The sequence below is a fragment of the Ziziphus jujuba genome, chromosome 2, assembly GCF_031755915.1.
Source record: "Ziziphus jujuba cultivar Dongzao chromosome 2, ASM3175591v1".
Classification (NCBI taxonomy): domain Eukaryota; kingdom Viridiplantae; phylum Streptophyta; class Magnoliopsida; order Rosales; family Rhamnaceae; genus Ziziphus; species Ziziphus jujuba.
This window is the reverse complement of record NC_083380.1, coordinates 29,094,673-29,383,030: the sequence shown is the minus strand read 5'-3', so window position 1 is coordinate 29,383,030 and position 288,358 is coordinate 29,094,673. Positions and strand designations below refer to the sequence as shown.

General features: G+C 32.6%; 21 protein-coding genes, 1 long non-coding RNA gene and 3 pseudogenes across 38 annotated transcripts in view; 8 read left to right on the top strand and 17 right to left on the bottom strand.

The window, feature by feature from the left end:
• Nucleotides 1-30,035: 30,035 nt before the first annotated feature.
• LOC112491771 (NADH dehydrogenase [ubiquinone] 1 beta subcomplex subunit 3-B-like) lies at nucleotides 30,036-30,323 on the bottom strand. Its single transcript, XM_025074221.2, has one exon. The coding sequence runs from the start codon at nucleotides 30,321-30,323 to the stop codon at nucleotides 30,036-30,038; it is 288 nt and encodes a 95-aa protein (XP_024929989.1).
• A 507-nt stretch (nucleotides 30,324-30,830) lies between these two features.
• On the top strand, nucleotides 30,831-34,485 carry LOC125420578 (probable LRR receptor-like serine/threonine-protein kinase RKF3; annotated as a pseudogene).
• A 2,373-nt stretch (nucleotides 34,486-36,858) lies between these two features.
• Nucleotides 36,859-39,632, bottom strand: LOC107415845 (GPI transamidase component GAA1-like; annotated as a pseudogene).
• Nucleotides 39,633-42,395: 2,763 nt separating this feature from the next.
• LOC107419337 (LRR receptor-like serine/threonine-protein kinase EFR) lies at nucleotides 42,396-48,910 on the bottom strand. Its single transcript, XM_048474788.2, has 5 exons — nucleotides 48,340-48,910; nucleotides 47,987-48,055; nucleotides 45,231-45,590; nucleotides 42,848-44,851; nucleotides 42,396-42,751 (listed from the first exon to the last, which is right to left on the bottom strand). The coding sequence occupies exons 1-5, from the start codon at nucleotides 48,908-48,910 to the stop codon at nucleotides 42,396-42,398; spliced, it is 3,360 nt and encodes a 1,119-aa protein (XP_048330745.2).
• Nucleotides 48,911-55,816: 6,906 nt separating this feature from the next.
• Nucleotides 55,817-61,629, bottom strand: LOC125419919 (putative receptor-like protein kinase At3g47110). The gene is made up of 3 exons (XM_048466461.1): nucleotides 61,059-61,629; nucleotides 56,253-58,253; nucleotides 55,817-55,980 (listed from the first exon to the last, which is right to left on the bottom strand). Exons 1-3 carry the CDS (start codon nucleotides 61,627-61,629, stop codon nucleotides 55,817-55,819), a joined length of 2,736 nt encoding a protein of 911 aa, XP_048322418.1.
• Nucleotides 61,630-87,700: 26,071 nt separating this feature from the next.
• On the bottom strand, nucleotides 87,701-88,633 carry LOC107419334 (F-box/kelch-repeat protein At3g23880). The gene has a single exon (XM_016028093.4). It carries the CDS (start codon nucleotides 88,631-88,633, stop codon nucleotides 87,701-87,703), a length of 933 nt encoding a protein of 310 aa, XP_015883579.4.
• Nucleotides 88,634-89,154: 521 nt separating this feature from the next.
• LOC107419333 (mitogen-activated protein kinase kinase 9-like) lies at nucleotides 89,155-90,460 on the bottom strand (annotated as a pseudogene).
• An 11,647-nt stretch (nucleotides 90,461-102,107) lies between these two features.
• Nucleotides 102,108-103,130, bottom strand: LOC107419332 (mitogen-activated protein kinase kinase 9). Its single transcript, XM_016028092.3, is given in 1 exon segment — nucleotides 102,108-103,130. A coding segment is annotated over 1 exon segment (1,023 nt).
• Nucleotides 103,131-105,025: 1,895 nt separating this feature from the next.
• On the top strand, nucleotides 105,026-108,491 carry LOC125422785 (pentatricopeptide repeat-containing protein At3g13880). Its single transcript, XM_048474953.2, has 2 exons — nucleotides 105,026-106,884; nucleotides 107,222-108,491. The coding sequence occupies exons 1-2, from the start codon at nucleotides 105,107-105,109 to the stop codon at nucleotides 107,958-107,960; spliced, it is 2,517 nt and encodes an 838-aa protein (XP_048330910.2). The 5' UTR covers nucleotides 105,026-105,106; the 3' UTR covers nucleotides 107,961-108,491.
• Nucleotides 108,492-115,604: 7,113 nt separating this feature from the next.
• LOC107419372 (probable inactive receptor kinase At1g48480) lies at nucleotides 115,605-118,925 on the top strand. Its single transcript, XM_016028142.4, has 2 exons — nucleotides 115,605-117,262; nucleotides 117,890-118,925. Exons 1-2 carry the CDS (start codon nucleotides 115,885-115,887, stop codon nucleotides 118,522-118,524), a joined length of 2,013 nt encoding a protein of 670 aa, XP_015883628.3. The 5' UTR covers nucleotides 115,605-115,884; the 3' UTR covers nucleotides 118,525-118,925.
• A 1,380-nt stretch (nucleotides 118,926-120,305) lies between these two features.
• On the bottom strand, nucleotides 120,306-133,618 carry LOC107419331 (probable serine/threonine protein kinase IREH1). 7 transcript variants are annotated; one of them, XR_009635677.1, is made up of 18 exons: nucleotides 132,440-133,605; nucleotides 129,792-129,871; nucleotides 129,500-129,682; nucleotides 128,032-129,411; nucleotides 125,803-125,975; nucleotides 125,311-125,557; nucleotides 124,748-124,840; nucleotides 124,522-124,662; nucleotides 124,343-124,435; nucleotides 123,879-124,083; nucleotides 123,435-123,520; nucleotides 121,981-122,069; nucleotides 121,523-121,574; nucleotides 121,363-121,419; nucleotides 121,098-121,271; nucleotides 120,904-120,981; nucleotides 120,519-120,717; nucleotides 120,306-120,393 (listed from the first exon to the last, which is right to left on the bottom strand). XR_009635677.1 is itself a non-coding variant. In XM_048473913.2 (17 exons), the coding sequence occupies exons 1-17, from the start codon at nucleotides 133,248-133,250 to the stop codon at nucleotides 120,640-120,642; spliced, it is 4,011 nt and encodes a 1,336-aa protein (XP_048329870.2). In that variant the 5' UTR covers nucleotides 133,251-133,606; the 3' UTR covers nucleotides 120,481-120,639. The 7 variants fall into 7 exon arrangements, 6 of the variants coding, with proteins under 6 accessions (XP_048329870.2, XP_048329868.2, XP_048329871.2 ...); XM_048473913.2 differs by lacking the exon at nucleotides 120,306-120,393 and having other exon boundaries at nucleotides 120,481-120,717; nucleotides 129,792-129,862; nucleotides 132,440-133,606; XM_048473911.2 differs by lacking the exon at nucleotides 120,306-120,393 and having other exon boundaries at nucleotides 120,481-120,717.
• Nucleotides 133,619-134,492: 874 nt separating this feature from the next.
• On the bottom strand, nucleotides 134,493-141,428 carry LOC125422684 (uncharacterized). Its single transcript, XM_060815054.1, has 9 exons — nucleotides 141,131-141,428; nucleotides 140,808-141,054; nucleotides 138,853-138,985; nucleotides 138,665-138,768; nucleotides 138,006-138,013; nucleotides 137,250-137,636; nucleotides 135,879-135,952; nucleotides 135,581-135,763; nucleotides 134,493-135,482 (listed from the first exon to the last, which is right to left on the bottom strand). Exons 1-9 carry the CDS (start codon nucleotides 141,426-141,428, stop codon nucleotides 135,072-135,074), a joined length of 1,845 nt encoding a protein of 614 aa, XP_060671037.1. The 3' UTR covers nucleotides 134,493-135,071.
• Nucleotides 141,429-143,219: 1,791 nt separating this feature from the next.
• On the bottom strand, nucleotides 143,220-145,106 carry LOC132800582 (uncharacterized). 3 transcript variants are annotated; one of them, XR_009635744.1, is made up of 3 exons: nucleotides 144,791-145,106; nucleotides 144,354-144,433; nucleotides 143,220-144,238 (listed from the first exon to the last, which is right to left on the bottom strand). It is a non-coding gene; the product is annotated as an uncharacterized LOC132800582 (long non-coding RNA). The 3 variants fall into 3 exon arrangements; XR_009635745.1 differs by having other exon boundaries at nucleotides 143,220-144,213; XR_009635743.1 differs by having other exon boundaries at nucleotides 143,221-143,942; nucleotides 144,059-144,238; nucleotides 144,354-145,104.
• A 14,660-nt stretch (nucleotides 145,107-159,766) lies between these two features.
• Nucleotides 159,767-164,964, top strand: LOC107419347 (protein TIFY 6B). Of its 2 annotated transcripts, none has more exons than XM_048474211.2 (7): nucleotides 159,767-160,199; nucleotides 161,982-162,178; nucleotides 162,518-162,816; nucleotides 162,963-163,053; nucleotides 163,144-163,483; nucleotides 163,631-163,688; nucleotides 164,397-164,964. In XM_048474211.2, the coding sequence occupies exons 1-7, from the start codon at nucleotides 160,112-160,114 to the stop codon at nucleotides 164,518-164,520; spliced, it is 1,197 nt and encodes a 398-aa protein (XP_048330168.2). In that variant the 5' UTR covers nucleotides 159,767-160,111; the 3' UTR covers nucleotides 164,521-164,964. The 2 variants fall into 2 exon arrangements, with proteins under 2 accessions (XP_048330168.2, XP_048330167.2); XM_048474210.2 differs by having other exon boundaries at nucleotides 159,769-160,199; nucleotides 161,979-162,178.
• Nucleotides 164,965-169,445: 4,481 nt separating this feature from the next.
• On the top strand, nucleotides 169,446-173,371 carry LOC107419345 (TPR repeat-containing thioredoxin TDX). 2 transcript variants are annotated; one of them, XM_048473937.2, is made up of 10 exons: nucleotides 169,446-169,877; nucleotides 170,006-170,039; nucleotides 170,946-171,095; nucleotides 171,247-171,334; nucleotides 171,433-171,513; nucleotides 171,624-171,688; nucleotides 171,783-171,923; nucleotides 171,995-172,108; nucleotides 172,504-172,534; nucleotides 172,816-173,371. In XM_048473937.2, exons 1-10 carry the CDS (start codon nucleotides 169,768-169,770, stop codon nucleotides 173,148-173,150), a joined length of 1,149 nt encoding a protein of 382 aa, XP_048329894.1. In that variant the 5' UTR covers nucleotides 169,446-169,767; the 3' UTR covers nucleotides 173,151-173,371. The 2 variants fall into 2 exon arrangements, with proteins under 2 accessions (XP_048329894.1, XP_048329895.1); XM_048473938.2 differs by lacking the exon at nucleotides 170,006-170,039.
• Nucleotides 173,372-173,496: 125 nt separating this feature from the next.
• LOC107419356 (ABC transporter G family member STR) lies at nucleotides 173,497-177,739 on the bottom strand. Its single transcript, XM_016028115.4, has 4 exons — nucleotides 176,853-177,739; nucleotides 176,570-176,749; nucleotides 176,053-176,321; nucleotides 173,497-175,646 (listed from the first exon to the last, which is right to left on the bottom strand). The coding sequence occupies exons 1-4, from the start codon at nucleotides 177,210-177,212 to the stop codon at nucleotides 173,990-173,992; spliced, it is 2,466 nt and encodes an 821-aa protein (XP_015883601.3). The 5' UTR covers nucleotides 177,213-177,739; the 3' UTR covers nucleotides 173,497-173,989.
• Nucleotides 177,740-178,415: 676 nt separating this feature from the next.
• On the bottom strand, nucleotides 178,416-181,593 carry LOC107419348 (small ribosomal subunit protein uS9m). Its single transcript, XM_016028107.4, has 4 exons — nucleotides 180,967-181,593; nucleotides 180,416-180,856; nucleotides 179,478-179,558; nucleotides 178,416-178,845 (listed from the first exon to the last, which is right to left on the bottom strand). The coding sequence occupies exons 1-4, from the start codon at nucleotides 181,484-181,486 to the stop codon at nucleotides 178,754-178,756; spliced, it is 1,134 nt and encodes a 377-aa protein (XP_015883593.1). The 5' UTR covers nucleotides 181,487-181,593; the 3' UTR covers nucleotides 178,416-178,753.
• A 4,071-nt stretch (nucleotides 181,594-185,664) lies between these two features.
• LOC107419330 (non-specific lipid transfer protein GPI-anchored 3) lies at nucleotides 185,665-187,249 on the top strand. The gene is made up of 3 exons (XM_048474546.2): nucleotides 185,665-186,164; nucleotides 186,738-186,806; nucleotides 186,997-187,249. The coding sequence occupies exons 1-3, from the start codon at nucleotides 185,801-185,803 to the stop codon at nucleotides 187,119-187,121; spliced, it is 558 nt and encodes a 185-aa protein (XP_048330503.1). The 5' UTR covers nucleotides 185,665-185,800; the 3' UTR covers nucleotides 187,122-187,249.
• A 13,392-nt stretch (nucleotides 187,250-200,641) lies between these two features.
• On the top strand, nucleotides 200,642-204,158 carry LOC107419329 (surfeit locus protein 1). 2 transcript variants are annotated; one of them, XM_048474536.2, is made up of 7 exons: nucleotides 200,642-200,957; nucleotides 201,058-201,158; nucleotides 201,692-201,930; nucleotides 202,741-202,915; nucleotides 202,987-203,270; nucleotides 203,370-203,448; nucleotides 203,611-204,158. In XM_048474536.2, exons 1-6 carry the CDS (start codon nucleotides 200,768-200,770, stop codon nucleotides 203,437-203,439), a joined length of 1,059 nt encoding a protein of 352 aa, XP_048330493.2. In that variant the 5' UTR covers nucleotides 200,642-200,767; the 3' UTR covers nucleotides 203,440-203,448; nucleotides 203,611-204,158. The 2 variants fall into 2 exon arrangements, with proteins under 2 accessions (XP_048330493.2, XP_024929832.3); XM_025074064.3 differs by having other exon boundaries at nucleotides 200,643-200,957; nucleotides 203,853-204,158.
• Nucleotides 204,159-207,298: 3,140 nt separating this feature from the next.
• Nucleotides 207,299-218,749, bottom strand: LOC107419328 (uncharacterized). 2 transcript variants are annotated; one of them, XM_048474360.2, is made up of 9 exons: nucleotides 218,627-218,749; nucleotides 218,263-218,307; nucleotides 215,303-218,121; nucleotides 214,125-214,559; nucleotides 212,010-212,453; nucleotides 210,900-211,346; nucleotides 209,325-209,810; nucleotides 207,897-208,343; nucleotides 207,299-207,687 (listed from the first exon to the last, which is right to left on the bottom strand). In XM_048474360.2, the coding sequence occupies exons 3-9, from the start codon at nucleotides 217,568-217,570 to the stop codon at nucleotides 207,646-207,648; spliced, it is 4,569 nt and encodes a 1,522-aa protein (XP_048330317.2). In that variant the 5' UTR covers nucleotides 217,571-218,121; nucleotides 218,263-218,307; nucleotides 218,627-218,749; the 3' UTR covers nucleotides 207,299-207,645. The 2 variants fall into 2 exon arrangements, with proteins under 2 accessions (XP_048330317.2, XP_048330318.2); XM_048474361.2 differs by having other exon boundaries at nucleotides 218,263-218,310; nucleotides 218,627-218,741.
• A 16,764-nt stretch (nucleotides 218,750-235,513) lies between these two features.
• LOC107419327 (transcription factor MYB1R1-like) lies at nucleotides 235,514-237,608 on the bottom strand. The gene is made up of 3 exons (XM_048474152.2): nucleotides 237,209-237,608; nucleotides 236,686-236,894; nucleotides 235,514-236,146 (listed from the first exon to the last, which is right to left on the bottom strand). Exons 1-3 carry the CDS (start codon nucleotides 237,507-237,509, stop codon nucleotides 235,712-235,714), a joined length of 945 nt encoding a protein of 314 aa, XP_048330109.1. The 5' UTR covers nucleotides 237,510-237,608; the 3' UTR covers nucleotides 235,514-235,711.
• An 11,108-nt stretch (nucleotides 237,609-248,716) lies between these two features.
• On the bottom strand, nucleotides 248,717-253,672 carry LOC107419376 (pentatricopeptide repeat-containing protein At1g74850, chloroplastic). Its single transcript, XM_016028144.4, has 4 exons — nucleotides 251,481-253,672; nucleotides 250,234-250,548; nucleotides 250,045-250,152; nucleotides 248,717-249,433 (listed from the first exon to the last, which is right to left on the bottom strand). The coding sequence occupies exons 1-4, from the start codon at nucleotides 253,343-253,345 to the stop codon at nucleotides 249,100-249,102; spliced, it is 2,622 nt and encodes an 873-aa protein (XP_015883630.3). The 5' UTR covers nucleotides 253,346-253,672; the 3' UTR covers nucleotides 248,717-249,099.
• A 12,280-nt stretch (nucleotides 253,673-265,952) lies between these two features.
• Nucleotides 265,953-270,062, bottom strand: LOC107419370 (TORTIFOLIA1-like protein 3). Of its 4 annotated transcripts, none has more exons than XM_016028134.4 (5): nucleotides 269,075-270,062; nucleotides 268,818-268,929; nucleotides 267,950-268,536; nucleotides 267,071-267,495; nucleotides 265,953-266,430 (listed from the first exon to the last, which is right to left on the bottom strand). In XM_016028134.4, the coding sequence occupies exons 1-4, from the start codon at nucleotides 269,870-269,872 to the stop codon at nucleotides 267,106-267,108; spliced, it is 1,887 nt and encodes a 628-aa protein (XP_015883620.2). In that variant the 5' UTR covers nucleotides 269,873-270,062; the 3' UTR covers nucleotides 265,953-266,430; nucleotides 267,071-267,105. The 4 variants fall into 4 exon arrangements, with proteins under 4 accessions (XP_015883620.2, XP_015883619.2, XP_015883623.2 ...); XM_016028133.4 differs by having other exon boundaries at nucleotides 265,953-266,427; XM_016028137.4 differs by having other exon boundaries at nucleotides 265,953-266,455; nucleotides 268,821-268,929.
• Nucleotides 270,063-282,753: 12,691 nt separating this feature from the next.
• On the top strand, nucleotides 282,754-286,156 carry LOC107419367 (suppressor protein SRP40). Of its 2 annotated transcripts, XM_016028130.4 has the most exons (4): nucleotides 282,754-283,086; nucleotides 283,270-283,333; nucleotides 283,507-284,331; nucleotides 285,579-286,156. In XM_016028130.4, the coding sequence occupies exons 1-4, from the start codon at nucleotides 283,000-283,002 to the stop codon at nucleotides 285,596-285,598; spliced, it is 996 nt and encodes a 331-aa protein (XP_015883616.2). In that variant the 5' UTR covers nucleotides 282,754-282,999; the 3' UTR covers nucleotides 285,599-286,156. The 2 variants fall into 2 exon arrangements, with proteins under 2 accessions (XP_015883616.2, XP_015883615.2); XM_016028129.4 differs by lacking the exon at nucleotides 285,579-286,156 and having other exon boundaries at nucleotides 283,507-284,659.
• Nucleotides 286,157-286,388: 232 nt separating this feature from the next.
• Nucleotides 286,389-288,358, bottom strand: part of LOC107419326 (protein EDS1L) — a 3,003-nt gene continuing 1,033 nt past the window's right edge. The window contains exons 2-3 of the mRNA XM_025074320.3: nucleotides 287,552-288,319; nucleotides 286,389-287,408 (exon numbers count right to left, since the gene is read on the bottom strand). Of these exons, the coding sequence (XP_024930088.3) occupies nucleotides 286,689-287,408; nucleotides 287,552-288,319 (1,488 nt within the window). The 3' untranslated portion in view covers nucleotides 286,389-286,688. The remainder of the gene's footprint in view (nucleotides 287,409-287,551; nucleotides 288,320-288,358) is intronic.

Here is a 288,358-nt window from a genome sequence, read left to right as displayed (position 1 = left end):
GGACGTACCACTAGTTTATGAACTCGTATTGATGAGTACTTCACAACCATGCATGAGTCAAAACTCAACTTTGCATGAACAAAAAGTCAACTCCGGTACCCCTTGGACAATTTGGACATCAACTTGTTTTGCTCATAACTTTCAATCTGTAGCTCCGTTTTTGACATGCTACTAGTCTATAAACTCGTGACAACGTGTACTTCGTAATGGTATCTTGGTCAATGTGAAATTCCAATAGGAACAAAAAGTCAACATTTGACCTCTTCTTTGTCAAACCCGGTCAACCTTGGTCAAATTTTCTAAATTTCCGATGTACTTTGGGACGGGATGTTACAATTTTCATTATAAATTTTGGATGCTTGATTTATGATATTTTATTTGATATTTAGTTAACTAATTGTTTCCTTGGTTTTCGGGAAATACAAATAACGGGTTTTGCGAAAATGTTTTAATAGGGGAACTTTTCCAACGGAGTGAATGGTGAGGATTTTGAGAGAAAATATTATTTTCAATTAATTATTATTTACTTACTTATTTATTCTTAATTAATCAAATGTACTATAATTAACCTTGCTTTATAACTGTATAGTAGATAGGATCACTCACTGAGATGATTAGCATCTCGTATTTTTAAATTCCGTTCCCCTAGGTACAAGGATTGGGAGACGTTGATCGTCCGAGACGAGCCCGACATCCCAGTTCATTGCCGAAAGTCCAAGAAGCATTTCCTCCCTTTTTCCTTTTCATATTGTATTGCTTCCTTATCTGACATTAAATAAATTTTATATTTATTTGTATAATGCTCTGTATACTGATTGGACACATATTTATTTAATCATATATTGATTCTCTGTTATTATTTTGGAGTGCTGTAAATTTGTGGAATTAAATTGTAATAAGATGGGAGGAATAAAGTGGTGTATATAGAAGTGTATTTTCAGTGCAGAAAAATTGTGGTAAGTCCAACCCTTAGGGGAGGTGCTACCGGATTTTCTATTGGAGGGTCCGGTAAGGTTTTCCTGGGATCAGAGCTTATCTAGGGTTCCGATGAGAAATTTTGGACGGATCCTGACATATAACGAGTGATAAAACTATTGTTTATTCGGACAATATATGTACGTTAGAAACCTTTCACCCTTAATATGAAAAAAACAAAAAAGAAAAAAATGTAAATTCAGCCAATTGTCTAACTTGCACAAATTATTTTTATGCACGCAAAATAGTGCAAATTTTGGATAGTTAATATATGGATTCTCTTCTTCAATTTTGCTACACACACACACACACACACACACACACACACACACACACACACACACACACACACACACACACACACACACACACATGAGAATGCGAGACTCTTTTCTATAAATTTTGATTGATTTTGTTTCAAATTGTCGTAAAAGTACATGAATGCTTCAACTAAAAGGAAGAAATTCAAAACAATTAAAATGCTTTATTCTGGCCACGGACTTTTTCAACAGCATATTAATATATCCATTCACATTTACCACCATCACCACCAACTAGAATTTTAATAACATTTACCATTGAAAGATTTTGATGGAATATTTGGGGATTCACGTGGCAATTGGATTTATTTATAATTGATTTGGGTGCATTGTACATGGCATTGATAGGAACTGATCATGTATGGCTTGTGAACAACTTCACGCTTCACATACACCAAAGGGCCGATGATCGCACCAAAGGGGTCCAGAGCTCCTCCAATTCAGCCCCTCTCTATTGCTCTTAACTGCTTGTGAGGGTATTCATCAAAAAAAAAATAAAATAAAATAAAATAAAAAATAAAAAATAAAAATAAAAAAGCCTGCTTGTGAGGGTTCTAACAGCTACCTCCCACCAACCCCTTTTACAAGTTGTAAATTTATTTTTCCTTAAACACTTATATTAGTTTTAGAGCATCCAGTCTCTTTATTTTTAAGAGTATATTTTTTAAATTAGAAAGTATTTTTAAATATAAAAAGTAAAATTTTATTTGATGTTGCAAAAAAAGTTTTTTATCATATTTTTTTTATTGAACACTATAAATTAATATAATTAACATATTTTTCTATATATAATTGTGTTAGTAAGGTTAAAACTTGTGCAATACTAAATAAAAAAATATAAAATAATTTTAAATGTTTTATATTTAAAGAGTTAAACCAACTCTATATATTAAAATATCAAAATAAAAATTTAGTTGGAGGTCTTTTTTGATATTAATTCTTTAAAATATAGAACATGCAACAAATAAAAAATCTTTTAGGATGGTCTTATTTTGCTTAATTATTTGAATATTACTCATATTCAGACATGTACCCTTTTAACTCATGATTTCCTATCTAGGATTCACACATTTTCTTATTTTATATAACGCGTTTAGTTTTTGTTTTTATGGTTTCCTTTTTATTTATTTATAAAAGAAATCATTCATTTCTATTTTTGGTTTTTTATTAAGAAAACCAAAACTTCTTTATTAACCGTTTTTGTTTTTCTTCCCAATGCCATTCAGCCGGTTCTAGGTCGCTGTGCTGTGGTGTAGTCCAAGCGTTTCCCAATCCTTGTGTTGTTCCTTGTTTCCCACCCTGAAAAAGATATTATAAAAGTTATTTTTATTTTAATTTATAATACACATATTTTTATACCAATTAATTATAACATTTATATTAGTGAATCTATGACGAAGATATGCTTAAATAATTTTTTTGTTAGAACCTTCTCTGTTAATCTTTAATATATATATATATATATTAGTTAACCCATATAAAAATATGCTAATAAATTTTTCATCACGATTTGCTTTATTATTTTTTAAATAAATTTAAACCTTCTCTGTTAATCTTTAATATTTATATTAGTTAACCTATCATCAAAATATGCTAATAAATTTTTTATCATGATTTCCTTTATTATTTTTAAATAAATTTAAAAGTTGAGATTTAAAATCATGTTGAAATTTAAATGTGGATTTGATTTTTATATGAATTTTAACAAGATTTATTTTTTTTCCTATAAAGTTTTAGTATTTTCCTATTTTTATATAAATGTCAAATAGGTTTTTAAATTTCAATACTTGGTAAAATTTGAAAATTAATTAGGAAGATTTTGATAAAAAAAAATTCATCATAATTTCATGATAAAAAATTAACTAATATTTATATAATATAAATTATATATTACAAATATATATTTATTTACAAATATATGAAATTTAAGCATAATTATACAAGATGAAGCGGATAGTGCCCATAGTTGAGCATCTCTATTTGTATCTACTCGAATACAAATTCAAGTTATACGAGATATTGGAGAATTACAAATTATACGGGATACTAAAAAATTTTAGATAAGTTGTAAATTAAGTAATATAATTATGCATATTTAAATAAAAATATTACATGTATACGAAGGATGTTCGGGCTAGAAGCAGCAAGACAAGCTTTTTTGCCTCGTCCTTTGCATCACGCTTGGTTTAAACGAGAAATCCCTACTCATTAAGGGTGGGTCTCAACAAGGATTGTACTTATGGAGCTAAATTACCAATTTTTAAAGAGAAAGATAAAGGGGAAAAATGAAAACTGAGAAAACAAAATTTAAGTTTTTAAGTTTTTAATGAAAATTGAAGCTATTTTTAAAAGAAAAATAAGAAAAACCAAAATGGTCACCAAACATATTTGAAATTGGTATTATTATTTTTTTTTATAAAAATAAAAGAAATGATTACTGATCACGGTTTTGTTTTTGGTTTCCAAAACAATTAAAAAAAAAAAAAACACGATTGTATTAATTAATGACACCTTATTATTATTATTATTTTTGTTAAACATTATAAAAATACTTTAAAAATTTCCATATAAGTCTTCAAAATCTCTTTTTAAGTTAGGATTAACATTTTATTTTAAAGGTATCATTTCATACTCATTTAAGACTATTAAATATATATACAGTCAGTTTTAAATAAGATTCATGTTATTTTATTAAATTAAAATTTATTTTTGATAACCATTGAGCTTAACCACATACTAAAATTTTATTTAAAAAAAAATAAATTCTATCAGAACTTAATAATTAATAAATATAATTTTAAATTTTAATTTGATTTTTGAATTGTTATACTTGGATCGGCCAAAATGATAAAATCATAGGTTAGGATTTAAGATATGATTTTAAAAATATCAGATTATACTAATCTAAGACTATTACATATTATATACATAGTATATATATATACAGTTAGTTTGAAATAAATTCATATTATTTTATTAAACTAAAATTTATTTTTGATAATCATTCTAGAATTTAAGAAAAATGAAATCTATCAGAATCTAAATATTAATAAATATAATTTTAAATTTTAATCTTTGATATGATTTAAAAATTTAAAAATACAAATTTTATATTAATTCTCATATTAAAGACGTTATTTGATATTTGAGCCTCTTTCTCTCTCTCTTTGTGTATATAGATATATATATATATATATATATAAGAATATCTTTGCGTACTGAAATTAATTTTTCTATTGTGTGTATATATATATATATATATATATAAAAGAATATCTTTGACTATTGAAATTAATTTTTCTATTTGGTTTTTAAGTTTTCTTTTAAATGATTTAGTTTTAAAGTTTAATACATGTAAAATATTTATCTTTTTAAATATTATTTATACTATTAAACTATTTCATTATTTTATATTATTACAGAATGATAGTTGAGTAGAAAATATAAATTTAATTATGCGCTAGATGAATGATTAATTTTTGGTTTTATTATCAACAATTATAATTTTAGTTGTTTAACTAAATTTTCTAAATCCGCCGCATGTTGGGCCAACCTTTTATATATGAGAGGACCTCTGTCCACGGACTCATTTACAAAGTTTATTATTTTAATCAAACTTCTTGATTAAAGAAATTAATTTTAAAAAAAAAATACACAAAAATGAACCTACTCCAAATATTAAGGATTAGTGAATAATTTACACGTGGTGTTCATTGGATGATGAGTGGAATTGTCGTTGTCACCCGCCGGTGATATAACTCCTCTAAGCTCAAATACGCTTCTCTCTCCCTGGTGGTTTTGGGTGTCGTCTTCCATAAAAGACTTTGGGGGCTGTCATGCGCTAAGAAAAAACCCTAATCGGATGAAGACAATGGCGTTTCTTCTACCCCTTCTGCAGAGGAGGAAATATCTTGCCAGGCTGAGCTCTTGACTAAGTTTTGCTTTTCCCTTTTTTCAATGTAGTCAGGAATTATTCTGATGAGGATGTATTTTTTATTTTGTTAATCTTTAATCTCTTGATTATCTACTGGAAAACCACTGTTTATATCATTTTTCTGTCTTTGTATGAACCATACTTTGATGTTATAATATATTCATTCAACTGGGTTTTAAAATTTGCAATCATACAAGTGAAGTGTGTTAGGATTGGAATTTGGGCAAGTCCAGGTCTTTGTATTGGTGGTATGGTTATTGAGAGTTACCATGGTCATGTTGTTACTCATAATGAGATATGGATGTAAAGATCAGTATACGTAATTTCCTTATCATGGGTGTTAATTTATTCGGAACCATTATTACAGAATGGAGACTTTGTTTTTGTATTTGTCATGACTCGTGAGCTGAAAATGGAAAACTCTGTACCATTGAAGCATTCTTCTATTTATAAGTGAAGTGAAAAATTATATGATGGGTGCTAATTATGAATATAATACTTGACTGGTAGCACCTTCTTTGTCATTATGTTTCTACCTATTATTCCAGGTTTCATTTTACTTATCATTTCCTAATGTCATGTTACGCAAGCTTGTGCTGAAGGAGACACATTCTTATGTTTTCGTTGGGTCATTGAGTGGATTCTGTCACCGTTTTCTCTCAACAACATGCTAATAGTGTTGTTGGAATCCTTTCCCACAATTACAAAATTGTCACAGCTTCTGAGCGAACATGATGAAGAGCTATGACATCTATCGTTAGGTCACAAGAAAAGTAAGATATGGCTTTTTCTCCTTTTTTTAACTTTTTCCATCAGAATGCTTTATCTTTATAAAGGCTTCTGGCTTCAGAGCATTGTTTAAAGTGACTTGACTTGGTTTATCTTCCAGCTTACCTGTTGTCCTTGTTAGTTGAAAGGAATCTTCTTCCTACCATTTACTAAGCTAATATTCAATTAGCAAAAGGCCTAAAAGCCATCTAATGTCTAAATTACGGTTTGTGCTTTTTCATTTTGCTATCGGCTTATCTCAATTCATAAGAACTGCACCTTTTGAGGGACAAATAGTACTGTATATATAGTTAAATAATAAATGAGATTAACTGATAAATTAACTTGCCTTAATTTTTTATGGATGCACTTATGTACTTTCCAACATTATAGTTTGAAGTTTGAGCGGTTGGTAGAACGGGTTAGATTGGTCTAAACTAATATTTCAATCGAACTGCCATGTTGAGTTTGGCATTTGGATAACAAAAATGACCCTAAGATCCCATGAAACTGACCCAATGCAATCTTATACTAGTTTATTCATATTAAGTTGGGTGGTTTAGTTTAGAAATTTGGGACACTTAAAACAGTTATGGAAATATCAACCGACTTTTAAGTATGAATGGGAACAACTAAGGTCAATCTGCAGAAAGGACAAAGGTTTGTGAAACTAAATAGGGCCTTTTGAATTGAATGTTGAGTAGTCTGTTAATGGTGCGAAGTGGCTTTGACCCTTTTTAGTAGGGGAGGGAAAGGTTAGACCTTGGAGAGTAAGCGGTTGTTCTATATGGGATTGATCATTAACCGTCGAAAGAGAATTTTTTTTTTCTTTTTTTTTTTTTTTTTTTTTTCCTCTTGCCACAGAACTTAATTTTAGTTGGAGGCTAGCAGATAAGGTTTTTAAGAAAACAAAAATCATCATTTTAAATTTGAACTTTTTCCTAGATGTCATAAATGAAAGATAACATTATGAAATGGCTTCTCTCCCATCAGATCTGCTTCATCTTTTTTCTACAAAGAAACCATTCCATTCAAAAAAAAAAAAACCTTTGTTTTCTTCCCTCTGCTTTTTTCCCTCGGCTTTCTTCCTTCTTCGTCAAAAAGTATCCCTCAGGTAAGTATCTGTGTATTTTTTCTAATTGGATTATTTGCAAAAACAAAAAAGTAGCTTGATATGTGGATATTGCTGTGTATATTGTAGATCTGATTTTTAGGTGGTGTGTTTTGAATTTAGCTGGTATATAACATTTTGAGTATTTTATGATAAATTTAGAACTTTGGATCGATTTATTTAGCTTGAAAATTGGTTAAAAATTGAAAATTTGGTAAATATACGTTAAATTAAATTTTTTAATAGAAGTTATTATAAACTAGTTTTTTGGAGAAATTGATATTGGATATCATTTAAAAATGAAGAGACGAAAAAAATGGGCTTGGTTTGGCTGGAGGTGGGAGATAAAACGAATCCAAAATTCGATTTTCCTGTGAATGGGTCGACTCGCGGATCGACTGAGATTGAAGACAAAGCAAACGACATGTATTTTGATCACATCATTAATGATGTAATCTTTTTTTTATTTTTTTTAAAAAAATTATATATTTTTTTCTTGTTCATAAAAATTAAAAAATATATATATATATTTTTAAAAATTATAATTTTTTTAGTTGTTTAATTTTTTTGAAAATGTTACTTTTAAAAGCTAATTAGTTATCTATTTATTATTGTTTTTTTTTGTCAATTATGATCTCTTAATGTATATGGTAGATTAATATGCATTGTCTCGATATGTTTTCATTTTTTTTTATAAAATTCATATATGTGATTAAAAGGTTGGAATAATTTCAATGAATATACATAAATAAATGTGTTTCATCATTTTTTATGCTATTTAATTGAATCATAAGTAGTTATTTATATATGTACGTATATATCTATGAACTTAAAATGTGAATAAAAAATGATTAGTGTTGTCAATTTATATTTATAGATTTATTTTTTATTGGTTTCATTTATACATATTTTATTTTTAATTTAAGGTTGTTGTTATTTAAATATATATATATATATATATATATGACTATGTACTTAAATGTGGATAAAAATTTATTAGTATTGTCAATTATATCTATAGATTGTACTTTAGAATGATATCAAAAAAAAGAAAAAAAAATTGCTATCTCAATTGAAGAAGGAAAGTAAGAAACTGCAACCCAAAAGGTGCAGTGGAAGCAGGTCACCATCTTCTTTGACGCGTCAACGAACTTCTAGGTTGCAATGGGTGACAAATAATAATATACCTTTATGCAGTAACTACATTCATAATATGTATTATATAAGATTCATTTGTGTTGTATTAATATTTATTTACTTGTTTTTGGATATTGATGTTAAATAGATTAATCGCGTGGAGGCAAAATTGGATGAATTAACACAATATGTGACTGTCAAATTTGATGAGGTAAAACATGAGATGGCTGCCTTGAGGAAGGAAAATATGGAACTGCAACCCAAAAGGTGCAGTGGAAGCACATCACCATCTTCTTCGAAGCGTCAGCGAACTTCTAGTTTGCAATGGGTGACCAATAATAATGTAAATTTATGCTGTAATTGCATTCAAAATATGTATTACATAAGATTCATTTGAGTTGTATTAATATTTATTTATTTGTTTTTGGATATTGATATTGAATAGATTAATCGCGTGGAGGCAAAATTGGATGAATTAAAACAATATGTGATTGTCAAATTTGATGAGGTAAAACGTGAGATGACTGCCTTAAGGACGATGCTTGATTTGCTCATCGACAAATTGAATTATCAAGTATAATATTACACTAACACATAGAATAAAGTTGTAAAATTATTGGGTGATTGCATGTATTCATATATAATATTTAATGGTTACATTATCAATAAACTGTATACTTGTTCATCGATACACTTTTTTTTTTTTTTTTTTGAAATTACAAATGAACCGTTTTGTTCTGGAGGTTGAACAAAATGTGCAGACACAGTCACCATCCTTTTTGGTCCGAAGGTCATCTCTGTTGGCACCGTCTGATTGCGAACAAGAAAAATGAATTGTGATAAAGAAAAAGTAAATAATGCTCCCGTGAACGATGATTGTGATAAAATTATCAACAACACCCATTGATATTCCCAATAGATTTTTCAATAATTTCATTAATTTTTAAGTTAATATTTTTTTTTATATAACCTTTCATATATTATTATAATTATTTTTATATTATGTATGACACTAAAGAAATTGTACTAATACATTATTTAATGCAACTTAAGTAATAAAAAAAATAATTAAAAATAAAAAAAACAAACCCATGAAAAAAAAATTTTGTGCAACAAAAATTACGAACGATCTGTCGGGAACAAGGTAGTTTGCCCTCATTTCATATGCTTGTAATGAATCTCTAATTAAACGAGGAATCAAAGTGGGAACATGGTAAAAATCTTATACCTAAGTTGGGGTTGGGCCAAAGAGTGTGATTATATTTCCCAGTCCGTACTTTTCTTGTCTATATATATATATATATATACTATTAATAAAAAAATATTTGTGGATATTTATACTTTATACATTTTTATACTTAAATATAATTATATTAATAATTAAATAAATTTTATGAATATAAAACATATATTTTTAAAAATATTTATACTTTTTGATTAAAAAATATTTTTTATTAATTTTTTATTTTAATAATGGGTAATAGAAAATCTCGCTCCTCCTCATTTCTAGGTTGGGGAATCGCCACCCTGCCCTGGTAAAATCAAGTTATGGAGCAAGTATGGGGGGATTATTTTTAGGGTCAGGGCGGGAAACGAGAGAAGCCATCCCATCCATGCTCCGTCCTATACTGTTGTCATTCCTATTTTCACATGGATACCAAAATCAATTACCATAACAACATCCTTAAAAAGTTTTAACCCAAAAAGTCATCAAATTATAGCATAGCCAAACCAACTAAGAAAAATATAATGATGAAAGTCTTAAAAGAAAAATATGCTTGCATGGATTTAATATATCGACCCACGAATTGCAAGACATAGAGTAAATACCAACAACATATTTAAATACATTATAACTTCACAAGCTTCAAGTCTCTTAGCAATTAAAAGCTTATTGTTAAAAAAGAACAAACCAACAAGGAGACTACGGAATTACAAGTCCATGCTCCTTTCCTTCTCCCAAGCATCTTGCATGCTTAGACCCAATTTCTCATACCTCCGACGCTTTATTTCTGGAAGTTCAGGTAGTGAATTATGAATATCCTTACCATATTCATCAGTGAGGATAACTCCTAGAAGGTCTGGCTCTGGGAAATATCGGCAATCAGTTAGTCCTTCCTTTTTCCTAATTGTAACTATTTTCTGAGAAATACATCCAATGGTTAATGGATTGTTTCATAGAAATAAAAAGACCATATGTAATATATATCTTGAAATCATTAAAGTAATAAGCAGTAGTGACAACCTGAGCACCTTCTTCCCATAGATGAGTTTCGTGTACAATTTGATCACCTTAGTTGTAACATCCCGTCCCGAAGTACACCGAAAATTTCTAAAATTTGACCAAGGTTGACCGGGTTTGACCAAGAAGGGGTCAAATATTGACTTTTTGCTCCTGATGGAATTTCACATTGAACGACATACCATTACGAAGTATACATTGTCACGAGTTCATAGACTAGTAGTACATAAAAAACGGAGCTACAGTTTGAAAGTTATGAGTAAAACAAGTTGAGGTCCAAACTGTCCAAGGGGTGCTGGAGTTGACTTTTCGTTCGTACAAAGTTGAGTTTTGACTCATGCATGGTTGTGAAGTACTCATCGATACGAGTTCATAGACTACGGTACGTCCGATTTGGACATGTGGTTTGAAAGTTATGGACCTGTAGAATTTTTCAAATACAATATTATTTTAATATTATTTTTAAATATGTGAACAGTGTGCCACGTGTGACTTAATAAAGGGTGCCATATGTCACAATGGTGAGATGCCACATGTCAACCATGATTAAATACCATATTATTTTATTATTATTCTATACAATAATATTATTTTAATATTATTTAATTATTTTCAGTTATTTTCTTTTCCTTTCTTTTTCTATTTCTTTTTCTTTTCTTTTTTTCCTTCCCCCACGTGGGAAAAACACCCAAGCCCCCCGAACCTTTCTTCTTCTTTCTTTTTATTTCCATTTCCTCCTCTCGGGTCCTTGCCGTTTCTCAGATTCCAGCCACCGGACAGCCACATGCACCAGCCAGGGAAGGAGCCCATTCTCCGATGACGCCACGCTCCAAATTTCCCGGCCAAATGCCCCCGGACGCGCCCAGATCGGGCCAGTGAAGTAGGCGGCGATGGGTTGAGTTTTCCGGCGATTCTCGCCGTTTTCGACCAACCCAATCCGATCTTCCACCCCTTTCCCCCTATTTTGGGTCCTCTGAGTTCAAATATGGTCTCCAATTGTTTAAATTCGAAGTGGTTTGCGAGTTATGAGGAGGTGAAGTTCGACCGGTACTTCCCGGGCAAATTCTGACCACCATGTCAGGACCCGTCCAAAATTCCTCACCGGAACCCTAGACAAGCCCTGATCCCAAGGAAACCCTACCGGACCCTCCAATGGAAAATCCGGCAGAATCTCCCCTAAGGGATGGACTTACCACAAATTTTCTGCACTGAAAATACACTTCTATATCGTCCCCTTATTCCTCCCACATTACTACAATTTGATTCCACAAATTTACAGCACTCCAAAAGAATAACAGTAACTCAGAGCATAATGAATACATAAGTGTCCAATACAATATACAGAGCTTCATGAATTACTATTAAACATAGAATACAACAAGAGTGAAAGAAGTATTACAACTGCAATAAAAGAAGGCAAAGGTTCTTCTCGAACTAAGACAGCGATGAAGATCAAGTCTACTCCGGATGAATACCGACAAACCTGGTGTGACACCCCATCCCAAATCACATTGGAAATCGTGCACGTTGACCTAGGTTGACCGTTGACCGAGCGGGTCAAAAGTTGACTTTTTGTTCCAGTTGAAATTTTGAGTTGACCAGGGTACCGTGGCGAAGTGCATGATGCCCCGAGATCATAGACTAGTAGCACGTCAAAAATGGAGCTATGGTTTGAAAGTTATGGGCAAAACAAGTCGAGGTGCAAACTGTCCAGAAGGTGCCGGGAGTTGACTTTTTACCATTGTATAATTTTGTTTTGACTCTTGTATAGTTGTAAAGTACTCGTCAATACGAGTTCATAGACTAGCGGCACGCTTAAATCGGACATTTGGTTGAAAAGTTATGGACGTTTGAAGTTCGCCGGATACCGCAATATTTTATTATATCTGGCTTAAGTGCACAGTGACGCCACGTGTAAGCTTCTGATTGGTCCACGTGGAATGAACAGTGTCACACGGTGGCTTTTATTTGACAAAAATCTCGGGGAAGAGAGAGAAAGAGAGAGAGAGTCCGACCGGCCACCGGGGTTTTTCAAATTTTCCGGCCGATTCACCGTACACGCGCCGGCCAGCAAGGATCCCCTCCCCATTTCCAGCAAAACCTCAAAATTTCACGGCCATTGGCCGCCGGACGCGCCCGGATCGAGGCGGCGAAGATCGGCGATGATTTTTCCCTCCACCGCCAGCCACCGCCGATCGACCCATTTTCGGCCATTTTCCGGCCACACACGCCAGACACCCTTCACCCCCTCCTCAAGTCCGGCCTACCCACCAAATTTCACGGCTACCGGACCACCGACGCGCCGGGATCGGAGCTTTTTCCGGCGAGGGGCCAGAATTCTTCAAACCGCGATTTCTCCGCCATCCGGCCTCCATTTGCCTCACCGCCGGTCCCGTTGGATTTCTCTCCCCTCAATCTACAAATCTGCAAAAAATCTCAGCCAACGACCACCGCACGCGCCGCCGCCGGCGACGGTTGCCGGTGACTGCGGTGGCTCGCCGGAAGTTACTGTTCTGATGAGTACCCAGTCTCACGGCTGACCCCTCCCGACTGTGTTTGACCTCCTGAACCCGAATCCGGCATCCGTTTCCACCAATTCACGATGGTTTGGGAGAATTGTGGAGTCAAACCCTGAAAGCTTTCCGGCGAGATTCCGACCACCTCGGGTCCGATCACCGGAAATTAAGACCGAATCTGTGATCCTCATCACTCGAGCTTCTATTCGGTATATAACTCATAAATTTTAGATATCGTTTGGTGTTCGCTCCCCGGGTACCCATTTGGGAGTTACCCGATTAAAATATTAATATTGTGGTTTGGTGTACTGTGGATGTTTTAGGTGCACGTGCGAGTAGCGGAGTCGATCCTACGGAGGATTTTGATTGAGATACGTGCTTAAGGTGAGTGACCCACCTTCAAATTAAATTCGGGAATTAAATTGGTGAATATTATGTGTGATTTGAATATTTGAAATTTAAATTCTATGTGCCAAATATTTATTTGATTTATTGTGGAATTATTGGTGAATTTATTGGATTTAAGAAAATGTGCATTCTATAAATTTATGCCATGTGAAATTATTTTATGGTTTGAGAATTTTGAAATTCTTGTGGTTTTAACATTAAATCGGGCATGATTTGATTTTCAAATATTTCAAGGAAAATATTTATTTATGTTGGTGACTCCAATTTTTATAAAATATGCCCATGGATTATTGTGAGATTTAATTATTATATTTCGAGAAATTTTTTATGCTATTGGGAAAATGTGAGTATTTGAATTGGTGGATTTGAAAATCATGGAATTTATGGTGTTGATTATAAAGAAATTGTGGAGAATTTCCGGGTTCAAGCGGATGGAATAAACCCGCTATGTTTATGAAAAATGTGAAATTTGTTATATAAATTAAATTTGTGGATTTTATGATTTTTAGATGCACCGTGCACGTACTGGTGTTCTGTTTATATGTGATATGGATATTGTGCACACGGATATGATTAGTGCGCAGGTGGGTGTGAGTAGCGAGTAGCGCGCAGGTGATATTATGAGGTTGTCCTGTGGTTGCCATCGGATGAGGGTAGGCCACCCCTCCATGGCCGGGACACCAGTTAGCAGCGGCGCAGTGGGACGCCACGCAACCGTATGCCGGTTTCTTTCTATAACCTCCTGTCTGGCGGTACCTTGGGACGCTGGGTACTGTTGGCGCCACTGGTATATAGTGGGTGCATCAAATGATTTTCAGAACTGTGTTTTGAAAATAAAATGTTTTGAAACTGTATTGGAATTAAAAATATAATTATTACTGTTTCTGGTATTTATTTGATGTCTTGGTTTTTGGGGAATACGAACAAAGGGTTTTGTGAAAAGGTTTTAAAAGGGGAACTTTTCCAACCGAGAGAATCCTTCTCAAAATTATTATTTCCAACTTATTACTATTTATCTACTTATTACCGTGGTATTATATTGTATAGTAGATAGGGTCACTCACTGAGATGATTAGCATCTCATATTTTCAAATTCTGTTCCTCTAGGTACCAGGTTGTTGGTGTTCATCCGGAGCGGACTTGATCTTCATCCCTGTCTTAGTTCGTGAAACACCCTGTTCTTCTTTTATTGCAGTTGTAATATTTCTTTCACTCTTGCTGTATTCTATACTTAGTAGTACTTCATGAAGCTCTGTATACTGTATGGGACATTTATGTATTTATTTTGCACTGGATTACTGTATTTATTTTGAAGTGCTGAAATTTGTGGAACCAACTTATAGTATTATGGGAGGAATAAGGGGGACGCTATAGAAGTGTGTTTTCAGTGCAAGAAATTGTGGTAAGTCCATCCCTTAAGGGAGGTTCTGCCGGATTTTCCATAGGAGGGTCCGGTAGGGTTTTCCTGGGATCAGGGCTTGTCTAGGGTTCCGGTGAGGAACTTTGGACGGGTCCTGACACCTGGTACCTAGAGGAACGGAATTTAAAAATATGAGATGCTAATCATCTCAGTGAGTGACCCTATCTACTATACAATTATAATACCACGATAATTAAGTAGATAAATAATAATTAATTGGAAATAATATTTTCTCTCAAAACCCTTAGGATTCTCTCGGTTGGAAAAGTTCCCCTTTTAAAACATTTTCACAAAACCCTTTATTCATAATCCCCGAAAACCAAGGAATCAATTTATTCAACCAAATATCAAATAAAATATAATAAATCAAGCATTCCAAATTTATAATTAAAAAGAAATTAATTTATTGAATAATTAAGTAAAGGGAAAATTAAATCAATTTAAAATCCCCATTCGAATAAATATCAAAAGCAGTATTAATTATATTTTTAATTCCAATACAATTTCAAAATATTCATTTTAAAATCCCAGTTCTGAAAATCACTTGATGCACCCACTATATACCAGTGGCGCCAACAGTACCCAGCGTCCCAAGGTACTGCCAAACACGAGGTTATAGAGAAAAACCGGCATACAGTCGCGTGGCATCCCACCGCGCCGCTGCAAACAAGTGTCCCGGCCATGGAGGGGCGGCCTACCCTCATCCGATGGCAAACACAGGACAACCCCATAAAACTACCTGCGCGCTACTCACACCCACCTGCACGCTAATCACATCCGTGTGCACACTAACCATATCACATATAAACAGAACACCAGTACGTGTATGATGCATCTAAAAATCATAAATTAATACATCTCAAAATTTCAATTTTTCCATAAATATATCGGGTTTATCCCATCCAATTAAACCCGAAATTTTTCCACAATTCCTTTATAATCATCGTCATAAATTCCTCGCATAAATTCTATAATTTTCAAATCCACCAATTTAAATATTCAAATTTTTCCAATAGCATAAATATTTTTGAAATATAATAAATTAAATCACATAATATTCCAGGGGCATACTTATAAAAATTGAAGTCACCAACATCAACAAATATTTTCCTTGAAATATTTGAAAATTAAATCATGCCCAAAATAATGTTAAAACCACAAGAATTTCATATATAATTAAATTCCACAATTCTCAATACCATAAAATAATTTTCACATGACATAAATTTATATAATGCATATTTTCTTTAATCAAAATAAATCCACCAATAATTTCCACCATAAATCAATTAAATATTTGACACATAGAATATAAATTTCAAATATTCAATTTACACCAAATATTCACAAATTTAATTCCCGAAATTAATTTGAAGGTGGGTCACGCATCTTAAGCACGTATCTCAATTAAGATCCTCCGCAGGATCGACTCCACTACTCGCACGTGCACCTAAAACATCCACAGTACACCAAACCAAAAATATTAATATTTTAATCGGGTAACTCCCAAATGGGTACCCGGAGAGCGAATACAAACGACAACCAAAGTTGACGAGTAATATACCAAATCGAAGCTTGAACGACGAGGATTACAAATCTGGTCTTACTTTCCGGAGATCGGATCGATGTTGGTCGGAATCTCGCCGGAAAGCTTTCGGGTTTCAACTCTTCGATCCTCTCAATCTGTCACGAATTGGCAAAAAAGGACCTCAGATTTGGATTTAGGGGGTCGGAATCAGTGGAGAGGGACCGGCGGTGCAACTGGGTACTCGCGGTGAGCCGCCGCGGTCACCGGCAACTGTCACTGGTGAGCCGCCGCGGTCACCGGCAACTGTCACTGGTGGCGGCGCGTGCGGTGGTCATTGGCTGAGATTTTTGGGGGCTTTGTAGATCAAGGGGAGAGGGTTCCAACGGGACTGGCAGTGAGGCAAATGGAGGTCGGACAGTGAAGAAATAGGGGTTTGAAGGTTTTCGGCGCCTCGCTGGAAAACGCTCCAATCCCGGCACGTCGGAGGTCCGGTGGCCGTGAAATTTGGTGGGCTGGCCGAAAATGAGGAGGTGGTGAGGGGTGGCTGGCGCATGTGGCCTGAAAATGGCCGGAAAGGGGTCAAACGGCGGTGGCCGGTGGTGGAGGGGAAAATCGCCGCCGAGCTTCGCCGGCTCGATCTGGGTGTGTCCGGCCACCGACGGTCATGAAATTTTGAGGTTTAGCCGGAAATGGGGAGGGCCTCCCGCCTGGCCGGCGCTGTAGCAAGAATCGACCGGAAAATTTATCGATTCTGGCGGCCGGTTGTTTCTCTCTTTCTCTCTCTCTCTCCCCTCTCTTTCTCTCTCCTCCTCGATATTTTTGCCAAATAAAAGCCACCGTGGGTGACACTGTTCACCCACATGGACAATCAGGTGACAACACGTGGCATTATTGTGCACTTAAGCCAGATATAATAAAATATTACGGTATCCAGCAAACTTTACACGTCTATAACTTTTTAACCAGATGTCCGATTTAAGCGTGCCGCTAGTCTTGGACTCGTATCGACGAGTACTGTTCAACCATACAAAAGTCAAAATAAAATTATACAATGATAAAAAGTCAACTCCCAATACCTTCTGGACAGTTTGCACCTCGACTTGTTTTGCCCATAACTTTCAAACTGTAGCTCCGTTTTTGACGTGCTACTAGTCTACGAACTCGGGGTATCATGCACTTCGCCACGGTACCCTGGTCAACTCGAAATTTCAACTGGAACAAAAAGTCAACTTTTGACCCACTCGGTCAACGTGCACGAATTCCGATGTGGTTTGGGACGGGGTGTTACAACCACCTGCGGAATTGGGGTCAATGGAGGCCGGTAATACGATCCTTATTCCATAAGCTTCATTTTGGTATATTACTCATAAATTTTGGTTAACGTTTGTGTTAGTCCCCCCGGGTACCGGGTATTAATTATCCGAATAAAATATTAATTTATTTGAGTTGTGTAATATTGTTGTTCTAGGAGCACGTGTGCATCGTGGAATTGATCCTATGGAGGATCTTGGGTTAATTGCGTGCTCGAGATGAGTGACCCACCTTTAAAACTATTTTGGGGTGATTAATTATATTTATTTTGTGTTAATTTGATATTTAGAAATACGCTCAGGTGGTGGAATTTAAGTATAATTGTGGTAAAATTTTATTTTATATAAAAATATATGCTTATTGATGCTAAATGAAAATTTGGGTTATTAAAGAATTCTTGATTATTATTATTATTGTGATTTAATTGTATTTATTACACATGAGCAAGGTGTTTCATTTAATTAATTGTATTTGGATTTTAATATTATTTTTGGGCACAATTTGATTTTAAATATTTCAAGGAAAATATTGGTTTAAGTTGGTGGATTTCAAATTATATAATTATGCCCTTGGAATATTATTTGATTGAATTTTATGATTTGGGGAAAAAAATTATTCGTATATTATTATCGATGGATTTATGCTGGAAATATTAAAGGAAAAATGTGGGAATGTGAGTTTGAAAAATGGTATAATTTCCACAGTGAATTTTGGAAAATTTTATTTATTTTAATAATAAATTGGGTTATTTGTTTTAAACGCACTCATACAGTATTGGTGTTCTGTACTGTATATGTGGATGAGCGCGCAAGTTATAATGTCTCCCGTGAGTTGCCATCGGACCGAAGGCAGGCAAGTTTGATATTGGCCGTAAGCTGTCCCCCTCCATGGCCGGGTTGACGGTTTAAGCAGCGGTGCTGTTGGGACGCCGAAGCGACCGTATGGAAGTTTCTCTCTTTGACCTCCCGCCAGACGGTACTCAGGACGCTGGATATCGTAGGGCACCACTGGTATATAGTATGGTGCGTCAAGTATTATTTTCCAGATATAAATTTCAAATCCTAAAGGTTTTAAAATCGTACTTAAATTAAATGAATTTAATTTGTTTTATCATCTATTTCCAAATAGTATTTTCTAAAATGTATTTATTCATATTTCATGTCACTTATTTTAAATTAATATTTTTAAAATGCATCTTGCCATAAAAATATTATATAGATTGGTTGAATATTTCAAAATGAATATTATAGTATTTTTCTACCACTTATTTTACAAGATGGTTTGTAATTATTTAAATTATATTTTTGATACTGTTTATTTTGATTTATTAAATCAAATTTTATGAATTATATATTGAATTTTTTCTTTATGTTATATTTCTTTCATACAAGTATTCTAGATTTATTTTATTATATTTCATTACATTTTATTCGTATTTGGATTATTTAATTATTTATTAAATTAATTATTCCTTGATTTTCGGGGCATAAAAGACTGGGTTTTGCGAAAATGTTTTAAAAGGGAAACCTTTCCAATGGAGTGAATGGTGAGGGTTTTGAGAGAAAATATTATTTTCAACTAATTATTATTTACTTACTTATTTATTCTTAATTAACCAAATGTACTATAATTATCATTGCTTTATAATTGTACAGTAGATAGGGTCACTCACTGAGATGATTAGCATCTTATATTTCTAAATTCCGTTCCCCTAGGTACAAGGATTGGGAGACGTTGATCATCCGGGGCGAGCCCGATGTCTCAGTTCATTGCCAAAATTCCAAGAAGCATTTTCTCCATTTTTCCTCTTCATCTTCTATTGCTTCTTTATCTGACATTGTATTAATTTCATATTTATTTGTATAATGCTCTGTATACTGTATTTGACATATTTTATTAAATACTGCATTAATTCCCTGTTAGTATTTTGGAGTACTGTAAATTTGTTGAAACAAATTATAGTAAGATGGGAGGAATAAGGTGGTGTTTATAGAAGTGTGGTTTCAGTGCAGGAAATTTGTGGTAAGTCCAACCCTTAGGGGAGGTTCTGCCGGGTTTTTCATTGGAAGATCTAGTAGGGTTTTCCTGGGATCAGGGCTTGTCTAGGGTTCTGGTGAAAAATTTTGGACAGGTCCTGACATTAGTCTTGACTATAAAGTTGCGCCTGCCTTGATATTTCAAAATCAATTACCCTGCTCACTGAAGAAAATGAGTTCAAATATTTTATCTCAACATGCGAATGACAAAGTGGGTCAGCCTATATAATAATAATAATAATAAAAATTAATAATAATCCTCATTGTGAAGTAAAGTTTGCACCAAAATTCTTATGTACGTAGAAAGCACAACTTACCCTTCTTTTACTAACATGTTTAACCTCACTCTGTCCCTATGACTAAGATGTCAATTGTGTTGTATTATACCTATGGCAAAATGTTATTGCAAATGGTTTACAAAGTAGGCATTGAAATATATTCTACAGTAAAAAAAATGAATACAAAAATGTGGATAAAAAAGAGAATGAATGGAATTGAAATGCATTCTAAAATCTAGCTACTGTATCATACTGTCTTAATTTATTTATTCCTCATCAATTAGCTTTTCAATTAACACACTAAAAAAATATACTCATCGCCAACAACCATAGGTTAAGAAGTATACAAATAAGTCTGAAAGATACAATAACAAAAACACAAATAAAAGACAACTGGCAGCAAGTAGAGAACTCAAACACCATGTGCTTTAGATGTTAATTGTCAATGGTAAAGAGCAAACCACAATTTTACCTAAACCTTACATAGATCTAACAATTGCACTAAAGTGGAGCAATATTACATATAGAATATATGAATGTTAATATGTATATGAGCAATTGCACAACCTAAATTTATATCAAAAGTTGATTTGACGAAAGGACCATATTATAGAGAGTTAAATCATAGTTTGCCATGATTTGTTTATCATGCTTCACTTTTAGCAGAAAGCTTGATACCTAAATGTAGTCTTGGTGTTTTCAAAGATTTAAGCCCAATCAGATTGATACTTACAGATCACTACACGAAAATTGATATCTAGCGATACTCACTTAGCGACCCTACGAAATAAACATGTCTAAAAAAACAAAATCGCAACTCTGATGTTAACGCGTCAGTAAAAATTCATTAAATATACAACACATCCAAAAACTATCGACCTCAAAAGGTCGCTGAAAAAACGCACGACACATCAATTAAGGATCGCTGAATGTGGGACTAACCAGAGTCGCCATTAATCCTGCGTGGATATTTTATCTGAATTGTATTGTACGTTTAAATGTTACTCATGAAAAATGAATACCAACCACTAATCTATGTTTAAATAATAATAAAATTTAATTATACAAGGTTGTTGTTCAATTATATAATTTTTCTTGTACAGTTTATTCTTATAAATCTCTTAAATAGTATTCTTTTATTTCAACTACAAATAATCAGTAAAAATATTAGAGTAACATAACTGAGCTAGTTTTTTTGTTTTTTTTTTAATAGAGGTAACAGGCGACGCACTATTTAGATTGTGCATCACCTGTTATCTTCCCTTTACTTTTTAATTTTTTTTAGTTCTTTTAAACAATCTAATTTTATTTCAACAACAAATAACCAGTAAAAATATTAGAATAGCAAAACTGAGATTTTTTTTTTAATATATAGTTAAAAGGCGGTGCACTATTTAGATTGTGCGTCACCTGTTCTCTCCTACTCTTTTTTTTTTTTTTAGTTCTTTTAATCAATATAATTTTATTTCAACAATAACTAAGCAGTAAAAATATTAGAGTAACATAACCGTGCTGTTTTTTTTTAATAATTATATATGTTACATGTGACGCACTAATTAGATTGTGCGTTGCCTATTCTCTTCCGTTTACTTTCTAATTTTTTTTAGTTTTTGTAAACAATCTAATTTTATTTCAACAACAAATAACCAGTAAAAATATTAGAGCGACAAAACTAAGTTTTTTTTTTTTTTTTATATATAGTTAATAGGCGACGCACTATATAGATTGTGCATCGCCTGTAATCTCCTCCTTTTTTTTTTTTTTTTTAGTTCCTTTAATTAATCTAAATTTAATTCAATAACAAATAACCCATAAAAAGATTAGAGCAACATAACTGAGCTATTTTTTTTGTTTTTGGTTATATATGTAACCGATAAAGCAAAAAATAAGATTGTGCGTCACCTGTTCTCTCTTCACTTTCTTTTTTAAAAAAATATCTTTTAATCAATCTAATTTTATTTCAATAATAAATAACCAGTAAAAATATTAGTGCTCAAAACTGAGCTGTTTTTTATATATAGTTAACAGGCAACGCACTATTTAGATTGTGCGTCGCCTGTTCTCTCCTCACCTTTTTTTTTTTTTTTAGTTCTTTTAATCAATCTAATTTTATTTCAACAACAAATAACCAGTAAAAATATTAGAGCACCAAAACTGAGGTTTTTTTTTATTTTTTATTTATATATATATATATATATAGTTAATAGGCGACGCACTATTTAGATTGTGCGTCGCCTATTCTCTATTCACCTACTAAACTGTTTTTTTGTTATATATGTAACAAGTGACACACAATCAGTTCTCTCTTCACTTTTTTTTTTTTTTTTAAGTTCTTTCAATCAATCTAATTTTATTTTAATAACAAATAACCGGTAAAAATATTAGAGCGCCAAAACTGAGCTGGTTTTTTTTTTTTTTTTCATATAGTTAACAAGCGACTACGCCTGTTCTTTTTTTTAAAGTTTTTTTTTTTTTTTTGGTTCTTTTAAACATGTACAAAAAAATAAAATCAAATAGGGCCATGCCAAGAATTGAACCCAGTACCTTTTATATTCTCAAGGAATTATCATATCACCAGGCTAAATGACATTGATGTAATAATACAACAAGAACTAGCTAGTATAGTTTTAGGCGACGCATTATTTTAAGAAAGAGTCGCCAAATATATGAAACGGCGATGCATTCTTCAACAAATGCACGCCTTTTATTTTACTTTTTTCAGTTTTTTAATTTAAACATTTAGAAACCCATAAAAAAAAAATCAAATAGGGTCATGCCAAGAATTGAACCCAAGACCTCCTACACTCTCAAGGAATCATCACATGTAACAGCCCAGTCCACCCGTATATGAATATTGTCCACTTTAGCATTAAGGAATCCTTTTACAATCCAGCCCTCATGGGTTTAAAATGCATCCACAAGGGAAAGATATCCACACTCTTATAAGTCATGCTTCGTTTCCATTTCCAACCGATGTGGGACTTTACAATCCTCCCCCATTGGGGCCCAGCGTCCTCGCTGGTACACTGATTCAGGTCTGGCTCTGATAGCAACTATAACAGCCTAGTCCACCCGTATGTGAATATTGTCCGTTTTGGCACTGAGGAATCCTCTTACAACCCAGTCCTCACAGGTTTAAAACGAGCCCATAAAGGAAAGGTATCCACATGCTTATAAACCATGCTTCGTTCTCCTTTCTAACCGATGTGAGACTTCACACCACACCAACAGGCCAAATGACTTGGATGTAATAATACAACAAGAACTAGCTAATATAGTTTTAGACAACACATTATTTTAAGAAAGAGTCGCCAAATAGATGAAAAGGCAATGCATTTTTCAACAACTGCATCGCCTTTTTATTTTTTTTCAATTTTTTTATTTAAACATTTAGAAACCCATAAAAAAAAAAATCAAATAGGACCATGCCAAGAATTAAACCCAAGACCTCTTGCACTTTCAAGGAATCACCATACCACCAAGCTAAATGACATTGATGTAATAACCCAACAAGAACTAGCTATATAGTTTTAGGTGACGCATTATTTTAAGAAAGAGTTGCCAACCAATTTTTAACTTTTTTTCAATTTGAAAGTTGTTTTTAGTAATTTTTTTAATTTTGCAAATATGCTTTTTTTTTTTTTTAATTTGTAGATGAGTAATCAACAAAACTAATTAAAAAATAAATAAAAAATGGAATAGGCGACGCATTTTAATAGAATTACATTGCTTGTTCCTTCATTTTTTTTTTTTTTTAAAAAAAGCAATTTAATAGACTTTCAACTTTTAAAAATAAGTAAACTATCATTGACCATAAACACATGAAAGTTAATCTCATTTAACATACTTATGTAGATAAATTGGTCAATAAATGCTTGTTGAATTAAAATTCTATATTCGGTAGCCTATCTCAAATTAGGTCTTGAGATATTTTGTGTCTCGTCTATACACATATATGTAAATAATTGAGAAGAGTATTGACAAAACTATTTTCTATTTTCAGATCAATGGAATTTATGTTCATTGAATCGCTACATGAATATATTTGTAGATGAACAATTACAAAATTATTTAAAGATTATAAAGAATATATAAAAAATGGAACAGGCGATGCTTTTCGACCATAATGCATCGCTTGATCCCACAATTCAAGAACAGGCATGTCAGGACCCATCCAGAATTCCTTCCTGGAATCCTAGACAAGCCCTGATCCTAGGGAAATACCACCGAACCTTCCAATGGAAAATCCGGCAGCACCTCCCTTAAGGGTAGGACTTACTACAAATTTTCTGCACTGAAAACACACTTCTATAAACATCCCCCTTATTCCTCCCACAAAACTACAAATTGATTCCACAATTTTACAGCACTTCAAAGAATAACAGCAACTCAGTGCATAAATAATAACTACACGTCCAATACAGTATACAGAGCATTATACAATTAAATATGAAATTAATACGATGACAGATAAAGAAATAATACAGGATGGAGAGGAAAAAGGGAAGAAATACTTCTTGGACTTTCGGCAACGAACTGAGATGTCGGGCTCGCCTCGGACGAGCAACTTCTCCCAACCTGGACCTAGGGGAACGGAATTTAAAAACGTGAGATGCTAATCATCTCAGTGAGTGACCCTATCTACTGAATAATTTTAATATTAATAATATAACAATTAAAGGGATTTAAGTAATCAATACCGAACAATTAAATAAATAAATAAATAAACATTTGAAGTAATACTTTCTCTCAAAACCCTCACTATTCGCTCCGTTGGAAATGTTCCCTTTTTAAAACATTTTCGCAAAACCCGCTATTCGTACTTCCTGAAAACCAAGGGATCAATTAATTTAATAAACAATAGATAAATAAATAAATACCCCAAATGTAATTAAAATGTAAATAAATATAATAAATAATTTTTGAACACTTGGGGTTTGAAATTTTCATCCAAAAATTTATACTTGACGCACCACACCATATACCAGTGATGCCCTCCGATACCCAGCGTCCCGAGCACCGACTGGTGGGTAGATTAAAGAGAGAAACTTGCAAACGGCACTTCGGCATCCCGACAGTACCGCTACTGAAACCGTCATCCCGCCCAAGGAGGGGGGCAGCTGATGCGCAATATATATGCCCTCGGTCCAATGGTAACTCACGGGAGACATAATACTTGCGCGCTAACCACATATACACCGGAACACCAATACTGTATGAGTGCGTCTAAAATAATTATTAAATTAATTATTACCGTACCGATTTTCCAAAAATTACCGTGGGAAATATACCAGTTTTCACATTTACCATCCCACATATTTTCCTTTAACAAACCCGATACGAAAACATCGATAACAATAAAACAATAATTTTTCTCGTAACACAAGGTCCAACAAATAATATACCACGGGCATAATTACAAAAATTAAACCACCAAATTAAACAAATATTTTCTCAAAATATTTAAACCAATTATGCTAAAAAAAATAGTATAAAAACCACACACAATTAATTAATGAAAATACCTTACTCATGCGTAATAAATACAATTAAATCACAATAATAAAAATCGGGGTTTCTGAATAACCCAAAATTCCATTTAGCACCAATAAACATACACATACGTATAAAATAATATTTTTTCCTGATTATATTTAAATTCCACCACATGAGCATAAATTCCAGATATCAATTTAACACCACATAAATATAATTAATTGCCCAAAATAGTTTTCAAGGTGGGTCACTCATCTGGAGCACGCAATTAACCTAAGATCCTCCCTGGGATCAATTCCATGACTCATCCGTGCTCCTAGAACACAATTCACACGCAGTCAAATAAATTAATATTTTATTCGGGTAAATAATACCCGGTACCAGGGGGGTTAAATACAAACGTTATCCAAAATTGACAAATTATATGTCTATGGAAAGCTTGTGACATGAGGATCACATTACCGACCTCCATTGAGTTTAATTCGACCGCCGGAATTTGGCCGAAAAGATTCGGCCGAGATTCAATTCCTCGTATCTCGCAAACTGTTTCGAATTTTTGAAATTGAAGGCCATATTTGGGATCAAAAGACCCAAAATAGGGGGAAAGGAGGTTTAATTTGGACTGGTTTGGCCGGAATACAGTGGAATCACCGGAAAATTTCAAGCCGCCGCCGCCGACTTCACCGGTTCGATCTGGGCACGTCGCCGGCCAGCTGGCAGCCAAATTTGGCTGGTGAGCTTGCCGGCGTGTGGTCTTGGATGGTGGTCGGCGCGTGACTCCTCCCGGTGGCCGGTGAGAACAAAAACGGTGAGGCCGAGAGGGAGAAAGGAAAGGAAAGGAAAGGAAGAAGAAAAGAAGAAGGAAGAAGAAGAAGAAGAAGGAGAAGAAATTCCCCCCGTGTCCCCCCCCTTTTTTCCCCACGTGGGGAGAAGAATAGAAAAAGAAAAAGAAAAAGAAAAAGAAAAAGGAAAATAAAATAATTAAATAATATTAAAAAATAATATTATTATATAAAATAACAATAATAAAATAATAGGGTATTAAGCATGGTTGACATGTGGCATCTTAACATGGTGACACATGGTCACATTTATTAAGTCACACGTTGCACATCGTTACACGTTTAAAAAATAATATTAAAATAATACAGTATTTGAAAAACTCTACAAGTTCATAACTTTCAAACCCCATGTCCAAATCGGACATGCCACTAGTCTACGGACTCGTATAGACTAGTACTTCACAACCATGCATAAGTCAAAGCTCAACTTTGCATGAATAAAAAGTCAACTCGGGCACCCCTTGGACAGTTTGGATCCCAACTTGTTTTGCTCATAACTTTCAAACCGTAGCTCCGTTTTCGACGTGCTACTAGTCTATGAACTCGTGCCAATGTGTACTTCGTAATGGTACCTCAGTCAACCTAGAATTCCATCCGAGTCAAAAAGTCAACTTTTGACCTCTTCGGTCAACGATCAAAGTCAAAGTCAACGGTCAACGGTTAACCTCGGTAAAAGTTGGAAAACTTCCATTGTACTTTGGGACGGGGTGTTACAAGGCGACCCTTCTTGAAGAGAATGCGTCACCTGTTCTCTCAGTCAAAAAAAAAAAAAACTTTTCAAAAGGCATGCAAATTTTATAAAGAATAAAAGTGTACTTGAAAAACAGAAAAATAAATTGTAATCTTTGATATTTTGCTTCGCATTTTTAAAAAATATTTTCAATTTTTATTTGTAGATGAAAAATAAAAAATTAATCAAAGAAAAAAAATAAAATTGAAAAAAAAGGCGCGTTTTTGCCATTTTTTGAAAATTTTTGACCCGTTTTAAAATTTTTACGCGCCCCTTTGGATCCCTTCACTTTTTTAAAACTACATCAAGTACACTACCTAATAGATATTAGATTTGGAAGCAATCTAAGAGAGACTTGAAGAGTAGGATATTTCGGGTTTGATTTTTCATTTGCCTATGTTGCCATCGACCGAGAAGCTGGATTTCTCTGTGTCGCCCTCATGATTTTCTGGGTTTCTTCTTTCTTTGTCTCCATTGTTTAGTTTTCTTTGTGGTTGGCGAAGACATGAGGTGGGATGTTTTTTTTTTCTCTTTTTTTTTTGTTTTTTTTTAATATTTTAACCACAGATTAGGTTAATTGGGTTTTATTAATCTTACTTTCGTAGAAATTTTGTTTGTGATATTGCTTTACATTGTTTTGCTAAGTTCAACAAGTATTTTATGTTGAAAATCAACTTGATTCGAGATAGTCTGTTGTTTTAACTTCACCACAACATCGTACTTTTGTTGAAGAAGATGTTCTTGGAGATACTGCGATGGCTCACAATCGGTTTGTCATATAGTTGTCAAGTATCAATGAAAATGATAATGAGGATGAATGTGAGAGTGACTATGTTTGTAATGACAGGAAGGGGAGAAATGTGCCTTGCCAAATCTTAAGAACAATGGTAATATTTTTTAAATTTTCATTTACTAAATTACAAATTTAATAATGATTAATATTTTATTTATTTTGCATAAATGTTAATAACTTTTTTAATTTTTTCATACGCAGTATGAAGGTGTAATATTATCAAGAGGACGTCAACTTCCATCTTAATGAGCATGTATTCATGGAAGTTTAATTAATATTAAATTTGTTATGAAAAAATACAATAGTTTACAAACTATGTAAAAATATATCAATGAGATAATATGTAATTTATTTGGTAATTAATTTATTATGATAAAATATTTATTTTAAATTTTTGTATTCTAATTATTTTGGATGAAGGTGGTTTTAGTTTTTTTGTATTTTAATTATTTTTATATTTTTACTATTTTAATCACTTTTCAAAGAATTGGAAAAAAATTTAAAAAAAAGAAGGGACGACGTATTAACAAATAATGCATCGCTAAAAATCTGATGGAAAAATTGATGCATTTGATAAATGCGTCACTAAAAGTGTTGATGCATCGCTAAATAGGCGATTCTATTAATGAGTCATTAAATAGTCAACTCTATTAATGCGTTGCTAAATAGACAACTCTATTAATGTGTCGCTAAATAGGCAATTCTATTAATGTATAGCTAAATAGGCGACGAATATATTTAGCGACGCTATATAAAATAATCGCTAATATATTTTCATCGATATTGTGGTGAAGCATCGCTAAATAATGCGTCGCTATAAGTGGATTGATAGAATACGTCGCTAAAAGTCAATATGCATCGCTAAAAACTCAAAGATAGGCGACTTTCATACTACGTCGCTTGTTGTCTTATGGATTTAGTATAACAGTCCAGTCCACCCGTATGAAATATTATTCGCTTTGGGTTCAGCCCGTACGGTTTTAAAAGGCCTCTCAGTGGTTAGGGGTCCCGCCCCTTCACCTGCCAGTTCCACTAGCCCGGGTCTCTCAGGCCCAACCGAGATATAGTCAGCTTTGGAAGCTAGGTGATGAACCCAATCCTACCTTTCACGGTTTTACGTTCCCTGTCAGGAAGGCCTCTCAAGGGAAAGGTATCCACACCCTCTTATAAGGCATGCTTCGTTCCCCATTCCAATCGATATGGGATCTCACATTTAGCGACAGGACGTTAAGCGACGCTGTGAGATACGTCGTTATTTATTTTGTACGACATATTTATTGCATCATTTATCAATGCGATTCTAGTAGTGGATGCAAAATGCCATAATCATTGCAGTTTTTTTTTTATGCAAAGTGCACAAGTAACATATAAGCATCAATTGAAAAATCCAATATTATAGTCTCATTGTTTTAAACCTTTACATAGTTCATGATTTACGGATTAACGCCATACTTTTGTGTAGTATCAATTGACCTTAGGATTTCAATTGTAGCAATCAGCTCTCTAAACTCTATATTTGTGTCTATTAATCATTTTTGCATATTAAAAAGGCTTAATCATATTTGTAGATAATTAATTTGGGTTAGTTAAAGAAAATAAAAGAGAAAAATTACCCAAAACAAATAGAGCAAAAATAATTTTATATTTCTCCGATATTTCTTTAAAAGAGTTATAACATTGTGACGCTTTCATAATCACTCAATATCATAGTATGATAGTTACTCGCTCATGATATTATTTGAAACCCTTTAAGCATGATTTCTAAAGCAACTCTGCATAGTGGAAGACCATTTTCTTTTCATTTCTAAAAACTTTAAATTATCTTGTCAAAGGTATGACAAAGAACCAATCCACTCATACTACTAAGGGTGAAAGTTAAGTAATTCTCGCTTCATTTGTATAAGCAAAAGCATTATATAAGCATTATATAATTTCCACCACACACATGCAACCCAATAAAACATATCAACATACAGTTAAAATGCATTGATTTTGGCTCCAAAAAATAAAACCCGAAAATATTAGTATTCTAAGAAATAGATTAGTATTCAATAATTACGCTGTACCATCTGTAAGATCCATTAACTTAATATTTTCAATGTCATAATCAAAAAAATTTCCAAAATATCTAGTAAAAACAGAATAAAAGCAGATTTAGAAGGCCGAATGGAACAAAAAGTAAAAGAAGATTTAAGGAGCGGAATGATCATCATCACCTGATGAGGTTGTTGTTTTAGTTGTCTCAGTGAGCCAGTGAGAAGTAGAGGAATGGGAAGAGTGGTGAGAAGAAGAAGAAGAGGAGCAAGGAGCAAGGAGTTTGTTGTAGACTTGCTTGCCGACCAGATAGACGCTGAAGGCGATGACTCCGAGGCCAAGATCGGGAAGGGTCCGACGGAGTTGATTGCTCAACCTCGGATGCTTCCTCCACTTGTCCCTCCTCCTGAAGAACTTTCTGATTGACCCAAGCAGTTTCGCCATGCTCTCTCACTTTCTCTTCATCTTCTTCTTTGTGCTTCATTGAGGGGAAAAATGGAATACTCTTTCCACTTTCCAATATATGTTGGGCTTTGGCTGGGTTGTACTGGCTTGGCTTTGGTTTACTACTTCTGTTGGTACAGAATTTGAGAGAGAGAACTTGAATGTAAGAAAGGGTTGCTAGTAAAAGAGAGAGGGAAATTGACTGTGAAATGTGGCAGGTGGGATACTAGTAAGAGAGGGAGAGGAATTGTACGTGTTGTATGGGTTAAGGGTATAGTTGGAATAATGAAAAGAAGGTGGGTAAATAAAAAAAGGTTTGAAAGGAAAGCGATAGTTTTTATTTTTATTAAAGCCTTCAAAACACGAGTGTTAGGCCAAATTCCTCTATTATTTATCTCACATGTCAACTTGTAATTTTGATGGATCACTCTCCTTTTAACCTAGGTATCCCCCGCGCTTGGCCTGGGATAGTCGTATTTGACTCGGCTTTTTCTGGGGACTGGCAGAATGGGTCTGAGGTTGGAGTTGCCTGAACTAGCGAATGGGCTTGTTGCCTATAATTGTCTGAACAACCCCAGTTATTGGGACAATCATAACTGGCGCAACATCCTCGACAATTAGAATATGCTTAAGACCTGGAACTACTTGAACATACCCAACAAGTAGGACCATCACAATGTTTTTGTGGCCCAGGATCTCCTTAGTCTAGGGCTTGGGAGTCGGGGCCCTTTGGAGGTTCTTGAGCCTTGGGCCCATTTTGCTGATCCTGAGTGTAGGATTTGTTCTGGGGGGAATTTAGCCCAATACCCACAAAAATAGAGGGCTAATGATATTTACCCCTTCTTCGTCAAGTTTTTTTTATCTACCCCTTGCTTCCTATTTTGCCCCTACTAAAACAAAAAATTACTTTACTTTTCCTTTTCTCATTCTTAAAGCCAATAATTCCGGGTTCCTGCACCTCTGCTTTCCTTTCTTTCTTCTTGCCTGAGAAAACCCACAAATAATCCCATTAAAAATCCTGCTCAACCTCTTTTTTCCTTTCCCCCATGAAAAATCAAATTTACACCTTTTTGATTGTTCACGAAAATCCCTTTAGAGAAATTATGCTAAGGAACGAAAATCCCAAAATCTCTGAAAAATTTCTCAAATTGGCCAAAAAAATACGATGACTGTAGACCTTCGATAATTCCCGAGGAAATCGTCGGTAACCAACACATACCCTATGGAAAAATTACCGACGGTTTCATCGGTAATTCCCGAGGGTGTACAGTCCACAACATTTTACCAATTTTTTAGGCCCCACAAGTCCCATAACGTGTGTTGAATGCAAAAACATAGCAAATAGGGATTCTAAAATTATGCTAAGTAGAGAAAATCCCAAAATTTCATAAAAGTGTATCAAATTTTGCAAAAAATTTGGATGACTGTTCACCCTCGGTATATCCCGAGGAAATCGTCGATAGCCAACACATACCCTCTGGAAAAATTACCGACAGTTTCGTCGGTAATTCCCGAGGGTGTACAGTCCATAACAGTTTACCAATTTTTTGGGCCCCACAAGTCCCATAACGTGTGTTGAATGCAAAAACATGGCAAATAGGGATTCTAAAATTATACTAAGGAGAGAAAATCCCAAAATTTCATAAAAGTGTCTCAAATTTTGCAAAAAATTTGGATGACTGTTCACCCTCGGTAATTCCCGAGGAAATCATCAGTAACCAACAAATACCCTCTGGAAAAATTACCGACGGTTTCGTCGGTAATTCCCGAGGGTGTACAGTCCATAACATTTTTACCAATTTTTTGGGCCCCACAAGTCCCATAACGTGTGTTGAATGCAAAAACATGGCAAATAGGGATTCTAAAATTATATTAAGTAGAGAAAATCCCAAAATTTCATAAAAGTGTATCAAATTTTGCAAAAAATTTGGATGACTGTTCACCCTTGGTAATTCCCGAGGAAATCGTCGGTAACCAACAAATACCTTCTGGAAAAATTACCGACGGTTTCATCGGTAATTCCCGAAGGTGTACAGTCCATAATATTTTACCAATTTTTTGGGCCCCACAAGTCCCATAACGTGTGTTGAATGCAAAAATATGGCAAATAGGGATTCTAAAATTATACTAAGTAGAGAAAATCCCAAATTTCATAAAAGTGTATCAAATTTTGCAAAAAATTTGGATGACTGTTCATCCTCGGTAATTCCCGAGGAAATCGTCGGTAACCAACAAATACTCTTTGGAAAAATTACCGACGGTTTCGTCGGTAATTCCCGAAGGTGTACAGTCCATAACATTTTACCAATTTTTTGGACCCCACAAGTCCCATAACATGTGTTGAATGCAAAAACATGGCAAATAGGGATTCTAAAATTATACTAAGTAGAGAAAATCACAAAATTTCATAAAAGTGTCTCAAATTTTGCAAAAAAATTGGATGACTGTTCACCTTCGGTAATTCCCGAGGAAATCGTCGGTAACCAACACATACCCTCTGGAAAAGTTACCGACGGTTTCGTCGGTAATTACCGAGTGTGTACAGTCCATCACATTTTACAAGTTTTTTGGGCCCCACAAGTCCCATAACGTGTGTTGAATGCGAAAACATGCAAAATAGGGATTCTAAAATTATACTAAGGAGAGAAAATCCCAAAATTTCCTAAACGTGTCTCAAATTTTGCAAAAAAATGTGATGACTGTTCACCCTCGGTAAATACCGACGAAACCGTCGATAATTTTTCCAGAGGGTATGTGGTTGGTTACCGACAGTTTCCTCGGGAATTACCGAGGGGGTACAGTCATCCAATTTTTTTGTAAAATTTGAGAAACGTTTATGAAATTTTGGGATTTTCTCTCCTTAGCATAATTTTAGAATCCCTATTTTGCATGTTTTTGCATTCAACACACGTTATGGGACTTGTGGGGTCCAAAAAATTGGTAAAATGTTATGGACTGTACACCCTCGGGAATTATCGACGAAACCGTCGGTAATTTTTCCATAGGGTATGTGTTGGTTACCGAAGATTTCCTCGGGAATTATCGAAGGTCTACAGTCATCGTATTTTTTTGGCCAATTTGAGAAATTTTTCAGAGATTTTGGGATTTTCTCTCCTTAAGATCAATTTATAATCCATATGTTGCATGTTTTTTCATTTAACACACGTAAGGGGACTTTTGGGGCCTAAAAAATTGGTAAAATGTAATTGCCATAGGGGTTTCTGTAATTACCGATAAAACTTTGGTATTTTTTGAAGCAAAAACAAATTGAACGTTGTCATTTTTTAATGCCGTTTGATCGCTTACTTTGTTAGAATTTATCATTAATAATGCTACATTTAGCATGTTATTGGTTGGAACACATATGATTGAAGTTGTCGGATGGAATTGTGGTGATTCTTTTACGACGGTGTACAAAGAAACTTAGTTGGCCAATTTGTCAGAAGATTGCACTGGGGACCGCAAGAGGATTGGCTTATTTGCATTATGGGGCTCAACCTGGAATTATCCACAGAGACATAAAAGCTAATAATATACTTTTGGATGAGATGTTTGAAGCCAAGGTGGTGGATTTTGGACTTGCAAAGTTCACACCTGAGGGAATGACACATTTGAGCACCAGGGTTGCTGGAACTATGGGATATGTGCCCCAAAGTACGCCTTATATGGACAGTTGACAGAGACAAGTGATGTATATAGCTTTGGTGCTGTGCTTCTTGAGCTTCTAAGTTGGAAGAAAGCTCTTCTTGTTGGTAATGAGGATCAACCCTCCCTTGTGACTGATTAGGCTTGGTCATTAGTGCGTGATGGCAGAGCTTTAGATGTCATTGAAGATGATATGCCAGACAAAAGTCCACCTCAGGTTTTAGAGAAGTATGTATTAGTTGCAATTCTTTGTTCTCATCCGCAGTTGTATGCTAGGCCAACAATGGATCAGGCTATGAAAATGTTGGAAACGGACATGTCAATTCCCTCCACTCCAAAATGGCAAATTCCTCTGGTAGCTAAGCTTAGTGACATTGAAAGATCTGTGAGCACTAGCGGATCGGGTACGGTCGTGAGTCCTAGAGGTTATAGTTCATATACATATGAAAGTGATCGCTCTTTGGAACTCAAGGAAGAAAGTCGAACTTTAGGTTCCCAAGTAGAAGAGCTGTCATAGTCGGAAGGGGCAAGTTTGGGCTCCAATATTGGAAGTCGGGGTTTGTATAACTTGACGTGAGAGATAAATTGGTGGTGTTTGTTTCACTCTCCACTAATTTTTATGCTTACCCTTCGTTTGGTTCTTGGCTTACACTGCAAGGTTCTTTGAGTCTAGACTTTGCATCTCTCATTGTAAAGATTAAGATAGATGCATTATAGAGTTGATTCTTTGAATTGAAATAGTGTGAACTGGGTACAGAAGTTTTGCTGTTAGTTGAGCATAATGTCTTACTTAATGAAACCATTTTGTGTTTGGAAGTTTGATGATTTGCAAATGCAAAGATGCTAACATAGCAGTTGTACCATAGTTCATACCCTACTCCAGATAATAGGGTTGTATGTAATAGTTATATCCTACATATTCTTTTCTGTTTTTGTAATTTTGGTGTCTCTTCATAAGGAAATTTTAAGTAATCAACTTGGAGCTGTGCCTTTTTTATGAATGTTTTCTTGTTACTTTTTCTGCCTTTTATGTAAAGCCCTTCACACGGTGCTGACTTAAACATTTAGGATCTATTTTGTTGTTACAGCCTGTACTTATGTATATGAGGACAAAAGGGTTCAAATACTAACTCATCTCCATGTCATGATCTGTTGTCCTTATCGTATTTAGCTTATTCTTAGGTGATCCAGAGGGTGACTGATAGTGAATTTGGCGACTCCTTTGTGTGTACCTATCTCCATCCCTCCCATACTTGTTCAGTGGGTTAATCATTTTGCAAATTTAGGTTATTTCACTTGCAAATTTAGGTAATTACCGAAACCCCTATGGTTATCACATTTTACCAATTTTTTGGCCCCCACAAGTCTCCTAATGTGTGTTATATGCAACAACATGCAAAATATACTTTCTTCAATGATCCTAAGGAGAAAAAACCCCAAAAGTTCAGAAAAAAATCTCAAATTGGCAAAAAAAATTTATTACCATCGAACCTTCGGTAATTACCGATACAACCTACAGTAATGTTATGTGATTGCCACAGGAGTTTTGGTAATTACCGATAAAACTTACGGTAATTTTTCAAGCATAGACAAATTGATTATCATAGGTTGTATCGATAATTACCAAAGACCCCACGGTAATTAAATTGGTAAAATGTGATTGCCATAGGGGTTTATTTATGGTATGGTATGTTATGTAGTTTTAGAAACATTGTAATTTTTTCAGTATTTGGTTAATAAAGGAATTAGCCTAGGAATTTTGCTTTTTTTGCTTGTACTTGACAGTCTCAAAAGTGTATAGAACATTGGGGTATTATTATTTTATTTTGTTTAAGAAGTTATAAAATTCTTGAGAATGGTTCAGATTATATTAGTAACAAAAATTAGGTATCCATCATGTTGGTGTGGGGTCATCCAACAGCGTTTTTTTTTATTTTTTCGTGGATTAATAAAGTTTTTATTGAATATTTCTAGTGCTCGATCATGAACTTTCTTTGTGTATGACATTGGAATTGGATTGCACCTTGTTATTTATTGTTTCTAGTGTTGGTTTGATCACATGTACCTAGCCATCGCATTAATTAACCATTTCTTTTATATATAAATAAATTATATGTTTATTTTCCTTTCTAGGTACTTCTTTATATCTATTTATGCATAAAACAACACAATGGGAAAGGCAAATATCAAGAGATACTTTCTAATAATTCGATGATAATATATTCATAATTATCATGATTAGATTCATCCTCAGTTTTCTTAATTATACAATAATGATAAAAATAAAAATAAAAACTTTGATTTAGAAAGCAAATGGTAAGGTCACGCTTAAAGCACCACAACCACAAAAGAAGCTGGGAGTGTCCAACTGGCTGCTTTAGTACTTCACCAATCAGTACAAGAGGATGATAAAACCTAAAAACCATAAATTTTTGGTACAAATTTTTCAATCACAGCCATATAACTTCCATAAGGCTTTAGGTTCCTTAACCTTTTGAGTGGATGTGGGAATATAACGTCCAAATTTATAGCATCTTCTTTGATAATGTTAGAGAGAAAAAGAAATTATTCTGATAGGGGCATGAACTACGTCGACAAGGCAACCTGTCCTCGTCGGTCTCTTTTACTTCAATCATCTTTTTATTTTTATTTTTATATTTGCTGCTACAAGCAATTGCCTTTTCTATATGCCAAGAGAACTTCTCTTTTTATTCCCTCCATAGAACTTCTCTTTTTATTCCCTCCATAGAAAGTGTCTGCGTAACCATATAACATAGAAAAAGATACGCAGTAACTTTACGACCTCACACTTGTTGGAGAATTTAAGTATAAGCTGATAAAACACTTCCAAAGATTATAAAAATAAAAAACCACCACAGGCTTCAAGACGTATCATTCTAGTACTAGCCAATACTCAGATTGAAAATCAGATAAGACATAGCATCAACATACAAAAATAGTACTATTGATCCTCTGATTTGCAGGTCCAACCAACAAATAGTACACGGAAAAATCGACTAAGATGTGTCAACAATGATGAAATAAAATGACAATGCATAATAACCAGCATGGCAGGTGAACCATACCTATAAAAAGGTAAGCAGCACTGTTCCAAGCCCAAAGAGATTCCAACCAATTCCAGAAATCACCCACATCAATGCTGCTAAAACCTTCAAATGCACCTTTGGAAACCATAAATGTTGCTGGTGGAAATCCCATAAATCCCAAAACAAGATTACGAGATACTCTTGAAAAGTTTCTCAAACTCGGAACTCTAAGATCAAGCTTCAAGGGATGAGGCGTAAACATATTGGGACAATAAGTAAAACCCAAATTTCTGCTGTAGCAAAGTTAATGACTAACATGAGACATAAACCAATGAAGGCAACTGAGATAGTCACTGATTTCAACATAATCAGCTGCTGGAATACCAAATTTCCATTGGGGGTTTAAGGATCTAGCCACTTGTCCTGCTAATTCGAATTATTCTCTCAAAATCTTTAGCCATTTGGAGTCAAGTACAGACCACATCTTGTCCACCTTTGCCCACAACCCTTGCCTATGTACAGCTAAATAGTTCACAATATTGATGAGGTCAAGGTTTGGCATCTACCCATTTGATGCCTCGGCATAGATGCTAAGGCTGTCCTCAGATTGTTCCTTTTTATCCACAACCTTAATGACAAAGGCTGCAGCCATAGTCCCAGCATGTCGAAATTCATCGTATATCTTCCTTTCAGCAATTGGGCTCTCTTCCACTTCATGCACATTATCGATTTCAAGACATATTTCCACATCTGCTGTGCGCAATCTGGTAAATAGTGGTGTGTGATATTCTCTTAGCCATGCAGCAACTGCTGCATATTCTCCATGCTGGGAATCAGCACCCAGCCAAATAAGATCCTTGGCCAGCCAAGTGACACGGGTGAGCAAGGAAAATACCGAGTATGCAATGCCCAAAGACAAAGCCTCGCCCTGATTAATTTTCGATGAATTGTAAGGTGTTACAAGGACACTTGCTTCCTTCCCATCACCACGTGGTGCTCTTATTATTCCAACATTGGTACTGAACAACTGATATTCTGTTCAGTTTTTCCAGAATCTGGACCAGAAAAAAAATGCAGTGGACGAAACTGAACAGCCTGAGGCCGGAACTTGTGATAGTTAACTTCGGCACCCAAGTCTGACATATACTGTGCTATCAGTCTTTACCTCTCTCTGAATCAAAAGATTTAAGAGAGAACCAAGTAAGAACACACTTGCATAGGATTTCTTCTTTCCCTAGGTTATCTACATTATTAAGTCAAGCTAAGGGAAGCAATAAAAACGCATTTGCAACAGAGAACACAAAAAATATCCCAGGAAATAGGAGAGGTCCCATAGTGCAAAGTGCATATAATTTCCTGCAACTGTTTTGCTAAATGTCTTGAGAAAGTTGAATAACAACGTATTAGAATCTCTAATGCACTAAGTTACAGCAATAACACCTTTAATATACATCAGCAACACAGAGAAAGAATTAAAAAGAAACATTAAATTTGTTTAACCAAATTTCCAAAGCATGTAAAGAGAAACACAGTTTAACTCACATCAAATCCCCTAGATACATGAGCTTGGCTACGACAAGTTGATCTAGATACTTAGAAAACCAAGCTAACTTCAATCTTATTGTTCAACAATCTTAGAGGTGGGTACCCTTATATATATATATATATATATATATGCATGTCCAGTAATAATCATATAAAGATTTAGAAAATTTGCTAACATAGTATAGAGGATTATTCAGTGCTAGAGCTATAAAACTATTTTAAAGTAATTTTCTAAAAAAAGGAACTAGCATTGTTTCATACTGAAGATGCAAAATTGAAGCGGTTAAATTAGAATTCACAGAATTAAACCGAATAAGGAAGCACATACATTCCTGCACCTCGAGATTTGGAATTGAGAGCAATTACGTCCTTCACCCATTTATTTGCCTCCGATACATCCTGACTGGAGAGCATGGGATTCCCAGAACCTGTTCAAGTTAACATTAAAAATAATTCGAAACAATCACCACAGTTAAGCAAACTTTAACTACACTTTGATTTTTATTTTATGGTTTTTACAAGGAATTGAAATTGACCTGGCATGAGGGCATTTTCGGATATGTAAGTGTTCTTGGCAAGAACCGGAAGCAGCAAAAGAGGCAAAACTCCAGCAGTGCAGCAAACAATGCTGAAAGCACCCAAAAAGGAGAAGGAAAAATCCCACGTCTAATCAGAATATTTCCAGCACCATATTAAAAATTGGATCTCAGTCGATTAAGAAAACCAACAACATACAAATAATAAAGAAGAAAGAGTACCTGAAGAGGAGGCTGTGTGAGAGAGGAGCAGGCTCTGGGTTTTTTGGGGGAAGTGTGAGGAAGGAGAAGAGAAGAGCCGACTCTAGGAAGGAGAAGATAGGAGCCGGCTCTGGGGTTTTTTGGAGAAGGGTGAGGAAGGAGAAGAAGGGTGAGGAAGGAGAAGAGAAGAAAAGCACCTCGAAGGAAGTGAAAGAATGACAGGCAAAAAGTAAAATTTGATATCAAGGGTACTTTAGGAATATTCAAAAAGAAGAGGGCAAAACAAAAATAAATCATGAATCGGTGGCATATATCGTTAACCCCCTTTCAAAAGGGGTAATGGACTAAATTCCCCTTTGTTCTGGCTGTCTCAATTTCTGAACCAGTTCAAACTATCCTAGGCACGAGGCCCGTTCGGGTAGTACCAGGTGCTGGGTCAATCGGGCTGTCTTGTGCCTCTTTAACTGTCATCTTCTTTGAAGACCCAAAAACATAAATAGTCAGGGCACATTGACTCATAACGAAGTCATCACCTTATAACCTAGTATTTCCCAAAACATTTTACTTATCCAGGACATTTTGACTAATCGATCTTTTGTTTCTTTGTTATGTTTGTTCGTTTTTTCATGTTGAGCTCAAAATAATATATACATCTCAAATTTTTTTATTAATTTTTTTCCAATTCATACTATTTTCCCAGTAACCAAAACCCAATCCAAACTTTGGAAAATCAGATTCTCTCTAAAATGGCTCCTACCCATATTATTTGCTTAGGCATAAACAAAATTTGGATTTTGGGATGTGCATTTGGGTTATAAGTTAAATTAATTAATAATATTTGATTTGATTTAATTTATTTTTACTACTTTAGTAATTTATTAAGTTATAAACTAAATTTATTTATTTTTTTAAAAATTAAAAACCCATTATCGACAGATTTATTTCAACAGTAAATAACATTTGATTTGCAATGTATCCAAATCAGAACTGATTTCTTGGATTGTATGGATTTAAGCTTTCATTGTAACCCATCATCATGAATTGGGTTGTCTCATCTGGCAGCCCATACTGGTCGATATATACACCATGTATATAAGTATATTCCAGTGAATACAAAATAAAGCAAATGCAAGTTGAGCTTTCTATGTAACTAAATTTCATTCAAGAACTTCCTTCTGAATTTATGAAGCCCTTGCCAGTAAATGGAGTTTTAGGCTTGACGGCTGGGAGGTTTTAAATGTCCATGAGCTTTTTGAGTTTTGTGTTAACCTAACTGCATTTTCGAATTTTGGAGTTTTGGGAATGGAATTGGCCCTTACCTTTGGCAACTCTCTTTTATTGTATATGGAATTTTAGGAAAGGATTGCTTTTTGAAGGAAGGAGAAGTGTGCTTGACCTTATCAATCATTTTGAAGGATTAATGGAGGATTTTCTTGCAACTGGGTAATGGTGCAGAATCCCCCTTATCTGTCTCAAAGAAAGTGGAGAAGTGGAGGGTTCCAGCTAAAGGGTGGTTCAAAGTGAACGTTGATGCAGCAGTTAAAGGACAATGTATGGCTCTTGCTATGCTGGTCAGAAATGATGAAAGAGCTATTATTCTTTTAGATTCCTCTCACTGTAATTCAGTGACCCTTTTGAAGCTGAGGTGTGGCCATATATAGAGTGAGTGTTTGGACTTGTTTTCGAGAAGAATTGGAAGAAAATGGTCTGGTCCTCTGTGCGTCGATGGTTGTCAATGAAATTCTGAATCAGGCTGATTCTTGTGGGTTGACAACTCGATATGGCTTACTTCAAATAAAGCAGAGGTTTTGCTCTAGAGGGTGGAACATATAGTGGAATGCTAGATCTTCTAATCAGTTAGCAGACTTGGTAGCCGAGTATTATCTAGACCAGGGTGTTCCCTTTTATTTTGATGTATCTAACTTAGGCTCTTTCCCCGTGACCTTGCTAATATAGCAGCTTTGGCCCCTCAGAGAAGGAGCAGTAGCTTGTAATCCTCCGCTTCTGGAGGCTTTTTGTGCTCAATGCAGGTTTTTATTCACCCAAAAAAAAAAAAAAGAAAAAAAAAAAAAAGTGAAACTAAAACATCCTTATAGTATTCCTCTTCTGTGGCGTCTTTGAAGAACAATCCAAGGCCAAGTCCATGATGGATGATAAACATTCTTATTGCAGTTCTATATTCCTATTCTCTACTCCACAAAACTTTATCTGTAATTTCTGTAGCTTCCAAAGAAATCGGTTCCTTAGGAGTCCAGTTCCTCAAGCTCAAATCTTTAACAAACATTTTATCTGTAGGTTTTTTTTTTTTCCTGTGAAACTTTGCATAAGCAAAATACCATAATTATATACATCTCCTTTTGTGGAAACAGTCCCATAACTGCAAAAGTAAAGGAATTCATATGCTTTTGTGTAAAAACAAGACCAAAGACCTTTGGCCCTAACTTATGTTTCCGGTTTTTTTTTTTTTTTTTTTTAATATTTAAATATATGTATACTTTATTTATTATTTTTATTTTCTAAATATTTCCTTTCTTTAATATTTAAATATAAATATGCTGTGATTTTTGTTTCATTTCTCATTGGTATCTTGTTTAGTATTATGGCAGTGAAGCAGAGCGTACTTGTGGAGGAATTATCCAAGGCTTCTAGGAAAGGCCATTCGTTTCTTCAGAAGGCACTGGTATCATTTTCATGATTATTATTGCAAAGTTACTTTCAAATGTTTCAAATAAAAGAAGGCACTGGTATCATTTTCATGATTATTATTGCAAAGTTACTTTCAAATGTTTCAAATGTTTATTTTGTTTGGCTACCACCAATCCTAAAAGCTTAAACTATAAATATCAAAGCAAGATAGCAGATGCTATAGAAAGCACTCTTCCTCGCATTTAGGATCCAATAACGGGAAATTGGTCCTTACACTTGCGACACAATAATGTAACAGGAATGAAGTTGGTAGGATTCAAACACAAAACAACAACAAGGCTCTTGTCTCATATTATTATTAGTTTCAAATGCTTAAGCTGTTAGAGGCAACAATGTTCTATCAAGCCTACCAAATAGATGTTATACAATACAACTACAGTGATTTGATCTTTTTATGTATACTGAATTTCCTTCAAGAACTTCTTTTTGATTTTGTGAAGTAAAATTAAAGCATCCTTTATAGTTTTCCTGTTCTCTGGCGTCTCTGAAGAACAATTCAAGGCCAAGTCCATGATGGATGACAAACAATCTTTAATGCCAGATCTATATTGTTTTTCTTCACTAAACAGTTCCTTATCTGCAACTTCTGTTACTTCCAAAGAAAATGATTCCTTAACCCATTTCCTCAAGCTCAAATCTTCAACAAACATTTTATCTGTAGGTCTTTTTCCTGTGAAAGTTTCCATAAGCAAAATACCGTAGCTATAGACATCTCCTTTTGTGGAAACAATCCCATCTAGTCCATATTCTGCAGTGAAAAATTCAACAATGTTAGAGAATGATTTTATGAACAAGCAAAATGAAACTATGACAAAATGAAACTATGAACTCAAAATTATATTACCTGGTGCCATATACCCAATAGTGGCTAGGGTTTTGGTTTGTGCCATCAATGCGTTTTCGCCTAACATTTTTGCCATTCCGAAATCAGCAACATGAGCAACCATATCTGCATCTAAAAGTATGTTGCTAGGCTTTATATCACAATGAACAACAGGTTGCGAATAGCCATGATGAAGATATTCCAATGCTGATGCAACATCAATCATTATATTCAGTCTTTGTAACATACTTAGATTGTAATCACAATTATGCAACCACTTCTCAAGGTTTCCCCTTGGCATGAATTGTAGCACCAAGGCTTTGAAATCATTTCCATTGTGAGTATTCAAGATTTTGACAAGATTCCGATGGCGGAGATTGAATAATACTTCGCATTCAGCATCAAAACTCTGGAATGCCCTTTCTAAATTCAGATTGAAAACTTTTATTGCAACATGCAATCCATCATTGAGTTTTCCTTCATATACAGAGCCAAAACTCCCTGTACCAAGCAAGTTTATTTCGTTGAATCCATTTGTTGCCTCCAAAAGCTCTTCATGTGAAATCTTTCTCCATGGTGGTGGAAGATTCAAGTTGGCCTCACTAGAAATTCTCAAAGCCTTATTTTTTTGGCATCTCATGAACAAACATGCAAGTGCCGATATAAGTATTATTGATGAAACCACTGGCAAAGTAATCCGCAACACACCTATAGTGTCGGTTGCATTTCTTGATTTATGAGTTTCTTTAGCTTTGCATGGGGATACTTGCAGCCGAGGTGCACCACAAAGTCCATTGTTCGACATAAAAGAGTGAGCAGAGAAATTCACAAAAGATCCTCCGGTAGGGATTTCTCCTTCCAATTGGTTGTAAGACACGTTGAAATGCTTTAGGCTCAATAATGCTTCCAAAGACTTTGGAATTTCACCCGACAAGTTGTTTCTTGACAAATCCATGAGTTCTATGCTTATAAGTTTGCCAAATGAAGTGGGAATTTGACCTGTGAATCTATTTTGTGCCAACGAAAGATTAACCAAATTTTGAAGACTCCCAATGCTACTTGGTATGTTGCCTGATAACTCATTATTTGATAAATCTATTGCCGTCACAACTTTCAAGTTTTCAACATCCAGAGGAAGAGATCCAACAAGAGAATTGGATGACAGGTTCAATTTCAGGATATATTCAAGACTCCATAATGTGTTCGGAATTGTGGAATTCAATCCATTGGAATTCAATGAGAGAGTTCTAAGAGAACTGAGATATCCTAAACATTCTGGTATAGACCCAATGAGATTATTATTGGCCAAAAATAATTTATCCAAGCTCCCTAATTGGCAAATTTCTGAAGGTATAAAACCTTCTACCTTGTTTCTATTCAGATATAGGCCCTGTAGCTTTTGTAGTCCTCCAATTGTTGTTGGAATAGAACCAGTCAAATTATTGTATTGCAACTTTAAGGTAATTAAGCTGCTTAAACTCCCAATTTGCTTAGGAATATTGCCCTTCATTGAGCAATTAATGACTCCAAAATATTGGAGAGAAGAAGAAAGATTCCCACCAAAATTTGGAAGCATTGCATTCAATGGGTTGCTTCCCAGCTCCAAAAATGTAAGATATTTACAATCCGATAAAGAAGTGAAGAAGTTGTCTGAAGGGTCAATGGTGAAATTGTTGGAAGCTAAGTTAAGCCATTGGATATTTTGTAAAGAACAAAGTTTACTTTTAAGAGTGCCATAGAATGAATTGTATGGAATATCAATTTGTATGAGTTGAGAAGCATTGGATATAAAATTGAGGATGGGACCGGTGAAATCGTTCATTCCCAAGGATAGCCGACTAAGGTTTGGAAATAGGAAACTTGTATGTGATGGAAATTGGCCTGATAAGCGATTAACTGCTAGTCCAATGATACTCATCGAAGAAATATTGAAGAATTTAGGTGGCATTGGCCCACCGAGATGGTTCTCTTGGAGCACTAATACCTCAAGATTTTGAAGATCACCAATCTCATTGGGTACTACACCTGCCACAAATATCAACTATCTATGTTTGATTCCTACGGCAGCAAGCAAATTGACTTTAAATATATTAATAAAACGAATTGATTTCGGATATATTAATTCTGAAAAGTTCTATTATAAACGTGCATACTGGCATGTATGCACACACACATAAGAGAAGTCTTTCACGTACCAAAGTATTTGATAATGATTATCGGTTAAATTCTTTCACCACGTTTTGGCAAGGCATAGAAAACGTTTAGCAAGATATTGCTAAACACTGTTGCCCTGGACTACGTCGCCAAGTAGAATAAAAAATTCTATATATGCATATATACATATATATATATATATATATTTGTAATATATTAATTAAAATTGTTATAAAGTTGGTGTACATACCTGTTAAGTTGTTAGTCCCAAGATCGAGGTGCTTCAGAATTGTCAAGTTTCCAATATTTCTGGGTATGCTTCCGACAAAGTGATTAACTGATAATAATAAAGTTTGAAGATTTTTGCATCGAGACCATTGAGATGGAACGGAGCCACCAAGCTGATTGTAGTCTAAAGCCAACAGTTGGAGACTAGGAGCACTTTCACACATACTGTTTGGAAGGCTACCGGATAGATTATTGTAGTTAAAATTCAATTTTTTCAAAGAAGAAATATTGAAGACAAACAAAGGAAAAGGCCCTGTTAAAGCATTGGATTTTATGGACAACACGTCAAGGCTGTTTAAGTTACCAATCTCCTTAGGAATTTCTGCAGAAAAAGAAAAATTATCTTTCATTTATATATAATATTACTATATTCACACAAAAATAATCTCAAATACATGTTATATTTTATGGTACATAAAATCCTTTTAGAACAGTCAACTGGAAAGCGACTATTGTTTAATAAAAAATAATAGCTAAGAACTATGAAATTAATAAGCTGGATAGAGTGAAATAAGTAGGAATAGAGCGAGCAAAATATAAATAGGAAGATGTTAGCAGCCAACATAAATATAAGACCATTTAGCATTGCTTTCACTAAGAACAAAGTTGATATTGTTACTTTTTAAAATATTAGATTGAAAAAAAAAAAAAAAAAACTGATGTGCATAGATATTATGCTTATTTTTACTTTTTTTTTAAGAAAAAAAAAAAAACAAAAGCCATTCCTTCTTTTATTATTTAAACTGAAAATGAATAATATTGCTTATTATGATACATCATGGTATCTAGGTAAACAATAATGCTGAAATTATTAAAATATTTACCAAATAACATGATAGATTATATAATAATATTTAAGTAGTTTATTTTTTTATTCACTTATCCATTTAAAAATTTATTTATTTACATTTACATTATATGAAAATATTAACCTACAATATCTTAAGACATGTCATATTTGAAAAGAAATTTGACAAATATTTTTATGTGTAGAATTTTTCTGCTATGTAAAACCTATTAATATATGGGAATGACACATCATAAAATGTACTATATGTGGTTGACTTGACTAAAAAAAATGTAATACTATAGGTATCAAAATATTCATCAAATTTATATAATCAATAATACGGATTAAGATATTATTGATTAATATATTAATATAACTTAAATATGAATGAATGAACCTTAAATAAAAAACTAAATTAAAAAAAGTAAACAAATTCAATATTGCCACATTATTTACCATGTTATTTGGTTAACAAATTTAGTTAATATTTTGATTAAGTCTAGAATTATTGAAAAAGAAAATACTTACATTTTTTTTTTTAATTTATCTCCAACTCAAGTCCAAGTAATCTAAACAAAAAGGAACCTAGAGTTTGCTTGTATTTATGAAAACAATCAAAGAATTGATGAAAGTATCTAGAGATCAAGTAGGAGCAGGTATATTAGCGTTTGTCCTATATTGTTTTGCAAAATGGTTTTTCATTTTACAAATTGGAAAACCAAAAATGTGTTTGGTTGCTTTATTTGAAACTTTTAATTTGACAAAATTTGAAAACATTCTCCAAATTAGGGTTGTAAATATGCTCAAACAGTTCGAGAATAGCTCGTGATTGACTCAAATTTAGTTCGCTCGAACTTGACTCGCATAAAATATGATCCAATCTTAAACAAAAATGAAGCTCAAATAATATGTGAACTAATATTGAATAAACTGTGAGTAACTCATGAATAGCTCGAGTTATATTTCTATACATATTTATATATTATATTATTAATTCAATCATGTAGAATACTTATAATATCAATTTAGTAATGTAAAATGCTTAAAATATATAAATAATATAAAAATATTTAATTTTATAAAATAAATTGAATAAAAACAATAGAATGTACTAATAGTTTATTGATAAAAAATATTAATAAATTCAGGCTCAATTTTTTTAACACCATTTTAAAACAAAGCCAAATCGAGTAAATTTTAAGCTTTTTATCAACAAACTAAGGCAATTTTGAGCAACGAATTTTAAGCTTGAGCTAAGCTTAATCACTCCAAAAACTGTACTTGCCAAGCTTAAGAATCGTGATACTCGACTCATTTATACCCCTATTTAAAAGTATATTTAAAAACATCAAAAAACACATTTTACATGAATCTAAAAAAAATTTGTAAGCAAATATATAAAAGAATATAATAATATTATTATTTTAAATACAAAATATTTATTTTATATAGATATATATCATATTTAATATAAAACCATGGATAATGATTACCACTTTCAAAATCAAATATTTCCTTTACCATATATATATATATATATGAATGATACTTACCATTTACTAAACTTATTTTTATCATTTTCATTCTCATAAATTATTTTTGAATGTGTTACCGAATATGTTTTTAAATTCTAAAAGTAAAAAATTGAATTTACCCTTTTCATTTTACAATATTGATTTATAAAAATTGTTTTTGATTCATTTTACAATATTGATTTATAAAAATTGTTTCTGACAATGTTACTGAACGAGCCTTCAAGATTTTTTAAAAACTCTCAAGATTTAGAGTAATCAAGCACAACTCAAAATTCAAAAATACAATAACGTTAACTTATGTTGGAGAAAAAACATAGAAATTAAATTAATCAAAAGTAGTGTTGCATACAATATAGATCCATGGAGTACTATAAAAAGTTGAGCTATGTATACCTTTCAAGTTGTTATAGTCAAGATACAACTCTTTCAGTGTTGTTAAGTTCCCAATTTCTCTTGGTATGCCTGTAATATAACACACACATATGTGGTTGACTTGCACACATTACTCATAGCAAGGGTCTCACGTCAATCATGCACATTTGATGAGATATAGAAAACAATTTATAGAAATCATACATTTCACCAGATGTGGTAGGAGATATTCATGTATTATAAAGTAAGCATGAAAGCTTACTATAGTAAAATTATACATACACGTATATTGAAAAGTTTCAAAACCATCGTTTACGGGATGAGTTACCAAGACGTGAAGAATATGAAGAATTAATGGTGGAGAAAATTTATACCTGAAAGCTGGTTATTTGAGAGAGTAATTATTTGTACCGAAGACAAGTTGAAGATGGAGGTGGGTAAAGAACCGGTAAACTGATTACCATACAAATTCAAAGTTTCAAGTTTTGGAAATAATCCAAACCAAGAAGGTATCTCCCCCTTCATCAGATTATTGAATCCAAAGTTGATCACCTTCAACCGCCGTAGCCGAGTCAATTCCACAGGCAAAGATCCGTGAAAGCTATTGTTTGTGAGCCTTAATTCTACAAGAAAAGAAAGGTTTCCAAGTTCTGGAGGAACAGTTCCGGTAAGACCCCTATAAGAAAGATTCAATACGGTGACCCTTTTGTGTTTAGCACCACAAATTACACCATCCCAATTGCAGATAGATGAAGAATTTGACCAATTTTTGGACAAAATGTTTTGTGGGTCATGGATTATATGGGATTTTAGGACAAGAAGTGCTGACTGGTCTGTGGTTATGTTGGTTGTTCCAGAGAAGGTTGAAGTGACCATGGAGCATATTAAGATGGCCATGGACATGGCTTTCATCATTGAAACAAAGCAAGTTCCAAAGGGAGTCATTTTCAGTGGATTGAGGAAGGTGCAGTAGTGCTGGTTGATCATTGTTTTTGAAAACAAGTTAAAGAAAGAGAATTTTGAATTGAGTTGATGCATATGATCATTGTTACATGGCTTAAATAATTAATAGTCACCTCAAGAAAATAAGAATCAATTATTAAGTATATATTTTAACTATGTCATCATATAAAGTCTACATATGAATTCTATCTTAAAATAATTATGTGTGTTTGGTTATTAGTGGTTTTCAGCTACAATATATAACAAAAGCTGCACGTTGTATGAGGTTCGTGGATGTTATGAAAATTTCAAGATGCAAAATATCACAAAAATAAAAAAACAATACTATAAGCACTAAAATGTTAACAAAAACATTTAAATGGCATGCATTAATATATTATTGATTTAATATATTATTGATTAACATACATATTCATATATATTAAATATGGATAAATGATCTATCAAATATATATATATATATATATATGAATTGTTAGAGAAGAAGTATAAAAAAAATGAAGCATATTTTCTATCTGTTTAAACTTAAAAAAAAAATGATAATTTAATTTTATATCAGAGCCATCAATCCAATCAACTTTATAAAAATACATCTAAGGACTTAAAAAGAAGAATAAAAATGTGAGCCTACATATGAGAGAAGTGTTAGAGAAAAAGTATTAAAAAATGAAATTTCACCTCTCATCCACTTAAGCTTTAGGAAGAAGTGATAATTCAATTTGTAGTAATTCACTTTTGAAAAATTAAAATACATGTAAGACATGCATATGAGGAAAGATGTTGAAGGAAAAGTATAATAAAAATGAAAGTCCATCTTATATTAACTTTAACTTCTGGAAGAAGTAGATATTCAATTTGGATAAGTGAATACTTAAATGAATAAATAAACAAATAAATAACTAATTAAATATTATCACATCATTCGTCGTATTATTTGATATATACTTTAGTAACTCTATCTTTAACAATGAAAAATTTAATAGGTTGTTGGTGTTAACAAAACAATAATAATTTTAATAGTGTCATTAAAATTTACAGTATCAAAATATGTAGAGTGGTTCTATTCATATTACAAAATTTTGATACTCACACTATGTTGTAATTACTTTCCAATATTCCAAAAACATCATTTGTTAAAAAGTCATAAACACCCTTAAGTACATAAACAGAATAAAAATAAATTGCTACAAATACTACAAGAGTTTTAGAAAAATAAATAAATAAATCCTAAAAATGGAGACAATGGAGTTTAGTAAGAGGAAAAAATCAACAAAAAATAATTGGCAAATCATTCCTCTTATTCCTAAAAGTATAAACATTTAGCTTTCTTTTATTATTTATTCACTTTTTTTATATGTTTTTTTATATAGTTTTTAATTTTGTTTAATTTTCATTCTATCTGTTTTTCCAAATAATTGTTTTCATCGTATATACTTTGAAGTTGTTTGGTATATGTACCTCAAATGGCTTGATCACGTTTGGGTTCTTTATACCGGAGAAAATCATTGTTTGAATGATTTGTAAAGTTATCCGATAAATATAGTTCAAAAAAATTGAATACGTATGGGTTATATACACTAGACTACTTCAGTCATATCCGAATGAAAACTCAAAGATACGTAATGTTTTCCAGTATACATAATCCAAACGAATTTTATCCATCTAAGTTATATATACCAGACTATACAGTCATATCTAGGTTATATAATCTGGATGAAAATACATCTACCTGAGTTATGTATATCAAACTAAAACAAGAAAAAGAGAAAACTAAAAGAAAATGAAAAAGGAAGAAAAAGAAATATCTTTTGTAGATGAACTAATCTAAGAGGGATTATTGAAAATAAAGAACATGGAACCCAATTGAACAACTTTCTCCCATTTTAATTTATCGTTATTTTTATAGAAAAAGAAGAAAAGTAAAGCTAAAGAAGCCAAGAAACTGATCGGTGAGGAATAAGCTGATGAGTGAATATGATTGTAAGTTTAGATATTCTTAATTGCTGTATATAGGAAAAAATATCAATAGGGATTTTTGAAAATGATAGAGATTTGGAGATTTAGGAATTAAGGTTGTACTTACTGTATAGATTTAATATAAAAGGGAATTAGGGGTAATAAATATGGTGTATATATTTAATTATATTTAACAGCAAATTATGTATAAATGATTGATAGAAATAGTAAAAATTTTAAAAAATCTTAGTATGTGTAGCATGTAATATAACATAAAAATTTATAGTCCAAATAGAACTACCCTAAATTATATCACAATATGCAAAGAATTTTTCAAACTTGATGTAAGCTATTTTAAGATTAAAATCTTAGGTATAGAGTACTTCAATAGCGGAGACATATATAATCATATTGATGTAAGCTTTTAGCTAGTATATATTCCAAACTCAAAATTTAACCTTCTACCAAAGTCAAAAGAAAGTAGCTTATATAACAAGAAAGCATTAGGTAATCATTAAGATTAATTAATTAATCTGCATGAAATAAAATAAAAGGAAAATGAAAGCTAGCTAGTGCCGTCACTGTACATGTATTTAATGATATTATATAAACTAATTGTATATTTGTAATATAAACTAAAATGTTGATATTTTATTCTTTTAAATAATGGGGAAAGGCTTTGAACAAATAATTAAACTAAGAACATATTCTGATATAAAAAGAAAGCAACAGAATTTTAAAAGCCTACTTTCTTGAACAGTTCTTGATATAAACTAAGAAAAAATTTTAACATATGCGTTGAAATATCCGAAAAAATGACCCCTACTGAAGAAGGGGAAAAAAAAAATGAACAAGAGATACAGAAAATGCTACCTAAGAAGTATTCGTATATAGAGTTTTAAAAGCCTTTTTAAAAAATAAAAAAATAAAAAAAAAAGGTCTGGTATATCAAAAAGATGTTTGTTTATCCTCGTTCAAAATAATATTGGTAAAGAGTTTCCTTATTTAAATTGATAGAAAAAAATAAACAATACAGTTAAATTGTGTTAAAATAATTATTTTTATTTATTTATCTATTTATGTTGGCAAAAAGCTAGCATTAACTTTATTGGACCGTTTAGAATTGTACAGTGGTTAATGAGGATTTAATGGGTTGACAATTGCATAGTGGCACTGGTTGAACATTGTTTTTGAAAACATGGAAGATGAAAGTGACTATGATTTGAGTTTAAAACAGATGATTATGTTCTAGTTTGTCGCATGGTTTTAATTAAGTATACATATAGCCACCTAATTCAAAGTTTGAAACTCGAGAAAATTCATTTATAAAAAAGAATAATAATAAATAAAATAAAATATTAGAAAACTGGAGAAAATTCTGTGTGGTTACAACTTGCAACGGTTATACTATGTCAACGATACAATTATATATCAATAATGGTGTTATCACACGTAAAGTTTATAAGTGAATATTTATGCAATATATAGATTAATTGTGTTTTGTGTGTTTGACTAGTAAATAATGTTTGTTTATACTAGTGACTTGTTCATTGCATGATATCAGTTGATGATCAGGTGGGGTATACAAAGAATTTCTCCAATGCCCATGGTAATTTTTACTTCAATAATTGACACATATATATTAACCTATTGATGTCAGGTTTAGCTAGTCCGTTCCTTTCCTATCACCTCCTCTCCCCACCAAAAAAATAATAATAATAATAAAATAAAATGTAGTAGCTTAATACATAACAGGAAAGCATTAGATTGTCATAAGGTTTAGGTCTTAAAATATATAATCTAGTCATCTATATATAATATTTGCAAGACCTTTTCCATCAGCTAGCATAACTTGAAAACAAGTCCGTCATTTTCTAATACCGGTTAGTTTAGTTTCTTATTAGTTTCAATTGTTCAATAATCAAGGTTGATGACCCTGCCCACAGGCCTTATTATATAATTTTTAATTTATTCACTCTCAATTGCATGCACTGATTTCTTAATTATACGCGATAATTAGGCCTTCTTCAGTTTTTAAAACACCCACAGGATACTAAAAATCAGAAAGAAAATGAGCCATTATTTCTTAATGAAGAAACTTGTATATTAACATCATTCGGTTGTAAATCAAACTCAAAGTCAAATTATATATAGCCCTAAATTGTATGGAATTATGTGTATTAATTATATGGCAAGGACTCATTCGGCTCAAGCATGTCCAACACTAGTTGGTACTTTTTAGAGAGAATTTTTCACCCCTTCATAGGGTCATTTTCCAGACATAACTGAGCAAATGCTATTAGTTCAACTAGTTGTCCATGCAGAGGCTTTCCCCCAATTAAAATAATAAACAAATAAATGAGAATATCAACATTTTAGTTTATATACGGATATAAAATTAGTTTATATATATGCAATGATATGCATATAATTAATTAAGAAACTCAGTGCATGCAGTTGAGAGAGTGAATAAATTAAAAGCTACAAAATAAGGCCAGTGGGCAGACATTCACTCCTGACTGTTGAACAATTGAAACTAAGAAACTGGTATTAGAAAACGAAGCAGTCCTGTTTATTGTTATTCACTGGAAGACTATCGGAAATAATGTCTTTGTGCAGGTCATCACCCTTGTTCCTGGTCCACGAATATGAAGATCCAATGGTTATCATGTAAGCGAGTCATACAAAAACTGTTAAAAAGTAAAATAATAATTATTATACTAATAATTTATAATTTTATGATAAAGTCGATAATTTAAAAAATCTTTATAAAAAGATATTTAATGTGGAAGGAAACGTCATTGACCTTATCAATTAAATCATTTTTATTGATTAAAATGAAAAACTATCATGACAGAGGATAAATTTAATTTGAACAGGTGCATTCAATTTCAAATTGAACGCCACTAAAGAAAAACTCAATTTCGTCCACTCTTATTGTTTTTCCATATATTACCCAACAGAAACAGCTTATTAGCTTTGTCATCTTCATCTTCCTCTTCCTCCTCCTCCTCCTTACACAAAACAAATATCTTGGTTTCCATTCCAAAAACTCACAATTCTACAAATGCAATTGCAGGGGTTGCAGGGATGAAATAGTGAATAACATAATCCATGAATCCTTATTCCCATATTCACCCAATACCCATATATCAAAGCTTCGATTATTATTATTATATTCCCATTTCCATCACCACAACCACGATTAACCAGAGAAAGAAATTCATTAAAAAGCATATGATAAGGACAAGATTCCATATTATGTTCAGGAAATCGATTATTAATTATAACTAAAATACAAATCATTAGGAAGGGGTTTGGTTATAATCGTGTCACTACTCATATCAAACGAAATTATGACAAAGTATAAGAAATTCAATGTATCATATCCGTTGTGAAATCCCAACGGCGTATATAATTCATTCAAATCCATATCCACAATTATCATAACTGGCCCAGCAGCCACAAATGCCAGAACAAGCACGAGACCGAAAACCGATCGAAATGGACCTGACATCAGGACCACCAGAACATCCAGAGGCCCGGGATGGCCTGACTCTGGCTGAGGCATGAGTATTCGGTCATTTGGATGGACCCAAGACTCAGGCCTATTTTGCCAGTCCTAAGAGTTGGATTATGTCTCATGTTCGGAACCTGTTTAGACGATCCCTTTCACAAGGCCCGTTTGGCCAGTCCCTGGTGCCAGGTAGTCTGGTTGTCTTGGGCCTCTTTAATTGTCATCTTCGTTGAAGACCCAAAAATACAAATTGTCAGAGCCCATTGACTCAATACGCAGTCATCTCCTTGTAACTCAGTATTTCCCAAATATTTTCACTAATCCAAGACTTTGTTTTTTCCCCTTTACAGGCTAAGAAATGAAAATCCTTTTTTCCATATCTTCTAGTACATTTTACAAGTGCAATGTCCAAATATGTTTTCTCAGCAACCAAACAAATAAGGTCAAACAGAGTTCTAAATTATCTCAAACACAAAATAATAATAATAATAAATAAATCTTCAGAACACCAACATCCAGAAATGAAACAAAATATAAAATTTAGCGATGAAAAGACAAAAATATATATCATAAAGAAAAAAGAATAGATCATAAAGAATACTGAACGATAAACCCTGAAACTCAAAATAATCCAACTTCTGAAAATTTTGCAAAGAAAGAGTAAGCGTTTAGAAAGGCTTTACCTTAGAAGAGATTCAAAGTTTATGAGGAACGAAATGGAGCGGCCAGGGCATAAGAAAAATGTGAGCAAGCGAGTTGCTGACAAGGCAGTGATCATATATATTGAAAATCAATTTTTTTATTTTTTTTCATGGCAAGCTTAAAATAATATATACATTTCAATTTTTTTATTAATAAATTATTATTTTTTTATTATTATTATTATTCAATTCAGACTATTTTTCCAGTCATCAAAACCCAATCCAAACTTTTGCAGAATCAGATTCTCTCTAAAATGGCCCCCATCCATATTATTTCCTTAGGCATAGACAAAATTAGGAATGCGGGATGTTCTTTCTAATTACGATATGCATTTGGGTTATAATACAAATTAATTCGTAGTATTTGAATTTATTACTATTTGTATTACTTTAGCAAATTTATTGAGTTGTAAGCTAAATTTCTTCTTATTATTTTTTTGAATTGAAAACCCACTATCGACTGATTTATTTCAACAGTCAACAATTGATTTGCAAAATATCAAAATCAGAACTGACTTCTATTCAGGAAAAATGTGATTGCAGATGCCGAAAGTTGAAAGTCTTTTGGGGTTTTATGGAATTAGTCTTTATCTAGTATAACACAGCATCATGAATTGGCTACATGTCGTTTGGCGGCTCATATTGTTCGATATATACACCATGTATAAGTGTATTCCAGTGAATACAAACTAAAGCAAATGCAAATTAAATTTTCTATATAGACTGAATTTCCTTCAGGAGCTTCTTTTTCGTTTTGTGAAGTGAAATTAAAACATCCTTCATAGTTTTCCTCTTCTCTGGTGTGTCTGAAGAACAATTCAAGGCCAAGTCCATGATGGATGCTAAACAATCTTTTATGGCAGATCTATCTTCTTTTTCTTCACCCAACAATTCCTTATCTGCAACTTCTGTAACTTCCAATGAAAATGATTCCTTAACCCATTTCCTCAAGCTCAAATCTTCAACAAACATCTCATCTGTAGGTTTCTTTCCAGTGAAAGTTTCCATAAGCAAAACACCATAACTATACACATCTGCTTTTGTGGAAACAATCCCATCTAGTCCATATTCTGCGGAGAAAAGTACAACAATGTTAAAGAACGGTTATATAAACAAGCAAAATGAAACTATAACTCAAAAATTATATTACCTGGTGCCATATACCCAATGGTGGCTAAGGTTTTGGTTTGTGTCATCAAAGCGTTTTCGCCTAACATTTTCGAAATTCCGAAATCAGCAACATGAGCAACCATATCTGCATCTAAAAGTATGTTACTAGGCTTTATATCACAATGAACAACAGGTTGCGAATAACCATGATGAAGATATTCCAATGCTGATGCAACATCAATCATTATGTTCAATCTTTGTAACATATTTAGACTGTTGTCGCAATTATGCAACCACTTCTCAAGGCTTCCCATAGACATGAATTGTAGAACCAAGGCTTTGAATTCATTTCCATTGTGAGTCTTCAAGATTTTGATTAGATTCCGATGGCGGAGGTTGAATAATAGTTCACATTCCGCATCAAAACTCTTGAATGCCTCTTCCAAATTCCGATTGAAAACTTTTATTGCAACATGCAATCCATCATTAAGCTTTCCTTGATATACAGTGCCAAAACTCCCTGCACCGAGTAAGTTTGCTTCGTTGAATCCATTTGTTGCCTCCAAAAGTCCTTCATATGAAATCTTTCTCCATGGTGGAAATATCAAGTTGGCCTCACTTGAAAGTTTCAAAGCCTTAACTTTTTTGTATCTCATGAACAAAAAGGTAAGTGCCAATATAAGTATTATTGATGAAACCACTGGCAAAGTAATCCTCAACACACTTATAGCTTCTGTTGGATTTCTTGATTTATGAGTTTCTTCCCTTTTGCATGGCAATACTTGCAGCCGAGATGCACCACAAAGTCCATTGTTTGACAAAAATGATTGAGCAGAGAAATTCAAAAAAGGTCCTCCAGTAGGGATTTCTCCTTCCAGTTGGTTGTAAGACACATTGAAATGCTTTAGGCTCAGTAATGCTTCCAAAGACTTTGGAATTTCTCCGGACAAGTTGTTTTTTGACAAATCCATGAGTTCTATGCTTATAAGCTCGCCAAATGAAGTGGGAATTTGACCTGTGAATCGATTTTGTGCCAAGGAAAGATTAATCAAATTCTGAAGACTCCCAATGGTACTTGGTATGTTGCCTGATAACTCATTGTTTGATAAATCTATTGCTATCACAACTTTCATGTTTTCAATATCCAAAGGGAGAGATCCAACAAGAGAATTGGATGAGAGGTTTAATTTCAAGATATATACAAGACTAAATAGTGCGTTTGGAATTGTGGAATTCAATCCATTGGAGTTTAATGAGAGAGTTCTTAGAGAATCGAGATTTCCCAAACATTCTGGTATAGAGCCAGAGAGCTTATTATTGGCCAAAAATAAGTCAACCAAGCTATCTAACTTGCAAATTTCTGAAGGTATAAAACCTTGTAGCTTGTTTCCATTCAGATATAAGCCTTGTAGCTTTTGTAGTCCTCCAATTGTTGTCGGAACAAAACCAGTCAGATCATTGTTATCCAACTTTAAGGTGCCTAAGCTACTTAAACTCCCAATTTGTTTAGGAATGTTGCCCTTCATCGAGCAATTAGTGAGACCAAAATATTGGAGAGAAAAAGAGAGATTCCCACCAAATTTTGGAAGCATTGCATTCAATGGGGTGCCTTCCAACTCCAAAACTCTAAGATATTTACAATTGGATAGAGAAGTGAAGAAGTTGTCTGTAGAGTCTATGGTGAAATTGTTGAAAGCCAAGTTAAGCCATTGGATATTTGGAAAAGAACAAAGTTTACTTGTAAGAGTTCCATAGAATGAATTAAATGGTATATCGAATTGTATAAGTTTAGAAGCACTGGATATAAAATTGAGGATTGGACCAGTAAAATTGTTCATTCCTATGACAAGCTGCTCAAGATTGGGAAATAGGAAATTTGTATGAGATGGAAATTGGCCTGATAAGTTATTACCTGTCAGTCCAATGATCCTCATTGAAGAAATGTTGAAGAATTTAGGTGGCATGGGCCCATTGAGATGGTTGACTTGGAGCACTAATACCTCAAGGTTTTGAAGATCACCAATCTCATTGGGTACTACACCTGCCACAATATCAATTACATATCTATGTTTATAAATCCTAATACAAGCAATTAAACTTCGATTTTAGTAAACTATAGAAGCTACATGTTTTTGTGGGTATATATATATATATATATATTTGCATATATATGTTATATATGTCAATTCAAAAAAAATTTGTCATATTTATTTTTTCAGAAAGTTTATTCAATCCATTTTATCCATATATTAGAAAAGTCACATTATAAGGGGGGGATTGTTCCATATACCAAGAATTTGACAAACATATTCTCTCTCTCTTTTTTTTTTTTTTTTTTGGTTGTTGTTGAAGAAATCATGTAATAAACCCTTATTTACAACTAAGCAGTTATTTTTGATATTATAACTAAGCAATTAAGTAAATTAAACAGTTTATAAGGCTTTATATGTCAGTAGTTTAATCAAATTAATCAAAGTTCTAACCTACTATAAGATTAATAAACCACTATGATGGTTTGTCAAAACCTCTGTAATTAAGATAACTTTAGTACATTTAGTGGTCCTTATTATCCATAATGCTTCATTAAAAATTGTATATAATATATATTTGTGTGTATGTGTGTGTGTGTGTGTGCGCGCGCTCGTACCTGTCAAGTTGTTGGAACCAAGACCGAGTTCTTTGAGCATTGTCAAGTTCCCAATAGTTCTGGGTATGCTTCCGACAAAGTGATTAAGTGAGAGTTCTAAAGTACGAAGCTCTTTACATTGCCACCATTGGGATGGAATGAAGCCTGAAAGCTGATTGTAAGCCAAGGTCAAGGCTTGCAGGCGAGGTACACTTTGACATATATTATTTGGAAGGCTACCCAATAGATTATTATGCGTAAAACTCAAATTTTTCAAAGAAGAAATGTTTAACATAAACAGAGGAAATGGCCCTGTTAATCTGTTGGATTGCAGGGACAACAACTCAAGGCCGTCTATTTTACCAATCTCCGTAGGAATTTCTGCAAATTAAGATAAACGGTCTTTCATATAATATATATAGTCATATAAAAAAATAATTTGGCATCTCATAAACATATATCTTATACATTTTAATCAAATCCTGACTCATTTTACATATTCTATATGGGTTTGGTAATGGGGTTTAATTACGCTTTATTTTAAGATATTTTAAGATATACATAAAATTCACACGAAAATTAATTAATGACAGAGTCATTATTTTTAATAAAAAATAGCAGACAAAAAAAAAAAAAAAGGAAATTAAACAACTAATGTAGCTAGAAAACGAAATAATAGCTAGATAACCAATACACATATTTGACCCTTTTTGTCGCTTTCATTAAAAACAAATTTATTGTTATTTTTAAATATTATATTGGGAAAAAAAAAAAAAAGAGATATGCTAATGCTCCCTTTTTTTTTTTTTTTTTTCAATTTTAGTGATTCATTCTTTAATTAATTATTTAATCTAATGACCTATATTGCTTTATTCTTAAAAAAAAAATGACTTCTATTGCTTATGACACATACTATGCTATCTAATTAAAACCTATTAACATGTGAATGACACATCATAAAAACTATATAGTAGCACTATCCAACATTACCATATAGGACAAATATAGCTGACTTCTAGACATATAATTTATTTGTTTAACTTTTAATCAAAAAAATAAAATTTGCTTAATTTATTCTCAATTCAACTCCTTCAGATAATACAAATAAAAAAGATAAAAAAGATCCTGTAGAGTCTGCTTGTATTTGTATGTGCACAACTTAAGCAGAAATAATATGAAATTATCTCATTTATCTTCTATTCATTACTTTTCTTCATAAAATTTTAAAATATTGTATTTAAAATGAGCTCAGTTTGTTTCAAAATTTTATTAAACTAAAATTTATTTTTAATAATTATTGGATCACATCAAAAGTTAAAAATTAAAAATTTTAAAATTATATCAAATATTAATTTAGTAATATACTAAAATTTTATTCAGAAAAAATAAACCATGTTGAAATATATAATTAAAAATTTAATTTTAAGTCTCATCCTTTAATATGATTCAAAAATCAAAAAAAAAAAAAAGATTTTATATTAATTCTCATATTATAAAAACCTTTTTTGATCAATTTAGGTATATAGACACACATATACACACACACAAAAATATGATTTAAAAATCTAGCAAAATAGATTTCATATTAGTTTTCATATTAAAAACTTTATTTGAGTTTGACTACACACACACACATGTATTTATTTATTATACTAAGCAATATCAGAAGGCTTATATTGCATGTGATTCAGGTGAAATATTTCATGAATTACATATAATTAGATGCCAATTAAACAACATAAGATGCACAACATCATCAATTAGAAGAAATTAATATATATATATATATATATGTATATGAAATATGTATCAAATGATGCTTTCTTGGGTAATGATTCAAATTCGAATCCCCATCTTCAATAGATCTATCAATATATTAAATGTTGTTTTGGTGTTATAATAAGATACTAGAACATGTAGAAATTAATTAAACTAACAGAGAAAGTGATGCATACATTTAAAGCTCTATTTAGTCAATGCTTAGTTATCTATACCTTTGAAGTTGTTAGAGTCAAGATACAACTCCTTCAGCGTTGTTAAGTTCCCGATTTCTCTTGGTATGCCTATTATATATATGTGTATATATATATATAGAGAGAGAGAGAGCGAGAGAGAGAGAGAGAAAGTTTCAGACCATTGTTGATAATACCAGGTTAATTAATTAATTAATTACCAATACATACATGAAGATGGAAATTCGGTGGAGAAAATTATATATACCTGAAAGCTGGTTGTTGAAGAGGGTAATTATTTGCAATGAAGACAAGTTGAAGATGGAAGTGGGTATTGAACCTATAAACTGATTGCCATACAAATTCAAAGTTTCAAGTTTTGGAAACAATCCAAACCAAGAAGGAATCTCTCCCTTCATCAGGTTATTGAATCCAAAGCTGATCAACTTCAAACGCCGTAGCCGGGTCAATTCCATAGGCAAAGATCCATGAAAGCTGTTGTTTCTGCATCTCAGTTCTACAAGAAATGACAAGTTTCCAAGTTGTGGAGGAACAGTTCCAGTAAGACCCATATAGGAAAGATTCAACATGGTGACCCTTTTGTGTTTAGCACCACAAGTTACACCAACCCAATCACAAATAGATGAAGAAGTTGACCAGTTTTTGGACAAAATGTTTTGTGGGTCATGGGTTATATGAGATTTTAGGACAAGAAGAGCTGACTGGTCTGTGGTTATGTTGGTTGTTTCGGACATGGTTGAGGTGACCATGGAACATACTAAGATGGCCATGGACATGGCTTTCATCATTGGAACAGAGCAAGTTCCAAAACAAGTCATTTTCAGTGCGTTAAGGAAGCTGGGGTAGTGCTGCTTGAACATTCTATTGTGAAGAAAGAAATGAATTTATGCATATATGTTACGTTGTTGCATATCTTAAATACTTAATAGTCATCTAGGGTTGAAACTTGAGAAATTTCTCCGTGATTACAACAGTTGTACTATGTCACCAATATAGCAACTAATAATCCAAGTAAATATTAATTCTAATGAGGTCAACGTATGCAAAGTCTACATATGAATTCTATAATATAAAAATTGTGTGTTTGATTATTGGTGGTTGTCAGCTACAACTGTACGGATTATGAAGCTCATGGATATTAAGAAAATTTTAAAGTGTAAAACATTATAAAGAGTTGACAATAATGATATAGATATTAAAATATTTATCAAAAACATTTTAAATGACTAAGTGTTAATATATTATTAATTAACATATTTATATAATTTATAAAAATTTTAATCACATTATTTAGTAAATATTTTAGTAATTCTATCGTTATTAAACAGCTCTTTTTTTTTTAATTTTTATTTGCAATTAGGGGCAAGGAAAAATTTCCATCTAGATCAAGGTTTGAACTTTAGATTTAATTTTAATAATTTTATTATTTGGCCAAGCCTGCAAATTAAATAGTAATAACAACAACAGCAGAAATAACAACAACAACAATAATAATAGGTTGTTGGTGCTAAAATAAAAATAATAAATTTACAATATCAAAATTTTTGTTTTGGACTATGTATGATCATAGTGTGAAAATAATTTTTCAAACTCGACCTTAAGCTATTTTAAGATTGAAATATTATGTATAGAGTACTTCAATAATGGAGATATATATATATATATATATATATATATATAATCATGTTGATGTAAGCTATTAGGTAGTTAGTATATTCCAAACTAAAAATTCAACCTCCACTCTAAGTCAAAAGAAAGTAGCTTATATAACAAGAAAGCATGCATTAAGGTTAATTAATCTGCACATAACGTCATTACTCCAAAAAAATAGTAAGAATAATAAATAAATAAATCAAGGGAAAAAATTAATGCAAGCTAGTGTGGTCACTACACATATATAAATAATGTATATATAAATTAATTGTATATTAGTAGTTTAAATTAATGTTGATTTTCTTAGCATTTTAATTGGGGAAAGGCTTTGAACAACTGTTACTTACCTAAAACAAATACATGGAAATCTCCCAAAAAATGTACTGGAAAAAAAAAAAAAGCAAAAAAAAGGAAAATGGTATCTATAAACTTTACAGGTAATAACCTTAAATATTTTTTTAAATATTGATCATTATATAATTGACATGGTATAACCGTTGGAGGTAACCACGCAAAATTTTCTTTAGTTTCAAATTTTGCTGGTGGCTATATATAATTAATTTAAACCATGCACCAAATTAGAAGATGATCATCGGCTATAAACTCAAATCGTAATCACTTTCATCTACATGTTTTCAATAACAATGTTCAACCAGTGCTGATATTCTAGAATCCTCAACCACAGAAACCTCAATCACTGTACAGTGTAAACCGCGCTATAAAGTCAATGCTGGCTTTTACCCAAAACAAAAAAAACAAAACAAAAAAACAAAAAAAAAACAAAAAACAAAAAAGAATAAAACTAATTGTATGAACACAAATTGATTATTTATTTTTTTCTACCAATTTACATAAGGAACCTGTTTACCAATTTTAAATGTTGAGCAAGGATAAACAAACATCTTTTTGATATACCAGTTTTTTTTTTTTTTTAGGCTTTTAAAACTTGATATATGAATACTTTCTAAGATATATATGTGAATAAATCTAGAATATATAGATTAATTATGTATTTGTGTTTGACTAATAAATAATGTTTGATTATGTTCATCACTTGTTAGTTGCATGATATCAGTTGATGATTAGGTGTGCTATACAAAACATTTTTCCAATTTCTGTGCTAATTTTTACTTCAATAATTAAGACATATATCTAAAACCTATCGATGTCAGTTTTAGATAGTCCATTTGTAACATCCCGTTTCGAAGTATATCAAAATTTCTAAAATTTGACCAAGGTTGTAACACCCCGTCCTAAACCACATTAGAATTCTCGCACGTTGACCGAAGTTGACCGTTGACCGAGTGGATCAAAAGTTGACTTTTTGTTCCAGTTGAAATGTCTAGTTGACTGTGGTACCGTGGCAAAGTACTTGATGCCCCGAGTTCGTAAACTAGTAGCACGTTGAAAACGGAGCTACGGTTTGAAAGTTATAGGCAAACCAAGTCGAGATCCAAACTGTCCAAAAGGTGTCGAAGTTGACTTTTTATAGTTGTATAATTTTGTTTTGACTTTCATATGGTTGTAAAGTACTCGTCGATACGAGTTCATAGACTAGCGGCACGCTTAAATTGGGCATCTGGTTAAAAAGTTATGGACATGTGAAGTTTTCCGAATACCGTAATATTTTATTATATCTTACTTAAGTGCACAGTGAAGCCATATGTCAACATCTGAGAGGTCCACGTGGGTGAACAGTGTCACCCACGGTGGCTTTTATTTGGCAAAATGACGGGGGAGGAGAGAGAAAGAGAGAGAGGAGAGAGAGAGGGAGAGAGAAAATCACCGGCCACCGGAGTTGCGAAATTTTCCGACCGATTCTTGCCACATGCGCCGGCCAGACAGGAGCGCCTCTCCATTCCCAGCCAAACCCCCAAATTTCACAGCCAACCGACAGGTGACGCGCCCGAATCGGGGCTTTTTCCGGCTGCGGCGCCAATTCCTTCAACCGTCGAGATCTCCACATTCCGGCCTCCATTCTTGTCACCGCTGGTACCATTGAGACCTTCTCCCTTCGATCTACAAAACCCCCAAAAATCTTAGCCACCAGCCACCGCACGCGCCTCCGGCGACGACGGTTGCCCGTGACCGCGACGGCTCGTCGGAGAAATCCTTATTCCGGCGAGTACCCAGTCCCGTCTCCGGTCCCTCTCCACTAATTCCGACCCCCTGAATCCAAATCCGGTGTCCTTTTCCTCCAATTCAAGATGGTTTGAGAGAATCAAAGAGTTGAATCCCGAAAGCTTTCCGGCGAGATTCCGGCCACTTTAGGTCCGATCTCCGGGAAGTAAGACCGGATTCGTAATCCTCATCACTCAAGCTTCAATTCGGTATATTACTCGTCAATTTTGGTTGTCGTTTGTGTTCACTCCTCGGTATCCATTTGGGAGTTACCCGATTAAAATATGAATATAATTGGTTTGGTGTATTGTGGATGTTTTAGGTGCACGTGTGGGTAGTGGAGTTGATCCTGCGGAGAATCTTGATTGATATACGTGCTTAAGGTGAGTGACCCACCTTGAAAACTATTTTAGGGTGATTAATTATGTTTATTTGGTGTTAAATTGATATCTGGAATTATGCTCATGTGGTGGAAATTTAATTATAATTGTGGAAAAATATTATTTTATAAGTATGTATATGTTTATTGATGCTAAACAGAATTTTGGGTTATTAAGAAATTCCCGATTTTTATTATTGTGATTTAATTGTATTTATTACACATGAGCAAGGTAATTTCATAAATTAATTGTATCTAGATTTTTATATTATTTTTTGGGCATAATTGGTTTAAATACTTTAAGGAAAATATTTGTTTAAATTGGTGGTTTCAAATTTGATAATTATGCCCGTGGAATATTATTTAATGGACTTTGTGCTACGAGAAAAATTATTGATATATTGTTATCGATGGTTTCGTACCGAAAATGTTAAAGGAAAATGTGGGATGGTGAATTTGAAAACTGGTATAATTCCCACAGTGATTTTTGGAAAATCCGTACGGTAATAATAAATTTAATAATTGGTTTTAGACGCACTCATACAGTATTGGTGTTCTTGCTGCTTATGTGGATTAGCGCGCAAGTTATTATGTCTCCCGTGAGTTGCCATTGGACCAAGGGCAGGCAAGTCTTATATATTGCGCATCAACCGCCCCCCTCCGTGGCCGGGATGACGGTTTCAACAGCGATGCTGTCGGGATGCCGAAGCACCGTATGCAAGTTTCTCTCTTTAACCTCCTCGCCAGTCGGTACTCGGGACGCTGGGTATCGGAGGGCATCACTGGTATATGGTGTGATGCGTCAAGTATAAATTTTCGGATAGAAATTTCAAACCCTAAAGTGTTCAAAAATTATTTATTATATTTTATTACATTTTATTTATATTTGGGTTATTTAATTAGTAATTATTAAATTAATTGATCCCTTTGTTTTCGGGAAATACGAATAACGGGTTTTGTGAAAATGTTTTAAAAGGGGAACATTTCCAACGGAATGAATAGTGAGGGTTTTGAGAGAAAATATTACTTTCAAATGTTTATTATTTATTTAATTGTTGGTATTAATTAAATTCCTTTATTTGTTATACTATTAATATTAAAAGTGTTCAGTAGATAGAGTCACTCACTGAGATAATTAGCATCTCATATTTTTAAATTCCGTTCCCTTAGGTGCAAGGGGTGGTAGACGTTCTTCCAGAGCGAACCTAATCTCTGTCGTTGTCTCAGTTCGAGAAGTTAACTTTGTCTTCATTTATTTCAATTGTAATATTTCTTTCATCCTTGTTGTATTCTATGCTTGATAGTACTTCATGAAGCTCTGTATACTGTCTCGGACATTTATGTATCAATTATGCACTGGATTACTGTTATTCATTTGGAGTGTTGTAAATTTATGGAATCAACTTGTAGTTTTGTGGGAGGAACAAGGGGATGAATATAGAAGTGTGTTTTCAGTGCAGGAAATTTGTGGTAAGTCCAACCCTTAGGGGAGGTTCTGCCAGATTTTCCATTAGAAGGTCTGGTAGGGTTTCCCTGCGATCAGGGCTTGTCTAAGGTTCTGATGAGGAATTTTGGACGGATCCTGACAGTTGGTATCAGAGCATAGGTTCTTATAATCCTAAGGGACTGTGCATTGCTGTACAGCCCATCCGTAAAATTCTCCCTTTTGTAATCGTGCTTAAGTGTCTTTATTTCTAAACTCTTGTTTGTTTCTTCAAAATTTGCTACGATGCTTAGGCGGGACGCACGTAGTTGTCAGGACCCGTCCAGAATTCCTTCCCCGGAACCCTAGACAGCCCTGATCCCAGGGAAACCCTACCGGACCCTCCAAAGGAAAATCCGACAGAGCCTCCCCTAAGGGATTTACTTACCACAAATTACCTGCACTGAAAACACACTTCTAAAAACATCCCCTTATTCCTCCCACAAACTACAAACTGATTCCACAAATTCCAGCACTTCTCAAAGCAACAACAGTCCAGTGCATAAATAAAACAGAAGTATTCCAATAGTATACAGAGCTTTAAGAAGTGCTAAACAACAGAAATACAACAAGGCTGAAAAGAAATAATACACTGAAATGAAAGAGTACAAAGAAACTCCTCGAAACACAACAGCAGCGGAAAACTTGGTTCGCTCCGGAAGAACGTCTACCACCACTTGCACCTAAGGGAACGGAATTTAAGAGTGTGAGATGCTAATCATCTCCGTGAGTAACCCGAACTACTGAACACCTTTTGATAATAATAATAAAATAATAACAATTAAGGAGTGGAACAAATACCAACAATTAATAATAAATAATAATAACCTTTGGAAAATAATGATTTCCCTCAAAACTCTCACCAATCGCTCCGTTTGAAATGTTCCCTTTTTAAAACCTTTTCGCAAAACCCAATGTGCATACCTCCCAAAAACCAAGGGATTAAATAATTTAACAACAACAATTAAATAAATACATACCCCAAATATATAATAAAAATATAATAAATTATAATAAATAAATTTTGAACACCTTTGGGGTTTAAACCATTATTTGCAATTACACCGACAATTACACCTGACGCACCACACCATATACCGGTGATGCCCTCCGATACCCAGCGTCCCGAGCACCGACTGGCGGGAGGTTAAAGAGAGAAACCTGCAGTGGTCACTTCGGCGTCCCGACAGTACCGATTGCTAAAAACCATCACCCGGCCAAGGAGGGGGGCGGCTATGCGCAACAATAACCTTGCCTGCCCACGGTCCAATGGCAACTCACGGGTGAAGTAATAACCGCACGCTAAACCATATAATAACCGCGTGCTAAACCACGTGTCCATACACCATACACCAGAACACCAATACTGTATGAGTGCGTCTAAAAATAAACAATAACAACCAACCGTACCGTTTTTCCAAAAACCACCGTGGGAAGTATACCAAAATTTCACAAAACACCATCCCACATATTTTATCCAATCACCCGGTACGAAACAGCGATAACAACAAACCACAATTTTCTCGAAATACAAAATGCAACCATAAAAATACCGCGGGCATAATTTATAAAATTTAACCAAATATTTTCACAAAATAGTTAACCCAATTATGCCCGAGAAATCACATTTGAAACCACGTAAAATTAATACCGAAACATACCTTGCTCATGCATAACAAATAATTTAAATTAAACCGCATTAAAATCATAATTAAACCACACCACATGAGCATAATTAAATACTAAATTAAATACCAATTAAATTTAATTAATTGCCCAAAATAATTTTTGAAGGTGGGTCACTCACCTGGAGAGTGCAAATCAACTAAGATCCTCCTCGGGATCCACTCCACTACTCGCGCGTGCACCTAAACAACCACAGTGCACAAACCAAAAATATTAATATTTTATTCGGGTAATTCCCAAATGGATACCCGGGGAGCGAACACCAAGCGACATCTAAGGGTTACGAGTTATATACCGAATCGAAGCTCGCGTGATGAGGATCACGGATTCGGTCTTACTTTCCGGTGATCGAACCCGACGGGGTCGGAATCTCGCCGGAAAGCTTTTCGAGTTTCGGCTCCGCAATTCTCCCAAACCGTCGCGAATTGGCGGAAACGAAAGTCGGATTTGGGTTCAGGAGGTCGAACACTGCGGATTGGAGCTGGCCGGAATTTTCGGGTACTCGCCGGAACAGTATTTTCCGGCAGGCCGCCACGTCACCGGCAACCGTCACCGGAACAGTATTTTCCGACGGTGGCCGTTTGCTGTGAAATTTTGCAGATTTGTAGATCGTGAGGAGAGCAATCCAACGGGACCGACGGTGAGCAAAACGGAGGTCGGACGGCGGAGAAATCACCGTTTGAAGATTTTCGACCCCTCGCCGGAAAACGCTCCGATCCCGGCGCGTCGGTGGTCCGATGGCCGTGAGTTTTGGTGGGTAGGCCGGACTTGAGGAGAGGATCAAGGCTGTCAGGCGCGTGTGGCCGGAAAATGGCCGGAACAGTGCCGATTCGCGGTGGCCGGCGGTGGAGGGGAAAAATCGCCGCCAAACTTCGGACGTCTGATCCGGGCGCGTCCGGCGGCCGTTTGCCGTGAAACTTGGAGGTTTTGCCGGAAATGAGGTGGGCAAGCTTTCTGTCCGGCGCGTGTACAGTAACTCGGCCGGAACAGTGGAAAACTCCGGTGGCCGGCGGTGGCTCTCTCTCTCTCTTTCTCTCTCCTCTCTCTCTTTCTCTCTCTTCTCTCTCTTTCTCTCTCTTCCCCGAGAGTTTTTCAAAATTAAAACCCTGCTTGACACTGTTCATGCCACGTGGACCAATCAGAAACTGACACGTGGCGTTTCACTGTTCACCGACCCAAAAAAAATATTAAAATAATACGGTATCCGGTAAACTTCAAACGTCCATAACTTTTTAACCGGATGTCCGTTTTGAGCGTGCCGCTAGTCTGTGAACTCGTATCGACGAGCACTTCACAACCATGCATGAGTCAAAGCTCAATTCCCCATAAACAAAAAGTCAACTCCGGCACCCCTTGGACAGTTTGGACCGCAACTTGTTTCGTCCATAACTTTCAAACCGTAGCTCCGTTTTCGACGTGCTACCAGTCTACGAACTCGTGGCATCGTGCACTTCGCCACGGTATCCTGGTCAACTCAAAATTCCCACCGAGTCAAAAAGTCAACTTTTGACCCCTTCGGTCAACGGTCAACAGTCAACCTCGGTCAACGTGCACGGATTCCGGTGCGATTTGGGACGGGGTGTTACAGCAAAATTTCGTCCTCGAAATTTCCGCGCGTCACTAGAACAGATAAGGGTTCTGATCACGCACTTGCGCTTCGGGCTCCTACGTCGCTTCCTCGACTAAGTGGTTCCTTACCAACCAATCCATGCCCAAACTTACTTCAAGTCCGAATAGATCCAACAGGATCAGATCCGCTTTCATCACTTGATCTTCGATGCAGAAGAAACATTTCTTGATTATCTGGCTAGGCCACAAGGATTCTCCTACAGGAGTGGCTATTTCTAGCAGACATTCTAAAGGAGTAGGGGTCATACCGACCTGAACGACAGACTCTCTTGAGATGAACGAATGTGTTGCTCCCGGGCCTATAAGTACACATGTGTCATTACCAAAAATATTCAAAGTACCTGTGAAATCGTCGGGCGTAGTCCTGGCTCCCTGCTGCGTCATAGCAAACACCCGGCCTTGACTTGTCTGCTGGGGTCTCCTTCCTCTACCTCGACTCGATCCTGCAGACGGCTGGACTGATCCCGAAGAAACTCCTACTGGCTGACTCCCCTGGGAACTCTATCCTGGAAATACTCCCGTATGCTGTGTCCGTCGACCTGCTCCTAGCACACTGCCGCTACCATAAGGGCAATCCCTCCTTATGTGGCCTGGCTACCCACACCGAAAGCATAAACCATCCATCTGACACTGCCCAGAATGATTCCTCCTACAAAGTGGACAAATCCGCGGAGAACCAATCCGTGACTGCTGGTACGAGCTTGTATCCACACTGATCGAATGGCGAGCTGGCTGGGGCATACGATAACTATCTCTCCTCTGGAATCTGCCTCGTGGGCTTAACCCATCATTGTCTAAGCCTGAACTATGGCTTCTTTTAGTTGCCCCCTGTTGAGGTACTCCGCTATACGAACCTTCGAAAGATCTGCGCCTTGAGGGTCTGCGTATCTCCTCCTGTCTCTCTAGCTTGAGCGCTGCATCCCTGGCGGACTGATAGGTGGGATGTACTGATCCAGAAAGGGTGTAGCCGATGCTCTCTTTCAATCCATCTATGAACCTCATCTTCTTCGTGTGATCGTCAGGAATCAGGTGCATACAGAATTCTGATAGTTCCCGGAATCTCCTCTCGTACTCGGTCACTGTCATGTTCCCCTGTCGCAGTTCCTCGAACTCTCTCCTTCTTGCCTCACGATAGGCAGGAGGACAAAACTCAGTAGAGAAGGCAATCTTGAACTGATCCCACGTATGCCTTCTGCGGGTCTTCTCCATCTGCCACCACTTCCGGGCGTCTCCCTCTAACATGAACCCAGAAATCCTCACCATATCTTCATCGGGGCACTGCATCCCCTCTTCCAAGATTTTCTCTATGCTAGATAGCCACTTCAAGGCTGCTGCTGGGCCTTGGCTCCCATCGAACTCCACGGCTCCTAAACGTCGAGCTTGATCCACAGATCGATTACTAGAGCTTGAACCCCCTAAGGCTCTAGTTAGTTGAGAGACCAGATTTCTAAGGCTAGAACGACTTCCGGAACTCTCAGCAGAGCATTCCCGAGTCCTACGTGTGTCCCACCGACTCATCGTAGTAGATTCTGAGGAAACAACAAGAGTTGAGAAACAGGGACACTTAAGCACGATTACGAAAGGAAGGAATTTACGGATGGGCTGTAGAGCAATGCACAGTCCCTTAGGATTACAAGAACCTATGCTCTGATACCAACTGTCAGGACCCGTCCAGAATTCCTTCCCCGGAACCCTAGACAGCCCTGATCCCAGAGAAACCCTACCGGACCCTCCAAAGGAAAATCCGACAGAGCCTCCCCTAAGGGATTTACTTACCACAAATTACCTGCACTGAAAACACACTTCTAAAAACATCCCCTTATTCCTCCCACAAACTACAAACTGATTCCACAAATTCCAGCACTTCTCAAAGCAACAACAGTCCAGTGCATAAATAAAACAGAAGTATTCCAATAGTATACAGAGCTTTAAGAAGTGCTAAACAACAGAAATACAACAAGGCTGAAAAGAAATAATACACTGAAATGAAAGAGTACAAAGAAACTCCTCGAAACACAACAGCAGCGGAAAACTTGGTTCGCTCCGGAAGAACGTCTACCACCACTTGCACCTAAGGGAACGGAATTTAAGAGTGTGAGATGCTAATCATCTCCGTGAGTAACCCGAACTACTGAACACCTTTTGATAATAATAATAAAATAATAACAATTAAGGAGTGGAACAAATACCAACAATTAATAATAAATAATAATAACCTTTGGAAAATAATGATTTCCCTCAAAACTCTCACCAATCGCTCCGTTTGAAATGTTCCCTTTTTAAAACCTTTTCGCAAAACCCAATGTGCATACCTCCCAAAAACCAAGGGATTAAATAATTTAACAACAACAATTAAATAAATACATACCCCAAATATATAATAAAAATATAATAAATTATAATAAATAAATTTTGAACACCTTTGGGGTTTAAACCATTATTTGCAATTACACCGACAATTACACCTGACGCACCACACCATATACCGGTGATGCCCTCCGATACCCAGCGTCCCGAGCACCGACTGGCGGGAGGTTAAAGAGAGAAACCTGCAGTGGTCACTTCGGCGTCCCGACAGTACCGACTGCTAAAAACCATCACCCGGCCAAGGAGGGGGGCGGCTATGCGCAACAATAACCTTGCCTGCCCACGGTCCAATGGCAACTCACGGGTGAAGTAATAACCGCACGCTAAACCATATAATAACCGCGTGCTAAACCACGTGTCCATACACCATACACCAGAACACCAATACTGTATGAGTGCGTCTAAAAATAAACAATAACAACCAACCGTACCGTTTTTCCAAAAACCACCGTGGGAAGTATACCAAAATTTCACAAAACACCATCCCACATATTTTATCCAATCACCCGGTACGAAACAGCGATAACAACAAACCACAATTTTCTCGAAATACAAAATGCAACCATAAAAATACCGCGGGCATAATTTATAAAATTTAACCAAATATTTTCACAAAATAGTTAACCCAATTATGCCCGAGAAATCACATTTGAAACCACGTAAAATTAATACCGAAACATACCTTGCTCATGCATAACAAATAATTTAAATTAAACCGCATTAAAATCATAATTAAACCACACCACATGAGCATAATTAAATACTAAATTAAATACCAATTAAATTTAATTAATTGCCCAAAATAATTTTTGAAGGTGGGTCACTCACCTGGAGAGCGCAAATCAACTAAGATCCTCCTCGGGATCCACTCCACTACTCGCGCGTGCACCTAAACAACCACAGTGCACAAACCAAAAATATTAATATTTTATTCGAGTAATTCCCAAATGGATACCCGGGGAGCGAACACCAAGCGACATCTAAGGGTTACGAGTTATATACCGAATCGAAGCTTGCGTGATGAGGATCACGGATTCGGTCTTACTTTCCGGTGATCGAACCCGACGGGGTCGGAATCTCGCCGGAAAGCTTTTCGAGTTTCGGCTCCGCAATTCTCCCAAACCGTCGCGAATTGGCGGAAACGGAAGTCGGATTTGGGTTCAGGAGGTCGAACACTGCGGATTGGAGCTGGCCGGAATTTTCGGGTACTCGCCGGAACAGTATTTTCCGGCAGGCCGCCACGTCACCGGCAACCGTCACCGGAACAGTATTTTCCGACGGTGGCCGTTTGCTGTGAAATTTTGCAGATTTGTAGATCATGAGGAGAGCAATCCAACGGGACCGACGGTGAGCAAAACGGAGGTCGGACGGCGGAGAAATCACCGTTTGAAGATTTTCGACCCCTCGCCGGAAAACGCTCCGATCCCGGCGCGTCGGTGGTCCGATGGCCGTGATTTTTGGTGGGTAGGCCGGACTTGAGGAGAGGATCAAGGCTGTCAGGCGCGTGTGGCGGGAAAATGGCCGGAACAGTGCCGATTCGCGGTGGCCGGCGGTGGAGGGGAAAAATCGCCGCCAAACTTCGGACGTCCGATCCGGGCGCGTCCGGCGGCCGTTTGCCGTGAAACTTGGAGGTTTTGCCGGAAATGAGGTGGGCAAGCTTTCTGTCCGGCGCGTGTACAGTAACTCGGCCGGAACAGTGGAAAACTCCGGTGGCCGGCGGTGGCTCTCTCTCTCTCTTTCTCTCTCCTCTCTCTCTTTCTCTCTCTTCTCTCTCTTTCTCTCTCTTCCCCGAGAGTTTTTCAAAATTAAAACCCTGCTTGACACTGTTCATGCCACGTGGACCAATCAGAAACTGACACGTGGCGTTTCACTGTTCACCGACCCAAAAAAAATATTAAAATAATACGGTATCCGGTAAACTTCAAACGTCCATAACTTTTTAACCGGATGTCCGTTTTGAGCGTGCCGCTAGTCTGTGAACTCGTATCGACGAGCACTTCACAACCATGCATGAGTCAAAGCTCAATTCCCCATAAACAAAAAGTCAACTCCGGCACCCCTTGGACAGTTTGGACCGCAACTTGTTTCGTCCATAACTTTCAAACCGTAGCTCCGTTTTCGACGTGCTACCAGTCTACGAACTCGTGGCATCGTGCACTTCGCCACGGTATCCTGGTCAACTCAAAATTCCCACCGAGTCAAAAAGTCAACTTTTGACCCCTTCGGTCAACGGTCAACAGTCAACCTCGGTCAACGTGCACGGATTCCGGTGCGATTTGGGACGGGGTGTTACATAGTACTCGGGAAAGCTCAGCTGAGAGTTCCGGGAGTCAATCGAGCATTAGACATCTTATCTCTCAACTAACTCGAGCCTTAGGGAGTTCAAGCTCTAGTAATCAATCCGTGGATCAGGCTTGACGATTGGGAGCCGTGAATTTCGATGGAAGCCAAGGCCCAGCTGTAGCCATGAATTGGCTATCCAACATGGAAAAAATCCTAGAACAGGGGATGCAGTGTCCCGACGAAGATATGGTTAGGATCTCCGATTTTATGTTAGAAGGAGACGTCCGGAAGTGGTGGAAAGTAGAAAAAACTCGTAGAAGGCATACATGGGATCAATTTAAGGTTGCCTTCACTACCGAATATTACCCTCCTACCTACCGTGAGACCAGAAGGAGAGAGTTCGAGGAGCTGCGACAGGGGAACATGACTGTTTCCGAGTACGAGAGAAAGTTTCGGGAACTATCCGAATTCTGCATGCACATGATTCCCGATGACCATACGAAGAAGGTGAGGTTCATAGATGGCTTGAACGAAAAAATAGCCCTCACCCTTGCTGGATCAGTGCATCCTACCTATCAGTCCACTAGGGATGCAGCGTTGGAGCTGGAGAGGCAGGTGGAGATGCGCAAACCGTCGAGGCGTAAATCATTTGAAGGTTCATATAGCGGGGCACCTAGTCAAGGAGCATCCAAGAAGAGCCATAGTTCAGGCTCATCAGGTAGTGGTGGACCGAGCCCACAAGGCAGATTTCAGCGGAGAGCCAGTTATCGTATGCCCCAGACAGCTCACCATTCGATTAGTGGGGATACAAGCTCGTATCAGCATTCACACTTTGGTCCTATGCGGACTTGTCCAATTTGTAAGAGGAAGCATTCTGGGCAGTGCCAGATGGATGATATATGTTTTCAGTGTAGGCAACCAGGCCACATAAGGAGGGAGTGCCCTTATGGTAGTGGCAGTATGTTAGGGGCAGGTCGGCGAGCACAGCATACTAGTGTATTTCAGGGTCAGAGTTCCCAGGAGAGTCAAGCAGTAGGAGGTTCTTGGGGATCAGCCCAACCGTCTGTAGGATCGAGTCGAGGTAGAGGAAGGAAGCCCCAGCAGACGGGTCAAGGTCAAGTCTTTGCTATAACACAGCAGGAAGCCTGAGCCACACCTGACGTTGTTACAGGTACCTTGAATATTTTTGGTAATGACGCACTTATGCTTATAGACTCGGGAGCAACACATTCGTTCATCTCAAAGGAATTTGTCACCCGGGTCGGTATGACCCCTACTCCTTTAGGATGTCTATTAGAAATAGCCATTCCTACAGAAGAATCCTTGTGGCCTAGCGAGTTGATCAATGAGTGTTTCTTCTGCATCGAAGATCAAGTGATGGAAGCGGACTTAATCCTGTTGGATCTATCCGGACTTGACGTAATCTTGGGCATGGATTGGTTAGCAAGGAACCATGCTTCCGTAGATTGGTATAGCAAAGAAGTTACATTTAGGAGGCTAGGGTTGCCTAAAGTGGTATTTCGTGGGGAAGTTGGGAGGCCTTTACCGAGATTGATATCTACCCTCACCGCCAAAAAGCTACTGAATAAGGGTTGCCAAAGGAATTTAGCTCACGTGATAGATACCCGAGTAAGTGGGGTCAGATTGGAAGACATGCTTGTTGTGAGGGATTTTCCGGATGTGTTTCCTGGGGAGTTACCGGGATTGCCTCCGAAAAGGGAAGTTGACTTTTCCATTGAATTAATTCCGGGTACCGTGCCTATTTCTCTACCATCGTATCAAATGGCTCCAGCGGAGTTAAGGGAGCTAAAGGTCCAATTGCAAGATTTAGTAGATAAAGGGTTTATTAGACCAAGCATATCGCCATGGGGAGCTCCAGTATTGTTTGTGAAGAAGAAGGATGGTAGTCTAAGACTGTGCATCAACTATCGACAACTTAACAAGGTGACCATCCCCAATCGTTACCCGTTCCCAAGGATAGATGATCTATTTGACCAACTCCAAGGTGTCAAAGTATTTTCCAAGATCGACTTGAGATCTGGATATCATTAGTTAAGGATCCGAGAGTCGGATATTCCTAAGACTGCCTTTAGGACGAGGTACAGACATTATGAGTTCCTAGTGATGTCATTCGGACTTACCAATGCCCTAGCAGCTTTTATGGATTTGATGAACCGGATATTTCGTCCGTACTTGGATCGTTTCGTCATTATATTTATATATGACATCCTGATCTATTCTAGGAGCCAAGAGGAGCACGTGAGGCATTTGAAGAGAGTGCTCCAAACTCTAAGACAGCATCAGCTTTATGCTAAATTTGACAAGTGCGAGTTTTGGTTAAATCAAGTGGGTTTTTTCGGACACATCGTGTCAACCGAAGGTATCTATGTGGACCCTGATAAGGTGAAGGCAGTGTTGAATTGGGAGCGCCCTACCACTGTGAGGGAAGTATGAAGTTTTCTTGGATTAGCGGGATACTGCCGTCGTTTTATAGAAGGATTTTCGAGAATTGCTGGACCACTTCATAACTTAACCTGAAAGAAGGTTGAATTTAGCTGGACGGACAGGTGGGAGCAGAGTTTTCAGGAATTGAAGCAAAGGTTAACATCCGCACCTGTCTTAACTTTACCTATTGGGAATGAAGGTTTTGAAGTCTATTGTGATGCATCCCATCAAGGGTTGGGTTGCGTGCTAATGCAGAATCAAAGGGTGGTAGTGTATGCATAACGGCAATTGAAGCAGCATGAACAAAATTACCCTACGCATGACGTAGAATTGGCGGCAATAGTCTTTGCTCTGAAGAAGTGGAGACACTATTTGTATGGGGCCACATGCCATATTTATGCCGACCACAAAAGCCTTAAGTACATTTTCACTCAAAAGGAATTAAATATGAGGCAAAGGAGATGGATGGAGTTATTGAAGGATTATGACTGTGTGATTGATTATCACCCGGGCAAGGCGAATGTAGTGGCAGATGCTTTGAGTAGGAAAGCTATCGGATCTCTTGCTCACATTCAAGCCATCCAACTACCTCTCATGGTGGAGTTGAAGAAAATGGGGGTGTTAACGCATATGCATCCTTCAGGAGTCCTTATGGCTAGTTTTCAGGTGCGACCGGTGTTAATGGATCGTATATTGGAGACTCAAATGGAAGACCCTAAATTGAGAACAATTAAGGGCAATGTACAAGAAGGTCTTGATCCGGAGTTTTCCATAAGGAGGGATGGGGCCCTCGTGTATAAAGGACGACTTTGCGTTCCTGATATTCCAGAACTCAAGAAGGAGATTTTAGAAGAGGCGCATAGCTAGATATATGCGATGCATCCTGGGAGTACCAAAATGTACCGAATGCTTGTTAAGTATTATTGGTGGATCGGCATGAAGAGAGAAGTGGCAGATTTTGTATCAAAATGCCTAATTTGCCAACAAGTAAAGGCAGAAAGACAGAAGCCTTCAGGACTACTCCAATCCTTACCTATTCCCATGTGGAAGTGGGAGGAACTCAATATGGATTTTGTGTTCAAGCTTCCCTCTACACCCAGGAGATATGATGGTGTTTGGGTGATCATTGATCGTCTTACCAAGTCGGCACACTTCTTACCGGTACGAGAGAATTTTTTACCCGAGAAATTAGCCCAGTTGTTCGTGCAACGTATTGTGAGTCTTCATGGAGTACCGCTAGCCATCGTATCCGATTGAGATCCACGTTTTACTTCATAACTATGGCGGAAGTTGGCTGATGCATTAGGAGCAAGACTTAACTACAGCACCGCCTTTCACTCGCAATCTGATGGACAAGCTGAGCGCACAATTCAGACATTAGAAGACATGCTAAGGTCTTATGTTATGCAATTTCGTGATAGCTGGGATGAACAATTGCCATTGATAGAATTTGTCTATAACAACAGTTATCAGGCAAGTATTGGGATGTCCCCATATGAGGCCTTATATGAGAGGCAGTGTCGGACACCTTTGTGCTGGAGTGAAGTAGGAGAAGAGAGACTCCTTGCAACGAATAATGCAGTTGGATCTGAGTATTTACGGATGACCTTGGACAAGGTGAAGATCATTAGGGATCGGTTGAAGGTTGCCCAAGATCGACAGAAGAGTTACGCCGATGTGCGTCGAAAGGATTTGGAATTCGAAGTAGGAGATTGGGCATTCCTAAAGTTATCTCCATGGAAAGGAGTAGTACGCTTTGGTCGACGAGGTAAGTTGGGTCCTCGTTATATTGGGCCTTACGAGATTACGGAGAGGATTGACCCCGTGGCTTATAGATTAGCATTACCGGAAGAGCTAGCCCGAGTGCACAACATATTTCATGTTTCGATGCTACAGAAATATATTGCAGACCCATCACACGTACTCGAGACTTCTGACATAGAATTAAGGAAAGATCTTTCGTATGTAGAGCAACCAGTACAGATTTTGGATCGCGAGGAGCGGGTGCTATGTAACAAGGCTATTCCTTTAGTTAAAGTTTTATGGCAGAATCATTTAATCGAGGAAGCAACATGGGAGCCCGAAGCGCAGATGCGTGATCAGTATCCCTACCTGTTCCAGTGACGTGTGGAATTTTGAGAACAAAATTCTTATAAGGGGGGAAGATTGTAACACCCCATCTCAAACCACATCAGAATTCTCGCACGTTGACCGAGGTTGACCGTTGACCGAGTGGGTCAAAAGTTGACTTTTTGTTCCAGTTGAAATTCTAGTTGATCGTGGTACCGTGGCTAAGTACTTGATGTCCCTAGTTCGTAGACTAGTAGCACGTCGAAAACAGAGCTACTGTTTGAAAGTTATGGGCAAAATAAGTCGAGATCCAAACTATCCAAAAGGTGCCAGAGTTGACTTTTTATAGTTGTAGAATTTTATTTTGACTTTTATATGGTTGTAAAGTACTCATCGATACGAGTTCATAGACTAGTGGCACGCTTAAATTGGACATCTAGTTAAAAAGTTATGGACATGTGAAGTTTTTCGAATACTGTAATATTTTATTATATCTGGCTTAAGTGCACAGTGATGCCATGTGTCGACATCTGAGAGGTCCACGTGGGTGAACAGTGTCACCCACGGTGGCTTTTATTTGGCAAAACGACAGGGGAGGAGAGAGAAAGAGAGAGAGGAAAGAAAGAGGGAGAAAGAAAATCGCCGGCCACCGGAGTTGCGAAATTTTCTGGCCGATTCTTGCCACACGCGCCAGCCAGACAGGAGCGCCTCTCCATTCTCGGCCAAACCCCAAAATTTCATGGCCAACCGACCGAATCGGGGCTTTTTCCGGCGGCGGCGCCGATTCCTTCAACTGTCGAGATCTCCACATTCCAGCCTCCATTCTTGTCACCGCCTGTACCATTGAGACCTTCTCCCTTCGATACCCCCAAAAATCTCAGCCACCAACCACCGCACGCACCGTCACTGGCAACGGTTGCCGGTGACCGCGACGGCTCGCCGGAGAAATCCCTATTCCAGCGAGTACCTAGTCCCGTCTCCGGTCCCTCTCCACTAATTCCGACCCCCTGAATCCAAATCCGGTGTCCTTTTTCTCCAATTTGAGATGGTTTGAGAGAATCGAAGAGTTGAATCCTGAAAGCTTTCCGGCGAGATTCCGGCCACCTCGGGTCTGACCTCCGGGAAGTAAGACCGGATTCGTAATCCTTGTCACTCAAGCTTCGATTCGGTATATTACTCGTCAATTTTGGTTGTCATTTGTGTTCGCTCCCCGGGTACCCATTTGGGAGTTACCCAATTAAAATATGAATATAATTGGTTTGGTGTATTGTGGATGTTTTAGGTGCACGTGTGGGTAGTGGAGTTGATCCTACGGAGGATCTTGATTGATATACGTATTGAAGGTGAGTGACCCACCTTGAAAACTATTTTGGGGTGATTAATTATATTTATTTGATGTTAAATTGATATATGGAATTATGCTCATGTGGTGGAAATTTAATTATAATTGTGGAAAAATATTATTTTATAAGTACGTATATGTTTATTGATGCTAAACGGAATTTTGGGTTATTAAGAAGTTCCCGATTTTTATTATTGTGATTTAATTGTATTTATTACACATGAGCAAGGTATTTTCATAAATTAATTGTGTCTGGATTTTTATATTATTTTTTGGGCATAATTGGTTTAAATACTTTAAGGAAAATATTTGTTTAAATTGGTGGTTTCAAATTTGATAATTATGCCCGCGGAATATTATTTGATGGACTTTGTGCTACGAGAAAAATTATTGGTATATTGTTATCGATGGTTTCGTACCGGAAATGTTAAAGGAAAATGTGGGATGGTGAATTTGAAAACTGGTATAATTCCCATGGTGATTTTTGGAAAATCGGTTCGGTAATAAGAAATTTAATAATTGGTTTTAGACGCACTCATACAGTATTGGTGTTCTGGCTGTATATGTGGATTAGCGCGCAAGTTATTATGTCTCCCGTGAGTTGCCATTGGACCGAGGGCAGGCAAGTCTTATATATTGCGCATCAGCCTCCCCCCTCCGTGGCCGGGATGACGGTTTCAGCAGCGGTGCTGTCGGGACGCCGAAGCACCGTATGCAAGTTTCTCTCTTAAACCTTCCCGCCAGTCGGTGCTCGGGACGCTGGGTATCGGAGGGCATCACTGGTATATGGTGTGGTGCGTCAAGTATAAATTTTCAGATAGAAATTTCAAACCCTAAAGTGTTTTCCAGCGATTCTTGCCGTTTCCAGCCAATCCAGTCCGATTTTCCACCCTTTTCCCCTTATTTTGGGTCTTTTGAGTTCAAATATGGTCTCCAATTGTTTAAATTCAAAGTGGTTCGCGAGTTATGAGGAGGTGAAGTTCGGCCGGTACTTCCTGGGTAAATTTCGACCATCACCTGCGGAATTAGGGTCAATGGAAGCCTGTAATGCGATCCTCGTTCCATAAGCTTCGTTTCAGTATATTACTCACAATTTTTGGTTAACGTTTGTGTTAAACCCCCAGGTACTGGGTATTATTTACCCGAATAAAATATTAATGTATTTGAGTTGTGTAATATTGTTGTTCTAGGAGCACGTGTGCATCGTGGAATTGATCTCATGGAGAATCTTGGGTTAATTGCATGCTCGAGGTGAGTGAACCACCTTCAAAATTATTTTAGGATGTTAAAATATATATATTTTGTGTTAATTGGTTATTTGAAAAATATGTTTGATGTGTTGAATATTTAGTAAATTTATATTTGGAATTTTGATGCCAAAATTGAATGGAATTAAATATTTGTACATTATAAAATATTTTGATTTTAAGGAATTTTAGATTTTGGTAATTATTATCAAATTTCATTGTTGGAATATTTCATAATGGAATATTTCAAAAATATGTTTATGTGTCCAATATTATGAGAATTTCTATCTAGAATTGTATTGCCAATTTATAATGTTTTTAACATATGTTTTGGTGCCAAAAGAATATATTTGGGAATTTAAAGAAATTGTGGTTTTGATTTATTTTAATTATTGCTATGGTTATTATTCAATTATTGTGCACAATTATATGAACTAATTATATATGGAATTTATATGGTTTTCATATTACTAATTTAAATTGATTTTTGAGAATTTGAGAAAAATATGGATTTAAATTATTATGTTTAAAAATATTAATGCATTGAAATATTAATGGCTTGACCTTATGCCAATGAAAATTTTGTATATTCAAATTGATAGATTTGAACTTGATGGATTTTAAAGTGATGGATTTATGATGAGAATTAAAGAAAAATGTGGAAATGTGAGTATGAAAAATGGTATAATTCCCACGGTGAATTTTGAAAAAAAATTGCGTATTTTAGTAATAAATTTGGTTATTTGTTTTAGACGCACTCATACAGTACTGGTGTTCTGTACTGTGTATGTGGATGAGCGCGCAAGTTATAATGTCTCCCGTGAGTTGCTATCAGACCGAGGGCAGGCAAGTTTGATATTGGCCATAAGCCGTCTCCTTCCATGGTCGGGTTGACGGTTTAAGCAGCAGCGCTGTCGGGGCGCCAAAGCAACCGTATGCAAGTTTCTCTCTTTAACCTCCTGCCAGATGGTGCTCGAGACGCTGGGTATCATAGGGCATCACTGGTATATAGTGTGGTGTGTCAAATATTATTTTTCTGATATAAGTTTCAAATTCTAAAGTTTTAAAGCTGTATTTAAATTAAATGTATTTAAATTGTTTATTTACCTATTTCCAATTAGTATTTTCTAAAATGTATTTATTCATATCTTATGTCATTTATTATAAATTAATTTTTTTAAAATGCATCTTGCCATAAAAATATTATATAGATTGGTTGAATATTTTAAATTGAATATTATAATATTTTTCTACCACTTATTTTACATGATTGTTTGTAGTTATTTAAATTATCTTTTTGATACTGTTTATTTTGATTTATTAAATTAAATTTTACGAATTATATTGAATTTTTCTTTTATGTTATATTTCTTTGATGCAAGTATTCTAAATTTATTTTATTATATTTCATTATATTTTATTCTTAATTGGATTATTTAATTATTTATTAAATTAATTATTCCTTGATTTTTTGGGCATAAAAGATTGGGTTTTGTGAAACATTTTAAAAAGGAGAACCTTTCCAACAGAGTAAATGGTGAGAGTTTTGAGAGGAAATATTATTTCCAATTAATTATTAATTATTTATTTATTTATTCTTAATTAATCAAATGTACTATAATTATTATTACTATTATAATTGTATATTAGATTGGGTTACTCACTGAGATGATTAGCATCTCATGATTTTTAAATTCCGTACCCCTAGGCCCAGGTTGGGAGACGTTGATCGTCCGGGGTGAGCCCGACGTCTCAGTTCATTGCCGAAAGTCCAAGAAGCATTTCCTCCATTTTTCCTCTCCATCTTGTATTACTTCTTTATCTGTCATTATATTAAAATCATATTTATTTGTGTAACGTTCTGTATACTAATTTGACACAAATTTATTGAATTATATGTTGATTCCCTGTTGTTATTTTGGAGTGCTGTAAATTGGTGGAAACAAATTGTAGTAAGGTGGGAGGAATAAGGTGGTGTTTATTGAAGTGTGTTTTACGTGTAGGAAAATTTGTGGTGAGTCCAACCATTAGGGGAGGTTCTACCGAATTTTCCATTGGAAGGTCCGGTAGAGTTTACCTGGGATCAGAACTTGTCTAGAGTTCCGATGAGGAATTTTGGACGGGTCCTGACACCATTCCATATACTCAAATTTCAACCACCTCTCCTATCACCTTCTCACTTAAAAAAAAGGGGGAAAAAAAAAAACTAGAATAAAAAATAGGAGCTTATTACATACAAAGAAAGCATTAGATTATCATTAAGTTTCAGGTTAAAATATATAATCTTGTGATGTGTAGATATAATATTTTCGCCAGTTTCTATCAGCCAGCGTAACTAGAACAGTACTAATTATACTATACGTCAGATAACTTCCTTTTTCCTTTGAAAAAAGACATACGGTAATTACTTAATACAGAGTTATTTGTCAGGACCCGTTCAGAATTCCTTCCCCGAAACCCTAGACAGCCCTGATCCTAGGGAAACCCTACCGAACTCTCCAACGGAAAATCCGGCAGAGCCTCCCCTAAGGGATTTACTTACCACAATTTACCTGCACTGAAAACACACTTCTAAAAACATCCCCTTATTCCTCCCACATTACGACAGATTGATTCCACAAATTACAGCACTCCAAAATAAATACAGTAATCCAGTGCATAATAAATACAACAAGAGTGAAAGAAATATTACAACTGCAATAAAAGAATAACGGGTACTGCCGAACTAAAACAGCGAGGAAGATCAAGTCCGCTCCGAATGAACACCGACAACCTGGTACCTAGAGGAACGGAATTTAAGAGTGTGAGATGCTAATCATCTCAGTGAGTGACCCTATCTACTATACAATATAATACCACGGTAATAAGTAGATAAATAATAATAAATTGGAAATAATAATTTCTCTCAAAACCCTTACAATTCTCTCAGTTGGAAAAGTTCCCCTTTTAAAATCTTTTCACAAAACCCTTTATTTATATTCCCCGAAAACCATGACATCAAATAAATACCAGAAATAGTCATAATTATATTTTTAATTCCAATACAGTTTCCAAACATTTTATTTTTAAAACACAGTTCTGAAAATCATTTGATGCACCCACTATATACCAGTGGCGCCAACAGTACCCAGCGTCCCAAGGTACCGCCAGACAGGAGGTTATAGAGAGAAACCGGCATACGATCGCGTGGCGTCCCACTGCGCCGCTGCTAACCAGGTGTCCCGGCCATGGGGGGTGGCCTACCCTCATCCGATGGCATCCACAGGACAACCTTATAATATCAACCGCGCGCTACTCACACCCACCTGCGCGCTAATCACATCACCTGCGCGCTAATCACACCCACCTGCGCGCTAATCACAACCGTGTGCACACTAACCATATCACATATAAACAGAACACCAGTACGTGCACGGTGCATCCAAAAATCATAAAATCCACATGTTTAAATTATATAACAAATTTCACATTTTTCATAAACATAGCGGGCATAGTCCATCCGCTTGAACCCGGAAATTCTCCGTAATTTCTTTATAATCAACACCATAAATTCCATGATTTTCAAATCCACCAATTCAAATATCCACATTTTCTCAATAGCATAAATAATTCTCGAAATATAATAATCAAATCTCATAATATTCCATGGGCATATTTTTATAAAAATTGAAATCACCAACATAACCAAATATTTTCCTTGAAATATTTGAAAATCAAATCGTGGCCAATTTAATATTAAAACCACACCAATTTCAAAATCCTCAAAACCATAAAATAATTTCACATGGCATAAATTTGTAAAATGCACATTTTCTTAAATCCAATAAATTCACAAATAATTCCACAATAAATTAAATAAATATTTAGCACATAGAACTTAATTTCCAAATATTTAAATCACACATAATATATTCACCAATTAAATTCCCAAAATTAATTTGAAGGTGGGTCACTCACCTGGAGCACGCAATTAACCCATGATCCACTACGGGATCAATTCTACGACTCACCGGTGCTCCTAGAACAAAATTCACAGACAGTCAAATAAATTAATATTTTATTCGGGTAAATAATACCCGGTACCCGGGGGATCAAAACACAAACGATACCTAGAATTTACGAGTTATATACCGAATCGAAGCTCGAGTGATGCTGATCACAGATTCGGTCTCAATTTCCGATGATCGTACCCGACGGGGTCGGAATTTCGCCGGGAAGCTTTTCGGGTTTCGGCTCCGTAATTCTCCCAAACCGTCGCGAATTGGTGGAAAAGGAAGCCGGATTCAGGTTCAGGAGGTCGAACACAGCGGACTGGAGCTGGCCGGAAAACTGGGTACTCGCCGGAACAGTATTTTCCTGCAGCTGCCGCGGTCACCGGCAACCGTCGTCGGCGGCGGCGCGTGCGGTGGCCGTTGGTCGTGAATTTTGCAGACTTGTAGATCTTGAGGAGAGCAACCCAACGGGATCGGCGGTGAGCAAACCGGAGGTCGGACGGCGGAGAAATCACCGTTTGAAGATTTCCGGCCCCTCGCCGGAAAACGCTCCGATCCCGGCGCGTCGGTGGTCCGATGGCCGTGATTTTTGGTGGGTCGGCCGGACTTGAGGAGAGGATCAAGGCTAGCTGGCGAGTGTACTGTAGATCAGCCGGAACAGGGTCGATTCGCGGTGGCCGGCGGTGGAGGGGAAAAACTCGCCGCCGAACTTCGGACGTCCGATCCGGGCGCGTCCGGCGGCCGTTCGCCGTGAAATTTGGAGGTTTTGCCGGAAATGAGGAGGGCAACGTTGCTGGCCGGCGCGTGTACTGTAGATCATCCGGAACAGTTGAAAAATTCCGGCGGACTCTCTCTCTCTCTTTCTCTCTCCTCTCTCTCTTTCTCTCTCTTCCCCGAGAATTTTAACAAATAAAAACCCCTGTGTGATACTGTTTATGCCACATGGACCAATCAGAAGCTGACACGTGGCATTTCACTGTTCACCGACTCAAAAACATTAAAATAATACGGTATCCAGTAAACTTCAAACGTCCATAACTTTTTAACCGGATGTCCGTTTTGAGCGTGCCGCTAGTCTGTGAACTCGTATCGACGAGCACTTCACAACCACACACAAGTCAAAGCTCAATTCCCCATAAAAAAAAGTCAACTCTGACACCCCTTGGACAGTTTGGACTGCAACTTGTTTCGTCCATAACTTTCAAACCGTAGCTCCGTTTTCGATGTGCTACCAGTCTACGAACTCGGGGCATCGTGCACTTCGCCACGGTACCCTGGTCAACTCGAAATTCCCACCGAGTCCAAAAGTCAACTTTTGACCCTTGGGTCAACTGTCAACGGTCAACCTTGGTCAACGTGCACGGATTCCGGTGCGATTCGGGACGGGGTGTTACATATTAGTCCAAAAATTAATAAATAAATAAAATTAAAAAAATGCTTGCTAGTATCATCACCATAAATATAGACGCATATGATATGTATAACTATAAACTAATTTTATATCCCTAATATAAACTAAAATGTTGATATTCTTTATTTATTTGTTTATTTTAGTTGGGGAAAGCCTTTGGACTACTAGTTAAAGTTTACGAATTTGTCCTAGATGATAAAAAGAAAAGGAAAAAAATTGTTGTATATGTGTGTTATTGGATTTTGATTTAGTAAGCTACTTAGACTATCTTTTATATCAATTCGCTATTTTATTTAGTTTACACTTTCAAAGATTTATGTACAATACTTTTAATATACAAAACTTTGAAATAGAATAAAAAATATATAAAGATTGCTTCTGCTAGACCAGTAAATCTTCAAGAATCAGATATTAAATCTGGGCTTGTCGATAATCAGATATAATTTATCTTTGAGTTTTATTTTACAACCAAATGGTTTTAATTTACAATTTTTCATTAAGAAATATTGGCCGATTTTCTTTATAATTTTTAGCATCCTGTACGTGTTATAGAAACTGAACGGCCTAATCAATGATTTAAAAAAAAAAAAAAAAAAAAAAAAAACAAACAAACAAACAAAAAGGCCTAATTAGTGCATATAAGAAACACTGTTCAAGCAATTGAGACTGAATCAATTAAAAACCATAATAAGGTCTGTAAGCAGGCCATCACCCTTGCTTATTGAACAATTTAAACTAAGAGACTGGTATTAGAAAACAAAGCAGACCTGTTGATTAGTAGTCACTGGGAGACTATCGGAAGTAATGTCTTTGGGCAGGTCATCACCCTTGTATTTATTCCTCCGATATGAAGATCCAATGCTTGTTGGGTAAGCGTGTCATACAGAAATAGCTTAGCTTTCTCATCCCCATCATTCTCCTCCTCCTGACACAAAACAAGTATCGTGGTTTCGCTCCAAAAACTCTCAATTCTACTAATATCTTGCAGGGGTTGCAGAGTTGGAATAGTGAATAACATACTCCATGAATCCTTGTTACCATATTCACCCAATACCCAAATATCAAAATTACAACTTCCTGGGCCACGATAATTAACAAGAGCAAGGGATTCATTGAAAACCACATGATAGCTAAAAACAACATCATTAGGAAAAGGTGTGGTTATAATCTTGTCACTACCCATGTCAAACGAAATTATGATAAGTTTATCAAAAAAATCATGACTAATGTATCCTACCCAATGTGCAATCCCATTGGCGTATACAATCCATCTATATCCATAGAGAAAATCAATTCCTAATTCCGACTCCGAATCGGGTGGGTATACGAGATTCCTCCACTGGTTAGTTTTGAAGCTGTACATCTCAATTTCCATTCTCTCACTTAAAGAATAAGCGAAGAAGGGCTTGTACTCATTGTTTTTGGAATCAAACCCAATTCCACAAACTTCAAATTGACGTTGATTTTGATGATTTGGGATAAGCTTTTCCTCTCCGGTTGCAGGGTTCCACATGGCATAAACATTGCTGTCTGTATAATTAACAAGCATCAAACCGCACTCGCAACAACACAAGCAGCGGCAACGGCAAAATTCATACGATCTGTAATTACCAACATGCCCTCGACGGTGGCTTGGATACGGAGCCCGACTTTGATGCTCGAGATCATTGTAAGAAGAAAATATGCGAGTTTCATCACCATTGACGATGACCATATATGAATGATCGTTATGTTGGTTGACGAGGAAGTGGTTAGAGATGAAGGACGAGCTTTTGATTATGGAATTCCATGACTTACACACAAGCTTCAATCGCACCAGATCTTGTGCCGGCAACCTCATCAGAATTTGTACCACCAAGTCTTCCGTCAACATCACCATCACCGTCGTTTTTTTCAGCATAGAGAGATTATCTCGGAGAGAAAAAGAAGAAAGAAGATAGAACTTTTATCGAGGAATTAGGTTTAGCGTTTTCTTGTTCGTTTCTTTTACAATGTGCCGGGTTTGCCGGTTTCTTTTATAATGGGCCAGCTTGGGAATTAAATTTGATCCAATAACATTTTTTCTAGGTCCATGAGGCATTATACCAATTTTTACACCGCTTACAGCAACATGTGGGGAGGCACGTTAGGACAAATTTCCTATACGGATTGTCCTAGATGATAAAAACGAAACAAAGAAAAAAATCTTGTATATATGTATTATATATAATAGGATTTGGATTTGCTAGCAAGATGTTTCGCTACTTTATTAAATTTACAGTTTCAAAGATTCATGTACAAGATTTTTAATATACAAAACTGCAACTTAAAATTCAAAAAGATAATAAATAAATAAAAAAAGTAGTAAAAGATTGTTTCTTCTAGACCCGTACAGGTTCAAGAATCGGATATTGGATGTTGACACAAAAAGTGGTGTGTCAATAACTGTGAAGCCGTCCATATTTTGGAGGAGTCCCTCTGCAAGCAACAACTCCGGAACTCGTGGGACACGTTTTCTGGCAAACCGGGAAGTTCTCCGAAACAAACAGCACACATCAAGGTGGCCCAGTCGGGTTTTTTACCCGCCGGCAGCAAAGGGAAGTGACCCATATACAGCTGCATTAAGGTAACACCAAGACTCCATATGTCTCCTGCATAACCATACCTGTCCCGCTCGAACCGTTCGGGGCTCAGATAAGCGCACGTTCCGACAAAAGAGTTGCATACTGTGTACTCCATTGTAGGGCCCACTATCTTACTCACTCCCACATCAGCAATCTTGACCTCCATCCTGGAATTCATCAGAAGATTAGCCGGCTTGATATCCCTATGAACTATCTTCTTGGAGTGGAGGTAGTGAAGTCCCTTGGTGACATTGCTAGCCACGTCAGCATTCTTGGACTCGGACAGAGCTCCTCTGGTTTTCAGCTGGGTTTCGAGAGAGCACCAGTCCATGTATTCCATGAGAAACGACACGTCGCCCAAGGGTTTCCCGAACACGGCGTGGCAGCCAACGACAGAAAGGAGAGTTGGTACGACGGAGGATGTCGATCTCTTGTAAGAGATGGTGTCATACGGCAGGGTCGTCGGAGTTGTCGTGAACGAATTTGAGAGCGTAGAGTTCCGACGTGGCTTTGTGGCGGACTTTGTAGACGGTTCCGCTGTTTCCATGGCCAAGAACTTGATCTTTTCGAAGTCAAATTCAGAGATATTAGCAGAAAAAGAGGAAGAAGAAGAAGACAAGGTGGGAGTGATGAAGGCAGTAGAAGCAGCAGAAACTGAGGAGGGAACGAAACGACTGCGTTTGTCTGTAGCAAGTTCGGGCTTTTGTATGGATGTGGGCCGCCCTTTCCCTATCCAATACACTCACCTACAATCAAAAACGACGTCGAGTTTCGGATGCTCACTGTGAATTTTTGTCTACTGTCCGGATAACTAATCAATTTCACTTCCACTCTCAATTTATTGACAAATCAATTATTCCCTCTCTAAAAAACAAACAGTGAATTCAATCAATTAAATTTTTTATTATTATTTGAAATTAGTTCAAGTTAATACCCATTGACTTTGTGATAGTAATACAAGAATGAAAAAAATAGAGCATTAAAATTGCACGTGGGGCGATCTAATTATGTTGTGTAAAGTTAAAAGATTAATGGTATGATTGGTGGAAGCTTTTGTTTTTTTACAATAACGGATTTGTAGGTACATTAATTGAGGTTTTTGAAAATAAACAAATGGTAGGTTGTTGGGGGGGTGTGTGTGGGGGGTGTGGTGGTGGAGGAGGGGGGAGTCTATTACTAGCAAGCGATTGTAGTCGGGGGCCCCAAGATCTTGTAATGGAAACCAAGAATTTTATGTTTTTGGTGAAATCTGTAATGAAGGTGTAAGGTTGTAGCTAGGGGGGGAAAAAAAGAAAAAAAAAAAAGTCCAAAAAGTAACGGTGTTGAAGCTTATTTTGCTAATTTGTCTTTTTTAATCTGATATGCACATAAAGTGTAATGGATGAAAATTTTGATTTTTGTTTTATTTAAATATTTAGGAGTATTTTTTACCTTTGTATTAATAAATATTTTTTAAATTTAAAATTATTATTAAAATTGTAATATAGTTAATAATACTTATAGAATGAATAGAATCGATCTTCAATTAAATAAAAAATCAAACTCCTAAGAAATCGCAATTCTTTTTTTTTTTTTTTTTTGGGTCATTTTTTGGATTCTTGCATGAAGGTGACGTGGACATAACTTCGCGTTCATGGTTTTTTTTTTTTTATTTCTTTTTCAATCAATTTTAATTGTTTAATGGATTAATTAAGTACACTTTTGGGACTCATTTGTTTTGTTCAGAATTTCAAACTAGATTTTGCACGTTTGGTGATTAAACTTGCAGAGAGAACAACTTTGGAGTTTCTTAACTTAAGATCTGTTCATTCATGTGGTATGCCATCAGTTAAGCTTCCTTCCAGTTCCCAATTCTGAGGAAATACGGCAATGGTTTTTTTTTTTTTTTTTTTTTTTTTCAAACTCAATTGTGATGGGTCTTTAAAATGCGTGGTAAGGAATGTTGTGTTGGCATTTTTAATTGTGCCAGCTTCTTCTACTATTGCAGCTGAATCTCTTGCAATGTTTCATTACATGCCATGCCAATTGCAAAATGTCTTGGTTTTATAACATCATTGTGGAATCGGATAATGCTTCTTTAATTCATAATCTTAATGCTGGTCAGTGCAGTTGTTCATGGCATTGCGGTGCAATTATTGATGATACTCTGTTCCTAAGAACTTCCTTCGTTTATTGTAATTTTTTTTATTGCATGTACGGCCAATAAAACAGCTGATTGATGAGTCAAGAAAACTCTAAGTAGGTTTTTTTCTTTTTCGTGGGGGATTTTTTATGCTCCAGATCTTGTATAGCTTTTAATGGCTCATGGTTCCCTCTCTTCTGAATAAAAATTTCTTACTGTCAAAAAAAAAAAAACAAAAAACTAGCTTTTGCACTTTTAATTTTTTCAATTAAGGATGTCAATTTTATTTACATTAAACCAAAATTAATATTAAACCATTTTTAAAAATTTTTTTAAAAAATGCTTAACTGATGATTTTGAATATAGATGGATTAATTTTAAAACAAGTGTACTTATATGTCAAACCTTGGAAAAGTTGCCAAATTATAATTTTTTATATTGACATGGCATTTTTTTTTTTTTAACTTATTCCTTGTTAATATCCTAGAGGAAACAAAGTAAAAATAAACTTTTTTCACCATTAAAAATAAAATATTTTTTGGTTAATTATATTTTAATATCTCGTATCATGGTTAGATTGTATATTAGATATTCGAATATAAAATATTTCATATTGTGCCATCATTTTATAATTTAGTTCTCATTAATACAATCTTTAAATTGATTTATAAATTGACTAATAGATTGTTTAAAAAATTTAAAAGTTTAATTAGTTTTCTTTTTTAAAATTTTCTATTAGTTAATTTGGGATCAAATTAGAAATTATGGTAACAAAACTTTGGAAGGAGATTCAAAGGAGTTTGTGAATGCCACGAAGTTTTATGGTAATAATTTTGTGAACTTTTGAAGTAGTTATCTAACTTATCTTGGACATTCAAGATCCCTGCATCAACTTTGAGTTTTGGGAAGTGAATTGCATTCCTAGAGTTGTATAAAAAGTTACTGATTGGATAGCTAAAGCAGCTAGAAATAGGATTATATTACTTAGGTGGGAACATACTTTATCACTTATAACAATCCATATAAAAAATACTTAAATTTTTTAAATTTGATCACATTTGACTAAATGGACCATTTGTGGCTATCTATAAATATTGAGAGGATTCATTAGGGCAAGTCCAATCATCTCTAAATTTTATGACAATGGTAAATAGTGATTTGGTTTAATGAAAAATACTTACGGATGTGTGGAGACATTCCTTCTTACTTTAATGATGTGTCAAAGTTTTGTTTATTTATATTATATCGTGAGTCCAATAAAATATAATAATTAATAATTAAATATGATTATATAATATGTGGGTCCTAAACTAATTTCAATTAGGTTATAAAATTTGAATTGACGAATAATAGTATGCCATTTGGAATCAATGAGTGCCTGCCTACCAAATACTATCCTGGTTTAATTAATAAAATACTTTTTGATCAAAAAGGGAAATGATAACAATAATGTGAAAATGACTTCATTAACCAACCCAAAATACAGAATAACTCTTCAATGGTACATTATCTAACCATGAGGGAAATAATATGAAAGAAATACAATATTTACTTTCTAGGCAAATTATCAAACAAATCTGTTTCTTATTGAAAAATAAAACAAAGAAACTGAAAAAATTGATACGACATTATTTTATTTTACTTCATTTTTGTGGTTAGACAAAAAAATCGATCATTTATTATGTCCTGGCGGGTTTTCTCGCATGGGAGGAGTTGGCGTTGTGAACATTGGTGATCTTCGACCTGCGAAATCGACAATGAAAGGTTATATGGCATCATTTTCTTTCATTTAAAACACACTAGCTAGCTTTGCTTAGTCCTCTTATATATATTTCACTTTTGTTTGGTATACATGCATTATATATTTGAAAAAAAAAAAAAAAAAAAACAAACCTTGTGCATCAACCAAGGCTGATTTCAAGGTGATCAGCAAAGAAGCAATCAATATAATTAAGATAATACGTAACAAGGAAGAGAGACCCATAAGAAGATATATTATTCAAGCACTCCAATTCATCAAATTTACTGTAGGACTTAATTTCTTGCACTCGCCAACCGTTTATTTATAAATAGTTTAGTCAGCTTAGGTAGTCACGTCAAATTAACGTAATAAAATAAAATAAAAATGCAACTAATGAAAGAAAATATTGATATATATAAGGAAAAGAAATCATAGCGATCAAATCATAAAAATCATATAAATTTAACGAAAATATTACTCTTTCATAATCTCTCTTGACTTTACGGTCTAAGCTAGAGAACGTATCTTTTTCAAGGTGGTAAATATTGACTTCTATGGTTAGGATCTAAGGACACGGTACGAGAAACAAAGCGCGGTCAATACGTATAGGTGTAAAAACTAGCCTGATAAGAGAAGTATTGATAAAATAAAATAAAAAATTAATTAATTCCTTCTCTTTTATTTGAAATTTCCGTATTTAGACTAACCAAAACGACAGAAGTAATTCACTTTATTTCGAGTTTGGAGTTTTATGTAAGGAAAGGGAAAATAAAAAATATATAAATATATATATATATATGTAAAATATTTTATCTTCTATTGTTTATTTTCTTTTATCATTGGGAATTAAAAAAATGATATAAAATCGAATTAGTCAAGAAATAATTGCTTAAAATATTAAAAATACCCTGTATCCGAATGTAGGCGTGAAGGCTCTAATATTAATTGATTATTTAAATTTGTAAAAAAAAAAATTATAATTTGAAATGAAGGATAATGAAATTATCTAGTGTTGAATTTTTATTTTTTTTTATTTTTTTCCTTTTTGGGCTTTAAAAGGCAAATCTTTATTAGATAAAGCAGGTTTTATATCAGAATTAACAATACAAAGATATTAATACAGTAAATTCTAACTCCCAATTAACCTGTTGGAGAGAACACCTCAAACATATAGCTGTGCAATCTAATTTGCAGCTTAATTTGCAGAGCTTGGGACATACGAAATTTCCCAAAAAATAAAGAAAGATGCAGTTGATCATCTGATATTACAAACTAAAGTTGAAACGTGAAGTCGTCTTTATAGACCTTTCATTTTCTACGTTGAATGGTTTGTGGTATATTTGATCGACATAGGACACGTTTGAAGCGGGTCTAATACGGTTTGTACGACTGGGCAAGCCAATGCCTCCAAGCATAGTTCAATTGCATTTTGTGGAACGGTGGGCTGAAATTTAAGAGCATTTTTTTGTTATTATTATTATTATTATCGTGTACAACAATTCTCCACAATTTCCTCTCCAATGTCTCAAATCCACGATTTTGTAGGTGTAAAGTGAAAGTTTTATCAACTGAGTCAACCTTTTGATTTAAAATTTAAAAATTTTGCATATACGTTTAGAACATGAATTTATAATAATCATACAATGGAAGCCAAAATCGAACACTTAAATAAAATATGTGATATACGTTTTTCACCATCCATTATTAACTTTTAATAGTATAAAAAAACTCTTCACAAATCTACAAGACATTCTAAACTATTATCTACGTAACAAATTTGTGTGTAAACGCATTGATCACTAAAGATATAAGAAGGATAATTTGAAAAGCATATTAAAATCTCATTGTTTTTATTTTTTTTCAAGGCGTTTAATTTTTCTTCTAAGATTACACATCTTTGAAAAAATATTATATAAAACCTTGTGTGACTAAATGCTAGGCCCTAGCCTCATAGGGTTTAATAAACACTTTGTCCTCTAATAATGGACTCCTTTGTATATCTTGGTTAAATAGACTCTGTCATTTAATGAGCTAATTTTAGGATTCTATAGCTCATTATCAATCAAGGTTCTATTCAATAGATTAGCTTACTCCAGGAGCATAAATACAACAAAAACATGTAGTCATCCACATATTCTCCATCTTCAATTCCTCTATAATAAACTTGTTCATGGCTTTTGTAAATGTCTTGTGCTTGAAAATATATCCACCAAAAAAAATTGATTAGTTAAGTCCCCATATATTATTAAGCTTATTTAATTAGTTATCACTATTCATAGGTGACATTCAATTTTTGAAAAGAAATGGTTGCATCATTCTATATCAATTGATATTAGAGCCTAAGATCTCATTTTCAAATCTCCATATATAGGTGTGCTGTAAGAAGGTGACTTTTCCAAGTGATGGAAAATAATTTAGAAGCATTAGCAAATATAGTATTGATCTATATTAGATTCTAAATCAATATTCCTCAAAAGGAATTGATCCAGCAAAAATCTATAAGGTTACTGTCAGGACCCGTTCAAGATCTCTCGCCAAAACCCTCGACAAACTCTGATCTCAGGAAAATCCTACTAGACCCTCCAATAGAAAATCCGGCAAAACCTTCTCTAAATGGTGGACTTACCACAAATTTCCTACACTAAAAACACACTTCTATATACACCATCTTATTTCTCCTACCTTACTACAATTTAATTCCACAAATTTGCAGCACTTCAAATAAATAATAGGTAATTAGTGCATAATTAATAATAAACGTCCAAAACAGTATACAGAGCTTTACCAAGATACATTTAAATATGAAATTAATACAACAACAATGGTTAAAAGAAACGATACAAGACGAACAAGACGTCAAGCTCACCTCTGGACAATCAACGTCTAGTAACCTAGGCCTAGGGGAACGGAATTTAAATACAATTTAAAATTTTGGGATTTGAAACTTGTCTCTAAAAAAAAAAAATACTTGATGCACCACACCATATACCAGTGATACCTTATGATACCTAGCATCCCGATCACCATCTGTTGGGAGGTTAAAGAGAGAAACTTGCATACGGTCGCTTCGGCGTCCCGACAGCGTCGCTGCTTAAACCGTCATCCTGGCCATAGAGGGGGGACAGCTATGGCCAATATCAAACTTGCCTGCCCTTGGTCCGATGGCAACTCATGGGAGATATTACAGCCTACATACTTATCCACATATACAGTACAGAACACCAGTACTGTATGAATACGTCTAAAATCAATTGCTAAATTTATTATTAAAATACCAAGTTTTCCAAAATTTACCGTGGGAATTATATCATTTTTCAAACCCACATTCTCTTAAATCCTCATCATAAATCCATTGATATAATTATACAATTTTTTCAATACCATAAAATCAATCAATTAATAATTTAAGTGCATAAATATATAAATATATATATATATATATATATATATATATATTTTGGAAGCACCAACTTGAACAAATATTTTTCTTAAATCATTAAAACCACTATGTCAAAAATAATATTAAAAACACATGAAATTCATATATCCTTAAAATCATATAAACGCATTTATCATGCATCATAAAATCAACATCAAACTCAATAATAATTTAGTAAAAACCTTAAACCATAATTCCTTTAAAATCTCAAATATATTTTTGGCAACAACACATATATTAAAACCATCATAAATTGGCATTGTAAAATTAAATGGAAATTCCTTCAGATATTAAACATATATTAAAATTCACATGAAAGCATTTCTAATTACACAATATTCCAACAATAAAATTTAAGAATTATTGACAAAATCCCAATTTCATAAAATCCTTAAAACCAAAATATGTATAATACACCAATAATTTAATTTCCTTCAATTTTGGCATAAAATTTCAATTATAATTTTCTAAACAATTAACACATGAAATATTATATTTTCAAATAATCAATTATCACAAAATACATATAATTAAACATCCAAAATTAAATTTGAAGACGGGTCACTCACCTCGAGCAGGCAATTCAACCAAGATCCTCCATAAGATCGATTCTACAATTCACACGTATTCCTGGAACATTGACAATACACAAACCGATTAAATTAATATTTTAAACGGATAAATTATACACGGTTACTCAGAGGATTTAACACAAACGTTAACCAAAATTCACAAATAATATATCAAAATGAAGCTTACAACACGAGGATTAAGGATTGACCCTTTCGTGGCCGGAATCTCGTCAGAAATGTTTCAGTCTTTAAGTCCTCGGATCTCACAAACTGCCGTGAATTGGAGGAAACTGACCTCGGATTTGGGTTGAGGGGGCTTGGATTAGTGGGAAAAGGTGGGTGGTGTGATCGGGAACTCATCGGAATTAAGTTTTCCGACGAGCCGCCATGATCATCAAAAACTATCACCGCCGACGACGCGTCCAGTGGCCATTGGCCGTGATTTTTGGTGGAAAGGTAGATCGGGGACCGAAGGTCAGGTAAATGGAGGTCTGGTTTGGAAGAAATCGACCGGAGAAGGAATCGACGCTGCAGCCGAAAATCACCTCGATCCGGGTGCATCGACAGTAGATGGGCCGTGATTTTTGGTTGGCTTCACAGTGGTCTGGTGCATGTAGATCGGTGGTGGCCGAAAAAGGATGGATCTATGGTGGCCGGTGGTGACTCTCTCATCTCTTTCTCCCTCCTCTTTCTCTCTCCTCCACCTCCCTCCTTACATGCCCCACACAACCATTTGCCCAATCAAAATGCCTCCCGTGGGTATCACTGTGCACTTATGGGTTGGCCAGATTTTGACACGTGGAACACATTGTTCACATATTCAAAAATAACATTAAAGTAATACGATATTCAAAAAATTTTGTAGGTCCGTAACTTTTCAAAGAAATATCCAAATTAGGTATGCTTCTAGTCTATGAACTCGTATCGACGAGTAATTCATAACCATACATGAGTCAAAACCTCAATTTTACAAAAATAAAAAGTCAACTTCGACTCCCTCGGACAGTTCGGACCTCAACTTGTTTTGCCCATAACTTTCAAACCGTAGCTCTATTTTTTACGTGCTACTAGTTTATGAACTCGTATCAATGTGTACTTTGTAACGATGGCTCGGTCAATCTAGAATTCTTGCAGAGTCAAAAAGTCAAAGTTTGACCTTTCTCAATCAACGACGGTCAATTTGAGAAATTTTCGCTGTACTTCGGGATAGGATATTATAGTTACCCACTAATTATTGGAATTTAGTATGAAATAGTATTTATACGAAAGCCAATAATTGACATCCAAAGTTGTAACCCAATTATAGACACTGAGAAATTAATATTCAACCTTTATAGTGACATCAAATATGGGATCCATTAGCAAAAACATTGATAAAGAAAGATACATTCTAAATTAATTCTACCAAGGACTAACAAAATTCAATACAGATATATCCTAGCGGATTAATCTTCCAATGACTAGAAAGAAATATAAATTTCATATATAATCAAAATCAAAAAATTTGCACTTTCAAATATTCTTGTAAAATATTATATACAAAACTGTAGATTAAAATAAAGATTAGCATGTAATTGCTTGGTTGTAGATCCCGTATGAGATGTTGACACAAGAATGGGTAGGTTAATAGTTGTGAAGCCATCCATCTCTTGCTGGAGAACTTGTGCAAGCAACAATCCACGAAACTCTGTAACTCGTCCTGACACATTCTCCGGCAAACCTGGCAGTTCTCTGAAACAAGCAGCACACATCAGGTTAGCCCAATCGGGTCTTTGACTGGCCGGCAACAGAGGGAAGTGACTCACATATATAGAGCTCCATTAGGGTTACACCCAAGACTCCATATGTCATCCTGCATATACAGTCCCTTTTAACAAAACAACGCCGTTTGACACCAAGTTAACGGAGAGGTTGAGCTTCCGTCGTCGTTCACCAAGGAGCGCCACAACGCATGCGATTTTTTTTTTTATTTTTATTTTTTTTTTAATTTGGGGGTTTCAAGCTCTACTTTCTTCAACAGGAAGAAATAATATATAAATGCACTGTATTTCCTTATAGGTGAAAGCTATAAGTTTTTGGCATATATATACTTCATTCTAGCCTTTTATCCTTATAATGTTTTTCATTTTTAAATATATATACATATATAAGCAGCAATTAAAGTTACTTTATTGATTTTTTTTTCCAGGAAAATTCAGAAGAATGTCTCAAAAACCATACAAAAGAAAAGCAAATAAAAGAAAAGAAAAGAAAAAAAAGGGGAAAAAAAAAAACCTCTGGAGCTTTCATCTAACAAAAATAATATTTATAATTACCATTACGCCTCTAAGGCTTTTTGATCCACAAATTTACATCTCAAAGCAAGGATTTTGTAGTTATTTGACGTATGATCATATGTGGAATATCTTTAATTATGGTGAATAAGCATATAGCAACATTTTTCAATTTGACAAAGAAAACTACCTTAGTTCCTTTTTTTTTTTTTTTTAATCCTTCGTTTTGTCTTCAATTTGCTCCAACAAGTAATCAACATTATTTACTGAAAAATCTTATATAAAAAGACCATTCTTGCTTTTGTAATCAACATTATTAATAATGGAAATGTTAAACAATAGTTTCCAAGTTAATCGCTTTCTTGACTTAGCTTTTTTATGTTAATAAAGATGCTAAAAATATCCTCAAAAAATTCATAAAAGGGGAAAAAAAAATCAAAGCATAACTAGAAAACCCAAAAAATTTAAAATCTACAATGGCAAGTTAAGGTTAATTATTCATATGATAAGGAATTTTCAAAATACCACATTGGAAAATCAAAGTTGTTTGTACGCTTTATGATATAATAAGTGGGAAGCAAAATTGCCGAGCTTAGTAACACAAGCTTGTAACCCATGTAGGGGGCAATAAAGTGGTTGGACAATTGGACTTGTTTGAAATCGGTTGGGCTTGAAAGTCCAGTCAATCGTAGTTGGATCTTGGGGTAGGCCATTCTGCTAGGGACATCCCCGTGCGGCGCCAGCTTCGCTAGTAAACCTCGCTTGCTGTTGTATCTCAATCACGGGGAGTCCCTCAGTGGAGGACAAGGATAACTTGAGCTCTTTCTGAGAGATTCCTTGTAATGGAAGTCCAATTGAACATCCACTTTTTGAAAATTTCTAAACTACATACATGTTCATACTACGAGAAAGAGCCGTGCTATTTTTGATGGGGAAGAGCATGGAGATTGAGAGTGAGACGTGGTACACGGAGAGAATGGAGATTTGGGGTGCAAAGCTTCAAAACCAACGAGTGGAGGAATCTCAACCAACCCTTGCTCTGGTTAACGGTCGAAGCGGTGCTGATGGTAATGAGAATAGTTTTGATATATGTGGGTATTAGGTGAGTATGGTAATAAACACAACTAGAATCCCATACCAATTAGTTTCCTCTTAGTTTAGTTTGTTAGTTTCAATTGTCCATTGATGATGGGTGTGATTAATATATACTTAATTTGTATTTGTTCACATTCCTCTGTTTTACTAGTTATGTATAGCGTCATTTGAATTTGTTCACCTTCCCTCTATTTTGAAATTACCCATTTAATCTTATTTGCAATCTCTCAAATTTTACTGCCACGACTTGTGAACATCTCTTAGCAGATTGAGCATGATTTTTGATCTAGAAATTAAGACAAATTATATATATATATATATATATATATATGGAACAAAACGTAGAAGATCCCATTAAAAATCAGGCGTAAGAAAGCATCCCCTATAAATTCAAGTCTTTCTTCTTTGTTAAGAATAAGCTTCCAATTAGTATCTTAGGTTTCATAGATAGATGTCCAGGGCAATGGTAGTTATTGTGGGTTCAGCAATAAACGGGGAAGCACTAAGCGAACGATAAGTTGATGAACAGACAGAATAAAGAAGGAAGAATTTTTAAATGAAAAGGTAATAATTTATTGGTGGGACAGGTTTTTGGAATAGAAGATCCCAATCCATAGATGACATTGATATTATTAATTAATTATGTCGTTTGACATTCAAAAGTTAATGTCTCAAATAAATAGTATCAGTTAATGGTTATTTATTGTTTTGTCAAAGTGCAATTCATTTTATTTTTTATCTGAATTGCATCTCAATGCATAGTGATATAATATGCAATTTTAGGACGAACTTCCTGTATGTTTTTATATAAATTCATTTTTGGCCGTACAATTTAAACATAGTATGTACAGCAATCACTTTTTTTTCTTTTTTTCTTTTTTCGGGGTAATATACACAACAAATCACTTCAGCACTGAGCCAGAGCACATATACATATAAAATCTAATATGCTTTTATAATTCGCCTGGCCATTGCTAGCAGCGAAAACCAAATATTAATTAGCCAATATGAATAACAATATATGTATATATCTGCTGATTACACGCAGGTGTAATATAACAAACAACTAAAAATATAAGAAGTTAACACTCAATATAGCTTTATAATAGGAGTGAACATGGGATATTGTAGACTTTAACAAAATAGAATAAAGCAAAATACATGTTAGTTAGCTCTAATTAACCTGCCAATTACTGGAAAGGAATAAGAATATATTTGACCATAATCTATTCAAAGAATTTACATTTTTAAAAGATTCATATGTATATTATACAAAATTGCAAATTAAAAATAATATAGCATCACATGTAATTGTTTCATTCTACACCCGAAGCTAACGCTAATTAAACGTAGGGTATTGAATCTTGAGATAAGAACGGGTGGGTCAATAACTGTGCAGCCGTCCATCTTTTGGTGGAGTCTTTGAGCAAGCAACAATCCACGAAACTCCGAAACTCCTCTGACACGATCTCCGGCAAACGTGGGACTTCTCCGAAACAAATAGCACACATCAATGCAGGCCAGTCGGGTCTTTGACCAGTCGGCAACAGAGGGAAGTGACCCATATACAGCTCCATCAGTGTTACACCCAGTCTCCATATGTCTCCTGCATACCCATCGTAGCTTCCACTACCATCACCATACTTGTCCGGGTCGAACCGTTCCGGACTCATGTAAGCACGGGTTCCGACAAAAGAGTTGCATGCATCCAATGTGGGACCCATGATCTTACTCACTCTGAAATCTGCGATCTTGACCTCCATCTTGCTATTTACCAGAAGATTGGCCGGCTTGATATCCCTGTGAACGATCTGCTTGGAGTGGAGGTAGTGCAGTCCCTTGGTGACTTGGCGAGCCACGATAGCAATCTTTGATTCGGACATCGTTCCTTGGCTTTTTAGCTGGCTTTCGAGGGAGCCGCAGTCCATGTACTCCATGAGAAACGACACGTCGCCCGAGGGTTTCTCGAAAACAGCGTGGCAGCGAACGACTTAAGGAGAGTCCGTACGACGGAGGATGTCGATCTCTCGTAAGAGATGGCGTTGTACTTCAGGGTTGGAGTCGCCGTGAACGACTTTGAGAGCATAGTCGTTTGAAGTGGCTTTGTGGCAGACTTTGTAGACAGTACCGCTGTTACCATGGCCAAGAACTTGAATCTTTTCGAAATCAATTTCAGAGATGGTAATACTACTCGAAGAAGAAGAAGAAGAGGAGGAGAGCAAGCGGGTAGTGATCACAGTAGTAGTAGCAGCAACAGCAGAAACTGCGGAATGATCGAAACGACTTCGTTTGTCGAAAGCAAGTTCCGGCAAACCGATGGAGAGGTTTAGGTTGATTTTGCGTCGACGTTCACCAAGGAGAGCCATAACGCATGGGGTTTTGGGTTTCTTGATCTTGAAATTAGAATGGGAAATCTAAGGGTATCCTGGATACGTAGCTTGGTTTCTTGAGCAGAAAGAAATTATGAATAGGAAGTAGTAGTAAACAAGCGGAGAGTGAGTTTAATATATAGTAGAATAATGGCATGTGTTTGTGTTTGTATGGATGTGGGCCACCGTCTCACTATCAATTTCACTCATTTACAACAAAGGGTATACTGGTATTTTAATTTTACCTATTCTCGTTCAAATTATATTTCATCTTTTACTATTTTTTTTTTAAATTAAATATAAGTGTTCAATCTTTAGTTAAACTACTAACAAATGGCCAATTCTATTTTTATCTTTTTTGGTTTCCCGCCATAGATGCGTGAAATTAACGTCATATTTTTTTTAAATAAAAAATTTGTATCAATTAATTTAATGAATTTTTCCTATTTAGTATTAGTGATTATTATCAATTTATGTCAAAAATTTGAACCACAAGCATTTAATTATATTACTTTTATATTAAAATTTTTAATTAAATATTAATTACATTTTGCACTTTTAATTTTTTTTCAATTCAGAATGTTAATTTTAATTTCTTGGTATAGGCTTTCAACAAATTTTAAAAATTTTCAATTAAGGAGAGCCATAACACTTGGGGGTTTGGAGTTTATTGAATTGTAAGTAGAAATAGTGAAGTGGAAAGCGAAGTAGAGTGTGCTTGGTTTATATAATTTTTTCTTTTTTTTTTTATGTTTATCGAAGGACACCAACCATTGTCTTTCTTCCAAATGAACAATCCTCTTTGAACTTAATTTTTTAAATGTTTAATTAATTAAACTCCAAATGAATTACTAGGTTTCTTGTATAAAAAGTTAAAGTAACTTGAAAATAACTTCATTTTTTCATGGATAATGGTTAGCTAATTATACTTGTGGACTCTTTTGTTTTTGTCTCTAACTTCAAATTAGATATTTGCACTTTGATCAATTTTGTAAAATTTTCAATTATGCCCTCAATTATAATTTTGGTTAATTGTGTGGCATGGGTAAAAAGATAAAGAAAATATGTATATCTCCTTATGGAATTTCGGTGAAAGACTCAAAATAAAAGTGTGCACAAGTATTTTTAGGCACATCAGGAAAAAAAAAAAAAATTAGGCTTGGGGCAAAGTGGTTTATGATTAAATATCATGGGCATTCTTATCATTTCGTAGATGGAGGTCCATGGTCAATTTCTGGCTCACTCGGAACTTTGGCAACTACCTAGGAGGTGCGATGTGCATACACCAATTTCGAAGAGGTGTAAACTCATCTCAATTTTGGCCTCATATTTCTCCTATATGCTAGGTGCTAAAATCATTAAAAATATACCTATTTATCTATTGACGAAGTGGATTAATTTCAATAATAAAATATTTTTATTTATGCTAATGAGAATATAAATTCAAATCATACGGGAACAGAAAAAATGAATAATTTATATTTAGATAATTTATTCAAAAAAAACCTATTTATCTATCACAAATTGTAGTTATAAAAAAATTGAAAATAAAAATAAAAGATAATATTAAGTTAAAATATTTTTCTTCTAAAAAAAAATCAACTTAAACATTCATTACTATAAACATTAATTATGCAATACCAATATCTAAAACAAAAAATAAAATTGAAGATTTCAATTGAAAATTTTAAAAATGTTTTGATTTACATTAAAATCAAAATTAAAATTGACCCAGTCAATTGAAGAAATAAACAAGAAAATAATAATACACTGTTTAGTTTGAAATAATGTGCAAACTAGAGAATCCAAAACCAGACTGAAAATTACGTTGGTATGCCAAAAGAAAAAAAATAAAAAATTACGTGGATATAAAGCAATGAACTTTTTGAAATTACACGCACCAAAAGACAAAAGGCAATAGGTTTAAATGGTACAGCGAAAGCGCTAACTTCAAAATATAGGAATTAGAAAGCATGATGCTTGAGAAAACGAAAGCAAAAACACCCAACATTCTCTTCAACAACCCCATTGAATTTATTGATCCTGTCATTTTCAGAACACAACCCAAGAATTCTTCTACTTCTTTGCCTCGTATCATAACTCCCTCATCAAATTATTCTGACCCACGTCCTTCATTCTTGAACCTTGACTCTGTAACTTATACAAGGCTGTTCCAATTCTCTACCAAAACTGGGTTTCTGAATCATGGGAAGCTTGCGCATGCCCATATGGTCAAAACTAATCATAGACCCTGTGTGTTCCTGTTAAATAATCTTCTCTATATGTACTGCAAGTGTGATGAATTGGACACTGCTAGGAAACTGCTCGACAGAATGCCTAAACGAAATGTTGTATCGTACAATTCTTTAATTTCTGGTTATACCAAAATGGGTTCGTTTGATAATGTAATGAGCTTGTTTAATGAAGGGAGAGTGGCTGGTTTGAAGCTTGATAAGTTTACTTATGCAGGTGCTCTCAGTGTTTGTGGTCAAACCGGAGAGATTGAAGTGGGTAAGCTGATTCATGGACTAATCGTTGTTGGTGGGTTGGCTTCCCAGATCTTTCTGACCAATGCCCTTATTGATATGTATTCGAAGTGTGGAAACGTTGATCGTGCAAGGCTGTTATTTGAGAATTTTGATCAGTTAGATGGTGTTTCATGGAACTCCATGATTTCTGGTTATGTTCAAAGTGGTGCCATCAAGGAAATGTTGAGTCTACTGGTGAAAATGCATCAAGATGGTTTGAGCTTAACTACTTATACATTAGGAAGTGTCTTAAAAGCATGTTCTGCAAAATTGGATAATTCAGAACCATATGGAAAAATGCTTCATAGCTGCATTGTCAAACTGGGATTCGATTTGGATTTTGTTGTATGCACCGCATTGCTTGATATGTATGCAAAGACTGGTGAGTTAAATGATGCAGTCCAGATTTTCAAGATTGTACCCAATAGAAATGTTGTGATGTATAATGCCATGATTAGTGCACTCCTCCTAGATGAGGCTATTTCCAGTCAACATGCAAATGAAGCCTTCAATCTTTTGAGAAAGATGCAGATGGAAGGGATGAAGCCCTCAAAATTCACATTTGCAAGTATGCTTAAAGCTTGTAATGCTGTTGAAGCTTTTGAATATGGAAAGCAAATACAAGGTCAAATCTGTAAGAATAACCTTCAGGAGGATGAGTTTATTGGGAGTGCACTTATTGATTTGTATTCTTCCTTTGGTTCAATTGAGGATGGGAGGAGATGTTTTAACCTATTACCTAAACTAGACATCGTCTCGTGGACATCAATGATTGTGGGTTATGTTCAAAATGGGAAATTTGAAAGTGCATTCACCCTTTTCTATGAGCTGCTGGCAGCTGGAAGTAAACCAGATGAATTCTTAATATCAAGCATGTTGAGTGCATGTGCTGATTTAGCTGCAGCAAGATCCGGAGAGCAGATTCAGGGGTTTGCAATAAAAAATGGCATTGAGAAATTCACTATGGTTCAAAATTCACAAATATGCATGTATGCGAAATCTGGGGACATAGATTCGGCTAATTTGACCTTCAAACAGATAGAGAGTCCTGATGTTGTCTCCTGGTCTGTGATGATCTGTAGCCATGCACAACATGGATGTGCAAGGCAAGCTTTGGAACTTTTTGAGTCCATGGAAGATTGTGGAATCACTCCTAACCACATTACATTCATCGGAGTTTTGACTGCTTGTAGTCATGGAGGACTTGTGAAAGAAGGATTAAGGTAATGTTATGATGCCTTTTCACCTGTCAACTATGCTGGTTCTTTGTGAATTGTTTTAAATTTTGTAAATCAAGTTTTCAATTCGTAATTTTCTTCGCATTGGGTTTGAATAGAAATTTAGCGCTAATGGCTAAGAAATTGTGGGAAAAACAAATAAACACATAGATAGGTGGCATAATATTAGCTTAATCAAAAGAAGTATATAGTAATCAAAGGTTTTTAACTGCTTGGAAAATTTTATGACTTATGCATCACATCCTGTTACATGCAATATTTGGGTTTTTGTGTTGTACTTATAAACTACAAATATCAAGTTATTATTGTTGATTGATTACAGATACTTGGAAAGGATGAAGAAAGATTATGGAATGACATGCAGTGTAAAGCACTGCACCTGCGTGGTTGACCTGCTAGGTCGTGCTGGTCAATTAGTAGATGCTGAAAATTTTATTTTGACATCAGATTTCAAGGATAATCCTGTTATGTGGAGAGCCTTGTTGAGTGCATGCAGGATTTATAAGGACTCTACAATAGCAAAGCGCATAGCAGACAGAGTAATTGAGCTTGAACCTCATGCAGCTGCATCTTATGTGCTTCTATACAACACCTACACTGATGCTGGAATAGATTTACCTGCCACAGAAATCAGAGAATTGATGAAGGATAGAGGAGTTAAGAAGGAACCTGGTCTAAGTTGGATAGAGGTAGGAAGTAAAGTTCATACGTTTGTGGTTGGTGATAAATCTCATCCAATGAATGAATTAATTTACGCCCGGTTAGAAGCAATGCTTGCTAAGATAAAGACTAATGAAGGGCTTTTTTCCAATACTGAATCTGGACAGAAAGACAACAAATTGGTAAACAACCATAGTGAAAAGCTAGCTGTGACTTTTGGGATAATAAGTTTACCAAAATCCGCACCAGTGAGAGTGATGAAGAACTTAAGAGTCTGCTCTGATTGTCATACAACAATGAAGCTCTTCTCAAAATTGGAAAGGAGAGAAATAATTCTTAGAGATCCTTTTCGTTTCCATCACTTCAAAGAGGGTGATTGTTCTTGTAGGGATTACTGGTAGTAGCATGGAAATATATAAATATAAATATATATATATATATATATATATAGAGGGGGGAGAGAGAGAGAGAGAGTTTGAAGAAACTGAAAATTATTGATCCAATCAGGAAGCTGATGCTGGAGTTACATTTGCTACTTGCCAAGTTCTTGCTTCTATTCGGAACTGAACTTCTAGGAAAGCTCTCAGATTATGAGACTTTTGCTTTCAAGCTGAACATGTATCCATCAGAAAGGAAATGGCCAGATGCTTTCAAGCTTTTGGACTATCTAGCCTAACCCAACCCAAAAAGTTTGTGATCCTTGTTAGATTGGGTCAGGTCAATTGAGCACTTATGAGAAATTCCAGATTTTGTATTAAAAAGAGAGAGAAAAAAAAAAAGTGTGAGAAAATATTCGGAAAAATGATAAACATAAAAAAGAAAATCTAAAAATATACAGTTTAATTAATTTTTTATTTTTTATTTGTAACTTGAACAGCTAAAATAAATTCCTTACATATTTTCATGGAAAACAGAACATTTACATTAGTGTTCTCTTTTGTATATTACACTTTTTTTTTTCTTTTTTTTTTTTTGGCATGTAATTTTGTTTCAAAAAATTAAAAAAAAAACTAAAATTATTAAACGTATATATTATCTTTTTCCTTCATAAATTTCAAACTCCCAAACATAGCCTTGAAAGTTCAATGCTTTTATTATTGAATGTGACCAATATAATATTTAGGATCTTATTCTCATGTCATTTGAGATATTTAACCAAATTATGCTTTCTGTCTGAAATAATTGCTTATCAAAATTAGATTTTTTTTCTTGCAAGTAGGACCTCCAATAATTTAGTCAAACCCTTTACCACCCACACATAGCATAGATCTTCAACTTCTTCTTAAGCATCCCAACTATAATGCCTGGTTTTCACTTCCTTTTCAATGTGATGTAAAATTGAACAAAAATAGACATATAGTTGTATATTTTGTGTTGAAGTGCAAGTAAACCCTTTAGTTTTCTTTTCTTAAAAAGTTTCCTTCTTAGAGTAACTAGAAAAACAAAATAAAGTAGGGCAAGAGTCAATTTCATTGATGGTACGTAACGAAGCCTTCTCCACTAATCTATGATTATGCAGTACTATTTGATCACCAATTTCTTCAACTATGGTCCCTCTTGTCCTATACAAGGAGTTGCTAATTAAATGTGCTACATCACGAAAAATCATACAAATTTTCTTCTAGACCAATCAGGTCACCCTACTTATTGCTTCTCTGTTTAGTGTTTCACTGCAAGAAGAATGAGGGTGTGGAAGAAAAATAATCTCCTCATTGGTCTAATGGATTGGAGAACAACCATTGAATTAATGTTGTCTATGTTTAATACAATCATGAAATTGAAATTTTTTTCTTTTTTATATTGAAGAGTGTCTAGTAATATGATAAAAATTTTCTAGCTCAACTGTAAATTTGACTTTCATAATTTTATTCTTTCCTATTGGATAATATCAAATAATATAATATGAACTATTCAACTCAATTGTAAATTTTACTTTTTAAATCATTGTGTAGATTTATGATTAATCTTTTTTAATACCAAAAAGATTCGAACCATACAAAAAGGATTCTCCAACTAAACTGTGTATTTTACATTTTTGATTTGTGAAAATAGAGTAAACAAAGTTTTTCACCATTCAAAGTTGGTTAGTAGTTATTAGTTAAGAAAGAAAAAGTCAATCAAGGGATTATGATGTATAGGGTTGCCTTGGAGTTGGGGGTGACCTAGTTAGAACTCATCAACTTTAGAAGGTTTCAAAAACGTTTCCTATGTGTGTCTCTTTGTGTAAGAGAGAGAGAGAGAGAGAGAGAGAGAGAGAGAGAGAGAGAACCGCACTAGAAAAGTAAACAAGGTTGGCTTTACAACTAAGGACCTTACCAAACAGCTAATTTGTATCATTATTGAATGTGAGGTAAGGTTGGCAAACTTATAATTTCATGCTTTTAACCCAAAAAAAAAGAAAATAGTGCAACCCTTCTCATATCAATTCCGACCTATTAAAACATGCTTCCCAATTACCTTTTTTTTTTTCACTGACTCGTTTTGGTTTTGCTTTTGTTTATATGATTGGGTTGGTATATTTATAAAACCAGGATTTCCTAGTCCTACCTATATATCATTTGGATCATCCATTCACACACTAAAATGATCCTGAATTGGACCATAAACATGCTTAATTCTACAACCTCTAAGCTTGAAGTTGACGTTTTGTTTCTTCTAACATAAATATAATATATTTCAATAGCCATTTTCAAAATCTATATATAAATCTCTTATTAAATCAATTTGATATTATTATGCTACTAATCTATTAAATCAACCTTGTAAATTTAATTTTAAAAGATAAACTGAGTTCAATTAAACAAATATATATATATATATATATATAATCAAAATCAACAGTAAAAGACCTTAATTTAATATTATATCAAAAAGACTAATAACAATATAATATTAAACTTGCAATTCGATGAGCAAGATTTGTCAATTTTTTATTTTTTTTATTTTTTGATTAAGGTTTGTCAATTAATTACTAGTGTTTGTTAGCTGGTCCTACGTCAATTTGTACATTTTTTAGATGATTGAAACAGCCTGACTCTAACGATTATGAAGCTTTTAAAAATATACCCAATATTACTTGTTATGTATGATCTAAGAATATGCAAGTCGCATTAGAATTATAATAAGATTTTTTAGGAATATATAGGGAAATTGTAGCAATAATTAGATTGATATATTCTTTCTACTGTATGATTTGTTATGTGACAGCTAACACAGTAAGTCCAAAAAAGAATAATTCATTTATAATATCTTTGTGAGGCAGATACTAGTCCTAAAATCTTAATTGGATGCTTCTGAAGAACTGCTAAATGAACAGTAATTAAAAAAAATAAGAGCGAAAATGAAAAAAAAAATCTAATTAAAATCAAATAATCCTTCAATATAAAGTTCAGATTTAGTTATCAGAAAATAATCTTCTAATTTGGTTGAAAAATAAAATGATTTCATTTTGCAATTCCCAATTTTTTTTTCTTTTTCGAATTAAGATTCATTTAAAGTATTTTTTTTCTATGCTATAAATATTTTAATATATATATATATATGACAATTACTTTTGTTTTTTGGCACTTGATTATTTAATTAATTACCAACAGGAAAATTTATTGCCAACAAACTCTTATATTTATATTACAAGCTCAGGTAAAAAGTTCAGATCTGTAAGGATCTTTATCTTGGTATCCCAAAAAATAAAAATAAAAAAATCTTCCTCCATATATTTTAAATAATTTTTTTTATATTAAATATGATACAAATTTGATTATTGCCACCAACGCCCACAAACAATTAATAAATCCAATATTATTTGCTTTTGCTTGTGCTTTGGCTGGCAGAATCAAAAAGGTATAGAACCAAATCCCATATTTTCCCTTTTTTGGGTATTAATATATTAATACAGGTAGATATACAGTCTTAATCAGTATTTAATCTTCTCTTAAGCCAGCTACAAAAATAATTAATAATTTTTTAAAAATAATATTTTTAAATAATTTGGAGAAAGAAAAAAAAAAAAAAAGTAAAAACTTTATAGGTTGCAAATATTACAATAATATCCCATTGCACGTGAGAGTGAGAGGACTTGTCTAAGACATGGGTCCCACCCACGACGACAATGCCGATTTGAAACCCGACTCTAAACGGTCGGATCAGTCGGTGGATGCCGCAAAGCATGTGAACCAATCGGACGGCCCACAAAAATGCTGGCACATATTATATATTTTGTGGACCTATTCAATTCAAACAAAAATTAAAAAATAAATAAATAAATAAAAGGTCTACTTGTTTCCATTAATTTGGATTGTCCTCTATGAATTTTTTTTTTTTTTGGTTAAAATTGATCCCACTATTATTTTTTCTTTTATATGTCAATTTTTTTTTCAGTTTCTTTCAAGTTAAATTTAAAAAAAAAATCATTTATAACTGAAATAAATAGTATTATAGTTATATTTAGAATTTTTTTGACTTACTTTTAGTTAGATTTTTTTTTTTTTGAGGGAGATAAATTTTAATAAGATTGAAAGAGGACTAATTTTAATAAATATATCTGAAATTGTGGGGAACATTATAAATTAAAGTTCTTCAAATTGTTATTTGTTGTTAATTTTTTTTTTTGGGTCAAATATGTGTTATTAATATTTGAGAAAATGGACTAAGTAACTTCCAAAAAAAAAAAACTTTCAAAAAAATTAAATATATATTGTATACATATGTTTTTTATTAGAAAGAAAAACTGATAATTAAAGATTAAAAGAGAACATGGTCATTTAATTTTCATCAATTTTATTTCAAAACCTAAAGCTTTTATTTAGACATTAACACTCTTCTTGCTTTAATCCATCTTAAATTAGGCTTTAGTTACTTGTATTATTAAAGTTCTAAAGACGTAGAAATACTGAATTTTTGCCACTTACGAGTGTGAAAAAACACAAAAAAAAAAATAAAAAAAAGTGTAAAAAAATTGCCCAATTTGTAAAATTTTATGTTTGATTGGCAAATAGAACAAACTTTAAGAAGTATGTGTTGAACTTTTTGTCCTTGTTTGCCCTATGTTGTTACATAAGCTAATTGTATGATGTACCAAACAAGGTTAGAAAACAGTGCAAAATAGACATAAAATATAGTAGTTTAATAGAAATAATTTAGCTGCATTAGTCTTTTACAGATAAACCAAATAGCAATTATCATTAATAATAATTTTCAAATCCTGAATTAAAGGTCTAATGTTAAATTCGCCATCTTCAATTCATCCAAAAAAAAAAAAAAAAAAAGTCAACATATGCATTATAATTTTAAAAGTAGTTTTTTTTTTTTTAAGAAAAAAAAAAAAAGCATGTTGTCTTTATATTCAATAATTACCACCTTACCATAATGCAAGTGTATAAAACTATAACCTAATTATGCGATGTATTTATGTCAGCTGCCTATTTGAAATTGACATTTTGTCACCAAACTTTGAGCTTTTCCCTTTAATTAACAACTTAGGGTTTAGACATTGATGTTGGCAATTGAACCACCAAAGTGGCCATCTTTGTTAGATGGGATTTACAATGAAAGTGTTTTGTCATTTCATTTTTTCCTTCTACCATATTATACACACTTTTCAATGCATACATATATATATATATATATATATATATATATGTGTGAATATATGTATGTAAAACAAGGCTATTTAGTCTGGTCTATATATGTATATATTTTTTTTGTCAACAGTCTATATATATTTATTTGTTTTTCAAAAAAAAGGTTGATACATATATAACTTTTGAAATAATTTGAAAAGCAGTTAACAAACTTTGTATATTATATAGATCGGAGATTTAAGGATATAAACTGGATTTATACTGAGATGAAACGACAATTTTATTATTGAATTGTCTCAAAGAACAAATAAAATGCTTTAAACTTCAAAAAATGGGAAAAGATAATAATAATAATCATAATAATAATATTATTAATATAATGAAAAAAAAATGGTGCAAAATGGCAATGCTATCCCTTTCAAGACCCAATATAACACAACAAGAATGGTTGACTATTAACTTAACTAGATAAATCTATCTCTTCCTTGTACAATCTTCATAGTATTTTATAAAATTAAGTTAAGGGTTAATCTTCTTAAAAAAGAAGTTAAAAGGTTAATTGTGTAGCCTTAAAATTTATAAATTTGTTTCAATAAAAAAAAAATTAGAATTTTATTCAATAATTCGTCTCTTACTTGTCACAATAATTTATTTCAATAAATTTAGAATTCTTAATTTAGAAATTAAAAATTTTATGTCAATAACGAGTCAAATCTATCTCTACCTTGTCACAATCTTCATGGAATTTATAAAATTAAGTAAGGGCTAAATTTCTTAAAAATGAAGTTAAAAGGTTAATTGTTTAGCTTGAAAATTTAATTTATTTCAATAAAAAAAATTAGAATTTTATTTCAATAATTTACGTCTCACTTAAAAAAACGTGTCTTTGGAAGAACCAAAAAAAGATTTCGTTTTTCACCTGGATAATTAGAGACAGAAAAGGAGGAGAGAGAGAGAGAAAGAGTGAGAAAAGGAGGAAGATAAGGCAAAAAGAGAGAGAGACTAATTCAGGAATATATATATATATATATATTTTAATTGGTGTCAGAGTGGTATGCTGGGAAATTTTTTTTGCTACAGTTGTGATGCTGGAAATTGGTAAAAGGTACAATATTCCTTCTTTTTTATTTTTTATTTATTTATTTATTTTTTTTACTTTATCTTTAAAAAAAGTTGAAGGCATAATATTCATTTTGCCATATCTTATATTGTTTTAGTGTAATAGACGTGGAAGATGTAGATATTTGCCCCTTTCATTTTCTACCACTACTTTTACAATGAATACTATTTTCAACAAATTTTGAATACTGATTAATTTGGCAAACTTCTAATGACTTGACCTACAATGTCATGTATCTATTGCAAAATTCTGTTAGAAGAAATAAATAAATAAATAAAAACAATTTTTTTCTTCAAAAAATGTTTGTTTTACCACTTTTATTGTTCCAATTTCTTATACACTAGAACATTTAGAACATCTTATAGAGATATAAATTATTAAAATAGTCATGATATATAAGTAATATAAATAATATTTTTTAAGCCAATTGTTGGTGGTTAGCCTCTCTAGCGACATTCTTAAAATCGTTTTTTAAGCCACCTCATATCCCCTTAGAATAAAATACAAAATGTATAGTAATTTTTTTTTAATCTTGATTTTAAAATAAAGCTTCACTATTAGATATTCCTTTTTTATTTTTGTGAAATTAGTTCCATTGTAAAAGATGTTATTTTTTCCTCAAAATGAAAAACAAAACCATGCAAAAAAAATTCATAAATTTCCCAATCGAACCAGAAAGTAATAAACCAAAGTTTTCAATTTAATAGTGAAAAAAGAAAGAGAGAGAGAGAGAGAGAGAGAGAGAGAGAGAGAGAGAACATTTTCATCTAGATGTTGCTTGTTTTCCCTCCTCTTGGATAAAAATTCCTAAACACCACAAAATTAAAAGCAAGAAGAAAGTAAAAAAGGAAGAAAACAGGACAATTCAGTGTTATCCTAACGGTACTTTCATCTGCAAAAACATTATTTAATTAAGACAAAAAGAAAACAAAATAAAATTATTCACCAAAATTTCTTTGAAAAAAAAAAAACGAAAAAGACAAAAGAAAAACATTTTTATTTACATATTGTTCAAAATAAAAACATGTTGTTTAAAAATAAAAATAAAAAGGGGGGGGAAACACTTCCATTTACATATTGTTTGTTTTCCCTCCTCCAAATGTAAAAATAAAAAAACAGAAAAATAGAAAACAAGACAAATTCAGTATAACCGTTACCGTAGTCTCATCTGCAAAAACATTTTTTAATTAAGACAAAAAGAAAACAAAATAAAAATTATCCACCAATTTTATTTTTACAAAAAAAAAAAAAAAAAGAAAAAGAAAAAGAAAAAGACAAAAGAAAAGCAAAAAGAGAAAACCAGTTGACTACTCAGTTCTCTCATTCTTCACTGTATACAGCTAGGGTTTTTTCCTTTATAGTATTCTCTCTGTTTACCTCACAGTCTGGACTTTTTCTTTCTCTCTCTCTCTCTCTCTCTCTAAAAACCAAGAAGAGAGAGAAAAAACCAAATGCAGGTTCTTTAGCTGTCTCTACTACTCTCCATGACCTTATCTTTTGCCATTAACCCAAAGACCCAGCCATGGCTGAGCTTTGAAAAAAGCTTCAAAATTTAACATCATTTCTCTTTGCACTGTTTTCTTCTTCTAAAAAAAGCCAAAACCCATTTCGGTTTTGACCCAAAACATGGAGACCCAAATGCTTCAAATGGTGTTTCTTCTTCTGGTTGTTCTTCTTCCAGGAGCTAAACCAGATCTGGGTTCCGACCGAGCAGCTCTTCTGGCTCTGCGCAAAGCCGTTGGTGGTCGAACCCTCCTGTGGAATGCGACCCAGATAAGCCCTTGCTTGTGGGCCGGTGTCAAATGCGAGAACAACCGGGTCACCGTGCTTCGTCTTCCCGGAGTAGCCTTGTCGGGAAAAATTCCGACCGGCATTTTCGGAAATCTGACCGGATTGCGAACTCTCAGTCTTCGTCTCAATGCTCTCACCGGTCCTCTGCCTTCAGATCTCGTTTCCTGTACGGCTCTCCGGAATCTCTACTTGCAGGGAAACCTGTTTTCCGGCGAAATCCCGGAAATTCTGTTCAGCCTTCACGACCTCGTTCGCCTGAACTTGGCGTCCAACAATTTCTCCGGCGAGATCTCGGAGAGTTTCAACAACCTGACAAGGTTGAGAACTCTGTACCTGGAAAACAACAAGCTTTCCGGGTCGATTCCGGCTTTGAAGCTCACCAATCTCGATCAATTCAATGTCTCGCACAATCTGTTAAACGGGTCCATTCCTGCTAAGTTACAGACATTCTCTTCGAGTTCGTTTCTGGGTAATTCTCTGTGTGGTCGTCCACTTGATCTTCTTTGCCCCGATGATAGTGGGAATGCAGCTAAGCCCCCGGAAGAAGGGGAAATTAACATCAATAACAACGGTGGTCACAAGAAAAAATTGTCTGGCGGTGCCATTGCCGGGATTGTGATTGGATCCGTATTAGCTTTCATTCTGATCCTTGTGATTTTCATTGTTTTGTGCCGGAAGAAGAGCAATCAGAAAACAAGAGCTGTAGACATTGCGACGGTGAAGCATCATCCGGAGGTAGATATTCCTGGCGACAAACCGGCACCGGAGGCGGAACATGGTGGTGGTGGTGGTTACAGCAACGGGTATTCGGTGGCGGCGGCGGCTGCAGCGGCAATGGTGGGCAACGGGAAGAGTGAAGCCAGTAATGGTGGTAGTGCTGCTGGTGCCGGTGCTAAAAAATTGGTGTTTTTTGGTAATGCTGGGGCGAGAGGGTTTGATTTGGAGGATTTGTTGAGAGCTTCTGCGGAGGTTTTGGGGAAAGGAACGTTTGGAACTGCTTACAAGGCAGTTTTGGAGGCTGGGACTGTGGTGGCTGTGAAAAGGCTCAAGGATGTGACCATTTCTGATAAGGAATTCAAGGAGAAGATTGAAGTTGTGGGAGCAATGGATCATGAAAATTTGGTCCCCCTCAGGGCTTACTATTATAGCAGAGATGAAAAGCTTCTTGTCTATGATTACATGCCTATGGGAAGCTTATCTGCACTTTTGCATGGTGAGTGTATCTCCTGTTTCTATTGCTTTCCCTTTATTGATCAATAACTTGCTCTGCCTTTTTCTGATCTGTTTTTCTCACTTTTATGATTCTCAACTTTCAATTTTAAGTGACGATAGAAAATCATTATTTTGTTTTTTCTTTGCTTCGTTTTTTCCTTGGGGATGATGGCTTTGATTTATTTATTTATTTATTTTTGGCTTTATTTTCCTCCTTATAATCTTGCTTTAATGTTTTTAAATATGCCATCTTGGTTGGTTTGTATGTATAATTGCTTTTTGATCTTCAATTTGTTTTTGAGGATTTGCTCTGCTTTAGGTTGTGTCTTCATAACTTGTATTGTTTCATGTTTTTAGGAGTTGGGTAGTGTTGAAAGAGAAGAACTTGATCTGTGGATTTTATCATCATTTACTGCTGGAGAGATTCAATTTGTTTATGAATAATTATCAGCATTTCTTCTAATTTGAGTTTCCTTGTATAGCGATACAATACTTTTAGCAAACCAATTGTCATTGTTACATTTAATTTTCACATTTTGAGCAAACTAAGAGAAACTATGTATAGAATTACAAAGTCTCATGTATATCTGTATTTACTATCATCATGGTCTTTCTATCTTTCTTTCAGGAAACAAAGGAGCAGGTAGGACTCCATTGAATTGGGACATGAGGTCTGCCATTGCTCTTGGAGCTGCTCGTGGCTTGGATTATCTGCACTCTCAGGGCCCCAATATCTCCCATGGAAACATCAAGTCGTCTAACATTCTCCTCACCAAATCCTATGATGCCCGGGTCTCTGATTTTGGTCTAGCACACCTTGTTGGGCCCTCCTCAACTCCCAACCGAGTTGCTGGCTACCGAGCACCAGAGGTGACCGATCCTCGCAAGGTGTCGCAGAAGGCCGATGTCTATAGCTTTGGCATATTGCTCTTGGAACTTTTGACTGGGAAGCCCCCGACTCATGCTCTCTTGAATGAGGAAGGGGTTGACCTTCCAAGATGGGTGCAGTCCATTGTTAAAGAGGAATGGACTTCTGAGGTTTTCGATCTCGAGCTCCTCAGATACCAGAATGTTGAGGAAGAGATGGTTCAACTTTTGCAGCTTGCAATAGATTGTGCAGCTCAATATCCTGATAAGCGCCCTTCAATGCCGGAAGTGACAAGGCGCATTGAGGAGCTACGTCGATCTAGCATTAGAGAATATCACGACCCCCAGCCGGATATTTCCAACGATGCAGATGATATTTCTTCCCGGTTGAGTTGAGTCAGAGACCAGCCACACCAATCTTCAAGCCAGGGCTTTGTAGAATGACCATCTTTGTTTTTATCATATGCTCATACTTTTTGTGTGGAAAAAAAAAAAAAAAAAAAATCTGGTGGTGTTATTGTATGTTTAAAATCCAGGTCTAAAATTCTCTTTCGTTTAGGAGCCAACTTTCATTTTTTTCCCCTCTCAAATTCCCCATTGTACTGTTTTTTCTTTTAAAATTTTTCTTTCTTTTTAATTTTTTAATGAATACATTGTGGGGGTGGATATCCGTTTCATTTGTTATTGTTGGGTAGATGACTTTGGTGGTTGCTGTAATTATTACATTTGCCTTTTGCTTTTGCTTTGGTCTCACCTTTTTATCAGATGAAATTGAGATGTTTTTTAGTTGCTTTTTATGGGTTGGTTGTACTATCTTTTCAGATGAATCAGGCCCTCTCCCAACCCCACATGCACACATTTTCATTGGCTTATGTTATAATTCTCAACCAACCTTGTTGTCCTTTCTGAATATTTATGACTCTAAGGAAAAACACAAATTGTAAACTTCTAACTTCTAAACTATATGAAGACTTTGGTCTTTAACCAATGCGGGATATCAATTCTCTCATTCCAAAAGCCCCAAATGGATAAATAAAGAACATCAAAAATTTTCAAAATTGAGCAGGTTATTTTTGCAAAAAGACTGGGACAGCACTTGCAAAATGCTTTTACAGGGCAATGGAGTAATTTAGAGTAGAAAAGGTGAGAGGATTGCTTTGTGAGGATGATGATGATGAATAACTTTATAGTGGACCAGACTACTCATTTTGAATGGTCAGGTGTTAAAAGTAAGCAGGCCAGACAGTCTCAAAACAGTGGTCCTATTTCATGGTTAAATTTTTCTTGGCATCCAAAGCATCAGGAAAACAAATATATTATATATAACTACATATATTATTTGATTTCGTCAGATTGGTATGTGAGAAAAATAATAAGAAAATGATACAAAACAAAATTGGAGCTTCCAAAATTTCCCAACATGGGATTCTTTTGTCCTATTTTGCTGTCTTATTTCAAAAATCTGCAACGGCTCTAAGGCCTTAATCTGTGTAAGAGTGGATACTAAAATTTGGATCACATAAATACAAAATTGTCTACACTCCCCCATCTCCCAAGAATCACTTCTGGATAACGTTAAAAGTGCTTGCACTAAAAGGAAGACAGCTTACCTGTATACATTTAATATTATATTTTACCTCTAAATTATTGTACTCACTTTGTTCTCCAAATTATAAAAATTTTCACATTTCCCCTAAGTTATATTATATTTAATATAATTCTGCTATGTAAGTGGAACACCATACAAAGGGCCTACCAGCACAAAGGTGCAGTGTGATGCTATTAATAGCAAAATTAATATTTTATGTACGTTGGGCTTTAACATATTTAACGGTAATTTATTTGACAAAATATAGTTTTCTATTTAGGAAAATATTGCTAATAAATAAAAATATTAGATTTTTATATTTTCTTAATTTTTCAATTTTTATTTTAAAACAATCCAACAAGTGCCAGAGAATCTAAAATTGTCTTGAAAAAATAACATTAATAGTTTGAAAAACCTATTTTGAGATGATAATTTTTTCCAATATATACAACTGATCAATGTCCCTTTTATAAAAAATGTAAAAGCCACAGAAGGGCCTTCTCAAACAAAATATCCTCACTAAATTCAAAACAAAACAAGAAAAATAAACTTAAATAAAATAAATTGCCAGCAAGCATTGCTCATAATATAACTAAGAAAGCCCAGCTTTTTTTTTTTTTTCCTCGTCCTAAGACCATTTCCCGATCCAGTTTTCAGTATTTTTCTTCTATGCATCTCTGCAAGTACAAAGCATTTAATCAAATTGCTTAATTGCATGTTTACACGTATATATACAAAAAAAAAAAAAAAAAAAGGACGAAAAGTGGCAAAAAATGCTCATAAAATTAGAATAATATCATACATGTACAAGGGGTATACAAAACGACAAAGGCATTTAGTCCAATTAATGCCAATATCAATCTAATTGTCAAAAATAAAATCCCCACTTTTGACTTGATATAGCAGCAGAGTATTTTTAGGCATCAGGAATTTGCAGGGGGATCTTCCTTCCAACCCTTTGAAAGCAGGTCATAGTTGATGGATGCAAGCTGAGACAGATTCTGAATCACATGCAACAGAAAAGACAATGTGACATTAAAATAATAATAATGAAAATAAATAAATAAATTTGCATGGAGAAGAAGAAACACCAGTATGAACATTTGCAAAAGGTAACATTTTGAGTAAACTGGTTGGTCAAAAATATAGATAAACCATAGAGAAGTTAATCCAAGTTTAGAAAATACCTTAAACGAAAAATTACTGAATGAATAATTAACAGATGAGCCAGACTCGAATTCAGCAAGACCCCCACATTCATCCACCTTTTCACCAATCAAGAAAACAACCAGTTATTTGCTAACTATAACAGATTTTAAAAAGCTACTGTTTGTTAGAGAGACAGAGAGGGAAAAAAAAAAAAAAAAGCAACTATTTATACCACTTCATCATGGCGATTGCTCAAGCAACTACTGCTGCCGCTTAAGCTATCAGCATCGCTGGAGTCTTCAAAGTCACTAGCTGGATAATTAATGTCATCTGTAGTATTCCATGAGTATCGACTTGTAAAGTAACTAGTATCAAATGCACTCTCCGACGTGGGAACAAATGCAGCCTGTATGAAATCATAGTAAAAATGGTTTAATCACTCTTAACAATGAAGTAAGCATCACCATACCTTATCATTTCTGAAAAGGCTTTCATACCTTCTGCCTGGCAAGAGTGTCCCAGTTGATATCTTTGAAAAATACATGTTGCTTCACCTGGATAATAATTTTTACCAATATCAACATTTTAATAGATTTAAAAAACTTGAATTTTAAAAAAAAAAAAAAAAAAAGTAACAAATAAGAACTGCAAGCTTACCTCTGATGCTCCTCCAGCTCCAAGTCTTTGATTTGGATCTTCTGTCAACAATCTGAAAAAATGAATGTATCAGCATCCATCAAATTACCAAACAAATAATATTAATTTTATACACCTGGCAACTATCATTGTTATGCAAGCACTAAATCATGAGTCACATTAAGTGAAGATAGTCGCAGCATATCAAAGCTATAGAGTAGAAAAATATAATTAAGAAACTTCTTAACTATGTATAAACACAAAATTAGAAGATTCTCTAATCACATTTCAATTATACTTGCATTTTTCAGTCCTCACCACTTTCCTTTGCATTTACCTCGTAAATTAATCAATCAAAATCCACAATCAAAATCATAGAACATGACTTGGACCAAATATCCAAATAATGTAGATACTAAAATCAACAAAATATAAACAATACCGCAACAACATAATTAAAATTTTGATGCCTTTCTTACCGATCAATCAGATCATGTGCTTCAGGACTCATTTCTTCAGGTACCCGAGGCCAAGGTATTTTACGATTTAGAATATTATCAAATATTGTCTACGAAAAAAAACAAAACAGTTAAACATCGGCCATGAGAAAGAAGGTAAAATCTCTAGGAATATAAATTACAAACATATTTTCATTATATATATATATATATATATATTACAAACATATATTAAATGACATGGCACAATAGAATCATAATTCAGACAATTGTAACTCAGTTCAATAGATAAATAGAGACTAAGGTAACATAGCCAGATAAAAATACATGAGGATAATTTTTGTTGACAACCGCTGGTTAATTAGGTATTCCATCTAGACAATTGTAAGTTAGTTTAATTGATAATTGGTAATGTTAGGAGACTAGGTAACATAAACACATATCAATACACCAGGAAAAACATTTTTTAGTGCCACGGGGAACATCTGATATTGCATTTGGACAGTTCAACCTAGTTCAATCGGTAACTAGTAATATTTAGAGATTAAGGCAATATACCCACACATCAATATACAAGAGGAAAAAGTGATTTTATAATAATTTTGACATAATTCAGTGTTTGGTAAGCCTAACTATTTTATATAGAGGACTTCACTCCACTACTAAAGGGAGAAGGGGAACAAAAAAAAAAAAACTATCATGGGAAGCCTAATATGAGCAGTTTATAATCACTCTAATTTTGAGAAACAGGTGAAGGGTTGCTTCTTGAATTCTACTTCCCTAAAAATCAGGCACCTTTTTACGAAAACTTTTCCAAATAGCTCCGATGCCCGCAGTAAATAATATAAATACTAAATTTACCCTTATTAATGCAAATGATACTCTAGATTAACATTTTCTATGTATAAATCACATCTCAAAAATTAACATCGTCTCTTTTCCAAACAGTATCAGCATATATTTGTATCAGAACCAGCTCTTAATCTATTTACACAACAAGACACAAAAGCATAAACCTTCCACATCAAATACAGAGAAAATAGTTAGCATAACTAAGTTCAGCTGCAGCTATAGCATAATATTACTATTTTTCCTATGGAAATTGGCAAACCCATTTCATTAATATTTATATGCTGTACTAAGATGAACTTATTTGTTTATATAGTGTATCCAGTGCTGGTTAATATATTTATACCCGAATAAGCTCTTCATTTAATTTACAAGAAGTCTGCAAGCATAGATCTTCCACATCAACAGACAAATTGAGACTTGCAGTGCAAATGTATGAAATTATCATTTGGTCAATTGAAATTGATTGCAAATCCAAATACTAATTCAAATCAACTAGATTTGTTTCAAGGAACATCAACTAAGAAAAGGGACAAAAATGGAGAGCAGAAAAGACTTATAGAAACAAATAAATAATAATATATATACTTAATGAAAGTATGACATATTTAAAAGTAAGCACCAACCTGCGGATGCTCTGCATTGAAGGGAGGAATGCCAACAATGAGTTCGAATAATATGACACCAACAGACCACCAATCTGCAGTTGTACCTGTAGAAAAATGTACAAAGAAAAATCATTCATCTTACCCCTTAAATAATTTATGAACCAAATAATAAAAGCAGAACCTCTCTAATTAGAAGTAAAAAACTAGTTGTTACAAAAATCATTGAAGATGATTGCCCTTGAATACCTAAAACAAACTAATTCCACTTCATAGGTATAGTAAAATCTACTATAAATTAATAGGGCATGAAATAGTACAGCCTTAATATTTAATCTTCTAGATCGTTAATATTTCTTTTAGGATAACCCAATTTAAGAAGAAGTGAACATTAGAAATGAACTGCCCCAAAAAAAAAAAAAAAAAAAGTAATTGCACCTTAAACCAGATAGGAGCTATACAAACCATGTCCTGTTCCCAAAAGTATCTCTGGGGCCAAATAGTCAGGTGTACCAACAGCAGAGCGTTTCTTTCGTCTCTCTCGCTGATGCTCAGATACAGATAGCTGAGGTTCATCCTCCCCGAGTAGGGATGTCCCACTGACTGCTGGACCGGATAAATCATCAGTGCTGTTGATAAGACCAACCTTTGAGAGCCCAAAGTCTGTCAACTGCTCAGATGAAATAGGTAAAAAGCTTATGAGGTTTGACTACAAGGACATTAAACATTAATAAAATACTTAATATTTTAATTTAAAATTTGTTTCTTTTGTGTGGTCATCTGATTAGCATATGAAAATATGTCCATGCTCGAATGGCCTTATGGGTTTCTGTTGTAAAACATATGTTTCTGTATTTGTAACTTCATACATCACCTGAGGAAGTGAGATGTAACATGTTTAAAACTTTAACGTACTTAAATGCATTTACCTTAATATGACCATCATGAGCAATCAATAAATTATCAGGTTTCAAATCACGATGAACCACACGAAGTGAATGTAAATACTCTAAAGCAAGCACCTGCCAACCAACAAGTATACAATCTGAGACCTTGGTGTTGCATCATAAAGCAGTAAAATATATCTAAAGACATAACAAGTACTTGCCACTTCTGCTATATATACACGAGCAACGTCTTCATCTAGGCAGCCCAAATTTCTCAACAATGAGTACAAATCTCCACCATTCAGATACTCCATCACAAGATATAAATTTTCACGACAAGTAAACGAATAGAAGAAGCGAACCTGGTAAATTCACAACATACTTAAGAGTGTAATAATTTTTTTATAAAATCAAGGTAAAAATGCTTAACTAGCTAGACCTGCTTACCACAAAAGGATTGCGAACTGAAATCAAAATGTCACGTTCTGCTAATATACTTTCAACAGCATTTTTACGGATCATATCAGCCTTTTTAAGAACCTGTTTCAAATGGCACAAATACACAGTCCATCAAGACCAAGTCTCCTCAATGCTATGCGACTTGACGAAAATAGCAAAAATAGAATACATCATGGAGTATAAATTGCCCAATGCAATAGGGTTGTCACAGGTTTTGAAACAAAAAGATAAAAAGATAAAATACTCCAATAAACGCAGGAACATTCTGTAAACCACCAATCTTCATATGCTTTTCTCATGGAGTGCAGTATGATATTTTGATGTGTAGTACTAAGGAAGACGAAAGAAAGCAGAGAAAGCATTCGGTAGTGCATAACGAAAAGGAAGCTCAGATGAGAACTATGGCTGAAATGTCATCATGCATGTAAATGGTTTAGATGATCAACAAAATGCTCCACCACTCAACGGAGAAGTAAAGCTATAAAAGTCAAGCATCAAATAAAAGTGTAATTAATGCAGCACAAATTAAAAAGGAGACCAGAAACAAATACCTTTATAGCAAAAAGATCCCCTGTTGTTCTCTTCTTAGCCAAGAAAACCCGTCCAAATGCCCCTCGGCTAATCGGTTTGATAATCTCAAAATCATCTATAGAGGTACGGTCCTTGGAAGAATGTATAGGACTTGTTCTCAAGCTACGAACCACATCATCTTCCAGGGGAGCATCTTCATCAATTACTGTACTTGTTATGTCAACATTCTCATCATCAACTAACTCACAAAGCTGCAAAAACTTCTCCCTGAAGAATCACGACTTAACCCATTATAGTAAAGAGGAAACAGACAATAAATAAAAATAATAATAGAGAGAGAGAAAATGAAGTTACAGTTAATACATTACAAAGAAAAAGCCAGAACTTGGGAATAAGTTTCAGAGAAAAGAGAAATAACTAAATAATAATGATAATACAGCCAAAGTTAATGATGCCTGACACCCTTTCTACTTGCAACTTTCTAATTCAACAAATGAACAGGAAATACTCACCGAATCATTTTCTCAATGCGAGCACCAAAAGTCTCCACAGTGAGGGAATCAAATTTCCTGCGATCGATGACAATTCTCAAGTCCTCAAGACAAGATAGTAAATATTGATTCGAACGATGATCATCCATAGCTGTATTTGCTACACATCTTGCAATATCAGCAAGTTCATTCATCTGCATCATTGAAAAGAATTATGGCTAAAAAGGATCCGTAGTGAAACTTGCATATAACACAATCAAAGCATCAGAATAAAAGGCAAAGTGACAATATATGGCTACCAAAACAAATACCAAACCAAGTTGTATGCTTCGAAGAAGCATACAGTTATAATTGTCCTGGACCTGTAAATTTTCATCAATCTTTTTGCTTGAATCCATACAATCGTAATCCCTAGCATAATAAAAAGTTTTGCAATTACAAAACTTACAAGTATGTCACCAAAGTCATGGATTACCAAACAAAACTGGACATCCAACTGCTAAGATAGTCAGTGCTGATTAAAACTTTATATGGATCCAAACTACTATTGAAATGCAAAGTTGCCAATATATTTCAGGACCATTTGACCTTCTCACAAAAGCAACTTATGTAGCTTTCCTTTCTTTTATTCTCTCCTCCCTTTTTCTAAATGGTGTGGGAAGGGGGAGAGTATTTATACCAAGAGAAACTTTACTTCACAGCTATAAAGCTATGATATATGATACTAGCCAAAGTACAGTATACAAACTTGATCCAGGAACAATCACAGCGCATGTTATAGATTAGTTAGTGCCTAAAACTGCAGTACACATCCATAATCATACTTTGATCATGATATTCACACAAGAGATAGTGAACCCCTTGTCTGTAGCAAGAATAAGGCATGTGATCAATTACTAAGCACCTAAAAACTGCAATCTATGTTGCTAAAACACGGTGTATAAACTTATGAGTCCAATTATTTTAATTCCAAATCTAGGATATGGATGCTAAAAAGGATCCAAATTTCAGAAACAAATAAGTCGATACATCTTATAAATTTAATAATTTTGATTAATATATATATATATATTGTCTAAAAAACTTATTTGTCCCAAAAATGCAAATCAAAAACTATGATTTTTTTTTTTTTTTTTTTTGGTTATTTGGTTTTTAATTTGAGAGCCTTCAAGCTTCCACCATTAATTTTATTTACTTGTTTCACTTCTTAGCCAAAACCAAATGGTGAATCTATTAACCTGAAATTTTATTCCTGTGACTCTTCATTTTCCAAGATAATATCATCATAACTTTGCAGACAAACTAATTAGTGCCACCAACGGGTAAACTAAAACATATATCTGATATCAGCTATTATTCCCAAAATATTCTCTAACCAAAAGACCAATGGATCTCCCTAACCATCTAATGATGCCGTAATCCTCTATAAGTATTGATAATCGAATGGTGCATTCTTTCCTCTCCACTAATCTGTAACCACCCAGTGGTGTTCTCATCCTTCATAGACATTGGTTATGAAGTCACATATTCTCTCTGCATCTATGATCAAGCTAATTTGAAGTCCTCTAGGCCAGAACTGGTTGCTGAAGAGGTAGGAACATAATTTTCTTTTTCCTTTTTTTTTTTTTTTTTTTTAAAAAAAAAAAAAAAAACTGTCGTCAGAACTGGGAATTATATTGTTGAAACCAGAAAAAATTATTGTATCCATGCCTCCTCTAAAGGAATGTCCAAGACACCACACCTATATCCATGTATCATATTGACACAGAACTTCATGAAATTTGATCGAGTCCAAGCATGGCAGACTGCAATTTGCTGGTTGGGTGTTTGTGTTAACAAAGCTTTAAAATTCTTAGAATTTAAAGAGAAACCAAACATCCCAAGTACCTTAAAAAAATAGGTTGATATTACTTTATATTTCTTGGTGTTAACTATGCCTGTACGCTAAACCTAGAGAGAGGACTCTGAAGTGTCTTTCTTTGTTCACCTACAACTCCACTAAATGGATATTTCTAAGTTGACATGCTTCTTTCTTCCTCTGCTACAACATACTTCAAACGCTTATAGGACTAACTTGCCAAGATGAATTCACTGAAGAAGAAATCTTTACAAACAATAAGAAAAAGTGGCTGTAACTGAAAAGTAAATGATAAATAGTGCATGAAAACTCCAGATCTTCATAATTGGGGTCTGTTCCTGCAACTCTTAGGAAGTAAGTAAAAGCACACAATATAGTCTTCAATGGCATACCTGAGGAAGATCATCTTGCTCAAAGTAAGCACCCTTTCCTGCCAAGAGCAAGTCAATCTGACTAGTCCTCGGTGTCAATAATGGAGATCTAGGTGTCATACTGCCTGCAGATGATGTTGTCATTCCTTGATCAGACTTTGGACCAAAACGAGTTTTACATGACATGGAAGGCAAACTCTTCAGGTCATCCATAAAAGCATAATTATCAGCTTCAGGAAAACAATCAAGCATGTCCTCTGAGCCTCTGCGAGACCAATCACTGAGTTTTGGTGAGATAACATCAGATTCTTCAGTCACACTCGAATTTGATACCTTTGCAACATCTGGACTTCCTGCTCCATGCTGGATGTCCTTCTGTGCAAATGTTTCTATCATCTTTTCAAGGGTTTCAGCAATTCTCATAAGACGTTCATTGACACTTGAACCCGTCTGGTCACATCTATCAGCAATTGCACAAATTCTTGAATGATCTTCCACATTTGCAGTAGGAACCTCTTCCTCACAAATGCGACAAATTATTGAATTCTCATCAGTTACATTCTGCTGGTCTCCCCAGTGACCCCAAGAAATTGTGTGATGATGCTTGAAAGAATGTTCGTGAGAATCTTTCACATGAGGCTCAGAGAGCTTAGCTGCAGCCAGATCACCATCAGACATTCCCCTTTTGTTGTTCAATGTTTTTGGATGTTCTACCTTACCATCATTCTGCTCCTTCAACCGCACAGTTTCTTTCATGGTTTTTCCTGCTGGAGATGGAAGTTTCTTCCAAGATGACATTCTATCTCTACTACTAGGAGACTCCAAATTCTTTGAGTTGTCATCAGCTGGAGGTGGAAAAAGATTTACAGCTTGAGCAGCATGGTCTTTCTTCCAATCCATATTATGTTGCTCCTGACTGTAAGATTTCCTAGCTGAAGCTGCTTTTGAGGCCTTTGTAGCATTAGAATCTTTTGAATCCCTTCCCAGAGGAGGAGGAATTTGTTTACCTGCAGAATGCAGTATTCTTGATTGACGAAGGTGAAGAACATGTTCATCCTCAGCTAATCCACTTTCCTTGTGGAACTGCAACAGTCTGGTACACCTTGTGAGAATAAAAAGCATTCGGGTATGAAGCTGCTTCAGTGTACCAGGAGGTAGTTCTTGACGCCTATCATCCAATTCCTGAACTATGCCCTCACACTGAAGCCAAAAATCTCCTGGAGACGTCATTGCACAGCTTCGAGCCAAAATTAGCAAATCTTCAATAGTTTCCTGCCACTCTGGATGAGTGTCAACATTTTTTTCAAGAATTCCAACCAAATCTGCTGCAAATATAGCCAAATCAGAGTTCACTTCTTCCTTTGCTTTGTCAAATTTTGCCCGAATGACAACCAAGATCTCCTGCAAAAAGTATTGATGTAGGTATAAGAAAACTAAACTTCCTAATCATACTGTACCACCAGGAAAAATCAGATAAAAACTACATTACCTCCAGGTTGTTTAACCCTCGAGGCTTCCAAAAAGGGAATGGCCGTACACCCTTGGAATTCAGCTCATGGGAAAAACTTTTAATATCCGCAGGAAACTTCTTCCTAGGTGCACTTGTTACACGAAGTATGGCTTGAAAACGAGGAGATTCAGACTCCTTTGGGTTATCACAATCATATGAAGTCTAGAAAAGCAAACATTTAAGTCCTCAATCACATTGTAACGAAAGTGGTAAAATGTACCAATAATTAGAAATAAAACGTTCCATAGAACCAAATCAATTAAAATTTTACCAGTACCTCTGGTGTACAAACATCAGAACTCCTCAAGCCACCAGAAGGACCACATGATGATTCAAATCGCCCTGTCAAAGCTGATTAGGGTATGAAAACACTTTAATAAAAGATGAATATAGCAGATTTACCAGTTTCTTCTAATTATTAAAACTTACAGTTCGCTTCAAAAATAAATTATTCATCCATAGATTGATTATAGTTTGTAAAAATATAAACTTATTGCATGCATTTATGAGATACAATATAAACAAAAACATTACTTAACAGCTTCTCTTTCATGATAGTGTTTTTGTGTTTGTTTTGAGTGTATATATATATATACATATGGCTTTTGTTCTGAGCATATAGACATACCCTATCTTTATTATGTCCATTTCCACATTCGATGTCTCTATAAAATAGGGGGAAAATAGAATTGATAGCCCTTTCACCCCTGGAAAGAATTTCCTTAATTAAAAAAGGGCTTTTGCACTGTAATTTACTATGAAGGTAACCAGAGAGAAAGTACAAACTTTAGCACTCTTAAAACATTTCAATATCCACTTTTAAAAAATCTAGTCTCATTTTTTCAGGAATTTTTTTTCAATCATTCATAGGGAAGGTTGTTACAATGGATAAATTTTTCCTTTTCTGATAAGAATCCTTCAGAAATTTCTAATTAAATATTTAGCAACCAAATCAAGGGAAACCAAACTACACCACACTCACCTATCACGTGCACATCTCTTGGTCAAGAAAGAGGTGGCTCTTTTAGAGCGCCAATCCACAGAATATAGACCCTTTTTATTCGTAAATCATAACCAAATATTTGTGGTAGAAAATCGAAATTTCTTGTAAGAGAATCCTAAATTTTCATTTGTACTTCTTACAAAGGATTCTTTATTTACCTTTTACAAAAACCTATCCTATTCCTCATGCATTCCCTTCCTTCTACTACGTAAGCAATTAAATGAGCATAATTGAATGTTATTACTCATTTGCACTAACTATAACAAAGATGGAAAAGACTGCCTGACAAGCACAACTCATAATATCTCAAAATCTTTGCTATTCTAGCTTAAACCTTTTACAGATACTGTCATTATAGTCCTAAATTTAATATTTAATAGATTCACTGTGCTGTATTGGCTTGATAAATAGAGGTGGGTCTAACTCTTAACAGTTTAAGCTTTTAAATTCAGTGCCATGGTGGTAACTTAACATGGTATTAGAGCTGAAATTAGTTCTATGTCTAGAGTTCAAATCTGAGTAACTCTCATTCAATTATCTTACTGCATTGAGCATGCATGTATAAACTATAAATAATGGGGAGTTTTAAGTGTGCATCATGTAAGTTTGATGATATACATGGTTGGGTCAAATTCTAAACAGCTTAATTTTTTAGATTGTAGCAACTTAACAAACATATACAAAGATAGAACTTAAGAACAAATAGAACAAATAGAACAAAGAATAATAATTAAAGCAATTTTAAAAGATGAAAGTGCACAATGATTGAAAATAAATAATAATAATAATAATAATAAAAAAGGTACTGGAAATTGCATTAACGATCATTCTAGGTGCCAAACAATATCAAAGGAGATGTACTGTTCCACCAAGCGGGCATGTACGTATGCACGCATTGAACACGTTACTAGTTTTCTCTTCCCATTCTCTTGTCTTGCTATTATATGGTTGGACTCTCATACTATCATGTACTTTCTGTATGCTAGGATCACAAACTGTTTTACTGCTGCAGAAATTATACTTGTCAACAAATCCTATCAACATGAAAGCTGCAACAGAAAGAGTTTAATGAAGACTGGAAAATCCTGAGGGCTTGCTAGTCTCCTTTCTAATGTGTATCGTGAAGGAACTGTGGAGAAGTCCCCAATTCTGTGCTTCTTCATGTCAGATGGCTTTGAAGTTTTGTAACAAGCAGGCATTACTTTGGTGATTCCTTAGTACAAGACAAACTGGTGGAAGGAAGTGTATAATTATGGCTACTTGATGGGTATTACAGTTGGAAAGAAAAGAAAGAATATTTGGAGATAATCCAAAATTTTTTATTATGGTATAGAATTAAATTTTTGGCGTTATTGTGGGCTTCCTTATTCAGAGAGTTTAAAACACCCACCTATTATCTCAAATAAGCAGAAAAGATCTTGAGTAATTATCTTTACTCTCTGGTTCGTAGGCTACTTAGGTCTGAGATTTAGAGGATTCCTCATGCTCTAAAAATAAATCTTGCGTCATCTCCACAATCAATAAAATTTATGTCTCTTACAAGGAAAACAAGTAATAAGGAACTCTTAGTCAGAAATCAGCTAGAATCCACTCAAAGGATGTGTACCATTTCTATAATAAAAAATAAAAAATAAACAAATTATCCACCTCATTCGGCCTGATGTAAAGCATTATCTATAAGGACTCTCGGCAAACCATATTGATAGAACCATCTGATGCATAGCATAAGTTCAATATACTGCGAATCAAAGGCTTGATATACTACCATAACCTGCTAGCTCCAATTATATTTTATTGCGTGCATAATCTCAATGACTCAACAAACAATCACATTTTCTAGTGTGTACCCATGAGTCATCTCGCAAAATACAGAGCAAAGCATTTATGATCAATCAAACAAAGAACAAATCAAGTACCTGCTTGGGAAGACGATTCACCATTCTGTAGCCGCGACGGAGCCACCACATTCGGACTCTGGTCTCTGGACGGTGCACTACCAGTTGACATACTATCCGAATTGCTACCATTATCAACCCAATTCCCAGTTGCAGTAGCATTATCCAAAAGCGGCATCTTCCTACCATTACTCCCAACCTCCTTCTTCTTCCCCCCGCTTCCCGATCCCGAACTCCCATCACCACCACCACCATGCCTCGACAGATTGCTTGTCCCCAGTGCCGACACTTTATCACCCCTAAACCCAAAAAAGCTCTCCTGCGGCAACGGCCCTGATCTCGTCTTTATCCTATTCAGCCCAAGCGACGACGCCAGAATCGGAGAAACCGAAGACGGCTCCTTGACTTCCGCCGCCGCCGCCGCCGCCGCCGCCGCCGAAGAAGAAGCCAACTTCTTCGGCACCACAGAGCTCGACACCCCTGCCGCCGCCGCCGAACTCGAGCTAAGCTTGAAAGGCCTCGTCGACTTGTGAGCCTGCTGACTACTCTCTTTCCCTTTCACATCTTTATCCTTCTTCTTCGACCCATCCTTGACCTGCCCGTGCCGCCAAGAAGCTGAGAATCCGGTAGCACCGCCGCCAGCAGCGACGACCTGCGGTTTGGGGCTGTGGTGGTCTTCTTTAGGAGCCGATTTGGGCTTCTTCTTGTCGGATCTGATTGGGGAATTGGGGCTGAACGATCTGGGACTGTTGGAGGATCCATCGGGGCTGTTGTTGTTGGAAGATGAATCGGACTTCTTCGAGGACGAAAAAAATCTGCCCTTGAAGACCATATTACTTTTCTTTTGTTATTAATTATGGCTTTTCTTCACTCAGCGTCTTTTTTTTTAGCCGGACCTCTAGGGCTATTGCACCAAATCGTTGCAGCCCCAGCATAGATGCATAGGGGCTGCTTTAGACTAACATTTGAACAAGAAGAAAAAACAAGGAAGATATATGAAGATTGAAGATGAAAAACAAAGCAGTTTATCAATGGAGGTTTTTTTCTTTTTTTCCTTTTTAAATTTTTCTTCTTTTTTCTAGAGAGAGAAAATGAGGAAAAAAGAGAGAGAAAGTAAAGAAGTAAAAGTTGTTGAATTTTGAAGCTTTGGACCAAGTAGATAGACAGATAGATAGAAATGGGACTGCGATAAAGAGAAAGATAGAGAGAGAGAGAGAAATGGGGTTGAACGAACAAGGAAGAGAACGCGACCACCCCAAATGCCAAAAAATAAAAAAAAATAAAAAAAACAGATTTGGTGAATTTCTTTAAAATGCCAGTTTTTTTTTTTTAAATAATTATTATTTGTCTATTTTACGATTAAATTTTATGCTTTTTTTTTTTAATTCATAATATTGTTTTTTCATCTTGGACCAATTGGGTTTTTTATGTTTCGAATTTGTTTTTTATTTTATAAATGTTAAAAGTTAAAAAAAATAAATAAATAAATTTGAACTTGAAGAGTGCTTTGAGACAAGAAGGATAAGTGTAAACTTTTTCTTATTTATTTTTACATTATGGCTTTTTGTCTGTCTTTAATGGTGTGAATATTTGATTTTTATTATTGTTATAAATTTAAAATATTTGTTTGTCACTAATAAATTCTTTGGACACTAACATTAAATGACGCAATCTTCTACCCAATTGGTTAGCTTTCTTCCATTAGTCAATTTGATCCAATAATATATCGAGATTTAATCAAGAAGTTAAATCTTTTCACAAGTTTTCTTTTTCATATGAAAGATCATAATTCAAAGAGTACTCACTTTATAAAAAAAAATATCATCAAATAGTATACGATACCGTTTGGTATCCTTTTTTGACTTCCGTTTGGCAATTACCTAACTCTTTAGGAGTCCATGCTAATCCATCTACTAAAAATACTTTCCAGAACCCAGACTTTTCCATCTTGAAAATCTATCCATACCTTGAAAAATTTTCACTTTTCACATGAATTTAGTTTCCATTAACTTTACTAATTACCAAACAAAAAATCTTAGGGTCAATTTAGTTTTAATTTTGCAAGCCCAAAAAGTGCTTCAAAAATGTAATTTTATCACAGGAAACCAATTATCTTCTGACAATTTTCATAACCAAAGCAGGTTTTTGAAAGCAGCTAGGAAGAGGTTGCTTGTTGAATTCTGCTTCCCAGAATATCAAGCATCTTTGGCCAATCCACATTCCTTGGAAGACGGCAAGAATCTGGAACACCTTGTGAAAATGAAAAGAAACATTCTGCTATTAAAGCTGCTTCACCAAAGCCTGATCAAGTTACTTGAATCCTATCATCCAATTCCTCAACTATCAGAAGTTCCCCTCTTGTTGTTTAATGTTTTTGGATGTTCTACCTTATCATCATTCTGCTCCTTCAACCGCACAATTTCTTTCATGGTTTTTCCTGCTGGAGATGGAAGTTTTCTTCCAAGATGACATTCTATCTCTACCTCCAAATTCATTGAGTTTGTCATGAGCTGGAGGTGGAAAAAGATTTACAGCTTGAGGGGTATGGTCTTTCTTCCAATCCATATTATGTTGCTCCTGACCGTAAGATTTCCCAGCTGAAGCTGCTTATGAGGCCTTTGTAGCATTAGAATCTTTTAAATCCCTTCCAAAACTAGGAGGAATTTGTTTTTCTGCAGAACGCAATTCTAGATTGACGAAGGTGAAGAACATGTTCATCCTCAGCTAATCCACTTTCCTTGTGGAACTGCAACAGTCTGGTACACCTTGTGAGAATAAAAAGCATTCGGGTATGAAGCTGCTTCAGTGTACCAGGGGGTAGTTCTTGACACCTATCATCCAACTCCTCAAAAATGCCCTCACATTGAAGCCAAAAATCTGCTGGAGACGTCATTGCACAGCTTCGAGCCAAAATTAGCAAATCTTCAATAGTTTCCTGCCACTCTGGATGAGTGTCAACATTTTTTTCAAGAATTCCAACCAAATCTGCTGCAAATATAGCCAGATCAGAGTTCACTTCTTCCTTTGCTTTGTCAAATTTTGCCCGAATGAGAACCAAGATCTCCTGCAAAAAGTATTGATGCAAGTATAAACAAACTAAACTTCCTAATCATACTGTACCACCTGGAAAGAATATATAAAATCAGATAAAAACTACATTACCTCCAGGTTGTTTAACCCTCGATGCTTCCAAAAAGGGAATGGCCATACACCCTTGGAATTCAGTTCATGGGAAAAACTTTTAATATCAGCAGGAAACTTCTTTCTAGGTGCACTTGTTACACGAAGTATGGCTTGAAAACGAGGAGATTCAGACACCTTTGGGTTATCACAATCATATGAAGTCTAGAAAAGCAAACATTTAAGTCCTCAATCACATTGTAACGAAAGTGGTAAAATATACCAATAATTAGAAATAAAACGTTCCGTAGAACCAAATCAATTGAAATTTTACCAGTACCTCTGGTGTACAAACATCAGAACTCCTCAAGCCACCAGAAGGACCCCATGATGATTCAAATCGCCCTGTCAAAGCTGATTAGGGTATGAAAACACTTTAATAAAAGATGAATATAGCAGATTTACCAGTTTCTTCTAATTATTAAAACTTACGGTTCGCTTCAAAAATAAATTATCCATCCATAGATTGATTACAGTTTGTGAAAATATTAACTTATTGCATGCATTTATGAGATACAACATAAACAAAAGCATTACTTAACAGCTTCTCTTTCATGATAGTGTTTTTGTGTTTGTTTTTAGTGTATATATATATATGTGTATATATATGGCTTTTGTTCTGAGCATATAGACATACCCTATCTTTATTATGTCCAATTCCACATTCGATGTCTCTATAAAGTAAGGGAATAATAGAATTGATAGCCCTTTCACCCTTGGAAAGGATTTCCTTAATTAAAAGAGGGCTTTTGCACTGTAATTTACTGCGAACATAACCAGATAGAAAGCACGAACATATACTCTAAAACATTTTAATATCCAGCTTTTAAAAAATCTAGTCTCATTTTTTCAGGAATTTTGTTTAGTCATTTATAGGGAAGGTTAATGGCATATGAACACTGGATAAATTTTTCCCTTTTTTGATAAGAATCCTTCAGAAATTTCTAATTAAATATGTAGCAACCAAATCAAGGGACACCAAACTACACCACACTCACCTATCACGTGCACATCTCTCGGTCAAGAAAGAGGTGGCTCTTTTAGAGAGCCTATCCACAGAATATAGACCCTTTTAATTCGTAAGTCATAACCAAATATTTGCAGTAGAAAATTGAAATTTCTTTTAATAGAACCCTAAATTTTCATTTGTACTTCTTACTAAGGATTCTTTATTTACCTTTTACAAAAACCTATTCATCGTGCATTCCCTTCCTTCTACTACATAAGTAATTAAATGAGCATTATAGAATATTTGGAAGGGTATTACAGTTGATGGGTATTACAGTTGGAAAGAAAAGAAAGAATATTTGGAGACAATCCAAAATTTTTTTATTGTGGTATAGAATTAAATTTTTGGCATAATTGTGGGCTTTCTTATTCAAAGAGCTTAAAATACGCACCTATTATCTCAACTAAGCAGGAAAGATCTTGCGTAATTATCTTTTACTCTTTGTTTAGTAGGCTACTCAGGTCTGAGATTTAGAGGATTCCTCATCCTCTAGAAAGAAATCTTGTATCATCTCCACAATCAATAAAATTTATGTCTCTTACAAGGAAAACAAATAATAAAGAACTCCTAGAATCCACTCAAAGGATGTATACCATTTCTATAATAATAAAAAATAATAATAATAATAATAGAATCCGGTACCGGCGGCGCCGCCCCCACCAGCAGCGACGACCTGCGGGTTGGGGTGGTGGTGGTGGTGGTGTTCTTCTTTAGGAGCCGATTGGGGCTTCTTCTTGTCGGATCTGATTGGGGAATTGGAGCTGAACGATCTGGGACTGTTAGAGGATCCATCAAGGCTGTTGTTGTTGGAAGATGAATCGGACTTCTTCAAGGAGGAAAAAAACCTGCCTTTGAAGATTATTTTTGTTATTATTATTATTATTATTGGAAGCTTTGGACCAAGTAGATAGATAGAAATGGGACTGTGATAAAGAGAAAGATAAATTGGGGGGGAGAGAGAGAGAGAGAGAGAGAGAGAAATGGGGTTGAGCGAATAAGGAAGAGAACGCGACCCCCAACTAATGTGTTCTGATTAACTCCAAATTAATACTCATTTGTAAGTAGTTTACAAGTTGTAGTTTATGTGTAATGAATCCATCAACTATACAACGGAAACTAATACTTTTTTTGGTAAGTATGGAAACTAATACTTAATTGAAAGGATATAATTGAAATGAATACTAAATACTAACATTCATTGACCAAACTCTGTTTAACAATTCGTTCTCAAAATAATTGCCTACCATATATCAATTTGTACATTTTCAAAATAAAGTAAACTACAAATATTTAACTTTTACATAACTATAAAATAAGTAGGCCTTTACAACAAATTAAACATTGCTTTAAAAGAAACAAAAACGTGTCTATAGCCTTAATTCGGACTGCAACATCAACTTGATAACCTAAATAGACAAAATAACACAGACCTTTACAACTTGAGCAATAAACTGGTCTCAATTAACATATACATCACCAAAAGAGATTGGCAATTTACATAACCAAATATACATCTAATGTCAATACACAGCCAAATACACATCACAACAGCATTCATATATCATAGTCAAGAATAGCATCACTCTTCCCTTTTCCTGTTAGTTGTTTTCCTTTTGGTTGTATTGTCATTTTGGTTGGTGCAAGTGCTTGGTCTTCCTCTCTTGTGCCTCCTCTTCCAGAGCTACTATTTGATCTCCATGATGCTCCCTACACGAATAATAAACCACCAGGACAATATCACATTAGTAATTGTAGCATGCAACCTTAATATATTAAAACAAGGGCACATTAATAGCATACAACATGTGTCTATAATTACCACATTATTAACTGTAATGTGAGTTAAACACTAAATCACATTAATATCATTCCACTGCCTATATATATACATACATATATACACACACACACACACACACACCCCACATTAGCAATAGTAGCTTGACTGGACTGAATTAAAGTCTGTTGAAATAGAGAGGATTAAGTACGGGTATGTGAAACTGTAATTATTGGTGTTGTTGAACCTTCACTGTCATTGATATTGCCACTGTCTTTACCTTTGCCCGTTATCCTTATTCCCCTGCCTTTGCCTCTTATCCTTGTTCCCCTTACCACTACTAAAACTATTTGTTAAACTTCCTCCGATTGAAATGCTTGGTCCCTACAACAACAAAGGAAACATCTTGTTTTATAACCAAAAACAAGGTTAAAGTAAATATAAATACCATGAAATAGATTTTTATACCACATGTGAAGCTTGAGTTGGTTGGGATTCAACTTTTGTGCTTGAAACTGCAATAGTTGGTGTTGGTGTGGCAGAATCATTACTCTTCTTGGCTCTTTGTATCATATTAACAAGTTCCCTCCTATAGTTCCTCCTATTGTGATCCCACTTTTGACAATTAGTGTGTATGCATTCTCCCTCTCACAATTGTCTCTTTTCCTTAGCTTTTTAGGTCTGCCAGATAGCATGGTAAAAGGAGGAGAGTGAAGCAATGGACTGCTTGTCTTCTTCCACAAATTGGATCCACTCAATGGATATATGAGTCCCTCATAGGCTTTCATGTAAAACTCTATCCTATAACAAGTATCAACATAATCTTCAGGGTTTTCCTTGTTAAAGAAAATGCATGAAATGATATGTATACATGGCACTCCACTTATCTGCCACTTCAAACATGTACACATGCAGTTTTTCAAATCCACTTATCTGGCCATGGTTCTACTTCGTACACAGCTCCTACAGCCCAAGATGGCAAACAACATCTGCTGTCAACCTTAAGCTATTCCAATTTTTCCAACACTGCTGGATAGATCTGTTAAGTGTGGTTTTTCATTTTCTCCCTCTTTTCTCTCATCTAATCATCAACTTTTTCCTAATCTCCTCCAATATTGTAAGTATAGGTTTGCTTCTAGCATCCCTCAGGACTCGCTAATATTGGTTTTAGTAGGTCACACTTCAAATCTTCCCTAAAGCAGTGTCTGCTCCAATGCCTAGGGTGTAATTTCTCCAGCAATTCCATTGTCTTCGCATCAAACTTCTTCATGTTCTCTAATCTCATCAAATAATCAAGGTTGTTGTAGCTCTAACCATGCTCCACATCATTTATTTAAATAGCATCCCCTTGTAAAGCTTGCAGAAGTTAGCATGCAAATGCTTCACGCAAAACCTTTGGTCATTGTTTGGAAAGAACTCCTCCTATGTAGGCACCAAGTCCTACTTTGAAATCGATATTCATAACACCAATGCAGCCAAAAAAAGAAAACCACAAAGTAATATAAAACACAGCACTAAGTCATAAAGTAATAGAGAACGCAACAATTTTCCATGTAAAACAGATAAAACTTACCATCAAATAAAAAAGTAATAGAAAACCATAAAGTAATATAGAACGCAGTTTTCTATGCAAAACAGATAATAATTACCCTAAAATGAGTAAAAAAAATGAAGGCAACACATTAAGGCAACTTATACATTCTACAAAGCCATAAAACTACAATACAGTCACATGGCAAAAAATTATTCAAATAAAAAAAAATTAAACTTTACACACCTTTTACTGGTTACTAATAAAAATGATATCTCGAACATCTCTTTACGAATATTACCAATTAGATATTGAAAGAACCAAGTCCATAAATCCTTGTTATCGGACTCTACCACAGTGTATGCAATGGGGAACATTTATCTATTGGGGTCTCTTCCAACATCATAAAGTAGCATGCCTCAACATGCACCTTTCAGGTGGCACCCATCCAGTCCTATAAATGGTTTCATCCACTTAAACCCTTTTTTGCAGGGAGCTAAACAAATGTAAATCTTTTTAAAAATGAACTTCTCATTGTCATCTGCCACCTTCATTCTACATGTACTTCCAGGATTTCTCTTCATTACTCTGCACGGTAATCCCAGAGCATCCCATATTGCTCACCCACATGTATATGCTTGATACTATGTGATGTCCAAAACCAAATCCTTTTTTCACTTTCTCTTAAAACCGCGGTAGTTTCATTTCTAGCTCCATCTGGAAGTCATCAAAATAATGTTTCTACAACTATCTTGCATTAATCAACCTGTTCTCATTTCATCGTCTTCACTTGAAAAATATTTTTTTTTTGTTCATATACGATGCATGCAACTTTCATTTACATCCTTTAACACATTCCATTATTATCATATACGAAGCACTCTTTACAAACTTCAAATTATATCCATTAACTCTAGAATAGTTAACTAAATGTTCTCTGCATGTTGCTTGGTTGGGAAACTTCATTTCAACATACACATAATATTTGATGCTCTCACTATCCTCAGCAATTGGAAAGCTATTAGTTGCCTCATACTCAACCTCATTCTCAGGCTTATCCAAGCTTCTCAATTCATTCGAATCCTTTAACACATATTGTCTATCTTCTTCAAACTGATTGTTCTCCTCATCTATAGACCCTTTAGCACCAGCAATAACAATTAGAACCTCATTCAGAGTACTATCATTAATTTCATCATCAAAAAAACTATTCACACCAATCATCAACTGCATCAACATTCCCTCCAACTCTAGCTACATCAGATCCTGAATTCTCGTTTATAGTTGTATCATACAATTCATCTTCAGAACTGTCCATATCATCAAATTCATTGTCATCACCCCCACAGTTATCCAATTTGACAACATCATCTATCCCTTGCTCCACTATTTCCACATCAACAACTCCACTTCGGACCAAATTTTCCACTTCACCATTTCCCACGGGGGGAGCATCCTCATCTATATCAATTCTAATAGGTATCAACACAGGTTTAGTTTTTCCCCCCTCCATATACATATCCAAAACCTTGCATGCAACACTTTCAGCAACAAAGTCTAGTACATCAAAATTTGGTTACTAAATGTCTCGATACATTCCTAGGAGGTAAGAACCATAAATCTTCCCACTCAGAGTATCCTATTTCCTTTACTATTGAATTAAATCCTATCATATTTAATTTATATGTTTCACACTTATCAAAGTGTGCAATCTTACTCCCAACATATTCCAGATAATGATTCTGAATGAACCGACTACCATGGTATATTTGAATAGTGATTTTTATGATTTTCTTGCAAAAATTTAATAAAAAAATTCTAAATTTTCAAAATGCTACATAATTGCACATTGTCAACTCTATAAATGTGACTAGAAAATAAAACAAACCACGTATTCCCTTAACACAGTCTTAAACATGACACACATGACTAACATCTTACCCCATATTTGCTTGTGCCAATAATTAAAAAATAAATGTTCCTCAAGTCATTGCATAATGATTATAAGGTACAACTAGACTGTACTATTAAAGTTATGAAAAATTTGGTCAAACACACTATTAAAAAGTTTTCGTATGCTTGCTATACATGACCCACAGTAATAAGTACACACCTTTCAGTTCCAATAAAAATTTGAAAGTGACAAAATTGACATAATTTCTTACTATTAAAGCTACATTCTACTCATTTTCTACTTATTTTATTGATCATGCAACAATATACTTGTTAGTTCTATCCATTGCCTTTTTTAAACCAATCATGCAAAAAAAATAATAAGAATAAATTCAATAATATGGTCAAATTTGATCAATATGTAGACTACAAAAACTCAACATTAGAGATTACATTAAGGGACCATGTAGAGCGCTTATTAACCAAAAAAAACAAACAAAAAAAAAAGGATGGACCACATACAGTGCAAATGGCATTAATTTATACATTGCAAAACCCAAAATCCAAACAGAAGCTATAATTTATTCAAAAAAATTACCAAAACCCAATACTATCAATATTTGTACATGGAACTCACAACCTAAAACATGCTTTATAGAAAATTACAAAAACCTTCCTTTCTCTTAGCTTAAAAACCTCTTAAACCTCATCGAACTGTTGAAGTCATTGCAAATAGTTGAAGATTTTCATAAATCTTCACAATGGACAAATGGCTCTACGATTTGGAATTTCTAAGTTGCTGAACTGGGATGAGAATGAAACCCAAAGTGCTGACTTGGGGTTTTTTTTCATTTGGATCGAATGTTATTATTTCTTCTTTTTTATGGAATTTTTTTATTTTTCTATTTAACCGTAATAAAAATAAATTGATTTAAATCATTTTAAATTAGTTTTATTGAACGTTATTTGTAATTAGTGTTAAACGATAGTGTAGCTTATCTGCTTAATTGCATCACATGAGTCACACAATGAGCACGTGCACATATTTTTAACAAAGCCATTAACAATTTACCAGATTGGATCAATTTTTATTTTATTTTAAAACTTCAGGGCTTGTTTTACACAATTTTAAAGTTTAAAACCCGATTCACACATTGCTCATACTTCAGGTATCATTGGGCAATTAACCCATTTGATTCTTATTATTGCTATAAATTTAAAATATTTGCTTGTCACTAATAAATTCTTTGGACACTAACATTAAATGACGCAATGTCCTACCCAATTAATTAGCTTTTTTCCTATTAGTCAATTTGATCCAATAATATATCAAGATTTAATCAAGATGTTAAATCTTTCCACAAGTTTTCTTTTCATACGAAAGATCATATTCAAAGTGTAGTCACTTTATAAAAAAACATCATCAAACAATATAAGATACCGTTTGGTATCCTTTTTTGACTTCTGTTTGGAAATTGCCCAACTCCTGAGAGCTCATACCAATCCATCTACTAAAAAACTATCCAAATATTGAAAAATATTCACTTTTCACATGAACTCAGTTTCCTATTAACTTTACTAATTACCAAAAAAAAGCTGAGGGTCAATTTAGTTTTGATTTTGAAAGCCCAAAAAGCGCTTCAAAAATGTAATTTTATCACATACAAACTGTTTCCTGAAACTAATTCTCTTCTGACAATTTTCATAACCAAAGCAGGTTTTGGAAAGCGGCTAGGAGGAGGTTGCTAGTTGAATTCTGCTTCCCAGAATATCAAGCATCTTTGGCCAATCCACATTCCTTGTAAAACTGCGAGAATCTGGAACACCTTGTGAAAATGAAAAGAAACATTCTGGTGTGAAAGCTGCTTCACAAAAGCCTGATCAAGTTACTCGAATCCTATCATCCAATTCCTCAACTATCCACTCACACGGAAGCGAAAACTCTCTCCCAGAGATGCCAATTTACAGTTTCAAGCCAAAACCAGCAAGTCCTCAAATGATTTCCTGCCATACTGGATGAGTGTCTGCATTTTTTCTCAAGAATTCCAACCAAATCAGCATCAAATATAGGAAGAAGATCATAGTTCACCTCTTCCTTTACTTCGTTGAATTTTGTGAAAACAACAACCAACATCTAGTCCATGAAAATACACACAGGTGATTACAAACAAATGGAACTTCCTAAATCATAGGTTACCATCCAGAAAGGAAATGGAAAATGGAAAGTGGAAAATGGAAACTTAAACTAACCTCCAGGTTGTTGAAGCCTGGAGATTTCAACAAGGGGAAAGGCTTTTACACCTTTGGAATTCAGTTCATGAGAAAAGCTTTTGATATCATAAAGGAAAGCTCTTTGTAGCTGCCCTTGTTTCATTGAGCAAAGCTTGAAAATGAGGAAATTCAAACTGTTTTTCACAAGTACATCTGAGTCTAGAGAAGGAAATATTTGAAATTCTGAATCACAGTCACTAGAAATATATAAATTGTACCATCAATCAAAAAAAAAAAAAAAAAAATCCATGTAAACCAGATTAAAATATTTTACCAGTATGTCTCTTCTACAAACATCCAAACTCCTCAAGCGACCAGAACGATCCCACTATGATTCATATCGTCCTGTTGTGACTGGTTAAGAAGGGTATTGAATCAAGTTTTGAAAGAGAAAATATAACACACTACCCAGTTCCATCAAATTATTTTTTGGGTAAACTTAACAGTTGGACTAACATGAATTTAATAATCACCAAAAGCTCAATAATCTTGGGAGTACTTTGATTTACTACCCAAAGCTCAACAAGGGCTCTAGCTCAAGTTCTTTCTTCAAGAACAAGTACAGTAAACTTGCATAATTAGAAAGATACAAAGAATGTAATTACTTATTATAATTTCTTAGTTTGCCCAAGATCCATTAGAAGCAAATAGAGAGGAAGCAAAACGTTCATGATCAACCAAAGCAGAAAAGTGTGCAAATTTTATGTATACCAGCAGCTTCTTCAGAGGAAAATTCATGGTTCTTCCTCGTATGACTCTCCCCACTTCCTCTTTCTTAATCGACCCATCCATGATCTGTTGCTGGGGCTGAAGAAAATCGAAGAAGATGGAGTTTTTGGAGTTTCTAGGTTAGAGAAATGGACTATAAGAACAAAGAAAATGCCACTGAAGTGGGCAATTAAGACTTTGAGATTCTGTGCTGCTTGCTTTCCATTAGTTTTCTTTTCTGTTTGATTTTCAGTAGGGAAAATTCCAAAATTTAATTTCTTCCTCTTTTTTTTATAAATATTTTAGGAAAAAAAAAATGCTATAAAATATTATATAAAATTTACTAGTACTGGTATTACCATTTCTTCCCATAAAATATGTAACAAACAAACACTTACAATAATAAGCTATACAAATTTGTTGTTGCAGGAATGCCTATCTCAATCATATATCTCAGACGTCTTGTATTATGTAACAAGCTATGTGCTAATTTTATTAGATAATATATTATCTGACATTAAACATCTATATCATGATAAAAAATAATGTCCCTGCTAGCAAAATTTATAATTTATTACATTTTTTTTATAAGATTATACTATTGTAGAGATATTGCCCTCTCTCTCTCTCTCTCTCTCTCTCTATATATATATATATATATATGTATCGAAGAATTCTTATGATGGTATGATAACAGGGGATTAGCATTTCTTTCTTTTTACATTGTATGAGATTTGAAATGAGGAAATTTGCATGATAAGACCTAATAGATTTTGCCATCAATTTTGTAATTAATAAATGCTTTGTAAACTTGTAATAAGAATAAAAATATTTACCCCTTTTAATGTCATATCACTTAAATGATTGGAAAGCATTTGATACATTAAGTAGTATGGTTAATATAATAACTAATATAGTAAAAGGATTGATGATCAAAAACCATTCAATCAATTTGAAAAACCAAAAACAAAAAACAAAAAAATTACTAAGAAATTAAAAATTATAAAATTTAAAACTGAGAATATCAATTAATAATATGAAGAGTCGTTATGTTATTTTTGTGGCAAATAATAATCTTTAATTTTAGAAGATGATTCTAAAATTCTAATTATTCTAAATTTACAAAGGTGCCAAATGGCACAATTTCATTAGCCAAATATTTCCCACTGTCACTCAAAAAAAAAAAAAATCAACTGTAACTAAGGACAGTCTTTTGAAAAAAAAAAAAAAAAAAAAAACCTGGAATTAAGGGTCCAAGAGTTCATTTTAAAGCCCATGAACGTTTTAGGCTTGGCTCAAAGAAAAGGGCCTGGACCTAAATCTTTTGGACTCTCAAATTCAAATTATAGGGCTTAACTTCAGAATTTGAGAGGATCCTTGATATTACAATGAGCAACATACAGGAAATGGCAACCATAAAAGTAGTTTTATCATCAGCATTGAAATTATTAAAAAATTTATACGTTGAGATTTAAAAATAAAAATGAATTTAATATAGCTTTAATAAACTATTCAAATTTTATTTGAAAAAAATAAATTTATAAATTTCGTTAGACCATAAATGAAAATTTAAAATATTAACATTTTAAATTATTTAACAATTTATAATGAAGAATATATTAATAAAATTATCAGATCAACCTGAATTTGATTGATGACAATACTTTATGCAAATTTGCATAAGTTCAATTTAACATAATGACACTTGAATTTCAATAAAAATAAAAATTGAAGCAGTAGTGTAATTTTATTTTGGGGAAATTTTTTTGAGACTTTTTTTTGTGTGAATTTTATAAACCTTATGAATATCACCAGCCATTATCATAACTGTCTATAGTGAATATATTAAAGGATTACATTATACAATTTTTTTGTTAATCAAAATGCCACTTGACTCTTCTTGTTTTGTTATTATTATTTTTTTTTTTCTAGGGAAAAGATAAACTCCATTAAATGACTAAATTTTAACCATGATTCAAAGGAAATATATTTAACAATAAATACAAAAAAGAAAACCTTAATTAACATAGATAAAACCAGTAGGTAGATGAAACTTCATATATGGTAGAAGGATAATATATTCTTCTTAAACAAACATAACTTATATATGTATAAAATTTTAAATATAATTAAAAAAATATTTTAGAAAATAAAAGGCTTTTATCATTTAAAAAAAAATTTGATGTAATCTTTTTTTTTTCTTTCTTTCTTTTTTGGAAAATTTACAATAATTCTTCTACCTCGGTGTTTCCAGCCTGATAGTCAACTTCACTTAATATGTAATGTTAGCTTGACATACACATAATTGTTTACTTTCTATATATACTGTATTTACTGTGTTCATGCACACATGTGTATGGTTGAACTTAATTTAGTACGTTGAAGTTTGTTAAAAACTGACACCTTCTATTTTATTTTATTTTATTTTATTTTTGTTTCTCTAATGGACAAAATTTCTAATTTAAAGTTTTACAATATACATATTTGATGCATTTAAAGACAATTTAAGAAATTTTTTTTTTAAATGACAATTTAAGAAGCAGCAAAATGAAAAACTCCAACATAGTAGTGAATTTAGCCGTAAAACATTCACATGATAATATGTGAGTATTAATTTTACCTAGCTTCAATTTAGATTATATATTGAGGAAAACCGCTATAAATATATATATCTATGTAATTATTAAAAAATTATATTCATTTAAAAAAAATTATTTATTTATCGATAAATAAATAATTTGTTAATTTAAAAAAATTATATTATTTTTGAAATATAATTTTACTAATAATATAATATATATTGACAAAAGAAAAGATCAATTGGGTTTGATCAAATTAACAAACTTGATCACAACTCAATCAACAAGTAAAAAATTTGAAAATTTTACCATACAGGGAAGTCCACTAATGGAAGGAATAAAATTATTAACTAAAAAATAAAAACTATTAAGTAAAATTTTCTCATTATGTATGATAAATTAATTTATTTAGTAAAATTATTAATTTATCAAATATTCATCTATCAAGATTTTAACGTATATCCTTAATTCCACCAATATAAATTGAGGATCTCAATTATTAAATTCTATATCCAAAAAATTAGCATACTAAACATTTTAAAAAGTCAAATTAGAATAACTCAATTAATAAATTACTCACACTTAAATCTAAAAATTTATGAATACAAAATACCAAATGGGAAAAAAATATTATAACTAATAAAATAAATTATTTAAAAAATAAACCTTTGCCAATCCATCTCATAAAGTTATAAAGTTTGAATTCCCTATTCCCATATTAAAAAAAAAATAAAAAAATTACACATTATGTAATACACTGTCAATAATATTTATAGTTTGTATTTTTATACATAATATAAGATAGGATTGGATAATTAACTCCTTGAGGGATAATTGCATGATAAAATAACAATATTTTCCAATTAACAAAATTTAAGTGCACATGATTCAGACACATTTAAAAAAAAAAAAAAGGTAATAATAAAAAGATAAATAAATGCAAATATAAAAAACCCTGAAAAGAGAAAGGGTATCTAGCCAAAACTCCAAAAGCACATTGTTCCTTTTAATTAATCTTTTTATAGGTGCAAGTTGGAGTATGATACCTTTAACTTTGCTTACAACATGGAGAACGTGTTTTCCCATCCTTTCCTTGGTCTATCCCTAAGTTACACCATACATGAATTTATTATAAAAAATAAAAGATTAGGTCACTGTTGACGTATGGAAAATGTCCTATCAAAGACAAGTTTTTTATTGGCTCAATTTATTGCAATTAAAGACAATTTTAATTAAAATGATATTGTAATATTCGAAAATAGATCTTTCCAAAAGTAAAACTAGGCCTATAGGGGACACAACCATTTTCTTCAAAGATTCTTAGTAATATTAACAAATTAAGAATTTGGCCTTTTTCTCGTGCCACCCACATGGTTACTTTTTATTAGAGTCCACAAAGCATTAATTTAAAAAATATATGAAACATATTGAAGGACTTCAAATTTTATTCAATTGTAATATGATAATATTGTGTCACACACTTTAGAACCTTGTGCCTTTTGTCAATTTTAACCACATTAAGGCCCACAATAAAGGGATTGAATGTGAGAAAGTGATGTTTATCGAAATCTATATGAAAATAAAATAATAGATAATATTTTTATGCATTTTTTTATGTTCTTTTTTTTTTTTGGTAATATCATAGGAGGGTTTTGAGCTGTATTTTTATTTGCATGAGATGGTTGTTGAATTATGAAAACTGTGTCGTACAAAGAGTGGCTATAAAATAATTGCCATTTACACTACACTTTATTAGATTTCAATTTGTCCACATGCTATGTTTTTTCCTTTTTGTTTTTTTTGTTTTTTTTTTTTTTTGTTTTTTTTTTTTTGTTGGGTGAATGCGCATATTGTAGGTCGCTTCTTCTATTGATCCATATCATCGTGTATTTTTCGCATGAATATTTAGAAAAAAAAAAATATATATATATATATATATATTTTAGAATGGAGTGGTGAGATTGAATTTTAACCACATTAAGGCCCACAAGAAAGGGATTGAATGTGAGAAAGTGATGTTTATCGAAATCTACATGAAAATAAAATAATAGATAATATTTTTATTCATTTTTTATGTTCTTTTTTTTGGGTAATATCATAGGACCTTCGATTTGTGTGATTTTTTTTTTTTTTTTTTTTTGCCTTCAAGAGGGTTTTGAGCTCTATTTTCTTTGCATGAAGTGGTTGCTGAATTATGAAAACTGTGTTGTACAAAGAGTGGCTATAAAATAATTGCCAATTTACACTACACTTTGTTAGATTTCAATTTGTCCACAGTCTATGTTTTATCCTTTTTGTTTTGTTTTGTTTTTTGTTTTTTTTTTTGGGTGAATGTGCATATTGTAGGTCGCTTCTTCTATTGATCCATATCATCGTATATTTTTCGTATGAATATTTATAAAAAAAATATATATGTCAAAACCTGTAAAAATATATTGGTTTTAAATTAATAACCAATCACATGCTATCACATTATTTGTAGATTTTAAAAGTTCTTATATACAACAATATAGTCATTATAACCGCCGAAGAAATTGGACAGTTGGTGAACCCAAACCTTATATTTAATACTATAAACCAAAAAAAAAAAAAAAATGCATTTGAAATATTTATTGTTTTAAAAATTTGAGAACTAGTTTGATTGTTTTAAAAATGAAAAGCAGAAAAAAATAAAATAGTAAATGTTTTTAGTTTTGTTTTTTCAGCATAAATGAGGACAACAAAGAGAGATGAAATGAAAGAATAAGAAGAGAGGAAAATGATACTCGAGAGAAAGTATGGAGGAGATAGAAAAGAGAGTTTGTGGTAGAGGAAAAAAAAAAAGGATATAGTTTGTGGTAGAAAAAGGAAAAAAAACGATATATGCATGAGTATTTGTGTTTACAACAAACATTCAGCCATCAAGCTGTAAATATATATATATATATAGACAGATAGGTGGGAATAACATATATTTTTTTATATTGATGGTAATCTAATTTTCTAGATCTGTATTTTTTCATCTTACAATAAATATCCAAATAAAAAAAAATCATCACTTTTCCAAAGACATCAGATTCCCACTAACTTTACAACTTTATATTTATGCAAACACGTCGTTAGTTTCTCCAAATTTCTTCATCGCTATATTGCTACAAGAAACAATTTTTTTTTCTATTCAAGCCATTAAACACATGGCAAGCAGAAGAAAACGGCTTCTTCACCAGATTTATGAGGCAAAGAAGGCAGTTATCCATCTCAACACGAGGATTGTTGATTTTAAGAAAGGAGAAAATCAATTTTAGGGTTCAGACCTTCCACTTGGAGAGAGAACTCATTGAGAGGGATGAGATGATCGAGTTCATGTTTTGGATTAGTGGTGGTGGTGGTTGAATTTTGAAGAACATTTCAATGATGGTTGTTGGACAAAACAGTTAACTATCGCCTATTTTTGTTTACAAATACGTAGATTTTTCATTTTTTTTTTCAATTATGGGTATTTGTTGCTCTTTCTTATATTTCTTTGGAAATCCAATTATGGTGTAAAAAAAATAAATAACTAAGCCCCGTTTATGCAATGTCAAAGTTGAGAAAGAAAATGATTCTTGATATTTAGTTTCCTGATAATTAATTTTTCTTTTGATTTGGTTAATAAGTAATAAGAAAGTTGGGATTTATAAGTAATTAAATTTAACATTGTATGATAAATTAAGGGTAAATATTTATTTAGAAAAAATTTCAAAACTATTTTCTCTAATATTCTCAAAATGACACCTATATATATGGGAACAACTTTTTTACATATTTTTCTACATTGATAGGAATCTAATTTCCTAAATCTACATTTTTTCACCTTATAATAAATATCCAAATAAAAAAAAAATTATTATTTTTCTCAGGAAATTAGATTCCTACTAACTTTATCTCTATCCAAACATGTCTAAATGAAAATTTGACGCAAGAAATTAATAATCATCCAATTATGGTGTGAAAAATAAACAACTAAATGAATAATTGGTACAGAAATTATGATCATATTGGTGGTTTTCGTGAGAATGATTTGCTGAGTTTTGATTTTTTTTTTTTTATGTTCTTTTTTTATAATTTTTGGGGTAAATTAAGATTATTAATGAAGGAAAGCGTATACTGGAGAAGATAATATTCGGGCTTTTGATTAAAAGACTAGAAGAATGTTACTAAAGGTGAAACTAGCTTGATTTTGGAGGGAATCCCAAAAACCATAATTCAAGCCGTAAGTTCCAAGAAAATGATATTTTTATTTCATCTCTAAGTTCATAGCTTTTTTCTTTTGTTTTTTTTTTTTTTTTTTAATGTGTTTTGAGCGTCTATTTTGTGGTTGGAAGTCATGTTATATAACACTATTTCAGCAATTGAATATCAAATTTTTTATTGAAATATTGCATTTTTTGTAAGTTTCAATTGCTGAATTGCTTTTCTTATTGATAAAGGTTTTATCTTTTTTTTATTATTACTATTGTTCTTTGTGCAGGAGACACTTAATCAAATTGCAAAATTAACTTAATTGTAAAGCACATAAGAGAAAATTAAGTAAAATATCTATTTAGTGGTAATACTATCCATAAATTCTTAAGTCATAAATTGATAATTTTGTCCAAACAATTTGCAATATGTTCATTAATATGATAACATTATGCATAAAATTGTGGCCGTACTCTCGAAAAATGGTAACATATCCTACTTTGTGTAACATGTTCATAAAAGTGGTAACATTATCCTAAAACATTTATTGCAATCAATAAAATGGTACAACTTTATGCACAAAAAGAAGTTACATATCATATAGTAGTAATATTTTACCAAAAATAGGTACCTACTCATATAATAATAATAATAATAATATATCCAATATTGAGCAACATACCAGTAAAGTGGTAACATTGCTCATAAATTTGTATAAATCCAGAAAATGGTAAGTTTACCCACATAAAAAGAGGTATAATTGTAACATTGTACCAAAATAGGTAACTATTCATACAATAATAACATATCCAATATTGAATAATATATTTATAAAGTGGTAACATTGCTAAAAAATTTGTAGCAATCCACAAAGTGGTAAGCTTGTCACACAATTTTAACATGTTCATTAAAGTGGTAACATTATCTATAAAATTGTAATAATCCATAAAGTTATAACTTCACTTACATAATGGTAATACTATTCAAAAATATATAATGATTTATAAACTGATAACATATCAATAATTATGTAACATATCCAAAAAAAGATAACATTGTTAATGTATTTGCAACAATCTTTAAAGTGGTAACTTTATCCTCAAAAAGGTAATATGTCCTTAAAAGGGTAATATTATCTAGAAATAAGTAACAATCCATTAAATGGTACCATTTTCTATAAATTAATAACATTTAAAAAATAAAAAAAAAAAGAGGTATTTTATCCATTAAATGGTAACATGATCCATAATAAATAACATATCCTAAAAATGATAATATTGACCATTAATTAGATATGGGTCCATAAAGTGCTAATATTGGCTATAAAATTATAATATTGTCTGAAAATGTTTAAAGGTTCATGAAATGGTTACATATCTATATAATGGTAATATTACCTTCAAAATTAAAAATAGTTCATATAGTGGTAACTTTTTTAAAAAAAAAAAAAATTGTAATATGTTTAAATGGTGGTAATACTATGCAGAAATTAATAACCGTTCGAAAATTGATAGCATAATCATAATTTAATAGCATGCCAAAAATTTTATAATTTTGTGTATAAATTTGTAACTGTCCATAACATAGTAATATTATGCAAAAAAATTGATTGCATGTCTATGAATTAATTTATTATCTATTAAATATGTAACTGGCCAAATAGTGATAATATTGTCAAAAAAATCGTACCATGTTTGTAAGGGGTAAAAGTCAAAATTTTTTTTAATTATTATAACTCTAATATTTTAATTATTCTTATTACGATTTCTTCAATTAATTAATTTCACTTGAAAATTAATTAGACATTATATTATAACTTTTTTATTACGTAATCATGATTTATTAAAAAATATATATTTTCTTAATTTTTCCACCAACTAAGAAACATTTTCCCACCTAAAATAGTAACATGCTAAGTCTGCTATTATTGATGGCAAATTTTTTTCTTTTTGGCCCTTTATCATATGTCATCGCCTTATTTAGATCATCTCACATGCATGCTAAATATGGATCTGACTATAATGCTGTCAGTATATATAGATAAAAAAAAATTTGAAAACTTCTCTTATTAAATGAAAGCTTAAAAAGAATATTAAAATTAAAAAAAAAAAAAAAACTTAGAGAAAAAGCAGAAGAAAAAAGTCAACTAATCTCTATCATAACTAATATAATTTTGAAAAATTAATGGAAAAAAAAAAAAGTAAGAAAGAAAGAAAAAGATTCAAGAGCTCCTTGTCCAACGGGGTTTTGTGGGTCTCTTTATTTTTTATATTTTATAGGTGAGTGCAAACTTCACATCCATTTAAATGATTGAAATAGACATATATTATTAACCAAAAACATGTTTCAATTTGAAGGTCCTACACATGTGCAATAACAATACACTGTACACATATAAATGTAATTAAATTGGTCTTTTTTTTTTGGTCACTGACTAATTAAATAATGGTGATGAGGATAAGGAGAAAGTGTCAAAAAATTTATATAAAATGTCAACTTCTGGGTGTTTGTAGGAAGCTAGAAATTTGTACTTTCTGTTTTCTTTTCGTTCTTCTTCTTTTTTTTTTTTTTTTTTTTTTTTGGATTAATATCTAATGATTAATTTTTATGTCAATTATATGAATATTTAATGCCAAAAAAAAAATTATATGAACATCAATTTAAGATATATGACTTTTTTTTTTAAAATAAAATTTAACATATATGATTTCTGTAGTCAAAATTTATTTTATTATTATATTTTTAACTAGTAATGAACCAACTTTCAACCAAAAAAAGATTAAATATATATATATTTTGTTAGGGTTACTCAAACCCAACACCTCACATATCAAAGAGTGTGGACACTACCACAAGCTATTTGGTCAAAACTTAAGAGACAATTAATCCTGAATTTTCCTTATATTTGTTTTATTAAATGGTAATTGATTATTAATATTATTATTTGTTGGTCAGGTAATTGATTATGTTGACTTTTGAATCTTTTATCCAATTTTATACATTTCGTACTAGAACTAAAAATTACAAATTTTAAGTCCTTGAATTTGAAATTAATGAAACATTTTGGACATGCGGTTGAAAATATGGATCAAACCACTAAAATACATGATGGAAAAAAAGCATTATATATTCTTTAATGAACACTTTAAATTAATATTTTTTAATACTTTACTCTTCTTTTTTTTTTAATACTTTACTGAACACTTTAATTGATTGCTTAAAGTAGATATCACAATTTTGACGATTAAAAGATATAAATTTTTACTTTTTTTTTTTTTAAATATTTCGAGGGAAATGCCTTTTGAGGTTCTTTTATTTACTCCTATAGTATCTTTTAATAACACTTTTTCTTTTTTGTTTAACCAAAAAATATGTTATCGTATTTCAATATGTACATTGAATAAATAAATTAAAGTATATATGTAGCCATTAAAAATATACATACAATAATTATTAAGAAATATTGATGATTAACATAAAGGCAGCTACTTAAAATAGTATTTATTTGTTTTTTAATTTAATAATAACTTTCTTTTCTGTTCTTTATTTTTTTCCCCTTAAAACCACCCTAGCATTTATTTATTTGAATTATAGCTATAAATTAGTTCATAGAGTTCTTTTTTTTATTCTCTATTTGAAATCACTAATGAAAATGCAGTTTCTACAATTAAAATTGATTATTTTAACAAACAAAAGATAACAAAGAAAGATGTCACTACTTACGTCACTGTCCAAAAGCCAAAATACAAAAGAGGATCAATCAACCACAAAAAAATAATTGGTAAAATATTATACAGATGAACCTAATTACATCAAGCAAAAAAATAAAAAATAAAAGTTAACTATTTAATTTTTCAATTGTATAGATATTTCTACATTTTTACAAACATATTACCTACATAAAAACGATCGATTTTATAAAAAATTTTATCTTAATTTTTATTTATAAATTAAAAACTGTCAAACATCTATACCATAAAAAATTTTCCCAACTTTTTATTTTTATTTTTTTATATTTGTATAACAATTTTGATTAAAAAAATATTGAACTGGGATAAACAAATATAATGTCTATGCATGGAGAGAGAGAGAGAGATTGAACAGCTCTATCCTATGGAAAACTTCCATTTCATGTTTGAGATGCGAGGAAGGACTATTAAAAAAAAAAAAAAAAAGAAACGACAATTAAAAAATAGGCTCTGTTCTCCGTTTAATTATTTTTATTTTATTTTAAAAAAATAAAATTTTCTTCAAATCTTTATTTTTTTAAAATAATATATTTAAAACTTATTAATATTTTCATATCATTTTTTAAACCATACAAAAAAAATAAAAAAATTATATATAAAAAATAAATAATATAATTATTATTATATATAAATATATAAATGGGGCGGGGTATGGGGAGGGGACTATATTCCCCGACTCATTCCCCGACCAGAGGCCAAAAAACATTTGTCCTGTCCTTGCTTACTGCCCCATTTTATCAAAGCAAGCCCCACTCCATTTAGGGTTGGTTATCATAGGACGAGGCAATTCGAGGTAAATTGTCATCCCTAAAAATATGGAGTTGGTTTTTCCATTTCATTTGTTTAACCATTTTTTTTTCTTTTAAAATTTATAATATTTTAAATTTTATTAAGATTTTCATATACTAGACATTGTTATTGTTGCTGAGCAACTTATTCTAAGTTCCTTAAAAAAAAAATAGAAAAGAGCAACTTTTCTATGTTACAATGTCTTATGTAAATCATTGGACCAACCTCATTTGTAACTTAAAAAATAGATCGGAGATATATTTTGTATATATATTTTATAAGCATAACAAATTTTGCAATGCAATAAAAATATAAAAGTTTATGAGTATATATATGGAATTTTACTACAAAAATGCCCATTTAGTCATGATTATTAATTTACTTTTTGTGTTTTAAAAACAACATTCTCTAATCAAGATTTGTTTTATTTACTACTAAATCCATTAATAATATTTTAATTTATAATTAAACATAGCCTATCGTTTTAAAATTTTTTTTCCACCCCTCGATAAAACCCTCTTTCTTTGTCTCTCTATTACAGAGCTAGTGTGTTATGGAAAAAACTTTTGGCACAAACCAAAAAAAAAAAAAAAAAATGAATTTGTTATTAAAAATATTTGATAAGAAGAAAAAGACAGTTGAAAAAGAATGATTTTTCTTTTTTCTTTTTTTTTAGAAAAGGAAGGGTTAAAGTTAAAGATAAGGTATAAATGAATTGAGTATTAATATTCTCAAATTCAATTCACATGACTTTAGGAGTGCTTAAGTAGAGCTCAAGATTAAAAAGTTTTAAAATAACTTACTTAACCTCGGTTCAGCTCATTCATAGGAAGCTTAAGCTTAATTCGGTTTGGTTTGTTACAATATAAATATTTAAATAATTGAACATTTATTTATTTTTAAATAATAATTTTAATATTAATAACTAATAAATTTTATTTATTTTATTATAAAATTATTTAATTTTTTAAAATTTTATATATTTAAAATATAAAAAAATATTATTTATGCATTATAAATATTTAATTGGTTAGATTTATAATATTATTTTATATAAATATATAAATAACAAATTCAAATTATTCATAAACTATTTATGAATTTAATTTATTATTTAAGATTGATATACGAGTTTTATTTCTCATTCAAGCTTGATTTGTTTCCTTTACAAATCCAGTTCCAATCAACTAAAATCAAACCTAGTTTGAGCAGCTCAAGCTACTGTAGCCTATTTACAACCCTAGACCCTAGATGAAGATGAAAGCTGCATCAAATCCTTTCATGTGGTCCCCTTGAATTGATTTGCATGCCCCACATTTTTGTCAAGTTGGCAATTTGCAATGTCATGTCTTCTCTTCCATTGGAGGTCTTTTACAATGTGAAAGGGACCTCCTAATTAAAATTGACTTTTTTTATCTTAAAAAAAAAAAAAATTTCTTTAAGTTGACTCTTTCTTAAATTTAGCCATTCGATTAGATTAGGATTATTAAATATTAATTTGGCTCGGATTTATGACAACATGATAATTGATAGTATTATTATTACCATAATGTTTCCTCGTCTCCTGTTTACACCATGGAAAATGCTAAGCATTATTATACGAGAAGAATAAAAAAATGGTGATTTAGATGCGCGCCCCAATTCCAACTAATTAACAATAGAGAGCAAGAAATAAAAAAAGAAAAAGAAAAAGAGATTATTTAAACTATTCACTAGTATTTTTAATCCCCAATAAGAAATTGATTCGGCACTTCCATAGAGACAAAACAACATGTAAATTTTAACTTGAATTTATTCTTATTATCATGATTCCATGAAATCTATTTTACCAAAAAAAAAAAAAAAAAGAACTTTCCTTGACATGTAATTTGCATATTTAGAGAATTTATTTTTTTGTCCTTTTTTTTTAAGTCTTGGTGTTATTTTCTAAAGTGATGTTCTCTCTCTCTCTCTCTCTCTCTCTCTCTTTTTTCTTTTTTTTTGGGTAAATTCTAAAGTGCATGTCCTCATATGTCTTATCGCATTTCCATTTCAATAATTCTAGTCAAAAAGAAGCATGATGACACATGTTTGTAGTACTAAAATCTATAGTGAAAGTATCCCAAACAGTTAAACTCTTTGACACTATTTTAGCTATACAATGAGTGATACTAGATGGGACCCCCCAAACAAGCATATGATAAAAAGGGTTCCTCTAAGGCAGCGCCACCCTTCAAAATTGTATTGCCAAATATATATGTCCAAATTTGTGCTATCCACTTTGTTCAGAATGCTTTAAGTAGTCTATATCCACTCTTATATATATATATATATATATATATTCATAGAAAAAAAAAAAAAAAAACAGGTATGATAAAAGAGTACTATTTATTGGAGATGGACTTATCATACATATGTGGGAGAGACAAAGGAATTTGTGGCTTGGAATTATTGCTTGAGAAATCAAAACACTTGGTGTTTGATATGATTGGTGTTAATGTTATGAATAAGAACTTAAATGTGTGGAATAATGGCATTCCATTACCATACCATGATTGGATTATAACCTAGAGAAGTTAATTGCTTGGTGAGTGACTTTTTTGGGTAAATTTTATGAAAACCGATTTAAAATATTTTCATTTCACACTGTGGTAATAAAATACACTGTTTATCAAATTTCACGAGTGAGATATTTTAGTTTCTATGTTTACATTGACTTTTGGACTTTTTAATATTAATTCACTAACAATGTTGGTGAACTTGGGCGTTAAGTAAACTTGGCAAAAATATGATTCTTCCATAATCAATTTTATAAAGCAAACAGTGCTTTTGGTATTGGAGTATTCTTGAAAGAACCAATTAAAATTTACAAGGTTGATTTTTCTAATTTTACCTAAAATATTTTTTAATCCACCTATTTCCAACTGTTCTCTCTTCCTGGTATTTTCTTCATGAAATTAGATGAGTATTATTTTAGTATTTTCCTCAACCTAAATAAAGTAGAAACTAAACTGGCTGCCATATGATTAATATATTAATATAATTTTATTAATTAATTATAAATTATTAAAAAGATAAATATAAGTATATACTTAAATAAATTTATATAATATTTGAAACATTGTTCACACACATGAATTTATCTAAAAATAAAAAATGTTGTACATACACATGGTCACCCCACGTGGTTCTGTCTCATTTGTCCTTCAAACTCAAATCCGTGTGCGTCCAAAAAAAAAAAAAAAAAAAAAAAAAAAGAAACACTCAAATCCGTGTATTATTGGTGAACCCTGCGTCAGATAAAAAATAAAAAAAAGAAGAAGAAGAATCTCCCATTTCATTTCCTTTTCAAAAATAAAAACCAAATCTATTTTATTTTACTTATTAATTATCATTTTCTCGTGAAACGTTCTCTGAAAAGCACATGACAAAATTTTAATTTATTTTATTTAAAAAAAAAATTACTGAACAAAAAACATACGGAACGATGATCCACGTGTCAAATCAAGATTCAGTCGTCAGTGTTTGAAGGCCCAGGGTTGGGTGACGCACGTGCTGGACTACTGGCCATTCCCGGTCGAAATAGGGGACCAACCGGTAACCGACCCCACAAAAAAAGAGAATCTTATAATGACAAAAATATATATTTTTTCTTTTTTATATTTTTTTAAATAAATTAATAATTGAAAGATATGGAAATTTTATAACTTTCATGCCAAAGAACCATACAGGTGCTTCTGCTTTTTTTTTACTTGGTCTGGTTAAAGAAGCAAGAATCTTTCTTCTTCTTCTTCTTTCTTATTCTTATTCTCCTTCTTCATGGTTTTTGAATTAGGGATTATTTTTCTATCTTTTTCAATTGGATGAATTTTGGGATATTTTCATATCTGTTTCAAAATCTCTTTCAAAATCAGTGATTCTTTGTGCAATTGGATACAGATTTCACAAACTTTTTTCAAAGTTTAATTCTTTATCCAGTAATTCAGCTCTGAATTTGAAATTTTTAAATTTTTTTTCCCACGTTTGAAATGGAGAGAGATTTCTTGGGTTTGAGTTCTAAAAAAGAATCGTTGGCTGTGCATGAAGAACCCACTGATGGTGGTTATAAGAATTCAGGTTTGTATTATTTATTTATTTTTGTTTTTCTAATTTTTTTCTGTTCTGAAAATTTTGTTTTTTTTCTTTTTTTTTTCTTTTGCTTTATGATTATGTATGGTTGCGAAATTCTATATTTGTTTTCTGTTTGGATGCTGGGAAAATGTAGGAAAATAAGCAAAAGTAGAATTCTAATGAGGCTTTTTCCGATTTGGGTCCTCGGAAACATTTATGAATAGTTAAGCACGCATACTGGGTTCCAAGTTGAGGTTTTCTTCCCCCCCCCCCCCCCCCTTTCAAACTTTCTCTTCGGTGTCCCAAAAAAAACTTTTTTTTTTTTCCTTTATTTCTTTTGAGGATTGTGAAACTCGAAATTTAAGATTTAGAAGTGTTTTGTTTCCATTTTCTCTGTTTTTGATTTTTCTCAGCCGCCAAACGGAATTTTATGAACTATTTGTGATAGCAAACGCTATTATTTGCTATTTTTGTTTTTATTGAGAATTTGGATTACCACGTTTTTAGGTAAATCTTTGTAAAAGCATAACATAAAATTACTTCACAGGTCTTTTACCCAATTTTTTAGGACAAATTTAATTTCTTTTTGAAATAATAATTAATCATTCAACTTAAAATCTATTAGTTGCAGTTGGTCTTCATAATTTTTTTTTGGTACTAGAAACATGGGCTTAGCTGTCCTTTTTAATGCTTTCATTTTAAAAATCAAATTTTATTTTTATATTTGACATTTTGAAAATGTTTTTAATTTTTTCCCCATATTTTATTTCATATGTTTTCGTGGGTACATGGGGTTTAATTAATAATTAAGATGATGTTTTCTTTCCTAACATGCGCATGAGGTGGTGATATATTAAATTAATCAATCACGTTGCTTTACATATTATAAACAATTGTCATCCTCAATAGCAGTGCCTGAACAGGTGCTAAATATATTTTTAATTAAAAACCTCTCCAACAAGAAACATTTTTATATACGATACAACAGATAACTTTAATTAGCACAATGCAATTGAATAATCCATTCACCCAAAAAAAAAAAAAGGCAATTGAATAATGCTTTATGATAACAAAGACTTTATTATATACTAAGTTTCACATTTTTAAATTTGCTTTTTCTAAATTGTAGTGCCTGTCCAGCTGCTTCCAGCAATTATAATATAATACTAGCAAAAAAACAAAAAACTAAGCTTTGATTATGAGTAATTTATCTTTTTATGCCTCATCATGGAGAGTGCAGCTTAATTAAATATTGTTACAAAAGGTTTTTTTAAGTATTTGTATTCCCTGTTTGTTGATGTTACCAGTTTTTTTTCCTTTGCCTTTGCACCTTCCCTATTTGATGCAAGATATATTAACAGTGTAAGTAGGCATCCATCATTAGATGTTATCATTTTTTTTTCTTCTTTTTGTTATCACTTATGACTTATTATGAGATGCAGCTATATATATTCATCATGGTTTGACAGCTGCAGTGAACATGTATATATATATATATATATATGAGAAAACTTTCAATTCTTACATAGTTTTTGTATTGGAAGGATAATATATTTTCATAGGCAATGGGTATGTTCTTATGTGGGTCATTGAATCTTTTGTTGCTTTTTGAATCTAACCTTGATAGATGAGTTCTTTTTTTTTTTGTTTAAGGTACTTTTGTTATCAACAAGATATGAATTGGAATGGATGTCTTCTGTTGCTAAGATCTTAAATACATAGCTTTTTTCTTTCTTTTTTAAAAGAAATTAATTTGAAACATCTTCCATTTTATTGATTTTGCAGCAGTTGTGAGGGATTCAGGGATGCAGTGGTCATTTTCAAACAAGGTTTCTGCCCTTCCGCAGTTTTTGTCTTTCAAGGCTGCTCAGGAAGATAGGTCAAGAAAGACAGTTCAAGATCCACTTGCATCATCAACTTACATGACTATATCGCCTGCTGATGCTTTTGGCACAAGCCAGAAGCCATTCTCTAGTGCAATCCAGGTTTTTTTTTTCATATTTTTTATTTAAGGTTTGGCAAATTATTTATTTATTATTGCTTTGAAGATTTTTTAGTATTCTCCAACGGATTTGTAAATTTTGAAACCTTAGATATTCATATTTGGTTTAATCATATCGGACTCTGAAAGAAGTACATTTAGTTTTCTGTTATACCAAATAAGATGCTAGTGATCTGACCTAAAAATAGAAGAAGATGCTAGTGAAGTTTAAATACTTGTTTTGGTCAAAACATTTTCCATTTGGTGGGGATTCCTTTCCTTCTTAGGTCATTTAGTATGCTCTGTGTCATTTGACCTAATTCTTTCCTTTATGACCTTGCAGAAAAACTTAATTCAAGAAAAGCAAGCAGGAAATCACTATGCAATGACAGTCTTTCCTCCACAGCACTTTGGTGCACAGGCAGTTCAACATCCTCATGAAGTGAAGATGTTCCCCATATCCAACCAACACAACCAAACAATTCCTTTGGGTTTGAGCACACATGTTATCCAATCTCACACTACTTCTGGGCAGAACACAATTGCTTCTACCATCATACCACAACCCTTAGGTGGGATTCCAATTGCAACCCCTGTTTCTGTTCTTCCCTCAAGTTCCATGGTTGGTACCACTGATCTCAGGTATCGCAACATTCGCTGCCTCGTTTCAATCATAATACTACTCATAGAAGCTACTTTAGAATATCTGCAGATTGAAATGCTATGTTGATATCAAATCAAAGTGATAAAAGAGATTTTTCTAAGTTTGAAATTAAATTTCTATGCAGGAATGCTCCAAAAACCTCAGGGTCATCTGCTCAGCTGACCATCTTTTATGCTGGTTCTGTGAATGTTTATGATGATGTATCTCCCGAAAAGGTATTTTTCACTTGGACCTTGTCTCTTTGTTTTATTTTAATGTATTTGTGTATGAATCTTTGATTTCTAATTCTTTATATTTCCATTCAGGCTCAGGCAATTATGTTACTGGCAGGAAATGGGTCTTCTCCAACTCATAGCAAACCAGTTCCCATGGCTCAAGTGCAGGCACCATTGCCCAGGCCTGCAACATCTGAAAGTTTTGTTAAGAGCTGGTCCCATACTACATCATCGTGTTCTGGCATTCCAAGCCTTCCAAACGTTCTTTCTGGGACTTCACATGGTGGTCCTCAGTGTGGAGGAAGATCTAATAGCCATGAATTAACAATGGTAAAGCCAGTGGTAGCTTCAACTTCTCATAGCAACCATTCGGAACCTCCTAAGGTAGTCAGTTCAGTAGGATCTGCTACAACAACCGTGGTTCCAACAGGTATAACCTCATCTAGTTTGCTTATTTTATAATTTTTTAACTATGATAAGTGTGATTTATGATGCCTTTAATCCCTTTAATATTTGACCTTGTAAAATACATGATTGAAATTGGCCTTACAACAATCTATTTGTGTGTTTGCAATAGCTGTGCCTCAGGCACGAAAAGCATCCTTGGCTCGGTTTTTGGAGAAGCGCAAGGAGAGGTAACTAATTTTTCATATTATCCTTGAAGTTCTCTTTTCTGGTTTGTTATAATTAACCATGGAGGAAGCATGTTTAACAGCCAAGCTCACCTCTAAAATAAGAGCACCATAAAAGTTTTTGCGATATTCAGCAGCCATGTTTCAATTATTTCCCTTTATTGCAAGTCTGGAGTGCATGACAATAAAAATTGTGCTCATTGTTTTGTGAACCTTTGTGGCTTTTTCCAAGGACATTGGAAGTAAACTTATTGTCTTAATAGCATTCACACCCTTAGGGTCATCTCAATATACACACCATGCCTTCACTTTATACATGCTGAGTTTAGTTTCTGACTAAAAGATCATAAGTGTACAAAGGTAGAATAGAACCAAAGTTTTACCCCTTTTTTCAGTGTAAACTTTGCAGATGTCATCTCGTTGTTCTAGAGTAATGTGGGTTTTTATCTTGTGAGTTTTCTTTTCCTAGTAATTCCATACTTTGGGTACATAATTGTATTCATAGCGTTACACGGTTAGCACCAAGCAGGCAAATGAGTTTGTTCTATTAGATAGAACACCCAAATCAAAAATACTAGTTCAAATTTGATTACGTGTAAACCCCATTGATCTTTCAAATGCTAGCGTTTGGTTCACATAATTATTCTTTGCTGTTGATTGTTGGCCTTGGAGCTTGTCAGCTGAAACATGCTTTTGTGTGGATTTTTATAGGGTGGTGAGTACATCGCCTTACTTTGTCAAGAACAAATCTCCAGAATGCAGCACACATGGATCCGATGATCAGAGTTTCTCTGTCCCCTCTCATGGTTCATATCCTCTCTCAGCCAGTAATTAGTCCTTTGAATTGGGGTATGACCAAGAAGAACATTCCAAAAAAAAAAAAAAAAAAAAGAGAGAGAGAGAGAGAGAGAGAGAGAGAAGAAAATAGTTGGAAACCACTCCGAAGGTGAAGAATAGATCATGAATATTTAACATTTTATTTTTGTTTTTGATTTTCAGATCAATTCCTTCAACCTCAAGGTTTTAGAAAGTCTCATAGGGTATATGTATATCTTTTTTTCCTGTATTTTTTTGTTTTTTTTTTTGTTTTGGATTTTAGTGTGAGAATCTATTTATCTGATAGCAGTAAGAACATCTTTTGCAACTCATTGTACTTTCCATTATGTTGTAAAATTATTAGTTTTGCTTCAAAGTCGAGAAGCAATCATATTTTTGTATTGAGATGATAAAGCCATTGATATTCAAATGGATTACAATTAGCTAAAAATTCTAGTATTGACATTTTCCTCTTTTAACTCATCGTTTCTTTCTCTCTCTAGACCTCTCTTTCTCTCTCAACAGTGTAGAATTGGCCTTCTACTTTCCAAACTGAATCATTTTATTCAGTTTAAAAGTGGGGTTAAATTTTGCAAGCGGACTATATCATTCTTAAAAGTCTATCAAATCAAGGTGATACAATTGTAAAACAATATTGTGCCAAAGTCATTGCTTCCTTCTTAAACAAAAGATTTTGAAGTCGAATTACTTGATTCTCAAGGTAAAAAATTCAAGAGACAATTAAACATGACAGCTGATTCAAATACCAGATAAGAGTTTGGGTTCTCCAAAGCTTGCAATTTTCACTAAATTTGAGCGTCAGAATGTCATTTAAGCATAAACTTTTACCATTATCAAGTTCCAATGATGGTTTCTTTTAAAAAAATAAAATAAAATAAAATAGTGGGTCATTAAATGAGATTGTTAAGTGGAAAATAAGGTTTCTTGATTAACTGTTTTGCTTTTTGTTTTTTTGTTTTTTTGTTTTTTTTTGGAGTACATTTCTTGATTCCCTGTTTGATCGATTGAAGAGGTGTGAAGGTGAAATATTTAAAATTTAATTAAATATATAAATGCGAAGGTGGAACTAAAATTATTGATGGCTTGTGGCACTCTTGGGCCAACTTCTGGTACTCTGTACTCTCAGAAATAAGGTAGATTTTTTTCTACAAGACAACAGGGCCTATAGGTAGGATCCCAGATCGTGAAGGGCATTTTTTTATTTTTTTATTTGGTTTATATTTATAATTTGTTTTTATAGTAAAATATATTAATTGAATTTTTTTGTTAGAAGTATAAGATTCATAATTATTTTAGAACATATTTTTTTTAAAAAAAATTTAGAACTTTATAGTAATTTTAGAGTTATCTAGCTAGGGTTTGCACGTTTCCTGATCTTTAATGATGTGGTATTTATTACATAACAATAATTTAACATTTGATTAAATACTATGCATAATATATATATGTATATATATTTTATAATTGTTGGAAGAATGCTAATCATCCAATGTTTGTGTTATTTGTTGCTTTGGCTAATAAATTTGGATCTATGGCATTAAATATCATTGAAGCTTTTTGATTGGTAAAATGAACTACTTACATTATGAGTTGTTTACTTCTAAATTTGTTTTATTTTTTCTTTTTTAACTTTTTTCCATTTGTATAGCGTACAAGTAATTGAGAGTCATAAAACATTCCATAGCTTACTAACTCTATAGGTTTACTGCCTTTTTTATAGATAATAATTTTGTCCCAATTGAATTACTTTTCTACTATAGAATCTAGTATCATTTTGTGAATAGTATAATAATTTTTATATATAATTTTTTTGTATTTTATATATCATTACCGACCATTAAATATATATAAATAGTTTTAAGTTACTAATAAGTATGACTATTTAACATATACAAATAATTATTTACAATATATATAGATATTTTTTATATAAATCAATTAGATGTAAATTAATCAATTCAAATCATGTGAATTCCATTCTTTTGACTCTCATATTTACTAATCAGTAAAAATTCAACATTGAAAAAAACCTTAAAATTTATAAGCTTATCAAATCTGACCTAAAGGCATGCATGCGATAAAATTTTCCACTTTCTCCATTTCTTTTTCTGTGATTTTCTTCTCGCTCTGGTTTTCAATCCAAAAGAAATATAATAATATCATTCATAAACAAAGTTACATAAGTTATATATAGTTAACTTCATCAAATTCATTAATCGAAAATGTTTGATTTGACTAAAGTGACATAAAAATAATAGTTTGGTGGATAACGTGAGAAAATTTATAAATTATGGGAAAAATGAAAAAAAAATTATAGTTTAAGGGTAAAAATTAAAATGATTTTAACCATTTATTTTTTAAATTAATAAATAATTACATCAAATTAGTTGTTCTTTTTTGTTAGATCTCTCAGCACGGTTTAAATTTCTTAGTCATTAACATTATATTTTAGAATCAATTTCAAGATTATATATATGCTTATTTTTCTTATACTAATTTATCCTTCACATGCTTGTTTTATATGATTCAAAGGACCTATATATCTCTTTACATAGGGAAAAAAAAAAAAAAAACCTATATATGTATATTATTAGTTGGACAGAATAATAATCACAATTTGGCTCCATTATTTTATGCCATATAAATACAATAAAGTACAATAGCTTACATATTTACAAAATTATGGTATTTTACTTGGAAAATATTTTGATAATATTAAAATAGTGTCAATTTACTTTTATCTTCCTTAATTTGTGCCAAATTTATCATGATATTTAAATGTTTAACCTTTAAAATTTTGTAATTTAGTTTTTCGAGACACTTATTATTTTAATTTAGAAAATGTATTTCAAAAGAATCTAAGAACTATTAATCAAATTTAGAGTTAACGTATAATAATAATAAAAATGAAGATGTCATCTAGTTTATTTGATAGGATTTTTAATTTCAATAAGGATTTCTGGCATCTATATAAACTTTATAAAGGGTATTAACTCCCAACACTACCTTTCACCAGTTTCAGTCATAATGTCTTAATTTTTCATAAAAAAGGGAGAGCAATTTAGTATGAAATATGAATGTAGATTATTATTTATACAAAAATAAAATGCTGATTATTAGTTACATAACAATAAAAGGATTAATTATACTTTTGAATCCTTTATTGTTTTTTCAATACCTAATAATAATAATAATAATAACAAGTCGTAGAAAGATTCTAAAAAAGATAACATTAACATCCCAACCACATTGATATCTCTATAAATTTAGGATCAAACCAATATTATTATTATTATTACAATAGAGATTCAGTATTAATTTTTGTTTTCAATTTGAGCTTTTAACTTTTTACTTGGTTTTGTAGTGCTTTTATAAGTCCTAGAATCAAAATTTCTTTTTTTGGGCATTTAAGAGTTTATATTTTTTTTTTTTTGTAGATTTGCTTGCAACGATTGCAGAGGATTGGAGCAATTAGGAGCTAAGCTAATTGCTTGAGTTCCTTCTTAGCAATTTGGAGCAAGCTTGCCATGGGTTTGCAAGCTTCAGCATCTTTGATTTTCTTGGCAAGAAAACTCTGTTTTTTGGTAATGCTTTTAATTTTGATGTTGGTAGTATTGATTCTCTTCCCATAGATATCTTTAATGTTCTTGTTTTTTAAAAATTGCAAGTGTTCTTGGTTTGTAAAATTCTCCTCCTCTGGGAGTCTTTTATGCATATTTGCAGATCTTATTCCATCAGCACCAAAAAAGTGGCTAGGTGGCTAAATTAAAGTGGCTAGGTGGCTAAATTTATCTACTTCTAGCCAGCTACCCCATCAAATACAGCTTCATGTAATAGCTTCATAAAATATAGTGGATGATTTATATATATATATATATATATTGCAATTATGTGTTTGGATTGAAAGCATATATTGCTTTGGTTTTTTGGTTGCCATGTCCCTTTTCTAATACTATTCCTCCACAGCTCTTGGTCATAGAATTGTGCCATACAAAATTTATGTATTATTTCACTAAAAACATAAAAAAATTAAAATATATATGAGGTTGCATAAAAAGCCCAAATGAAAAGCCCAATACAAATTCGACCAACAATCCTAACTGGCCAATCAATAATATTATTATTATTTTTCTTTTTAAGATTACGAGTTATCCAAACCTCTTGCATCTTGTTTTTGTATTGATCAATTAATATTTGAAATTGAAAAATGAGTTTCTGAGTCCATTAATGGATCATAATTTGTTTACCGATCAAGACCGGCCGTAAGAATATTTTATATTTATTTTTTACTTATCAAATAATTATATTTGAATTAAACCTCTCTTATATTTATTTTTACAATAACTTTGAAAATAAATTTAATATAATTATCAATTATTTATCATATATTCTTAACAATATTTTTTAATTCAATATAAATATAAAATATCAAAACATAATTACATATTAATTGTTATTATTTTTTAAAAATAATTTATGTATATTATATGCCTATTTTAATAAATTATAAAATATGTAGCAATTCATTTTAATAAATTATTTTTTGTTTTTGCATATAACAATTTAATTTAATAAAATATTAAATAATTGTTACTAACTTTTAAATCTTGCAATATTATTATTAAAGTAAGTTTCTAAATCCTCTGATTTTTTTTTATTTTTGGCCAAAAGTAAATCCTCTGAATTTTTTGTGTGGTACAATTGGTGCTGATTCATAACCCTTAATTTTATTTATTTATTATTATTTTTTTTTTTGCTTGAAGATTCGTAACCCCTACTATGCATAACCCATAGTGGAACCAATATTCATAATAAGGGTCTTAATCGAAAAATAATTAAATATAAAATCTACATTTAAACTAAAATTAAAATTGAATATCTCAATTGACAAATATATATAGATAGATAGAAAAAGGAAAAGAAATTCTTAACAAGAATCCGATTCAAATATAGCGGGTGGGTACTGATGAAGGCAAGAATCTGATACAAGTCGGTGGTCGGTGCCATCTATGTGCATCATCATCATCATCCATCTAGTGACAAAAATGGAAGACTACAGCGAAGACCATGGCGATTAATGCAGCTGAGCCTTACCCAAAAAGTCTGATTCGCAGACACTTTCTACGAACTTCTACAACTTTTCTTGGAAGTTGAAAACTTCACAAAGAAAAAAGCAGACCAAAAAAAAAAAAGAAAAAAAAAGAAAAGGAAAGTGACAAAAAAGACAAAAAGAACGGGGCTGATTATGGATACTGAAAAAGTAGCAGAGCTGAAGCACCTCATCAGTCGGTGCAAGTCCAATCCTTCAATCCTCCAGGACCCTTCTCTTGCCTTCTTCAAGTCCTACCTCCAAAGGTTATATATTATCGATTTTTCTCTTCCAACCTTTCATCTTCATGTTCATAGCTTGCATTCTCTTTGTCTGGAATCTTTGTTTTTGTCTAAATCTTTGTTTGAGCCATCTTGGGTTTCTTTCATTGCAGTCTTGGCGCTCGAATTCCCCCTGACCCACGAACGGTGACACTCGATTTCTTTAGTAAAGCTGCATTTTTTTTTTTAATTTTTTTTTAACTCTTTTTCGAAGAACAATGGATGTTGGAAACTTGGGTCATTATTTTCTTTATTAAATATCTATATATTCGTTTGCAATTTGATTTTTTGGAAGGATTGCGGATACTGGGTCGTTTTTCTTATCCCGGAATGAGAAATTGTCTCCTTGTTTCCCTTATTGAACAACCTTTTATTTTGGTTTTACGAGTTCGATTCCATTAAAGTGGTTGTTTTGTCTCTGTTTGTTTTTGTTTTTATTTCTGTTGTGCCATGTGATCGAGTTACAGACCTTTTTTTTTTTTGGGGTAATGATCTTGCTTAGCATAGAGATGGTATGGACAAATTGCTGGCATTATCAAGATATTGGATAGCTTCCTCAATGTGTTGATCTTTTAGGTCCTTATTTTCCTTTTTCTTTGGAATCAATGGGGTTTGTGAAGTTCTCTGGTTGAATTGTTGGCTTGCTGCAGTTGGAAAAGCAGTCAGAAGGAGTTCTGGCTTTTTGGGATGGGAGGAGTGTATTTGTTTCTTTAGGTGGAAGGCTTATGGAGATAAATGGTAGCTAACGTATTATATAGTAGAAAGAGTAAAGATGATTTCTATCAGCAAGTTATTCTTTTTTGGCTTTTGTTAACCTTCACACACAGATTTAGATTCTACCATTGATGTCATTGTTTTCTGATTAAGTTCTGACTTGCACTCATATGTGTTTCCTTCCAGAATTTCTTGTTTCTTTATATATACTTCCCTTGTGTATCAGTTTCACCCTGCAATGGTACTTCTAACCATATTTTGATTTACCAAAATCATTGAAAAGAAAGGGCATTACCGCTTCTCATGCTCTGTTTGCATGATGTTTCTCCTCATGAACAGGATAAAGTCGGTGAAAGCATGTCAGACAGCAAGGAAAAGATCGATGCCACAGAAACTGATCCATTGGGTGAAGATGACACCATTGTAGAGTCTGATGTTGAGTTAGATGATGCTGATGTTGTGGAGCCTGATAATGATCCTCCACAAAAGGTTTATAATAGAAAATGTTGTTAGAGTTTTATGTGATTAAGGACCATCATATTCTACCTTTAAATACATATATTTTCCCTTTTTTTCCTATTGGTAATTGCCTCTTGTAGGCCTACTCAAGAAATATATGGGGTCCATTATTTATTTGTAGATGGGAGACCCTTCTGTTGAAGTTACAGAAGAAAAGAGAGATGCTGCACAAACCGCAAAATCAAAGGCTGTGGATTTTATTTCTGAAGGCAGGGCATCTGCTTCTTGTGATTCTCATTTTTCTTGAGATTTTGGCTTGTATTTTTCTGATATGCTTCTGTATCTATTAATTGTCTACTCTTTCCAGGTAAGCTGGATGAAGCTATTGATCTTATAACTGAAGCCATCATGTTGAATCCTACTTCAGCAATACCATATGCAACTAGAGGTAATTTCTATTGGATATCATGTTTGTTATTAGTATATTTTATATCTTTATGCTCTGTCCTTTTCTCATGATTGCATCATTTCTATGGAAACCTACATTCTTGCTTTCAGCTAGTGTCTTTATCAAGTTGAAAAAACCTAATGCAGCGATTCGAGATGCTAATGCAGCTTTAGAGGTCAGTTGCATAATTCTGCTCGCATAGATTGCACAAAAGTTTCAATTCTGTCATAATGAACTCACATTGTATAAGCTATATGTGTTCACTACAGATTAACCCTGATTCAGCAAAAGGGTATAAAATAAGAGGAATGGCAATGGCCCTGTTGGGCCGTTGGGAAGAAGCAGCAAGGGATCTGCATATAGCATCTAAGTTAGATTATGACGAGGAGATAGGTTTGGTGCTTAAAAAGGTAATTTTCCAATTTTAAAAAAGAGAAGTTGTGAGAGTTGCTGTTACTTGATTGTCTGGTTAACTTTTCAGGTTGAGCCTAATGCCCACAAAATTGAAGAGCACCGCAGAAAATATGAACGCATACGGAAAGAAAGAGAGGCAAAAAAAGCTGAAATTGAGAGGAAGCAGAAAGCAGAAGCCCAAGTGAGTAATGATATTATCTATGTTATTTTTGCATTACAATTTATGTGTCCTGATATTTGCACGTTTACTGTTGGGTATGTATGATAAAGTAAGGGAATAAGCAACCCATTAAATATAAGTAAGATATTCCTGAACTTCTCATTTAAATGACAAATATGCCACATTAGTAGGATCATTTCAAGGTCAGCAGTGCTCTATTATTTGATAGGCAATACAAGTTTTTAGTGTTGCTCAATGGAACGATGTCTTGATCAAGACTGACGTGGATGTGGTGACGAGTTTATTGATAATTGTGCATCATTAGACTGTACATCTACATTCACCAGGTCCGTATGCAGGAGGTTGTTGAGAGATTGATACCATTATTCTAAAGCTATGATTTTGATTTTATGCAGGAGCGAGATGCATTATCTGCACTCAAGGATGGTATGATTATTAAACTTTTTCTTCATATTTTCTTGGGTATTGGATAGATAAAATACAACCTTGTATTTTTAGTAATACTTCTTTTTCTGCATACTTTTATCTTTCTTTATAGTATGTTATATTACGTGGGCTTTAGTATCCTAGAGTTGTCAAATCATGCTTCCATGTGCCAGCATGGTTGTATTGTGATACATACAAAGGTAAAAATTAGTACTAGTCCTATTCATTCTACGTCTGGGACAATTTCAGGTTTTTTGATAATATTTTGTTTCCTTGAACAGGGGAAGTCATCGGTATACATTCTGCTAGTGAACTAGAAACAAAGTTAAATGCTGCCTCAAAAACATCACGCCTTGCAATACTTTACTTCACTGCAACATGGTGTGGTCCTTGCCGTTTCATATCTCCTCTGTATGTGAACTTAGCTGGGAAGCATCCCAAAGTTGTTTTCTTGAAGGTTGACATAGATGAGGCCAGGGATGCGGCCGCACGTTGGAACATTAGCAGCGTTCCAACATTTTACTTTATAAAAGATGGTAAGGAGTTGGATAAGGTGGTTGGGGCGGATAAAAGTGCACTTGAGAGGAAGATCGAACAGTATTCACCCACAAAATGAGCTAATCCTTGAACCTCGGCTCATAATCTTTCTTCTTTGTTTGCTTCTTATATCTATCCTTCGAGTCATAAATGAAAGAGAAATTTCATATGGGAGAGATGTTATATACATCACTTTCTGAAGTCTTGGAAAGCAAATTTGTATATGTTTACTGGAGGTAGTATCTATCTTTTGAATAAGTTGGCTAATTTCTTTAGCAATGGGAAAATGCTTCTCTGAAAGATTATGCTGTTCCTGTTTAAGTACTTCTGGAATACACACCTTTAATAACTTCGAACTTGCTGAAGTTGATTCCAATCGAAATACCAAATTTACCCAAAACACAAACATACACAGGAAAAAGAAAACCATGCTCTTTGAGTTATAACTATGAACTGTGCAAGATACTATTTTGGGCTGGATTGGGATTGGGTACGATAACACCCTGCAAAATACCATAGCAAGTTGATAATGGAATGTTGATTTATTTGAAGCATCCAATAAGAAACGAAAATATAAGTTTTTATCGTTATCAAATCCTCTGAACAACTAGATGTCAAAAAAAGGGGGAAAAAAAGAAAAAGTTTCGTTCAACAATCTATGAATTATATAAATATATTTGCTATATAGTTTGAAGATTTTAACACGATCTTGAATTGAGACGGAAAAAGGAAATACGATGGCTCACAAGACTTGCATCATTTCCTAACATTCCTAGATTTTAAAAGGGAAAAAAAAAAAAAAAAATTCGTTCAACAATCTGTGAATTATATAAATATATTTGCTATGTAGTTTGAAAATTTTAACACGATATTGAATTAAGACGGAAGAAGGAAATACGCAGGCTCACAAGACTTGCATCATTTCCTAACATTCTTGGAATAAAATCTAAGGACCACATAGAACAAAAGCCTGTAAAGAACACCCCAAGCCAGCAAGATAGCAACGTCAATCCAAATGTCTGTCTTGGTAATATCCATTGAAAACAGAACATCATCGCCAATCAACAAGCAATCTGGTCGAAAACCAATGGTATCGTTATGCCGTTTACTGTACCTCACATCCCCTAGAGGCCCTGGTGAAAGATCTTCAGGCTTACCAGTGTAGCATTTGTCTCCTTCGAATTCATTTACCAACAATGCCTCGAATGGGTATTTTATTGCAGAGATGTAATGGAGCCACCTCCAGTATTTTGGTATCTCAAACTGTTTCAAGAAAAACCCACAAGTCAGAAAGAAGAGAGCTGTTGTGGCAATCACAACAGCATAACCAGTGATATAGCTTGGAACCAATGCACTAATAAGCATCACATAAGCATTGGTGGTGATGAGAGAAGCATAGAGGATCAACCAGAAGTAGAAGAGATTGCTTTTGAGTTGGACAAGAAGTTTGGTAATGCCGGCAAATGTGAAGCCTTGGATGGCGAAAAACGGGAGGTAGACGAGGAGTGAAGAGATGACATATGAGGAAGCTCTATAAGCATTGTGGGAGGTTTCCCTAATGAAGATGAATCTCTCTTGGATGAAAGTTGGAACAGCATCATTGGAGGAGAAGAAAACCAGGCAAACCGCGAAAATGTAGAAGTTGAGAAGACGGTTAATGTCTTTGAAGCTTGGATGGCCAAGGTTTTTGAAAAGGGAGGAGAGAATGAGAGCCATGACTGTCAATACAATCTCACGAGAGAGGAATAGTTCTGGGGTTCTGATCACATTTAGTGCTGTCCTCCATGAGAGTACCATAACCTCTCTGAGCCATGGATTTGCAAATTTTGGTCCATGATGTTCTGGTTCATCAAGTGCTTCTTCTTCTTCTTCCAAGTCAAACTCTTCATAAGAAGTCATATAAGAATCCATGGAGGTACTGAAAACTACAGGGGTTTTAGCCGCAGAAGGGTTTATCTGAGGAGTTGGAAATTGGCTTGAAACCATGCTGCTTCTTATACCAGAAAAATTTGGTGTTATACCAGGTGTTCTTCCAGGAGTTCTAGCTGGTGTCCACGAAGGTTGGCGGCGAGGTGTTCCCCTAACACCATTGTAGATCCACATGGAGAAATCTTTATAAAATTGAGAAGCCAAACGAGGATTGTAAACACCACTCTGCATGCTGAGTGGAGTATGAACCGTTTTACGTTCCAGGGAGTTATCGAAATCATCATCTTCGTCTTCATAGCGGTAATCCAATTGGCCATTTTCAGGAACTGGTGTCATGTTTCCAGAGGAAAATCCTTGACTATGGAGGGTGATCAATTGCTTTGGTGTTGGAGTCTTTTGGTGAGATGTTCTTGGAGTTCTTTGTGTTTTGGGTGGTTTTGGAATTGGAGTTCTGGCAACTTGGTCAGGTTTGATACCATCCCTTTGGTACAGAACCAAAGGGTCTAATCCTACAGTTGAATCATCATACTCTTTAATCACATCTAGGAGATACTCCAGGCTGTTCTCGCCTTCAGGAACTGGCCTTTCGAAGCCGGTGAGATGGGCAGACAGGCCAAGAGGGCTTCCTGCATATATCAGTCTTCCTCTGTAATAAGCATAACAATATATTACTAGCAGGTACAAGTAGTCGATTATGAAAATTTTAAAACTACTCAATCACTTGAAGATGGGAGGTTTTGATTTATTTTTCTGTGATTTTTGTTCCTTATTCTCTTCCTTATTCTAAGCGTCAACTTGATTTTGTATCAGAAACTCAGCATAAATTAGGAAAGGACCATTGTCATTTCTAGAAAACAGACTTGTGAAATTACTAGCATGTACAAAAATAGAATGTTACTTTGAAAACTACTCTTGAAAATGGGAGTTTTGATTTATTTTGTTGATTTTTTTTTTCCCTTTGTTCCAAGTATTAACTATCAAATTGTATAAAAAGCTTAGGCTAGGAAAGGATCCTTGTCATTTATTAGAAAAATAGAATGGTCACAAATTACCTTGCTAGAACTATGATGCGGTCTAGGAGCATCTGAATTCGATATGAAGGCTGATGGATGGTCATTAGTACCATGCTACCACCTTGAGCTATGTCCTTAACCTTTTCAACCACACTGTAAGCACTCGTAGAGTCCAATCCGGAGGTAGGTTCATCGAGGAACAACAGCGAGGGCTTGTGAATAATATCAATTCCTATAGAAACCCTGCGCTTTTCTCCTCCAGACACTCCTCTTCTACCTTCATTACCAATATATGTATGCATTGCACTCTGCATCATCATCAAAACATCTATTTGAGTTATGCAAAATGCATGCATAACAACATACATCCATGTATGTTCTCTTCTTATGTAAGCTTTATCGGAATTACAACATCATAACACCATATATTACGATTTTTTATTAGGTCGTTAAGACTTATTTTTATTTTTTTACTTTGTTTGTATCCTTTAATCAAAAAGCTTTGATAAGAAGAGGATTATTCTTATATGATAAAGACTAAAGAGATTTTTCTTACCTGTAAACCAAGTTGGTCAATGAGTTCATAAACTCTTTTCTTCTTTTCATCTCTAGAGATTGAAGGAGGAAGCCTTACTTCTGCTGCAAACATGAATGTCTCAAAGACAGTCAACATGGGGAAGAGCTGGTCATCTTGCATCACATAAGAAGACACCATCTTCATGTAACTTGCACTAACCTGCAAAACCAAATCTCTCTGTGTAAAAAAGAATTTTTTCGGAAGACAGTTTACGTATAAAAGTCATACCAGAAAGTTCATATACTCATGCAATCCTAATTACCGGTTTTCCATCAATCCTAACAGAACCTTCCAAGCTTCCTTGAGCAATCCGTCCGGCCAAGGCATCAAGAAATGTTGATTTACCAGCACCACTGGGCCCCATGATGGCTAAAATCTCTCCCCTTGCTGCCTGTCCTGAGATATCATTAAGAAGATAAGCTTCTTTATTAATCCAAACCCCTTCTTTTTTCTGCTTCTTTATCACACTGTATGAAAGGTTTTGGAATTCAAGGCCTTGACCAGGAACTAATGTTCTTGATTGAATTGGCTGTGCATTTTTCATAGCTGCGGATTTGTCCATGTCAAGTAGACTTTCGAGACTTTTATTGGTCTCTTTCCGGCCACGCTTCGCCATGGCCATGATGGTTGAGGTAACAGTTTTTTTCTTTTTGCCTTCTTTTCGGCTTGGCCAAGTGGTTCTAAGAATGAGGTTTTAAGGGCTAGTTATGGTGAGCTGTGAAAAGAGTATGTAGTATAACAGGAGTAAAAAGCAGGATGAGAAAAATATGGACAAAAGGTGACGATGAAAATAAAAGTGGTGAGAGAAAAATTGGAGGGTTGTGCTGATTTATGAACGAAGAAATTGGGGTTAAAGAATCAGACGGCAACACTGAAGTTGGTTTTGTAAATCTGTCTCTGTCAATCTCTTTGTGCTTGTCGTTAATTTGCTTCGTTATTTCCGAAAGCTATTTCATTGTGCTCAAGAGAAGTTGTCCTCTCTCCATTTCAGTGATAATTAAAGGCCAAAATCTGCTGGCAGCATATAATATACAAGACTCATATTTGGTACCTAGATTTTAGCATTTATAACAAAAAAGTTCAAATATTTTGTTTTCAAAAATATTTCTGGTTTTGTACTTGAGGAAGAGTAATAAATTTCTCTGTCAAATGACACTTTATTAGTGAAATAATGTTGATGTTGGCTCGCTCACACTTATAGCTGGGACTGGGAGGTTATTGGTCCAAGACACCGAGATAGAAGAATAGAAAAATATTGTAAATGAAAAAAAAAAATTAAAAAAAAATGGCACTTACATTTTGGTTATCAATTCTTAAAATTTTGAAAAAGTGTTGAATGGAAAACTATATATTTCGATTGGGATTCTGTATAGTTTGATTTTTCACTAGCGCCTTTGACGTTAAAAATAAAAAAAAATAAAAAAAATAAAGAAAATTCTTAACAATTTTTTTGTCTACCAATGTCACCATAATCTGAAGGCAATATATATATATATATATATATATCATCAATGAAACAAAGCATATCATGAACATTTGTTTATATCGTCTTGACAGTGAAAACATATAGGTGCCAATTACTAATTCACCACTTAAAAAGGGTCAAAAAAAACAAATTCTCCTAAACCGCCATTATTTTTTTATTGTATTCCTGATCCTTGAAAAGGTTTAGAAAGAACCCTTTTCTATCGTGACTTACTTTCCACATCTTTATTTCTTGCATTGAATGAACCAACAATAAAGCTTACAATGCCTAGAAAACCATTCAATTTACAATCCATGTCAATCACTGTTTGCAATAAACAGAGATAAACAGGCATTCGAAGAAGACCATTAAGCCAGTGGATGAAAATTTATTCACAGTAATAGCAATAAACGTGATTTGAACTTTTGAACTTCTGTTGTACAACATCAGATGTAAGAAAGTAAGCAAGAAAGAATAGAAACAGAATGATGTTTTCTCCAAAACTGATTTAGTTTAAGGGATTTTCCCAGATCAACACAAAATTTATAAGTTATAATCTTCAAGCTGTGATCTCCATTCTAAGCTACACTACAAATGAGAAGCCAGGCCATGTGAAAGACTCAACAAGTTATTGTGATAAGGCAAAATTGAAGATCCATACAAACACGTTCTTCAGAGAAGAAAAGACACAGCATTGATCAACGCTTGACCCATTGGAAGCTCTTTCTTGCTTTTGCTTTCCCTGGCTTTTTCCTTTCCACAACACGTGAATCTCTTGTCAAGAAACCAGCTGGTAAGACAAACAAGCTGGTTTAGCATAAGGCTAATAAAGATAATACATATAAAGATCATGAAAAAGAAAATGCTCATATGGAATAGTATAACATCTGAAAGTCAATATTTTGAAGACTTGCCAAATTGAAAAGGTCAAAACTTCTTTGAAATTTTATAAATTAACGTACTATGTGAAAATAATGAAGTGAAGGTATAATGTCTTGGGATAATAATTGACATTAAAAGAGATGCCTAGTATGATTTATTTATTTATTTATTTTTTTTTTTTTTGACCTCCAACTAATTACTGTAACTTCCACTATGTAAGAGTAAATCACAAGCCTTATGGTTTCTAATCATCATGTTCAAGAAATAAAGGCTTGCATGCATTGTCCATGAAATTGCTACTTTTTCCACAGAACCCTTCCCCATCAACTAACAAATAGTTTTATCCATAAAATTATCAAAAGATTGTAGCAAGAATCAGGCAAATAAAAACTACAAATTAACAAGCCATTTTGAAGACAAGCCAACAAACATACAATCGCATCCCATACTAACCCTAACTAGGAAGGGGACAGAGAAAGGTTTATTTTCCCTGTAAATCATATATATAACATGCTAGTAAGAAAGAGAATATGAATGTACCAGATCTTAGTGCAGGACGCATATCTGGTTCCCAATTTTGCAAGGCCTTGCTGATTCCCAGCCGAATTGCTCCAACTTGGCCTGACATCAAACATGTTAAGTTTTTGTGCTTTTGAAGTAACACATAAAGGAACAAAAAGAAGAATGGAAAACTCATACAATCAACATATAAAGAAAAACCATCGCATTCATATCAATCACATAAAGATCTGCAATCAGAAAGTCTCAATCAGGAAAAAAGAAGAGAGGAAGAGAAAAAAGGGCTTCCCCCAATAAGCTCACCAAAAATAAAAGAGCACAGCTATTACGTAATTATTTCCTTCCTAATATCAGTACCCAAAGAAAAGTGCTGTTGAGCCAACAATCTGAAAAAGGAGACCAATCTTAATATACGCAATAAAAAAATTTCTAACTACAGCCACTGTGTTGCAAGCCCAACTAAAGTACAACTTACGCATTTTGCATTGTTAAACACATTAACTACCCCGTACAGACTCTCAGGCTTAGATAGCTGAGTGAGTCCAGCATACTGCTGGTCAAACTTGACACAATTAACAAACTAAAGATATATGTTGAGCTTTGACAAAATATAGGCCAAAAAACTAAACAAAACAACGTACTCTCAAACCCTTTCGTCTACTGGCCAAAAAGTAATAGAGCTACATATATGAGGAAAAAAAGCACTTTTTCATTATCTAGATTAAACCAAATTTCTGTCATAACAAGAAAAAAAAAAAAAAAAAAAATGCACCAAAGTAAAATATCAGGATGTTAACACAAGCAAGTAGTTTTAGCATAAAAAGAAACAAGTACTGCCATCGTTATGGAATTGGTCTGAAGCCAGTAAAATGCAGGTATAGAAATCATACTTAATTGTGAAGCTAAAACCACGTATAGAAATCATACTTAATTGTGAAGCTAAAACCACTTAAACTCACCTGACACGCCACCTCCTTGAACGGTACAAGTAACATCCCACAACCCCAATGTTTTCGTCTCTGAGAAAGGCCGGAGAAGAGCAGCCCGGTGATCAAGCATCGGAAAATACACATCGAATTGTTTATCATTAACTAAGAACTTTCCATCCCCAGGCTGAATCCATACACGGGCTATACTGCATTTCCTCCTTCCAGTACCATAAGCTCTCCCTTTCTCATCTACTTGCCTCACTCTGGCTTTCGCAAACTCCTCCTGCTTCTGCCTCTCTATTTCAGCTGTGCTTGATTTTCTTTTACTTTTCTCATACCTCAAATCCTCTATTTCTCTCAAAGGAGGCAATCCCTCCACTCCTTCCAAATCCTTCAATGCAAGCAAACTGTCAAGCATTTCATCAGTAATACCAGATGCAGAAATTAAGTCCCCAAATGCACGATTTGGTCCTGCAATTTTAGCAATGCAAAATCAAGTATAAATTTTGATCATGACCCAATAACACTGACATAGAAATCAATGAAAAACCTATTTAAAAAAAAAAAAAGTTAAAAAAAACCTTTGAGAATGGCAGTGAGTTCCTGTTCTTCCTTCTCAAGCCTCTTAGCCTCCTCTTTCTTTTTCTCATCCTCCAAACTACTACTACTATCTAATCCAGTTTCAGATTCACCAACAACCTTCAAATGTTCGTCTCCAATATCGAATAAATCGCTTTTCTCCTCCTCTACTAGGCTCCAAGCTTTGTAACCTTCCACAGTCTTCCAATCATCATCACCTTCACCTTCGTAGCCTTTCAATCCGAAATCAGTCTCCGCGGTTTTCCCAGAAGCTTGAGAGAAAAAAGGTTCGAACTTTCCGTCACTTTCTTCAGAAATTTTCCAAACGCCGTCGGAGTCTTGCCGGTCCTTGCCATTGTTGTTGTTGTTGTGTTTGGAGGAGAAGAATCTGGAAGGGAAAGTGAAGGTTGTGGGAGTGGGAGGAGAGGAAGGGAACTGGGGTTGGGGATAGGAAAGTAATTTTGAAGAAGCTAGGGTTAGATATCGGAAATTTGAGGGTTTTGGAAGAAGACGAGAGAGCATTGTGGTGGCGCAAAAGTATTTGAAAAACTGGAAAATGGGGAAATCGTTCTCAGTGTCTCGCCCTCATCAAAGGCAAAGTTTTTTTTTTTTTTTTTTTTTTTTTTTATTGGTTATATATATATATATATATTATTTTTTTAAGTAATAAAAGGCCAAGTCTTTTTTTTTTTTTTGGTTGAAAATAAGGCAAAGTCTTTAGTGTCACAGAAAAAGTCCTGAAAATAAAAGGGTTTTTGGCAAATTTTAAAAATGATAGTAATAATAATAAGAATAATAATAAGTTTTAATTTATTTTTTTTAATTCTAAACCGTAAGTATTTTTCTTTTTTATTTACCTATTTTACTATCGATTATAAACCCCAGATATAACAACAAGAAAAAAAAAAAATTTGGATCAGTTTTGTATCATCGGATCCTCCATTTTTCTCCTAATTTATATTAATGAACCTACTTTTGACTTACGTTTCCCAATGAAAATCTCATATTGTGTACCAAATTTGATAATGTGTAAAATATAGATATGTATTGTGTTTAATATATATATATATATATATTAAAGTCCCTTTATAATTATAACTATAAAAAAATTATAGGGTAGTGGAGTTGTAATTAAAAATATTTTGGTTTCAATAAAAATATGTCTATATTGAAGAGTTATTAAATATCAGTAAATTTATAAGATGTTATATTATTATACTAAATAAATTTACATAAATATTATATTTTATATGGAAAATAAGATACATTTTGTAGTATATAGATATCTATCATGTCGAGGTAAAATTCTTTAATATGATATTTAAAAAAGGTATTACAAAATAAATTTTACTTTTACTTATAATTGATCCAATTGAAACTAAAATATTTTATGAGTAGATAAAGATTATTTCAATATAAAACATTGTCATAAAAAGGTTTTCCTATAGATATGTGTTAGCCTTATTTTTTAAACCAATTATTATGTGGATTAAATCAATTAAAAAAAACAATAAAAAGTATATTTTGAAAATTAGAAGCAACACAGACAGCCTCTACAAGCAATAAACTTTACCCAAAAAAGAACATAGAATAGTAATAATCTTCTTAATTATCTAAATGATTTTCAAACATGTGTTTATGGTCTTTTGGAGATGGTTAACTAATAAATCTAGTTCATATGGGACAATCACCTTTTCGTCAAAAAAGTTGTCCAAATCCAAAGAGCAATACTACATGTACCAAATAATTTTAATAAAAGTTTGATAATCAATTATGTGACAGTTTTTTGATAATGGTAAATTGATATTGTTTTCTATACATAGATAGATAAACCATTTAAAAATTATCAAATCATAAATATCAAAATTTTGATAAAAAAATTTAATCACTCTAAATTTATCCAAATCCAAATCGACCAGCTTAGTGTTCAATAAATAAATAAATAAATAAAATACAGTTAATGTTTTCTTGACGATAAAAAAAACATAAGCGATGACTTATTGCATGGTGTCATGGTGAGACAATTTTCACGCTCTACAGTGTACACCAAGGAGAACTTTTCAATCGAAATGGACCTTTCAATCTTATATATAATTTTCTTCTTTTCTAAACTCAAAAATATTTGAAATTGTACCAAAAATAATGTGTGATTTATAAAACAATAAATGTATGAAATTAGTCACTTCTTTCTTAAAATGAAAAAGATTGAAAAAAGAAAAAAGAAGAAAAGTTCGCATGTGATTCTTTTGGTTCACCTAATTAAGAATGAAATCCGAAATTTAACAAAAAAGGAAAAGCCTTCATAAATTATTGAGCCGGCTATTTATTCAAAGATTTCTGTGCCAGCAGTCCAAGCCAGAGAGGTAAGCACAAAATTTTCTTGGAGGATTCTCCATGTCCTTTTGATATTCCTAAGCTCCCTTTGTTTTCTACAATTTGGACGCCTATCTAGTGTATGACAATTTCGACGACCTATAAATCATGGAAATTTTAAAGCTCATTTCAAGCAAATTTTCCTCAATTCCTCCGTTAGTTCAAGTTGATGATCAAAGGCACCAAATTCACGATATTGGTGTGTTTCAAACTAACCTTCGAAATCGAGGAGTAACTCGATTCAATGGTTTGATTGAGCCGCGCCAATATCGCGTGTCTTCTTTCTTTGATTCATGCTTCAAGGTAATTAAAATTTTCAATTGTGTTTTTGTAATAGTGATAGTAATAATAGTAATAATTTCTATTTTATTAGTTTTACTACATTATCTTTACCCATTAATTGGTTCTATTTCCATTGAAATTATTTGTTAAAATACTAGTTAATTATAATATGTGTCATATTAAAAAATTGTATTATATGTTACAAACATGAAAGATCAGTATGATATAGAAAATTTTCTTTCATTGTAGATGAAACATAGCTTTTAAAGATTGAATTATATACATAATAAGGATTTAAAAAATATGACTAAAATTTCTTGACTCATGTTTATGTTATCATTGTGTGCTTTGTTTTGTCTCTATATATGTATACATATTTTGGGAAATGAGTTGAGGAGAAGATGCTTTTGAAAGCGGTTGGTATCAGCTCTAAAGTTAAAATAATTCTCCAATCTACAACAAGTAAACACTCATATTTGATAAGCATAAGAGCTTTATTTTTATCCTTTGAATAAAGCTCATAAGCACCTGTAAGAAAAATTTAACCAAGACGAAGCAGTGTGAAAGGAATGATGATTAGAAAGATTTAGAGAAATTAAATATTGCATAGCGTTTTACCTTTAAATTTGGTATACGAGCTCAACCAATAACCAACCCACATTATTCACTTTGGTGACATTGCATTGCCTAAGATATATACATGGCATATCCGTATGGAAGAAGAAGACCAAAAACAAAGCCGATATATCCAAAAGCAGAAAAAACTAAGGGAAAATTTGTTCAATCAAATGCCCATTGTTTGATAGATTTATAAGTTTAATAAAATTGGGGTATTTTCCATATGAATTTCAGCCTCGGACTCCAAAGAAAAGGATATACATATATAGTTTATTGGATTAATCTTGAAGTGGCTTTGGAAAATTTTCATGCACTCCTAATTGGAAATGGGTCTACACCGATCGAGAGGAACTGAATAAGCGCAATGATTTGTGTTGAGATAGAATATGTATCCTAATAACTTGATTTTTGCTCAATAAAATCTTCTATATCTGTACATATATATTTGGTCCATAAAATGAAAATAGTAATAAATAGCAAATCTGAAGATCTTATTCCTATATATAGCTATCCATCAATTCCAAAGTTTTGCCTCATTCTGCATTGCGTTTGGAGTTGAAACTGCTCCTCCAGCAGTCCAACCTCATCATCCATTTTTAGCAATTTTTTTTTTTATATATTTATTTTAGTTTTGGCATTATAGCTTTAAATGCTTTTGTGTAGAAGTATGAAACATTCCAACGCATTTTTATATCTATCAAAAAATCAAAAAGGAAAAGAATTTAAAAGAAACATCCCGATGCATTTTTTTTTTTTAATTTGAAGAACATATATTGACCATCTGATCATCATGGTGGTTACAAATGATTACATGATGTCATTCATGAATATTGATATCTAACAGTTATATATATGCTAAGGTTGGATCATAAGTTGCTGGAATTTTTATTTTATTTTATTTGCCTCAAGGCATAATTAAAATGATGATTTTTAACTGTAAAAGCCTGTAAATTATAAAATTAACATATATGATTATCACTTACATATCTTGATGAAAACCCAAAAAAAATAAAAATAAAAAAGAGTTATTTATCTTGATAAGAGTGTGTGTATATATATATATATATATCTTAATTAATAAATATATCACTCAATTCTGATCAAATGTCAAGAAATTAAGAATAAGTTTTTGGAGTAGTACTCAAACATTTAATATATTGAAAAAATAAATAAAATCTTAAATTTCTTAATTCCATCATTCTTAATTTTTTCGTAAACTAACCATATAAAACGGTTTTATAAATATCTTAATCTTTCATTTAAAAAAAAAAGAAAGAAAACGTGGAGAAAAAATCTCTAACCACCAAAGAAAAAGCAGTTTTTGTTTATTTGTTTTTTAAAAACAGAGTGACAGGAGGTAGAACTGATTATCCCTCACGTAAATAACTCTATATATAGAACATCTCAACCCAATATATTAACCACCTCTCCCATTATCAATCTCCATTAATTTCCACCCAAAAAAAAAAAAAAAAAGTTAAGAAACCCTAGAGGGATTAATAGTTTCATTTGCTTTGAAAAAAACCATAATTTTTTTTAATTTTTTATTTTGGTGCAAAAACAATGGTTTCCAAGCATTTGTTGCTTGCCTTAATTGCCATGTCCAAGGTGTTAATTGTGGCTATGTCACAAGGCCTAGACCTCGGTGCAATTCTTCAAGCAGCAGGAGGAGGTGGTAGTGATTCAGGTGCAATTCCTTCATGTTTTCAAAAATTGCTTCCTTGTCAAGCCTACTTGAAGTCCCCGGACTCGCCGCCGGAGTCGTGCTGTACTCCGTTGAAGGATATGATCTCCGGCGACATGGATTGTCTTTGTCAAGTCTTTAATAACCCTGATCTCTTGAAGAATCTCAATGTAACCCAAGACCAAGCTTTGAAGCTTCCAAAGGCTTGTGGTGCTCAGGCTGATATTTCCATTTGCAAGAAGGGTATGACTTTACATTAATTAATTTCTCTTCCTTTTTCTTTTTTCTTTTTTTTTTTTGGTTGAATTTAAAAGGTCTAATTAATTACATTGTGATTTCATGTTCATTAATTTGATTTTTATAAAACAAAATTATTAATTTCTATTAACTCTGAATATGTACAATTTGGAATGTTTGAGATCCTGCATATTCATTAATTTCATGATTTTCAGTTTTTACTTTTGATTCATTTGGATGCTATTTATGGGTTTGTGATTGTAATCATGGATTTCATTACAAAGACAACTTTTTTAGCATTGATTTGTGATTTTTTTATTTTTGAAATATATATTATATAATCTGATCGTAATTAATTTTACAGTAACTAGTTTTGGTTCCTGCATTAAATGACCAAATATCTTGCTGGATATCCTTAACAGGGTTTGAATATTCCTTCTATAGATAAGTTGCTTGCTTATCAATTTGAAAGAAAATAAAAATATATCCAAAAAAAAAAAATTGATTAAACCCTCTTGTTGTTGAATCAATTATCCCCTAAAACATAATTAACATGATCTTTAATTTAATTTTTAACAGATGCAGGCTCTCCAGGCGGTTCACCGGGAGCGCCAACCACTCCTTCAACACCTGCCGATGCTGACAAAAGTGAGTTTCTCATTTTATTTTATTTTTTTGGAAAATTTTAATTTTTTCCAAATAAGTTATAATCTAGTCAACTTTGATGTTTAATGTGGAATATCTTTTAATTCAAAAGTATTATACACCAAAATTTAATAGAAAAAATTGTATTCAAAATAATGATGAGAATTAATATTGTATTTTGCTGTTGTATCAGGTAACTCTTCCTCAACCCCAAATGTCTCAAAGTCTAACAGCACTTCAGCAGCCAATGGGATGTCAAATTTTGGAGGGTCTGGTTTAGCTGTTTGCTTTGTGTCTTTAATAATGTCAGCACTCTAAAAAGACTTGGGCCACTTTAATTTGTACCACAACTCTATGTTTCCATTTCTATTTTTTAATCACCAAACAAAAATTTGCAGGATTTGTTTCAAATTTGATTTCTAATTATAAATCTAGCCTTTTAATTACTCTTCAATCTACCATATTTTATCAAAATTCGCCATTAAAATATCCGGGAAAATATATATATATATATATATATATAAGCAAAGTATGTAAAATCCAAACCAGGAGTGAGTATACACCCATCATAACACATTTTAAATTTGCTAAAAGTTTTTTTTCTTTTTTTTTGCTAAAAAGATTTGCTAAAAGTTTTGTATTTGCAAGTTATTGATCTGTTAGAATAAATTATTTTCGAGATCCATATGAAAAATGTGTAAGAATTTTGCAAATTTTATTATTATATATTGGCATTGCTTAGAATTGTTACTGAAAGTCCACTTGATTCTGGTCACGAAGTACTGGGGCATCTAAGCCACAAACAGAGAAAACATCCTTTGTAAATTTCAAAATTATGTGCTTCTAATTTTCATTTCTCCAAATAAAAAAATAAAATAAAATAATAATAATAATAATAATAATAAAATAAACAATAATAAATTAATTTAAATAATTGCTGGATAATTTGCATATCTACCCAATTAAAAACTACCCAAGGGGAAATCCAATATAAAAGTTGATTAGAAATTAAAAAAAAAAATTGTAAAATAATATTTCAAAAATCAATTTTTTACTGATAAAACCAACTTTTAAAATATATGTATATATATAGATATTCGCATAGATCAAAACTAAAAAATCAAAACCAATAATGATTTCTTATAATCGCTAAAAAAAAAAAAAAAAAAAAGTTGAAGAACAAAAAACATACATATGTAGGAGCATCTGAATGCAAAAGCCGCAAAGAAAAAAGCGACATTCGCAAGCATATTTACTCCCAAAAATGGCTATCGGCAACTAAAAGGGCTGAAAGCGCTACCTTTATATTTACAAATATAAGCGCTTCAGTGACGCTCTGTGATTGCCTTTTCTTATTTCTTTCGGCACCTTAAACCAAAACCCTTACCTTCTGAAATCTCCATGGAAACTGAACTCTCTCAATCTCAATCTATGTATATATATATAGAGAGGGCATAGAGCTCAATGAAACCCTAATTTCGCTTTTGAAATTTAAAATTGTTTTTATGGACCTTTTATATGGGCTTTTTTTTTCAAGCTAACAGTGGGCCTTTTTTAAAGTTGGTTTAGACCCATTTTTAAGAAATGGGTTGGGTCAACTGGCCAGGAATACATAATAATAATAAGCTACGAATAGTAGTTGTTATTATTATTGTTATTATTATTATTATTTTAGTGCAATGAAACATTTTTTAACCGTAGAATTTGATAAAAGAATGAAACAATACCATCAATATATATATATATATATATTGGTTCATTTTCTATCAGTTTTATTATTCTGAGAAAAGGTAATAACTTAAATGCATATCATTTATATAAGTGGTTAATTTGAATATAATAATATGGTCAATTTCATTGTAAAAATTTAAAGAGGGGACAATCTGGCATTATGGGTAATTTTCTCTAATTTTCCCCCTACTAGATTTAAAAACTATATAAGTGAATTTTTTTTTAAAAAAAATATACTCTACCAATTGAATAAAAAATATGTTACAGGTTAATTCATAGCAATTTTTGTTAGCTAGAAATTACATAATATTACAAATTAAAAGCCGATGAATATATATATATATATATAAATATATTTGTAGAATTTTGTTTTTAACATTTCATTGAAACAAATTTAGCATGGGTGACACTAGAATGGGACTTGTAACACTATGTTCTCCATTTTCTTCATCCCAACTAAGTGAACCGAATGAACTTTTATTCTTCTCATTTCCTCCATACTCATATGGTGATTCCAAAAGCCTTTTTCTCATATTTTCTTCCAGAAACCAAAACATCAGGTGAAATTTAAACTACGAAACTACCAGAATCCATCACTTTGGCATAGTGTTTTATGACACTTTTTCCTACATTAGTCACAACCCTTTGAAATTTCCTACCCTTGCTTGGTTGCCATTATACAAGGCAAGAAACAATGGATAATTAAGATCACAAAATCGATTTTTGCAGCTAATACTTTTCAATCTAGTCATAGCTAAAGCCTTTTCTGGAGAAAAGTGTTCACGCAATAAATTCACATAAACTTATGGTTTGCATCATAAATCAAACCTAGATCAAGTGACTGGTTTGGGTCAATGTAACCAAAGCCCATAGCCAAAGGCTGAGAGGCATGAAAATCATCTCCTTATGGGGTGTTTGGGTGATGATAAAATTAGTGAAAATATAAAATTCCTTAGAAAAGTGAAATTTTTTCTTATTTGGATAATTTTTAAAAGGAGAAATTTATGGGCCTCAGTGAAAAATAAATCTCATAATGTGATAAATTGAGAGGTAAAGTGGATCCTCCTAAAGAGGTGTCATTCTAAAATTCCCTGAGAAATTTATTTTAAATATTTTTTAAATACAATTTTATCCTCTAATTTTAACGTATAAATTTATTTAATTACTTGTAAGTTCTATCTTCTTTTATAATTAACCAAACACTATAAAAAGAATCCTAAGAAAATTAATTTTCTGGAAACTGAATCCTAAGAAACGGATTCTTGGGAATCAGTTTCCTTCGATACTTTCATTTTTATCAAACACCCTATTAATCTGAAATTGGATACCTAAACTTATCAAATGGTTATGTGGTCCCTTTAATCTAAAATTGGATACCTAAACTTATCAAATGGTTATGTGGTCCCTTTAATCTAAAATTGGATACCTAAACTTATCAAATGGTTTTGCAGTGGTAATTATGGCAAATCTAATAGCAGCAGGACTCCATTCAGGGTGTGAAACTTTTAAAAGTGCAATTAGACCAGCAACATGAGGGCTAGCCAAAGATGTACCAAATTCCAATCAATAATCACCATTCAAATTACCATTTTGACCTTTTTGGACCAAAGGTTTTTCGTTGCTTGCTATACAATTCATGAGAATTTTTGCATCTTTTTGTGAAATTATAACACAAAGACAAGGAATTGATTTTGTCATAGTATCAGAAATAAATATTGCCCCAGAAAAATTTGATGAAGTAATAGAAGAAAGTTGTAAGACTCCAATTCCCAACACCATAGACAATTATTCCATTTAGGACTTCAACATACTGGTGAATCATAGCTTGACAAAGTCTTATTGTATATTATTGGCATACTTTGTAATGTGATATTGCTAGGGAAAATTGACCAGCTGATGATTCTCAACCTGTTTCTAAGACCTACACGATCTACATTGCCTATTGTAATTATTACTACCCCAGGGAATCCATTGAATACTTTTTGTGTTGGACCATCATTACATGTGGAACAAGAAACAAGTATACATTTGGTGGGTAGCGGAAAATGTACCTATTGATTTGGGATTTTGATATGAAAGTGACAAATTATAAGCATAAGGAGAGATTGATTACATCAACACAATCAGAAATTGCATTTTCAATGCCAGCAAGGACATCTACTTCATGACATCCTTCTGTCCATGACAATTTATACATGATTACCCTAGCACGAGGTGCAACACATTTGGCTACTTCTTTAGCATAGCCGAAGTAAGACACGCCATCTACAAAACTCCCAGCAGCAATTGAGGAAACTGAAGTGCCATGCCCTTTACAATCTCTTGCAGAGTTCATACTAATTTTGCTGAGTTTTCTCTCGCCCATCAACACCTTGCTGAAGTATCAGGCTCCAATGATTTTTTAGTTGCATAATGAGGAGTTGAAATCTTGTCCTTCTTGACACTTTACTTTCCATTTTTCTGGAAGTTTAGCAGGCATATCATCATCTTTGAAACTTGGATTTTCTGACCATATTCCACTATCTAGGACTCCAAAAATGACATTATTGCCAAATTTTGAAGCTGGTCATATCCCAGTCAAGCAGTGAGGGAGAGAAATTTAGGGGTATAAGTGGTATGTGATATCATAGTTCTATCACAGGATGCAGAGATGAAGCCTGAGTACTTTTTTAAGGTCTAAAGCTCAACTAGAGTTAGAAGAACATAATAACTATGAATTGCATTAACATATATATAAGTGATGGTGGTGAAGACTGATTGTTGCTATGAAACAAAGTGAAATTTTTTACAAATTTGAGAGAATTAACTATTAAATTGTACAAACTATTATGGTCTATAAAAACCTTTAGGCATAAGAGCTTTGTTCACTTGAATAACACAAGTAGGTTGGTCTAGTGACATTGATAAAATGATAGAGGATGATAATAAGAAATGAATAAGAAGTAATGAAAAGAGAAAATTAGAAAACATACCATTGAATTTCATGATTGAGATCCTTCTTGATGAATTTTATGGTTTAGTAGGAAAAAGTGGACAAAATATGCGAAATCAACTTGTCTTTTATAACACTAATTGTAGAAAGGATCTGATTTTTTTCTTATAATTTAGTCGATAATTATTTCACTTTCCTTATTTAGCTGTCAGTTATTGTATTTTATTTACTTTCCTAGTTTTGTTAGAATTCCTAATTTATTGGAATTCTGTTTCCTTTTTTGGTGGTCTAAAGGGCCAGCCACAATTCCTATATAATAGGTTGTAAATAATTTATCCAATAAAAGAGAAAGAATATTCAGTCTTTCTTCATGGTATCGGAGCATTCCTCTATACCCTAATTGTTCTTCATTCTTCCTCATCTGGTCACTCCTTCGTCTGGCAATTTTTTTCCCATGACCAAACACGGCATGGCTTCACAAACATTTGTCTCTGAAGTCCCTTCGATCCCTGATTCCTCTTCTCATCTTGTCATAAATCAAAAACTCCATGGCTAGAATTTCCTTCAATGGTCTCAGTCTGTGTTCATGTATATCTACGACAGAGGGAAGGATGGACATCTCACTGGCAAGACGACTGTTCCAGAGGCAATAGACCCCAAATATCGATCCTGGAAAATTGATGATCACCTAGTTATGTCTTGGCTAATAAATTCCATGACTACTAATGTTGGAGAAGACTTTTTGCTTCATAGGACAGGTAAAGAAATATGGGAGGCTGCACGTGAAACGTACTCAAGCACAGAAAACACCTCTAAGTTATTTGAGGTTGAAACGAGGTTATATGATCTAAAACAAGGAGACATGAGTGTTATCCGATAATTTAACACTCTCACACGCTGTTGGCTACAATTGGATTTGTACGATAAGCACTCCTGGAAATGTGCCGATGATTCTGCATTATATAAACAGATTGTCGAGAAAAAACGGACAATTAAATTCCTTTTAGGCTTTAACAAAGACCTAGATAAGTTTAGGGGTAGAGTCATGGGGATCAAGCCCTTTCCTACTATTAGAAAGGTTTTTGTAGAAGTTAGGAGAAAGGAAAGTAGAAAGAAGCTGATGATGACGGACAACACGCCTACGGTGGAGGATTCAGCTTTATATACACAGAATTCCTCTCAATCCAATAGGTCAAGTAAAGGGCGACCATGGTGTGACTATTGCAAGAAACTTGGTCATGTAAAAGCCACGTGCTAGAAATTGCACGGTAAACCTGCAGATTGGAAGCCATCCAATGCTGGATATGACAGGGAAAATCATGCAAATGTTGCTGTTACAATAGAAAACAGTGCAGAAGGAAATCCTTTCACTAGAGAGTAGATTGAAGCTCTGCAAAAAATGTTGAGTCAAGTTTCCAGCTCCCGACAAGTAACTTAATCATCTGCCGAGCAACACACTAGTCTCCATTCACACCAAGGTATCTTATCCTATACCCACATTATCCAAAATAAATCTTCAAAACAGTGGATAGTTGATTCAGGAGCCTCAAATCACATGACTGGAGACATTAGCACACTCAGACATTACTAGCCATGCACTAGCAGTTTTGGAATCTGGATAGCTGATGGTTCTTTTTCACTAGTGGTAGGAACTGGATTAGTTCAATTGACAAAGGACTTTCTCCTTTCCTCTATCCTTTATGTTTCTAAATTGAACTATAATTTAATTTTCATAAGCTAACTCATTCGTGATTTAAATTGTGTGACTAAGTTTTATTCCAATCTTTGTGATTTTCAGGCAGTGGATTCGGGAAAGGTGATTGGAAGTGCTGAGATGCATGGTAGTCTCTATTTACTCAAAGAAAATAATCTTCTCAATAGATAAGTTCAACAGTCAAGTTTTGTTTCTAAGTCCTGGTCAAATTCTATGTCTATTTCCAATTCTATTTCAGTTGAAAACCAAGTCATGTTATGGCACTTTCGTCTTGGTCATCCTAATTTGGTTTATGTTGAGAAATTGTTTCCCCATTTATTCATCAGTTAAAAATCTAGTGATTATCAGTGTGAAATTTGTCAACTTGCAAAACATACCAGAAAAGTATATCCTAGTTTGCAATACAAACCTTCACACCAATTCTCTGTGATTCATAGTGATATTTAGGATCCTTTCGTATAAAAAATATTAATGGGGCTCGGTGGTTTGTTACATTCATCGATGATCACACAAAAACTACTTGGACCTTCTTTATGAAAGAAAAATTAGAAACATCCACAATATTTCAATCCTCCCACTCCATGATCTCTATCCAATTTCAAAGCAAGATTTAAGTTCTTAAGACCGATAATGCCGGGGATTATTTTAATTTTATCCTTGGTTCTTATCTCTCCAAACATGGCATTGTTCATATCAGTTCTTGTGTTGATACACTACAATAAAATAGGATGGTGGAAAGGAAAAATAGACATTTACTAAGATTGCCCTTGCCACCATGTTCACCAATAATGTACCTAAATACCTTTGGGGAGAAGCCATCCTTACTGCCACATATCTCATCAATAGGATGCCTAGCCGTGTTATAAAGTTCCAAAACCCTCGTCATGTCTTTCTTAGTGCTATCCCCATATTCGTTCCTTCTCCCCCGACCTACCTTTCAAAGTCTTTGGTTGCTCCTCCTTTATCCACATTCACCAAAATCATCGCACCAAATTTTATCCAAGATCCTTAAAGTATATCTTCATTGGTTACTCCACTAACCAAAAAGGATACAAGTGTTACTCTCCAATCACTCGACGAGTCTATAACACCATGGATGTGACATTCTTTGAAAATTAGTCCTACTCACCCAAATCTGACATTCAGGGGGAGAATTCAAGAGAATATCAGATTTGGATCCTTCTTCAAGTCACCAATGATCTTTCTTCTCATCTAAACTCTGTCTCTGTCATTGAAACAGTCAACAATGATCTTTCTTCTTATCCAAACTCTGTCCTTATCATTGAAACAGTCCCAGAAACAATAGCCTCTGAATCTGCCATTCTTCCCATGCCTAAAACAGTCCCACTTACCTCAAATCAACCACAACTCGACAATCAGAATCCTGACCTTCATGTCTATAGAAGGAGAAGACCCATTGAGCATATGCAGGACACCATTCAAACTCAGGACTCTCATTCACTGGAACCAAGTCTTTCTGTAACTGATGATCATAATGGTGTGGAATCTTTATCCTATGACACTCTTGTTCCTATGATTGATGATTTGAATTAGTCAATTGCTCACAGAAAAGGTGTTCGAAAGTGCACTGGTTATCCAATTGAGAAGTATGTAGCTTATGGAAAGTTGTTTCCCTCATATAAGGTATTTGTATCAAACCTTGATAGTGTACATGTGCCTAATTCAATTCAAGAGGCTCTAAAGATTCAAGCATGGAAGAAGGTAGTTGAGGAGGAGATTCGGGCTCTAGAAAGTAATAATACATGGACTTTTGTTGAACTACCTCATGGCAAGAATCTAGTTGGCTGTAAGTGGATATTCACTGTAAAATACAAGGCAGATGGCAGTGTTGAGAGATTCAAGGCTAGACTTGTAGCCAATGATTTTACACAATCATATGAGATCGACTACCAGGAGATCTTTGCTCCAGTTGCTAAACTCAACATGGTTAGAGTTCTTCTCTCTCTTACAGTGAATAAAGATTGGCCCCTTTACCAACTTGATGTAAAAAATGCATTCCTCAATGGAGATCTTGAATAACAAGTCTATATGACTATACCTTCAGGAATGGAAAATAGCTTAAACAACAGGTTAGTTTGCAAGCTGAAAAAGTCCTTGTATGGCTTGAAGCAGTCTCCATGAGCATGGTTTGACAGGTTTGATAAGATAGTAAATGCTAATGGTTATCATTAATGTCAAGCTGATCACACACTATTTGTTAAAAGCAAACCAAAAGGGAAGATTGCTCTACTTATAGTGTATGTAGATGATATTATTTTGACAAGAGATGACTCAGAGGAAATTATCAATCTTAAAAGGATGCTAGCTACAGAATTTGAGATCAAAGACCTGGGCAATCTCAGATATTTTCTGGGAATAGAGGTAGCTAGGTCTAAGGATGGGATTGTGATATCTCAAAGGAAGTACATCTTAGATTTGTTGAATGAAACTGGTTTGCTTGGGTGTAAACTTGTAGACACACCCATGGATCCCAATAAAAGGCCTAGCCGAACAGAAGAAAGCAGTCCAGTTGATAAAGGTAGATACCAAAGGCTAGTTGGTAAACTCATATACTTATCTCACACTAGATCTGATATTGCATATTCAGTAAGTGTAGTAAGTCAACATATGAATAATCCAAATGAGGATCATTTGAAAGCAGTAAATAGGATTTTGAGAATTCTGAAGATGACTTGAGGGCATGGTTTATTATTCAATAAATCCAGAAGCCGAGAGGTGAAGATCTACATTGATGCTAGTTGGGTAGGAGAGTTAACAAATAGAAGGTCTACTACTGGTTACTGTTCATATATTTCGGGGAATCTAGTAACATGGAGAAGCAAGAAGTAAGCTGTAGTCTCTAGAAATAGTCTAGAATCAGAAAATCAAGCTCTGGCACTAAGAATATATGAAGGGATGTGGCTTCAAAGATTGATAAAGGAGCTCAAAGTGGAGATACAAGACCTGATCAAGATGTTGTGACAGTCAAGCTGCCTCAGTATAGCTAAAAATCCTGTTCACCATGATAGGACAAAGCATATTGAGATTGATCAACACTTCATTTCAGAAAAGGTCAACATTGGGATTGTTTAATTAAGTTATGTTCCAACAAAACTGCAGATTGCGATGTCCTCACCAAAGCACTACCTAGGACCAGTTTTGATGAATTATGCTCCAAGCTTGGTTTGTATAACATATATAATCCAGCTTGAGGGGGAGTATAGAAAGGATTTGATCTTTTTTCTAAAATTTAGTAGATAATTATTTCACTTTCTTTATTTAGCTGTAAGTTATTGTATTTTATTTACTTTCCTAGTTTTGTTAGGATTCCTAATTTATTGGAATTCTGTTTCTTTTTCTGGTGGTCTAAAATGCCAGCCACGATTCCGATACAATAGGTTGTAAATAATTTATCCAATAAAAGAGAAAGAATATTCAATCTTTCTTCACTAATTCTAACTTTAAGGAGAAACATTAGTGCACTGTCAATTTCAAGTTAACTAAGCTTTCTTTGACTACAATTGGAAAGAAGTCCAAATTACTCACATACAATGCAACTAAAAGATAAGTAATAAACAAAACTTAAATTCATTTTACGGTTAGAATGGTCAAAAGAATTAGTGGTGGACTTATCAAGTTAGGGCTCTCTTGAGTTAGTTAAAAGGGCAAGTTTCCATGAGTGATTTTGTAGAAACTCCTGCTTTATATGGAATTTGTATTTAATTCATCTAAGGAGTTTTGACTTAACATTGAACAAAGTGTAAATGCCTAGTTGTATAATTTGTATTTTACTTGTATGAAGTTGTGAAGAAGGAAAACAAAATGCTCAATATGAAATGTAAAATTAAGAATCAGAAAGGAAAGAGTATCGGGAGAGAAGAAAGAAATGTACTAATTACAATCCAACCAATGTCATATATTTAAGAAGTGTTAAAAACTCTTAAGGAGCTTAGGAGTCACACGGAATTAAATAACAATCAAAGTAAAAAAAACTAAGGTGCTAAATATCAAATATGATATATATATATATATATATATAAATACTTATAGTAGTACGCATGTAAGGAGATTTTTCTCATACAATTTTTAAACTAGATTATCAAACTAGCTTCAAAGATAATGAAAAATAAAAAACTAAAAGAGGGAGAGAGAGAGAGAGAGAGAGAGAGAGTGAATAATAAAAATGGAATATATCAAATCCTAGCAAATTTGCTAGCTCGCTACCACTAGATACATTTTTAGGATTTTATTTTTTGAGTATTTCATCTAAACAAATCTACCATAGGTGACAATACAAATTGGACTTCTAACACTATGTTCTCCATTTTTTTCAACCCAAACAAGTGAGCTAAATGAAGTTTCATACTTCTATTCCCTCTATACTCAATGATGACATCAAGGACTTTTTCTTATATTTTCTTTAAACACCAAAACTTCAGGTGAAATTGTAACATTGAAAGTTCTAGAACCTTTCACTTTGGCATTGTATTTTGTAGCACCATTCCTAATATTAGTCACAACACTTTGAAATTTCCTAACTCCTGCTTTTTTGTCACTATTTATTGCAAGAAATGACAGATAATTAAGATCACTTGATGAATTTTCGCAGCTAATACTTTTCAATCCAGACAAGGCTAAAACCTTTTCTTAAGAGAAAATTGTACATCAGAAATTTATACAATCTTGTGCAGTTGCATCATAAATCAAACCTGGATTAAAGTGCTCGGTTCAGGTCAATGTAACATGACCCTATAGCCAAAGGCGAAGCAAATAGAAAATTATCCCCTCCATCCACAAATGGGTTTCCAGCCTTATCAGATGATCTAGCAGTGGTTAGAATGGTAGATCTAAAAGCAGCGGACTCCATTCTTGATGTGCACCTTTTAAAAGTGCAACTAAACCAGCAACATGAGGGCTAGTTAAAGATATACCAGAATACGAAACTATAATCACCATACAAATTATCAAACCTTTTTTTGGCCTATTGGTATATTTGGATGTGAAGCAGCCTAGACCATTGCACCAGGTGCCATTATATTAAGTTTAACAACGCCACCAAAACTATACGAAGGTCCTATAGAAGCATACCTAGCAAGAGATAGTTCATGATTGAAATTGCTGGAAAGTCATGGTTGCTAAAGAATTGTCAGTGCTTTCAGTATATTCCATGAGAATTTTTGCCTCTTTTCTTGAAATGAGAACACAAGGACAAAGGATATATCTAGACGCACACTATCAGAGATCAATATTGCTCCTGACAAATTTGATGCAGTTATATGGAAAAGTTGAAGCCTCAACATCCCAACATCACAAACAATTATTCCATTATCAGGAGCATCAGCTAATAATTTTTCTGAATTACAACCTGATAAAGTCTTATTATATACTAATGGCATGCTTTGCACCAACCTATGATTCTCAACCGCATTTCCTAGAAGTAAAATTCTGGCATGCCAATGATCTACATTCCCTGCAGTTAGAGTTATGATCCATGAAAATCCATTATAATTTTTATTTTTTAGGATAACTGGGCAGCAGAGAATGTAGCTATTTACAGAGGATCTTCTATAAGGGAATGACCATGGTCATAACTAAATGAGAGATTGATCACATCTACTCCATCAGCAATAGCACTTTCAGTACTAGCAAGGACATCCCTTCAGCATAACCGAAGTAAGACACGAAGTATACGAAATTCCCTGCAGCAATTGAGGAAACTGGGATGCCATGCCCAGTACAATTTCTAGCTGAGTTTATGCTAACTCTGTTGATTCTTTTCCTGAACATCAACGTGTCACTGAAGTATTTGGCTCCAATGATCTTCCAGCTGCGCAATGAGGAATTGAAATCTCGTCCTTCTTTACATTTTCCTTTCCATTTTGATGGAATTTTAGCAGGCATGCCATCATCTTTGAAACTTAGATTTTCCGGCCAAATTCCACTGTTTATGACTCCAATTATGACATTATTGCCCAATTTTGAGGCTGGCCATATCCCAGACAAGTAGTCGAGGGAGAGAAAGTCAGGAGTATAAGTGGTATGTCATGTGATAGTTCTATCACAGGATGCAGAGATGAAGCCTGAACACCTTTTTAGTCTCAAGCTCAACAACATTTAGAAGAACACAAAAACGATGAATTGCATTGTCATTATAAGTGATGGTGATGAAGATTGAATATTGTTGCTGTGAAACAAAGAGGAATTTTTCACAAATTTGAGAGAACCAACAATTGATTTGCACCAACAATTATGGTCTGTGAATACCTTAGGCATAAGATTTTTGTTCATGTGAATAACAGATGTAGATTGCCGCAATGGCATTGATAAAATGACGAAGGATGACAAGAATAAACTTGTAAGAAATAATGAGTAGATAAAAGAAAACATACTAATGAATCTCATCATTTACAAACTCAATGACTATAATTGTGTACACATAATAAAATGCATACAACTATGTAAGATAGTCTTTTATAACACTCAAATTTACAATAGCTGTGCAACTAGGTTGTAGGGAAAGTACCAATTCGAACTTTAAGGAGGGTCCTAAGGTTATTATCAATTTAAAGTCAATTTTCTTTTGAAACAATTTAAGGTTAATTGAAATTAAAAAAGAAGTCTAAACTGAAGACAACTTCCCAAAAAACAAAAAAAGAACTCAGTTCCATTATCACAAAAAGTTAGATACGTCTGAGGGTTTTGTACGTTTAGAAAGAGCATTGGACTTGTCAAGGTAGTTTTCTTTTGAGATTGTGACATCATCGCCTCGGGGACATATGAAGTGGTCCTGTCTGGACAAGTTTTGCTAAATTCTCTGTTCCAAAATCTAATAAATTCTCTTCCTAATTTAGATATTATCCAATAATATATACAAAATATTATAAATATTTTTAATAGAATCCAATAAAATCATCAATATAAACATCAATAATCTCAAACCTAAAATTTAAAAAACAAAAAATAAATATAAAAAATCAAAATTAATTCATAAAAACAATATAAAAGAATATAAGAGTTTAAGATTAAATAAATATAATATAAAGGAAATAAAAATACATAAAAAATAGAGGTACATGATAAAAATATAAAAGGACGGAAATATAAAAGGCTGGATATATTGGAAAGATGAGACAAACTTAATAAATTATAATAATATAAAAATAATCATTTCACTTTAAAATTTTTCACTTAACACCTCATTTTTATTTTTTAAAAAGTTACTCCTTTCCAATAGATTAACTAATTTCTGATCACGAAGAGTACATATTTTTACTTTTATTTTTTTTGATAAACCAGTCTTCATGTTAAATTTCTGATTGATGTTTTATTTAAAAATAAAAATAAAAATAATCTTTCAAAAAATAATAAGAAGAAGAAGAAAATAGCAATAAAAGAAGGGCTTTAATTTGGTTGATGATGAATGTGTACCGTAATAACTTTGAACCCTCATACATTGAAAATTTCTTTCCCCATAAACCCCTTGAGATTGTGAGAAAGATGGCAAAAGCCCTCTTGTTCTTTGTGCAGTGCAAAATAGCCAAGAAGAAAACAAAAATGAAGACCTGAAATGTCAAAAGATTCATCAATATGGCAACAGCGATTTCCATGTCCAAAGCCATAACCAAGCTCCTCCGAGTCGGTGGGTCCCACCCTTCTTTTCACAGCCGTTGGATCCCAAGACCACCTCCGCCTCTGTCACAATCCTCTTCCTTCTTCTGTTCTTCCCCTGCCATTTCCTCAGCGGCTGCTTCTGAATCAACGTCTTCCCAATCTCCTGGTAAGTCTCTGTCCTTTTTGTGCCTTCTTGGCTTCTGGGTGTTTCTTAAATTGGCCAAAGTTTTGATTTTTTTTTTCTTTTTTTTCTTTTTTTGCATTAGAGGTAGAAAGGAGATCGCGTTTGCCAAAATGGTTGCTTTTCCTTCCCGGAGCTATCACTTTTGGGCTTGGAACTTGGCAGATTTTCAGGAGGCAAGACAAGGTTTAATTTTTTTCCTACGCTTTTTCTAAATGTGCATTTTTCTAGTTAAATTTCTGTATTTTCACGTTATTTTGAAAGGAAAATAGTTCTAGAAACAGAAAGATATTGTTTTCGTTAGAATAAAGAAAAGGAAAAAGAGGAACTGAACGTCGAAACCATTTTTGAAACAAATATCAGAAAACTAGCTATAATTCATACCAATCAAACATGTATGTTGGTTATGTAAATGTCAAGGGAATTTTGTCAAACTTCCAATTCCAGCAAAAAGTCTGACAAAAGGATCTATGGGTGGCATTGCTAGTGTTTATGGGCCACAAAATCCTTTTTGGGAAAGTTTTGTATCCATTTCATCTGCTTGAGACTTGGTTTGCTGTGGAGAACCCTTAATAAAGCTAATTTTGAATTCCAAATAAAGTAGAAGTAGGGCCTCTGAAGATACATTTTGAACCAAGCCATTGTACCATTGCTTGATAGCTGAGAGGCCCTATCACTGCACCAGATGGTGGCACCTTTAACAGGTTCTTATGTTGCAGGTGAAAATGCTAGAATATAGAGAGAAGAGATTGGAAGTGGAACCTTTGAAGTTTAACAAGTTTTTTCAATCGAGTAAAGATTTGGATTCTTTGGAGTTCAGGAAGATCTTATGCAAAGGAGTTTTTGATGAGGAAAGGTCAATCTTTGTAGGACCTCGTTCAAGAAGCATTTCAGGAGTGACGGAAAATGGCTACTATGTTATCACACCCCTTATGCCAGTCCCTAATGATCCTGAAAGGTACTTATGGATGAAGTTCCATAAGCTAGTAATAAAACTAATTTCAATGAATCATTGGAATTGCTTTTTCTTGTTAACAGGTTACTATATTATTCAAACTGCTTATGAATTGCATTCATCTTTGTTGTTCTAGTCTCGCTTATTCTGATCCATGTTCCATATCCTAATACTTTTAGAACTGCTAGTTTGTAATGCATATGGTCTTTCAAGTCATTGCTTCTACTAGCTAAATGAATGTATATGACTATGTATATATATATATATATATTTATATTACTTTAACTAGAACCTGATGGCAATTCAAACTTAGATGGTATAGTAGTGAAAAGCCAAAATGGAATGCACATGGTTAACAACTTTGATTGGTCCAAACCAAATGTTGGAACAAGAAAAAATCCTAGAGTAATTGATGGAAGTAAGTTGTAAAAATTTACACAGAGGATTCTAAAATATGTTGCACTACTAAAAAATCAATTTCCATCTTGTTATATAAGTTGCAATTTTGAGCCAAAGTTAGTATACCGGATGGAGCAAAATAAAACTATCAAGTCTGTGATAAGCATTTTTTTTCAGGTTTATTCTATTCGTTGGCATATTCTTGACAAACGTTATAGCATGGTTGAAAGGTTTTTAGGCTTTTAATACTGCAGGTCAGAATTTCAAGATTTCGTTCTTTCTTCCTTAGTTATGTGTTCCTTTAAATTTTATGTTTCAGTAGTAATTTTCTTCTAAAGAAGTTTGACCAATAATTTATCAGGTTGTTCTAATGCTTCTCTTTCAGCTGACATATATTCCTATTTTGTTTTCCAGTGTGTCGTCACCTATTTTAGTGAACAGAGGATGGGTTCCCCGTATTTGGAGAGATAAACATTTAGAAGTTCCACAATATGGTAAGCATACTTCAGAAAAAGAACCACAGCATGTCAAAGAGAATGAAACAAGCTCTTGGTGGAGATTCTGGACAAAGAAGCGTACAAATGTTGAGGTTGTGCCACTATACATTGTTTGCTTTGGAAAAGTATTTTAGATTTCAACTTAACCTCATGCAACTTACAGGTCCATGTTCCTGATGTTACTCCTGTTGAAGTTGTTGGAGTTATCCGTGGGAGCGAGAGGCCAAGCATATTTGTTCCAGCTAATGAACCAAGCTCCAGCCAATGGTTCTATGTTGATGTTCCAGCAATTGCCCGTGCATGTGGACTTCCTGAAGGTACTATCTATGTTGAAGACATAAATGAAGATGTCAATCCAAGTTGCCCTTACCCTGTTCCAAAGGACATAAATACCTTGATTCGCAGTTCAGTCATGCCTCAGGACCATCTAAATTATACATTGACATGGTATGCCCATAGCATTTTCATGTACATGTTTTTTATTGAAGGGCTGACTTTATATGTATTAGTTATATCTTTCTCTGATGCTAATTTAAATTTGTGTAGGTATTCCTTATCTGCTGCCGTCACATTTATGGCTTTCAAGAGGCTAAGGCCCAAAAAAAGCCAGAGATAGCATGAACATGTAAGAGATTTAACTTTATTTCATTCTCTCCCGATTAGAGTAGAACATGTAAGAGATTTTAACTTTATTTCATTCTCTCCCGATTAGAATAATAATTTGATTTCCACCAATTCGGAGCTGTTAAATCCGTTTTCTCTCATAGTGGCCTATTATCATGAGCAGATTTTATTCGTTAGCATTGCTCAGCTTTTCATGAGGCATTTAGCTGAACAGGAAAATATTTCCCAGAATTTTTTTATGAGCTGGTTATTAACTAATTCTACTGGTACAAATCCTCAACTGGGTTCATCTGCTTCAAATTATATGCACAGGGATGTTCAATTCACACAAAGTACTTGGGGTATTAGATTTTTTTGTTTATGAAAATTGGGTTCAAGGTAATGAGGTTATCATTTTTGTTGCAGGATGATTACCATATATATAGCTTATTGAGCTTGTGAAGAAGGGAGAGGAGTTGAGAGGTTATAGAAATGGCATTTTGAGAGTAAATTTTACCATGAGACCTTATTAATGGTAAACACACAACTAAATGCTAGGACTGGCTAGTAATATAAACAGGGTCTTGGTGCAATGTATGGGTACTTATGGAGAAGGTTAGGTTTGGATTCTTGACAGTAAGAAGCTTTGTTTTCCATAGCTTCAATTTTGAATTTCAAGAGTGTACTGTTTGTTTGTTTTGAAAGCCTAATAAAATGAATATTTACCATGAATGATCTGACTTTGTTTCTGAAAATGATAATATTGATTATCACAGTGATATTTGTTTGTAGATGTTTCCCTTTGAACCTTTTCTTTTAGCTATATCTGTTTCTCATCTCCACATGGTGCTTAATGTTTGTATTTCTACACCATCACTCTTTCCTTTTCTTCTTATTCTGTAGAATTTTTATGTATACAGTACGCAGGCATGGGGTAATTTTAATGGTAGTAATTTATCGAAGTCAGTATGTTGAGGAAATTTTAGTACTAAGGATCCTCCATTTACATGTACGATTGAAATGCTTACTCTGTTAAAGATTTTCATTCTAGTTGTCAGAGTTTATTGTCTTATAATTCCACATACTATGATTGTTCATGTGAGTTTTGTTATGATGTTGATAATAACCCTAGTTCCTAAGATATTCATTTCTTCCTGTTCTCATAGAGCTAGAATAATTTGAGAATGTAATTAGCCATTTGAGTTTTGGTAGGCTTACAATTTTTACCATTAGTTCTATTTATAGGATTATATAGAGCCCTTGTAATTGTCCAACCATGCATTAATATGAAGATTTATATAGCTTAATAAATGCTACAATAAAGCAACTAAGGATATAAGAAAAGCATAGCGAAGAGTATACTTCTAGTAAGCTTGAATATCCCTATGCATTATTGGCATATCGCATTCACTAAGTATAATGTCCCTGGCATGAATACCATGTAATAATACTCCAGCACTATAAATAGTGAATATGAAACTATACTCGATGTGCAATATATGCAGTTTTGATACAGCAAGGGATAACATTCACCACCGTCAGATCTACATGATTTGCGTAATCTGACGACTCTGAATAATCCCTCATAGTTCCTTTTCCTAAGTTCTTCACTGTATCGAACTTAACTATATATATATATATATATATATAAAGACTTGATAGGAGATTTCGGATAATATTCTCCATACAAAGCTTTTTTAACAATACTCTTTTACAAATTTCCAAACCCTTAATTAATATGACTTAACGGTATACATTTGTCTTTTTCAAAATCTTTAAATTTTTCATATCTATATTCAAACATCCTCTTATCCTTTACTTAAACATTTTAAGGCTTTAAAAAAATATTTTTCTCTTAATTAAATATTTTTGTTTTTGCTGCTTCTAGGGTAGAATCCATTAATGCATCCAAAAAAGAAGATAATACAGTCCATCGTAACATAATATTGTGAAAGAGAAAAAACATTACAATTTAATAATTTTCTCTCTTTTCCATAATATTTACCACTAATTAAAAAGAAAGAAAAAAAAAATCATTCACATAATTCAGAATTTGAATAAATATGAAGAAGCTAAAAAATCTTCTACTCCTTAAATATCTTTTTTTTTTTTTTTTTTTTGGGTGCATTTTCTGCAAAACAGCTCGAGGAAAAGAAAGATATACCACTTTCATATAAATGCAATTTAGTAAAGAATTAGTTGCATACTTAAATTTTTAGCAGCAAAACCTAGTTTCATAAACTGTAGTGCTGCAATACCACTCTCAAATCCCAAAAGGACCCCAAAAAAAAAAAAAAAAATTGCATTACTTCTTTCCACATGCTTATGCCTAAAACATACCATTAGGATGTGTAGCTCCTACTGTAATCAAGCAGTGATTACACTCGACCTATCCAAGTCCTTTGTTCAGTCTAAATTCATCATGGCGTGGATAAAACTCAGAGCAAATTTTTTTTTTTTTTTTTTTTCCATTTTTAAAGCCTTTCGATGCACTGATCGATTCTAACAATGAGAATTACAAATGGATATAAACATATGGTTGGGGCTTAATTAGAAAAGAGGATTATTTAATTAAGAGAGAAAAATATTGTTTTAAAAAATTAAATTATTTAAGGAAATGATAAAACTTAAAAGGGTGTTTATGGATATAAATAATTTAAGGTTTTTAAAAAGGCATATCTATACTTTTGGATCGTATTAATTAAAAGCTCATATTATTTATTAAAAAAATTTGTATGGAGAACGTGTTTTCCTCTCTCTCTCTCTCATATATATATATAGGAGTGTCACGTTTAAGTATCAAAATCATATAACTTTTTCTCAAGTCAAATCATCAAGAACAATTTTACATTTGTTGCATCAACGCATTTGGCTATTTGATTATGCTTTAATTTAAACAAATAAAATATATATATATATATATAGTTAAACTTAAATAAAATTTTTAATATATGGACTAATACGAAGTCTTTATTTTTAAATTTTTAGATTATATTAAAATTTAATATTTAAAATTATATTTATTTATTATCGGATTTTGACAAAATTGATTTTTTTCTAAATAGGATATTAGTATATCACTAAATATATATTTGATCAAAAATTTCAAATTAATAGGAAGGATGCTTAATAGGAATGAATTGGAATTTTTCTTCTATGGTCAATTGGTATAAACATCAACCACTTCGAATTAGATCAGTTTTTCCTCAACAAATAAGTGTTGAGGCCAAAAAACCTTATCTAATGGAGAGATAATTGGAGAGGTGACAAAAACCCATACTTTTCATTATAAAACCAATAAATAGGAAAAAAATGGATTATTTTGTGAAAGAATTTTTGGGCTTATAAAAAGTGTGATTTGTAATTTTTGGGCCTATAAAAAGTGTAATTTGTACATGTGGAAATTATTGAGTAATCAGAGATAAAAAAAAAAAAATCAAAATTTTGTAAACAATTTAGAATTGAATTTGTTGATTTTTGAATTTTAAATCTTAGTGTTTTTGTGTGGTCTAATAGTCAAAAAATGTTAACTTTGGTTTAATAAAATAAGATAAATCTTATTTGATACTGACTTGCATATATATATATATATATACACACATTATGTATAGAGTCAGATCTACTTTAAATCAATCTGATGGTTTTATCATTAGATCTTTTATCAAAAATCAAAAAAATTAATATAGATTTAATGACATATAGTCTTGTTTGAAGAAATAAACCTTACAAAATCTAGGTTCATAAATGAGATTTTAAATCTTAATCTTTGGAATGATTAAATGGCTATAATGGATGGGGTAATTCAATGATAAAACTATTAGGTCAACCCGATAGAAGCTACAAACACACACACACACACACACACACGCATATAAATAGGACTATAATTCGATTTACTAATTACCGATTCAACAAATGTAGCCATCAAAAGTGCTAGTTTCTCTAGCTTATACAATTGAATACTGCTTTATATGAAAAACATCTGGAATTTATTTTCTTCACGTTTTGTCTTTAGGAAGTTCACCTCTAACCGTGGAAATGAAAATCTTTATATTTTGGGCAGAAAAATCAGTCAACACTAAAAACTTGATGAAAATTCGACTATTTAATTTCATTGTTTCTTTGATCAACAAACAATCTATCAACTCAAGGGACACATTGATCAAACTCGCTGCCTAAGCAAATGAAGCTGGTCATCCCCCATATCTTCTTGAAAGCATTAGGACAGTTCCAAATTCTTCAAGTTGGGTAAAGAAACAAACTGCAAACATAGTTAATGTCAAAGTTATATGGTTGTCTTTTAGTTAGACAAAAAAAGGTACAAAATAATATTCAAAAAATGCACGAGGACAATAAGGACCTAAAAGATAATCAAGCACTAGAAATCATTGTAATTTGTGCAAAAGAAATACAGGTACATATGGTAAAATATGTTGAAGAATAGAAGAGGGAAAATGTTAAAAATGTCACCTTTTCGTTCAAGAGTGGTGGTGTAACGTCGGTGTACGAGATTTCTTCTGAGTCGGAAATGAAAGTCTTAAATTCAGGACAATCTTGAATGGACAATTCAGTTAACACCGGAAACTCAACAAAAATTTCAGAGGAGAATCTTGCAATCCTTGAAAGACTTTCAAGCTTCAAATAATTCAATTTTGGGAATGACATATTATATGTCCTTTCACTGTTGCTCACTATTTCTTCCATCATCATACAATCTCTAATCTTAACAGAATAGAGTTGTTCAAAACTTGGTGCCACAGTAGATGAAAATAGATTCTTCAAAAACCCACAGCCAACAACAAGCAAATACCGTAAATTACAGAATGAAGTGGAATTTAGTAGAAATTGGGCATCCCATATGTTTACGAAGTTACAACGGGATAGTTCAAGATACTCCAATTTGGGGAAAGAAACAACCTGCAGATACAAATAAGGTCAAGTTAAATGATTGTTCCCTAGCTTTAATCAAACAAAGAAGCTCAAAAAGTAATTCATATATATTTTTTTTACATTCATGTAATAATATTTTCATATAGAATTTAAGCTTGATGATTCGGCAACTTTACATGCATTATATCCTGATGGTACTACAGGTTGTCATTCTCAAATATAGATTTTATTTTTTCAAAATTTTAAAAAAAGATTTAATAATTAACTACCCTATATACCATGAATATAAGTTATGTCATGGTTTGATTATCAATAATGTAGATAAATAACAATATTTTTTTTATAAAAAAAAAATAAGAAAATATTGTTGAAAATCTCCCAATTTAGCTTCTCAAAAATTTCCCAATTGCATGTCCAGATATACAAAAGAAAAATCCCAAAGTACAATGGATTACCACTTCAACACTCAAGTTCTTATTTTTAAATTGTGTATTTATGGGGCATTCCATTTGCATATTTGAGAAAAAATTTAGAAAGCAAAATTTGAGATTTGTAGGATCTTCCTTTTCGAAAGCCAAAGTTCAGGGACTGAATTGATATTAAATAGGATCAACATTGTACATATAGTAAAATTTGTAATCTACCTTCCCCCAAAATTAGTTGACCTCGTAACAAAGTTCACAAAGGAAAGGGGGAAAAAAAGAGAAACAAACCCTCAAACCTAGATATAATTAAAGGCAGAATGATCAGCTACATTAATTTAGATATGTCAGAAAATATTCCCACCTCATATATGTTGAGAACCATTGCCACTTGTCCAACTCAATATTTAATTTTAAATCATTAATTTAGAAATATCTTAAGTTACTAAAGTAACATGAAAACATGTTCCTAACATATCATAATTCATAGCAAAGAAAAAATACATATATATATATATATATATATTAAAATTAGAGTTATATTGTAAGCGAAAAATTGGAAGAGAAAGTAGGAAAGAAATGTCACCATTTCATCGAAGAGAGATGGTATGTTGCTGCTGCTGCTGCAAGAGTTCACTTCCCGATTGGAAATGAAAGTCTTAAATTCAGGGCAGTTGTGAATGGAAAGTCCAGTTAACATTGGAAACTCAATGAAAATTGAAGAGGAGAAGGTTGTCGTCTTTGGAAGATTTTGAAGTTTCAAATAATTTAGTCTAGGGAATGACATCTTATACCTTCTCTCATTGTTGCTCATTATTTCTTCCATTCTGGTACAATCTCTGATCTCAAGAGAATAGAGATGTTTGAAGCTCGTTACCATTCTAGATGAAAATAGGCTTTCCAAAAAGTCGAAGCCGATTATGAGCAGGCTTTTTAAATTATTAAATGAAGTTGAATTTGGTAGACGCTGTTCATCCCATATCTTCATGAAATTACATGATCTGGACAATTCCAAGCTCTCCAACTTTTTTTTGGTAAACTCCAGGTTCTTCAACTTGGGGAAAGAAACAAACTGCCACGAGATTAATTAATGTCAAGTTCTGACAAAATTAACAACAAATAGTTCTCTCAAAATTGTTTACAATTCTTATATAAAATTTGATAACTACACTTTAGAATTAATTTACGAAAAATGAAAGTAAATTATTCTGTGTTTCTTTATTGGTTACACCAATCTTAATCTATGCCAGATTCTCTTTTCAAAAATAACTTTTGACATCTCATGTCAAAAATTTTAGATTATACTAATATAGTTCCATTCTCTTTGGGGACGGAGCCTAGGATATTTCCATATACTAATATATCAATTATCTAGCTATAACAATACTTCACTTGAAAAAATTAATTAACTAACTTATCCCTTATAATTATAGTATGTATTTGTTCAAGCCGCCACACTACCCTATCAAACCACCATTTCATTAGGTACAAGCTCCAAATCAACAACAGTAACATTAATATATCCCTAGTGCTAAATTGAAGTCTCTAAATGATTTAGCTTGAAACAAATTTAATGTGTGGATGGAATTTGGTTGGAGAACATGAAAATAGAGGATTCAGATGGATGATATGAGGAAGGATCAGAAGGGAGAAAGGATAGAGGAGATAGAGTTCGTTATCATTTATAAACATTTTAGGGAGATTGAGGACAAAGTGGATCAAAATTTTAGTGTTTGGTTGGTAAGTTATATTTACCTTTTACCCTCATGTCTTGGTCATTGGTTAAATTTCCCTGTTTGCTTTAAAGATACAACGCATGATAATTCAAACTTGTCACTAAGAATTCTTTTACAAGTTAAAATGAACAGAAATGTTCTAAAGTTTAATTAATTTTTAGCAAATTTTACTAATACTAAAAAGGACCTAATTGACACATGCATTATACAAAGTTTTAAGGTTGATATTTTTTAATAAGAAATTCTAATTGAGAGCCAAATTAATATTAAAGGGTCAAAGTCAAAAGGTGAAATTTGTAATTTACCCCTATTTTTAATTTAACCTAAGAAAAAAAGTACAAAAAGAGAACTCAAAACAGGACATAATTAAGGAGAAAAAACATATAATTACATAAAAATTATTAAAAAAAAAAAAAAAAACTCACCTTTTCATTGAATAGAGGTGGCATGTCAGAGCAATTGTTCTTTTCCCAATCCGAAATGAAAGTCTTAAATTCAGGACAATCCTCAATAGAAAGTTCAGTTAACATTGGAAACTCGACGAAAACTGCAGAAGAGAATCTCCCAGCCCTTGGAAGATTTTGAAGCTTCATATGACTTAGCTTGGAGAATGACACATTTGTACATGTCCTTCTATTGCTGCTCATTATTTCTTCCATCATCATACAATTTCTTATTTCAAGATAAGAGAGATGTTCAAAACTTGCTGCTATGGTAGAAGAAAATAGATTTCTCAAAAACTTGCAGCTGACTACAAGCAATTTTGTTAAATTCCGGAATGAATTAGAACTAAATGGTAGATGATCATTCCATGTCTTCCTGAAATTACATCTATATAGTTCCACATTGTTCAATTTGGGGAAAGAAACAAACTGCATACACAAATTAATACCAAAGTTACAAGGTTGCTTATTTTTTATATAGTTAGATACAAAAAGCAGAAATTAATATCTAGTACTACTCACAAAATGGTTGATAGTAATTTAAATGTATTCTAGTACAGATAAAAATTTATCTGTTTCCATTTTTGTCATATCAATGATAGAATCATACATCTAAAAAATGGTTACTCCTTATCTGCTTAGCTTATTTTATTTTATTTATTATTATTATTTTTTTTATCATTGGTCAAATACAGAGACATGAAAAATTAATGGGATAGAATATCTCATCTTATTTTATTGGACACTCTTATATATCCCAATATACTAGACAATTCTTCACATATGAGAAGGAAATTAAAAAAAAAAAAAAACAAAACATGATTCACAGTTTCACACAACTAGTGTTAGAGCACCAAATTGTTTATCAAAGTTGAAAAAAAGAAAATAAGCGGTTAAAAAATTTCACATAAGCAAGATATGTATAAGTATTGGAACTCAATACAAGTCAATATATATATATATATATATATATTTAAGAATTAATTTTTGCTCCGACAAAAATAATCAAAGATACAAAAGAAAAACTTGTTGTAATAAAAGGAAAAAAAAAAAAAAAACAAAAAAAAAAAAACAAACAATCAAAAAACTCACTTGTTCATTGAAGAAAGGCGGCATGGTGGCGCGGTTCCCTCCCGAATTGAAAATGAAAGTTGGAAATTTTGGGCAATTTTGAATGTAAAGTTCAGTTAATACTGGAAACTCCATGAAACCTTGAGATACGAATCTGGTAATTTTTGGAAGAGTTTCTAGCTTCAAATAATTTAGTTCAGGGAACGACATCTGATGCATCCCTTCATCAGTATTGGTTATTATTTCTTCCATCATTATACAATCTCTTACCTCAAGAGAAAAGAGATATTTGAAACTGTCTACCATACTAGGAGGAAATAAATATTTCAAAAAACCACAGCCATCAACAAACAATTTTTCGAGATTGTGGAATGAAGTGGAACTTGGTAGAAGCTGGTCATCCCATATCTTCATGAAATTACATCCAGACAATTCCAAATTCTTCAATTTGGGGAAAGAAACAAACTGCATGTTCACAGACCATCAAATTTAGACCAATTCTTCAATAAGATACGTCAACACAAACTAACTTGATTTTATTCATAAGGAAATTAAGAGACCAGATCCGTATTAGAGTATTTCCAAGATCGAATAAGGATTGCTCTGTGTGTGGCATAAAAATTGACATTGTTGAAATTTAGATAGTATAAATGTATAGTCAATTCTAAAATTGTTTCTCAATAATAATATGCACAAAAACTATTTATAACTATTACTTAATCATGTATTACATTAATTTTTTCTTATTTTGAAAAAGTTGACTTTTTAAAGAAATTATCATCTTCTGTAGAAGTAGATATTTACATTGACAATGCTTAGGCCTCATCAGCTCAATATTCATTCTAGAATTAGAGCGTCTCCAATTTTTAATATGGATTGCTGCTTATGTAGTAGATAAATTGACACAATTTACGTGGCATAAATGTGCAGTTCATTTTAAAATTGTTCACTTATAGTAATAGTAATATGCAGAAAACTATTTATTATTATTAATTAATTATATATATATATTTATATATATATATATATTTTTTTTTTTTTCCTTTTTTGAAAAATTGACTTTTTAGGAAATATTTTGCTTGAGGAAACTTCATAATGTTTGATAGTCTTCAAAAGTAGATGATCACCTTAACAGTCGTTTTTTTTTTTTTTTTTCCTTACCATATCAGAAAAATAGACACCATGTCAAGCTGACGTAGCAAGAAAAAAATAGATACTGTGCATGTGACTCTACTTTTGGAAGGTCTATCAGATATTATAAAATTTCTTTAAAAGCAAAATTTTCTTACAAATTCAATTTTTTTTCAAATAAAAAAACTTGATAAAATATGTGTAATTAATTAACAACCATAGATATCATTCTACACATTACCACTACATATAATTTTAATTTGACTGTACATTTATCCTATCTAAATTTAAACAATGTCAATTTCTATGTCACATAGACAATAATTCATATTTACCATTGTAGATGCTTTTAGGTTGAATATCTATTAAGTAAACATTTATGCCACATAAACTAAAAGTCTTTTCAACTTCTATGCCATATAGATAACAATCTAGAGATTTATTGGAGATGCTTTTTCCCTTGAAGAACAATTTTTTTAAAACATTGTCATAAATATTGCTTATATAGCTTGTTTTTTTCACAATTCCTATTGGAGATCTCTTATTGAATGTGGATTGATTGTTATTTATGCAGCATAAAAATTGATCTTATTTAAATCTAAATTATATAAATATACAATCAATTTTAAAATTGTTTTCCAATGGTAATATACATAAAAGCTATTTATGGTTATTAATTAATTATATATTTTATTAACTTTTTTTTAAGAAAAAATTAACCTTATAACATAAATTTTCTTTTTAAGAAACTTTACAAAATCTAATAAAGCCTTTTAAGTGTAGACATTCACTTGAAAATATTTATTTCACATCAATTTAACATATATTCTAGACACTTTCATCAGAGAACAATATCTTCACCACACTGTTCATATTACTTATCCGGCATATCATATTCTTATTGAATATATTCTTAGGGTCAAATCAAAATTAAAGAAATTTTAATTACCCAAATTAAACAGGACATAATTAATGCTTAAAAAACAAGTGCAATAATGTACTTACCTTTTTGTTGAAGAGAATGCATGACATGTCATGGGAATCGGAAATGAAAGTCCTAAATTCAGGGCAATCTTGAATGAAAAGTTCAGTTAAGCATGGAAACTCAATGACAACTTCAGAAGAAAATCCAGTAATCTTTGAAAGATTTTGTAGCTTCAGATAACTTAATTTTGGGAATGACACATGTCTCCTTCCATTAATATTGCTGCTCATTATTTCTTCCATCATTGTACAATCGCTAATCTGAATAGAATAGAGTTGTTCTAAACCCACTGCCATACTACACGAAAATAGATTTTTCAGAGACCTGCAGTTGACTATATCCAATTTTGTTAAATTTTTGAAACAAGTCAAACCAGGCAGAAGATGGTCATCCCATATCTTCATGAAATTACATCCGCACAATTCCAAAATCTTCAATTTCGGGAAACAAACAAACTGCAACCATAATTAATAACGTGATGTTAATTTTTTTTTTTTTTCATTCATATAAATAGCAAAATTTAATTCTAGCCAAAAAAAAAAAAAGGATAAAATTTAATTAGTCTTTTTTTTTTTTGGTCAACAGTCAGTCCTATCGTGGATAGATATGTGCCAAATTCTCTTCAGAAGTAGCAATTTTTGATCAGCTATGTCAAAAAGTTATTTACTAAAAAAAAAATAAAAGAAAAAGAAAAAGCCAGGTCAAAAAGTTTGGAAGTATACGGTTGGGATAATTGTCTAAATGAATACACCTTAGCGTAATAACTTTTCCCCTACTAAGTACATTATAGCTTCTTAATTACTTTTATCTCCTTCTTATTTTTCTTATCTTTAGTACCAGATTCGAGTTCATTGAAAAAGCTATCTTTTCCCTATGAGGATTGTATAGCTGGTGATTTGAATAACTGTAATGATAAAAAAACAGAAAATAAAAGAAAAAAGAGCAAAACTATTTTTTATGAGACTTATAGTTTATTATCTTTACTACTTTAAGAAAAAAGAAAAAAAGAAAAATTATTATATTTACTACTTTAAGAAAAAAGAAAAAAAGAAAAATTATTATCTTTACTACTTTAAGAAAAAAGAAAAAAAGAAAAAGTGCATATATGAATGTCTTCTTTCTGCTTTCAGTGTCATTACAAAATATACAATTAATAAAAGTAATAAATGACGAAATTAAAGCTAGCAAGAAAGGGTACCTTCCCATTGAACAGAGGCAAGACAATCAATGGCTCCTCTTTGTTATGAAATGTACTATTTTTCTCCAATTTGGAGCAGAATTGTCTAAGCTTTGATACATTTGTCAATGTCATGGAGCACAATTGAGGAAACTTGTAAATTGCTTCCTCATTATCATCATCATCATCATCATCATCTTCTAATATCTCCTCCATCATCTCACAATCAATTATTTCAATCTTCTCAAGTTTTCTAGCAAAAGAAATTGGTAAGAGATTCTTCAATCTATCACAATCTCTTACTTCTATAACCATCAATCTCTTGAATGACTCATCTGTGACTTTTCCATGACATATTTTTTCAAGATTTGTCAAATTATCAAGGCACAGTGACCCTAAGCTGCCAAATGCACCACAAGGATGATCAATTTTCTCCATGGTAGTGTTGATCAAGTATTCAATCTTGTAATTATTTTTAAATGTCAACTTCTTCAACTCTGGAAATCCATTTTTATCTAACTCACAAACAATGTTATTCAAACCATTTAATCCATCTAAATACAAAACTTGAGACCTTTTCAACAACATCTGAAGACCATGATCTAGTAGCACTAGACTGCTTTGAGTATGCTTGATTTCCAAATATCTTGAATCTGAGATTTGCAAAAAATCATAACCATTGTCCAAGAACCGTGCAATGCCTATCGAAATCTTATACCGTTCCAATTTTTGAGTGAATAAATCCTCTGGCAGCATCTTGACATCAGGTATTTGTAAATCTAAAGCAGTCAAGTTAACTAAATCTTTGAGCTCTATAAGACCTGCATTTTTACTTGTTTCTCCATCAGCTACCCGAAAGTGATCCCAATTATCAAAAGTCCCCATGTATAACTCTTCTAAACGCTTCAAATGCGATATGACATCAGGGTGAATCATTTGAAGAGGATAGCAAAACTCAATACCACTCAAATCTAACAATCGTAGACGAGTAAGTTGCCTTATCTGTATTGGTAGTTCTTCGATATTGGACCATGAAAGGTCAAGAATTTCCAAATTCTTGAGATCTCCGATTAAAGCTACGTCTCTCAAGACACAACCACGAAAACACAGCATATGAAGATTTTGCAAGAAACATAAAGATGGAGGTACTTCTAAATATGGACAAGACAATTTCAGAACCGTAAGCTCTTTTGTGTATTCGAAAAAATCATTTGGGATTCGAAAAGATTTCTTTTCGTTTATCAAAATTAACCCAAGTTGTTCATATTCCAACCTGTCGGAAATGAGCTGATCCACAAAACCATTAGGTAGTGAAATTGCCTTTACGTCTTTAGGTTTCTTTTTTTTCAAGCATTCTTCTGCCTCAGCACCATCTCTAAAACTGTACATATGGCTTTCTTTCGCAATAGATATGACTACATCGCGAATGACATCGTGCATCTTAACTGTACCAGAATAGTCACCATTAAGCAACAAACAACGATCCTTTAGCTCTTCTACCAAACTGTACACTCTGTCTCTTGCTGCTTTCAATGTCCTTGCACCTTCGAATGCATCCAAGCCTATACCATATCTCATCAAATACTCCATTTTGATGCGTTCATCTTCTTTGTGTAGAGCACAAAGCAAAAGCAAAGATTTTGCTTCTTCTCTCTGTAAATAATCAAAACATAGTTTGATTCGAGAGTACACTTTTTCACTCTGGTTTGACCTCTGTAGTTGTCCCAAAGCATCTCTCCAAAATGGCAAGGCGCGGTTTTTCAATGCATGTGCCATTGTTACAATGGCAATTGGCAGGCATGCACATTCTTTAACAATCATCGTTCCACAATGTTGGAATTCAGGATCTAATTTAATTGAATCATTCACTATATGGTTGAACCAATTCCATGATTCATCTTCTGATAGAAGTGAAACTTGGAAATTGTTCTCAACACACATATCATCACGCAATACTCGTTCGAATCTGGATGTCAATAAAATCTTGCATCCATTTTGATCACTTTCAAAAACTATTCCAACGTCCAAAAGGTTTAGTTCATTGTTGTTCCAAACATCGTCTAGAATAATGAGGAACTTCTTTTCACCCTTCAATCTATTCCGTAGCAGAAGTGCTCTTTCATATATACTTTCCTTGTCAAGTCTTAGGTCTAGCTTCTCTGCAATTTCTTGTTGAATGTTTCTGAGGGACGGTGTTTGTGATACGGTAACAACCACCGCATCATTGAATAAAGGCCATTCTTGCAATTTCTTTGACAAGTGTAGTTTTTCCCACACCGGGCATGCCATACACTCCAATCATTCTAATATTTCCATTTCTCAAGGCCTTCATGACTCCCAAAACAGTTTCCTCTCTTGTGTCAAACGTTATGTAATCTTTATTTTCAAAATTACTTCGTAGTTTGGGACGGTAAGAAATGTTTTCTAAGTTGATCTCACATTTGATTTTAACAACAGACTCTCCAATCTTCTTCGCTTTCCTACTTAGTTGATACCGAGATACCAAATTCGGAAAAGACCCTCTAAAAGTACACCTCATGTTTGTGTGATCTTCATCTCCTAAAAACTTTACAGCATCTTCGTAGACTTCACCAACTTTGTTTAGCAAATCATTAATATCACCATGAATTTCTTTACCTTTTCTTCCAGCATCTTCCACCAAATGTTGCATCCTCTCTTTCTGATTTTTCAAATTTTGAGTTTCTGTTGTTAGGTTGTCTATATTACGTTTGTAATGCAAGACATAACCCAACTGATTGCCAACCGGTGCAACTGTGTACTCAGCTAGTTTTTCAACAATAGAAGTTCCAATGGCCATGAGAAACTCCATATATAACCCCCTAAATATTAATTATTATATAGCAAAAGGGTGAATAATTACGATTAATTCAACTTTCATCCCCAAAAAAATAAAATAAAATAAAAAATACACTAAATAAAATAATAAAATTGATAGCAAACAATAAAAGTAAAGTGCCTACCTATAACACCAATATCTTTCGTGACAAGCACTGCAAATCAGCAATCTGCTACAAAGATTGAACAAAAGAATAAAACAAGAAAATGTATAGATATAGCTTAAAATCCTTTTTTTCCTTTTTCTTCTTTTTGTAAGAAAATAAATGCAAGGAAGGTAAGAAAAAGATTAATATGTAACTATTATATTACCACTTCTTCCCAAAATTTAAACTGGTAAAAGGTTGATCTTCATTTCTTTTATATTATGTCTCTAACAATAACCCCCCCAAAAAAAAAAAAAGAAAAAAAAAAGGAAATCGCAGAACTACTGCAAACCAGGAAGCTAACTCATATGTTTCGACCTTGAAACATAATACTTCAACTTACAGATTTGACTTTATTAGTGTGTCTACGCCTTGCTGTGCTTTCAATATCAAGGCAAAGGAGATTCTATGGCTCAGTTCGACGATCAACTATCAGCTGAAATGGAGTACTGTGAGTTAGGATAATTGAAGCTGAGGGAAAAGCAATAATATTATTATTATTATTATTAACCAAGTTAAAGTGGCTCTGTACCAAAAAGATAAAAATAAAGTAAATAAAATAATAATACTAATAATAATAATAATGATAATAATATCATTATTATTATCAATATCAAAAAAATAAAAATAAAATATTAAAAATAAAGTACATAAAATATTATTCATTGTTTTATATATTTTATTTTTATTTGATAATACTAATAATAATATTATTATTATTATTATTATTTTATTTATTTTATTTTTATCTTTTTTTTTGGGTATTGAGCCACTTCAACTTGGTTGCCAGCTAGCTTTGGCATTTTCTTTATGTCTACGATTTGTTAAAAAAATAAAAATACCCATCCCAGTCATATGGCTCATCACTGTTATCATTGTTATTATCCTCTGACATCCACTTAATTAACGTCATGCTCGATAAACTTGTTATTTTATTTATTATATCATTGACAAATATTAGAGTTTTTGGCATTGTTGATCTTATATATTCAGAGTTTTTATATTTGTATTTCATATTTCGCATTTTATTTTTGAAATTTATAATTTTTTAACAGCAATGTACTCGAACAGATTTTTTGCAGCAATGCTTTTGAATCGACTGTGTTAAACCTGTAAAAAGCCTATTGGGAGCATTGCTATCCAAAAACTGCAAATCCAAGAATAAGTGTTAAACATGAAATTTAAAGGATATAGATGTTAAATATAAATTACAATGTGCAAATTACAAATGCACTGAAAATTTAAGGGGTCTCGAATATTATTGTATCTCTGTCTTGTTTATAGTACTCAAGAGCACTCACCTTTTTATTTTTTTATTAAAAAAATTATTTTTATAATTTTATAAAAATTTTATATAGTATTGTTATTTATATGTTACCATTTAAATATGTTAAAAAATATAAAATAATTTTATATAATATATCTAATATTTAAAATATTCACAATTTATAAAGTTTTAATCAAATCAAAAAAAAAAAATTTTTTCCCACAAATCACATAAAAATCAAACACCACTTTACAAAAACTTTTCATAACGTTTTTAAACAAAATTAATAGTTATGAAAATTTAATAAAATTATCTTTCTGTTTAAAATATTTTTGGATAATAAAAAGATATATTCATTGGAGTCTTCAGTTTCAAAATTATAAATATCTTTAAAGATGTTTAGTGGTATACATCTGAACATATTTGAGACGTTCAATCAAATATTTCTAAATATAATTAAGATTTTCATATCTGAACGTATTCAGTTGTATATTTTTAAATGCATTTAAAATATTCAGTCGTATATTTCTAAATATATCTAACATATTCATATCTAAAACATTCGATTGCATTCTTTTAAATATATTTAATATATTCAATCATATATTTCTGAACACATTTAAAATGTTCCACTTGTTAGCACAAAAATATTTAATTAATAAATATTTTTATTATTAATTTTAAATATAAATAAAAATATAAATTTATAATAAAATTGTATAAAATTTATTCGAGAGCGTAATTAAAACGTCTCTTTTCATAACCAATCTTTCAATTCAGTAATTAATTAATTATATTGAAAAATATAATAATAAAGGGAAAAATAGTTTTTTAAATTCACAAAGTAAGTGACTGCTCAAAGGAGAAGTCAAAATAATTATTTTTAGTTAAAGGGCATTTGTGTAACATTGACAAATTACAAAGGATGGACAATGTATTTTTTTTTTTTTTTTTGGTTCCCTTAAATGACATTAGGGTTAAATTAAATTTTGTACTTCTAAACTATGGAATTTTTTTTAATTTTTTAATTTGCATCGATCCTAACTTTTAAATTTTTCATATTGCATCTTAAATTATAATTTTATTTTCATTTTGATACAATTGTAAAAATCATTCAAAAATTAGATGAAAAAATCACGTGTCTTCTAATAAGCATAGTTAGATATTTTTGTCATGATAATTTTCTATTTATAAATGAAATTAAAAGTTAATATGTAATATCTTACTATATTGTTTATAAGAATTGGTAATTATTTGATAATTTTATATTTTCAATTATTATATAAAACTTATCTTTCAAATTTTTTATTAACAAAAATAGAATAAGGCTCATGTAAAGTCGACGGATGTGAAATCAATCAATATCAAAAATTAAAAACGCTGAAATTTGCATCGACACTTTGTCAAATGTCTTGGACTTATTCAGCAACATGATCACTTTATTTTGCACGAAACACGAAGAAGAATATACTTTTATTTTATTTTTTTCAAGAAACAAACAGATAACTAGCCATATATTGAGATTGTCTACGGTGAGACTTGGTTCACTTGTTTTTGACTTTAAGATGTAGCTTCTGTTGATGGCGATAATTGGATCCGACTCTGGTTGTTCGTTGGTGGCTACGAACCTCCTTAGTAGCCGCACCAACTTTGAATTACAACCACTCTCCAAAGATACAAGAGAAGAAAATAAACTAGGAAAGGAATCACAAGAGATAATATCAAAATATTGCTTTTTAAACAGCATCTACTCACAAAAAAGGCTAAAAAGTTCTATTGCCTAGGAGTCCATAGGAAGCGAACTTCCTGGAACCTGCTTCTCAATTGCAAAATGTTTGCAAGAGCACCTTCTGCTAGCTAGTGAATGGAATGATTATCTGGATGGTTTAGGCTGAGCACAACATTCCTAGCATCTGTTTCACACCAAACTTTTGACCAACCTTCTTCATTTGCCAAAGAGAGGCCCTGCAGCACCTCGAAGGTTTCTGCCAGTTCTGGATAATTTGAATGGAATTTAACAGTTTTGATTTTTAACACATTTCCCCAATGATCTCTTGCAAGTACACCTATCATGCTTTCTCCATCATTTGTAGCAACATCTGTGTTAATTTTAACAATATGTATAGGAGGTTTGCACCATAGCAATTTGTTGGTTGAAGGTACCAACTCCTCAGAGCAGTTGCTTGACCATGAAGTAATTGCTTCTTTGTACCTGAACCTTAGCCGAGACATAGTGTCCTCCAGGGAAAACAATTTTTTGTCAAATATGGCAACGTTTCTAATAACCTAGAGCTGATCCAGGATGAGACAGGCATGAAGGATGAAATTTTCTCTATCATTAGCATGAACAGGAAGTTTATTTATGGGGTTCATTAGAAGATTTAATTTCTCCTGCATGAATGAATCTACAAATGGTTCCCATTTCACACTACAAGGCATGGCAAACCATAATGCTTTTGCCACCTGATGGTGAAAAAATAGATGATCCTTAGTTTCAAGGTAACCATAGCCATGAACACAATTTTTACCCTCAATCAAAATATTTCGAGAGAGAAGGTTAGCAGCAGTTGAGAGGTCGAGGTTAGTTAATTTACACATGAAGAACTTGAGCCTTTCGTGGATTTTTGAAGACCATAGAAACTTCCACCAAGTTGAATCCGAAGTGTTGACCCAATGCTCCAAATTGTAAGCTAACTTTACTAAGAAACGTCCATTAGAACTTCGCCTCTAGATGATCTTGTCTTCTAAATTTGAATTAGTGCATGGAATCTTATAGATGTTGCTCACAGTGTCTTTATCAAACAAGGCACGAAGCAACTCTAATTTCCAGTATCTGTTTGATGTCCTAAGGGAGCTGACCATACCACATACTGATCGGGCTTCCTTAGAGCTTGGGATAGGTCTATAACTAGGATTATTAGGCACCCAGGGGTCTTCCCAAAGGTTTATTTGGTCTCCTTTGCTTACTCTATAACAAAGACCCTTTAATATGAGTTTTCTAGTTAAGAATATGCTATTCCAGGTCCATGAGCTGCATTTCTTCTTTCTGCCATTTAGGAACAAGCTTCCGGCAAAATATTTGGATTTCACAGCTTGGACCCACAACTTGTTTGAATATGTTGCAGGCAACCACCCTAGTTTACTAAGGAAAGCCAAATTCATGTTCTTCAACCTTCTAATGCCCAGACCTACAGCTAATTTTGGCCTGTATATCCTTGATCAAGATATTGGTGTAACAACCCTGCTATTTAAGCCTCTCCCCGCAAAAATTACTTACCATACTTTCAATCTCTCTATTCCATTTCGATGGGAGCTTCACCGCGGACATGGCATATAAAGGGGTTATTCTAATCACAGATTTTATTAGAGTGTATCGACCTACCTACGAGAGAAGGTTTGCCTTCCAATCTTGTATTTTAGCCTCTACCTTCCTTTTTAAGTCTTCATAGGTTGTAGAGCAATTCTTTCCAACAAACAAAGGAGTACCAAGGTATTTGACTTCTTTAGGCAGCTCATTCAAGCCGATTACCTTTTTGATGCTTGCCTTGGTTTTGGCCTGCTTATTTTTGGAGAAGAAATAGCCCAACTTGGAATGATTAATCTTCTAGCCCGTCCACTGACAATACATATTAAGACAGTTACTTACTTCTCGAACCTCGTCAGTGTTAGCCCTGCAAAAGAGAAGAATGTCATCTGTGAAAAAAAATAGGTGGGATACGAAGGGACCCAATGGATAGAAGTCCAAAATCTTATGGTCCAACTTCTAATGCATATAAAAGTAGATTATGCGGTGCTTTTTAGTTCCACCACTATAATAAGCCAATTGTGGATGTGCTTCTAAAGTAAACAACTCACAGGATGTAAGGACGAAGTAAATAGAAAAGGATAATACAAAAAAATAAAAAAAGGGTAATAAAAAAAGGGATAAGTATATAATAATACAAAAGGACTGAATAAAATGTATTCATTTTATTAATATCTCGATGTAAAGGCCCACAAGGTGTTACAAGCATACAACAAAAACCTTCGCATATGCTAGTGGTCTAACTCAACAACTCGGTGACCATCCTTAAAAGGTTTATTTAGCAATTTCCCTTTTAGCAAGAAGAAACATCAACATATGCAAGGAGTCAAAATGATAGATTTTTACAATAAAAAATAGAAAAACCAAGTAAGTGACCAGGGATTTAAAGTTACTATAGTAGCTGCAAGAAGTAACGAATTCTTTTTAATCCTGGATGAACTTAACTTAGGGACAATAAACAAAAATAAGTATGGAAATACATGTAGAGTACATGGATTTTAACGTTCTCCTTCACCTAATATGTCAATGCATTCGACGACATAGCCGCTTTAAATACTTTGATCATTTGCTTGTAAGATGCTAAGTCTTCTATTATGTCCCAGCTAATCTCCTTGTTGCCTTTTCTCTTAACTAAGTACCTTTTGAGTGGGTGACAACAATTTCCATTAAAAAAAAATGAAAAGAAAAAGTACTCTTTGAGTGGTTGACTGCAAAGATTTCCTCAACTTCCTTTACCTTCAGCAACTTGATTTTGACTTTGGCTCTAGATGGTTGGTTGCAAGTTGAATTTTCATCATCTGCATAGGAAGATGCTAACATGGAATACCAAGTGTAATTTTATTCAATCTAGGGTTACCACATTGTATGAAGATTTCTTAACTTTGGCCACAATTGGGAATGGACCTTCATACTTCCTCACTAGTCTATTGTCTCAATTATAGAGGGAGAGAAATTACTCTTACGTTAGCTTTACTAACATTATGTCATAACTTAGAACTCTAATGGCATTCACTCTTTTTCTGCCAATTTCTTCATTCAGCTCATTGCTTTCTCCAAGTAAACTCTTGCTATCTCCACATTACTCTTTTACTCATCAATAAAGTTAAAAGCTTTCAATCATATCCACATTTTGAAAAAGCTCCTACCAGTCATAGCCTTTTATGTGTGTTTTTAAATTCAACAACCACTTCATAGCTCCATCAAGCTCCCTAAATTGTGAATTGATGAAATTAAACTGCTATTGATTTGTCATTTTGGATATCCAATAATCTTTCTTGCAATTATGCTCTGATACCAGCTATCACAGTAATAAAAAAATTCATTTTCTTCATAAAAAAAGGAGGTATTAACAATAAAGATTTCTTTTTCATATTCATCCCTAAAGTTGAATACCTCATTCAAGAATTTTTTTTTATCCAATCTATAGGAATCAATGGAAAAGACAAATCTCTTATGATACACCAAATTCGGCTCCATTACTGATAGAATGAATAGATTTGCCATTGCTTGAACTTCTGATTCAAAATAGTAGTGTAACATATATACCCCCTATTCCAGTCATGAAATAGATAAAATAAATCAAAAAATAAATTTAGTTCTTATCAATGATTGAAGAAAAAATAACACGAAAAAGTTTCCAATTTCGTATATTAAATGAATGAAATGAACAAAAATAGAATCAATAGTATTCTATGAGAGAAGATAGTATGGTAGAAATCATAGTATGACTTTTGCAGCATGTAAAAGTGGATTGCTTAATGTTTATTGGCCCCACGAAGGTGGTAAACCAATCGTCATTGTTCCCAGCAAGCAAACGACCTATACAATATCAGTATTGTGTAAACACAAAGCAAACAACAAAGTAATAACAAAGCATAATACAAAAAAGGGACAAGCACCTATAGCACAGAAGGATTGAATGAAATGCACTCGTTTTATTAATATCTTGATAAAAAGCCGCAAGTGGTTACAAATACACAACAAACTATTTTACAAATTTTTTTTGTCTTGCTTAACAGCTCGCCAATCAGCCACCCTATTTTAAAAAGCTTATTTAGCTATTACTATCTTGACATGAGGAAATATCAACACACGCATTGAGTCATAATGACATATTTGTACAATAGAAAATCCAAGTGACATGAACTTAACTAATAACTTTAGATGAGCTTGAAATAACGAGCAAAAATAAATAACTTTGATAATATGTGCAAAATACATAGATTTTAACACAAGTTGGTTCAAACGTCCGTAATTTTATTTTATTTTTAATTCATACAATGGTAGATAATCAAGCAAAACCAAATAAAACTATAAATTTAGGTGACATCACAGTAAACATAGTCACGTTCAAAGCTAAATAAATAAATAAAAGGTAATTGAAGCGTTATCTCTTGAACTATACATGTTTTGGTACTTTGGTTTCTAAACCAATATAACTTTGGCAAGAATGGTCCTTAAATTTATTTTCGCCAATTCCCTAATGATTTTGATCAAGTACAAGTCATGTATGGAAACAAGGAAGAATAGAGAAGGGTAAATATGGTCATTTCATCTCCTAAAAATTAAAATAAAATAAAATATAAATAAATAAATAAATAAAGTTTAGGGACTAAAGTGTAAGACTTCTAAGTCCTAAAAGATGCAAGGTAAGAATGGGTAAGACTAATAAACAATACACTGGGTGGATTGTAATAACCATGGGTGAAACAATAATGTTAGCGAAGTGTGAGCGAGTGAGAGGCACTAGCAAGCTACTTTATTGATAAAGGTTACTCAGTGTCCAATCTTATATCATAAGTTTGAGTAAGTGAAAGGTACTAGAAGGCTACTTCTAGCAAAGGCTATCCAATGTCTAATCTCATATCGTCTGGACGTATAACAATAATAGTTCAAATGTAAATTAGATATTTTATTAACAACCGAAACCTTTTCATAGTGGTTGGTTTTAAAATTCGAAAAAACTTTAAAGTTAAATATGCTCAAGTAGGCTTGAGAACTTTAAGTTAAATAATGCTCTATAATGGGTGAACTCTTGAGAAACTGAACAAAACCTTATACCAATTAGAGTGTGGTGAATAAATTAGGGACAATATTAATAAAGTAAGAGATATGAAAGCCAGTGGGAGAGGTATTATAGATAACATCAGAGTTTGTACTCAGCTTGAAATTTGTTAGCAAGGTAAGAAGGAACAAAATCAGTGGACAATACACTTTGATGGATTTTAACGATCAGGGATGAATCAATGTGATGCTGGAAAGGTGAATGTGGGCAAATGCGAAGTACTAGCAGGCTACCTTACTTGCAAAGGCTACTAGATGTCCAATCCTATATCACCCAGGGTGTGAGACAATGATGATTCAAATGTAAAGTAGATATTTTCTTAACAACTAAGGCCTTTTCAAAGAGATTGGTTCCAAAATTCGAAAGAACTCATGGGATAAACATGTTCCAAATAGCGAGCCTTTTCAGAGTAGTTATTTTCAAGGTTTGAAAGAACCTTTAGATTAACTATGTTCCAGTAGAAGCAATCCTAAAATAAGTGACCTTCTATGAGGTTTGAATAAAATTTTATACTATCTGGAGTGTGGTAGATAAATTGGAGACAATATCGATGAAGTAAGAGGGTGAAACGCCAATGGGCAGGGTGTTACAAATAGCTGACAGGATCCACAATCTCATTAGGCAATCCTTAGGGAAAACATAATAGAAACTCATATAAACCAGGAGCAACCAACACATACAATATAAAATAATATATTAATATATAAAGATAGATCCACAACAGCATGCAAGTTCTCATATATAGTCAACAACTATAGCTAATCACATTACTAACCATTACTAAACATACATAATGGATTCACTAGTATGTTTATACTTTAGATCGGAGCATACTGAAAGTGATTATAAATATAGGTTATACAAGTAATACAAATGAGTATATATAGGTTATACAAATAATGCAAATGAGTATAGAAAGATAAAAATAAAACAAGGAAAGATAAATGCTGCTATTGTGGAAAATATGTAATAGTAAATGATGCATGAGATAGAACACCCACTAACTGCTTCAACTTAGGGGAACAAATTTAAAAAAAAAAAAACAAAACATGTAAAAAGATATCTTAGGAGTGACATAGTATAATAAAGTAGTGGTTTTATTTTCGTAAACTTTTCTCTTAATACCTCCCATTTCACTCTTTTAAAAACTTTCCTTTTAAAATCCATTTCACAAAACGCAAGTTATACTTCAAACAATATCATAAATCGAGCATTTCATAATTAAAGAATTTAAAATATTGTTAACCAACTAAAATATATATTTAATGCAGTGCAATGGATAATATAATTATATTCATAGATATAATTATGAAAATACAATAAAACTACTAACATATGTATATCAAATAGAAAATCATACAACATACCATACAATATATCTAATGCTATTAGGTAATTTATAGGGTGTCAAAACATTACTAAACAGGAAGGAAATACAAAGAAAACATCGTCACGACCCTTTAATGTCCTAAAAATATTTTGGACAATCTATAATCCTATGATCATGAGGATGTAACATACAACTCAATCAATACTCTGATAGAATGGTACAAAACTTAATTATCATTATCTTATATCCCAACTACACATAGGATGACTAAATCTGCATGCAGCTTGTAACGTATAATAGAATCATTGATCCTATATGATACACTAATTAAAAACAACAAGATAGTGTTCAAAAATAATTTTTTTAAGATCATACTTTTCCATTTTCCCAAACAGCCATTAATTGGAATATAATAATCAAGCTCAACCATTTATTTAAATATTCCAAAGATTCCAAATCATTATTTCATGTCAAAATATAAATACTACCAGTAAAATATATATATCTTTATGCATCATTTTTAAGTATTTTAAAATACAAATAACTTAAACAATCTTAAAATATATGATTTTGAATCTATTTTCTCAAAATCAATTATTTACAAAAATGATTAAAACATCAATTCAGCTACTAAGATTCACAGGTTCAATATGAACTCATTAGAACTTAAAACTATTCAAAATCTTATCAAAAATCACATGAAATTATAGCATATATATAAAAGCAGATATTCATATACGCATAAAATAATCATTTAAACCAAACCATATATAAAAAAACATTCAAACCATGTATACATTTTACTAATATGTTCAAAATCATTTAAAATAATATATCACTCACAAATACCACTAAAGATCACTCTTATTCCTCTGCAGGGTTATCTCTAAGCATGGTACAAATGTTTATAATATAGTATAATATTTTTTAAACTCCAAAAATCAAACCAAAGATATTCATGTATACCAAATGTCTTAAAATAATTTATGCAATTATAAAATTACATAAATTGGATATATAATGATCCAGTTATATAGCAAACCTTTAGACCTGATATCCAAAATTGAGGTTTTTTACTCAAAGATTAATTTTATAAAATTAAACCTTCTAATGGGTCATAATAACCTCTAAGAGCATAGATTTATTATCAACTTGGTCCTAGCTTATCAAAACACAATTCAATTTTATCCGGTATTTAATTAATTGATACAAAAATAGAAATACATCCAAACAATGTCCAAAATTAACAAATAATGTACAAATGGAAAGCTCGTGAGATGGGGATTACATTGGTATACTCATCTTGATCCAAAAGTCTTATTGATGATCAACGACCTAATTTGAGCACAAAGTGTCCAAAATAGGGAAAGGGGTGTGTGGATCAGTGTCGAATGGCCAAAATTCTGGCCAACCTGCCGAAGACATGCTACAACGTTGTTGCGGCTTTGCCAGCCTAATTCAGGTGCATATGGCAAAGTTAGGCTATGAAAATTGAAGAGCTTGGTCAGCTTTTGATGGGCAACAAGTTAGGATGGAGCATGGCTTGAATGGCAGCCAAATAGGTGAAATCAACTTGAACCCATTGGTTGAGGAAAAAAAATTGTGGCTACCCTTCGGGCCTTCTCAGGTCTGAGATGGTTTTTCAAAGATTTAGGAACTTTTTTTTGGCATTTCATGATTTGTTTATTGTTAGAGACTCCCCAATGCATATATAAGGATTTGGGTCATAACAGATAAAAATCCAGAACTAATTTGGATACTAATATAGTATTAATATTCAAAATTTTTCAAAATCATAACTTTTTTACCGTAATTCTAAATTTAGCATGCAACAAGTCTATAAACTCATGTCAACAAGATCTACATAATGGTATAATTCAAATCCGAAACTTGATCATATAAGAGGTCATACCTAGGATCCATAAATGGTCTAGTTGATCAAACTATGTCAAAATTTTAAAATTTCAAGTATTCACCAAAATGGGGTATAACATTAAGTGCCAAATTCCTTGTAGTTCAAGGGCTAAGATGCTAAATTTTGTTTAATTCAGGGGGCATATGCACCAACTACACTTTTTCTTTTTGTGCTTGTCTTATTTTTTTCATGGAAAATATTTCTACTTTCATTTGAAAAGATTGATTCAATAACATGAGATTTTTTAATTTTGAGTGGAGTGGCATATAATATTTAATCTTTAAATATTAATTGCTTGACTTTGGTATCTTGGAGCAAAAACTAAAATAATAAGAAAAGCTTGTAGTACTACAGCAACACTTTACCAGGATCTTTTGGATTTAGATATTCTATCCTTTTTTTTTCTTTTTTCCTTTTGTTAAAACTATTGATTAAAAAAAAAAAAATCAAACTAGTTGTAGTCTTTATACGTGTAAATGTAATTTGAATGAAAATATAATTGCACAAAAACCTAACTTTAATCAGATAATTATATTTAAAAACAGAGAACAAAATAATCTTAAAAGATTTTTGTGATGATCCTAGGCGCAAAAAAACAATTGTATATATATATATATATATATATATATATATATATATACATTTCTTCCATCCCAGAGAAACATGTCATGATAGTCTAGAACAATGTCATACAATACATTGCGGGACATTATACTGTCACGCAACATGTATGATGTTATCCTATACCATCCTGGACAAATTTCACTTAGAAGGGAAAAAAAGTATATATATATATATATATATATATATACACACATATAGTCCTTTTCTCATTGGTGATAGAGCCTTGGATATTCTGGGTGTTTTGTAGGAAGTGTGAGTTATGTTTCAATGTCCTACAACATGTTGAGAAAATTGTATCGCCCAGGAATATATTTCTATACACGTACAACGGTTTGATTTATCGAGAAGATAGATTTCACTTTATGTTGGACATCTAGTGAGGTAACAAGTGCTAAAGTTGTTACTTGCTTAATTAGAATTTTGACATTAAATTATTAATTGGAGTATAGCCCTTAGTACTTTAATACATCAATATATTTCCTCATTTCCAACCATTATTACTATATATATTGTCTGGGCAGAGCCAAGATTTGGGAATATTAATAATTACATAATAACTATATATTTTAGCTTATGATATTTAAAAAATAAATTAGCTTATGACATTTAAAAAAATAGTTTATTACAAAAATAGAATTAAAACATTAATTGGTGCATATAACCCTGAACTATATAAGATTTGGCACTTTAGTCTCTGAATTAAACAAAATTTGACACTTTAATCCCTGAATTTTTATTTCAAAGGGTAAAAAGATCATATTTGCCTCTTACTATTCCTTTCTGCTTCTACATGTGACATGCACGTTATCAAAATCGTTAAGGAATCGATAAAAAATAAGTTTACGGATTATTCTCACAAAAAATATACCAATTTAAAGACCAAAGTGATAAAAAATAAATAAATAAAGAAGTAAATTGTCAAAACAGATGTAGTTCAACGAAAAATCCATCAATTAGCCAAAATTAAATAAAGTGAAAACAGTCATGTGGTTGTTGGGCCTTACTTTGAAAATTTGAAATCAGCCCAAATTTCATCAAACGGACTTTACCCTTTAGAAATTGAAAATCTTGGCCCAATACTTATATAATTGACGAATTAAATGAGTGAATTCTACAAACCTCGCTATTTTAAATACCTAGTTTGCCCTCCCCCATGGGTCTCGTTCGTTGACTTCTTTTTAATTTATATGAAGTCTTTTGGAATATTTATGCAAAAAAAAAATAAAAAAAAAATTGAAATACCTATTTTTAAATTCGAGTGGTTGATCATAAGCATTTTCAATGATGTAATAGATTGTAATTTTTATGGCACAGAAGTAAAAATAGCTTACCATGGTATGGATGTTCAATTAATAAATACTCAATTCAAAAAATCAATCTTCAATGAACTTATTTAAATTCTAACTAATTAATGATTTAACTTTCTATTTTTTTTCCATATCAATTTGACAGAGTTTTTAATCAATCTCATTCAAAAAAAGTTTTTTAAACATTTATCTATAGTTATGATATGAAAAAACAATTTTTGCAATCCACAAAACATTGAAGATGCGTTTATAGTTCACCTTCACAGGATGCTTTTTCATGCGATGATGCTTTATTCTTGTGTCTCTACACCATCTTTGTCTCTTTTTCTCTGACCTTATGAACTGAATACAAATCTAATCAAAATTCATATACAAATCTAACCAAAATTCAATCGCAAACATAAACAAATCAATCAAGATCCATTCATAACTAATAACAATAGTAATAATAGAAACAACAACACTTGCAAAAGATTTTTTTACAAAAATGGTAAGATCATTTAATTCTATTTATCAATAAATTTAAGATTAAATTTTTTTTTTATCGATCATTAATTTTATGCCACACTAGTTGGTAAACAAAGTTTGGTAGCCCTAAATGTTGTTACGAGGAAAACTTAAAAAGAAAAAGCACATGGACAATGTTAACCAAAAAGATGAATAGTCCCTCCAAAAAAAAAAATTTCTCGTATTTCTTCTAGCATTGACTATTGGTATTTTTTAAAAAATAAAAAATAAAAATAAAAATCGTATCTTTAAATGTAAATATACATTTTATTTCATTAATTTTCTGTTAAAGTCTCCAACAAGTTGAAACTAATAATTTTCACCTCTTTTGTTTATTACTTCAAGCTCAACCATTCTAATTTTTGTAGACTAAGCCCCACAATTCCATTAATATTTTAGAGTCAATAAGAAATATTAGAGTATCAAATAAAAAACTTGGAGAACTTAATTTGTGTAGAATCATAAGCTGCATTTTGCAACATACCCAAATGAATGAGGTTTAGCTTTTATATACAATAGAATATCCATAAAATATTCATCAACTTCTATTTAATTTTGTCTTTAAATTAGATTTGGGGCTATACGTTCATTACACATCGTATTTTGTCCTTCCAGATTATACCAAAGGTTAACATGGAGTACCTGAGGAGTTACTCTTTCAATTTATAGAAAAATTGTTTTGATAATTAAAATTATGAAAACATTTGTTTATCATATCAGAAAAAACATGTACGATCAAACAAATCTCATCAGTTTTATAGCATACCTCGCTGCACCCAAAAAAAAAAATTCAAAACAAAACAAAACAAAAAACAAAAATGTTTAATAGTAAATCCTAACATAATCTGCCTAATTAATTATGCATGTAAAGTAAGTCAATCCAAATCAAACCTTGTTTGAATTGAGTATTTGATTTTGAATCAAAAGTCCATAAAAAAAAGTTTCCTTTTAAAACAACTTCGGTTTTTGGAACATAATTTTTGTCAAATCTAATACAGTGGCAATGAAATTAATATTTTTGTGTGATGCAAAACAACGTGACTGGGCAAGAAAATATGGTCAAAATATAAACTATATAAAGTATAGAATCAAATCAAATAACATAGCAAATGCATAAATATTTTTGAAAGAGATAAAAATACATATGATAAGTTTGATTCAGTTTAATTCAGTTATTTTTCATAAATATGAAATCCTCAACCAAAGTATTCCATATCAATTTTAATATTCTTTTACAAAAAACTCAAACCAATTTTTCCATCCAACATAATCCAAATAGGTTGTAGAGAAAGGAAACTATAAAATCAGTGAATTTTTATCACAAAAATATCAAACAGCGAAAAAAGTTGAATAAAGCTAAAAGTTTGATTAGAGATACTTGAATTCATATATTCAATTTTGTCCATCAAAAATAAAACGAAAAAGAAAATCCCCATCTATATGCAGGCCAAGTTGATATTTTTCCCAAGCAAACGGAAAATTTAATTACAAGTTGAAACTGCCATAAGTATAAGTCAAATCAAATAAAAAAATCAAACATATAAACATTTTTTTTTTAAAATACAACAACCACATACCTTAAAAAAATACAAGCACACATTTTATTTTATTGAGTCATTTTTTATTAAACAAATAAACTCCTATCTAAAGCAATCTAATATCAATTTTAATATTCTTTTAATAAACCCCAAAACAATTACCTCATTCAACATGATCCATATAGGTTGGCTTACCTTAGTCAAATCGAAGTAATGGGTAAAAAGGTACAGTTCATTTGCCTTTTTAGCTTTTCGGGCTACTGTATACCAAAGACAACTGTCAAATCAGTGAATTTTTTTTTAAGGCCTAAATATCAAACGGCGAAAAAGTTTAATAAAGCTAACCAATATAGGGGTCGTGAATTCGAATGAAAAAAAAAATCAAAAATGTAATTAGAGATGCTTAAATTCATATATTAAATTTTGTCCATCCAAAATAAAAGGAGAAGAAAATTCCCTTCCATAGGCAGTTCAACTTGCATTTTATTATATTTGTATTTAAATAAAAATTTGGGATATATGAAGTCACACGTCCAATTTTGTCTTTTCAAATTATATCAAAGGTTTACTCCACATGGAGAACCTGAGGAACTACAGTTTTCAATTGTTAGAATAATTCTTTTGAAAATCATTTTATTAAAGGCATTTCTTAGCATACAAGAAAAACATATCAGTTAGGTGGTAAATCTCAGACGACCCCCAAAAAAAACAATAAAAATAAAAAAGTTTGATGGTAAATCCTAACGATACCTGCCCAATTATACATGTAAAATAAAAACGTTAATTATTAAGTTGGTTTGAATTGAGTATTTGATTTTGGATCAAAAATCAAATAAACTTTTCTTCCCCAAAAATACAAATTTTTAAAGGTCAAATCCAATAATTTGGCAATGAAATTAAAATTTTGTACGTTGCAAAACAACAAATCAGCTCAAGTATGTTTTTTCAGTAAAAGGAAAATAATAATAATAATAATAATAATAATAAAAGCATAAATCAATTCAATGGAAAAATCAAATATATAAAAATTTTAAAAAATAATGAAAAAGAATAACAATTTTTTTACAGGGATTTGTTTTAAACAAGTTTTATTCAGTCTTTTATATATATATATATATATATATATTAAACTCCGATCCAAAAGATACACATTTTTGAAGGTCAAATCCAATAATTTGGCAATGAAATTAAAAGTTTGTGCATTGCAAAACGATATAAAATGGGAATAGAAATGGAAATGGAATTATACTTACACGTTGAAACTACTATAAGCATAAATCAATTCAAATAAAAGATCAAATATATAAAGATTTAAAAATAATAATAATAAAAGAATAACAAATTTTATCAGAAATTGCTTTGAACCAGTTTTCCTTTTTTTAATTAAAGTCCCACCTAAAGCAATCTACTATCAATTCTAATAATTTTTTTAATAAAACCCAAACGATCGCATCATCCAAATAGCTTGGCTTTCTTTAGTCAAATTGAATAGATTGGTAAAAAGGTAAAAGTTCATTTATTTATTTAGCTTTAAACTTCTTAAAGGCCAAAATATCAAAAAACTATCAAACAGTGAAAATGTTCAATACAGCTAAAGGTCCTTCTGGAGATACTTTAAATTCATATATTCAATCTTGTCCATCGAAAAAAAAAGAAAAAAAAAAGAAAAGAAAATTAAGAAAATTCCCTACCACAAGGAGATCAAGTAGTAGATATTTTTGCCCTCAAAAAAGCGATTGAAACCACTTGTAGGTTCAGGTTAGACCCACCAACGTGAGTAATGCACAGATACCTGTTATTTTCAGTTAATATCAGCTATAAAACAAAAACAGCCAAAAACAACAAAGAGAATCTAAAAATAACACCACAAAACAACAAGAACAACAAGACATCACATTATCTTGGGTCTGTACAATAAACAAGGACAGGATCAAATTCAGTCGCCTAATTTTTTTTTTTTTTTTTTAACCTTTGTCTTCTCTAATCCATTGTCATTTTTTTGGGGGATATCTTTGTCTAAACCATTTCATCAAATCAACAGCCACTTTTTTTATTTTTTTTTATTTTTTTTTCAAGCAACTGTGATTATGCTATCCCCATTATTTAAGTTTGACATTCCCTGGAAAGCTGAATGCGTTGCAGATGATTCCCTTGAATCCATTGGCAATGAGAGCTTAAGAGATAGAGGACATGGATCCATCGTTGATGATTTCAAATTCAAGTTGAGATCGGTTATTGTGGTAGCATGCGGGTTCGAATGAAGGGCAACTGGACGGACAACCTTAGCTGATGCATTATTATGCTCAAGATGACTTCCTTGACCGAGTTTTAGGTCTTGAATTGGATTCTCAATTGTCATCGGTGCTACTGCCGGTGCGACATTCACCGGAAAAGTTGGCACCAGTGGAAATACACTTGGATTGCAGGGCTCAGTTGGCAATGGATGTGACTGAGATGTGTTATCTTGGTGAGGCAATTGCTCTTCTTCCATAGGACTTGCTGCAACCTGTTAAGCCAGAAAATGGGTTTTTGAACTTTGAACACATAGGCTTTATTTTAAGAACAAAAATTGACCATTTTGATCAGACCAACAAAAACTTTAGATTTTAATCTAATCAAGTTTCGTTAACCTAGATTATTAGCTAAAAATAAACTTGTATTGAATCTACAAAGGGATAGCCTTCTAAAAATACTTTTTATGCTCTGTTTGTCTTCTCCTAACAAAATACAAGACCAAAGGGGGGGGGGGGGGGAAAAATTAAAACATACACAGAGACTCCAAATCAAACAAAAATCACTGTCTACGACCTTACAAACTTCAAATCCACCACTCGTTAGACTGACTGGCATATCAGTAAGTTGCTTAAGGCTGACAAATTTTTTCCACCACAAAAACAGAAAAAAATAAAATAAATTAATTAAATTAAATTAAATTAAAATTTCTAAAATTGTCTTCATTTTCTTAGGAGCCAAACAAATTGTCAAACATAGAAAAACATATATATATTTAAAAAAAATTAAAAAAAGCAATTAGATGATTGTTACCGTATCGGTGGTGATGTCGAAGAGGCTAGATCTGCGTCGCCGGCGATTGTGATTGTTCCGGCGAAGAAAGTATTTCTGAGCGTGGCTCGCGACCTGTGTTGGTGTGCGAGTCTTGACGAAGTTTCTGGAGATTCCTCTCCAATCTCCTTTCCCTACTTTCTGCAGTCCCAGCAAGAAAAGCTTGTGTTCGTCCTCCGTCCATGGAATTCCTGAAATCGTCATCCATTCAAACTTCAATTCTTTTTTTCTTTTCTTCCAAAAAAATTGCAAAAATAAAAAAATAAAATAAAAAACAACTTGAAATTGGAAAAAGAAATTCAAGCAAAAATGAACGAGCAAAAGCAAAATTTCAGAGGAAAATGAATATTCGGATTTTTGGAAATTAAATTAAATGAACAAGTATTCAATAATTGGATCAATATCGGCTATCCGAAAAAATTAAAACTAAAAATCACGATTTTCACAAAGAAATCCAATCAATCAAAAAGAAAGAGAACAATCGGAGATCTGAGCAAAGCCAAACCTCGCTTGCGCTCTCGCTCACGATTTCCACCGGAGTTATGGACGACGTCGTTTTCGGAGGCGTAACCGGCGACGGAATCTTCCTTAGCGCTGCTGCTATTGCCATTGATGTTGTTGCCGTTGCTGCTGTTGTTGTCATTGGAAGCTTCGTGAGGCAGTTCATACTGAGAGAGATCGTTCAAGCTCACGCTCTTCCTCATCGAATCCACCACGACTCGAAAACCGAAAAGCATGATCTCGCCGACGCCGGAATCTCCACCGCCGGTGACGGAGGCGTCTGTGGAAGCGAACGGGCGGGACATCCTAAGAGCGACGACGAAGACTTTCAGAGAACCGTACAAGTGGAAAGAAAGACGCAAAAGAGGGGTTTTTGTGCGTGTTTTCGTGTGAAGAAGAGAGAGAGAGGAATTTATATTGGGAGAGGAAGAGAGAGAGAGATAGATAGGAGAGAGAAAGTGTGGTGGCAACATGTGGAAGAGAGAGAGGGTTTGTTGTTTTTGTGTCGCGGTTGACTACGTGGCATTTAATGATTCGCTTATCCTCTTTTTTTTTTTTGTTGTTGATTTATGGTAGATCTATAAAATTAATTTTATAGTTTTCGAAAAATATCATAAAAGAAAAGTACAATAATATTGCTTTTAATTTTTGTCCATTTTATAGAAATAAATATGTTTTTTATACTTTAAAAACGTAATTATATTTTATTTTTGTTGTATCATTGACCGCTTTTTATTTATTTATTGAACAATTGTCATATTTTCATCAAATATAATAAATATGGGTGTCTTATTCACTCAAAAAAAAAATTATGGGTGTTTAGGGAAGCATTAGATCCACATTTGAAATTAAATTACAAAGAGTATAATTATGCTTTGTCATCACATCCATAATTTGAATAAATAAATTATGGATTTTCTTAAGAATTGATTTCAGTTATGAAAACTATTGTTTGTTTTAATCATTTAATAAGTGTTTTCTAAAAAATAAATTTAAATTTAGAGATAAGTGCGGAAGCTTACATTGAAGCTGAATCTTACTTTGATCCATTATTAAAAAAAAAATGAAAAAGGAAAAAAATAAACTGACTTTTATCTATTATAATTATTTTTTTTTTTTAAAAAGGAAAATGAGGATTTTCATGTAAATCAAAATTTAAATCTTAAATATAGAGATATATAATATTGGATCAAGCCTACAAATATTATTGTTGTTTTTTGAAGAAAAAATTAATCTAACATGTACTGTAAATTACCTAATATAATTTTAAATAACTATAAACTAAAAAAAAAATAACAGAATTTGAAATTATATTCAATTTGGTGTTTTTTTTTTTTTCTTTTTAAACTTCATAATTAACTTAGATATTAACTTAGATATCTAACAGACTTTAACTACACTTAACTAACATTTGACATAAGTAAATTTTACACAATTAGGTTGATAAAAATAAAATAAATAATAAAATTTAAAAGTCAACCTATTGACACCTAAATAAACTCTAGTCAATTTGTGGTTATGAAAAAATATATATTTTTGAAAGATATGCAAATATATATTAGACATGCATGAGTCGAATATAGTTTATTGTCATTTGAAATTTGATTCTAACTAAGAATCTTGTTAAAATGTTAAAATATTATTCGAACTTATGTTGAATTGGATTTTTTTTTCTTTTTTAACTTTATAATAAATTTAGATATTTGACCAACTCTATTTGATTAACATTTGATATAAATATATTTCACACAATGAGGTAGATAAAACTAAAATAAAGTATAAAAATTAAAAACCAACCTAATGACACCTAAATAAAGTCTATTCCATTCGTAGTTATGGAAAATATATATTTTTGAAAGATATGAAAAAATATATTAGATAGAGATGAGTCAAATATAGTTTATTGTCATTTGAAATATTATTCCAACTAAGACTCTCGTTAAAATATTGGTTGATTTTGAGATAAATAAGAAAATAATTAATTAATTACTTTAATTGAAAAGTATACTATCAATTAAAAAACCATTTTTCACTCAACAATAAAATGCACAACCTTGATTTACATAATTATATAGATTTCTAAGAATATAGCCACTTGAGACATAGTATTAATTAATTTAACCTTCAGCACTTATCAGCAAGTTATTAATTAATTACATATAAAAGGAAGGATAACAAACAAACATTTGATTTGCTAATCTAAATTATATATCCTAAATGGAACAAAGTTAAAATCTGGAGTTGTTAGATTTTTTACAAAATGTGTTGACTAGATCTAATTGGCAGCTAATCTAAGAAATCCTACCTAAAACAAAAAATAAAAATAAAAAATAAAAGCACACATATAATCAGACACATAGTTTTAGGCCATGGACTAATAGTGTCTCTTGCAATTATTGTATAGTTGTATAAAATCAGACAAAAGAGATCCATAAATTTGATATTCGGTTAGGTGGGGCCATATTGTGCTCCATAATTTTTGTTGCCCAAAAAACAATTAAGTCAAAAAAGAAAAAAAGTGTTTGCAAGTATTAGAGCATCTCCATCTCCAATAGTGTTTTCCTTTTGTTTGATGGAACATATTTTCTGTCGTAAAAAGCATTTTAAAGAATTATAAAAACAAATAATGATTCTATCACTATTTTTAAAATTAACATATAATGATAGTGGTGCATGAATATATAAAATAATAAATAAATATATGGAGATGGTAGCACAGAAAAATATAAAGTAATAAATGAAAATATTGACATATTTAACTTAGAGAGTTTTTAAGGGATTCTTTAAATTGATCATTACCTTCATTTTGAAAAGTTAATATTTAAAAAAAAGTTTAAAAAAATTATTTTTTATTTGGAGAGTAAAAATCCATTTTGTATTTTAATATTGTGTTGAGTCAAATTAATATAGCTCAAGTTCACATGCTATTAGTATAATATTTGAATCATAATTTATGCATGCATACATATATATATATATTAAAAAAGATGAGTGATAAGTAAAATAATAAATATTTATAGAGAAAATAAAAATAAAAAAGTATAAAAAAAAATGTTGCTAGAGGGCCTTTTTAAAATTTTACTTTTCGAAGGTTATATAAAAGGCGAATTTAGTATTTGGATATTGTTTGCATCAATGATCTGGTCAATCATGAATGATTGCCTCTTTGACTATAGAAATGGAAATTATCCTTAAATGCTGAAGAGATAACAAAAAATTTCTTTAGTTGTCTATTATGAAATGTTTATGCAATAAGAGCAAGGGTTGATCAACTGAATATTTAATGTTCTTAGAGGCTTGTCTAGGGAAGGAGATTGGATTTTAGATGTATACATAGGGAAAGACAGATAATCTTTGTAATGGAAAATATACTATTTATTTCAAAGAGTTTTATTTAAGATGGGAGCATCCCCAAAAAACTTTTAAAAATAAAAATTATATTCTTTGCAATAAAAAATGTTTTTTTAAAATAGAATGAAATTTGATAAGATCTTGTAAACCCCTAGTTTTTTTTTTTAATCAATAAACATCTATAATTCTCTTTATATTTTCTTTTTCTTTTTATCTAAATTATCTTTGAAATATTATAATAATAGTATAAGAATTTGTAAAGCATTAAATTAAAATAATATAGCATTGAAATATAAAAGTAAATGTGGCTTCTTATATTTGGAGAGCCAAATTCTAGAAAGTCAATATAAAAAGCCTATTGGAACCATTCTTCATAGGTTAGATCTTTAAAATAAAAAGTATAGGACAAACAAAGTCCCTTTTGATGTTTTTAAATGTGAATTTGGTTCTTTACTATTGAGTAAAACTAAATCTCTATTTTAATTTTGAATTTAAAAAGCCTATTAGAAACCTAAAAAAGAGGATTGGTTCTGTATGTTAAAAAGAATGGGGTAAATAAAGAATCTATTGTAGATGGTCAAGAATTTAGGATACAAGTATCACCATCATTTTTTTCCCCATGCCATCTTTATACGAAAATTTTCTCATTTTTATATTTCTTTTGCTTTTATTTATTCATTGATTAAATATATTTATGTTTATACCAAAAAAATCAATTTTTTTTTTTATTTTGATGCATATCAAAATCAATGTTATTTTACATTTGAGATTTATAGGTAATTAATTTTCCATGATGTTAATTTATAACATGTTTAGAAAAAGAAAAACACATTGAGAATTGTAAAGGAAGTAAACAAAACAAAAAGAAAAGGTAGAAGAAGAAATTAAGAGATGGACAAGTCAATCTTATGACAACTATCAATCCACTTGTTGAAATATTTAACTTGGAGAGTTTTTAAAGGACATTTTAAATTTTTAAAGGACTCTTTAAATGGATCATTGTGTTCATTTAAAATAAAAAGAGGTCCAAAAAAACTTTTTTTTTCTTTTTATTTCAAAAGTTAAAAATTCATACTTTATGTCAATATTATGTGAATTTAATTTAATATAGCTCATACTCACATGCCATTAATATAATATTTGAAGAATAATATATATATATATATATATATATGTGAGCATGAGTTTTAAAAAAGATGAGTGATAAGTAAAATAATAAATATTTATAGAGAAAATAAAAAGAAATAAATATAAATAAATAGTGCTATTAGAGAACCTTTTAAAATTTTACTTTTTATATAAAAAATAATCTTTATAATAGAAAATATACTATTTATTTCACAGAGTTCTCTCTGAAATGCGAGCAAAGAACTCTAAAAAATAAAAATTATATTGTTTGCAATAAAGAGCTTTTTTTAAAATAGAGGGAAATTTGATAAGATCTTGCAACCTCCTTTCTTTTCTTTTCTTTTTTTTTTTTTTTGAATCAATAAACATTCATAGCTCTCTTTATATTTTTTCTTTATTTTTATCCAAATTATCTTTTAAATATTATAATAATGGTATAAAAATTTGTAATGTATTAAATTAAAATAATATAATATTAAAATAAAAAATAAATTTGACTTCCTATATTTAGAGAGTCAGATTCATTCTTTATGTTAAAAATTTAATTGAAATAATTTTTTATAGATTAACTCTTTAAAATAAAAAATATAAGACAGATAAAATCCTTGAAATGCTTTTAAATGTGAATCTGGTTCTCTACCATTGAATAAAACTAAATCTCTATATTAACTTTTGAATTTAAAAAGCCTATTACAAAACCAAAAAAGAGGATTGGCTCTCTATTTTAAAGAGGATGGGGTAAATAAATAATCTATCGTATATGCTCAAGAATTTAGAATACAAATATCACCATCATTTGCCATCTTTATATGAACAATTTTCTCATTTTTATATTTCTTTTGCTTTTATTTATTCATTCATTAAACATATTTATTTTTACCCCAAAAAAAATCAATTTTTTTTTTGTTGATAAATTGATTTTTTTTATATATAAATATCAAAATCAATGTTGTTTTACATTGCAGATTTATAGGTAATTAATTCGCCATGATGTTAATTTATAACATGTTTAGAAAAAGGAAAACACATTCAGAATTGTAAAGGAAGAAAACAAGACAAAGAAAGGTAGAAGAAGAAATTGAATGATGGACAAGTCAATCTTATGACAACTACCAATCCACCTGCTGATTCTGCTGTAGAGAAATTAAAAAGTCACAAAAAGCAATGCACATGCACACAGGTAGGCATTATATTTCATCATTTTAATATAAAATATATAATATAATACCTTTATCCATCTTATCCCATTCCTGCAACTTTTCCATATCTGGACACATTAATCTGCTCAATCCAAAAATAATATGACCAAGCTATCAACTTTATTCAGTAATAATGATAATAATATAACAATAAAACTTCTTATTCTTTTCCACCTAAATAAAAATTTAAAATTCCATTTTGATTATACATTATTATCTTCCTGTTTTTGCTTTATATATATATATATATATATATCATTGGATCTAGTTCTTGCCACCTTAACTATATATAATTGAGTTCTTTTTTATTTTTTTTTATCAATATCAACCTAAAATGACATCAGATTTCTGTTACTTGTAGCTTTATGTTTGAGAATATCATATGTATTTTTTTTTCCTTTAGAGTAGGAGATTCATTGTATCAGAGAAACAAAACTTTTATTTCTTCGGATAAAAATTTTGTTTTTGAATGCTCTATCCACTCCAGTATCATATATATATATAGGCATTTGAATTCAAGAGTATTGGCCCGGAAACAATAGCTTTGTCTTGAATAGACTCAGAGAAGACTTTTTAAGGATATGGGTGAGTTTGACAGTTTTTCATTGTACCACATAATATGTGATATTTTAAATACAATGAATCTGTTCACTTGAAATAATAGATTTTTTTTTTTTTTTTTTTTTGGGTGGCTGAAGATAAAACAGTATTTAATTTTAAAACCGGTAATGAGTTATAACTTTTTTTTTTTTTTTTGCCCTTTTTGATCATTAATAAGTTATAATTTTTTATAAGAAAAGGAAAAAAAAAAAAAGAGTTGGATGGAATATGGGCCATGCGCTTCGCATATTCTCCTTTTTGCCACTAAAATAAAGCAAAGAGATTTTTTTTAGTTATCCTTTTTACTTTCCGTACCCTTTTTTAAAAATATCATATATATATATATATATATATGTATATTATGCCCTGCAATGGTGGGGTGGTGCTGCTTCTGCACAAGGATAAACCAAAAGATAAGGTTTTTGTGGGGTTTTTCCATTCCACTATGCCCTTTGGGTTTTGAGCTATATGTCCCCCTATCTTTATATCCATCTCTATCCTTTTTACTCCTTTTTTGAACTTTTTTTTTTAATCAAAAATTTTTGGAGCCACTATTATTTATTTAATGGTACTCCTTTTGATCAGACACACTTATATATTCTTGTTGGAAATAATTGGTTTTGCATTTGTTTTTGCTTCATCTAATAGGAATTGATATTGAAAGTTGATTTTTTTTTTTGTTTTGTTTTTGGGTTCATAAAAAAGGTGAAGATACCTAGAAAATATCACATTGGAAGAAATTCTTTTCATCCAAGGATAAAGTAGTTGATTCATCAAAAAAATAAAATTGATAAAGTAATTGGCCTGCCTATTGGTGGGGATAATACCCATTCAAAGAATTTTTCCTTTTTTGGTTAAGCCATTCAAAGGATTTAGTCGGTTTCATTTCCACTAACGTGGCCCTATCTGGAGAGGGGGGGCAAAAAAATGGAAAGGAAAAAATTAATAACATTTGGACTAAGATATTGATTTTAATGGAGTCACTTAGTTGATGAAATGAAATCAACCATGGAGTGGGAATCAATTATAGAATGTAATTGAATGAACGATGAAGTATTAATTTATAAATGGTCATTTCAAATAGAAAATGAGTAGTTTGGACATTTTGAAAGTTTAAGAAGCTCAATAATACATATATATATATATATATATATTATGTAAAAATTTTTCTTCTTCTTTTTTTCATAATTTTGAGAGGTGGGGTGAAACACGTCGTGGTCCAATCGGAAAATAATATTAAACACAAGAGGGTCTTTGCCATATGAATTTAGAAATATATTGATGAGTTTGACACATACACCACCTATTCAATTCATTGGAAATGCTGTAAGTGAGAAAGCGAAACGAAATAATGCACGAGACTCAAATATGAATCGGTGGAATTTTAATTCCATACGTTTGCATGGTGAAATGGTAATGAATATGATGGTAAGAGTTTTCAACTTTGAGGAAATCGAAAAGACAAAAGCAAAGGATAAGATATTGTTGCTGGAATATCCCATCAAAGAATGCACTTCTAATGGAAGAAAATAGGCACCAAATCGCCCATCTAATTTGACTTTTGTATGCTTTTGAAACATTACCCACATGTCATGAAGTTATCACACTTTTTACCTTTTACTGTTTTGCATCATCATCATCGTCATTATTATTATTTTTTGTTTTTTGCATCAATTTGTATTTGGAGCATGTGAAAAGAGACAAGGTTTTAATTTTTAGCCCTGTAAGTACATGATCTTTGGCATCCTCCTTGTTTGAAACCTTTTTCTTAATCTAAAAAAATCAAAAAAAAAAAAAAAAGAAAAAAGAAAAAAAAAGAAAAAAAGCATATCTAAAATCTCCAATTCAATTTAGACTTTGCTTGGTAAGAATTTATTTATTTTTGTTTAAAAATTTTTTTATCAAAAAATAAAGATATTTAATAAAAAATAAAAATATGTGATAAAAATTGATAAATATTTATTGATCATAAAATAAATTTTTTAAACTATTTTAGAGAAGTTCAAATTTTGAGCTTTTTGAAAAAAATTATTCTTTTTTATCTTATATAAAAATTTAATAAACATTTAATATAATTTAATAAGCATTTAATATAATTTTTTATTTATAACCAAACACTTATTAGTTTTTTGATAAATTTTTTTTTTCAAAAACATTTATTATATAAAATTCTAAAAAATAAAATTTTACTTTTATCAACTATATGAACTAATAAAATAATACAACATCATTTGTAAACTAAGGTGGTAAATATTTTTGTGTTAATAACTGCTAGAACTACTACATTAATGAAACATAAGGATTTTGAAAGATATATGATAGATCTATGTTATTGTCTTTATTAAGTTAATCTTTTAGCATGAACGTCAAATTTTCTTCAAATAATATCAGAGCCATCTCTCTCCAAAATGAATCGAATAATGAATGAGCCCCACGTTTTAGTTTTAGTTTGAAACTTCAAACCTTAACAACATTATTGTTTACGAATTACCAATATCCACATATAAGGAGAGATCCTTCTCCTAAAAAAAATGTACATTACAGTCTGGCTTTTAAGACCATGCAGCAGAGAGAGAGAGAGAGAGAGAGAGAGAGAGAGAGAGAGAGAAAGAGAGAGAGAGACTGCTTTAAATAGGTACACAGTGTAAGTTCTAAAAGACGCTAATAGCACACAGAAAGTTTCTTTTTTTTTTTTTTTACTTTTTTTTTTTAATATTAAATGGGTGGTAAAGTAGTACAGAGCAAGTTGAAGAAGTGCACATGAACCCAAATAAATTATTATAAACGTGTTTGGTGCCATTCTTTATTTCCTTTCCTTTTCAGTACTTTTTACCAAAAAAAAAAAAAAAAAAATACAAAATGAGATGAAAGATGGCCGTAGATTTGAAAGGTTCATTAATACTTATCATGCTTATAATATCAATCATTTTCTAAATTATTAAAAATATTCAATTAAAATAATACTAGAGATACTCATTAATCTTCAAAATATACTAAGTGACAAGTGTAGGGCATATTAAAATTAAACTAATAAAACAAAAGTATATTATTATCTTGATGCCTCTAAGCATTAACCAGGCTAAACCTATTTTTAAAATTTAAATTTAAGAGATTAATTTGAATATCTTTAGTGTAATATTATCACAGCTATATAATAAGAGATTGAGTGTGTATATATATATATGTATAAATATAAAATTTATATGTTTTAATCCTAAAATAAATATATAAAGTATGGATCACTGGAAAACAACAACTTGAACTTTAGATGGGAAATTTTAGCGGCTGTTATTGAATGAAGATGGAAGTAGCTGTAATTGTGGATTGATGACATTATCTTATAAAATTTTAATTATTATATTCTTATTTGTGATTTTGTTTTATTGTTTTTGTGGTAACCACTTTGTTTTGTTCTGATAAATGTGGTAACCACTTTGTTGTAATCCTCTTTTATGAGAAACCTATATAATTTTACTACATGTGCTTTTCATGGACCCACCACCCTCAAAAACTCATTATTGCTTAAAACATTCTGCATTACAATATTTGCCTTGACCTTTAGGTGTTGTCTAAGTACATAAAAGTTAATTATTTTCACATATTCTTTCCATGAAACTGCTTGATTGAATGGTCGATTTAGACATTGAATCATAATTGAGTAAACCTTTGTTTAAGGGGAAAAAAGATTTAACATCTTGAATTCTATGAATTCAATGGAACTCATAGAGAATGACTTATTTATTTATTTATTTTTGTACATTCTTTGTAGAATTAGAAAATTTTCAATACTTTTGGAATTTCTACTTCTTAATCTATTTCATTGTGAGAGTCGTATGTAGGATCTGTTCTCATGCAAAGGTTAAGAAAATAGGGTAAATTTTATTTACACCTTCCAAATTTTGCTATAATTATATTTATAATTTTTATTGTAAGAATTAATTGAAAAAAATTGATAGATAAATTGTGAAAATGATGCTTCAAAAGAATGGATCTAATTATAATTAATACAAAATCCAAAAGGTATAAATAAATTTTTTCCTCAAGAAGTATCAAAAAAATAATTAAAACGCCTCAATAGAGAAAAAATATATAAATATTGTTTTTGCAGAGATTGCTTTTCAATGTAGTTATTTATTATTATGTACAACATGCAAGGAACACTTTTTTTTTTTTTTTCCCTTGGCCAATCCAAGATGCTAGAGATTTAACAGTTTGAATCCACTATGAGAAATAAATTATAGAATACAGCCAGATCTATCTTAGGTACTTCCCCCACATTTTCCTTCTCTTTTTCATTTCCCCATGTTTGCCTTTTGAGTTTTGCCCATAAAAACAGTACAATGACCTTTTTCCTCTTCTCTCTAATCTACATCTGTGTACTTCTCTGTCTATTTAAATAACCAAAGCAAAACCCAAAGAGCCATTAAAGTAAGTGTAACAGATACCATTTGTTTTTTTTTTTTTTTAAATATAAGATGGATACTCTCTCTACTGGTTCAAACTTTGGTTTTGAGGAATATAATTGCTGCATGATTAGTTTAATAACTTATGCTGTATTCTCTACTCAAAGTTGACCAGAAAACCCCAAAAAAAAAAAAAAAGTAAATAAATAAAAGTTGATCTTTTCTAACTTACTTTAGTGCCCAAGACAAAGTGAACAATCTCTTTTTCTTCGTTTATGTAGTGGTGATATCCTAGTGTGAGCTATACACAAGCCCTAACTACCTTCTAATGGAACAAAGTGACAACACCACTGGGGAAATTTTGCCAATCACATTCTGACATCTAGCATACCAAATATAATTAGGTACATAGTTTAACACGATATATTCTATGTATATTCCTTCAATCTCAAGCTATATTCATATAGAAATAGTTGGCAATCTCATATTGCAATTTAAAACTTGCTTCAGAAACATTTTGCAGCATTCCCATGAAAATTTTTTGACAGCGAATCTAAGAAGATCTACATCAATTGTTGTAATAACAGATCTCAAAAGGCATTAAAGGGAACCCCATAAGCAACAAAATATGAACCACACCCCCACCCCCTCCACCCCCCTCCCCCACCCCCCACCTAAAAAAAAAAAAAATCATATCTTTTCCTTCATTTTGAAGACTTAACATGATAATCTTGTTTGTATTAACGACTTGAAAATTTATTAGTGTCAAGATCGTTGAAGTTATGTTATATACCCAAGTAGTGTACACATTTTGAACCAGATCCATTTAACTTTTCTGAAAAGATCAAAATGTGATAATATAATGTATATTAACATACAAAAAGAATGATCTACATCTACAAAATTACCGTCCATTTCATTGGACTTATAACTGCTAATTAAGGGGCCAGAATTTACCTGTTATTTATCTGGCAAGAACTATTTCAACCGACCTTTCATCAGGTGTCATCGGAATATAAAACGTTGCTTCTCAGTCCATTCTGACATCTAAGCAAGCTTGAAGCTAATTTGGTGAAAACCTCAACTTCATTCTTCACCAAAGTGTAAAAATTTTAGGAAATACATCAGGGAATTAACCTTAAGGAATTGCCACTCATGAACTGAAATGAGCGAAAACGAACTTTTGAAGCCCTCTGTTGCTATCTACTATGTGTTTAAACTGTACTTGTCAGAAGCTCTGCTCTTCTTCCAATAACTGCATCTGAATCAACATTATTATGCTGGCTGCTCATAAGATCACTGGTGGATGTTGTTCCAGGAAGTGGGAAGGGGGAGTTACTCAAAATAATTATTCTATCCTTTTTGGATCCATCAGAAGATTCCATGCTTGATAGTATCTGTTTGAGTTGAGACTGAGGGCAGACAATTCGGCCCTTGTTCCACTCTGGGAAAGAAAAGGATGATGAAACATTGTCCTGGAGAAATGAAAAGGCAGCCTTTGCAATAGGCATGTCTTGTGTGATTGGGCTTTTCTCCATCTTCCCCCGTCTGGTTTACAGGAAACACATAACTATCAGTAAGGGAACTCGAGAATTATGCAAATTACTCAACCAACTTACTTTGATATTAGACCTTTATCAAAAAAATAAACTGGTTATATATTAGGAATTTGAAATTTACAAGGTCTCATTCCATGGATTTTTTCTTTCTTCTCTCCCTCTCTCTTTAAAATATTTTCTCCCTTCATTTTGGTGGTATATTAATAGCATCTAAAAATCATATACTGAACCTAGGATCCATTTCAGTCACTTGTGGCCCACTTTTTTGAATTTTCAAATCTACTACAGTGGATAATAAAGCCACTATCTAGATAAGATCATAGTTTGACACAGGTGTAAGAATAAATCCCTCCGTGCATGCTAAGCCAAAGACACCGTTCAAATTATAGCAAATGTTGATAATGTGTGGCTGTGAGATTTTAGGGCCTTGTTGGATTTGAGCAAACATAGCCTTCTGCACAATTCTAGCCTTCAGAAAAGCTACAATAAAGCCTAGCCAACACAGCTCATTAAAACACAGAAGAATTTGTTTATGTTTATTGTCTATGGCTCGGAAAGAAAAAAGTTAAATTAACAAAAGTAAAGGAAATAGCAGCTTACACTACAACAACAGTTGCAAGATGAGGAAGATCTTCCCCATTCATGAACATCTTCAACATATTGTTTAACCAAACTGAAAGTGCCGTATATGCACCACCTTCCCACATCCTGCAATATGGCTAACATCAAGATTTACAAAAATTTGCATAAAAGGAAGATAACTTGGAAGATAAAAAGTTCCCTTGATACCTGTGCACATCAATAGACCACACAAGTTTATTTGTACGTAAAAGTTCAGGAAAAAGCCCCCGTTTTGTAGCTTCATTGAGCACTCTTGCAGCCCGTTCTTTCTGACCCAACCCCCAAAGTGCATCCAGAAGTGTATTGTAGAATCTCATTCCCAGACCACATCCTTCAGAGTTTAGTTTGTCAAATACATACTCTACCATTTGCCAATTGGCTTCATCGTCATAGTCTCCCTTAATCATTTTCCCCATCACTTGATGAATATTTGACGCTCTAGTATTGAGCATCTCATTCAGCAACTCATGGGCATCATCCCACCTGAAAGCAAGAACCTTGAGAGTTAAGACAAATCACTACTTTATAAAATTTTGTAAGAAGTGTATAATAATTTCTGACAGGATAAACAGATTAATGATTCATTCTGTTAATAAACAAATTAATGATACATAGACTAATTATTCCGTTCCATTATTCTAATCCAAAGGTAAACAAACTTCTTGATACTTGAAGGGATAAAAAACTACTTCTCTAGTGTCTGATTGCTGAGGTAAAGAAGTTTCATAGACCATATGAGAATCGTTCAGGTCTCTTGCACACTATTGAAAACTTGGACTCTTCACCTCAAGACTTGATGCAATAGGAAAAGGGGTGTGCTTTAACAATTGGATATTAACAATATGGATATTTGACTGCTAAAGTACATCACATACACATAAACACAGTTTTATTCATGACTATAAAATTTGCTCATGCATTTTCTGAGGAAGCAAACAAGTTCAGAAAATTGTTCAAGAAACATATAAAATTGATAGGGCAGAACATAGCAAAGGGAGCATATACGTGTAAGTTTAAGTTTCCCAGGAATTTATTCTGTAAAAGGAAATCTAAGAACCATTACCATACGTTATCTCACAACCACAAACCTTCATCTTTGTGACATGTACCATGTGGAAAATGTCTTTTAAGAAAGTAAGAGACAAAATCCATTGTGCACTTCTAAATTTTCTTCAGGACATCCACCCAATAAGAATCACAAAAGCTAACTTACATCATTGAATCATAAACAAGGACTGGTCATGGTTACTATTTTTTTTTTTCCTTCATAAATTTGAAAATATAGATATAATGTAAAATGCTTCTTTTACCAACAAAAGTACTATATTTTGGATGGGTGGGATTGCAAGCATATGTTATGAAGTGTATGTTCTTTAAATAAAAGGAAACTTTTAGATAATTGAATGAATGGTTACCTATCACTCCTTGCATAAACAGCAAGCATCATGCAGTAGCACATGATACTGGGTAATATTCCCGAAGCTTTTAGCTCTTTGAAATGCTCCTCACACTCGTCAACAAGACCTGCAAAGCAGTAAACACTTAAAACTGCCTCAAGGGTCCGCTCATCAGGATCACATCTTGTTTTTCCAATCTCAACATATGCCTTCACAGCTTCTTCAAACCGACCTCCTTGCCTGAATGCTTCAATTATACCATTGAATGAATCAATATTCCTTGCAACACCAGACTCACCCATTCTGTACAGGATTGCTTCTGTCTCCTTGAAAAGTCCACCTCGTGCAAATGCATGTATCAGTGAATTGTAGGTTTCAACAGATGGCTTGGCCCCTACTTCATTCATCGTGTTGAAGGCAACAAGAGCTTCCTCATATAATGCAGCTTGCCCATATGCTTCGATGACTCCTGTATAAGCCTTGGAGCTTGGCACTATTCCTTTCTCATTCATGTGTCGTAAAATGTTTTTTGCATCCTCATGGAGGCCCCCCTTTCCACAAGCAACTATCAGCCCCTCGTAAGTCCCCATATTTGGCTCTACATTTTCCTCCACCATATCATGAAACAATGTCACCACCTCCTTAAAGTACCCACCTTGACCAAACACCTCAATAAGAATATTATAAGTAGCTGCATCCGGCTCTGTATTGCTAACTTTCATCTCAAGAAAAAGCTCACGAACATCATCATACCTCCCATGCGTCCCATACAAGTTCAACAAAATACTGTAAGTGGTAGCATTCGGCAAACACCCTGCAGCTTGCATCTGCCTAAACACATCCACTGCCTCTCTAATCGACCCCGATTGCGCATAAGCCTCTAGCAACACATTATACGAGGTTATATCAGGCAAATTCCCTCCAGCTTCCATTTCCTTAAGCAGCTCCGAGACTTTTCCAAGCTTACCCAATTTCCCAAAAGTTTCAACGAGATAACTATACGTAGTTATATCAGGTACTATTCCACCCTCAACCATAGTCTTGAACACCATCTCTGCCTCATCACCTAAACCTCTACTAGCACAAGCACTAAGCAAAGTATTGTAAGTAACAAGATCAGGTTGTACCCCTTCGTGTCTCATTTCTGCAAACAATCCTAATAAACCTTCCCAATCCAAACCCCCTCTAGCACAAGCATTAATCACTGTATTATACGTTAATATACTCGGAGAGACCTTGTCCTTTTTCATTCTATCAAGAAGTTGAAGCGAGGTTTCGTAATGACCGTTGCGTCCATAGGCATTGATCAGAGCCGTGTAGGAGAAGACACTGCGGACTACTCCTTGGTTTGGCATTTCGTCGAACAGTTCGGCGCACTTGTCAAGCAAGCCTTCGCGTCCAAGCAAGCTGATCATTATAGTGTATATGTGCTCATTTGGTTTGCACCATATCTGGCGCTGCATATACTTGAATAGCCGAAGCGATCGCTGCCAGTCGCCGCGCTGAGCGAACTCCTTAAAAACCAAAGCGAAGTCGTTTAAGGAGAGCTTGTTCTTGAAGATGTCAAGGCACCGAGCTATGCTACCTCGGGGAGGGAGGCTGCTGAGCTTGTTGATTAGGGTTTCGACGTCATAGCTGTATTTCCCTTTCTCGACCGTCACGGATGGGTTTCCAAAGATGAGCTCCTTCGGCTTCGCTCTCGCTGCGAAACTCCTCCGGTCACTGGAGATGAACTTCCGGTTGTCGGAAAGGAATCTCCGGTGTGCGGACTTCTCGGGTGTTCTGTTGAGGAAGAATACGAGAAGAGGGTTAGGATTCTGTTTGGTGAGTGTGGCGGTTAGAGGTGATGGGCAGGGGATGATGAGAGAGGGTAGGACGGTCATTTTCGTAATTTGGTGGGCATGAGAGTTTGGGAGCTCGGAAAAGCGAAGGAAAATGGATTATTCACGGCGAATTACAATATTTCTAGTTCAAAATTTTGACGCAAGATTTCTGGATAAAAACAGAAAGAGCTTAAAATTTGGAAATTTGAGAGCAAAATATCGAATGAGAGACACAACTGTCTCTATGTTCTCTATCTTCCTTTTTTTTTGTTTTTTCTTTTTTCCTCTATCAAACTTTCTCGAGAAAATCACAGAGGAAAAGAGTAAAAGCTCAGAGGAGCTTGAAGAAGGACACGTGGAGTGGAGGTGTTTTTTGGATAACAAGAACGAGCTGAAGGTAAGAAGAAGAAGACGAAGATAAACTGGGCGGGTCTGACGGGTTAGCCACCCGAACCGGACCCATTCAATATAAGCAGGCCCGTATTTTTTAAATAATTGGCGGTAAAGCATTTTTAAAATGGTGGGCCTTTCATAGCCACGGCTAGAGGTGTACCAAATTTTAACTAAACCCATAAAACGATAAAATTGACTACTCTAATCCCATCTAAGATTACATTGATATTTATCAGTTTTACTGTTCCCAAATAATCAGTGTTCTATTTTTATATTTTTTATGGTTTGAGATTGTGTTGACATAGACAAAAAAAGGGGAAAAAAATAAAATCTTAAATGGTTGTTTGTGGTTTATAATTTACAATCAATTTCATATAGTTTTTATAAGAGAAAAACTTTTGGTTGTAGCCTTTTTTTTTAATACAACTTATATAACTTATATAAAAAGAGGTTTTATTAAAAATTTAATGAATGTTTGATTATTTTAGAAAGTACTTTTCAAGGGAAAAATCAATATTAAAAAAATAAATTCATTTAATAAGTTTCCCAAATAAGTTCAAAATAAAACTTTTTTAAAAAGGTTTGAAACTTTAGTTTCTCTATTTTAGTCAAAATAATAAGTTTCCCATTATATTACTTGCCAACTTCACTCACTAACATCACCTTCAAGAAATCAAACTCGGATGGGGGAAACTTAAAAATACTAGGAAATCAAATTCCAAACCTTCTGGTCCTAGAGATAATTAAAAGCAGATTACATATTCCAATGCTTGCTTGCAGGTGAGTTTCCTCAACTCGAACTATTTGAACTAATAAATTTGGAACTCTATGAATGGAAATGGAGATAGTTGCAATGTCATACCTTGAGCATTTGGTCATCCATAGTTGGCAAAACCTAACTGATTTGCCAAAACAGCTTTGGTATCCACTTTTCCCCACAACTTATCGAAGTTTCAAGTGTTTCAAAAAAGATTTGAAGAAGATGATGATGGAGGAAAAGATCACCATAAAAGATCAAGCTAAGATCATATTTATCTTATTAAGCCAAGGTTATTATTATGTGGAACTTTATTATGAATCCGTTGCACAAGATCATTGGTAAGGTTGAGTTGGTATTTCCAAATTTTCTTCTCATTATGGATTTTTTTATTATATCTATGCATGCATTTTTTGATCTTTTAATTCTTTTAGAGTTTTTATTTTCAAACATAGATTCTTTTTTTATTAATAATATTTATTGAGGTGAGATTTTTTTTTAATAATAATATTTATTGAGGTGCCTCATGGCACCTACGATGTCATAGTGACTATTATTATAGACGTGGAGGTGTTTTGTAGAGAGTAGTGTGAGCTGTATGTAAGAAGAAGAAGATAGAGATAAATTGGGCAGGTAAACGGGTTATTTATCCGACTCGAACCTGGTTAATATGGGCAATCGCTATTTAACAAAAAATTGGCGGAAGATATTGGTTTGTTAGTCCTTTTGATATTTTATGAAATTCCATAACCATTGGAAATTTTATAATTTCTAGGTTTTAATTCCAATTTAGTTATTACATGAAAATATTAACTTATGAAGCTTAATGATTTAAAATGTATAAAAAATTGGAAGACTCTAAACTCAATTTATCAGGATGAAACTTTCAAATTGATTAATAAAAGTTTGTAAGAGACTTTAGGCTCATAAAAAAAAAAATCAATTTTCCATAAATAAAACAAAGTTTAAACAAACATTTATTTAAAATTTTTAGGCCAAATCCGTCATTTTTTTCCCATTATCATCTACAAGCTTGTTGTTGAGCTTTTCGAGATCTTATTTTGTTGAAGCATATCATTTGAAAATGTTAGAGAAAAAAGATGTTTAAATTTTTTTCCCACAAGGTTAATAAATTAAGTTTTAATGGGAAAAAAAATAAACAAACAACAAATGGGCTTAAAAGATGTCCTCATATTGACCCATCCATAGCTATAAGACCCACTATATCTAAAAGGAGACGGGATCCGAGGCTCAAATTTAGAGAAATTGAGCCCATTGCTCTTTGAGCAACGCCTTAAGATTTATATCATTTATTTCAATATCTTTTTTATTTTACCTTCTTATTTTTTAATATTTCTAAAATACCCTTATGTTAAAATTAAACTTTTTTTTATTTTTATTTTTTTGTTTTTTCTTTCTTTCACTGTTGAAAACTCCTTCAAAGTCCACTGCTGCAAACCGGCTTTTCTCTTCTCCTTCATAAACACTGTTTACTTCTTTTTTATTTTTGTTTTTTCTTCCTTTCTTTTGTCTTTTCCTCACTTTTTTTTTTCTTTTTTTCCTTTCTTTTCCACCACCTCGCTGCATTTTTTTTCTCCCTATCAAAATCTGGCTCTTCTCTTCTCATTCATCAAGATGGTTTACTTCTTTTTTATTTTTTATTTTTTGCTTTTTCTTCCTTTCTTTTTTCTTTTCCTCACTTCCTTTTCTTTTTTATGTTTTTTTTTTCCTTTTCTTTCCACTACCTCTCTGCATTGTTTTTTTCCCTGTCAAAACCCAGCTCTTCTCTTCTCATTCATCAAGACGGTTTACTTCTTTTTTAACTTTTTTTCTTCCTTTCTTTTGTCTTTTGCTCACTTCCTTTTATTTTATTTTATTTTTGTCCTTTCTTTTCCACCACCTTTCTGCATTTTTTTTTTCTCCTGTTAAAACCCTAGATTTCAAATCTAGAGTTTGTCTCCTGGGATGCCCTTCGATGAGCATGTCAAGAAGAAAAGGGGGAGGCCTAGAAAATAATGATTACAACTGGATGACAAAAGTGGATTTTTGTTTTTTTGAGTTGAAAAGTTTTAAAAAATTACGGTGGTGTGCTGTGAAATTGAATGAAGGGAAAGTGAAAATAGAAAGACATATACGTCTTATAAAAATTTCTTAAGGGTACAATTGATATTTAAGGGTAAAACAAAAAAGATGTCGAAAAAAAGAGTATAAATCCTTATAGCCCTGACCAAATAGGGCAATGGGTAAAATTCCGCCCAAATTTATTGGACTTTTAATAGTTAGATTGGATCAAGAGGAATTTAGTCTAATACCCTTTTTTAAAAAGCCCTAATAAAATCTACCCATTTCCTTTTAAACTTTTTGTATCTACCCACCATTTTTTCATAATTCCAACTATACCTTTATCTCCTAAATTCCTCCGAAACAAAAAACACAAAGCCTAACAAAGGCCATATACACTCCGTTGTTATTTTTGGTTGGTTTCTGATTCTAAACTTGAAGAAGAACATGGACAATGGTTTAAAGACTGAAAGGGGCTTTCACATTTTCTCTCTCCCTCTCTCTCTCTCTCTCTCTCACGCACACACACACACACACACACATTCATTCTGAAAAAAGAAAAATGGCGAGTTTGAGAATGATGTTGATGATTGTCAATCAACCTTTAAAATCGACAGCAGCAATCCACCTCAGCTCCATTGCAGCAACAGAAATTGAAGCTTCCTCTTTTGTTCCCATGGAGACTCTGCTTTGATGGGTATTCATACCCTTTCTAATTTTTTTTTTTTTAATTAGCTCCATAAAAACCCCCATTTGTTTTTCCGCGATCTCCCACATCTACACTTAAATCTTGACAGAAAATTTTCTCTCATTTTCTGCAGTTGACCCCTATTTTCTCATGGATTCGCGATAGTTTCTCGCAATTTCTCTGTGTTTCTTTTGCTTTTTCCCCGATTTATCCCTTTCAGTCCCAAGATGGCTAGGTGAAAAGAAAACATATTTCCTCTTCTTCTTCTCCTATTTTCCCTTCTCTCTCTCTCTCTACATATATACATATATATATATATATCATTGAATAATTGTTTCAATTTTCCATTTTTCTTCCTTCTTCTATTGTAAAAAAATAATAACAATAATAATTAAAAAATAGGTCAACGAGGCCGTAAAAGTTTTCCTTCCCTCTGTAATATTTTTTTAATAAAAAATGTCTTCCTTTCCTTGTTTGATGTGTTATTAACTTTATTAAATAGTCAATTTATTAGAGGTTAGGTGTGGAATAGAAATTCTATACATTGTTGAATAAATTAAAGATTAGATATAAAGATGGAAATGGTCTATTAGCTAAATTCAGTTACACCTTACATCTTAATTATGTTTCTTCAATATTCTCAAAGCCTAAGCCCACAAATACCCTCTCAATTACCATCTTCACTTTGCATATATATATATATATATATATATATATATATATAATTTTTTTTTCCTTTTTAAGAAACTAAAATCATTTGTTAAATTATTTACATTTTGGGAGAGCTTAGTATACCAAAGAAATGATCACAGATAATTTGTCATGTTATCTCGAAGATTGTTGATGTGCTAGTCGATGAAGCAAATTTGATTGCTAGAGTGGAAGATCAAATAAAATTACTCCCAGATGATTTTCAGAATGATGAATGGCTTCCTCAAAGGGTTTTGAATTCAAATACCATGAGGATCATTATGTTAAAGAGTTAGTTGGCCTAATATGAGAAGTTGTTGATGAGTCTGAAAGTATCATAGACAAGTATTTAGGCAATGCTATGTTGCACAAGAGGAAGAAGAACAAAATGGAGAAATAGTTAGTGTTCTTCAAAATCTATACATACCCAAAGAAGTTGGTCATGGATTAATTGCAAGAAGAAGTTGTAATAATGAAGAGAATCCCGTCTCCAAAAAAAAGCAAAGAAATGTTGAAGCAGATGATGTGGTGGTTTTCACAAATGAAACATCGAGTTTCATAAAGGAGCTTACTGATCATCCACATAATTCAAAAACTCTCTATATTTTCAATAATTGGTATGGATGGTTTAGGCAAAAACCAAATTGCTCAATGTTCTTTCAAATGCTGGCTTTTCATCACCTACCATTAGCCAAATCACAAAGACTTTCCATCCAACATGACATCTCACAATTCCGTTCCTCGTACAATTTTGATCCATTAGGTACTCGTTCTTTACTATTCTTTGGCTCAAATAAGCACTTTGATACAGAGAAATGGAAATGGTTATGGGTTTCAAAGTTTCTTAAGGATTTTGCAACTTAAGAAAGCTGAAAATCTTCCATTAACCAGTGTAAAAAAGTCATTTCATTTGAGATACTTGGGTATAGGCTTTCATGTCGAGTTCAAATCCATTCCATCTTCCGTACACAAGCTTCCTTTTCTACAAACAATTTATAAAAGTTGTTCTGTTCCTTAAAAAAAGAGATTTTGCTCATGAAACAATTATGGCATTTGAGATTTTGTGGAGGAATATGGTTGTCTGACCCTCAAAATGCTAAAATGGATGAGAAATTGTGGAAACTCGTAGTCATTGTTCTTTTATGGGTTGATAAGAACACTAAGCTTTTTATTTTATTGTTCCCAAATCTATGGAAACTCAATTTCAAATTTAAAAAACTTTTGGCACCTGAGAAGATGAAGGAATTAATGAAAAGTGATGCATTATATTACTTGCCAACTTCACTCACCATGATCACCTTCAAGAAATCAAACTTGGATGGAGGAAACCTAAAAATACTAGGAAATCAACTTCCAAACCTTCTGGTCCTAAAGATAATCAAAGGAAGATTACATATTCCACGCTTGCTCACAGATGAGTTTCCTTAACTCGAAGTGTTTGAATTGATAAATCTAGAACTCTATGAATGGGAAATGGAGACAGGTGCAATGCTATGCCTTAAGCATTTGGTTATCCATAGTTGCCAAAACCTGACTAATTTGCCAGAAAAGCTTTGGTATCCCACTTCTCCCCTGCAACTTATAGAAGTTTCGAGTGTCGCAGAAGATTTAAGTAAGATGCTGATGGAGAAAAAGACTACCATGAAAGATCAAGCTAAGATCATATTTAAATGATTGAGCCAAGGTTATTATTATGTGGAACTTTATTATGAATATGTTGCACAACGTCATTGGTAAGGTTGGGTTGATATTTCCAAATTTTCTTCTTATTATGGATCTTTTTATTATACCTATGCATGCAGTTTTTGATCTTTTAGTTCTTTTAGAGTTTTTATTTTCCAAGACAGAATTTTTTTTTTTTGGGTAAAAATATTTATTGAGGTGCCTCATGTCATCTACTATGTCATTGTGACTACTATTATACACGTGGAGGTGTTTTGTGGACAACAATGAAAGCTGTAGGTAAAAAAAAGAAGACAAAGATCAATTGGGCAGGCAAACGGGTTATCCACCCGACTCGAACGTGGTTAATATGGGCACCTGGTATTTAACAAATAATTGGTGGAAACGATGGTTTGTTAGTCCTTTTGATATTTTATGAAATTCCATAATCATTGGAAATTTTATAATTTCTATATTTTAATTCTAATTTAGTTATTACTTGAAAATATTAACTCATGACGCTTAATGATTTAAAATGTATAAAAAATTGGAAGGCTTTAAACTCAGTTTATTAGCATGTAACTTTCGAATTTAAAAGTTTGTAAGAGCCTGTATGCTCATAAAAAAAAAAGTCAACTTACCAAAAATAAAACAAAGCTTAAACAAACATTTTTTTAAAATTTTTAGGCCGAAACGCACCATTTTTATTCCCATTACCGTCTACATGCTTGTTGTTGAGCTTTTCAAATTCTTGTTTTATTGAAGCATGTCATCTTAAAAATGTTAGAAAGAAAAGGTGTTTAATTTTTTTTTTTTAATCATTTGCAATAATTTTTTTATACTAATCTCGAACACATGACGTTTCAGGCATATGTGTTTAATTGTTAAATAGAATTAAGGTTCAAAAAATCAGTATTGATGGAAATATCGAGAGTTTAAAATATCGAAATTTCCATGGAAATATCGAATATCAATAAAAATTTATAAAAAATGATGAAAATTTGTTTTAAAAAATAAATTTTTTTATTAAAACTTTAGAATTAGTTTATTTAATCCATCAATTATAAAATTGATTATAAAACTTGCTCAAATATTGAATGGATGTTATATTCTTCTTAGTGAATTGATTTATAATAAGCATTAATAACCATAGATAAATTATTATTAATAAAAATATGTCAAAAATACATATATGATAAAATTTATTTATTAACTAAAATATATAAACGATTATTACAATTACATTATAGTTTATAAATGTTATCTTAATATCACATAGAACTTCTGGGTGCTTGAAAATCATCTGTTTCTTCCTCATTTTGATTTTGAAATGTGAAATATGAGAAGTAATTATAAAAAAATATATCTCCCTGAAAATTTTACATATAATTATTAATATGCCGACCATATAGATTTTACATTATTGGTTGACTATGTGCATAACTATTACTTTCTAATGGTTGAGTTTGAGATGGTACTTATGAGTTACTACTTGTTGACATTCCATAAATACCTATTGAATAAGGGTTATAAAAATGACTTCCAACCCTTATTGATCCAAAATTCATAGAAATTAAACTCTCTTCTTGTTGTGACATCTTCATATATATGTTTCATCATCTATTTATCCACATTTATGAAACAGATATTCCGGCAATAAAATTTGTCAGATTCAAAAATATAACTCACAATTTTTGTATTTTTGCTTTATCGATATTCAATAAGTAGAATTTATTAATATTATTCAATTCAATTCATTCTATTTTGCTTATATTAATAAATGTTTAAAAGGCAATTAAAGAGTAAAAAATTTATCAATGAAGTTAATTTGATAATTTTTTTTACTAAATATCAATAATATTTATGAATTTTTTAAAAAAAATTAAAAAATTCCATAAATATTTTCGAAATTTCATAAATTTTCATGGAAATTATAGATATTTTAATCAAATTGTTAAGTATTTGATGTGGATATTTTTATGAAAATTTTGGTCAAATTTCAAAAATTTCAATGGATATTATAAAAATTTTATCCATTTTTATTTGAAACATAAATTTTATTTCGACCCTTTAAAAAAATAAAAATTTAGAAAAAAATTTCAAAATTTTTTTTTCACGAATAGAATATAAAACAGAAAATTACATTTTTTTAATAAAAATTACATTTTTTTAATAAATTAAGTTTTTCTTTTGTTTTTTTGTTTTTTTTTTTTTTCGTTTTCCACAAGCATAATAAATTAAGTTTTAAGAGAAAAAAATAAACAAACAACAAATGGGCCAGAATGCCCTCATATTGTCCCAACCATAGCTTTGAGGCCCATTATATCTAAAAAGAGATGGGATCCGAGGCTCAGATTTATTGGACTTTTAATAGTTAGATTGGATCAAGGTTCAAAGCACATACCCGAGTTGCTTAATTTTATTTTCTGAGAAAAAAATGAAAGAAAATGATAATAAACAATTTGATTCTATTCAAACATAATAATATCTTTTTGGAAGCAAAAAAGAAAGATATTTTTAAAGAAAATATCCGAGAGTAATCACGTAAATTATCTATTTATTTGTTTTCTAAGAGCATATGTTTGATAAATTGCATTTTATCATTGATATTTTGATTTTAATTTTATCTTCTCAATTACATTAAAATAGCATTAACAAATATATAATTTATTTAATCATATTATTATATTAGATTGTAGTTTGTTTTCTTTAATTTTAACAATTAAAAAATTAAAAATTAAAAACTATATTATTTAATGGTACGAATTTCATAAATTTTAGTACGATTGAATCCGCTATTAGAAAACATCAATTATATTTTTAATGTCAAATTTAATAATAAAATACGATTAATATTTTTTGCTATATATCATTGAATGGTATATAAATAACAATTATATTATTTTTAATATTATAATGCTAAAAATACAATAGTATGGATTCAAGCCAAGGACTTACTTAGCCCTTATTTGACACATGGAAAACTAAATAAGAAAACAATAAAAGTGAAAATGAAAAGGGGAAGAGAAGGATTGAAGAAACCCAATAGAGATTTGGGAAGAGTTTGGAGGGTGAGAGCCGGAGTCACACAGCAAAGAGTGAAGGAGAGAGAGATGGGAATAGTGAGCAAGACAGGAGATTGGGCGTTCAAGGCTTTCACTGCTGGTCTCGGATTGACCACCATTTACCTCGCCGGAACCTTCTCTGTCAATGTCTACAGAGGCCTCGCTTGGCATAAAGCTCAATCGGTCTCTCTCTCTCTCTCTCTCCCTCCCCCTTTTGATAAAAGTGTCTTTTTTATGCTTTCTGGAACATACCCTTTTGATTTTCATGGCGTATTTTGGAATTCAGAGGAGTTTGAAGTCTACTGCCTGACTTTGCTGAAATGTTTTTATTTTTTTTTATTTTTTTATTTTTTCCTCCTTCCTTTTGCGTCCCATCTTCTATGGCCAATAAAAGACTAGAAAATATTGGTTTTTGAATTATATCATTCTAATTGATTTAATCCTATGTAAATATAGCTGAAATTTTGTTTTTATTTTATTTTATTTAGGATTATTGTTTTTGTCATTCGCTTTATGCAGTGTCAGCTAAAAGCTATGCTTATGGTTAATAGAATTTAGGCTAATTCATATGGGTCATGATTAGTAGCAAGAACGAATTTTTATTGTACTCATTTCTATAGATATTTGTAGACGTGTAAAGAATTTGTAACTATTTATAGATATGTAACAGTTATGTGTTTATATATGTATGCCTGTCCTAATATTCGTGCTTGGAATCTCAAGGTGTTATTCAAGTTTAGGATGATAGGATTATGAATAGCCATGGGTTTTTCTGTTAAATCTTCTTTAGATAATTGGTGGTGATTTCATACATAAATTTCAGTAAACTCAGCCACTAATCCTTGTGAGCACAAAATTGAATCCGGGAAGATTATGAACTATATATATGATGTGCACATATTCGTATTTAAGTTATTATGTATGTATATCTGCGTGTTTTGTAAAGTTTACACCATTGTTTTCTGATGCATAAAATCATATTCTACAGATTTGTAGATGGTATAATATTATCTTAAGTCAAAAACCTTGAAATCACAAGCCTACTTTTTAGAGGACTTTTAATGTACCTTGACAACAATTGCCGGAGTGATGCTTCACCTTATCACTGGAAGGAAGAGAAACTGGAGCCAATTTCAATAATTCTGTGCTAATTAGCCAAGAAATTTGAATATGGTGCAGTCCTAGATTTGCATGTGAAGTTGAAAATCCTTGCCTTACGGACAATGATAAAGCCTGAAATTTTTTAAGGCAAAGGATTTCAGAATTTTGAAGTTTGAAGTGCTTAAGATGTTTTGTTTGCTTTGTGATTGCTTATAGGGTTTATTCTTTTATGAATTCACATGTTTGTCTATATCTGCTCGCTCGGCCTCTTGGCCTTTTAATTCTGAGCAAAGGTTAGAAATTATATTTTACATGGTGTGGAATGCTAATTATTACAATAGTTCATTTGCAAAATGCTATGCTTGCTTTCATCTAATATTTTCTGTTACTTCCCATTCTTTTTGCTTCCCACCAAATATACCTGGCATTATCTAAATCTTAGATATTCTGTGGGGTATACTAGTTTCACTTGCTTGTATTAGCATTGCTTACACGGAGTGTTATGAAACCTTTATCACATGCTCTATGAATAGATCATTACAAGTTGATAAACAGAAGTTAGTGAAGAAAATAAATTAGTTTTTAGATTGTAAGACCAAATCTATGACCTTCATCGTTTCATGATTTTTGCATTAATGGGAATCTTAGAAGTTGAATGCAATCTATTGAAGATAAGCTACTTTGCTGTCTGGTGTTGCCCAATCATCGTAACTTAATATACTTGAATTGTTTTTAACAAATTACTTCCATTTTCGGGAAATTGTAACGGGTTCGTTTCTGACTTTTGTTATTGTGGTGTTATTCAAGCGCAATAGTTCATCTTACATATACTTGTTTATTTTTTCTTTCTCTGCAGAAAATGAACAATCAGGATTCTAGTGAGCAAGCAACGTGATTTTGGGGTTATATTGATATGTCGGCAAAATTACAACTCTGATTCTTATATTAACTTTTATATATTCATTTAACAGAGCATGAGTCAGATATGTTCAATAGCTGAGAAATATTGGAATTTGGATGTAGCATTCTGTTATTACTTACTAGCTTCATATTGAACCCTATTTGGGTGCTTGATTCCCCTGAATAGCCATGTTTTCATTTTTGCTTGTGCTGTAAACCCTTCCAGGAAAAGTAAACACTTCTGGGATTGGAGAAATAAATTTGAGATAGTCATTAGATTGTGTGAATTGTTTCTTAACATTTCTTCTATGTATAGGTTATGTGTGTGTGTTTTTTATTTTTTTATTTTTATTTTCTTTTCCTATATGCTTCAGATTTGGCCTTTTGGGGGCATAAGAGCATCACGTTATGACTTCTGCTCCTTTTTCATTTTATGATACGACTTCTAAATCCTTCCTAGAAAATTTTCCTGTTCAAATTGTTAGTGATAATTACTTAAAAGACCATATATATGGTATGTGATAGCATGAAGTTGAAAAATAATCAAGAAAATACTAGTTAAAAAAAAAAAAAAAAAAAAAAAAAAAAAAGGAGTTATTGTACTATTGGTTTAAGGAATAATAAGTAATTAAACACTACCAAACAGACTTCTATGTGATACTTTCTTTTTTTTCTTTTTTTTTGAGTGATAAATATGATACTTATTTATACAATTTTCAACTAAACAGAACTTATATTTTTTGAAATAATAAGACTTGAGATGTATTGTACCTGTCGGTATTATAAATGTTTCTAATATTATAATTAAAAAATAAATCATGTACTATGTACGATACGCTACAGAAAAATATTTTTTAAGAACATGAGAAAACCAGTCAAATGGTTGTTTTCAAATAATCAGTATACCCAAAAAATAGTTCTATAGGAATGCATCTCCTGTCTCTTATTATGTAATCGATGTTTTTTTGTTTTGGGGGGGTGTTGGGAATCAGTAAACCCATAAAAATCATTGAAAGTTGTATTTTTACATTAAAAAAAGGTCAATGAAAAAAACAAAAAAAAAAAAAAAAGTAGGTGGATAATTCATTAAAATTTAATAGGACAAGATTATTATCTTAGAGAGTTTGAAAAGGGTAAAACTAAAATAAATAAATAAATCCTAATTAACTAATTAATAGTTGACTAGAGTTTTTTTGTTTTTTTTGGGTAATTTAATTTCATTGAGTTAAATTGTTAAATAATAATAGAACTAAAGGAGAAAAATGAAAATAAACACATCCCACTGTATTTGATTGAGAATAGAGAATGATGTGTAATTTTCTCATACTCTGAATATAACATCATACCATAGACTGTTGAAATCCACACGTCCATCGTCATTTTGTTTTTCTTTTACTAATACATCAAGAGTAGTAATCAACCATGACAAAGATACAAAATCACATTCCAATTAAAAATTTAAAAATAAAAAAAATAAAAAAGTAAAACCCTAATCCTCTATACATTTCACCCTCTATACCAAAGTGGCATCTGCTGCTCCTGGATCACGCAGGTAAGAATTATAAGGGCAGGGTGAGCTGCACTTGACCAAGAATTTGAATGAAATAAAATCCCATTTTAGCTTCCTCCGAATATGTATGAGAGACTTCTTGAATAGGTAGGTAAATATTGAAAACCAGTGCTTTCCTTCACTCATTTTACTAGAGCCTACTTCCATGGCAGGCCAAGCAAGTACCATATACGCTTCATTTTCATCTAGCTTTCATCATCTGATCGTTGCTTAGCTCCTGGCGATTCTGTGTACAAATTCATTTCAACCTAAACTCTGCTGCACAGCATCGGTGAGAAACAAACTGCAAATTAGAAAACGGATTTCAACCATAAATTTTCAATGTTCATCGTTCTCCATAAGTATAAAAATATAGATCTATATATTACAGAAAAATGTCACGCTAGGTCCAAATTAAGTAGCTGTATCATGAAACTGGACATAAAAACCTTGCCGCTAATTTATCAGCTGGTGGAATGCAGAATGAATAGTTGTGGGGAAATGGTTTGCTTTCCCTCGCCAAATGAATGAAAATTTATGGATAATGTTACAAAAAAGCTTCTATTTTAATCTATAAGCAGAAGACATAGCCTTACTTCGTCTGTGTGGTCTTCAACTAGAAAACTATTTTCCAGTTTAAAAATATTAAATTGTTAGAAAATTTGTTTTTAAAACCAGAAAACAGTTTTACCAAATTGCTAAAAGTGTTGTTTCTAAAACCAAAACCAAAAAAGTAATGAATAAAAGCTTTAGATTTCTTTCATTTTCCAAGATGACATATATATATATATATGAGCTCCACTTTCAATGAACTAACAATACAAGGTATTTCCTGCTGAATACACTTCCTCGCAGCTTAGCCTAAGCTTTAGCTGATAAGAATAAAACCAAAAGGTTTAAGGAAAATTTCGTAAAATACCTTTTTCATTAATCTGTCTAATGATGGACCATCTCTCAATTACCCCTTGAGTCGCTATGCATCTCTGCCAATGGGTTTACAATGAACCCACCACCACCCTGGAGCCGAAACCTACGGTTCTCCAACTTTAATGTTTCAGCATTCCCACTATTATCGGCTCTGTAGCGCATGGCTGCAACTGATGGTGTGCTACTTGAGGTAGAATACCTTGATGCTGAATACCTGCCTTCTGTTTTCCTCCAGAACTTGGAGCTCAAAAAATCTGCACCTGGAAGCATGCAACAGGTGGTGCTGGCAGATTCAGTTTTAGCCATCCTTCCAGTTGACAGAGCCAGATCATACGAGATCTCATCTAGTGCTAGCTCTAGCCCATGGACACGGGTCTCTAAAGCTCGCATTCCATTTTGTGAGCTCCCAATGAACCTCTAAAGAAAGAAGACAAAACATAATAGCCTTAATCAATATGAACAACTAGCTCTAGCAATAAAGGCATGTAAAACAGAATAGTTTACATCTCTAACATATCACAGTCAATTAAGAAACAACAAAAACAAGCAAGAAATTCAATAGAGTGAATTAGTCTGCTCTGTGAGCCACCAAATTCATTATGAAGTTTTTAGAGAGCATTAAATACATACATGGAAAGGCCCAATCATCAAAAAAGGAAAATATGTACTAAAAGAGATTAAAACTAGAAAATTCCATATTTGTGTAAAACTATAACATTTGTGAAGACTCAAACAATCACTTTCAAAACTCACTCTTGGACAACTCACTCCTGTACAATATATGTAAGCTCCATTAATTCGTTTGCTATTTTTCTGAATGGTATGCTGCATAGTCACTAAGTTAATGGTTAAATTTCAAGCAGAAACAAACCTGCAGAAGGTCTAGTAGACTCGTTTGCTGCTTTTCAATCTGAACAAGCTGATTTCTGATCAGAGATAAATCTTCACATTCTCTATGATTCTTGTGGATATCCTCAGTAACATTACTGACTACAACTGTAGATTCTCGGTTCTCCTCAAGAACCGGAGCCACCCGAGATCCAGACCGGAAACCTCCATTCTTGTGCCCCTTGTCATCGGAACTCTTATGGAACAGGGTCCTTCTTGTTTCCAGTTTTGAAATCCTAGTCTTTTCACTGGTCCTTCTTTCTGGTACATTTTCATCAGTCTCCTTGTGATGATCCCCATAAACCTCAGTCACAGTGGGAGCATTTGGAACAGCAATCTCAACCTTCCAGTTCGAAGGCTTCTTTCGATCCAGCTTTTGAAACATCGCTGGACTCGATTTGTTCTCATTACTCTTCAAAGGACTTCTCTTCCTAGCCGAGGTCGCATAAGAGTTATCAGGTGGAGTTGATCTATCAGATAGGATGGGTTTCTTTCTCAATTGAGGAGTTTCAGTAACTCCAGCTGCATAATTTCTGGATGCAGGTGGATATCGTCCGTCACTTGCATTCTCTGCAACCATAACAAAACCCAAATCCAGAAAATGTCAAAAACCACCATAGAAGGAGCTAAACTCAGAAAGAAAACGCAACAAAACATAAAATATTGATCCAAGAATATTGCATAAGATTTAGTAGTTTTACCAAACCTAACCAAAAGCACTAATTTTGTACAACTGAGATCTACTAGTTCTTTTTAAGGCTTAAAACCATATACTAGATATATAAAATTATAATTCTTTGCATTGATCATATAAAAAAAAATAAATAAATAAATAAATTACAAGAACATACCACCTCTTGAGGAAGCAATTGAATGTGGTGGCGGCGAAACCTCCTCTGAAAGATCAGGAATTTGCTTCCAAGTCTCCAACATCTGATTCATAACCTCCCTTACCACTTTTACCTATATATCAAATCACCAAAAAAACAACAAAAACAAAATCACTCCCAGAAAATAGAAAAAATGAAAATGTTGTCGTTAAACACAAAATGGGTAATTTAGATTACGAAAAGAAAAAAAAAATATATATATATATATATATATATACTTTATCGAATCTCCGATTCTCGAAAGTTTTCAAACACCCAGCTTTGAACTCCGTCAACATGTCTCTCTCCACGACGGCTAACTTCGTCAGGGCCTCCGCTGCCGCCTTTCTCGCCCCCCAGTCCTCACTGCTGAGAAACTCCATCAAGCAAGGAACCAAGTTCCTCATAGCACCATGACCCGAAACTCCACCCGACACGATCACACTTCCGATCATCGTCAGAACAGCCGGCTTAGCCTTAAAACTGTCGCATTTCAACAGCTTCTCGAACCTCGGCATCAGCTTTGCCAACTTCACGGGCTCGGGATCCGGGGAGTTCTCGATCGCCGACGCCAAGCACAGTGCCGCTCCGATCTGGGAGTTAAGGTCCTGCTCCGTGAAGAGCGCGTCGGTGAGGGGCTTCAAGAAGGAAGAAAATGGCGGTTTGGTGATGTGGGTCGAAAGGGCGGCGACGGAGCTGACGCAGGCGGATCGGACGGCGGAGTCCGGGTCACGGAGCCGACGGGTGACGTTGGTGAGCATTTTGACGAGGTAGGGAGAGAGTGTGTTTCCATGGGTCTCAGAGAGTGTGGCCAACAGGCTGACGCATTGTTTCCTCACCGGAGACTTGTCGGAGGCGTCGGTGGAGTGTATACAGGAGAGGAATACAGGGAATGAGTTAGGCTCCAAGCTCCGAGCGATGGACTCGAGCTCGTTGACGGCGAGGGAGTGGGTGTCGCGGTCGGAGAGCTTGGTGAGGCACGTGAAGACACGGTGTTTGAGGTTTTGCTGCACCGACGAAGAGGAAGCGAGAGGCATTGTGGCAATATGGGTTGGATTTTCTCACGGGTCGGGTAGTGGTGGAGGCGCCGGCAATATCTCCGGCAACATCGCCGGAGAAATAAGTTTCGGTGGTGGTTGCAGATTCTGGATGGCGGTTTTTTGGGTTCAGTTGGGTCTCTGTCTCTCTCTATCTCTTTCTCTGCGCTTTGCCTTTTAAACTGCAGAGAAAGGGAAGCGAGATGTGCATAAAAAAATACACGGAAGCGACTCAAAACGACGCCGTTTGTCTGTTTTTTCAATTGGTTTTCCCGTATTTTTCACTTGAATTGGAAGCTGAGTTGGAAAATTCCCATCTTAAATATATAATTAAGCAAATAATTAGAAGTTAATGATCCCGTATAATCGAGCTCACCTGTTCTCACTTCTTCGTAGGAAATCGGTTTGACCAAAGTCATAACTTTATCTCCTTTTAATAGGACGCCTTTTAGTACCTGATTAGGCTAGTGTTGCACCGAATCCTTTAATTCTGGTTGCACCTAATCCTCTAAATCACCGCCACGTGTTATCCTCCTTTTCTGTGATATTGCTGTAGTGCTGTACTTATTTTTTCCGCTTGCCACGTCAATGGATTATCTAGTTTCATAGAATGTCTATCAGACTATCAGTCATTTTAAAATAACAGGTTGTAGTAAATAAATAAAAATAATTGGCTTTTAGTTGGTGGAAAATTTAAACAAAGTAGCGGGACTGATCAGGTGAGTGAAGGATCATGGTGGTCCATAGAAACTGGGGTAAATGGAATTGATTATGAAGGAGAAGGACTGAGAGAGCACGTGAAGAATTATAACATCATTAACATTGGGGAGTTAATTTTGTCTCTAAAGGAAACCGGAGATCACGTGACAGGAGCTGGAAAACAGAGGAAGAGTCACGTGACATGTTTAAATTAATAAATAATTAATTAATTAAAAAAAATTTACCGTAAGTGACTGTAATGAAAGTTCGCTGTAATATTTAGGGGGTGTCAAATTATGAGGTGGTGATGATTGGGTTTTTGGTGGTGCACCTTAATTTGATTGCGTTGCTTTCTCTGCCTTTCAAAAAAATATTATTGTTTATGAAACAATTTTTATTTTTATTATTATTTTTTTTTGTTTTGGGGGAAATTGGAGGTTGTGACTTGAGAATTGAGTGCATGACAAAATGAGATTGGATGGAGAAAAATAAGAGTTCAAGTTGGTAGGGGGAACCTATGGAGACATGAAATTTGGTAAGGGGTTGATGTAAAACCTTTTGGTTGATTGTCAATGCCAAATATAATGTTCCATCTAACATATGCATATGTTTTAACTCTTCCCTAACTCTAAAAAACAGAACAAAATTCATTCATCTTGCATTGTTTCTTTCTAATTATAAGAATCATCATATTAAGCTTGAACTATTGTTTTTTTTTTTTTTTATCATTTATGTGTATGGGTTATTTAATTAAATTTATTTAGTGAAATGCATGATTTGATAAATTAATAAGAAAAAAAATAATTTAGGCCATGTTTAAAACGTGTGGAAAAAAAATTATTTCCTTATGAAATAGCTTTTAAAAATCATTTCTTTATAACGTTTGGTTTGTAATGAAATTCTCAAGATTTATAAATTATTAAATTAATCTATGTCATTTAATTGAGAGTGAAATTATCTTTAAAAAAAAAAAAAAAAGAACTATCACTTTGTTTTGAAATATCATAATGATACTTTTTAAGAGGAATTAATTTGCATTATATTTTACCAAATCCTAAGAATTAGATTTCCAATAAGTTCATAATTTCCACATTTTAAAAATTACCTAAACATAGATCAGATAAAAAAAAAAATGACAAAATGTACACATTTTAGAAATTTTTATGAGAAATTATTTTTTTTTCTTCCATTTCCTTTTCCTTATGGATTTCAGGTTACAAAAGTTGCTTATCAAACTGTCTAATTCTTTTTTCTTGAAAATATGTGAGCTACAATAACCATTTATAGAAGGTGGGTGGGCTTGATTATATATTTGTCAATTTCCCACATCCAAATAATTTGACATGTTTTATTTTTGTTTTTTATTTTTAATTTTTGGTAATTCTGTTCTGTTAAATTAGTGAACTTGTTAATCAACTGATTAACAAACTAAGATTGTTTTAATTGAGTTGTTAGTCTGTTAAGTAATAATAATTATATGGTTGCTTTGTGTCATTCTCATTCAGGAGCAACCCTTACTCCACTAAAATGCTGGTCTACCTCCCCCAACCCCCTTCACCTACCTCTCCACCTTTTAACCAATTAATTATTATCTAAATGGTTTTGTTTGGAAAAAAAAAAAATGTGTGGAGAAGAAAAATTGACCACTTGATGGAAAACAATTCCTTAATTTAATCAAAGCTGATTGGCAATCAATCAACAAAAAAAAAAAAAAAAAAAAAAAAAAAAAAAAAGCAAGCCAAACTACATAAGAGAGATGAATCATACAATCTCCTAATGTGTTGCAATCTATAATTCGGAAAATTGGCCATTTGAGGTTTGGTTAATGGGTCATCCATGCAATTGGGAAATGTCAATAAATTTGGCAAAGGCAAAGCAAACCAAGTTTACATAAATTTTTATTTCCTTTTCTTTTTTTCATGCTTTATAAAATTATGATATAGAAAAAGTACCATTTGGGTTTTCATCATAAAGAGCAAAAAGGATGATAAATATATCAATCAGCCTTCTTTTTTTTTTGGGGGGGGGTTTTAAGGTTCCAAGTCATTTCAAATGAAAAGAGTCCAAATAAATGCTAGTATCATATACACAGCAGAAGCCTAATCGAGATTAAATAAAGTGTGCAATAAATTATGTCATTATCCATAAGTTTACTAACCTTTAGCGTAGAACCTTCCAAACTATTCTCTAAGCGATAGATCTGCGTGTGGACGCACCTGATCACAAAAGAAACAAGAAAATTAATCTGAAAAAAACTTCTGAAACTCACAGTTTTTGTTTTTCTCTCAAGATGTTTTATTTTCTACTGAAATTCTAAATCTGTAGAAAATTATACGTTAAACTTATTAACTGGAGGCTAGTAAACAGTATAGACTGCTAACCCTAATCCTCCTAGGGTTTAATAACACATTGGGCCCAATTAATGTGCTCCTTCTTGTATCTTAATAATCAATTAAATGGGCTCTGTCAATTAATGAGCTAGTTTGGGGATCATACGGCTCATTATTAATCAAGGCTCCTAATCATAAATTAGCTTGCTCCAAGAGCATTAATCCAACAATAGAACCATCTGATTTTCATTCTATATGTCTTGGAATCATATGAAAAAGATTATTGCTCCTTGTTTGCTCGATAGAATCCAAATGTCATATTTAGAAGGATACTCATAAGATAGCCATGATTTACGTTTATCCAAAAAAAAAAAAAAAAAATTGATTTATATTAGAAAAAACTATGAAAATATTGATAAATTATTGTGTTAAAAAAAAAAATCTGCAATTATATTTTCTTTACGTCGAAACTAAAGTCTTTTGTTTTCTTATGGAACAAGTTGTAAAAACATGACTGTTTTCTTCTTTATCTTATTATTGAAGTATGGAATTCCTTAAAAAATTAAGTAAAGTAATGAAAAATGTAAGAGAGTTTACATGTTTTCAAGATTCAGTTGACGTGTATTTAATTTGTTTCTTATGTGTACAATAATTAACAAAAAGAAAAGGTTTATTGCTTAAGAAATAAGAGATAATGGACTTTCATTAATTAAGAAATAATAATAATAAAAAGAGGAGATAATGGACTTTTCGGAGAGGACAAGGTGAGTAGAAGTTTCACGTTTATGTTACCCAAAAAAAAAAAAAAAAAAAAAAAAAGTCAAGCAGGACAATCAGAAGGTTCATGCATTACTTTGGTCCATATATATATATATATATATATATATATATTTTTTTTTTTTTTTCTTTTTTCTTTTAGATACTGTGGCCTATATTAGTTGCTTGGTTCTTGTCATGGGACAAAAATTTGTGGAGGTTAACAATGTAACTTTACAATAAATTTCTTCTTTTTAAAAATATATATACAAAGATTAAGGGCAATTATGAGATTTCATAGTATACATACCAATCAAATTAAATATAATCATTGTCATTTCAACCACATTTATATTCTTTAAAAGATAAAGAGCATTATCAATTGATTTTTTCGTAAAAGATAATAAACTTTTTTATTTTTGATAGATTTACTGACAGATTGTCCCCTAAATAGTAATATACCTTAAGACTAAAGTTGCACAATGATAACAATTCCTCTGAATTATAGGGTCTTTTTCAAAATTTAGACTTATAGATATGGCCAATATTATGTTGGTTGTGACCAAAAGGCGCAACCGATCAAATAAAGGAGGTATATTTCTCACACGTTGAATAAAACGACAATTAATTAAATAAGCCTCTCTTTGGTTTATAAATTCATCCTTATCCTTGCCATATAAATTTTTGTTCTCTTACAAACAAACACAGTAAAATTTAAATGCTTTTGAATCTAACGAGGCATCAGAATAGCATGTGCAATTTTCTTGCACCAGAGAGACACATAACATGAAGTTTGGAAGAAAGATTTGAATTTTTCTCACCAAAAACAAATGCTAGCAAAGGGACAAAAAGATCTGCAGAGGATAAGGTATACCTTTTGCCAAAGACATTCTTTGAGTTAGTGCTTGGTTTGTCCTGTTCCATGATATAATTTCATTGGAAATTTATACGACTATAAGTTGTTATATATTTTGAATTCAAAATATCACTTCCATTTCCTCTAAATGGTCCTATTGAGCTCGGTTTTGTTATTGTCTTTTTACCAATTTGTAACTTTTTTAGACAAAAATTATTAGTTCAAATCCTTAATCACTAATAATAATAATTATATAATACTCGCTAGTTGTATGTCTCCATGAGGTTGAGGTCATATTACTCTCTTTTTTATCCAAACGTTAATCTAAATTAAGTCATTTAAAAATATTGCTCTTGTCAAATTATAAGACCAATTCGTGTCTAAACATTATGGTCTCAAATAGACAATTTAGATTAATTAAAAAAAAAATCATAAAGAAGAATTAAAATAAAGTGGGATAAAGTGTTCAAACTTTCTTCTTCTTCTTCTTTTTATTTTTTATTTATTCTTAAGACATTTTTATTAAGTGTTAAACTCTTCAAAGGGATATAATACAAATCAAAAGGGAAATGTAGTAGTGAAGTTTCTCTCTTGGGATTGTTTATCATTCCAAAACTTTTCTACTTCATTAAAATGAATATGCCCTAAAAATTCTCTCAACCAAAATCTTATAAGTCATTTTGGGTTGCTTTCCTTCACTTTTCAGTGAATTGAAGCGACATTTTTTTTTTTTTTTTCTTACAAGAGTTGAAGTGACTTAGAACTAAAGAAATGGAAAAAAAAAATAATAATAAAATAAAATACTACCATGCTTGTCTGCATGATTTGGGGGTCACCAAGTCATGTTGTGGACCCCCTTTTTGGGGGGTATTTCGGTCATTTCAGTTTTTGTATATCAACATGTCATGTTATTTTATAAATGGGTTGGTGACATTAAGGATTATGTTTTATCATCAAGCTTCATCATTCCACATGCCGCCAAGCCCATGGAAGCAACAAGCAATCAACATTTGTTGCTGTTTGGTTCCATGGAAATTTGTTTTTCTATTTTTAATAAATTTGTTTTTAGCGTTAATATTCTATTTTTGTTGAGAAAAAAAATCATTGATAGGTAACCAAATCTTCGTATACATGTTCTTTTTATTCATTTTTTTCTCGTTCTTATTATATATTTCAACGCTATATAACAAAGCAAAATAATTATTAGTTTGTTTATCTGTCACTTTTTTCTATTTTTTTTATTTGTTAATTAGGATCATCATCTTATGTTCTATAGTGTGTGACTAAAGAACAAAGAACAGAGAACCTAAAAAGAAATGAATTTTCTTTTCCTTCCAATTGCTACCATATAATTGAGATACACAAATACTAACAATAATAATATTTTACTAAACACTCCCTAAATCAATGTATAAGATCTATGAAGATGGAAATATAATAGTACTACAAAATCAAGTAGGTATTTTAAAAGCAGGTTTTATTTTTTATTTTTAATCTTAGAAAAAAAAATATTTCATACTAAGTTCCTCTTTGGGATTGATTCTAGAGGTCCAAAATCAATCTAGCATCATATTAGGAGTCATTGGTATTTAGTAAAACTGATTTCAATCTGTTTATTAAATAATTTTGGTGGTTACAAAATTAATTTGAAGCTAATTTGAAAAGCACATTGATGGTTTGTTTTAGAAATTTTGATTTTTCATAATTAGAATAAATAATTTTAAATTTCCAAAATATCCTTCATTTATCATGAAAATTACGTTATATTTATCCTTATCATATAAAACACTCCTAATCAAATTAAAACTCTTTTATAAAATAAGATCAAAATAAAACAATCAACAACTTAGATTTTATGAATATATTTTATTATTTTTATAGATAAATATTTTGTAATTTGTAAAATCTAAATATGTTAGTTTTATTTATTTATTTAAAAAAAAAAGATATTTAAATAGGGATAGTTATATCCTCCCCATCAAAAAGAAACAATACCACATCTCCGATACTTCCAAATTTAATCTAAAATCCTAAATTAATCCTAGATTTGATTGAAAATAAAAATTTATATATATATATATATAATATAAAACACAAAAAGTTCACAACATAATTGCATATAAATTGTTTTTTTTCTTAACAATAAAAACTTAAAAGCATCATATCCATTTTAATAATTGCCAAATTTTATAGTAATTTTATATTTAAGGTTCCCAAATATTTGTATGTAACTCTTGCTCCTAACAGCATTTTATGGACATAACACTTAACCGACAACAGTTTATGGGCATAATTTATCAAATACTTAACTAATTATTTTTTCAACTAAAGTTTTTTTAGCACAACTAAAATTAATTCTCTTAAAAGCTACGGTAATACTAAACTAGCTCTAACTAGTAATTTGCTAAATATAAGCTAATTTATCATAATATAATCTATTATTATCATATTTTTCTCAATTTTTGCTATTATTCTATGGGCTCTAAGTTGGTCCACTTAGTTTGATATGTCTAAGTTGGTTAACAAGCCCAAAATTCTAGCTGAAATATCCAATTTCTTATAAGTCAATTTTGGCCCCCCCCCCCCCCCCCCCACAAAAACCCACACACGCACACACACACACACACACACACTCTAAATATTGATTTTGAGTACACACACACACACTCTAAATATTGATTTTGAGTAGTTAGACTATCCAATGTATATTATATAATTTTATTATAATTTTACATTTTAACCTCATTTAAAATTACTATTGAGAATATTCATTTAAAACTACTATTAAGAATATTTACTAATTAAACCACTTTAAATAACCTCTTTATACACTATTATTATTCTTTTCAAGTCTTTCCATCTAAATCATACTTTACTATAAATTATGATCATATACAAAGGAATTATAAAATCATAGAGGATTAAAATCATAAAAGAGTAAAATTTATCTTTTTTTTCATTTTCATTTTGTAATGAATCATTTTGTTTTGTAATTTTTATTTTATTATTATTATTATTATTATTACTATTATTATTTTTTATAGTTGAACAACGCTCTCCTTGTTACCTTCATATTTTTTTAGTCATGATTTACTGAACTTCATTAATTTTTTTTTTTTAAATTTAGAATTGAACATTTTATAATTATTCAAAAAGACATGTCTGAATATTATTACAATGTTTGATAAATGTCTATCGAACACTTTATAAATCTATAGATGTTATTTACTGAAACATTATAAACTATGTCAATTTTGGATTTTTTTTTTTAAATCTTTAATGGTTTATATCTAATTGAATGAAATATATGTATATATATATATATATATACATGCAGTATGAAAATGATACAGATAATAGAAACTTTTTCTATGAAATGGTGTTTAAGTTGTGAGGATATTAGGATAAAAAAGCGTACTTTTGGCTTGTTTTAGAAATGTATGAATCTAGAATATTTTAAATAATAAAAATATGGAATAGAGTAATTTTATAGATATTATTTATTTAAATGGTGATGTTGCAAAAAAATAAAAGTATATAGAGTTATTCATTTGTTTTATTTTTGCAAATGCAAGAGAATTATTTAAAGATGTCTGAAATTTACAAACTGGAACCTTAGCCTTAAAAACAATATATATATATATATATATATATATATATATATATATATATATATAATGTGTTAGTTTTTCACATGAGATTGTTATGGATCATGGAATGGAGAGAGGTGACTAGTAAACCAACTGAAATGAAGACAACTCAGTAATGATTAAGTTTTAATTGAAAATCATGGTAGTTTATTATATATGATTGCCCCTTGAATTGCCATGAAAACCCAAGTGGTGTTTGTGGTGACTTGTTTATTTTTCTGTAGGGTCTCAATTTGAGGAAGGGAGGAGAGGAACGTGCTCCTAATTTTGGGCCATAAATGTGTTTGCAAGTTGTTTTGAGCTTGAGGCCCATATACAGTAGTTCTAGATGCACAGCATTTTTAATTAGGTGTTTGTGGGCTCGAGTTCCACCTCAATTTGTGTTGAGTTTTATTTATTATTTATAAAAATGTACTATGTATTTTATATTAAAATTTTATGTATTTAATGGAAATATTTTATTAATTTGTGTTGAGTTCTATTTATTATTTTTAAAAGTTGACATATTTATATTTTACTTATATTAAAAAGTTGTTTTTTTTTTTTAATTTGCTTTTATATGCTTGCTCAATTACTGTTAACTTACTAAAAGGCTAACCAATTTTTTTGGTTTATGATAATAAATGCTCATTTAAAAGTGATTAAAAAAGCCAAAGTTTCTGTTTGGTAGAGTTTTATTTTATTTTTTTGTAGCTAAAAATTCTATTTGAATGTTAAAAGTTTTTTATTAAAAAATAAAGATATTTGATAAAAGTTAATAAGCATTTGCTGATAAAAAAAAAAAAACAGTTTTTTAAAATTGTTTTAGAAAAGTTTAAATTTTATGTTTTTTTTTAAAAAATTTTTTTTTAACTTATATAAAAGCTCAATAAGCATTTAATGTAATTTTTTTAATTTACAACTAAAATACTTATTAATTTTTTAATAAAAATTATTTTTCTATTATATAAAGCTGTACAAATTAAAATTCTATTTTAATTAATTACACCAAACAGATTCAAAATCACATTCAAATATATAAAAATGCTCAAATCATATAAAAATGAATAAAAATGCTTCACATAATATTTAATAATAAAATCTAAAATCGTATTTTTGGTGATTTTTTATTGGAAAATCACCCATTTGGTGATTTCTCCATAAAGATGTCTACGAAGGAGTAGTTATACTCTAGGCGACAATTCATTGGAGACAGGTTATTTACATAAAGGTTAACCAATAGATCTTTACCAATTGATAGATTTTTTTTTTTTTTAGGAAAAAGAATCTAAAAGAAAATTTTATTTATATAAAAAAAAAAAGTTTCTAATCTGTCTATTTGGAAGCAATGGGTCATCGAGGATCTATTGAAAACATGGTTTATTCTGATCAAATATTTTTGGTTTATGATAAATGGTGATTTTATTGATTTCTAATAGATAAATATAGACATACATAAAGTTTGTAAAAGGAAAAATAAAAGAAAATTATATAGAGAACTGACTACGAAATTGATACATAAAAATAACAAAGTAAAATAGTAAGGAAACAATACCAATATATATATATATATATAAATAAATAAATAAATAAATAAATAAAACACACACACACATGAGCAGAAAATGTCCTTTTCTCTAGCTTGTTTTCTCATAATTTAACATTATATATACATATATAGATAGATTATATAATAGGATCAAAAAACATATCAATACTCAAGAGTCATAGGTTAAGAAACGGTAAAGAATAATAGTAGTGGTAAAAGGGGTTAACAGAAATGACACCATTTTTAGGTTAAATGAAAAAAAAAAAAAAAAAGTTTGGTGGGAAAGGTGGTATGTACAACAAAGAAAGAAGCGATTTTGTAATTTAACATAAATTTTTAGTGTATGATAAACGTTGTGTGGTGTGTGATAAACTTTGAATGGTAACCACATTTCATCACTCGTTTTCAACATTACTATATTTTGTGGTTCATGTGTTAATGGACTGGCCCAGTTCCACAAACTAAGATGAGTCATCATTTGTATTTATATTTAACAAATATTATATTTTGTTTTTCACGACCAAAAAAAAAACAGAATCACATTGTATTTTAACTTTTTTTTGGATCAAAATTTATGATCTAAATTCATAAAAAGTAAATGAATCAATCTTATGAATTCAAGAATTTTGTCAAATTAAGAGTTCAAGATCTTGAACACACTATTTTCTAATGAAAATACCTACTGAAGAATTAGATGATGACACAGAATAATTATAAACTTAGGCATCCAAAATAGTTAGTTCCAAATTTCAAACAATTGGCTAGTAAATCAGAAATTAAAAAAGAGAAAGAAAAAGAAATTTTTGTTCTACCCATTGATCGATGAAGTGCATCCCAATGCCTCGTTATTTTAGGGAATATATTTCTAAAATTAAAGGAAGTAAAGTTTTATTAGTTCATTCAAGAAAATTATTTATCATATTCTTTATTTTAATCTTTTTTATAAGTATTAATTATTGTAAATAAAATAATAAATATATTTTTCTATAAAAAATTGTATTAGTGGTTTAAAATTTGCACGGTATAATATAAAATACAAACATAAAGCGGTTTTTGTTTTTCTATATTTAAAGTCAAATTGATTTTTTATATTAAAAAAATCAAAACATAGAATTTTTTTTGAGAATTGACTTTTTAAAATTAGAAAAACATGGAACAAATACCAAGTTTTTTGAGAATGCCTAAGAACGCCAACATTTAACATGGATTTGGCAAAAACCAAAATCCAAATAAAAAAAATATATAATCCAATAAAATTAAATCATATCAACAATGCGAAATCAGCTTAAAGTCCTAAAAGGTAAAACATGAAAGACATTAAAATATCTTGTTAACAAATATCATGTCCTTAACAATATATGACATAATATTCAAAAATATTTTAAAGATTGTTTAGGAATGATTCTTAGGAATTACTTCTTTACAAAACTTGATTATATGAAGAATCATTTAATTAATAGTTCTTCCAAAATTATTAAATAGATGATTTTTTCATAAATAAATCATCAAAGAAATAAATTTTTATATTTTTCTGTTAAATATTATAGGAAAATGGATTAAGTTGTTCTAAAATCATTTTTAAACGCACACGTAAGAATTCATAAACAATTTGTCCATCATCGATCTTAGTCACAAAGTGGTTGAATATCTGAAAATGCAGAGTTCCACTCACAAGGAAAAGCAATTTGCCAAAAGAAAAAGAAAGAAAAAAAGGGCAAAAAGTGGTAAAATTCTTCAAGAAAATTTATATTACTTTTAGGATTTAATAATGCATAAAAGCCAACAAAAACCTAAGAAGAAGAATATTCTTATATATATGAAGCAAAAGAGTCAGAAAAGGTGAGCACCTTTGGTTCAACTTCAAGTGATGTATAAATTGTCAAATATAGGCCCTATTATAAAACTATAAGGCACATGTTATCTTCTTCATTTTAAGCTTTATCACTTAATTATACATTTATTCATCTTTGGTTGCTATTTTATTGGAAAGGACATCTTTGGTTGCTTTAATCATGCATTTAATTCATTTTTTTTATAGGGTGAATTCATTCATATTTAAATTTTATTTTTAGTCTTTTATTTATATATACGAACTATGTTTGATGGAACTCCTAAAATAAAATTGTAGCTTAACATTTTCAAAATCCCTTTGTTTTTTGTGTTTTTTACATAATATATATTTTATATTTTACTTGACTGTTAAGCAAAATGATACAATGACTTACTCTTTCAACTACCATCCATTTTACATATCATGTTATATATGAATTATATTTGACAATTTAAAATTTCGAAATCCTTAATAAAAATGAAGTTTAGCCAACAAATTCTAGTATTTTAATTTGGTAAAATTAAAAATATAAATCTAATACATACAAATTTAAGTATTGTAATATAATTTATAAAAATATAAATATAATAAATCTGATTCGTTGAGTTTAACACGTAACTCATTATTAATTTTTTAAAAATTTTATAATCAAACAAAGAAAATCGATATTATTTCCAAAACTTGAAAATATATATATATATATATATTATTTTTCATATATGTAAAAAAAATTTTCACAAAATCATATCCCAAAGTTTTTATCTTTTTATCATTAATTATTTATTTTTTAAAAATCTCTATCTAAATTTCCATAAATACATAACTAATTGATTAAACGGCTATGATGATTCGAAGCACAAAGTTGGATTGCCAATATTTTTTTCATTTATTACATCCAGAATAAGAATTAGAGATTACTACAAATTGAATTCGTTGCCCTAATTATAAGTCCATGAGATGGCCTAACATCATCGAATCTTTGATAATTTTATAGTGTTATTATTACTTAGCATCCAACGACGTCGTCGCTACTCATCCTAACTCAAAACCCAAACGACGTCGTGTATAGCCATACAACTTAACTTTACAAAGATAACCCTGATATCAAAACAAATCCCCCTCGATGGTTCCACAAAATGCAATCTATCTCAGTAGGATGACACCGAAAATTAACTAAAAGATCAGGCCAAATTCGTAACTTGGTCTTTATATATATCAGACCTTGCCATCTGTTTTTCCTAGTCTGTGAGAAAACAAAGGGGCGAGCGGAGCAGAGGAGTTTCCGTTATCCAATTTCTTTCTCTCTCTACGAAGATTTTTGTTTGTTGAGAAAAACAAAAAAAACAAAAAAAAATTTTCTTGCTCTTTCTCTCTCCTGGAAAAATTTTCCTTAGGGTTTTTGAGAAGTTCTCTTGTCTCTTTCTCTTTGTTCGGGGAACAAGAAATTTGAATCCGAAACAGTTTTTTTTGAGTAACCATGATTTCTGATTCGATCACCAGCGCTTCAATTTCTTCTCTAATCCCCAACAACAACAACGGCAGGGATTTAGGCAAGAAAAAGAGGGTTGGATTCCAATTTCTCTTTTTGTATTTTTAATTGCTTATTTTTGTTTTTAATTTTTTTTTATTTTTTTATGGAGGTTTTTGATTTCGTGTTTTGGGATTTTGTGTTTATTTGGCTCTGATGTCCTTAAAGTTCCGAATTTTTATTATTTATTTATTTATTTTGTAATGGTTTGATTTTCAGGCCAGGACTGCCAAATTGAAGCAGTGCAAGCTTGATGTTCGTCGCGAGCAATGGCTTTCTCAAGGTTTGTTAATGATCTTTCTTTTCTTAATGTTTTGTGGGGATTTTTTTTATTTTTTATTTTTTTGATTTTGTTTATTTGCATTCTTTGTTGGATATATATATATATATATATATATATATATTGTTTTGTTTCGTTCTTGATTTTCTTTATTTGGATTGATGGATATTAATTAGGAGCTGTTAAGAATAAGGGTTGCAAGGAAGAACCTAATGGCGTGGTTCAAACACGCAAAGCGAATAACCGTTCTTTGGATAATTTAGAAATGAGGCCGGGAGGGGAAGAGGATGACAGATCGGTCCACCACCATGACAGCGATTCCGAGTCGCCGTCGAACAGTCCCACCAGTCTGACCAGTAGTGTCTTAGGAACCAATGATTCAGGGACAAATTTTACTGGTTCCAGCAGCAGTAGCAGCAGCAGCAGTAGTAGCAGTGGTGGATGTTGCTCTGGAAGTATTACAGAGGAAGAAGAAGAAGGGGATGATGGGTGCCTGGATGATTGGGAGGCAGTGGCTGATGCTTTGGCCGCCGATGAGAAACCGCAAAACCCCTGTTCTGAATCTCACCCGGAGCACCAATCAATTGGCAAATTGGTTTCTCCTTGCCAAATGACTCATGGTCCAGGTCTAGGAATTGGGATTTCGAAACAGGTCCCAAGGGCTTCAGGGAATACCAGAGCATGGAGGCCAGATGATGCTTTTCGCCCTCAGAGCTTGCCTAATTTGTCCAAGCAACTTAGCTTGCCTAATTCGAACAGGCAACACTATGGCTGTGGAGGTGTCCCATGGGCATGTAACAATGTTATGCCTGCACCATCTTCTTGTCCAATATGCTATGAAGATTTGGACTTTACAGACTCGAGCTTTTTGCCTTGTTTGTGCGGGTTCCGGCTCTGTCTTTTCTGTCATAAGAGGATTCTTGAGGAGGATGGACGCTGTCCTGGCTGCAGGAAGCCTTATGAGCGTAATGCTGTTGAGGCAGAGCCGAGTGTGCATGGAGGTAGCCTTACATTCCGCTTGGCTCGTTCTTGTAGCATGATTACAAGGTCCTAGTTCTCTATTTTCATGAGTCATGTATGTGGGGGTTTCTCCTTTTACTTTTTGTGTGTCATGTGTGTCCTGGTAGTGTTAGGCGTTGATTTCATCAGTTAGATGTAAGCATAGGGTTTTGAGCACCCAGGAATCAAGCGTTTCTCTTATGAGTTTTGTTCTTATCTTTATGGTGCATTTGCTGATGTAGAGGAGTTGGTGTTATGTGAATAGATATGGTGGTATAGAAATGAAACACATGAAATAATAATACAGTATGTTATGGTATTCTTCTTTAATCCAAACTGTCAGTATTTTGTAGTTTTATTATCTATGTTCTCCCTGTAACCATAATAATTTGATTACTTATTGATTTTAATTGCTTTGACATTAATATATTGGCTAATTGATGTTCTCAAGTGTTCCCTAAGTGCATATTTTGATTATCTAAGATACTTATCTTTTTTTACTTCCTTCTAATGCTTTGGCCTGTGACATTGATGCATGAATATTCAGCTAGGCAAGACATGACAGAAATTTGTTGAGTTTATGTAAGTTTTTTAGGTTAACATGAACATTGTGCTATGGATTTCACCATGAATTTGAATGAAAGTTTATCTGAATGCTTTGTTTCTTATCTCAAATTGCCAACGGGGTGCTTGCATTCCTTCAATTTAAATTGTTTTGGGTAGAAATTTGTAGTACATCTCAATTTTCTACTTCTATAGGGATAAAAGGAAGGCATCTCTTTTTCCCTGTGGTTTTCTGACTTGATGATGTTGGGTTTAGTAGTTAATCAAGAAAAGATAGGAAATCTTAAGCTTATCTTCCAAGGATATTGTTTGTCTCGTCCAATCATATCTAAGCCCTAGCTAGCAATTACACTGATTGGAAACGTAATATATTTATATGCCGCACACACTGAAACACAACCACCAGCAGCCTGTCCACTTTAATACCTGTAGTGCTTCCTCCTAATGTAGTCTTTTTGTTGTACGTCGTATAAATTTGTTTATCAATTCTCATGTTCGTTGAAAAGTTATAGTACCAGAGTAATTTAACATGGTTTGAGATCTGATCTCAAGTTCACTAGACAGGTAATCACACATGATTTTGCTTTATATTAATCAGTTTCTGTCTTTGTGAATACATTTTAATTTGTGGTGAGAAATATACTTATTTTTGTTTTGAGTTGTTTACATATTGTTCTGTTTCAAGGAAAATCAATGCATGCTTGAGGCCATATGATGTCCTACAGCCTGTGGGAAATGTATATACTTCCCTATCTATTCGAATTTCTTTCTTCACAAGCATCGAGAGAAAACAAAAGACCTGTTCTTTTGTGTAGTTAGATTTCTCTCTCTGAAGGGAAGGTGGTCTTCGAAATCAAGTACGTATCATCAATAAGATTCTTGGAAGTTAACTTTCCTTATAGAAAGGAAGGATGGAGCAAAAAGAGTATCATGACTTTTTAGTTTCTACTGTCGTTTTATATTATGTGAAACCTCCATTTCTATCGTGGCTATTCAAAGAAAAGAGCAAAGAGTTTTTGTGTATGATTTTCTTTGAAATGCAGAAAGTGGCACACTGCAGTGGTTGGTATTTGTAAGTAGAGGGCGCGTATAAGTTCAATTTTCGATCTTTAATCATGGAGCTTGTTGGGCTGGGTTGGTGTTATATATTAGCATATTTGTTTTAGCTAATTGTGAACTGTCTGGTATTTGTCTTTTGGCTATTATAGCATTCGTCAGATATGTGTAGTATATATTACTGCAATAAATTAATATTATTTATTATCTTGATGTCTATACCCAATTGATTTTCTTGTAATTTTGATTATGTAGCAAGTTGTTAATTTTGAAGAGTTACAGTATAATATAATGTTAGATATCCACATTTGGCCTTCTCCAGTTGGAGGAATGATTTAAGAAGCCATGTTTGATCTTGGAGTGTAGAACTATATTGCACTCTGTATTGCCATTGCAGAAATTCTATCGACAAATTTCCTTATTAAAACGTACTCTACAATTGAAAGAAGCTGACTGGTAGACCTGCGTTGGAGTCTTTTTGATAAAGTGGATAAAATATGCAAATGAACTGATATTTCTGAGATTGTTTGTAGTCAAAATGAACAACAAAAAACACTAAATCACACAAAACCATATTCAGAACAGGTTGAACTCCCAAAACTTCTGTGGAATTGGGAGTATTTATTGGCGGCGGAAAAACTGAAGTAAAACTGAAGTAGCTGACGGCTGAAATTGACATGAAACATTGGATTTTTGAAATTAGCACATCATCAAGCACTATCAGTAGCTGAGATCTCTGTTAAACACTCAGAACTTGTGCATTAATGTATGGTGACCTGAGATGGGGAGGGAGTGATTTCCACCACTTAACGAAGGTGGACTCCTCCAAGAACACGTCCTTACCTATCACGTTGTGATGGCTCCATTCTTCTACTTGTCCCAGCAGTTTCTGAACCCTTGTCATGATATCACTGGATGGTATTATTCCATTAACAGTTCGAGTGCGAAGCTCCTCCACCTCTGCCAAAAAACAGGATTCTTCACTGGACCCTGCTTCCATCCTTTCTTCATGTTCCCGCCATCTCTGTGTGTATCTATAACGTCTAGGCCTGCCTTTAATTTTGTAAGGTCCTGTGTCATCATTCTTCAAATGTCTATAGTAGTTGGCAATATCCAGAGGCTCAACAATGCGGCGGTACCTTGTTCCTATCTCTAGCCATTCCTTCTCGCCCTCAAATTGATCTGGGAGTTCATACCTTTTCAACATTTCTATGATCTCATCCCATATGCCTGCAAGCTCAAGCCTCTTCACATTTGCTTTGAAGTCATTTTGACTCTTTTGAAGCTTGAAGGCATCGTAATACCCCACTTTGTGATCCTTACTTGCATCTCTGTAGCTTTCAAGCTCCTTTAGTATTTTATCAATTTCTGGTTTCTTTGAATCAATTTTGTCCTGGTTTTTTCGTTTTTGCTTCTCTGACTCTCCTGAGGCCAGAAGGCACAATCTGGCTGCCGTACTCTGCAAAATTAGAAATAAAAATCTTCAAAATTTGCAACAGATCATATAAGCACTCGAACATTTTGTTTTGCTCTAATCTTCCAGGTTTCAAAGCTAAACAGAATTGTACAAAACAGAAACTACAAACCGAAAACAGGACTTACCACACCGAGGTCATCTAAGGCCTGGTTAATTCTTTCATCTGCTACACCAATCTTTTCCAGTGGATCTATAGAAACAACATCTTGCATCCCTAGCAAGTTTTCTTTCAGCTCACTTTCATAGGCAAAATGATCTCTTAAGCTTTTATAAGCAACCGTTTGAAGCTCTGTCTCATTGCTCAACTGACAAGAATAGAACAACAGTTGCAAAACTGCGTTCGAGTTCTTTAAGGTTACCAGCTTTCCATTTTCAGTGCAGAAAACGTAAGTGCCAAAAGGCCTGTAAGGGCTGAGCTGAATGAAGTTCGTTATAGTTTCCAACAACAGATTTGTACTCCCCATCAGATTACACGCAACATGGCTTGCAATGGTGGATGCATTCCTCATCACAGACGTAAAGAAATTGGAAGCATCGTTGGTTATTTCAGAGGACTCGTACCCAGCAGACATGGATTTTAACTTGAAGAAGTTGAGAATTTGGTTAAACTGCTGTTGGATGGATGAAAGAGGAGCAAGCAAAATTCGAGGGACGACGTCGTATCTCATGACGAAATGTATGAAGTAGCCAGACCATTTCTCTCGCTCAAGAGCATGAGAAAGAATGTGGTTACCAACAAGGGGAGATCCAAAGGTCACACAAAAGGGTGGTTTTGCATTCTGGGGTTTCACATATTCTTGCAAGAACCAAATTGTTGCCAGGACTGCAACTGGACCACCAAGGGAGTGCCCTGTAAACACTATTTTCTTGTTCCCTTTCACAGCTTCTTCTACCTGAGTAAGATTCATGTCAAAGACATCATTTTAGGGAGA

What these genes read in the sequence shown, in the direction of transcription:
- LOC112491771 (XM_025074221.2), bottom strand. Translation starts at nt 30,323, where the DNA reads ATGGCGAAACTGCTTGGGTCAATCAGAAAGTTCTTCAGGAGGAGGGAC.
- LOC107419337 (XM_048474788.2), bottom strand. Translation starts at nt 48,910, where the DNA reads ATGACTCCCTTTGGAACTTGCTTTGTTTCAATGATGAAAGCCATGTCC. An exon ending in CTCAAATAACCAGCTTTCAG is followed by an intron (nt 48,056 to 48,339) that starts GTATAAATTTTC and finishes GTTATATTACAG; the next exon opens with GCATACCAAGAGAAATTGGG. An exon ending in TATTGGGTATATGGCACCAG is followed by an intron (nt 42,752 to 42,847) that starts GTAATATAATTT and finishes TTTTCACTGCAG; the next exon opens with AATATGGACTAGATGGGATT.
- LOC125419919 (XM_048466461.1), bottom strand. Translation starts at nt 61,629, where the DNA reads ATGACTTGTTTTGGAACTTGCTCTGTTCCAATGATGAAAGCCATGTCC. An exon ending in CTTCAACAACCAGCTTTCAG is followed by an intron (nt 58,254 to 61,058) that starts GTATATATAATT and finishes ATATTGTGGCAG; the next exon opens with GTGTAGTACCCAATGAGATT. An exon ending in CATTGGGTATATGGCACCAG is followed by an intron (nt 55,981 to 56,252) that starts GTAATATAATTT and finishes TGTTGGGTGAAG; the next exon opens with AAAAAGAAGATAGATCTGCC.
- LOC107419334 (XM_016028093.4), bottom strand. Translation starts at nt 88,633, where the DNA reads ATGGTCATCGTCAATGGTGATGAAACTCGCATATTTTCTTCTTACAAT.
- LOC125422785 (XM_048474953.2), top strand. Translation starts at nt 105,107, where the DNA reads ATGATGCTTGAGAAAACGAAAGCAAAAACACCCAACATTCTCTTCAAC. An exon ending in CTTGTGAAAGAAGGATTAAG is followed by an intron (nt 106,885 to 107,221) that starts GTAATGTTATGA and finishes GATTGATTACAG; the next exon opens with ATACTTGGAAAGGATGAAGA.
- LOC107419372 (XM_016028142.4), top strand. Translation starts at nt 115,885, where the DNA reads ATGGAGACCCAAATGCTTCAAATGGTGTTTCTTCTTCTGGTTGTTCTT. An exon ending in CTTATCTGCACTTTTGCATG is followed by an intron (nt 117,263 to 117,889) that starts GTGAGTGTATCT and finishes TCTTTCTTTCAG; the next exon opens with GAAACAAAGGAGCAGGTAGG.
- LOC107419331 (XM_048473911.2), bottom strand. Translation starts at nt 133,250, where the DNA reads ATGGTCTTCAAGGGCAGATTTTTTTCGTCCTCGAAGAAGTCCGATTCA. An exon ending in CGCATTGAGAAAATGATTCG is followed by an intron (nt 125,558 to 125,802) that starts GTGAGTATTTCC and finishes GTGATTCTTCAG; the next exon opens with GGAGAAGTTTTTGCAGCTTT. An exon ending in ACACTCTTGCCAGGCAGAAG is followed by an intron (nt 121,272 to 121,362) that starts GTATGAAAGCCT and finishes GATTTCATACAG; the next exon opens with GCTGCATTTGTTCCCACGTC.
- LOC125422684 (XM_060815054.1), bottom strand. Translation starts at nt 141,428, where the DNA reads ATGGAGGGGGGAAAAACTAAACCTGTGTTGATACCTATTAGAATTGAT. An exon ending in TGATGCAGTTGATGATTGGT is followed by an intron (nt 141,055 to 141,130) that starts GTGAATAGTTTT and finishes CTGGTGCTAAAG; the next exon opens with GGTCTATAGATGAGGAGAAC. An exon ending in TGGTGGGGGCGGCGCCGCCG is followed by an intron (nt 135,953 to 137,249) that starts GTACCGGATTCT and finishes TACCCTAATCAG; the next exon opens with CTTTGACAGGGCGATTTGAA.
- LOC107419347 (XM_048474210.2), top strand. Translation starts at nt 160,112, where the DNA reads ATGGAGAGAGATTTCTTGGGTTTGAGTTCTAAAAAAGAATCGTTGGCT. An exon ending in CATTCTCTAGTGCAATCCAG is followed by an intron (nt 162,179 to 162,517) that starts GTTTTTTTTTTC and finishes ATGACCTTGCAG; the next exon opens with AAAAACTTAATTCAAGAAAA. An exon ending in ATGATGTATCTCCCGAAAAG is followed by an intron (nt 163,054 to 163,143) that starts GTATTTTTCACT and finishes ATTTCCATTCAG; the next exon opens with GCTCAGGCAATTATGTTACT.
- LOC107419345 (XM_048473937.2), top strand. Translation starts at nt 169,768, where the DNA reads ATGGATACTGAAAAAGTAGCAGAGCTGAAGCACCTCATCAGTCGGTGC. An exon ending in TGTGGATTTTATTTCTGAAG is followed by an intron (nt 171,335 to 171,432) that starts GCAGGGCATCTG and finishes TACTCTTTCCAG; the next exon opens with GTAAGCTGGATGAAGCTATT. An exon ending in AGCAGAAAGCAGAAGCCCAA is followed by an intron (nt 172,109 to 172,503) that starts GTGAGTAATGAT and finishes GATTTTATGCAG; the next exon opens with GAGCGAGATGCATTATCTGC.
- LOC107419356 (XM_016028115.4), bottom strand. Translation starts at nt 177,212, where the DNA reads ATGGCCATGGCGAAGCGTGGCCGGAAAGAGACCAATAAAAGTCTCGAA. An exon ending in TTAGGATTGATGGAAAACCG is followed by an intron (nt 176,750 to 176,852) that starts GTAATTAGGATT and finishes TTGGTTTTGCAG; the next exon opens with GTTAGTGCAAGTTACATGAA. An exon ending in TTGACCAACTTGGTTTACAG is followed by an intron (nt 176,322 to 176,569) that starts GTAAGAAAAATC and finishes ATGATGATGCAG; the next exon opens with AGTGCAATGCATACATATAT.
- LOC107419348 (XM_016028107.4), bottom strand. Translation starts at nt 181,486, where the DNA reads ATGCTCTCTCGTCTTCTTCCAAAACCCTCAAATTTCCGATATCTAACC. An exon ending in ACTCACTGCCATTCTCAAAG is followed by an intron (nt 180,857 to 180,966) that starts GTTTTTTTTAAC and finishes CTAAAATTGCAG; the next exon opens with GACCAAATCGTGCATTTGGG. An exon ending in TCAAGGAGGTGGCGTGTCAG is followed by an intron (nt 179,559 to 180,415) that starts GTGAGTTTAAGT and finishes GTTTGATGTCAG; the next exon opens with GCCAAGTTGGAGCAATTCGG.
- LOC107419330 (XM_048474546.2), top strand. Translation starts at nt 185,801, where the DNA reads ATGGTTTCCAAGCATTTGTTGCTTGCCTTAATTGCCATGTCCAAGGTG. An exon ending in TATTTCCATTTGCAAGAAGG is followed by an intron (nt 186,165 to 186,737) that starts GTATGACTTTAC and finishes AATTTTTAACAG; the next exon opens with ATGCAGGCTCTCCAGGCGGT. An exon ending in ACCTGCCGATGCTGACAAAA is followed by an intron (nt 186,807 to 186,996) that starts GTGAGTTTCTCA and finishes CTGTTGTATCAG; the next exon opens with GTAACTCTTCCTCAACCCCA.
- LOC107419329 (XM_048474536.2), top strand. Translation starts at nt 200,768, where the DNA reads ATGGCAACAGCGATTTCCATGTCCAAAGCCATAACCAAGCTCCTCCGA. An exon ending in TTTTCAGGAGGCAAGACAAG is followed by an intron (nt 201,159 to 201,691) that starts GTTTAATTTTTT and finishes CTTATGTTGCAG; the next exon opens with GTGAAAATGCTAGAATATAG. An exon ending in CTAAATTATACATTGACATG is followed by an intron (nt 203,271 to 203,369) that starts GTATGCCCATAG and finishes AAATTTGTGTAG; the next exon opens with GTATTCCTTATCTGCTGCCG.
- LOC107419328 (XM_048474360.2), bottom strand. Translation starts at nt 217,570, where the DNA reads ATGGCATGCCCGGTGTGGGAAAAACTACACTTGTCAAAGAAATTGCAA. An exon ending in CGCCTTTCTTCAATGAACAA is followed by an intron (nt 211,347 to 212,009) that starts GTGAGTTTTTTG and finishes TTGTGTATGCAG; the next exon opens with TTTGTTTCTTTCCCCAAATT. An exon ending in CACCACTCTTGAACGAAAAG is followed by an intron (nt 207,688 to 207,896) that starts GTGACATTTTTA and finishes CTATGTTTGCAG; the next exon opens with TTTGTTTCTTTACCCAACTT.
- LOC107419327 (XM_048474152.2), bottom strand. Translation starts at nt 237,509, where the DNA reads ATGTCCCGCCCGTTCGCTTCCACAGACGCCTCCGTCACCGGCGGTGGA. An exon ending in TGAGCGAGAGCGCAAGCGAG is followed by an intron (nt 236,895 to 237,208) that starts GTTTGGCTTTGC and finishes TGACGATTTCAG; the next exon opens with GAATTCCATGGACGGAGGAC. An exon ending in TCGACATCACCACCGATACG is followed by an intron (nt 236,147 to 236,685) that starts GTAACAATCATC and finishes CTGGCTTAACAG; the next exon opens with GTTGCAGCAAGTCCTATGGA.
- LOC107419376 (XM_016028144.4), bottom strand. Translation starts at nt 253,345, where the DNA reads ATGACCGTCCTACCCTCTCTCATCATCCCCTGCCCATCACCTCTAACC. An exon ending in TGGTCTATTGATGTGCACAG is followed by an intron (nt 250,153 to 250,233) that starts GTATCAAGGGAA and finishes GCCATATTGCAG; the next exon opens with GATGTGGGAAGGTGGTGCAT. An exon ending in CTTGCAACTGTTGTTGTAGT is followed by an intron (nt 249,434 to 250,044) that starts GTAAGCTGCTAT and finishes CCTGTAAACCAG; the next exon opens with ACGGGGGAAGATGGAGAAAA.
- LOC107419370 (XM_016028134.4), bottom strand. Translation starts at nt 269,872, where the DNA reads ATGCCTCTCGCTTCCTCTTCGTCGGTGCAGCAAAACCTCAAACACCGT. An exon ending in AGAATCGGAGATTCGATAAA is followed by an intron (nt 268,930 to 269,074) that starts GTATATATATAT and finishes TTTGATATATAG; the next exon opens with GTAAAAGTGGTAAGGGAGGT. An exon ending in AATTGCTTCCTCAAGAGGTG is followed by an intron (nt 268,537 to 268,817) that starts GTATGTTCTTGT and finishes TTATGGTTGCAG; the next exon opens with AGAATGCAAGTGACGGACGA.
- LOC107419367 (XM_016028129.4), top strand. Translation starts at nt 283,000, where the DNA reads ATGATTTCTGATTCGATCACCAGCGCTTCAATTTCTTCTCTAATCCCC. An exon ending in ATTTAGGCAAGAAAAAGAGG is followed by an intron (nt 283,087 to 283,269) that starts GTTGGATTCCAA and finishes TTTGATTTTCAG; the next exon opens with GCCAGGACTGCCAAATTGAA. An exon ending in CGAGCAATGGCTTTCTCAAG is followed by an intron (nt 283,334 to 283,506) that starts GTTTGTTAATGA and finishes GATATTAATTAG; the next exon opens with GAGCTGTTAAGAATAAGGGT.